This window comes from Thrips palmi, unplaced genomic scaffold (genome assembly GCF_012932325.1).
Source record: "Thrips palmi isolate BJ-2018 unplaced genomic scaffold, TpBJ-2018v1 HiC_scaffold_1, whole genome shotgun sequence".
Taxonomy (NCBI): Eukaryota; Metazoa; Arthropoda; class Insecta; order Thysanoptera; family Thripidae; genus Thrips; species Thrips palmi.
Window position 1 is genome coordinate 4,744,804 of NW_023144620.1, and position 209,740 is coordinate 4,954,543.

The window sequence follows — 209,740 nt, forward strand, 5'->3', positions numbered from 1 at the left end:
GAAAACAAATCGGCCGATTGCGGGATTTGAACCCGGGTCCACAGCTGGCGGGGCGGCGGTGGTGCAGCGCCCGCGCGCGCGGAGGCGGCCCGTCCGTTTTGCAATTTGTTCTCGTTGCATGACTCGGCTGCTCCTCCTCCTCCCCCTTCTTCTCCTTATCCATCGTAGAGCGTAGCCGCGTAGCCGCGTAGCCGCGTAGCCATAGCGTAACAGGGTCGAACCTTGGAGACGCTACGTTCGCTACGCCCCGCCCCGCCACACGCCGGCTAGTCTGGTACTGGTCGAGCTGGCCGGGCGTTAACACTCTGGTCCGCTAATTGACTGCGTATGGAAACGTGTCTGCATTAGCCGTGTGCCAGTCTCCTCGAGGCGATGACTCACCGCGCGGGTAAGGACCACGCCGTCGGGGCCAGAGTTCGATTCCCAGCTCGGATTTTTCTTTTTTAGCAGATGATACCTTCACCACACTTGAAACATACTTAAAAATACTGTACACATGAAGGTGTCAGCGTGCTTTTACTCTCGAGTCCAGAAACCAAGCGCGTATCCTAACAATATAATAGGGGCTGGCCGCCGGGGCGGGCTGGTGTGTCTGGCTGGCTGGCTGGCGGTGAGGCGCAGCCTGCGCGGACAATGGCACCCCCTACCCCCTCCTCGCGCGCGACGGCCCGCGCGCAACATTGACAATCCCTCTCCGCCTGCCACGTCTCAAAGGGTGGGTGACTCGGGCAGACCTCGGCTCTGCTCAGCTCGTGCCGGCTTCGGCGCCAGCTCGGCCTCGTTCGTTGAATGAGATTTTAAGAACTATCTTTGGAATGAGCCCATACTAATGAGCCCAGAAGAAAACCAAACGAGTATCAATCTGCTTTCATTAACGTTCGTTGAATGAGATTTTTTGTTTGCCGTATAGACCTCTTTGCCGTTCCCACGGTCCCCCTCCCTGGACCGCCGTTGCCTAGCAACGCGAGCCAAACAAATCGCAGGTATGCTGCACACCGGACGGCGCGCGGCGGGTGGGTTTTTCGGCTATATTTCCTAAACCGTTCAAGATAGACGTGTACAGTAAGCGAGCCGATTGTAGATCTCTGCTTAAACTACAATCGGCTCGCTTACACTACCCATCTAGCTTTAACGGTTTACGAGATATGACCAAAAAACGCATCCGTCGTGCGTCGCCTAGCAGGCAGCATACCTGAGATTTGTTTGGCTCGCGTTGCTAGGCGACGGTGGTCCAGGGAGGGGGACCGTGGGAACGGCAAAGAGGTCTATACGGCTTTTGGTCTGCCTCATACGGTTTTTGATTTGCCGCATACGGTTTTTTGTTTGCCGTATACGGCTTTTGGTCTGCCTCATACGGTTTTTGATTTGCCGCATACGGTTTTTTGTTTGCCGTATACGGCTTTTGGTCTGCCTCATACGGGTTTTGATTTGCCGCATACGGTTTTTTGTTTGGCGTATGCGGCTTTTGGTCTGCCTCATACGGTTTTTGATTTGCCGCATACGGTTTTTTGTTTGCGTATACGGCTTTTGGTCTGCCTCATACGGGTTTTGATTTGCCGCATACGGTTTTTTGTTTGCCGTATACGGCTTTTGGTCTGCCTCATACGGGTTTTGATTTGCCGCATTCGGTTTTTTGTTTGCCGTATACGGCTTTTGGTCTGCCTCATACGGTTTTTGATTTGCCGCATACGGTTTTTTGTTTGCCGTATACGGCTTTTGGTCTGCCTCATACGGGTTTTGATTTGCCGCATACGGTTTTTTGTTTGCCGTATACGGCTTTTGGTCTGCCTCATACGGGTTTTGATTTGCCGCATTCGGTTTTTTGTTTGCCGTATACGGCTTTTGGTCTGCCTCATACGGTTTTTGATTTGCCGCATACGGTTTTTTGTTTGCCGTGTACGGCTTTTGGTCTGCCTCATACGGGTTTTGATTTGCCGCATACGGTTTTTTGTTTGCCGTATACGGCTTTTGGTCTGCCTCATACGGGTTTTGATTTGCCGCATACGGTTTTTTGTTTGCCGTATACGGCTTTTGGTCTGCCTCATACGGTTTTTGATTTGCTGCATACGGTTTTTTGTTTGCCGTATACGGCTTTTGGTCTGCCTCATAAGGTTTTTGATTTGCCGCATACGGTTTTTTGTTTGCGTATACGGCTTTTGGTCTGCCTCATACGGTTTTTGATTTGCCGCATACGGTTTTTTGTTTGCCGTATACGGCTTTTGGTCTGCCTCATACGGTTTTTGATTTGCCGCATACGGTTTTTTGTTTGCCGTATACGGCTTTTGGTCTGCCTCATACGGTTTTTGATTTGCCGCATACGGTTTTTTGTTTGCGTATACGGCTTTTGGTCTGCCTCATACGGTTTTTGATTTGCCGCATACGGTTTTTTGTTTGCCGTATACGGCTTTTGGTCTGCCTCATACGGGTTTTGATTTGCCGCATTCGGTTTTTTGTTTGCCGTATACGGCTTTTGGTCTGCCTCATACGGTTTTTGATTTGCCGCATACGGTTTTTTGTTTGCCGTATACGGCTTTTGGTCTGCCTCATACGGGTTTTGATTTGCCGCATACGGTTTTTTGTTTGCCGCATACGGCTTTTGGTCTGCCTCATACGGGTTTTGATTTGCCGCATACGGTTTTTTGTTTGCCGTATACGGCTTTTGGTCTGCCTCATACGGTTTTTGATTTGCTGCATACGGTTTTTTGTTTGCCGTATACGGCTTTTGGTCTGCCTCATACGGTTTTTGATTTGCCGCATACGGTTTTTTGTTTGCGTATACGGCTTTTGGTCTGCCTCATACGGTTTTTGATTTGCCGCATACGGTTTTTTGTTTGCCGTATACGGCTTTTGGTCTGCCTCATACGGTTTTTGATTTGCCGCATACGGTTTTTTGTTTGCCGTATACGGCTTTTGGTCTGCCTCATACGGTTTTTGATTTGCCGCATACGGTTTTTTGTTTGCCGTATACGGCTTTTGGTCTGCCTCATACGGGTTTTGATTTGCCGTATACGGTTTTTTGTTTGCCGTATACGGCTTTTGGTCTGCCTCATACGGTTTTTGATTTGCCGCATACGGTTTTTTGTTTGCCGTATACGGCTTTTGGTCTGCCTCATACGGGTTTTGATTTGCCGCATACGGTTTTTTGTTTGCCGTATACGGCTTTTGGTCTGCCTCATACGGGTTTTGATTTGCCGCATACGGTTTTTTGTTTGCCGTATACGGCTTTTGGTCTGCCTCATACGGTTTTTGATTTGCTGCATACGGTTTTTTGTTTGCCGTATACGGCTTTTGGTCTGCCTCATACGGTTTTTGATTTGCCGCATACGGTTTTTTGTTTGCCGTATACGGCTTTTGGTCTGCCTCATACGGGTTTTGATTTGCCGCATACGGTTTTTTGTTTGCCGTATACGGCTTTTGGTCTGCCTCATACGGGTTTTGATTTGCCGCATACGGTTTTTTGTTTGCCGTATACGGCTTTTGGTCTGCCTCATACGGTTTTTGATTTGCTGCATACGGTTTTTTGTTTGCCGTATACGGCTTTTGGTCTGCCTCATACGGTTTTTGATTTGCCGCATACGGTTTTTTGTTTGCGTATATACGGCTTTTGGTCTGCCTCATACGGTTTTTGATTTGCCGCATACGGTTTTTAGCAGATGATACCTTCACCACACTTGAAACATACTTAAAAATACTGTACACATGAAGGTGTCAGCGTGCTTTTACTCTCGAGTCCAGAAACCAAGCGCGTATCCTAACAATATAATAGGGGCTGGCCGCCGGGGCGGGCTGGTGTGTCTGGCTGGCTGGCTGGCTGGCGGTGAGGCGCAGCCTGCGCGGACAATGGCACCCCCTACCCCCTCCTCGCGCGCGACGGCCCGCGCGCAACATTGACAATCCCTCTCCGCCTGCCACGTCTCAAAGGGTGGGTGACTCGGGCAGACCTCGGCTCTGCTCAGCTCGTGCCGGCTTCGGCGCCAGCTCGGCCTCGTTCGTTGAATGAGATTTTAAGAACTATCTTTGGAATGAGCCCATACTAATGAGCCCAGAAGAAAACCAAACGAGTATCATCTGCTTTCATTAACGTTCGCTGAATGAGATTTTTTTATTGTTTATTATTTTTGTAGCCTAAGAACTGTTTCTGATCTAGGCTCGGATCTAGGTTGGCTGCGCGGGTTGTGCGATTTGCGCGGCCCCACCGACTGCCAACCTTCCGAACCGAACCCCAGGGCGCCCCAGGGCACCCCAGGGTCGCCACGGCTTAATGTGCACGCATCCGTGTTGCTGTTATTATTGGTGGCCGCCAACACGGCCAACACCCGCAGCATCGCGGCGCCCAGCACGTACTACTCCGTACGGACGGCCAAGCAGGGACCGATTCCGTTCCGAACAACGCCTCTGTCTCCCTCGCACCCTCACGGAACGCCCCGAGAGTGCGACAGAGACGGCGGCGGTTCGGGAATCAGCCTCGCCGAGTCGGTGAAGGAGATTCAATCGTCCGACACGACGCGCACGAGTCTCGCCTCTGTGTCCGCTGCCTGTCCTGCTGCACTGCTAGGCCGCGCTAGGCCGCGCTTGGCGCTCGCGCGACCCCTGACCCGACCACGGCGTCCTCCAGTGTGGCGGCCGTCTTCTGTCCGGGACGTCCCGCTCACCATCCGGGGCGCAAGGGGACGCGATGGCACTGGAAACTGGAACGAGGCGGCCGGCGCGCGCTTTTGGAACAGATGATAGTCGAATAGTCTGAAATTTATTATAGTTCGCGCTAATGCCTTCCCCTTTCCGACGGGCCAAATCTTCCAGTCAGACGACAGGGGTCGCTTGATGGGGGTCGCGCGGCTGGCCGCGGTCGGACTGCGGTTCTCGCGAACGACCAACCAAGCAGACGATTGCGTGAACGTCGAGGGAAGACCCCTTTATCCTTGAGCGATGGCAATGCGATGGCACCTCGTTGGTCAGAACCGAGGGGTGCTGATTTTAGTCGCGTATTGAACACGTTCAAAATGGTTGTGCAGAGCCGTGCAGAGCCCAGCCAGCGGTGACCGTGGCCGCCAAGCTGGAGGGCCTTCGCGACGGCCTTGACGATGCCCTCCAAGGTTCAAGGTCATTGGCCCTCCTCTCGCAGGTGTAGCGGCCATTCAGTGCCAATCGAACGATGCAGCACTTCAAACGATCGCGTGTTGCGTTACCCAATACACTAACACATTTTTTAAAAAATAATTGTTATTTTTTGCTCCGCCCGTTCGCGCTATATTCGCGCTCCGCGGCCCCGCGGCCCAGCCTTGGTGTCCAGGGGCCGCGATGCCGCGATGCTCTTCTCGCACTGACATGTGAAGCGAAACTAATCAAGAGAAGCCACGCGCGCCGTGTGGTAATCTCAGATTAAGAGCCGAAGAAGGCTCAGGGCAAACCGACGTATTAAACTAAACCAATTGTGCGTCTTTGTGTGTGTGTGTGTTTGCGCGTGCGTGTGAGGCCTGTCTGCAGACCGCTGCGCCGGGCTGCGCCCTTGACCGAAAGACGCCCCATAAAATAATTGTACTTTCACACTCGCACAACAGCTATTACCGGACCGCGTGTCCCTGCCGGCCCCGCCGCGCGCGGCCCCGTGCAGCCCCGCGCAGCCCCGTGCAGCCCCGCGCAGCCCCGCGCGGCCCGAACCTGGAGCCGCTGGAACCTGGTGGCCGCCGCAGCCTCTTCCCCTCCGCCCTGCCGTTCCGGTCGGTCTGCAGGTGCCTAGGCAGGGGCTCCACTGAAGGCGATGGATGGATCATCTCTTGACAATTGCTGGGCATAGCTTCGGTCCGGCCGGCGCCGGGGTAATTTCACCTCGTCAAGGACGGCACTGGCTCCGCTGTGACGCCCATGCGTGTACAACCACACACACACACTCTCACACACAACGTGCACGACTTGGGCTCACAATGGTTCGGAGTGATGGCACCACGACACGGCCCACCTGCAGGCCGAGCCGTCGGCCTGCCTGGTCTGCCTCGCACTCCAACAGCAGGGCCAAGCAGGGCTCGGATCAGAAGGGCCACCTCTCTGGGCCACCTCTCTGGGCCACCACACGCACCGCACGCGCTTCCTGCTAACTTTCCCACCGCGCCGCGCCCCACCCCGCCCCCCGTGCCTACTCCTAATTAAAGAGCTCCGAATCAGCTCCTGATGTGTTTCAAGGCCGCGCCCCGCCGCGCCCCGCCGCCGCGCCCCGCGCCCCGGATCGCGAAAACGCTGAGAGAGAAAGCAGCTCGCCGCTCCCCTCACTGCACCGCGCCGCGTGCGTCTGATTTGTGAGTCGGTAGTGAGGTGCGCGCACTGTATGGTCATTCTCTTGCCTGCAACCTGATTTATTTATATTTTTACGCTTTACTCGAGCGCGGTGGTTGTGTGAGCGCGGCGCGCCAGCCGTGTCGCAAACGATTCTTTCTTTCGCAAAAGGCGGCGGGCAAGAGGCAAACGGCAGAAGGCTGGACCTCCGTGAATGTCCGGCCAGGCCATCCATTTGCCGGCGCACTTAGGACGCCGTGCTGGTCGCGCTGTTGCACGCCTCATGACGACAGACGACAGCGAGCTCGTCGTCGCGGAGTCGCCGGCCAGCCTTCCTGCTCGCGTTTCGGACGCCGCTGCCGTCCTGGCGGGGGCAGGGGCCGCATTCGAACGCGCCAGTGACGGTGGCTTTTTCTTGTTCCTGGTGTCATGTCATACCGTACTTCGAGAGCAGCAGCCACCTAAACGGCAGAACCGCGGTTTCGAAGAGCCGAAAAGCCACCGCCTGCAGCTACTTCGCTACCCACGGCCGCCCACTGTAAGTCCCCGTCCCCCGCGACAGCAACACTCGCGTAACGGGCGCCTCCTCTGGCCGCTGGCCGCGCCACCCACTCCGGCCTTTCTACGAATAAACCTGAATTCATGTCGTGTTTGGACTGCAGCCCGAGATTTATCATCGCGTGGCCTGTCCGCTCCTCTGCCTGTCGCGGCGGGGCGGGGCGGGGCGGGGTGCGGCGGGGAAGCCACTACGTCAACCTCCGCGATGGAGAACTCCTCTCCCTGCCCCGCTACTTTCACCCACAGATCAACCGGTATTACGTGAGCCTGGCCGGCAAAGTATGACAATCAAATCTGGAGCGGTGGCGCGTCGAGCGGCCAGCAGACGACGGCCGGGCCGGGCCGCAGGGTTTCACGAAAGGCAAAACGCCGGGACGACGGCGCGGCCCGAACACTTCTGCGCCGCACCCGAGCCTCGCCCGAGCCTCGCCCGGCCCGTGCCCCGCCCCATGATTTGCGGGAAAACGGACAGTCGGGTCTCCGGGCAGGATTTTCCATTCGACATTGGGGAACACGGTCTGGTGACTCCAACGAGTCCGGCGGTGATGCCCCGTGTCGTCGGCGAGGCCACCGCACTCTTGGGGAGCTCGTCCCTTTCGCCGCGAACGCGAATACGAATATGGATGTGCAGGCTGCAGCCTGCAGCGAGGTGAACGGTCTCCGGCGGGGTGCCGCTCCGGCCCGCGCCCCCCGCGAGCTCACACGCGTAACCCCCGTGTCGGTCTGTCTCCCTCACTCCCTCACGGGGCGCCCCTCCAGTGCGACAGAGAGGGAGAGTGACGGACGTCCCGCTCGGAATGAGTCGGTTGGTCGCGGCCGGTGCATGGCGCTTCGAGGTAGGCGGCGGGTGCTTAGCAATGTTCTGCTCTGCTCCGCCACGGCTCCGCCGCTCCGCCGCTCCGCCGCTCCGTCCGTCGGTCCGCCGCTCCGCCGCTCCGCCGCTCCGTCCGTCGGTCGAGTAACGCCACGGCGCGCTGGACCGACACGCCCCGACTCTCCGGCTTGGCGTGGCGTGGCCGATCGCGCACCGGGCAAACCGGCAAACCGGCGTGGCCAAAACAATTTACGTTACTTCATGCACGAAGACACCGGGACAGTAACCATCCCTACGCGGACGCGCGGACGCCGGTTTCAATTTCGGCCGGAGCTTCCGTTTCCGGACCGAGCCGGGGCCCCTGCCCGTCGGCGTGATGCTGTCCCGCAGCACAGGCCTGAGTGGCGGGACTGCCTACCCACAAGGCGTCTTGGCGCGGCAATTGCTACTGCTGGCCGGACCTCAAATGATCGAATGCCTTTCAGGCCCGATCGGCCACGGTGACTCACCAATCGTTGGCAGATCGTCTCTACTTAGAAGAATGGCTATCTCGGCAGACGCGAGAACATTTGCCCACGGAATCTGATTTGCAGATCCCACCACCATGCAGTGCGCGCACTACCTCCACGAGGCTCCAGAAAGCGTCACGGAGCGAGAAACACACACTGCACTGCGTTCACTGACGTTTACCGAACGCCAGTTTCCGCGGCCCAGCGCGCCGGCGATACTCCACGCGCACAGGGCGCTACTCGGGCAACGGCGATACTCCGCGCCGAGGAACGCGGAGTATACGGGCCGGTGTGTACAGTACCGGCCGACCGCCGCACGGCTCGAGTCGAACACAGCACACAGCATCACAGCATGCGGGCAGCCGTGCCAACAATGAATCCGTGGAGTATCGCTAATCGACAGCTGGACGCGGGGTATCAACGCGAAACAAACCTGTGTGAAACCGAGTGTCGAACTTCCAATCTAAACGCAAGGGGTGAACTCGAGTTGATTTTGATCCCTGAATTTACAACGCGTTTTTGTTGTTGTTGTTGTTGTTGTTGTTGTTGTTGTAATCTTCACAGAGCCGAGAGGACGCAGCCACGCTGGCGGTCGTGGTCACCGCGGAGACACCGAGGTCTGGTACACTGGGAGCAGAATCCCAGTCCTCGTTCCCCATTTCTCCAATAACGCGCAGTCATCGACGTTCTGAACGACTTTGGAACGCGACCAGCAAGAGGACAGCGGCACCAGTGGCACTTGCCTCAATAAGGCTCATTGGCAATCTTGTGAGGCTGCAGTGCGCCAGCCCAGCGGCAGGGGAAGGGGCCAGGCCTTGGGCCAGGCCGGCTGCCCAGTGGAGTGGGGCACTGGGAAAGTCCGGGAGGACCGGGACGGACCGGGACGGACCGGGATAGGGGATAGGTGCTTGTCCTCGCTCCACTGCAGCTGGGACCGGCTGGGGCGCTCCAAGCGGGGGCGGCTGGCGCCATGTGAGGCAACCAAAAGGTCCGCAGGCTCCACGGGCGGGAATAGGGGTGGGGCTGGGTACTGAAGCACGTAAATCCGAACCCATCGGCGGAACCGACGGAGGAGGGGGAGAGTGTGCTTCGGAGCGCGGCAAAATCAATCCCCGGCCGGTGTCAACTGCGGGGTACGGCGAGACACGCGTGGTCCACTCTGTTCATCACGCCGTCTCGCTGATTCCGTTGCTGTGTCTCTCTCCCCAGGGGTGCGAGAGACACTGTGGGACTGCGGGGTGCGCAGACAGGCGCAGGGTCGTTGAAAGCGTGGAAAGTGCCCCGCCAGCCGCCAGGCCACCCCGTCTCGTCTCGCCTCGTCCCCGCCGGGCCGGGCCCGGGCCGGGGATGAAGGCAAGCGTGTTCTACCTGGTTGCGGTGCGGCCTTCTCCTTCACCTTTCGCGCAAAGGGAAGAAGGGGGCGCAGGGCAGCGCAGGGCAGCGCAGGGGGACGCTGTGTAGCGGAGCGGTGCCGTGCCGCCGTGCCGCCGTGCCACGGGTGGGTGCTGGAAGGGGAGGCAGCCCGTCCGCCGCGCCGCCCCCGCGCCACCCCGAAGGCTATCGATCCACACCGCGCCGCGCCAAAGCCAACCAGCACGCTGCCAGGCTGCCAGCCCCAGAGCCAGGCCCAGAGCCAGGCCCAGGCCGCCCGCCACTGCCAGCGCCTCAGTCCGCATTGTGAGCGGGAGGCGTCGCGACGCTCGTCAAGGGAGGCGCCGCGACGCCGCGCGACGCGCCGCCAGAGCCACGAGCAGCGAGCAGCGAACAGCGAGCAAGCGACCAGCCCCAGTAGAGCCTCGCCTGGGCTCGCCGCGCCGCTGCCGCTTGCACCCCGGACCGCGCAGGGCAGCGCAGCGCAGCGTACCCATGTGACTGGACGAGCCCCGCACCCGCACACCGCCGAGGCCAGGCCCAGGGCCATGTTGCCTCCGCCCGCTCCGCCCCACGAGCTGCTTTTCCCGAAGGCCGAGGACGTAGTGGCGGCGGTCGCAGGTGACGCCGGCAGTGGTGGCGGCGCCAGCCTCCGCGCGAGCCTCCGCGGCCTAGGCGGCGAGGGCGAGGGCGAGGGCGAGGGGGTGGGCCCGGTGGGCTGGTCGACGGGCACGTGGGCCGAGGGGGTGCCGCCGTCCTGACGAGGAGTATCGACGACGCCCGTGCGCTGGTGGTGCTGCCTGGACATGTCCATGTCGGCGCAGGGCGTGGTGGAGCGGGCTTCGGCCGAGCTCAGCAAGCGCATCTCCGGCCTGGGGCTCCGGGGCAGCAAGCAGCGCGATGCCTCGCCGCGCTCCCCCAGGGCGTCGCCGAGGGCCTCGCCCCGGGCCAGCGTCATGGAGCGCGTCACCAACGTGCTGTGCGGCAGCCCGCTGCCGGCGCCGCTCGCCCCCAACGCCCCCGAGAAGCCGTCCCGGCTGCTGTGCAAGGCGGGCAGGGTGTCCGTCGAGGTGTCGCCGCGCTCGGGGCCCGTGCCGCCCCCGCGCAGGCTGGCACCGCAGATCAACACGCCGACCACGTGGGAGCAGCTGCTGCTGGACGACCGCTTCGGCAACCGCCTGCTCGAGTACCTGTCGCCGGGGGAGAAGCGCGTGCTGGCGCAAGTGTGCCCGCGGTGGCGGGACCTGCTGTACCGGTCGCCGCGCCACTGGGCCGGCCTGCTGCCCGTGGTCCGCTGCGCCGAGCTCAGGCCCTGCACGCAGCAGGAGCGCGACCGGCTGTACGTGTCGCTGGTGCGCAGGGGCTTCCACGCAGTGTGCCTGCTCGGCGCCACGGACGAGGACGCCCTGGACCTCGTGGCCTCCTTCCCCGCCGCCTCCAAGCACATCCATTCCCTGAGCCTGCGGTGTTCCGCCGTCAGCGACCGCGGCCTCGAAGCGCTGCTTGACCACCTGCAGGTAAGCACCACGCCGGCCGCGCCGCACCGCACCGCGCCGCGCGTGCAGCGGGGAAAGGGAAACCATACAACAAAGAGACTCGCGCACCGTGCACCGTGCACGTGGATGGGGTGCTCGCCCGCCGGGCTTACGGACGGCCTGGCGCGGAACTCGCAGACGGGGATCAGAGCCACCCCACAGGGTGACTGCGGCACTGTCACTCGAGCTGTCCCCGGACTTCTCCATATCTGAGGCGCAGTAATCTCAAAGGTGCGAAGCAGCGGAGCGACACTAGCACAATCCCTCATGGAGTTTGGGGGGGGGGGGGGGCGCTCCATGCTGAAGATTGTATACTCGAGCCTCCAGCGTCGCTCCAAATCATCTCCGGCTTAGGCTGGGTCAGGTGAAAAGGTTACCCCGCTGGGAAAGGGGGAAAAGGGGGGGGGGGCTTTGGCAATAACCTGCGGCGGCAATCAATCCAGGAGCCTCATCTGCAACCCCAAGCCGCTACCCCCCCCCCCCTTCCCCTCTTTCCAAGAGCCTCAAACCACACACCGGGCCCGGAGACTTTCTGCTTACGTCACGGCCCCGATACGCCCTGCTGATACAGAGGGTGTAATGGTATTGGACGGGGCGCGAGGGCCGTTCGACCAATCAGATGCGGGCCGTCGTTGGGACGTTAGGGCGTTGGGGGTGGTGCCGCGCCACTGTGATGAATGGCAGCTTATTTGTCTGGCGAGGCAAATCGATATAATAAGTTGGGCCTAAATAAGGTCCTCTGGGTCCTGGGGACGCGCGACGCACGCCGTGCGACGCGTCCGTTCACCTGACCGGGGTCAGGGACGAGGACAAGGACGTCGGCGAGGGCTCTGTCCCTCTCGCAGCCCTACACTGCCAATCCAAGTGTACGGAACGCCCGATGAGCGTGACTGAGACAGAGCAACGAAACGGCTGTAGGGCATCATGCTGCTTGGTCCAGCATCCAGGCCGCCTCGGTTCAGGTCCCAAACACCAGCGAGTTGTTTGCGTGCCGGGAGAGGCTGGCGGGCGAGCGGCGGAGAGCTGCGGTACGGCGGGAAGCTCGGCGGGCGATCGACAACAGCGAGCCTGAGCCTAGCCCAGCCAGCCAGCCCAGCCCCTGCAGCGTCAGCGCGCCAGCAGCAGGAGTCGCGGCCTGCCGTGGCCTGCCGCCCGATGCCGGAGAACGTTTCGCCGCTCCGTCTCTCTCGCACCTCTACGGGACGCCCTACGAGTGCAAGAGAGACAGCGCGACGAGGCGATCCTTCGGAATGAGGCGGCTGAGCGCGTTGCCTGGCAACCGCGTCCCCTCGCCACGCCGCCCACGCGGGCCGGGCAGGGCCGGGACGGGACGGGGAGGCTCCGCGCCGCGCCACCCCCCGCCACCCCTCGCCGACCCTCCGCGACAACTTGACCCGCTGGCTGCCGCCGTCGGTGCGGTGCGGCCAGGACCGCCAGGGCGGCCAGGGCGATGCATTTATGCCCCGTTAGCCGGAGCACGGCCCCGGCCCCAAGGGGGGCCGGCCTGGCCCTATCCGCAGCCCCAACCCCAGCCGCGCACCGACCTCGAGATTAGCCAATCTCCGGAACTAATCAGCCGAAATTATCCAGGCCCGATTGGCCGATCTGCAATCCAGTTTTCTGGCCCCAGTGGCCAACGCCGCCGGAAACGGGCTTGGCGCGGGGCGTGGCGTGGCGGGGGCGCAGCGTCGCAGTGCGGCGGCTTTGAGAACGAAATCGCGCTTGCCCGTGTGACTGGGCTTAACCGGGGTGCAGTCGTGCAGCACACAGAGGGGATGAGACCCAGAGGCCAGAGCCAAGAGGCCAGAGGGCCCCGAAGGAGACCGTGCATCCTTTCTCTGGCAGCCCCAGCCAGGGCTCCACCCCTGTCGAGAGAGGCTGCCGAGAGGGGCGGCTGCGCTGCTCTCATCCAGAAGAAAAAGAGGGAACAAGTCCCAGGGGAATCTTGTTCCACATTTCAACAACATACTGCTCACTCCCTTCGGTTTCGGTTGCATTGATTTTCCGAGGCCGCGACACGCATGACCGATGCCAGAAGAGCACCTGTCCACACTCACACACTCACACTGTGCTGACGTGCCGCCACCCGTCACTCTCGGCGGCGCGGGGGAGCCACTGTTAAAAGCGGGTTCGATTTTTCGATCCCGAAAAGAAAAAAAAACGATCTGAAACTAGATTGAGCCCGATTTTCGGACACAAGTGGGTTCGGCTTATCAACTCTGCACTCAAAAACCAAACCTTTCGAGGTCGAAAATGGAGCTCAATGTGGATCGATCTAGTTTCGGGCGGTTGTTTCTCTGGTTTGAAAATGGCACCGAACCCTCCCACTGACTTCCGCCGCCGTGCGGTTGGGCTCCCCTGGCAGCGTACCGCCCTGGCAGTCCTAGGACAGTCCTAGTAGCCCCTGGTACTGAAAAAGGAAGTTCCATCACTCGATACCCACCCCGTCCTGCACGTGCCCTGCACGTGGTCAGCACGCCCCGCCCCGCCCCGCCCCGCCCCGCCGCACCCCGCGCCCTCCTTATCCCGACCCATTCACGGCAAACGCGTTGCTGCGACCCAGAATAGAATCGACCCGGCCACCCGGCCGCGCTGTGCCCAGGCTGTGCCGCCGCGCCGCTCGGGAAGGCCCGGAAGGCCCGGAAGGCCCGGAGCGCCCGGAAAGGCCCGGCCCGGCAGCGTAGCAAGCGGAGCTGCGAGAGGGCCTCCACCGCCACCGCCTCGCCACGCAGCCACGCCAGGCCGGGCCCGGAAGGTCCAGCAGGGGACCGATTCGTCGCTGTCTCTTTCGCACCTAAACGGCGCGCCCTGTGAGCACGAGAAAGACACAGCGACGGAAGCGACTCTCGGAATCAGTCTGCAGGCTCCGGGTCCTGCGGCACCGCCGACCGGAAACGGGGGGAAAGGCCGGGAGGGACGCCGTCGAGGTACCGACGTCTCGACGTCCAGGCCAAAGGTCGCCTCGCGGCAGGGGCAGGGGGCGAGGGCGACGCTGTGCGGCGAAGCGCGGCGGCGACCACCCTGCATCCCGCGTGCCCCCAAGGCCCTCAAGATGCCCGACGTGATCCTGATTTGACGTTGCTCTGCTTGCAGGCGCTGTTCGAGCTGGAGCTGGCGGGCTGCAACGAGGTGACGGAGGCGGGGCTGTGGGCGTGCCTGTCGCCGCGCCTCGTCTCGCTCACCCTCACGGACTGCATCAACGTGGCGGACGAGGCGGTGGGCGCCGTGGCGCAGCTGCTGCCCTCGCTGTACGAGTTCTCGCTGCAGGCGTACCACGTCACGGACGCCGCGCTCGGCTTCTTCTCCAACAAGCAGGCCGAGAGCCTCACCGTGCTGCGGCTGCAGTCGTGCTGGGAGCTCACCAACCACGGCGTCATCAACATCGGTACGTCGACACGCTCTGAATGAAGGGCCAGCGGTGCTTAGCAAATGGCCTGTCGCGGCGCCAAGGGACCAGACATGAGAAGTAAAATGATTTAGCCGCGATTACCGGCCGAGGTATGTGGGTGTGTGCGCGTGTTGCCATGCAGTCCGTGCAACGGCGTGAATGCTCTTGGCCTGGGGCGTGCCAAGGCGGGCTGCGGTGGATTGCGGCGGTGGGTCGTGGTGGGTCGCGTTGGTGGGCCGTGGGCCCGGCGCCAGGAGGCGCCAGGAGGCACGCACCCGCGGCCCGCAATCCCCGCCTCGCCCCGCTACGCGCTGTGTTTGTCAACAGGGCGGAAACAGTGAGGCCTGGCCGGCCTGGCACGAAACACAAAACGCCGTGGCGCCGGGAATTCGTCTGGTGGGTGCATCGCATCGCATCGCGCGCATCCCGCTCAAAAATGATCCCCATTTATAAATAATCCCGCGCGGTGAGTCAGCGGCGCGGTGCTCGCGACGCGTCGTCTGCCGATGCCCGCCTCTACGCTAGTGGTCTCTAGGACCGCCCCGCCCCGCCGCGCCCCGCCGCGCCCCGCCGCGACGCTGTGGAATGCCTTGGCACGCCTCGCACCGCGGTGGGCCCGGGGCGCGTGACGTCCGCCGGTAACGCGATGGACGTCCGTCCAATAACGTCAGTGCAAGTCCGCTTTCTTTCTGGCTTTCGTTTAAAATAAGTGCCCGCCATCTATTTTCGATGCAAATGATTGCGAGGCGGGCCGGGCCGCGGCCCCGCCGACGCGGCGCGCTATGCAACATGCAGCATGCATGCCACGCCAGATTCCACGGGCCTGGAAGGACGACTGGCCTCGCCTCGCGCTCCAAGGTGACCGAAACTCCACTATAAATACTCGAGTCGGGTCGAGTCGATTGAGGAGGCTCTCCAAGGGCCCTCCAAGGGGCCCCAAGGGCTTTCCAGCCCCTTTTAGACGCCACTCGGCCCCGCGAGGCCCTGCCGGGTCCGCCGCCACGACGGCCACGACGAGGACTCGGCGGCACACAGTGGGCGGAGGCGGCCAAAACTCTTAACGCGTTTCGAGCTCCAGAATCGCTAAATGGGACTCGAACCGATCGTGTGACCCCGCCAATGGATTGCTCTTTGAACGAGGAATCCATCGGTGGGGTCACACGTTCGGTTCGAGTCCTGTTTAGCGACTCTGGAGCTCAAAACGCGTCTAGAGTATTGGCCACCCCCACAGGTCTTCTGGCCCACTGTGCGGCTTTGGTCCGGCCCGCAGCACGCGGCTGGGTTCCGGTTGCCTACCCTCTTCATCACAGGCGCTAGGCGGACTTGCGGACTGCGCTCCAGCCAAGACTCCAGCGCGCGGCTCGGCCGGCCGGGGCGCCACAACGAAAAAGATAAAAAGAAAAGGGTGGAGTAGCGTCCGTCGCCACTGTCCGCGGGCCGGGCGGGCCGGGCGGGCCGGGCGGGGTGAGGGGTCACGCGGCGGGTTCATTGGCCACTTGTTTCCGCGGCTCGCGTGCTGGCCGCTGGGCTGGCTGCTGGGCCGGCCGGCTGGCCGCGGTGGCAGCCCTTGGGCAGCCCCACGCAGAGAGCGACAGCGCGATAGCCATGCACCGCGAGAAAGGGCGCCGTCAACTGAAACCTTCCAGCCACCCGATTTGCGTACAACATGTTGGAGACATCTTCGCGCCTCTCAACCAATCCAACAAACGCGTAGTGTCACTAAATCACTGAATGCTCACGTTGATTCACTCTTCCCCGCAGTGCACTCGCTGCCCAACCTGACGGTGCTCAGCCTGTCGGGCTGCAGCAAGGTGACGGACGAGGGCGTGGAGGTGATCGCCGAGAACCTGCACCTGCTGCGCTGCCTGGACCTGTCGTGGTGCCCGCGCGTCACGGACGCGGCCCTGGAGTGCATCGCCTGCGACCTCAACCAGCTGGAGGAGCTCACCCTGGACAGGTAGAGTACAAAGCACGCCGCTAAAAATATAGGGGTCCGTGTGCAGCGGCGTGACCAGGGCCAGGGCCCTGCAGGGCTTTGGCCAGGACTCGCTCGGCCTAATGGCTATCAGGGCGTGCTTGGCGTGCTCAGTGGGCAGCGCGGGGAGGGGAGGGAAGGGGGCATGTCCAGCTATTCATACACCGTCGTATCGATCTCGCCTGGTAATTCCGCCTTCCGCCCGCTGGTCCTGGCCGTCCAGGCTCCGCGGCCGAACCGGCCGTGTTTCGCCTTTGCCCCGCGACGGCCATGACACGAGGCGGCCTACTAAACGTCTTTTCGTGTTCGCGTTGCAGGTGTGTTCACATCACGGACATCGGCGTGGGCTACATCTCCACCATGCTGTCGCTGAGCGCGCTGTTCCTGCGCTGGTGCTCGCAGGTGCGGGACTTCGGGCTGCAGCACCTGTGCGGCATGCGGAACCTGCAGGTGTTGTCCCTCGCAGGTGAGTCCAGGCCCTCGGCGTGTTTGCTCGGTCCACCCCGGACGGCAAAGGGGAGGGGAGGGGGAGGGGTGCGAGCACGAAAGCGAGCGCCGCTTGCCGTCACGCGAGGGTGGGTGGCGCCATGGTGGCGGCGTGGCGCCTACCGGTTGCCTACCCTCGCGGGGCCGCAGCGTGCCTTTTCTCTCTGGCTCTCGAGTCGAACGCCGTTTCCCTCTCTGTCTGGCAGGGTGCCCGCAGCTCACGTCCAGCGGGCTGTCCAGCTTGATTCAGCTTCGCCACCTCCAGGAGCTGGAGCTCACCAACTGTCCCGGCGCGTCCCAAGAGCTGTTCGAGTACCTCCGGGAGCATCTGCCCCGCTGCCTGGTCATCGAGTAGACCGCGCCGACGGAGCCCCAGACGCGCGGATCGCGGACGCTGTCCAACCTCACGCCAAACACCGAGACCGAGGGTCCCGAGAGGCCTCCCCGTCGCACGCCGGGCTTTCGCGTCCGGACGGGCCCCTTTTCGTTTCTCTCTTCTCTTATTTTTCTTCTTTACTGACGGAACAAATTGTGTTATAGCTGTGATACATCAGGAGTGGCATGTGCGTGGCGTGCACCGGCTACTTCACCATTAATTGAAAAAAAAAAGTTGAAGAAAAAAAAGACATTCTTCCAAAGAGTAGTAGTGATGATAATGTGCGAGTGTATGTGTGCGTGAGCGTGTGTTGATTGATATAGGCATAACTTTGTACCTGATGGATTGAGATGTGGTCGGGAATTCACCCCGTTCTACAGAATTTTTTTTTTCGCACTGACATCAAAAAGTTGTTTTTTTGTTTCTCTGTTAAAGTTCTTTGTTGATTTTACAACATGCTGACAATATGAAGAACTAAGCCCAGATGCAGTCATCACATTTTTAACTGTTAACTTACCAAATTAACGACAAGCATCAAATACCTGTATGAAATGTGTTGTTAAAAAATTGTAGAAAAAGATATCTACTGTATCTGTAAAATATAGAAACCAGTTGTTGTGTGTTTTTGTGCACAATAAGTCAAATGGAAAACAAACAGCAATGTGAGGAGAAGCAAATGTGTGCTAAGCGATAATTCTTTTATCTTGGGTTTATCAATTTTAGAGCATGACAGCTTATACTCTCTATTCTCCACAAGGAGGAGAATAAGATTAAACAAGAAACAACAACAACATTTGCAACCCCATTCTGTGTTATAGATAGAAAACGGAGGATGGCTGATAAAAAGGGATCATGCAAGGACCCGTACAATTTTGCTGCAAAAATCTCCATTTGAAAACATGTTGCTGTACCTCTAATCATCCTAACCAAGAGAGTGATTTATTCTGACTTCAAATATACGTCCTCCATATGAACTGTAGGTTAACTATATATTGTGTTTGTAGGTATTAGTACACTAGTGTAATAGTGTAAAGATTCTATCAAGTGCAGTGTCCAATAAATAGGGTTGGCAAAAAAATTTAATATCATAACTTGGAGTAACATTATATTAAAGTAAGGGTATGGGGCACCTTCTGTACCTTGTCCTTTTTTGGAATCTTTTATAACATATCGTGTGAGTACCTACAAACAATGATTTTTTGGGAAATTAAATTGGCAGCCGAGGCTTAATTGGAAATGGTCACTCATCCTTATCTCTCTGATGTTGCTCCAAGAAGTTTTCTTATGGGCAATACAAGGAACAAAAAGGTGCAGCAGATTCTGATCACTTTTGTGAGGAACTAGTGACATTTAGACAACAAGAAACACTTTTTGTCAGGACAAACAATACGTATTATTTTCCCTTTAGTCTTCTGCTTAGATCTTCTCTTCATTTAACTGATACTTTCAAGACTGAAAGATAATAATGTTGCAGCCCAAATATTGTTTGGTGAAAAAGTGGGCACCTCTAACTTCTCAAGAACAATTTTTGTCTTCTTGCTTCCAAAGAAATTTGAGGTGAGATATCATTCAAAGTGGGTTTTAGTTTCATATACTTTATTGGGGGGGAAAATTTCATCTTCTTTAATTTCACTGACTTCAGAGGCGTGTGTTACTTTTATTGCCAGTGTGAACGTCATCAGCTAATTTTCAATGCCACTTTATAGGTGTGAAAACATGTTGACTGTTGACATGTTGGAAAGAAAGGCAAAGTCATGCAGAGGGGAGCAGCAAGATTCATGTAAATATAACACCCATCTTATACCAAAAGTATTTACTTCCTTCATTGTAGATGAAAATTTGCAATGCCCCTGTAGACATTGTGATGACTTGATCTTTCCCAACTATATCCCTCTCATTTTACAATTAGTAAGGAGTAAAATAATATTCCCCTCCATGTAGAATTTTAAAAATTGATTGTTTTTTGACTACTTGTAAAAAGGCAAGGCATTTGTGATTTCTTTTAAAGAGGTCTGAAGTAAGTATGAAAGTCTCCAGCAAACATTAATGAAGAAAAATATTAAAAATGTACATATGTACGTGCATTATTTTTTCATGGAGAAAAATAAACTTGTAACATAGAAAGCATATCTGAAATCATGTACTTCAAACGAAGAGTATGATTTGTGGTTTCCAAAGATATTTTCATAGTTGTTCGAAGTCCTAGTAATTAAGAAATGGCTATTGTACTTCACTTCACTTCTCCACATCAAAATATATACTCAAGCAAGTTTTCCAAACCAATTTTATGCAAGACAGTCTCATTTGATATTGTTTCTTTATATCCCTTTTCTCTTCTAAGGCCTTGTAATTGCTCAGTTAAAGTCTACTTATGTTGAGTGCTCTCAATAGAACGACTATTACTCGTTAGTAGAGGGGAAACAGATTGTTATCAATGATAAAGTGAATGAGTGAGTCTAATGCCAGTCTAGAGAGAATGGAGACCACAGTATTCATTGGAAAATGCATTTCTGGAGACTTGATTAAACTCACAAGTAAAAACAGCAGAAATCTTAAGAAGAATTTTGAATTTGAATGGAATGAAAATTATTTTGAAAGATATTGTTTTGATTACAAAAACCCACCCCTCCCACCAACAGGAAAACAAACTTCCCGAACCAGAACACTGAAAAGGTTGTTTCCTGCCAATGCTGTAATAATGTTTATCACTACTTGGTGGGATATATTGCTACTGATTGGTCCCTATGGCTATGGCTTAACAACCCCAAATGCCTAAGTTGTCCTTCAACCTCATAATTGAACAATCAGTGACATCAGACAAATCTATGTGAAGAATAATTGCCATGCAACCAGCAAATTATATTGACGACTGCTTTCCTTTATTGTTACTCTACTTCGTGAAATGTTTCTGTCTCCCTTATCAACGACCATGTAAAAATTTGTACAAAACAAGTACTATAGATACATAGAGAAAAAAAAGAGCTGAGTACCAAATTGTTTTTGGGAAAATAAACCAATAAATACATCCCTTAATGTAAATCTATTATTAATAGAGCTGTACACCTTATTTACAAGACAATTGATTTCACTCACAGGAACACACACATCAGATCATGATCAATAGAAGAAATTATGAGGACCACCATGACAACAGTCCCAGGCCTGGTTCACTTATGCCACCCTATTGACACCACAAAAATGACAGTATATCAGTAAAGAAGAGAGAGTATAGAATTTCATGCAAACATTAAAGAAACTTACCGTTAGTGTGAAAGGTATTTTTTGTTCAGGTTTAGCTGCATCAGCAGGTACACCTACATCTGGAGTTTCTGGGCCAGTAGGGGAAGTTTCTGTGAAATTCTCAGCAGTAACTCGGAATCTAATAGGTTCACCTACAAACAGACAAACAATGAAAGTAAAATTGAACAAAACATAGTAAGATAGAAACAAAATCACTAGCCATATTATTTACCTGCATCCATAAACAGGTCATGTTTCTCTCCATCTGCTCCTGTGTCGTATTCCCACACCCAGACCTGCTCTGTCTCATCAAAGCGGGATGGATGTTGTAACGCAGTTGGAGGAATAATTATATCGTCAAAAAACCCTAGAGTTACTGTAGCGAAGAAATGTCCAAAATTGAAACCACATTTACATGAACTGAACATTAAGGCAAAGCGATGTCATGTAAGAGATGTAAAGGCAGGCAAGGCTCTCTCGCTTACCATGAACACCTTCTGGGCTGCAACTCCGAATTTTGCCAGTAAGGATTTCCTCTGTGAAAGGCCGGAATACAACATATCGGAATCTAACTTTGGTGTGCGCTGCTCCATCTCCAGGAAAAATGAAGGAATCCTCCATGGAAATAATGTCATGTAAAGCTATACAGAGACCAACGTTCAGGACAACCTGTGACAATGAGAGCATGGAAACACACATGGCAATGGAGCAAACAGGCAGGCACACAACATGCACAATCCTCAGAAGAAATTTTGCCCTGAGAGAGGTGCGAGTTCAGGAAAATACAGAAAAGACAAACAGTTTGCGGTTCTATTACCACGGTGCGCTGCAGGTTATGACAGACAGATATACAATGTTACCTTGTTGGCAAGTTTCTTGTTTAACTCCTCTGCAATGGCATCAGTTAATTTGACGTTAAACTTCCATGGTGGTGTCCGAATGACATGTTTCATTTCTGCCAGCACGAACATTATAAATGCCGAAGTATTTGATTATAACCGGCAAAAAATAACAGCATGCAGCAGAAACCATTCTAGACGTCAACATTCAACATTGGGGCGAGAGGGGGAGGGGGGAGGGTGGGGGAGGGCGTGTTCACTTGCCCAAGTGGTCCAGCGGTCAGTCGTCAGTCGTCGCGAGGCCGGCTGAATACACGAACACACCTTACTCACGACCAACTGGATCAGTTATCAGCTGCCTGCCTCTCCTAGCTGTTGAAAACTTTCTTGCCCGTGATTATTTTCTGCTTTTCGTTTGCGTCGTAGTTTGAAAGTGGTCTGCATCTTTGGCAACTAGTTCTAATCAACGTCGCAACCCCCTATCAACAGTTCAACGACGCCCTTTGGCTGCTAAATGGGGGTCTTTGTCGCATCTGAAGCCTAACGATAGGCTGCTGCCGCTGTATTTTGCATCGTTCGGCCTAAAACTTGTTCTGCAATGAGTCTGCCAACGACCCAAGGAGCTTTGAGCAAGCTCAAAAAGAAACATTTTCGAGTTAAACATCAAAAAGTAAAGTTATTCCGAGCCAATGAGCCTCTCCTTTCCGTCTTCATGTGGGGAGTCAACCACACAGTAAGTCATCACGAACCTTCAAAGTATAAGTTGGGGTTATCTGCCTTGTTGTTATTAATCACACAACCAGCAGAAGTTATATATTCTGCAGCTGCGCCAAGTTATTGGAGGCAAATATTCATTGTCACTTGCACGACGTCCCCCTGTCTCTACTTATCTTGCATTTGCTTTTCCTCATTAGTTATGGTTATTCCCATTCCATTCAAATCAATTTGTCATTACCTGTCACACAAAAGACATAGATTTCAACCTCTATTTTGACTCTTTGGCCTTCAATTCAGTCTTTTTTGTCACTTTTCACTCTTGTGCCTCCATCCTGTTAAGACATGGAAGTATGTGACATCTGGCTTTCAGGGCAACTTATCATTGATTGATAGATTGATTGATTCATTCATTTATTCATTCAAATTGAAGTGCTATAAATGTCTGATTTTCTTATCTTATTACTTTACTCCTTGTTTTCTGCAAATGTTGTGTATTTTGTTTATTCTTACTTCACTTCCCAAATTAAATGCCTTTTCTTTCTGTTTCAGATCAATGAATTGAGCCACATGACAATTCCTGTCATGCTTTTGCCAGATGACTTCAAGGCTTATTCTAAGCTCAAAGTTGATAATCATCTTTTCAACAAGTCAGTATTTTTCAAAATATTGTCACCTTAACATCAAAAAGAATTCCATTTGAATTTCATGATGCAATGTCTGATGCATAAATCATTTTTAGGGAAAATATGCCCAGCCACTTCAAAGTCAAAGAATACTGCCCTCTAGTTTTTCGCAACTTGCGTGAGCGCTTTGGTGTTGATGACATTGACTACAAGGAATCAATGACGAGGCAAGTAACAATTTTCTGTCATAAAGTTTATCTATAGCTTGAGGATGTAGATAATTTTCTTATCTTTGTCATTTCCTGTGTTTTACAAGCACCTGTCGAGTAATATTATCTTATTGTAAAGTTGTCTTACTTCGTAGCTGCACAGGCTTCTAAGCATTCTTCTTAAACAAATTATTTATACCATGCATGCAGTGCTTATTATATGTTCACAACAACATTGCTACGAACAGCTACACTTACTTTGAAGAAATAACAGATCTATTATTTCAGAAACAAAAGAATTCAACAAAAACATACTTGTTTCTCATTAGGTGTAACTTCTTTTTCATTTATTATCAAGTTAGATTTTGTGATTTGAGACCAAGGTGTATGTTGCACAGCACAACTCATCCGCATTGTGAATTTTGACTTTCTTAGTTTCCTTTTCTTAATGTTCCTTTCATTTGATAACTAGTTTAAAAAAAAAAAAGATAAAATGATATTGTCTTCCCTCAACTTAGTGAACAAATTCTGGGTTGTGGTTAGGACCCAACGCTATCAAATGTGGCGAAGAGCACAGCCTGACGACAGTTGGCATGAATCGCCTCATGGGTTGCACCGTTCTTTCACTCTTCCTGCTCACCCCACCTACCATGATGATGGTACATCCCCACGTATCTCTGGTTACAGTCAGAAGTTACGACAAAAGCGCATGAGGTCAGTCATTGGGTGCCAGGGTGTGACAAGCGTGGTTTGTTTTGTCATGAGCTGTTATACTGTTCCGTGCTTTGAAGCATTGTGCTTTTGCATCATTCTCTGTATTATATGGTTGTCTTATTTGTGTTGTAGCTGTATTAACGCTCAATGTGTGGGTTGTTTTAAGGTTTACAATATATGTTTCATTCCAGCCCACAGGAAATTGTGGACCATATCTAGGTTTCATTGTGCATTGCATTGCTAATCACATTCTGAGAGGGTTAACTGGTTTTCTGTCATGCAAATGTCCTGGCCTTTTTGTGATCTCAATGGCTTCTTGTTGTGTTCCTAATCTGTCATTTAATGCCACCCCAGAAACTAACAAACTCCCTGTTTGTGTGTTTGAGAGAGTCAATGCTAACTTGAAATGTTAACTAATAGTTACAACCGTGTGCTGTATGTTGATTTCAGGTCTCAACCAGTAACTATGGATAACCCAGGGAAATCGGGTGCTAAGTTTTACCAATCCTATGATCGCTTGTTTATTTTGAAGAGTCTCACCAGTGAAGAAGTTGAGAGAATGCACTCGTTTTTGAAAGACTATCATCCAGTGAGTACATTCATTTAACCCTGTGCATGTAGTTCCAGCTTATTTGAGGGAAGACATTACCTTAACTCGGAGGAACATAAACGTTTCGTTTTCTGTTTCAGTATATTGTTGAAAGACATGGGAAAACACTTTTGCCTCAATATTTAGGCATGTATCGTATTACAGTAGATGGTGTGGAACATTATTTGGTTGCAATGAGAAATGTTTTCAGCAATCATCTTCAAATTCATAGGTAATTTAGGCCTCCATGTTTTAAATATTAATTCTTTTATCTCTCCTTTCTTGTGAATCTTAAAATTAATTTTGTTTGCAGAAAATTTGATTTGAAAGGATCTACAGTTGACCGAGAGGCCTCTGATAAAGAAAAAGAGAAAGATCTTCCTACACTCAAAGACAATGACTTTGTGAAGGAAGGAAAGAAGATTTTTATTGGTGATGAGGCAAAAGATAAATTGATGGATACATTAACTGCAGATGTTGGCGTAAGTATTTTTCTTGTGTGTAGGGGAAAAGTCCCAATAAAGACTTTTGTATTAACCTGTATCTTAATATTTTCAGTTTTTAACTAAGCTTCACTTAATGGATTATTCTCTACTGCTTGGAATCCATGACTGCGCAAGGGCAGAGCAAGAAAACAGAGAAAGACAAGAGCAAGAAAGTGAGGAAAATGATGACAATGATGATGACAGTGATTCTGGTAGTGGACTTGAAAATCGAAATGTTGGAGATGGGTTAGTTGCATTTATTAGTACTAGTGAGGATCTAACCATAGTTGCCCAGGGCTTGTAGTTCACTTATATTTTTTATGTTCTAGTCGATACAGTTACTGGGGCGGCGGTGGCATTTCTACTCCCCCAGATTCTCCACATGCCGCTGCACAGTTTATGAGAGAGTCAAGCCTTCAGTATGATGGTTGCATTGTACCTGAACTTGACATCTATGCCATTCCTAGCTCTGAAGGTATGTCTCATTCTTACCTATAAGAGGGAAAACTTTATCAATAGCTCAATTTCACTAATGTAATTGTTTTTCTTGTCATTTTAGGAGCACTAATCAAAGAAATATACTTCTTGGCTTTAATTGATGTCCTAACACATTATGGTGTAAAGAAACAAGCTGCTAAAGCCGCCAAAAGTGTGAAATATGGTTCAAATGTGGATGGTATATCAACCTGTGATCCTGAGGTTTATGGGAGACGTTTCCTAGAGTTCCTCAGCAAAGCTATCGAGTAAATGCTCTCATGATGTTATGGCCTAAGTTATGACTTATGACTGAGGGGAAAAGAATTGAGCAGATCGAAATTTGTAATAGATACCCAGTGCAGAAGGTGTTGGAAGGCATCATATCATTCTTTGATTTTTTACTTAATTTTCATGAGCAGAACATGGAGGCCTACATGTCATCACACCTAGTAGTTTTCTTTCCTCATTAATTTGTCAAATGGGAACGTGTACAATTCTGTTTGACTGTCGCCTGAGCCTTATGTCTGAAATATTTCAGCTGAGTTCAGGATGATCCTTTCTAATAATTTCATTGTGAAGAATTCCCCCTTTGCTTGGAAAAATTTCTTAAATGTTTCCTAAAGTGGCTTATGTTTTTCCATTTTTTTTTGTACTATTGAGTTGGATTTGACATGCTCCCATTTGACTCCTTTTTCTACTTTGCAATTAATCTATGTGGGAAAGAGAGAAACCACTGGTAAGAAGCTTTCACCAAATATTCCGTTTCTCCACATCACTTCATGGTCGCATTTTCTACAGATCTTTTCTACAAGTGTTCAATTATTATCTTATTCATTAAATATTTCTGTTATTTTTTTCTGACTAAATGAGGTAGAGATTTAAAATTTATGGTGGCCACTTAAAATTAATTTATTCCTTTGGTGAATATATTCTTCCTTGGTGTCACAGTGAAGGGTTAATCCTTCGTTTGTCAAAAGTTGTAAGCCTTTTTTTCGTAAGATTCTGGAAGTGGAATTTGCTCATATGTATGAAGTGTTTGCATTATATCATTTACATCTAAGCATTATGACGCACATTTTACTCTCACTTAGTTTGGGGGTCTTGTACTGTATTTAATAGGTGTGAATCATCACTTTGAAGCAAGTCTGCTTCTTCTCTTGTTCAAATATCCTCTGCTTTATCAATGTTATATTAATAATGTGCAATATCTGTGCGACAGGCGTCTTTTCTTGTTCCTTTTTAGTCTTCTGTTTTTGTTTGTTTGTTATATTTCTCTGCAGTCCTTACATCTCTTTAGTTAAACATTCTTGCCTGTTAGCAGTATATTCATAAATTAAATAGGCAGCAAGAATGCAACTCACTCTTTTACTAGCAGGTATGTCTTTAAAGGAGTGGTAAAAGTATTAATTTTAGCTGTGTGAATATCAGGTAACATGTAAGTGTTTGTCATGTCCAAGCTCAATCAGTTTTATTATTGTTAATATAATTATGTAGTTGAATGTTTTGTTTCTTCATGCCAAATTACTATTAAGTATTTTATTTTGTTAATGGTATGTGTTTTTTCCCCCTTTTTGGCTTTTAAAGGCTTGTATAGATGCCCCTCCTGTATGTATCTCTTATTCTAGTCGTATATTGTTGCTCCGTTGAATTTGTTTGGTTTGGTCAGACACAATATAAGACTTATTTCTGAAGACTGGTTGAAAGTTCTTTTGAGTTTTGTGCATACCATGTATGCACCTGAGTAAACTCTTTCACAGCTAAGAGAATATGTTAAGTGTGTATGAGAGCCATGAAAATATATCATGTAAAACATGATGTTTAAGAAAATAGCCTGACTACTGTAGTCTGCTTTATAATTCTAGTGATTTTGTCATGGTCAAAGGCCAGTGTGCTGCTAATGAAGGTGAGACACATATATACATTAAAGTTTCTACTATTTGTGCATCAAATCAGTCTAAATGTTATTTTGTTAGCATCCACACTATGTTGGAGTTTTTAAAAGAATATCTTATTTGAAAAGCCATTATTTGTTTCACTTTATTCACAAGACTACACAAGATAAAATAATGTATCCCAAGTAAGAAATAAATATGCATTTGTTTTTTGTTTTAGACCAGAATCCATAAATTGGGCTAAGTATACCGCCTCTTTGAAAGATCATTTAATTACTGGTATGTGTATCTTCTGGTGCCAAATTATACCATTGGTGATGGGAACTCGCATTTTAGGGCTTTATGATCTCATAATGGGATAGTAGTGGATTGTGTGTCGCATGTGGATAATTTTGTTCATCTGCATTTCAAGATACATTTTAAGTTTTGAGATGTTGTAAAAGTCTCTTTTTTTTTGGGTATAGTTATGAGATGCTAAATGCATGTAAGCACCAATCACCTCAAATTTGCAGATCATACAAGGTCCTTTTGCTTTTAACATTTGCTCATGATGTGCCCTGTGTAATCTGGAATCATTTTTATAATGGTTTTGTCATAATATGGAGAGAGTGCATGTGTCTGTGTGATGTGCTGTATTGTGATGATTGAGAATCTTATTTGTGTTGGTTTGGTTTAAGTATTGATAAGAAACCTGTGACAGGACAGGCTTTTCGAGCTGGATTCTGAGGTTTTGACTTGGCTCTGTATTACGACTTTTTTTCTTAAGCTTACCTGTCATTGTTTTTCTTGGTGTCGTTTGGCCAGCCATAAAGCTCTCAACAATACTGTTATACTACCTGATTAAAACATTAGAGGTAGAAGAAAATGAAGATGTTAATACGCAGGATGATTTAGAGCCAGTGTTAGGTGCAACATTTTGTCAGTAAGTTGTATGAGATGTATGAATCAATTACATTCAGACGCTTATTTCCCATTGAAGGAAAACCTTCATTGTAACCCAATTCTTTAAAAAAAAATTTGTTCCATAGAAACTTACTTAATTCATTGAATGCGAAACATCCTCATTCATAGGCCCTGATTGTCATGATGTGAGTCAACGTCCTGCCTTTTGTCCGCATGCGCTTTTTAGAGGCGGAATGTAAACAATATTTTTTCCCATTTTTATATCTTTTTAACCTGTAACTCGCGCATTTTGTTGAAATTCAATAAATCAAAAGTTGCCCCGCAATTTGTTTCCTCCTTTCTACTTTACACTTGATCCACCTCCACCATGGCTCTGCCAAGGTGGTGGCCGCAAACAGGACGGGCACGCGTCTGATCTTCGCAGTGTACAGTGTACTGTACTCACGGAGCGCCCAGGCGATAGGAGTGCGCGCAGTCAAGTCGCAGGGGCGCAGTGCGGGGCCGTGCGGTGGAGCGGCGGAGTGGCCAGGTGCAGGACGGGCATGGTCAGCCCCGGCGCCTGATGCCCGCCGGCGTCCTGGAGGTCGCGGCCAAGGCCGTGGTGCTGCTGTTGCTCGCGCTGCTGGGCACTGCCACCAGCGCCGTCACCACCGTCACCACGAGCACGGCCAGCTCCGCTGCGGCCAACGCCAACCTCGGCTCCATCAACCTCCAGGGCGCCAGGAAGCCCGGCGACCAGCTGTTGTTCGAGTACAGGGTGACGAGGCGCGCCAAGCCCTTCAAGGTGCGTACAGTGTGAGCCTGCGCGTTCCGGGGCGAGGGCGCAAAGCGCCAACTTCTGTCTGAACTGCGTCGCGTCCTGAACACAGGTCATCACCGAGGCCGTGGTGTACCCCATGACGACGGGGCAGAAGCCGGGGGTCATCACGCTGATCGAGGTCCGCAGCCCCAAGCGGCGGCACGACGAGGTGCACATCAAGAGCGGCGGCGTGGGCGAGCGCTCCGCCACCATCCTCTTGAAGTCGGCGCGGGGCCGCGGCCTGGACGTCGTCGTCAACATCTTCGGCATCCCGGCCAACGCCAAGCCGACCTCTGCCTCGCCCGAGGCTGGCGATGCCGGGGACGCCACCGCGGACGGAGACGCCGCCGCGAGTGCCAGCCAGACCAGCACCAGCGGCGACGAGGGCGCGACCACGACGGCCGCCGCGGACGCAGAGCGCTGAGACGACCGCGTCAAATCTCTCCAGAAAATCGACTGGAGTCCCACATCCCAGGTGACCCCAACACCCCGAGTGTTATCGAAAGCGCGCCGCTCCTGCAGTCCAGGAGGAGGTGGGGGTGGGGGACAAGAGACGGGACACCGATCTGGTGATGTACAGTGACGTAGGGCTGTAGTGTCTGGTGGTCTCTGACTACTTGATTCAACGCCACGCTGTAGGCTGCGAGTGCTGCACTTGTCGCTGCCACGCCTGGCCACCGCACGTAAACCTTCGACATTTAGTTAGCGTCTTACCCTCTTTATCGACGAAGCTGTTGCTGCGATTGGTGCATGGTGAAACGCGAGTGTCGTCCTGGATGCTAGATAGGGTTAAATTAAACTGAATTATTTGCGCCTCCCTAATGGTTTACAAAAACTTATTTTAATTCTTAAAAACAATTCAAAAAACTTTTTTTTCATTAACACAGTGTTTTTTACACTCTATCGCAAAACAGAAACGTAGAAACATACGAACTAGTTAACAAATTGAGAATTGAGGACAACGAATGACCTACCCCTTTGACACAAACTTTTTTCGAACCCAGGACGAATCGAACCCGTTTTCTATGTATAGCTTAGCTTCTGGCTAGATGGGTGTGCCAAGCGTGGATTGTCGTAACTGGCGCAGCATCGCAAAGCCTGTTGCGGCAAGACACGCTCTGGCGCACACCTGCTTTGTTATTTAGTCTGCAGTCCTGGCAGTGCCTTCAAGGCGGCCGGATTCTCCATCATGTCAGCCGCGCGCCTCTTGCTGCTCTGGTTGCGGTTGGCGACGTACTCCGCGTAGCTGAGGTAGCCGTCGTTGTCCGCGTCGTCTTCGCGCAGCACCTCGTCAATCAGTTCGATGTAGTACTCTATCGGCGTGGGGTGCTTGGCCTGCTCCTGGACCGAATTTTCTTCTTGGTCTTCGTGCTCCCCGTGGTCGTGGTCCTCGGCTGTGTGCATGATGGCTCGCAGTAGTTCCAAGCCGTCCAGTTTCGTGTTCTGGTCCGAATCGTGCGCCCTGCAACACCACAGAGCGTAAGGGCGTCTCCGAACCACCGCCTGCGATCGTGACAGCACCCTGACCGCGCGGAGCTTACTTGAAGTAGTGGAACTGCAGCTCCTCCGGCGACATGCTGTCGAGCGCCTCGTCGGTCACCCAGTCACCCAGGTCTTCCCGGATGTGTCTGAAATTCGATCCAAAAAAAGGCGGTTTTAGTGGACAAACCCCCCGGTGGCGGCAAGTGGGGGCATCGCGACGTACTCCTTGTCCTGCAGCAGCATCTCGTCCTGGGTGATCTTGGTGTGCTGCTCGGGCCGCGGCTGGTAGTGCTGGTGCTTGATGACCTCCCCGCGCGGGTGGTGCGGGCCGCGCATGCCGCACGCCGAGGACGGCCACAACACGAGCACCACGACGGCCGTCACCGCGGCCACGAGCAGCGGCGACGGCAGCGGCCCCGGCAGGTGGCGGTAGCGCTGCAGCACGACAAGACAGTGTGGTCAACAACCGTGCGCTTCCGCTGGAATTTTTATTTTGAATCAATGCAACTTTGAACGCAGAGTTTTTTTTTCCATAGGTCGAGTTCCACTGATTTACTGTACTTTTCCGTTCCACGCTCACCTGCACCTGCTTTGCGTCGGGGCACTGCTCTCGCTCCGTCCGCGGACTCGGCGGCGGGCAGTCGGCGGCATCGTCCGGGCGGAGGCCGTGGAGGCCGTGGAGGCACTCCCAGGACCTCTCCGGCGGGACGACCCGGGCGTACGCGGCGCCCTCCACGCTGCCAACAACAAGTCGAGCAAGAAGTGCACAAAGTGTCCAGTGTGGTTCGGCCAACCTGTCCGCCGCGACAGCGTTCCTTCCTTTCCCTTCGCGCTGCCGAGGCTGCCGAGGGAGAGAGAGGGAGAGGGCCGGTCCATTGTCTCGAGTCACCATATGGCGGCCCGGCCACCCTCTGGAGGGGGAGGGAGGGGGGCACCGCGACACGCCTCCAGCGGACAAAAAGCGCGACAAATAGACTGTAATAACACACCTCGGCCGCGGTCCTCGCGGATTCCGGGCCACTCGATCGACCCCCTGCGGCGAGGCTAGCGAGGCCAGCCCCGCCAGCCCCGCCAGCGCGTGCAGCCAGCCGAGTGCCGCGGGGGAGGCGCGACGCTGCGACGCGCAGATGCGTGCGGCAGGCTGATTGCTGCGTCGACACTCCGTCTCTCTCGCACTCATCGGGTGGTCGCGCGGGTGCGAGAGAGACAAATCGACGAGCCTGCTGCCTGATGCGCGTCTTCGGGGGACACGCAGTGAGTGGCTCTCCGGCCAGAAGGACATGCAGAGCGAGCAGAGCGAGCAGAACTGCGGGCAGTTTGCAGCTGTCGGACTCGACTTCATGCTAATTTGGCAAAAGATTTTGCGAAAAAATTATTGGTTGACTACACTTTTAAACGACGAGCGATGTGTGTTTACGAAGACGGTTCCGCAAAGTCTCCGAAGAAAAACCCGCGAAGAAAGTGAAATTACGATACGCTTGACGATTATTGCACGAATAAGTTAAAAGAAAATTTTAAATTGAAATGTTTGAATTGCAGTTTGCATGTTCGGCGGGCGCTCGGTGGCTGGGGCTAAGGTGGAGCTGGGGCTGAGTTTTAAGGCCGACGGCCGACGCGGTGCTGGTGAGCGGGTTGCCTATGCTCGACTCGGCGGGCGCACAGTGCGGTGGAGTCGGTGGAGCATGGCCCGCTAGGCCAGCGGTTCTCAACCTTTCTCGGCTCGCGACCCCAAATTTGTAGCCAAAAATTTCCGCGACCCCCAGGAAAAGTTTCACGACCCCACGGGACCCCTCCTTTAGCATGCCACTGCGTCTGATCCGAGGCGGGCATTTTGCTCCCTCAACGGGCAATTGGTCTTTGGACTTTCCTTTAGCATGCCTCTGTTACGGAGTGCGATTATCAGTCTTAGTTTGGGGGCAGTATTGTCTCAAAGTTGGCCAAAACGCTCAGAAATGTCTTTGAAAAATCATGTTTTGGGTCGATTTTAAGCAGCCACTGCGTCTGATCCGAGCCGGGCATTTTGCTCCCTCAACGGGCAATTGTTCTTTGGACCTTCCTTTAGCATGCCTCTGTTACGGAATGCGATTATCAGTCTTAGTTTGGGAGCAGTATTGTCTCAAAGTTGACCAAAACAGTCACAACGGTTTTTCAAAGACATTTCTGAGCGTTTCGGCCAACTTTGAGACAATACTGCTCCCAAACTAAGACTGATAATCACACTCCGTAACAAAGGCATGCTAAAGGAAGGTCCAAAGACCAATTGCCCGTTGAAGGAGGACGAAATACCGCCTCGGGTCAGACGCAGTGGCTGCTTAAAATCGGCCCAAAACACGATTTTTCAAAGACATTTCTGACCGTTTTGGTAAACTTTGAGACAATACTGCTCCCAAACTAAGACTGATAATCACACTCCGTAACAAAGGCATGCTAAAGGAAGGTCCAAAGACCAATTGCCCGTTGAAGGAGGACGAAATACCGCCTCGGGTCAGACGCAGTGGCTGCTTAAAATCGGCCCAAAACACGATTTTTCAAAGACATTTCTGACCGTTTTGGTAAACTTTGAGACAATACTGCTCCCAAACTAAGACTGATAATCACACTCCGTAACAAAGGCATGCTAAAGGAAGGTCCAAAGACCAATTGCCCGTTGAGGGAGCAAAATGCCCGCCTCGGATCAGACGCAGTGGCTGCTTAAAATCGGCCCAAAACACGACCCCAGCTACCTCGCCGCGACCCCTTAAAATTTTTTCGCGACCCCACTTGGGGTCGCGACCCTAAGGTTGAGAACCACTGCGCTAGGCTGAGTGCGCTGAAGACCCGTCGCCTCGCCTCCAAATTAGAAAATAGGAAACCATTGACAACTTCCCCACACTGTACGTATGGAAAGAAACTGCGTTGCCCTTGTTCTGCGTGTTGCAGCCAAACTCAGTGTTTGTAATCAATTTTTGAGAGAATTGGCTGCATTTTAAATTTTCTTCTTTCGAACACGAATGAAATCGGATTTAATTAGTTTTCTGTTGTTCCTGAATCAAACTAAACTTATCCTAGGGTTTGTCGCGCTTTCAAAAACCGAAAAAAAAAGAAAGTAATACTAAAAGCGCCACAGGTCAATACATCCCCCACAAAAGAAGAAAGCGGCGAGCAGGCCGTGCTGCTGGCGCTGCTGGCGTCCCGGACGCATGCCGCACCGCACGGCGCCTCGCCGCACAGCGGGCCGACGCACCGCGCCAGCACCGCGCACCGCGCACCGCCACTCAAAGGGAATAATCAGATCAAAATCAAATCACGGCCCGGTGCCCGGCCATGCCCGGCCGGCTGGTTGACTCGAAAAATCCACGCCGGCAGTGAAACGATGATGATGGATTTATTTGGCTTCTCCATTCACTGCTCGTGTGTGTGTGTGTGCGTGTGTGTGACTGTGTGTGTGCGACACGCGTGCGGGGTGACTCTGGTGACCGCAGCGCGTGCCGCCGTGGCGCCGGCACGTGCCCTGGCCTTCCCTCGCATTGTTTGCCTATCACAGCCTACTCGACGGACTCGATGGCGCGCACAGTGCAGCATCACTTGGCGCCCCGAGCCGCACCCTGCCCTCCCACATCCTCACCGTGTCCGTGACGCGCTTCGAGAAGGCGAGCGCCAGGAGGGCAACACGGCAAGACCCCATTTCGCAAATATCCCGCGGCCGCAGTTTTCGGCAGGCCCAGTCTCGTCACTGTCACGATCAACCTGCCTCTTTGCTCCTCCCATCAAATACAAGACGTTCGTCCGGGGAAAAAAAATCATAAAAAAATGGTCTGAGACAAAATAAGAATTTGGCTAAAAGCCTGCGAGGCGGGGCGAAGGTGGCCCGCCGTTGATGGCATCTCATCTCATTCCGGATGTCAGCGCCCGAGGACTCGGCACGCCCCGCCCCGCCCCGCCCTCACCGAGGCCGCGCCTCACATGAGCAGGGCGCGGTGCCGTGGCGGCGCGGCGTCGCACACAACGCTTTACACTTGTCTAAACCGATTTCTCGACGCCGCGACGCCGCGCTGATGGCCCCATCTATTGAAGAAGAAAAGGACCTCCTTCTCCTTCCCGGCAAGGACCAAGGACGAGGAGGGCACGGCGGCGCGGTGAGTCGGCGGCCCAAAAAGCTTTTCGTTCGGGATGCCTCGCCGCCCCGCGCCGCCCCGCACCCTCCGCCCCGCCTTGCACGTTTATTCGTCGGAGAGGCGCCGTGCCGCCATGACGCCGTGCCGCCATCGCCGTGGCCTCGCGGCGCCCTCTGACGCGGCACCGCGGCGCTACATAAATATTTTCTATAAAATAGTGAAACAGCTTTTAGCACTGCGGGCCGGGCGAAAGCGGGCGAGAGCGTAGCCCGGCGTAGCCCGAGGGGGCGGGCGGCGAGAGCACGCCAAGAGCACGGCGACGACGGCGCCAGGCCAGGGCTTTGCTGCCGCGCTGGTGCACCTCACCTCCGCGCCCCGCCGTGCCTCCGCTCTCCGCGCTCCACGCCCGGGGCAGGGCAGACGTCTTAAGAGAAAGAAACTGGAATGCGGGCAAAATGCTTTATGAGTGTGCATGTGGCATAAGGCGAGGGCTCCGTCGGGCTCCGCGGACGATCAAAGGATGCCGTGCGTTCTGACGGCCCGACGGCAGGGACGGCGGTGAAAGCGGCATGACGCAGACGCCGTAGCCGCGCCGCTCCGAGGGGATTTGCATATTTCATTATCCGCCAAAATAAGAGGTAATGTGCGGAGCTGACTGTTTACTTGGGCGAGGCTGTCGTTCCTCCGCTGTCTCTGTCGCACTCATGGGGCGCCCCGTAAGGGTGCGACAGAGACAGAGCGATGGAAGGACGCCTCGGAATCGGCGAGCAGGCCGAGCAAGCGGCGTTCCTCGCGAATGGCGTCGCCGCCCTGCACTGCGAGATTCCGCGAATAGCGGACTGATTCCGAGAGTCGTTTTCGTCGCTCTGGCCCTTCCCGCACTCATGGCGCGTCGCGAACAGGTGCGAGCGAGACAGGGCGACGAAAACGACTCTCGGCATCAGTCCACAACGAGGACACCTCGTCTCGAGCGTGCCTCCAGTTCGGTGGTTGGAAGCACCAGCGGGGCTCGCGGTAGGTAAGACCATTCCACGTGTGGGCCTGGCGGGGGCCTGCACCGCTGTGGCGCTGTGGCTGCGACACGCCGCACGCTCGGTGAGGTGGGCGGGGAGGGGTGGGGGCGGGCGCAATCTGATACCGCGCTGCGGGCTGCGCGACACACTGGCAAGGCCAAGCTGTGCGGCAAGTGCAGTGCAGTCCAGCGAGTCCGCCGCCAGGCCCAGGCCAGGCCGGCCGCAGCGCGCTCGCTACAGCACCATGCAGGCTGGGCAGCACAGGCGGTGCGCCGCGGGGGGCGGGGTGGCGCGGGGAGGCGCCGCGCGGCCCGGGGCGTTCTCGGGGCGTTCTTGGGGCGTGCCCGGGGCGGTGTGCGACGCACGCCGCCTACATCACGGCAAGATATGTCGACAACAAGATGACCGCGGGGCTGGCGTTGAAACGCGTTGGAAACCCGGGCGCGACCTTCGTGTGTGTGAGGATGATGGGCTCGCGGATCTCGATTGATTGTGACCACCGCGTTCTCCCCCAACCACCACCACCACCGCCACGCCCCGCTGCTACAAGTTGAGGGCAAGTGAGTGCAGGCCGCGCGTGGCTGCGTCCTCGCGGTCCTCGCTGCTGGACGCCCTGCCCGGCCGCCTGCCTGCCGCCCCCGCTGGCGGCCTCCCCCATCGCCACCCCCGCGAGGCGCCCTGCCCGCACCGCCCCGCCGCCCCGCCCCCCAACTGCTACCCTCGGAGCAGTCTGTTCATTTGGTTTGACATCAAAGTCGCAGCTCGGGCTGGTGGGGGGGGCGGGGCGGGCGGGGCCGTCCGGCCAGGGCCGCCAGGGCCGCCAGGGCCGGCAGCAGCGAGCGTCCTTCTGTCTCGTCTTTTGGCAAGACGAGTCGGCGACGGAAGACGTCGTGGCCCTCAGCCCGGCGCGGCGTAGCGTAGCGCGCCACTCAAACCAAATGGAGAGCTCATCTCAAATGACAGCGCGGTGCTGCGCCGGGCTGCCGGGCTGGCGGCCCGCGGCCCGCAAAGGGAAGGCACCGCGCTCCGCCCGGCTCCGCGATCGCTCCGGGGCTTTCCCCGGCTTTTCCCGTCTTGCGTCCCGGCCCAGGCGGCTCCCTCCTCGGGAGAAACACCACAGCAAAAAAGGGGTTTTCTTCGGCTGAGTGCCGAGGTGAAATAAGCCGCTTGTTCTGATTACCCTCTACGGAGCCGAGCCGGTCGCATGGGGCGAGCGGGGCGAGCCGGAGTCGAGTGGTGCTCCACGCTCTTATCTATTAGCCTCTGTATTTATTCAGATCACGGACATTATCGGTAATCTCCCCCAACCGCGGACACGGGCCACGGCGCGGGGGGAGGGGGGGAGTGCGTCTCGCAGTGCGGCGGCATCCTAGAATCACTAATCCCCGTACAACATGTGTGATTAATGCAGTGCCGGTGCAGGGCATGCAGGGAGGCGCGGTCCACCCCCGTGCGGCACCATCGGCACCAGGGGTGCAAGGAGACACCGCGCGGCACGGCGCGGCACGGCGAGGCGCCCCGGGGAGGGAGGGGTAGGGGGAGGCGTGATGGGCACTTGTCAACGTTAGTTTCAATCACTAGGCCGGAACGGGGGAGCGAGAGAGACAAGTGCATGAATTGGTGGCTACATGTGCAGCATGGCAAACAGCTGACACTCGAGGGCGCGCGATGACGAAGGGGATGCAAGTGGGCAGGACAGCGGCAGGACAGCGGCAGGACTCGGGGTAGGGGGCGACGACCTTGGCAAGCCTTGGCCGGCTGCGACCGAATCCGAGGCGAATATTCAAATGCGGCTTGTCGTGTCGATGACCGCGCCAAACGCTCAGAGTGACGTCACCTCAAGAGCGACACGTTGAGAGCAGTGAAAGTCACTTCGTTCAAAAAGTAAATGGGTTGCTGCTGCAAAGGCCATTCACTCCACACGTGCAGGTATAAAAGCAGAGACCAGAGCCTCCAAGACTGCTGGCCTCAGGCCGAGCCTCAGGCTGACCCCAGGCGCCAAGCCCACTGCTCTCTGCCCAGCGCGCAGGTCTTCCTCTGTTTGTTTACATTCGGCGACATAACCTCTGCGGCCCACAGCGCGCCCAGCCAAGTCCCGCACCGCTGCGGCCTCGGCTGACGTGCCGACGGGGACGTGCCTCTCCCCGACGAGCCTTCCGCCCAGAAATACCCACAGCGGTGCTCGTCAAATGTGCACCCCAACCTCCACGAGTGTCGTGGCCGTCCCGTCGTCGGCGAGTACCGACGTGTTCGCCGGTGTTCGGGACCGCGGCGCGGCCAGCGGGATGTACGAGGCGGTGCGGGGCCGCGGGCGTGCTTACCTGAAGCCGGTGTGTGCTGCTTGCAAGGAAACCGGGCCGGCCGGACCGCGGAACTTTTAAAAGTGTGGACCAAGAGATGCGTCGTCTGCTAGCGGATGGGTCGCCGAGGGTGCGTTCAGTTGGCAGTGCCGTGGCAGGGACGGTGCGGCGGGGATGCTGCGGGGGGTGGGCCGGTGCGCCGGGACGCCCCGCCACTGAACGCGCCCCGGCCGAACGCCCCACAGTGGATCGATCCGAAGCCGAGCGGCGGCCGAACGCGGCCAGCGGGGACCCGAAGCCACCCGAAGCCGAAGGGGTGGGCGCGGGGCACAACGGCACAGCGGCGCAGCCTACAGGGCCTACAGCATCAACCACCCCCTAGGCCCGGCCCCGGTCCGCGGATGGCAGGCCGGGCTCGAGCTTGCGCCGCTCGCCGCGGGGCGCGTTGGTGGCGCTGGGGTCGCGCGGCGCCCAGAAAGCCTCGCGGCGGCGAGAGAAGCGAGGGTGGCCGCGCCGACAGAGGGCGCTGCGCTCGCCTCGCCTCTCGCCTGCCCGCTGCGAGGGCCGCGAGGCACAGGAGCGTGCGGCTGGGGGCGCCAGCGAGGGGCGCGATGGGCGGCAGCCTCGGAAAATAAATAAAAACAAAAAGGAACGCAAAGACGCGTCGAGAGGGGACGCATTTTAGGCGCATTTCCTGGATGTGCGGCCCGAGAATGGGGACCGGGGACGGATTGAAGGGAGGCCTTTCCGACGACGCCGAGTTTCCTCTTGGCAGTGTAGCGAGCATGGCCGCGCGGCGGTTGTAGGTTGTTATTGACGTGGCATGACGAGGGTGGTTGCTAACGCAGTCGCCAAGGTTGACATGTTTGATTGAGTTCGAAGGCGGGTGGAGTGATTTACCATTCGGCATCGGGTTCGCTGGTCCGCTCGTCGCGTCTGCCAGCCGCGGCCAACAGACTTCGCGCCGGCACCGTGGCTCGCCTGGGCTGGGCCTGGGCCGGGCCTGGGCCGTGGGTCGAGCTCGACCTGCCTCTCCCTCCGCATTAGCATAAGTGAGTTACAAAAACTCGGTGGCCGCGATGATCACAAGCTTCGGCCCGCCGCGGTGCCACGTCCGGCAAGACGAACCGGGTAATTATCGCGACGTGAAAAAATGATAAACAAATAATTGAATGGATTAACCGGGAACGGCGCGGGAAGCGACGCCACACCGCTTCCGCCATTGTGGCGAGCGACGGCCGAGGCGAGGGGCGTGGGCCTTGCGTTTAGTTCACCCTCGGTGGACGCCGACCTGGAGCGCGCGGCCTGCTGGAGCTAGGCCCGAGGCTGGAGCCGGGGCTGGAGCGGCTTGGAGGGGCCGGGAACGCCCCGCGTGGGGCCCTGCTTGGGGCGGCGGGGGTTCCGAGGCGCTGCGGGGCGCTGCTCTGTTTCCTCGCACACTCCGCCCCGCCCCGCTCCACCCCGCCTCGCCCCAACCCTCCTCGCCTCTCCCCGCCTGCCCCGCCCCGCCCCGTTCGTTGTGAATGAATCAATAAAAGCGGGTAGGCCCCACGGCGTGGTGCGGCGCGGAGCGCGAAGGCTGGAGCGAGGCTGGGGAGCAGCGCGCAGGTGGTCTCCATGGCGATGACGACCTCATACTCGCGAAATCGCATCAAAAGCCAAAATGCAGGAACACATCCGCTACGCCGTGCTCGCCGTGCCGCCGCCACTCCGCGCCCCGCAGCCCGGGCCGAACACGAACTGCGCAGTTCGCAACAGGGAGAGGCGCAGAGGCGGCGACAAAGGGAGAGAGAGACCGGAGAGGAGCGCGGCGAGGGGCGGCCAACTGACGCTTTGTGTGCGGCTGCGACTGCCGCCAGCCCGCCAGCCCGCCAGGACACCGCCAGGTCGTTTTCATCGAGGTAATCAGTTTACCAGCGAAATATTAAAGCAATTTGGTCTAACAGCTTTGTTTGAGGGACCACTCCACTCTCCACTCCGCTCCGCAGCGCTGGCCGGGCGGCCGGGCGAACGCCGTACCTGACTGTACTGCCCCACATCCGCGGCCCTGGACCTGTCCGAGGCCAAGCAGCAAGCGGGCACGGCACTGCGAGAGGGGAAAAGGCAAACAACCCGAAACGACGGCCTGCCGAGAGCGTGCCCCGACACAAAGGAAAACCGAAACGAAGCGAACCTGGCTGGCCGTGGCGGCGCCGCGTCGACGAACTAGTCCTCGATGGCCAGCTTCCGCGCGGCGCACCCTCCACCAGGATCAGGGAGATGATCGGCGTGCCGATGTCCCGGTGCTCGGCGTGCTCGGCCTAACCCGATTACCACCTGATGGCGGCAGTGAGATAAGTCATTACCGCGGGCCGGCCGTCGGCCAGGCCGCCGCGTCAACCCGCCGCGTCAACGCTCCGGCCCCGTTTAATATTCCGCGCCTCGCCCCCTCGCCCTCCTTGCAGCGCCACGCCCAGCCACGCCCAGCCCTGCGTCTCGATATCCCCCTTATTTCAGGCGAGTCTAACGAATTTACGGCGTCGTCGCTGCCGAGCTGCCGGAGCGCCACGGCGCGGCGCAACACCCGTTCGGCTCCAACGGGGCCGTGCCGCCGTGCCGCCGTGCCGCCACCATGACTGCTGCCAGCCGGCTGGGCGATCGGGGGCCGGGCCTTCCCGGAAGAGGCGAGCGGCGGCGCAGCGGGCTAACGGAGCGAGGAAGGCCGAGATCCGATTTTAAAGATCCGCACGATCCATGTCATGTGTGAAATTCGTGGGAATCCAGACGGCGCGCGCAGAATCTGCGCCAGTTCGAACGAAGCGCGGGCGGTAACTTGATCTCTGGTCCGGGGATATAAAAAAAACGGGGGAAAGACGTTGCCATAAATCCGATTGGGTTCAACTTTTTCTCTGATTGTTGCAATGAAAAATAACAAAGTTGATTCGGCGCGCCGCGAGTCCGCTGCACCGACGGAAGGGTGCTGGAGAAATGGCGGGGGCGGGGTGCGAAATGGCATTAGCGTTATGCGGTGATGACTTGAACCAGTTAATCTGACCTGAATTAGGGAGTCGAGAGCGGCCGCGCTGCGCTTACGCTGCGCTGTGCAGTCACTTCGAGACATGCTCCAGCCGTCGCAGATTGCATCAGACTCAAAATTAGGCGATAAACAGTACGAGTAACGGATTTGAAAACAAACAAGTCGTCATTTTCGAAATTTAATCGAAACCAGGGGTGTTTAAGTTCAGTTCAATTATTGGCCTTCAATAGAAAACAGCGATACACGAGTTTCGATAATTACAACATTCACGTTACCTTTATGTATAAAAATGCAAAAAGTCGGTTTAGCACCGGTAGAGTTAGAAACATAAAATCCAGCAATTTCAAATACGTAGAGTTTTGAGTGTGAGAAATTGCAACTCATAATAGTAATTTTTGCAGCCTCGCCGTTCTTCCTCCTCTGGCCCAGCTGGACAAGCTGGACCCGGCAAGGTCCGTTGCCATCGTCATTCCGTCGGGCGAATCAAACGTGCACTGCGTCTCCGCGGGTCCGGGGCCACCGTGGTTCAGGGCAGGGCAGGGCAGGGCAGGGCAGGGCAGGGCAGGGCAGGGCAGGGCAGGGCAGGGCAGGGCAGGGCAGGGCAGGGCACGGCAGGGCAGGGCCGAGGCCAGTCGGGGTGGGCAGGCGGGAAGGTCCCTCTCTGTTTCTTATTTTCGCAGCAGAAGCCAGAAGGGACGGGGAGGGGGGAGGCACCCGCCTCATCCGAAGCACCAGCCTCGGCCCTCGGCGGGGCGAGGCCTCGCGGAGGCCGTGGTGGAGGCCGTGGTGGAGGCCGTGGTGGAGGCCCACCCCAGCATCCACCCTTCCCATTTTCTTTTTCTCTGGCGGCGGCCATGGCGGTTGGGGCGTGGCACGGCGTGGCACGGCACGGCGAGCGACTAGTACAGTGGCCAGCCCGGCCAGCCCTGCCAGTCCCTGAAGGCGCCGCAGCAGCCCAGCCCTTTGTTTTGCCCGCGGGATGAGGAGGACGATGAGGATGTGCCAGATGAACCGGCCGGAAACTGGCGAACTTCTACCTCTGGGCCGCGCCGCCGATAGGGCTGCCTTGAGTCGACAACCCCGGCACCGGGTAGCCTCCGGTAACGACTAGAAACACCGGGTGGAAACACCTCCATCCGAGCGCGATCGTATGCGAAAGTAGATTTGAGACGCCTCCTCGCTAAGCCATCACGGCTCATGGAAGAGGAGGGTTAACCAGGGTTAACCCTCGACCCCATTGCGGTTCAATCGATTGAACCGAAATGAGTCAAGAATATCAAGAAGTAAGAGGTATCGGTAACGGGTAGCACCGACCGCCGCCTCTAAAAACCTCGGCCTTTAATTCACACCTGGTATTTTTTAAAAATTAGCGCCTGGTATTTAATTAAAATTAAAATCAAATTTGAAAAACAGAAAGCCGAAAGCTTTGCTGCTCGCTGCGCGCACAAAGCGAGAAAGCGAGAAAGCCCCTTCCCCATTTTGCGACTGCGGCGAGTCAGGCCTTTCCGTTATCGCACTTGAATAATTCCGTTTGAGTGTTGGACCGTCAAGTTTTCATTGAAACTCTCGCTCTCCTCACTAAAACGGCGCGGTGGGCGAGGACGACGAGGACGGCGAGGGTGGCGAGGGCGGCGAGGACGGTGAGGATGGCGAGGACTCTGGCAGCGCGGCGTCGAGCAATAAGCCGGCAACTATTTCCTCACTGCGTCGCCCCCGCCACGCCACGCCCACCCCGCCCCGCCCCACCCCACCCCGCCGCAGTCGATTCTCGCGGCGGTACCACCGCTCTGCTCCGCTCCGCTCTGCTCTCATCCTCTCTTTGCGAAAAGGGAGCGAGCGGGCGGAGTGACTTGGGCGAAACGGGGCGATGAATTACCCTGCGAGGCCCCGCGGCGAGGGGGAGGGGAGGGAGGGGGGAGGGGCTGGAACGGGGTGCGGAGCGGCGCTCGGCTCGACACAGCCCCGGCACAGGCCCCGCACAGCCCTTGTAATGTCAACCAGAAAAGTGACTTCTAATTGCCAAAGAGATGGCGTTTAATGAATTTTTAATAGAGCTGGCTTGCCGGCGGGCCCAGCGCGCTGGGCGGGGGCGGCGGGGGCGGCGGGGGCGTCGCTGGGGCCGCGGGTCGGGGTGGTGCGACGGGTGGGGGTGTGGGGACGGGGGTGGGTGCGGCACTGCACTGTAACCTGGGAGGGGTCATTTTGTGACACCTTCGTGGTGTACCACCGTTTGCCACCCTACCTGAGTTTCACACCCATAATCGAGGGTGTGAAGTCTCATCTGACCTTCAAAAGGTGCAAAAAAAGGTGGCAAAAGAAGCTGTTTGGCATTATGTGGGTGCACACTTATGCACCCATTCAAGGGCGCATACACACCCCATAAGTGAAGAACTCTCCCTCTAGGGGTGTGATTTGTCTACCCAAGAGGGTGTCCTTTCCCACCACGAAGGGTGTAAAAAGAAAGATTTGTTTGCGGTGGAAGGAGGTCTCCGCCCACCGGGACACCGCCTTCTGTCCTCACCTTCCATGCCTCAATGACCGAAAGCGCCGAAGCGCCGGCAGCCATGAGGAATCGAACCACGATCCTGTATACTCGTAGCGCGGACGCTTACCCCGAGACTACAGGACTTCCTGAGGGACCGCCGTGCCGCCACGCACACTTCTGAGCGCGCCCCCGCAGCTCCAGGTGCCCTCTGTGGGGTAAGGGCACACCCTTTAGGGATACATTTTACACCCACCCAGGCAACAACTTACACCTCATGGGGTGCGTATTCACTCCAGAAAGTGGCAATCTCCATTCAGTCCCTTTACAGCCCCTGCACACCTTTCCGCGGATGGATTTTACACCCCATCGCACCTCTGAAAAGTACAGAAACAGCACCCGTAGGAGGGCAAAAATGGGGTGCGTAAGTGCACCAGGAAGGTGAAGTCTTCTCCGGGCAGTGCGAGCTACCCTATTGGGTGTAGAACAGCACCTTTATGGAGGCACTCTGTATTTTGACCCCCCGCTTTTCTAACCCCCAGAAGGTGTACTATGAGGGTGCGATGGGTGGCAAAATGACACTTTACACCTCCACGACTTACAGTGTGCCGGGGAATTGAGAATCTCAGCTGCAGAGGCAGCGATAATAACTAAGGTAAAGCGCCCCGCCCACCACTGTGCGCGCCGTGGCGCCGTGGCCGAGGCCGTGGCGCAGTACGGGAGGCTGACGAGCGGAGCGAGGCGGTGCGACCGAGCCGAGCCGAGCCGAACCAAGCCGAGCAGAGCTGAGCCGAGCCGGAGAGCAAAGAGAGGCTGAAACATTTTCGTTTCTCTCAGCAGACTTTTCCCTGTGGTGGTGCCACCGCGCGCGCCACCCCACCAAAAAAAGCTGGCTTTTATTATTTTTTCCGCTTTAATTTCTTTTTTTACCGCAGCGCGGCTTTCCGGCCTGCCGAATGCACTCTGCTCTGCGGTGTGTCTACTCTGTTTCACTCCCGATGCACTTGTCCGTGGTCCGTGCCACGATGGCACTTCGGCGCCGTCGTTCCCTGTCATTACAGTAGTCCATAGTCCCACACCAGGTTAGGTCTCTCTCTCTCTCTCTCTCTCTCTCTCTCTCTCTCTCTCTCTCTCTCTCTCTCTCTCTCTCTCTCTCTCTCTCTCTCTCTCTCTCCGCCGTGTTTTATATTCCCCGGTTAAATCCGCCCCACCCCCTTCGCACCGCGTCCCTCCACGCCCCCAAGCCGCCCACCCCCTCATTGACTATGCATTTATTCAGATACCCGCGACTGGCTTGTCCACGCCCCGCCGCGGCCCGCAGCCCCAGCCCCGCCACCCGCGGCCCCGCAGCCCCGCCACGCAGTCGGTAGCAGACGGCGTGTCGGTACCGCCATGGCGCCGCCAGCACCACGGCCGCGATGACGACCTGGGTGACGACCTGGGTGACGACCTGGGTGACGACCTGGGTGACGACCTGGGTGACGACCGGTGACGACCTGGGTGACGACCTGGGTGAGGACCTGGGTGACGGCCTGGGTGACGACCTGGGTGACGACCTGGGTGACGGCCTCGAGCAGGACGACCACGTCCCAGGATCGCCATCCCCATCGTTTGCAGGATCCACGAAACTTCGCTGGCCTGCAATTGAAATTTTGTAGGAAAAAATCTTTGATCTAGAAGAAATTTTGTGCGTGTTGGTAGCGGCTCGACCGACAAACAACCCCCCACCCCTTTTCCGACATTGCTTTGGGAGTTGCGTCCTCGCCACACCCCGGACACTCTCGTCAAGAAAGGGGTGGCGCTCATTCCTGGTCAAAGTCGATCATGTTCATATTCTTCCTATCGGAGTAGAAATAACAGGAACAGAAGGGACTCTGCTTTGTCGAATTTAGTTCAATTTGGCTTCCGAGAATTCCTTTGTCATGTAATGAAAACACTGTTGGCTCAAGTCAATGTTAATTCGTTCCAGGATTGGAAAGACACCTCTTTTCGGTGCTTCGTGTATGTGTAAACAAACCCTCGAACAAATCGAGGTGCACTACGAAACTGGTGTAACCGGGTCTGGCAGAGAGCAGCGGGACCCAGTGTAACCCGGCCCCGCTCCAGCCTGCCTCCAGCTTGCCTCCAGCTTGCCTCCAACTTGCCTCCAGCCTGCCTCCAGCTTGCCTCCAGCCTGCCTCCAGCTTGCCTCCAGCCTGCCTCCAACTTGCCTCCAGCCTGCCTCCAGCTTGCCTCCAGCTTGCCTCCAACTTGCCTCCAGCCTGCCTCCAGCTTGCCTCCAGCCTGCCTCCAGCTTGCCTCCAGCCTGCCTCCAACTTGCCTCCAGCTTGCCTCCAACTTGCCTCCAGCTCGATGCCGTTCGCGAGCTCGGCGACGTCGCCCAGGGCCTCCGCCTCCCTCCGCCCCCTCGCCATGCCGCCCCGCACAGGCAGGTCCACGGCGCTACACCATTATTTCGCCTGGCGTGCTTTTTGATTTTCCGCGCGCTGCCTCCGCTGCAGACTGATTCCGAGTCGTCTTCGTCGCTCTGTCTCTCTTGCACTCATGAGAACGTCCCATGAATGAGAGAGACAGAGCGACGAGAGGCCTCTGCGCACCAGCCTCCTCGCCACGCGGCGCGCGGACGCGCGGACCGGAAACGACTCGTGGTCGATGGCGGGCTGGTCACATCCGGTCGCTCTCCGGCCGGGACCAGCCATTGCCAAATGACCGTGGCCCCGGTCGGCCCTGGTCGCCACCAAAAGATTAAGTTTTTTTTGTGGTGGAATCATCCGGAGCGGCCGCGTATGCTGGCCGCTGACCTCACCTGCGCCCGTCCCGGGCACGCTCCAGAGCGCCGCTGTCTAGTCCACCCCTATTGCACTTCACCACGCTGCACCACCACAGGTATAAATCCGTACAAACCCCTGCTGCCTCTCTCCTGCCGCTCTACTTTGCGGAGTGCGCGATCGAGTGCTGGCTTTTAGGGACCCGGACGTACCGTGTGCCGCGCCGTGGCAGCGCGTGGCGCGCACCCGTCCTGGCCGCGCCCACCCTGGACGAGCCCACCCTGGTCGAGCCCATCCTGGCCCATACGGGCAAGGCCCAGCTTCACAGCCACATCAAAGCTGCAAATCGCATTTGTGGCTGAGCTACGCACATCCACCATCCAGCCCAGAGGAGGGGCTTAGCAGTGCTGTTTGCCGTCCGACCGTCGTTCCAGCCCCCCCCCCCCCTTGCCATTGCCGCACGGTATCTGGAACGCCCCTTTAACACGGGGTGCACTATATTCAATTCCCACGCATGCCAGTCTTTTTTTCTTTTAGACCTTTTCGAAGTTCTTTTTTTCTCATCCAGCTCTGCTTTGGGAGGGAAATCAAATTACGCGTGCGCGGGCTGGTGGCCTGCAGGCCGATTCCGAACAGTGGCCTCGTCGTTCCGTCTCTCTCGCACTCCCGGGGCGCTCCGTAAGCGTGCGAGAGAGACGGAGCGACGAGGGCGCCGTGCGGCATCGGGCTGCCGGCGGCCCCGGTCGGAAAACAGGCAACTCCATTACGGAGGGCGGTCTAGTCCTTTCCGAATTTCCAGTTTCCCATTGACGACGGTTGATGGGACTGACCTGACGCCGTGCTCGCGCTCTCTCGCACGCTGCCGCCGTCGTCCTCGTCCTCCTCGGCGTCCTCGGCGTCCTCCTCGTGGACAAGGAGTGCCTGGACGACACAATGCCGTCCGGTTTGAATGCACGCGCTGATTGTCGGCGCACGGCCGTGTCGACATCGCCGTGCCGCCGTGCCCTGCCTGCTGCATTGAAATAATTTTTTAAGTGTGGGGCGGGGCTTGGGGCGTGGCGGACCTTAATTCGCCTGGTAGCCGGGCCCGCCCGCGGAGAGCCTGGCCAGCTTGGCGCGGCCGGGCGCGGCGTGGCGTCGCCCCGTAATTTGCTGTGTAGATACACAGTGTCCCCGCCACGCGCCGCCACGCGCCGCCACGCCCCTGCGCGTGCCGGGGACACTGCGGCTGTCTAAATATTTTGCCTGTTCTCGCGCCGGCCCACACAACGCGGCACGCGTGTCACGAAAAAGGAAGTCAGGTGGGCGGAGTTGAACCCGCGCGCGAATAAAAACCCGAATTAAAACGGAAGTCAGCCGGCGAGGGCGAGGGCGAGGCAGAGCGAGGCGCGGAGGCGAGGGCGAGGCGGTTGAAAATGTGTTGGAATCGTTATAGTCGACGTGCTTCTTTGCTGGTTGACGCCGTCGCAATGCGAGGCACCGCACACCGCGTCAAACCACCCTCCGAGTTTTGCAGTGGACTTTTCATAGAGATAGCGAGGCAGCCCCGGCTACAGCCGACGCGGCCCACGCCGTACTCGCTCGTCGGTTGTTGGGGGTTCGCCCGGCTTCGCCCGGGGCGGGCGGCTCTGTTGGGCTCCGTGCGGCGCCGTGCCCGCCGTGCCCGCCGTGCCCGCCGTGCCGCGCGGCGTCACAGGGCCCCTCGTCCCTCGTCTCTCCTTGTCCCTCCCCCAGAACCACCCCTCGCAGCACAGCGCCCTCCCCGCCTCGCTCCCCGCCTCGCTCCCCGCCGCAGCGCCGCGTCTCCCTCCCTCTCTCGCTCTCACGCACTCGGCACTCGTCACTCACAATGGGATTCAAATTGAATTTAATGTTAGATGCATCAAGAATCCCTCTCAGACGGCCGTATTCTTCTTGTTCTCCTTCTGCTGCCGCCGCCGCCCCGGCGATGCTCCAGCGCTCGGCGTCCTCTCGGGTGTCCTTGGCGGTCCTTGGCTCCGGCACTGGGAAAGCGCGGCGCTGGAGGCGCACTGGGAAAACCGGGAAAGCGCGGCGGAGCGGCAGGCTGGGCAGGCTCTCGGCTCAGGGGCTTTTCTAATTATTCGCTCCGCTCTCGGCGCCGTGCCGCCCTGCCTGGCCCTGCCTGAGCTGGGGACGCCACGCCGCGGTTGGGCATTGGCAAGGCATTGCCGCAGCGCCACCATTCGTCCTCACTGTAACAGCGTTCGAACGCCACCGTCGATTTGATGTGGTTGAGTTTGGATAGTGACGGCGTTTTGATTGCCTCTCTGGTTCAACACCCAAGGGACAAAAATACTTTTTTCGCTCCTTTTTTTATAATTTAAAATAAAAGTAGTTTTGTTGGTTTAACCTATTGTTGGATATCTCCGCTTCATGGCAAACAAATAGTTTCCAAAGCGTAACGCGATTCAGTCCGTTGCCGCGTCGGCGCGTCAGCGCGTAAGCCTCAAAGCCCCCCGATGTCATCACGCGGTATCATAACCATAACCATCGGGGCCGGAAGGCCTGCAGTAACCCAATCTTGGCGCGGCCCGGCCCTGGCCCTGGCGCTATCCACAGGTTTGGGGCTTCCCCACGGCCACTGCACCCGCCCCCTCGCTTCTCCCCCCTCCCCCTCTTGCTCTATCGTATGACTCAACAACGTTGCTTCCTAATTTCCAATCACACTTTCAAATTGGGATGCGGCCTCCTGCAGCCCCCTCCGCTTCCCCTCCCCCTGCCCCTCCCCGAGGTCCCAGCGGTGGTGTGCAGCCCATTTGCTTTTATTGATCGTCCCGCATCACGCGAATGACGCCAATGACACGTATCCGGGCATCCCGCTCGCAAAACAGGAGAGGTCCGCAAAAAGGCGCCAAAAGTTTTCCGCGTATTTGCGCGGGACTCTTCTCATTGTGGTGCCCAAGGCTCTTCCCTCTCTCTCTCCTCCTCTTTTTTCTTTTTTTGTTGTTGTGTCAGGCTGTACATCAGCGTGGATTATCGTTTCATTTCAGTGGCCGTGGCCAATAACGCTCCCCCCGGTGTGTGCCGGGCATACCTACGCCGCACGGCGGCAGTGGGGAGAGGGGGAGGCACTGCCGATAGCGGAGTCCATATCCATGCCATAACCACACCGGCTCTCCCATTCATCGCGATTGGGCGTAATGTCGTTATCGTCTTGTACGTTGCACACGTGTGTGTGTGTGTGTGTGTGTGTGTGTGTGTGTGTTGGCATGTCTGTGTACGTGCGTGTGAGGGTGTGCAAAGGGTGGGGAGGGACACGCGTGCCTATCCACGTACAGACGAATGCGTGACTGTGTGAGTTTCGATGTGGATGCGGTTCCAAATACTGCCCTTTTCTTTTTTTTCGCGAGGTGCGGCGGTGGATTCGGCACTGCTTCCTGGGTTGCGGCTTGCGGCCCCCGTCGTTCGGATCCCGGTTCCAGTAAAGTGCCGTGCCTTTTTCTGCCAGTGCAGTTGACGGTCGTTGAACGACGTGGAGCCACCGAACGAAGCAGGCGGCCGTCCTGGCGCGCCGATCGCGCTCATGCAGATGTGATACCCACTCGGGGAGATTTTTGGAATGTGATCATTGCGGGAAACGCTAGGGGCTGGTCCAGTAGAGCGCCCGACGCCCCCACCGCCCCCACCGCCCCCCACCGCCCCCCACCGCCAGCCGCGCGGAAATCGTGTCCGAGCCTTTCCGCCCTTCCGCGTCCGTCCCGTTCCCCGTTCCGCAGCAATATCGGTTTGCAAATCTTCTATTATTATTTCGATTATTGCGAGCGAGGGCGGTGCTGCCGGGCTGCTGGGCGGATCGCGGGGGAGGGTGGCAGGGTGGGAGGGGAAGGCTGGCAGGGCCGCTTCCCGGGCAGGGCTCTGCGCGCTGGGTGGGTCGGCGAGAGAGCGACCCGCAGGCGGGGCGAGGCGGGGCGAGGCGGGGCGAGGCGGGGCGAGGCGGGGTGGGGGCAGCCGCGCTGCCATTGGCCGCAGCCGGCTGAGCGGTGCCGCGGAGGGCGGGATCCACGCCGTCGGAGGGGTGGGGTGGGGGAGGGTGGCCGCGGGGTGGCAGGGCCAGGCAGGGCGCGCGCCGTGTTCCCGAGGATCTCAAAATGGCGGTTTGTTATGTGGTGTACCAGAGCCGGGCAGAGCCGGGCAGAGCCAGGGAGAGCCGGGCAGAGCGATGTAAGGGATATGTGCTGTCGCCACTGTTGCCGTGCTCGTAGTCCACCCGGGCTGCCCCCCCTTCAAAACAATAATTCGCCTCTAATCGTATTCCGTGCCGATGAGGACCACGGCCACTGCAGCGGTAAAAGCGCGCTCGCGATAAGCGGCGCGGCCACTTCAACTGGGCGGTTGGTCGACCAATCTCCCTCCGCCGCCAGGTCAGCCGGGGCCTTCGTCGCGCTGTCTCCCTCGCATCCGTAGGGGACGCTGCACGGAGAGACAGCGAGAAAACGCTGCCCAGGCTGCTGCTTAAGGACTTAAGGACTCTACTGCTGCCACGAGAGCGGAGCCAAGCGGAGCGCCCTCGAGTCCCGTGACCTCTGGGGCTTCAAGAGCAACGCGGAGGTGCGCGAGGTCACCAAGGTTACGCCGTTTATCAACCACTGGAAGGAGCGGCGCATCCAATACTTCGCGCACGTGTCGCGGGGCTCCGCGCCGGCCCACACCACCGCGGCCATCAACCTCTCGAGGATCGCCCCTGGGACCCGCCCCGCGGGAAGTGGCACCAAGACGGCCTGGCGGTACGTCCAGAGGGTGCGTCAAGACGTTGAGCGCATTCGGCCGCACGACGTGCCGGTGGAGGATTTCCTGCATGACCGCGACGCGGTCGCCGCCGCGAAGAGGAAGTTCCGCGACTTCGCCTGCCCCCATGCGACGAAGCAGGAAGCGAAACGTCGGCGTGACGCAGCGCGGATCGAACGGCGTCTGGAGGAACGGGCGCAGGCGGAACTGGCACTTCGGGAGCTGGAGGAGCTGGAGGACGACCCCGACGTGTAACGGTATGTCCCTATTTTTGCTCGGCAGGCTCTGCAGCTAGGTAGTGGTTTCGTCGGGGCTGGGCATCGTTGTAGGCGCAGGGTGGAAACTTTCTCGGCCGCATGGTGATTGGGCGTGTAGGCGGTCGGGTGTTTGGGCGCAATGGTCCCTTCTGTCGGCACGGTCGTAGTTCACCTTCGTCAGGACAGGAGCACGCGGTCGCATGAAGAAGGGGGCAGGGCGAGGCACGCCTTTCCCAATACATCAAGACTTGGACCAAGAGGACGCCGTTGATCCCCGAGATAAGGGGACGAAGCAGGGGGGCACTGGAACCGGTTGTGCTCGCAGGGGCTGTTACAGGGTGTGGGCCTGCATAACCCCCTCGGGGGGGATGTCGGCCCCCTCCCTGACTGGCCATACTGCGAGTGGGGGCTTGTAGTCGCTTGAGGCTCTTCCCCGCCGGGATAAAGTGTCACCTTAGTAAGGACGGCCATGTCTCGTTTTGCAGTGCAGGCGGGCATGTGTCGGGCCCGAAATGGCATACGATCATGTGTGGTCTAGCCCTTAATGGTAATGGTACCGCCGGCGACGGCCTGCCCGCGGCGCACCGCTGCCCGCGCGTTGCCTACCCGGTGACCGGCAGGCGCGCGGCAGCCGCGGCAAGCAAGGAGATGTGAGGCGACGTGCAAGCAGCGCGGCCCGCGCCACGGCGGGCAGCCCTGGGGACCTTTCCCTTTCCTGACCTTGGCGGCTGTTAATTTACCCCGCCGACAAGGAGCACCAGATATTGGAGCATCGGGCCGAAGGGAAGCAGGGCCCGCCCCGCCCCGCCCCGCGCCGCCCCGCGCCGCCAAGACGGTCGACCGAACCGGGACTCATCCGGCATTGTATGGTAAGCAAGGAATCTTACGTGTTGTGCACCCCTCCCCCCGATAGGCGTGGCCAGAGCGCGTAGAGTAGAGGGGGGCGGTGGCGGTCCTGGCGGGCGAACTGCACCTAACCTTGTTAGTCACTTTTCGTTTGGTGATCCTGGCGGCATCTTGCGCCCGGCACGGCGAGGCGCGGCGCAACCCAGTGCGGCCCGGGACAGCCAGTGCAGCAAGGGGCAGCAAGTGCAGGCTGGAAGGGAAGGCCCAGCCCGCGCAGCCGGAGAAGACGGAGGAGCAGGAGGAGAAGAGGAAGAAGAGGCAGAAGAAGAAAAATAGGAGGGGTGACGTGTGGCGAGGCCGGCGACGGGGTGGGTGGTGGTGGCGGTGCGCACGGTGGCCGCGCGCAGCGCTCTCCCTCGCCAAGGCTCGCCCAGGCTCGCCCAGCGCGCAGTGCTGGCAGTGGCGTGGCGTTCCCCTCCGCAGCCTGCCAGCAGTTCCAAGCGCGGGACCCGCCCGGACCTCCTGTCCTTGCCACTCGTGGAGTTGACTCGGCGCGGCGCGGAGCAAGGCGCGGACAAGGCGCGCAGCACAGCGGTGGACTGGTGGAGCGCGACGTGTAGTGCTAGTGCTAGTGCGGTGCGAGTGGTGTGGTGTGGCCCACACCGTGCGGCCCCCACAGTGTGGGTGCTCATGACGACGTGGTGTCCGTGACGCGGGGACTCCCCCGCGCGGACCCCCCATCCGCACCGCCACGTCGGCGACAACGTCGACCTACTACCCTGCGGACGACTGCTACGGCTTCAAGTTGGATTTCAAGCCTAACCTGGCCGCTTGTCTGGGCGCCGGCGACGGAGGCGGTGGAGGCGGTAGCGGAGGCGGCGGGGGCGGCGACGGCGGGGGTGGCTCCTCGTCGACGGCGGGCTCCACGCCAGGCGGCGGCACCGCGCCCAGTGGCGGCTCCAGCGCCAGCTCGACGCCAAACAACAACAACAACAACAACGCCGACCTGAGCGTGATCGTGAGCCCCGGTCTGTTGCCCGGCGTGCCAGGCGTGCCGGGGACGCTGCCCGGTCAGAACGACGAGCAGCACCACCACCATCACCACCACCAGCAGTTCAACATCTTCCCGGCCTTCTTCTCCAAGCAGCTCAACTTCAACCACCACCAGGGCGGCGCCAACCCGGCCAAGCTCATGGACGACCTCCGGCCGAACCTCAGCCTGCTCGGCGTGGCCGGACTGGTGGACGAGCACCACCTTCACCACCACCATCACCATGGCAACGCCAGCCACCTGTCACCCGGGCAGGTGTCGGACCGCATCGCCTCGGACCGCATCGCCTCGCTGCAGGAGAAGATCCGCAAGTGCGGCGGCGGGGCGGGCGGCGGCGGCGAGGACTTCGCGTCGCTGTACCAGCAGCCCCTGCAGCAGCACATGGACAATACGCCCACGCACACGCCCACGCACACGCCGTCGCCCGTCGTCAACAGGGGCATCCAGGACCACACGGGTGAGTGATCCCATTGCCATTGCCAAGGCCGGAAAAGGCGGACTAGAAATTGATCTGCTCTTCAAACCGGATTCAGAAATCAAGGCCACGGTCTTGTCTAATTCACTTTAATTTATGAAAAATAATTAATTTAATTAGGTTTAACAAGCATAGATGTGATAGCTGCTAGGTAGGTTCAGGTAATTAATTTGATTAGGACTACAAAAACACTTGACTTCATGAGTGGGCCCCTGGAGACCTAAACGCCGCGAAGGGACGACATAGGCCAACTCTCGCTCGAACCGCTTTGATTTTATACCGTTGAAAACCATTGGGAAGTTTATACTTGTTCTTTAAAAATAAAAAACAAACATTTATGTTAAAAATTTGTGTTAGAAATAATTTTTAGAAGTGCAAGAAATTTATTAATCATCCTAGCCGTGCCGAAGGCCATCAGTTCCCGTCCCGGGAATTTATTTACAAATCGCCTTGGAGCGTTTTTGCCACGACGAAAATAATCAGCAGTGGGTGGTGTTGAACCCGGGATCTGTCGCTTGTCGATTGGTGCTCGAGTGCGCGCGGCCGCGAAGGCTGTACTATTAGCGTTACGCTTTATGGCTCCAATGGTGCTAATCGTCGCAAAGAGGCCGGCTTGACAAACCTCAGCATGACTGCGTGCTGGCACGCGGCCAGGCCCAGCGACTATCCGGGCGACCTCCTGAATGATTGAAACACCGCCGGGCCGGCCGGGACGGGCCAACCGGGACCCAGGGGGAAGTCCATCAGAGCGTCATTAGGGTCTTCGGACAAGCCGGCAAGCCGCACATACGGTGCAACACAAGCAGACCGGCGCGGACTCGGCGCGCGCGGTGACAGATGGGGAATTGAAATGCTTGCCGGTTGTCATCGGACACATGCTTTCGGGGGAGGAGGGGAGGGGGAGGGGACGAGGGAGGGGAGGGGAGACACGCCGACCCCTCTATTATCGCTTCTTAATTGCAGAGAGCCCAAGAGATTTGGCGCCTCGCACCGAGGCGAGGGTGGGTGTTGCTGGGGGTGAAGCGGGGACCTGCGCGTCAACCTGCTCTCTCTCTCTTTCTCTCCTCTCCGCTCGCGGTCTCCCCGCCCCGCCCCCTCCATTTGCAGCTTTTGTGTGTAAACGCAAGCGTTTCATTTCGGTGGCCGTATGAAACATTCAGGCTGCCTCGGCCCGGCGCCCCGCCCGGCGCTTGGCTCGGCTTTGGCGCTTGACGCGCTAGGCGCGCTTGGCGTCCCTGCATAATGCAGGCCGGCGCTTTGTCAAAGCTGGAGGCCGGCCGCCGCAGGGCCGCAGGGCCGCAGGGCCGCAGGCCGCCGGACCCAGCCGAAAATCCCGGTTACGGTTCCGGAGAAAATCTCCGCTTACGATCGTAAATCGCCCCAAATTTTCCGGTTGCGATCGGAAACCGGACCTAATTTACGGTTACGGTCGGTCACGTCCCGGTTACGATCGGACTTGTTCCGGTTACGATCGGACTCGTTCCGGTTACGACCGGACCCATTCCGGTTACGATCGGACCAGATCCGGGTCCGAGGCCGGACTCGAAGAAGCATGTCCCATGCGTTTAAGTCTCCAGCGAATTTTCAGAAACACTCCATAACTTGTGAACGGTAACTTATAATAAATTTCTGAAGTCAAAATTGGGCGTAGCTCGCAAAGTTTACCCTGTGGTCATGCATATATAACGCGGATCCCTGCTTGATGGAGCACCACAGAAGACAAACTTGATGTCTTGTGACACTTTGTACTCCGACCGGAATGGTCAGTTACGGTCGTAAACCCTTCCTGGTTACGATCGTAGTCGTAACCGGAAATGTCCGAAATTACGGTCGTAATCGTATTCCGGCCGGAATCGTATCCCGGTCGGAATCCTGTCCCGGTCGTAACCGTACTCGGAACCGTAACCGGGATTTTCGGCTGGGGAGGAGTCGGCGCTCTGTCTCCCTCGCACCCGCGCGGAACGAGTGGAACGCCCCGTGAGTGCGAGGGGGGCAGAGCGACGGCAAGCAGACGACAGCCTCTTTGTTTCGGAATCGTCCTGCCGGCCGGCTGGCATGGCGGGGCGCGGCCGAGGTCATCAATGTTGCAGCGTCGCGGCCGGCCTGGTGCATCAAAGTCCCTCTTGTTGTTGATGTTGTTGTTCTTCTTCTTTCCGAACTAATTTTTCCCTGGCACCAGTTGTTTACTTGATGCAACACAAAAACACGATTAAGCTTTTCTTAATTTTCATGACTCTTTTCTAAATTTAGTCCCGTGAACAAGGGCCGGATTAAATTGTCGTTAACTTGTCGTTGTCAAATAACAAGCCGTACTGTCAAGTATTGACAGACGGTCGTTTATGGTCCAAGAGTGCGGTGTCAGTTTAGGGCTGTATGACGAGTCAAGTGCGGCACACTGTAGCGATAGGTGGGTTTGCAAATTGGAGGGGCCGTAGCGGGTAGTGAATGGGTCGCGGCGGGTAGGGGGGGGGAGGGGTGGCGGCGCGGCAGCGAGTGGCCGGCGTCCCGCTGCGCTTGCCTGCCTGCCTGCCCGACTGCCTTGCCGCCGCCACATGGGACAAGCGTGGCCCAGCTCGCCGAGGGGTGGCTATCCATTATAAAAGCGCCTCTGGGACTGTTCGCCTGCTTCGCCTGCTTCGCCTGGTCGGCCTCGGCGCGCCTCGGCGGGCTGCCTGTTTGCCTGGCGCTGCCGGCCCTGCCGGCTCTGCGCGCGGCGCGGCCTTGAGCCTGCAGCCACTTTGTCCACTTTGTGCAACCCGATCCCCGCCCTGATCACTATCGTCGCGATGCCGAGCAAGCCGTCGCCCCCACGCCCCCACTCGCTGTGCATGTGTTGGTGTGGGCGCATGCATGTGTCTGTGTGTGTGTTTGTGCGCACGCGCGACAAAAAAAGAAGTACAGGTTAGGTTAAGTTTTTCCATAAAATTATTTAGGATGCCGGTTCGAAAAACGATTTTGTTTTACTTTAAACCATTAAAATTCGATTCTCTAGTATGTTTTTGAAGTGAAGTTTTAGGTTAGACGTTTTTATAAAAATAGGATAGGTCACTGGTTGGAGAAGTGATTTTGTATCTTACCCGTAAAAGCTCTTGATTCACCGAATTTCAGGGACGGAAGAGGAAGGGAGTGGATACGATACTTGGACCCGAGGGTACATTTATCCATCCAACACGAGGAAACTTTACCCCTTTCTTACAGTGAAAGTGATAGGAAGAAACCTCGTGAGCCGTGCTGGGGCCATACGGCCTACTGCAAAAATATCTTCATTATGCTAAATTAAAGAGGACGTGTCACCGCTCAAACTGGCCTCGCGCGCGGACGAGGTTCCGCGAGTCGCCGCGAGATGGCGCTGCGCGCGCCGAGCCGCCGTCCGCTCGCGCTGGCGACCTAGGTTAAGCGTTGCAAGTACTTTGTAAGCACGACCATCACCGCAGTGGTGATAAATAGTGGCGCTCAGTTGCGGTCACAGGCTGCGTTGGTGGGACTCTTTTACATGAACTGCGCTTCGACGCCTGCCGGGTGATTCATCAGTGGGTACGAGGGTGCTCACGCTCCAGGACTTCAGGAAGGCGCTGGGCCGCCGGCCGGGAGGCGCCCTGGCGGCGCTGGCGGCCCTGGCGGCGCGAGCCGCTGCCTGACGCCCCGCCTACCCCAACGTGGCCCCCTTCCGCCTTAACCTGTTTAGCATAATCGCGTTGGCAATGGACCCTGATTGGGCTGTGTGGCGAGCAGCCTGCCGCCGCGCTACGCGCTACGCTCACCGCCTGCTCGACACACACCCCGCCTCACGTTCACGGCCTTCACGGCCTTCACGGGCGCGCCGCTCTCTGTTCCAGGCCTGGAGGGCGCCTTCAAGAAGCTGAAGAACGAGCCCCAGACGCTGGTGGGCAGCGGCGGGCCCTCCCCCACCGGCTCGGGGGTCGGCGTCGGAGTGGGGGTCGGCGGCCTGGGCTCCGGCCACACGGGGCACAACCCCACGTCCAACACCTGTCCAACGCCCGCCAGAAGGAGGCATCGGACAACCTTCACGCAGGTGAGTGTCGAGCAGAGAGCCCAAATTTGTAACAATTCGGCGAAGTTTTTAAATTTTTTTCACACTGACCATTTTTTTTTGAAACTCGAGTTACCTAGTCGATACGATGAAAACGCAGCGTCGGCTCATTTCAGCTTCCTCTTTTTAACAAGGCGCCCGTCAAATCTCCTTATTTCTCGCGTGTTTTCCTTCCCTGCTCCTTCTTTCTTATCTTCCGGCGTCTCGCCACCCCGCCTCGCGCAACCCACCCCGCCACACCCCGCCCCACCCCGCCCCGCCGCACGTACGAGTAAGTTTCCGTTGTTGTGTTTCCAGGAGCAGCTCGCCGAACTCGAGGCGGCCTTCGCCAAGTCACACTACCCCGACATCTACTGCAGGGAGGAGTTGGCGAGAACGACCAAGCTCAACGAGGCCCGGATCCAGGTAGGAACTAGGAGCGACTCGGGGCGGTGGAACGACTCGGAACGAGTCGGACGGGAACAGGAAATGGGGCTTGAGGAAGAGGAAGCCCGAAGGATGGTCGTGCTTTCATTTCGTCTCGTTTGGGCCGGCCGGCCAGGGCTGCCCTGGGCCGGGGTGGCGCGCGTCGGTGCGTGCAGCGTCCCCTCCCCTCCCCTCTGGGGCCGCGGGGCCCCCTCTGGGGCTGCCAATAATAACCTCCTCCCCGACCGGACGCCCGGCCGGACCGGATCGGAGCGAGCCGACGGAACCGGGCCACCGAAAATCCGGGGCCCGGCGCGCTGCGGCGGCGGCGGCGGCCCTGTGGCAGAAAATATCGCGGATATTGGACGCAACTGCAGAGGGGCTGCCGCCCGATGGGCGGGGACGTCGAGTCCAGGGACGTCGAGTCCAGGGACGCGCGCCAAGGACTCGTCTGGTCACTCCGCGCGCCGTGTCCTGTGTCCGCCTTGTCCTGCTGCGCGCTGGGCGGCCCGGACGTGATTCAATCAAATATCACGGCGAATGACTCGGACAATGGAATCAGCGCGGACCGCCCGTCCGGCCGCCGCGCTGACGCACCGACGGACAGACGGACAGGCACACGGACAGACACACGGACAGGTTGACAGGAGGAGCAGCGATCCCCACCCGCATCCCCTCAAAGGAGGCCTCGGGGCTGATGACGTCGGCCTGGCTTGTGTGCTTCCTCACCTTCTACGCCACACGGCCTCGTTTCCTGCCACCGCGATGCCTGCACTGCTCGGCACTCGCTGGCAGAGCCGAGCCGTCCCCAAATCCCCAAAACCCGCGACCCTACAATTTTCCTGCCGATCAAAACAAAACTTGTATTTTTTGGAGGCGTTTTTTTTTCAGGATTATCCGCTGCTGCTTTCCTTTGGTGCCCGCTCCCGTTTCGCCTCCACGGCCGTACTCATTTCTCCCTCCTCCCTTTGCCTTTTCCGAGGAGAACTCTTTCGCAATCAGACCCCAAGGGACCCTCATCCCCTATCCCTCCGCGCGCGCCCCGCCCCGCCCCGCCCCGCCGCGCCCTGCCTCGCCCCGGGCGCCACACCCCGCCCACGCCTATTTCGCCGCTCCTCCCCCTCCCCTTCCCCCTCCCCTGTCGCCCGCTTCGCCAGCAGCAGCAGAAAAGTCAACAGACGAGATGGGAGGCACGGAGAAGGACGGCCAAGACAGAGATGGCTGGAATAATGGCGGCCATGCTGGCTGGCATTGTGGCGGAGGAAGAGAGAGACAGAGAGGGGGCTGCAACTAGCGCCGGCTGCTGGCGGCAGCGGGCGGAGGCCGCAGGAAGCACCGACAACGCGCGCCGCGCGCCGCCCGCGGAACGGGCACCAGGCAACCCGGCGGGCACGGCGGGCACGAAGGCAGAGCGTTGCCTACCGGCCGGGCGCTTCGGCCGACGCTGCCAGGCTAGGCTGCGTCCTTCGCTGCGGCCGGAGAGACTGGAGGTGGAGGGCTTGCTGGAGGGCTTGCTGGAGGGGCTTGCTGGAGGGGCTCGGGGCACCAGCAGGCTCTACAGCGGGCCTACCGTCTCGGTGCGGCCCCAGCCAAGGCCCCAGCAGACCGAGCAGCCCGAGCCTAGGCCGGTAATTGCATTAGGGGATGCATTTGATGGGATTCTGAGGGGAGGAGAAAAGTACGCACAACGCCGTGCTAGCGCGGCCGGCGGGGCGCAGAGCGGCGTGGAGCGGCGTGGAGCGGCGCGGAGTGGGGCCGGAGAACTTTGGCGAATGCTGGCGGCGGCGGCTGCGGCAGCCTCGGCTGGGGACTACCATCCCGTCAAATTTCAAACTGTCCCATGCCCCCATCACCCTGTGGTGGAGTTGGTTCCGGGCACCACCTCCCGGGACTCAAATTCTTCCTCGTCGCCCCCACCACGCGATCCACTCCGTACTACGTCAGCGCAGCCGCGTCGGTTTCCCATGGGGTCCGACGTTCAGATCCTCGAACTTTTTTCCTTTTTTTGTTTTTCCTCCGCTTCCCACATGTGCGGCACGAATCTAGTCCACACCTGGGCCGCCACACCGAGACCCGGCTCAGGCCCCGGCTCAGGCCCCGGCTCAGGCGGGCTGCACTCCAGCGCGGCTTAGGCGAGGCACCCCCCCCCCCCTCCCCCGCGTGGCCTGCCATGGATGTGCCTCGGCCACGCCACGGCCACGCCACGGCCACGCCACGGCCACGCCCTCCACCCTCCCATCCGAGGCCGGAGGGTTGGCCGCGCCGCATCCTCGCCGAACCTCGCCCTGGCCAGACCGCCACAAAAAGACACTGCCAGCAAACAAATGTACGGATATGCAACTTCTTCCGCACATTGCAACGCGGTGATGCTCAAGTTTGGCCGCGAAACACCTACACCCCTTCGTTGCCGGTAGCCCCGTACCCCGTGCTCCGTTCTGCGCAGTAGTGCCACACAACTTGGCGGGGCTGCGGCGAGGCGGGGTGAGACGGGGCGAGGCGGGGCGAGGCGGGGCGCCGAGCGCGGCCCGGCGGGGCGTGGCGGGGCGAGGCCGAGAGCTTCTCGGAGGACCCCATCAGAGATGGAAAAGCAATCTAAACTTGGCGGGGATGACTTTTGTAAACTGGGATGAACAGACGTCTCTCCGCCGCCGCGATTATAAGACGGGGAGGGGGCGGGGGAGGGGGCTCTCTGCTCGCTAAAGTCCAGGATGGAGCATGCAGCCTGTCCTGCCGCGCCACTGGCTCCACCCTTTGCTTTCCAACATTTCTACAACGCTTGTTTTCAGTGTAGCCGACTACTGTGCCAGCCTCGGCGCCCTCCTCGACTACCCTCTTGTTCGCCTCCTCGACGTGCGTGCGTGCGTGCGTGCGTGCGTGGTGGTAGCCAATGATAATAGACGTGGCTGCGTGGCGGGCGGGGCGGCCGGGGCGGCCGGGGCGGGTAGGGTGGCCTAAGGATGTCTGGGGGTGGCGGCGGCCGAGGCGGCGGCCGAGGCGGTCCCAAAGCCACGATGCCAGACTGATGCCGAGGTGGGTGGTGCACGAGGCGGGGCTGGCGGGGCGCACACGCTCCCTCGCCCACACTGTAGGCTACCGCGTTTTGCGGTGAAGGCGAAAACAGACGCCGTGCCGACCGCCTTGCTTCGCCTCTCGTCCTCCCTGTTTGTTGTTTTGCTTTGCTCACATTGAGAGAGCGCAGGGTTGTCTTCATCGTCGACCAGTCTGCGAGAACCAGCTCCCCACCAATGGAGCTCCAGTTCACGCAAGCATGCCCAGTTCCCAGTATTTCGACTCCCCGGTGAAGCGCGATAGGCTACGCCGTTCGGGGAAACAGGCTAACCAGGCGAGCAATGGCTTCCTTCCCTCGCGCTCCGCCGGACCCATCAACAGATGGAAAACTCAGTTGAGGGTGGCAAAAGAAAAAAAAGACGTTTTTCCGAGTCATTTTTAACGCGCTGGCTTTATGAGTGATCATTGTTGCACCTGAAACCCCCTCTTTTTAAAAAAATTACAAAAATACGAGGGAAGAAACAGAGAACTCCTCAGTTCAGACGCTTTTAATAACTGACGAATTCCCTCCGCCAAAGATATGACTCCTCGCCGGCCTGATCCAGTTACAAATAAAAATGAACGTCGCCTTTCAATTGAGGCAAGAAGAGAGCCTTTCCCTGCTTGCGTTGCTGTCGTTTGGGAACTGGAGCGCAGATAAACCCGGAAACTTCGGGCAGGCCTCCCACCCGGCCCGACCCGCGCCCCCGCTGCTGTCCCGGCACGGCACGCTACGGCACGGCACGCCACGGCACAGCAGCCCCAACTCGGGCCTCTCGTCGTCCTGGCCTGGCCAGGCCATGCCTGGCCCAGCCTGGCTGCAGGGCGGGCTGCTAGCTGCTGGGTCGCGCCCTTCACAGGCAGTATGAATAATGCAAAAGTTTTAAAAGGGCTCGGCTGGCCCCGCAGCGCCACGCCCGCGGCCTCGCACCGCCTCGCACACGGCCTGGCACCGTCCACTCGGTCGCAGACTCCCGCCGGGCGTACGTGCTCATGTGGGTACGCCCGCCCCGCCCCGCCCCGCCCTCACACACGGATGTGGGGCACTTTGTTGCGATCGATATGATGAACCAACGAATTGCCAAACAAATTGCCAACGCGTTGCGCGCCGACGTGATCTCGTGAAGCGAGTTGTTATTTGATTTTTCCATTCTTTCCGGCTGTTTGCAGGTGTGGTTCCAGAACAGGCGGGCCAAGTACCGGAAGCAGGAGAAGCAGCTTCAGAAGGCGCTGGCCCCGTCCGTGCTGCCGGCCTGCAACGGCATGATGAGGAACCTGTACCAGCCCGCCGGCCGCTCGTACCAGCCCTACCCCCACCACAACTCCATCGCCTCCATGAACTCCATGAACCGGTACCCGCAGGTGAGAGGCAGTCGGAGGCTGCGCCATCCCCCGCCGCCGGCGCTTTGAGCCGCCGTCTTTACTTCAGTTTGTTACTGACAATTTTCGCATCCCGCCTGAGTCAAAAAGAATGATTGGTTGTTGGGACAGATGGGCGCCAGCTCGTACCCCAGCATGGCGCAGCCCTTTGGCATGAGCCACGGCACGGGCAACATGGGCGGCATGCGGCAGGACTCGATGGGGACCTTCAACAGCTTCTCCAAAGCGTCAGGTGAGCGTGAGTATTTTGTTTCGATGGGGAAACTTAAACGCTGGTGCACTTGAAAGAGCTTTTTATTTAATAATGAACATCCGAAAAATCGTTGCCCCAAGATTGTGCGACGCGCGTTAGCCAAATTGAATCTTTCCACTCCACCGCCAACCGGGCGCTCTAGACTGCGAAAACAGAAAAAGACGGCGACTTTTTGGTCAAGCCACTTCACCGAGCAATTCCGAAGTGGAGTCGTTCTGTCCCTCTCGCTCCCTCACCAGTCCGCTGGGGCCGCGGGGCGTTTTGTTTTCCCGGGCGGCAGTCAAGGCCTGGCGGTGCGGCGGCGCATCAACAGAGCAACACTATGGCGGGATGGCGGCGGCGGGCCGGTGGGCCTGGCCGGGTGGGGCGTGGTGAGCTCGCTGTGGCTGTGCCTGCCTGTGCCGGGAAAGTATCGAGCGCTACGCGGCGGTGTGTGGAGGGCGGCACCACGGCACGGCGGCACGGCGGCACGGCGCGGGGGTTGCTCCTCCCCGTCGTCCTCCCCTCCCCTCCGCCTGTTTCTCCTCTGCTCCGCCTTGATGGAAAGGCCCGGCCCGGCACTCTCGCGGGCTGGCTGCCCCCCCCCCCCCCCCCCCGATCCCCGCCCCCGCCACCCCCCCGCCCTGCTGTTTTTTGCCTTTCGACCTCAGCCCGGCTTCCCCCTTCCCCGGCTAATAGTGCCGACAGCGTTCGCTGGTTCCCTCGGGTTCCCTCCGCCGCCTCTACCCATGGCGGCGCCATACTTTAATCGTTTTCAATCCGCGCAATTTATCTGAGCCGGATGCACCTGCAGATTGGGTGCGCCCGTCGCCCCGTCGCTGGGCACGTTTCCGTACCTGGGGTCGGGACGTCGGGACTGAGTCGACCGGTCATGCAGCCTGCAGCACCGGGGCCTCGTGGCCGAGGCGGTGGCCGGCTGCCTCCACTCGCACGCCGCACTGGATGAGCACTGTGGGCGACTTTGCCATTTTTGTTTTGTTTTTGACAAGCTCGATGCAGAAGGGCCCCCGCGTGGGCCCGAGTTGCCCGAGTTGCCATGTCTCCCCGCATGATGCGCCACGGTAGCGCCGCCCTACCTTCCACATGACGAGCCGCCTCTCCCCCTCCCCTTTCTCTCCAAATGCCCGCGCCAGCAAATCAGGACTCCTCGTTAGACGTCTTGGAGCGTCCAAGATGCTGTCACTCGGTTCATTTCCGCCGCGAGATGGGGCTGCTTCCGGCTGCATGTGCCGGGGCATGTGCCGCCCTCGCACGGCCCCTCTGCTTCCTGGACGTCCTCGATGAGGGCGCCGTCTTGGAAGGTGGCGCCCGGCGTGCACCCCCCCCCCTCTTTTTTGCAATTCACAAAATCTCCCACGAAAAGCGCGCTGCGAGGTGCGCGGCTGCGGGCGCCTGGGAGGTAGGCAATGTCGAAGCAGCGCTGCTCGGCGGGACTGCCTCGCCGTGGGTCTTGATCACCGTCTGTGGGACGTCCACGCGGATGGCCTCTGTCCACGACCCCCGTTCCGTTAACACAGCCCTCTTTGTCTGCGCAGGCATGTCGCCGGAGGACGAGTGGTACAAGAACAGCCTGAGCGCGCTGAGGATGAACTCGTCGCACAGCAACCTGGGCGCGCCCGCCATGCTGCAGTACCAGACATAACGCCTGCAGCAGCAGCAGCAGCACTGGCTCGAGCAGCAGGAGGGCTGGCTGCCCCACGCCGGGCACGGCTCCGGGCCGACGGGGCCCTCGGGTCCCTCGGGTCCGAGCCCCGGGCCGATGCCCCACAGCTGGCAGTCTGACCCGGAGCTGGAGCGACTGGAGCGACTGGAGCGCGCCGACCAGGAGTCCGGGCCGCGGAGCCAGGACCAGTCGGACAGCGAGATGTCGTGAGTGCCGTCCTTGGCCCAAGGCCTTGGCCTCGCCCTGCTGCTGCTGCTGCACCAACACCACTGCGACCGTCTTGGCCACCGCGTGGACGCGCAGTGGTGCCGCCGACCGCCGCCGCCGCGGTCCGTCCGTACGCCGTCTCGGCCTCGGACACACGGACAAGAGAAGCGCCGCCGTCTCAAAGACTGCTGTTGGCAAGCTACCCCTCCTCGTTTAGGGTCAACGACCTGTGCAACGACGCCGTCCTGGAGGAGCGGGAGTGACGACCGTTCACAACGGGGAGCCGAGGTGCATTGCGAGGTGTGCTCGCTGGAGCCGAAGAGACGAACCTGCCCTTCCCTCCACCATGCCTCCGCACCCCGCGCGCGGTAAAGCCATGGACTTTCCTACTGCTAGGACGTTGGTCTGGTTCGGTGATATTCAAACTGTAGGACATGCCAGCAGTTTATATTTTGGATCGCGTGCCTCACAGCAATATCAACGTTTATAGGTATTGTCGAGAAGCACAATTTCTTGGGTGATAACTGTTTAGATGTCATATGTCACGTGTATAAAACTTTTTTGAGCGTTTCAAAGACCCGAGCAGTGTTGTTTGTTTGTTAGAGAGATTGTTTCCGTTTCTATTTCATGAGTGACACGAGTGGCTCTACATTATTGTACATATTATTTTGTTCTGTGTGTTTTATACTGCAAAAGGTGCGTAGGCACCATATTTATCATCTATTCTAAGTAACTATTTCACAGCTTGTTTTTTTTTCTTTTGGGGGAGGGAGTTCACGATCAGAGTTTGAAGCTTCGGGGCAGACATAGAAAACTCCAAGAAGAACTTTAATAAATGGATCTAGACACAAAAGTTGTTGTAAAACATGGTGTGGTCAAACAACATGAAGACAACACCAAAGTAGTCAGACTGTGGTTGCAGAAGCACTTCTGCTATGAAGATGTTGTTGACTCATATGGTAAATCATGGAATGCAGAAAGACCGATTTGGCTGAACAGCAACGTTCCCACTAGAACTAGAGCTAAAGTTTTAAAACATACTTATGGCCAAATTTATCTAAGTTTTTAAATCAAAACTTTCTCTTGTTTGACGATCTGAAACTACGTACAGTAAAAAACCTCTGTACAACTGAAAAATTTTATGAGAATGTAACTGGATTCTGATTTGCTCTACATAAGTAGTTCATTTCTTTAGGTCCCTAAGAGAAAAGAGGCATTAAAGAAGAAGAGAGGGAGAGAGAGAGAGAAAGAGAAGAAGTATGTTAATAGAATGAAATTCCAAGCTGATGGTTTATTTATAAATAGTAAGCTTCAAGACATAATGTGATATTTCTTTAAACAACCACTATGTAAGAATATTTGTACATTCGGTTATGTATTTGTTTATTTTTACAAATCTGATGTTTAATACTGAATGACGTTCCCATAAACTGATTTTATTTGCCTGAGGTGCAAATCATCTTGCAAGCTGTGTAAAATAAATTATAGTCTAAAACACATGATACAGAGTCTCCTTTGAACAGTTAATTTTTGCCTTTTATGCTCGTAATTCTTATGCAGTTGCATGTTTTGCAAACCAATTAAAACTTTGTTTAAAAAATTAGTCATTAAGAGTTGACACTTGAATGAATGAAGACACAATTATTACTGGCAACCTTTACATGCCCAACTGCACTATTTACATTATAGTTCTATCAGAAAGTGTTAACACCTTTCAAACACTTTATACAAATCAGGTAATTTTGCTATTTGAAGAACAGTAGCATCTTCTGCAAAAATTTTTGGAGGCAAGAAATTTTTCCTCAGGGCTGCATAAATTGCATGTTCTATTACCCACTTCCAGTCTTGCCCTTCCTGTAAACAAACCAATACCATTCAATTGAATCTGTTCAAAATTAAAACTTAAGTTTGAAGAAAAATAAAGCACATGCTTACTTCAGGCTCTGGATGATCAAGAGAATCAGGAGTGAGGCTAGAACAAGCTACTGCATCTGAAGAAATGCGAGCGTAAAACCGTGCTATTTCTCGGCACACACCGTCCAAGCACTCCTTTTCCGTTTCCCAATCCACTTCTGTGGCCAATCTCAGAACAAACATGGGAAGGCCTTCTGCTGGAGGACTGAAATTATCTGAAATGAATGTTAAGGTAATTATTTCCCTTGGGCAGGTTGGCACAAAATCTTAATTCCCCTCCCCCCTTAGTACCTAGTAAAAGTGGAATGGAAGTAAGGTTTCCATCCGAATCGATTCCCATGGAGAAGTAATCCTCAAGCATTTCAGCTTTGCTTGACAGTAAATCCTTTACTGTTTGTGCAAGCTCATCCTTGGAACCATCAGCTTCTGTCCATCCAGCCTCTTCAGAGTCCAAAGCAATTATAGCCAACTCATAGATAGAAAGAACACTCTGGAAAAATAGGAGAAGAAACAGATTAGTTTTGGTAAAGGTGCAGTCTTTTTACAGCACTTCTGTTTTGTTGGGAACTTACAGTGAAGCGCAACAGACCAACATTTCCAAAATCATACAGCATTAATTGGTAGAAGAGTTCTTCACTGGAACAGAAAACATTAAGCCTAAAATACAGAATCTCATCAGCTTAAGGATACAGAACCATGAATGAATGGGTACCATATAGCTGCTGTATCACACAAATAAAGCACAGTCTCATGCTGAATTAAAGCAAGAGAGGGATTGATGCATCCCACAAAAGTAAATTTGCTGAAAATGTCACACAAGGCTTTGTGACCAGATGACTCAATCTGTTTCCTTAGAAGAAGAACACTGGTAAGCTGAATATCTCGTCTGAAAAAAAGAAAAGAAAATAAGAGACAAGTAAGTACAACCAGACCTTACAATTATGAACTTTTCAAGATACCTTTCGTTTTCAGATGAATTTGACACTGACTCGGCTGAATTCTCTTCTGTGATATTTTGGTCAGTACTTGAGGATCCAGGACATGTTTTTTTTACATCACCAGAGCTGGTTTCAATTTTAAAAAACTTATCTAGCTTTTGAGCAGAACTATCAGTCCGCACCAAGTGTTGAGGAAGAACAGAGGGTGCATTTGATGAGGATTGCTCATTCTGTGATGCAGAGGTAGGATTGGAATCGGGAAGACGGGCCTGAAATTTACATCATTGATTAGAATAATGAACAGTGTCTTTTAATGATGACTTCTGATTGAAATTAAGTTTACCTGAGTATAAAAGACTCTAGATGTGTTGCATCCGAGGAGTTTCTCTTCAAGGGCGGCTTTGATACGATCTACTACTTTGTCTTCATGTAAGAAATGAACTTCATGTTTGGTGGGATGAACATTAACATCAACATTTCGAGGATCTAGCTCCAGGCTGAGATAGACCCAAGGATGGCTGTTTTTGGGTAGGTAAACAGAATAAACTTGCTCCAGGGTTTTCTTAAGTGCTGGTTAACAGAATGAAACATAAACACACTATAGTTGTAAAATCAATTAAAGACAAAATACAGTGTTTTGCTCATTTGTTTGAAACTCATACCAGTTGATTCAACAAGACGATGATTTATAAATAGGAGAAAGACCATTTTTTTAGTTGAGTAGTTAACATTTGTGACATACCCTTGAAGTTTGAATTTTAATACTTCATCTTCTGAAGAAACTTCTAAAAGCTCCCTGGAATATAAATAATTAGAAGTAATTAAATCATTGCTGGAAGCAGGCAGTAATTAAGTATAGCACACACTGGACTTACCTAGCAATAGAATTTCCATAAATGGTCCTTACATTGTCAACAACTGTTGAATTAGGTAGAGTGCGGATATCAGACAGAGTTTCACCCTGCTTTTTCAGAGAAAAGCCAACCTGTAATTACAAAGGTGGGGCATGAGAGAAGAGTGGGGGTAACATTTTCTCCTACTTCAAAAAACACAATTTTAGAAAAGTGAAAATACATACTTTGGAGTTGTGAATTGCATAGCGGCTGACAACATCAGCAATTCGAGAATGCTCCTCTCCTGGGCTTTTCAAAGCTTTTCTTCTGGTTGAAACATTGTAGAACAAATCCTCCACAGCAATTTGTGTGCCTTGAGTACCAGCACAGGGCTTAGGGGGTCCTTTCAATTTTCCATCAATATAACTTGCTCTAAAACCAATAAAAATTCACAATTTTAAAACCTAATATTTTATGAGAAAAGGGAATATTAAAATTAGAGCAGAAGTTAGTAAAATTGAATTAATTTACTTGTAAGCGCATTTTTCATTAGCAGTTTTTGTAGTTATAGTGAGATGGGCAACATGACTTATGCTGGACAACGCTTCTCCTCGAAAACCGTATGTTGATATACTACTCAAATCATCAAATTTAGTAAGCTTGCTTGTTGTGAAACGTTCACACACTATTTCTAGATCGTCGCGCCTGATACCGGTACCATTGTCTTGAATCTGTAAGCAATGATAAGGCACACTGAAGATTAAAAGTTTTGGGGAGGGGGAGAGGGCTACTGGCAAATATAAATGTTCTGTCAATGGATTTAGAGATCATCTCTGTGACTTCGAACCTGCAAAAGTTTCAAGCCTCCGTTTTTCACTGTCACTTGTATATTGGAAGATTTGGCATCCAAGCTGTAAGAAAATAAAATAAGCAAGTAGAAATTGCAATTGTATAAGGCTGTTAACTCAGATTAAAATTAATAACATCTAAACCAACCTGTTTTCTATCATCTCCTTCAAGGCATTGGCTGGTCGCTGAATAACCTCTCCAGCAGCGATTCGATTTATAACAACTTCATCTAATTTCCGAATGACAGGAACAGAGTCCATCACGACTATATGCTTCTGACTTCTAGTTAGCAAATCACTTTTCTGTCAGATACAGAAAAACAAATAACAGACCACACACGGCTTTGTTTATAATCCGAAATCGGGCGGGAGGTTTGACTGAAATAATTCTCATATCTAGTTCTAGTGTAGTATGAGAAATATCCTAATCGGAAACGTTAGTGAAAAAGTGTAAACAAACAGATTTTGATAGGGGAGGAGGAGCGGCAAAGAAATGTTTTGAAGTTGAGTTTTGTTGGTTTGTGACCTACTTTGCTTGTTCAATCAAAGATAAGTACTGGGGCTGCCTCTGCAAATCACTGTCAAAAATGGTTTGTTCAAAACTACATCTGAAATCATGTATGGTAACTTATGTTGAGAGGTTACTCGCTATGATTCTATTTTCCAGCAGGTCGAAAATGATGACATTATGAATGATCCTGAAAAACTTGAGTCTGTCTCAGAAAACATGGTTACTACAGTAGAATCTGACCATAGTACGCCTGAGAATCAAACATTTGAGACTCAATCAAATGTGGAAGTAAATTACATGTTCCATGAAGGGAGTAATCCATGTCTCACTCATTTTGAGACCTCACAATTTAAGACAAGTGATTGTTACACTAAGGGGTGCAAATGGTCTGTTAATCTTCTTAACTACAATTTTGTGCTTTATGTAAATGTATTGCACTCAGTCCTCACCTGCTTGATCACTTATAGGGCGCCAGATGGACTTTGCTTTCTGACGAATAGCAATGACAATATTTTAAGAGTTTGGGATTTACCAGAAAACCTGAATAGTGTTTCTGAGTGGCAGTCGAACAGCAGTGTTTCACCCATAAAACCCTCATTATGTATGAGAGAGGGTGGCCTTATCTATGACTTTTGTTGGTATCCACTAATGAATTCATGGAACCCTGTAACATGTTGGTAAGCTCAAAATCTTAATTTATATTGATTTTTATCATTTTTATATAAGTTGAGGTTTATTAGTTGTTTTAATGGTTCTTTGTCACTTTATAAAAGTCTTGCAAGTGCCAGTAAAGACAGTCCTGTCCACTTGTGGGATGCCTTTACTGGGCAACTGAGAGCTACATACCGAGCCTACAACCAGTGGGTATTCCTTTATCTATGTGAAACAAGTTTACTCTTTTGCTAACTGAATGCACTGCTGTTTTTGTAATGTCTTGTTTTTTTTTTTTTTTTTTTTGCTAAAGGGTTGATGAGGTGGAAGCTGCTCGCAGCATAGCATTTGATCCTTGTGGAGAACGACTATATTGTGGATTCAAAAACTGTGTTCGTGTTTTTGATGTTGGTATACCTGGTAGATCGTACAGTAATCGTAATTTGAAAAGTATGCATCTCTTGTACCTTTTGCTCTTTTGTCTTAAAAAGAAAATATGGCTACTTGCAGTTTATTTTTTTCAGGTGCGTCTGGAGAAACTCAGAATGGTATTGTTTCAAGCATTGCAGTGTGTCCTGCTGTTCCATCCCTTTTTGCTGTGGGGACTTACACTCGATCAGTCGGTTTGTTCCCTCTAGTTTCCTCCTGCCTCTTGTTGCTTTTGGTATTTCACAGTGTTCATTTCCTATTTTTTTCTCACAGGTCTCTATACAGAAAATACAGGCAAAGCTTTATGTATTTTACAAGGTCATGAGGGTGGAATCACCCACATGAAATTCTCTGATGATGGTATGCGCCTTTATAGTGGAGGCAGAAAGGATTCTGAAATTGTGTGCTGGGATCTTAGAGAACCTGGCAAAGTTTTGTTTTCTGTTCCTCGCAAAGTGCCCACTCATCAACGAATATATTTTGATCTCACTCCAAATGGGAAATACCTTTTATCAGGTAGGTTAACTCCATTGTATTTTACACTATTAGTATTATTGTTATTAGTTTAAGAATATTTATTGTGACTAGGGTGCTTCGATGGCAAGGTTTTTATCTGGGATACCTCTGAAGCCATTGATGAGGAAGGAAATTTGAAAAGCACTCTAAAAGTCTTCCAAGCACATAGTGATTGCGCAAATGGTCTAAGGTATGGAATTTCAATATTTTTGATAACAAAATGCAGTCATTTTCTGTATTCTGAATTGCCGCCTTTTTCTAGCATTCATCATCAAAAGCCCTTAATAGTAACGTGCTCAGGGCAACGACATTATCAAAAAAACATTGAAAATGATTCTGAGGATGAGGTAGACAAACAACCTGGGGAAAATGTTGCCTCTGCCCGTTTTATTGAAAACAGTGTAAAATTATGGTGGGTAGGAGGTGAAAGGACTTCAGATGAATCAGAGAAGATTGATGAAGAAACAAATTGTTAAGGTCTGAACATGACAATTTACTCAAGATATGAGCAAGAGACTTGCATAATAATTTACAACCAGTTTTAAGTATCATATAGGCTTTGCTGTGATAATTTATACAATGAACTTTTTAACAACAACAAATCACTACAAGAAACACCTTAAATTCTTATGGCTTTCATCAAAATAAACTAAAAGTGAATTTATTTTCTTTACAATGTCTTTAATACAACAACCCAGAGAACAAACCACGTTGGGAAAAGAAACGTGGCACCAACACTTAACATCCAATTTCCATATACTGCATAGTCAACATAACTAAATGTAAGAGCTTCTTTAAATGCATGCACTGCTTTTGAAAGAATTACATCATCTGGAAAATATATTGATGTATATGTGAAGATCATAATAGCCACCAAAAGCAATGGCTGGAGTAACAACCAACAGACTATTCTTAAAATCCTGAAACAAAGACATAAGTAAATTAGTTACAAGTTAAAGAGAAAAAGTTTTACATCTATGTGATAGAGCGCAAATGATTACCTCAGTCTTCCACCGTTTGCAAAAAGAGCAAAGGGAACGTACACAATAGAACACAATATAGCCAATGGAAAATTATGCAAAGACACTGCCAAAAGGACAGTTGCTAATTCGATGAGGCCTATCACATACAATAATAATAAACTGTCTTGACGCCTGAAAACAATTAACAAGTATATAGCAGTTTTGAGGTAAACACAAAGGTATGGTATATTTTACTGACATGAAGTACTTACATCGACATCAGACTAGGAAGACAAATTGTTACGGCTGTAAATGACAGCAAACCAATGACTACTGCAAAAGAAGAGTCTGCCCCTACATTTAGGTAAAGTGCCGACCATACTGGAACTCTGAGCAACAAAACTCCTAAAGCATGTGCTGCCAGTACTGTAAGCCCAACAGAAGCAAAACTGTTGCTAATTTCTTGAGCCCGCTAGAAGAATAAAAAGGAAAGATATAAATGCACATTCAGCAAAGAGTATACCTATTATTTTCACGTTCTTACCAGTAGCTTGGCTTTGTCCGACTGCAGAGAAGGCAACTGTAGACTTCGCCAAACTGCCAGTGCTCGCAACAGAAGAGTACTCGCCATGAGGCCTACAGCTGGTATGTAGATTCCTTATGGTTGGAAAAAATAGGTGACAGTGTATTACAAATTGAAGATTCTTATATTTTTTTCTTTGGTAATTTCAGGCTTTAATTTACCGATGGAAATATAACGGTCGGTGGCAGAAAGAAGATAAAAGAAGTAGGACTGGTGAAACCGCTCAAGGAGGTTGTTTAAGCTGCGAAGTATTCCCTCTAGTACCCTTTTGAGATCAAGATAAATAAATGTATTTATCACCCCAAAACAAATACATATTTCAAAAATAAGATGATACAAGATATTATTGACTTTGCTTTCATACCTGCCTACTTGATAGAAAGTAGCTGGACTCCCACGGTCAACTTTTCTGTATCCTGTCAGTGTGACAGCCTCAATTCCAAATCTAAGATAACAAAACCACAGTCAAACAGGGCAAATTAATTACTAAACAATCTATTTGAGCCACACAGAGGAAGACAAACGATTAAAATTAGGCAGCGGAAGGAGAAAATGAGATTTACCTGTGAAACAAACCATGGTTACCATTCGGAACACCTGAAGCTTGGGCAAACACCATCTCTAACATAGTTTGGAGGGAATAAGCCCATGATTTGTATGGGTCAACCTTATATTGCCCATCTCCATAATTAGCCTGTAGAAATTTCAAAGGAAATGTAGCAACATTTGTACCTAAGTATGCAACAGTGTCCGTTTTTTTTTTTTTTTTTTTAAAGCCAAACATCATACCCTATTGTGGAATGTATGATGTACGCCTTCTTTGTTGCAGAGCATGTGAACTAAGTTCACTAGATCCAAGTTGGGTAGTTGACCATTCAACCCCTCAATTTTGACATCTATGTGACTAATACGATCAGATAAAAGTTCTAAGTTTACAGCCGCCTGAAATAAAGTCAAACCTGAGTTCAATTGTGAATTATAAAGAGAAATACAAACATTGAGTAAATCCAGAAACAAGTATTTGCACCTGTATTGCACCTCCTCTACTAAGTAAATCCCCTGAGTTTAGTACAGCATGGCTACCAGAGGATGTCTGATGATAAGCTTCAAGCCAGGCCTGAGCTCCAAGCTGTTCATGGTCTGTAATGAGGAAAATAAGATCCTTGGCCCAGTACTTTTGTCCTGTAAAAATTTTATTCATTATTATCTCTGCAAAATGTTGCTCATTTTTTACACAGTAATACTCAGTATGTTAGAAAGAACTTACGACGACAAAATTTGGCAATTGCCAGCATGAGTGCAACACCAGCAGCTGTGGAAGGATGCACACTCTTAGAGCCACGGAAAGGAACTGATAGCACAATTGCTTCAGTGCTAGAGCCACGAGGGGCCCGAAGAATTCCATACACATTTTGACCCTCAAATGCCTTTATAAATTAAAGAATTACAAATTATAAAGCATAAATAAATAATAATAGGGGTTATTAGAAATCAAATGGAGAAGGAAACAGAGATATTACCAAATCACTTGCTAGGGGGTAGTTTAATGTAAAGTTATGAGTATATGTATCAAGGCCTATTTGACGAAACTGTGCCAGTAACCATGGGTAGGGCATTTTCGTTGGATTAGCAGATATTTCATCTTGAAGGGATGCCAATAGTGTCTTCGCAAAGGAATCCTCAACAAACCCGCCCTTCACTAACCCCGGCAAGAGTGAGTTTTCAGAAAAATATGATGCTGCAAAGAAGGAGGACAGATAAGTATTGTGATGGTATTCCAGCAGGTGTTGAGCCTCAACTGCCACCAACAATGAATAAGAGCTGAGATAAGTACCTGAGCTGACGTTATCAGATGGTAATGCAAAGAACCAGACAAGCCCCAAAAGGTACATTAGCATCTCAAGTTTTCTATGATGCTTGACCATAAGATACGTTGGGCGCCTGCATCCCTCCGGAGGATCCAACAAAACCGGCATGGTACCCTAGTGATCAGAAACCTCAGTCAACATAAGACAAGAGTGCCATAACCTAAGAATATCAACAAACTTACTCTCGTAAACACACCAGACAGCATACTCACAGGACTTTACCTTCAATGTTACGACGATATTTTGATTTTCGAAGTCTTGTTGATGGTTGACTAGGTTTTTAATCGTTCTAAATCTATGTAATTTCAATGACAGAAGACGAAAACAAACAAACTAGCAGACGCGGCCCGGCCTCACCGCGCCCCGTAGAACAACGGGAGAGGGGAGGGGTGGGGGTGCAGGGGCGGGGGAATAATATCCAACAAACTAGGTCAAAATTTATAGTGCGGCCGCTCATGAATGGGAGAAAAAAACTTCTCGTGCTGTCGCTTTTGATGAAGCGTGACAGATACGGCATAAAATACCAACAATTGACAAAGTATCAGCGTCAACTTAAAAAAAATAGATAGCCTTCACTCGTCTCTGCTCCTCTCACTAGTTGGTTACAGTCAAGGGAAGGATCTGCCGCGCAATTCAAATGGTCCACAAGGAGAGAAGGGATTCTACTCACAACTAAAAGACGTTTTGAGTGACTGGATGGAACGCATGCCCCCTTATCTCCCCCTCTCTCTCTCTTTTTAAATTCAGTGTGACGAGTGAGAGCTTTGATGTGTAATTGCGAATGCAGTTGAATTATGTCAGGCTCAAATAACCACAACTCGTTTTCATTCCATTCTAAGAAATTTCATAGTTTATTATCTTTTTAATTATTTCATACAATGCAACTATAGACTTATACAATAGCCCGTTTTATACAGTTAATTTGTTCAAATATTTTTACAAAGTGATGACATAGTAAATATTAGATTACATATACACACAGTGTTCCAGATTCAAACACATGAAAATCATAACCAAAGGAGTCCTTCTCACAGTCATTAAAAATTCACAATAGTTTAGGCCATATTGACCAACCAAATAAAAGGAAGGGGAGGGGAATACCCTTCGTAAGAGGAAATGTTGTATAGTACATTTAGTTGACACAAACAGATGGTAGTAAAAAAAGTGCAATGAGGTTCTGCAGGTCTGACTAAAAAGACAAGTTTGTATGCAATAAACAGAATTTACAATGAATCCATAATCATACAGTTGTATGTTATTTAACATGAAAAGTACTAGTGAGATGAATATATTACAATGCCTTTCTTTAACACTAATGGCACATTAATAAATCAAGGAAAATTTGAGTTTTTACATAAAATATTGACACTGTACTCTTCAAGAGCTGTCGTAGAACACCAAATCGTAGCTTAATATCACTTCAAAGAGGTTTTGGCGCCCATCCTTCTCATTCAACATAGGTGATACAGATCTTCTTTTACAGGGTGACACAGCCCACAAGGATTGAAATGTAAGTGTAGTTCTGTGCTATTACCATAGCACAGAAAATATGAGTACTGAGATAATATGTCACAATTCAGAAGGAGGGGATAAAAACATTCCCTGTCCTCAATGCCAATGACAAAAAAAAAACAACCAAATACCATTAGGAACAGAAACGAATAAATAAGAGAGTTAAGGGAAGAGGGTTTCACACACATTGTAACTAAATGCAAAATCCTTATGTTAAAACATGACACAAGAATACACTAACACAATTGGAAAAGTGAATATCAAGTGCATGAAGCTGAAACTACTGAGCTTGTATGAAACAATACCACAGCAGGTCTACAAGTCTAACTTTTTTAAAATTATATTTGTGTTGAACTCTGCCTTGAAGTCACGAAAAAGATTTTAAGTAACTTTCATCCTCCTGCTTTCATAGTAAATGTTATGGATATTCTAGATAGACATAGCAAAAAACTGGGATTGAGCAAATTTTTACATTTTGATAAATTTAAAATGCTCTTTATGGCACTCCATATAATGAGTCCAAATGTGAGAAACTCAAAAGCTTTGTGACCAATACTTCTAAAGTTGTGATTTTATTGGCTGAGTCTTATTTACATTAATGAAGTAAAAATAAATAACAGACCAAGAAATCATACAAAGAGAGAAAATAGACAGGAGAAATACTTTGGCAACAGTGATAATGACTGAGGTTGAATTAATAAGACAAATAGTTATTTTACAGCTTAGACATAAACACGTTCAAATGAAAATAACCCACATACACCTTTTGAGCATTTATGCTCATTATATTAACAATAATGACTTTCACTTCTTTGGTCTGTAAAAATTTACAAACTGCTTCATTGTGTCATAAATTTACAAGAATAGTGAAGCATGGGAAGGGCATTGGCACATTTAACAAAGTTGTTTGGTTCACCCTACTTTTCAAACACCTGATAAGTGACTTCTAAGAGAGAATGTGACCCCTGACCACCAGGCTTCATTAATCCTGCGACCTGACAGTGTAAAGTGAGCTTCCAGTTAAAACAGAGCACAGCTTCATATCATGGAATTGAGACCTTAATAAAATCTATCACAAACCATTCATTGAAAAGAAAAGCTTTGTTTCTCTAACCTGTCATAGCTCAGGCAATGCTTATGGAGGCAGAATGTAGACAATGAAATCACCATTCCACAAAGGACCGTAAACAGAAATGTCGGACTATTGGCATAAATTGCTCAACCTAAAGTTGTCAAAGTATATCAGTTTCATAGATTTTACTAGTTGTGGTTTGAGCGGTGGTGAATGGAGTAGATGCTGCAGCAGATGCTAAATGCGTTAACGAACCAGACATTGGTGCAGCTGCAGAAAGACCTTGCATGCCCATTTTAGCTAGGAGGTTACTCTCACTCCCTGTTTTTTTCAGCAAAAGATCAGGTGTGGGGACAGTGGCTGTTCCACGCTGAAGCTGCTGCAATCGAGCATACTGTTCCTGAAGTGCACGCTGTTTCCGCAGAAGCTCTTGGTGCCTCTGCTCTAATGCTTCCTGCCTTTCTTTTTTTGCCACAGCTCCTTCTTGTGAATTAACACTTTCACAGCTGGAGCTATTAGAGGCCGCTGTGATGGTAGGACTGGCAGTGGATGGCTCTTCAGGAGCAAGGGGATTTCGAAGAGGGTCGGCACCAGGTATACTGCACGACCTTCCACTGGCTCTACCTGCCTGTGCTCTACGAAGAGTGCCCTGTGTGCCCATTTGTGGCTGGCTTGGTGGATTTTGAGTGCGGGGTGGTAAGGATGGGCTGGTTGGTGATGCCAAAGGGGACCTAGAGCTGGTTCTTGGTGGTGGCGGTGGTGGCACTCTCTTTGCAAGAAGATCAGCATTGCGTTCAGGGACAGGTGGTTTAGAATCAGAAACTTGGAGCCGTGCTATGTTTGGTGGTGAGTTGCCTCCCCCATCAGAGCTGCTGGGATACGAATGAAGGCGGCGTAGTGAAGAGGTTGGATTGCTTGCAGGAGGGTTTGTAGCCTCAATGCTACCTTTCCGACGTCCTATTTCAGCCATAGTTGGAGGATGTGTTTGGTTCGAAGCTGGTGGTTTTGCAAAAGTTTGGAGCTCATCTAACAAGGCGTCGAGTGCGTTCTCCGGACGCTTCCCAGAGCTGGACTCTCCGCCCGAGTCGCTGGCCGCGGCGAGATTCCGCGCTGAACCGTAGATGCAGGCCTACACATAGAAAGCAGACTGTTACTTACACTGCAATAAAGATATTAAAATTTATAATTCATCAAAGTTTTCACAAGTTAGTGGATCAGGTACAATTTATTTTAATATTTTTTAACATTCTGTAGGACAAAATTAATTACTCCAAAAATGCCTTGAAGTTTACTACAGTAACAGAGTGGGATAAATAAACGTGTTCGGCAAAATTCTAAATTGTGAAAACTTTATTAAAAAATGAGAATTTAGCTTTATCATTATTGTAGACATCTTATTGGAAAGCCACAAGAATAAGAACTACCAGTCAAACATCTACAGTACTATCGAACTATCATCTTCCATATTTTGATTAAGAAACATCAAACATTAAATAGCAAGTCCCAATCAATGTTGTTGGATGCAGAAGTGAATGAAAGCATGAACACAAAGCTACTTTGAAAATTGTGATAACAAATACAAAAAAAGTTGATGCAAAAGCAAAATTGTTAAAAAAAAGGAGAGGAAAAAACAAAAGCTAGTTCAAACAAAAGGACTGAATCCACCTTGTCTATGTTACCTTTTTGACGGTAAAAGAATTGTCACACTGAGAGATACCCCAGCTTGGTGACTTGTGAAATTCTGGTGCAAATTTGAAGATTAACCGTTGGCTGGACAATATTCAGGAGTTTCTAATCTATGCATGATCATTAATTTAATTTTATTCAGTTTGTATTTGTAGCTATTTCCAAAATGTAAATCTCGATTTGATCATTTATCTCAGTGGTGAGCTAATCAAAGGATGTAAAGGATTGTAAACTATTGCACTACCTTGTCATTTCCCGTTGACAGCCAATTTTAGAAAACCTCTGGCCTCCTTCGCGAGGCCAAACCAAACTACATGGCCATTTCTGGAGGTGATCGGGTGGGAACCTTTGCATTGACACACAGTAAAATCAAGGACATAAGACACCAAGAGAAAAAGTAATAAGTTGGTCCAAGGCCCCATTTCCCCAAATTTCTTTCTGTTAAACAATGTTTTGAAACTTCCAAAGTAAGGAGGAGGATGTGCAACAAACTTGAAGACTGCCAAGAACTGCCAAGATTACTGTTTAAGTTGCACAAATACAGATGACTTTCAATGCTATGTCAAGTCTTCAACCTCCTGTTTGAACCCTCAGCTATCAATCAAGGAAAGAAGGGGTATTGGGGACCCTCCAACCAGCAATAACAACAATAATAATAATAACAACAACAAAAAACATAAAACAGTATTATACAGTGCATCATGCAGGCTATAAGTGTAGGGTGCAGTGAATGGTAACAAAATGACCACAAGGGAGCCATGCTGAAAATCTGAAAAAAAAAAACCTTGTTATTTTTTATTATAGTACTGAAGCAAGCGTATGTAATGCTAAAGTAGAGTAAAGACAAGGCAAGTTCCTGAAATTGACTCAAAGGCCAGCCCAAAAACGAATTGAATTATCAAAAAAGTCTAAGAGGCCAAAAGCTATGTATTATAATTGCCAAAAATTGTTCTGAAATTTGAAAAATTTGAATTAAAGGATAATATTCTCAAACTTTACATGCTGGTCATAGAAGAAACAAAACAAGAAAGTTATAAAAAGGAAAGTTTCAAACATCTGCGGCTACCATAACTCTAACTTATGCCCCTATATTTGAAGCATTTCCTCATGAGGTATTATTAGTTCAAACTATGTATTGTTAGGAGCACTCAACAAGCCGAAGCCTAATGGCTACATATCGCAATTATACTATGTAATGAATGCAATATAGCTAACTGTATGCATTTTGTTGACACATGTTCAGAAGGAATTATCACAAATCGATAGCAATAACTGCCATGCTGTCTCTATTTGAAAGCTAATGGAGTTCACATTCTAGACATGACAAACAGAGATCACTGCAGGCACATATTCAAGATCAAAGTTCATTTTACTCAAACCAACCAGTAACGAATGATTCAAAACAAAGGAAAGAGAATAAAGGCAAATAAAATACTGGAGCTTCCATCCTTAGAGTAAGGTGTTTTCCCAAAGAAAGCCAAACAATTTAGCTGCTATATAAGTAACTACTGTCAAAAGACAATCTACTTTCAACCTTTAAAATTTCCAATACAAATTTATCAAATATTATATATACAACGTAAAAGCAAATTTATTTGAATATAAGACCTCTTGAATGATAATATGTAAACCACACATACCACACACAAAACTGATACCTTTGATTCCCTTTACAAGCAAACCAGAAATATCTATGGATTGTTTCAAGGCAGAAAATTTTGATAAAGTTTCCCTAGCATCCTTTTTACATAACAGTTTGAATGAAGTAGTAGATTTCACCTTTCCACAACCAAAGACAGCCAAAGAACCATCAACGAGTTTTGTACTTGCTGCTTGGGTCGCTTCAATGTCCCTTACGTTTTTAATGTCAGTAACAGAAATATCATGATATGCGAAACCAGACAGTGAGATGAGGAGGGTGGATAGAAAGAGACATAGAGGAAAGGTTGAGATTTGTTTCCAATTTGTTAACAAGTGAGGATACTTGGAATAATACATATCCAAAGATGAATGATGAAAGATTAATTTCCTGAGCCATACCTTACACTAAGGATGAAGATAAGGGACATGAACATGTTATGAAACAAACAAAACAAATCAGAGATTTAGAAGACAAAGCAAGGTGGTAAGCAAAGAAAACATGAAGGCATGCAAGTTCCTCCAAAAACCGCCCAAATGGTACTCAACAATTAAGAAACTATGAATAAAACGACATTTGTCAAGAATCTCTTTCCTAAGATTTTGAAATGACTGAGTGGCTGTGGCATATCAAGCAAATATATAATTAATTAACCTTCTGCACATCAGCACTTGACCCATCAAGTTTATGTTACCAGTCAAATTTAAAACTTGTTGACCTTCACAGGTTATCAGGCGATGGTTGAAAAAACAAGCTTAAAGAAAAGAACAAGAAAGGAAAGAAAGTGTACTGAAGGAGTAGTGGGGCACAAAATTATGCTCATCATTCAAGTAATGAAACCAATCATGAAATTTAGGAAAGAAAAATGAAAGTAATAAAAGCATATTGTCTTAAAGGGGAAAAAGTATCCCAATGAACACATATCTGAATTGAATGGGAAAACTAAAGGCAAGCATCACAAAATTTATGAAAAAGTAAAGTTTTATGAAAGAAGTAACCAAAACAAAAATATAGCTTTTTAGAGATGCAGCAGAACGAACTGTTGTTGGAAGGGTTTACTCGTTTAATGTAATGGCCTCCTTGAAGTGAGAACTCCACTTCCACCCATACTGTTGGTGGAGCAATGGGACACAAAAAGACAGATATGCATCAGTGCAAGATGCGTTACCGGAGCCACCTTTAATCACTTGAGTAGTTAAAGTGTACTTTCTGATATGGAACCAAGAATATCTATGGTTGATTTGAGCAGTGAAAAACAAACAAAAAGAACTCTTCAAGTGATGAAGATGGCCATAAATATCATGCAACATTTTCTAATTTTCACAAATATTGATGTATTAGTATAGTAGACACTTTCAAGTTGTTTGCATCTGGATAGCCAAACACACCTCAAGAGAACTTGTATTTGCCACAATAATAATGCAGTGCATGTCACAAGTGAAAACAAAACTATTTTTTTGACAACAACAATAAAATGGGGCATTGAAACAGAAATAAGAAAATGCCAAATCCTTCGTAGGCAGAGTATACACTTCACTTCAATAATGGTTTTCCTGTTTCAGTAGAAAAACTAACTATACTTGGTACAAGGATTATTTCAGCCACCAATGAAATTCAGCATCATACTACAAAGAGAGGTATCAGACAACGAAAGTGAATAAAGCTTATCACTTGTTCTGTTTCAAATTGTTTTGGATTTAACTTCAGAGTAGCCTCAGTCTCGAGTTTCATAATTAACAGCTGATTTCTGTATGCCCTCTCAAACTGTTGCAGCACAACGATAATAGCCCTTTCTTTCATAAGGCATAACCTTGGTGCTTAATTAGGTGCAGTGAAAACCCCACAATAAAACACACATAACACCATGACGAATAAAAAGAAAATAAAAACTTAAAAATAAATAAATGTTCTTCATTAAAAAAATTTCCCCACCAAAACAATTTTTGTTCTGAATGAAACTTTAAAAAGATCACATCTCAAAATTTCTTAGAATTTCTTCTTCCTAAAATAAGTTCAGCAAAACTGACCTGTTTTTGGATCAAATCTATTGGTGAGAGTATTGTGGTCTACTGCAATACCGGTTACAAATTTAATATTAGCACTAGGTGCAATAGAAGTCTTAATTCATAACACTATTTTGTTTTTGTTTCCTCTTTTTAAATTTCAAAACAGAGAAACAAAAAGGAACTTGCATTAGTCAGTATTTGTGCTAACGTGCCCATTAGTGTAGGGACAATGAGGAGCAGTTTTGTTGTAGCATTCAAGGAAACTAGAGATGTTTAAGTTGCCAATTCTGTATATGATACACAGACTGATATAGAAAGGAAAAGAGTGGGACCATAAAGGCACTAGGTTGAACATAAAATGATGCAGGATAGGTTAACCCATAGATATTTTGTAACAACTTTTGAAGAAAATTCTTGATGTGCAATGTGCAATGTGGGTATGCAAAATCATGATTTTCTTCAAAAATTGTAATACTGTGTGCAGTATGTGAAGCACACATTATAAACAGAGGAGAGGAATGAAAATTAAAAGGCTCAGAGTCAAAACAGAAACATCAAATTTGCTTTCTTTCTGCTGTTGTAAACCAGCTATTATCAGAAAGATTTTAGTATGTAACTCTGTATTTTTCAAACATGGTTACGTATTGATTTCTCCAACATGGAATGATTGTAACCACAGAAAGCAAGGAACCAATATTTCTGATATCAGAACAGATGAGAAGGGCTCAACTTGCATCCTAGATATCCGAAGAATAAGAGTGATCAATGATTCTGTTCTGACTGATAGGAGAAAATCAAACAGCAAATGAATACAGGCAAGCTAACATGAGTGGAGGGAGTTAAATATACTTAGCATATACTTGTACGAATTTTGCGTTAGCAATAAAAATAATGTACAAGCAAATCCCATGAAAGAACAATTGGTACATAACCATTCTCGCATTTTGAATCATTATGTTGCATTAATATTTTTAAAGAGAAGAATTGTGAGTGAGTTGCTGCCCATTTTTATGGAAGATAATTAAAGTGTACCATATTTCGTGACCAATGCATTGAGTTCAACCAGAACAACAAGAAACTAGTCTGGGAATCCATGACTCCACAAGAAACAAGCTTGGATGATTTACTTTCATGGAATGCAAATTAGGAACAGTTCTCAAATGCAACTGTAATAAATTATAGTAACACTGTCAACTTGTAGAAACAGTTAGCAACTTGGGAACACAGACTGAGGAGGCCAATTGTCCTTCCAAACAGGATTCATTCCAAATGGACATTGATTGCAAAAGATTTAATAGGGTAATTATGTTGAGCATCAGAAGCAAAGCTACTACTCTAAGAATGACTACAAGGAAATGTACCATACGAGAAAATTACATCAAATTTGGTATAATTTGACATTTAAAAGAGCAAAACACAGGCATTTGAAGGTTAATCAGGAAGAATTTTGCCTATTAGATATTGAGCACTTTTAAGAGGAGCATCTCAAGAAATAGTTATCATACTTCTTTACATTTAACAATTCTTCCTCTTGTGCTTAAGCACAGTTTAAATAAAATATGCAAAACCTTCTGAATTGATCTGCAATATTTTAGGAATTTTGAATACAACCAGTTCATGTCCAATAGAAAAATTATCAACAAAAAAAAGTATTCAGGCTTCAGGATTATTAGGACATGTGCATCCATACAGAAACAAGAAGAAAAGACAGTTATTCAAGACAACAGCCACATCTTAGTGACCAGGAGAGGAGCAGGAAGAAGATAAGGTCCAATATGTACATGAAACGAAGTACACTATTTCAATTTCACTGTGACTCTACTTGGTGACTCCTTCAGGGCACCAGCCCCTCCGTCTGTTCCTTTCTTTCAGTCTGATGTTGTGATGCAGTAATGCAGCAGAGCTAGTGCTCTCAATGCCACTCACAAGGTCAGTGTACAGAATCAAAAAGAAAAAAAGAACAAAAACTCAAACAAAGCACGATAGAATGTATGGCGTGTAAATAAGTTAGAGACCTGCTCCTCCTCGTTTAAAGGAGAGAAAAGAGTGAGTAAATTTGAGTCTCCTCTTTCAGGTTGAAAGACTAACTTCTCTGTAGACCAGTGCACATTTTCCTACCTGGCATCTAATAAATCTGACAAGTGCTATTAAAAATATGTTTGAGATTTGCAAGCCAAATAAATTAATTAAAAGTGATAAAATTTGCTCCTTTGATGTCATGTGTCTGTCCTTTTTAAAAAAACTGAATGAAAGGGGTTTAAACTACAATATTATTTGAAAATGAAGGTTTGGACAAAGTATTACATTCCCTTTAAACTTTTTGAGCAGTATTGTGAGGATGTTAACACTAGAACCGCTGACTTTTTTGTATACCTAGAACCGCGGAAGGGGTCATTTTGACCCCCCATTTTTTCTGCCCGTATTTTTTTAATTTTGCTCATGTTATGGGCCCTTAACGATGTAAAATGATGTATCTGAGATCAACAATGATATTTTGAGTTATATAGGGCCTTAAAAGGCCAAAGGTAGGCAACCCGCATGGCACGAATAACCTGTTTTGCTCCTTTTCTACCATTTTTGGCCCGTCCCTTGTATTTTTTTTTTGTTAAAAAAATGACGGAGGGACGGAGTATGATCCATGCTGTGCGTCCGTCCGTTCGTTCGTCCGTCTGAGGACTTCCCGTGGTCCGATCTTGACCAAATTTGATATGCAGCCTACTTGGGTGACCCTTCAGAACCGCCCGCTGGCAGCAAATCCGATTCGAGCCCCGGGGGCGCTGCTGCAGGTGCATCATGGTCTACCTTAGGTCGAGGAGGATTTTGGCAACGGATGCAGCTAGAAGAGCATGAAGGGAAATTTTTTGAATCGGGGTGACGAGACAAAACCAACGGTGCCAGTTTCAAGCGGATCGGAGAGGTTTGAACCCGGGTTCAAATCCCAGTGGGGTACATTAAGAACATTCCTTTTATTCTAGTTTTTGCATTGTTGTTGATGTGTATGAGGGTGCTGATCTAATTTATGCTGATCTAAAAACATCTATTTTGACCCCAGACTCAGGTTCAAGTCCCGTCCGGATTAAAAATAGGCGAAATTAGTACATTCCTCAATGTACGGGACGGGCCAAAGTTGCCGATGTATATCGCAACTTTTCCTGTTATTCAGTGTAGGGATGGGTACTAAGTGACGTAGATTTTTTACCAGATGATACCTTTACACTTGAAACGTATCTGAAACTATTGGACACATAAAGGTGACACCGTGCTTTTACTGCTGAGTCCAGAAACCATGCGGTATCCTAACAATAATACAATAATATTAGGGTGGTGGCTGCCGGGCGGGATCGTGAGTGTCGCATGGCAGGCAGTCTGCTCGAAACATCGACAATACCTCGCGGGTACAGCGCGAGCGGCACCCGGGCCCAAAAATCCCCTGCCCCGGGTACAGCGCGCACAGAACAGCAACAATGTCTCACGGCTCGGCCGGTGCAAGCCACAGCTCGGTTCGCACCGACATTGGCCAGCTCGCTTAGGTCCATGTATATTATTGGGCTATCTATTTATTTCATACACAGTTATAAAAAAGCCCGAACGACTACCTCGAAGAAAACCAAACGAGTATCATCTGCTTTCATTAACGTTCGTTGAATGAGATTTTTTTATTCTACAGATACCTTACGCGGAACACACGCATCTTGCATACATTTAGGCGTTTGCTCGGCGGGTCGCCTATGCCGTTGGCCAAGTTAGGTCTCCCAGGGCAGTCCATAGCACTCCCAAATGATTCACCACTAAAATTGACGCTTGTGACGCTTTTTTATTGCCAAAATTCGAACTTCCTGAGTGCAAACAATACAGGGGTCAAAATGACCCCTGCCGCGGTTCTAGGTATATTGTTGTCCTACGCCCACAAAAATGGTCCGACAGAGCCGAAATTTCACTCAAATGTTCTTTTCTGGTATTTATAAAAAGTAAAAAAGCCCCAAATCCGAGAAGAAAAAAATAAGTCAGAAAAATTTATGACGAAAATTAAAAGGGGTCAAATTGACCCCCTCCGCGGTTCTAGTGTTAAGTTGCACCCACTTAGTTGGGCCCTAATCCAATAAATGCACTGACAGAACTGTTTACAACATGGGCCATAACTCAGCACCAATAAGATGTTTACCCTATAATGTGCTGAGCGTGTTACAGTCAGTGTCATTACAAGCAAAAAAAAAAAGAAAAAAAAAGTACTATGAGGAGCACCAAATCAACAGGAAACCACAGCAAACAGGGAACTAAATAGCTAGCATTGGTAATAGCTAAAAACATGTCATACATACCTTGCTAGATGCTGAATTAGGAGTGGGGGGGAGTGGTTCATCATCCAGAGTAGGGGAAAGACGAGCATCTGCACCTACTGCACCTGGAGGTCCTGGCAAACGCTGCTCTTGAACTGAAGCCAAACTGCAGGCGAAATGATGATAACATTTATACTATGTAACAAATTTTACAAGATTCTCTAGTAAAAGAAATTGAAATAGCTGAAAGAAACGCACCGTTTTAAAGTCACCAAAGTTCCTGTAAGTTTTTTACACCGACGCAAGGCGCTTTCGAGTCTTTCAGGTTCTTCTTTTAAGAACCTAACGAGGGGAAAAATTCAGTAGAAAATTAATGGGATATTTAGTTTAAAACAGACCTACATCAATACATTCAAAAATAAAAGTCCTTACTTTTCTTCTCGCATGACTTTATCCATTTCTGAGGACAGGAGGCTCTTCATTTCGTCTTGTAAGCCAGGGAAGCGAACTTTTAAGTCTGCAACTGTTTTACTAAGAGGAAAAAAAAGTGAATTATGAATGAGCTTTTTTTCTTCACTGTATAACTTTTGGAAGATCAATGAGCCTCACCTGGATTTGCTCAGAATCAAAGCCATATTCTCAACATCTGACATGTTAACTCTGGTCTTCCTGTTGATAACATTGCCACGCAATTCCTCAACTGTACTTTCAAGCTCCCTGAAAGAAGATGACATGTTGTCATAGAAACCTTTTACCTTCCAGATTTTGTGTCGTCAAGCTGGTTTATAAGATGCCATAATCAAGGCAAGTACTTACGTGAGATCTTTTTCTAGGCGAATCATTTCTTGTTTGTAGAGTTCTTCTTCCCTACTTAATCGCAATTTTTCAGCATCTCCTATAGCTGCCCAGGATCCTTCCGAACCAGTAATGAGCATGGCCCTGAAATATTTAATAAGATAAAAGAGACGAACTGGCATAAGTTGAGAAACTTAATCGGTCCTCTGCCATCTTAAACAAACCTTATTTTGATGAATGTGTCACGAATAGTTTCTCTTACAGAATGAGCTTGGGCTTGAGACATTCTTCTTAAGTTACGTACTTCTTGTCTCAAATCTTTCGCTTTCTTTTGGAGGCCACGTAGCTGGTTGTACATTTCTGGAGTCAGCTGCAAATCTGAAAATAAATATGCAGGAAAAATAAGTAAATGCAGAAGTAAGCTCATCAAAAAACTCATTATTTTTATCACTTGCCTCTGTATATATTGCGCCCTTCATACTGTCCAGGAGACAAGGACATAGGCTTTGGTGGAGGAGCTGGTTTGTGACGATCACGTTCTATCAAAAACAACAAGAATTGTATCCACTTCATTGACATGAACAGATTACACGCATCGTCCATCCTACTTTTAGATGATCAGAACACAATGCAGCTTTGGAAACATTGCCCCATACTATAAATCTACCTTCCAGAACTTGAATCTCTCAATGGGGTAGTGTGAAAGGTTATTAAAACAAATCTAAATCCAGTTGTTTCTTTTACCTTGTGATGAAGTTCTAGGGAGTGTAGATGACTTAATTGCTGGTTTAGTGGGTTTAGTGTCCGCTAGCATGCAAAGAAACAGAAAGTACAAGTCAGGAAAGTAACAGTTTTACAAGGATAAAACTGTGTGCCACATCCAATAATGTTATAGACAACACTCGACTCATGCTCCATTTGCACAGATCAATCTTTAATACAGTGATAATCAAGGGTTGAAATATCCACCAAATACAATTTGAAAAGGAAATAGATGAAGGGCAGGGCAGACCAGCAAAAAAGAAGTGAATGACTTGATAGTTTCTTTTCATGTTTCTGAGGCAAAATATAAAGGCAGCGGCTTGATTCCTCTGATCTGTATCAAGGAAGTTGAAGTTGCAGCTTGAGACTTAAACTTAGACTCAGACTCAACACATTTCAACATTAATCTTTACATTGCCTATTTGGTTTTACAAAAACAAAAAAAAATAAATTCCTGGGAATATCATAATACAGGTCAGACCCCTGTTTCACACTTGTCTTTGCATGAATGTTCGGGAGGGAAGTTGTTGCTGATTGCTCACATGCTAAACATGCATATGAATAAATTAACATCCTATAAAAGTAATGGGAAAAAGTTTGAAGAAGCAGCTAAAAAATGCAGATCTTTATAAAACAGCACATGCTGCTGAGAGAAAAGTAACATTTTTGTGATGAGGAAGTAGATGGTGAGACAACCATAATTACTTGTAGAAGAGACACCGCCTGCCTTACTTGTTATTCTACACACAATTTTGTGAACATTGAATTGGGCAATCTTTTTTCTGATTCATGAAAGATTAACGGTTGAGAAGAGTTTCCAGAAATAATAAGAAATCTCCAGAGCAAAAATAGTAACAGTGACATCAAGACCAAATACAATTGAATACTTTGAAAGAGGAAACCAACAAAAAATTAATGTCAGGAAAAACATCTAGAAAACAGGGCTGTGATTTTTTAACACCAAAATGGTATGGAAGAACCAAAAAATCACCTTATAAGCCCATCATGTCTCTTTTCTCTAGCTCGAAGGTTTATTGTCTGTGAGTAATCCTTTCTTTTCCTTTATTTGGTTCGAATAAAAAAAAACCCGACAAACAGACAAAATGCATGAACAGGACTTACCTCCATGTTGGGGAGAATGTTGTTTAGGTGAATTCATGTCTGGGGGTTCATCACTGAATGAAACTGACTTCTCGAATGAAACAGATTTATCTGCAATGCAATAGAACGTGTAAAGTACAAAAATATTGTAAAATAAATAAAAACTAGTAAAGGAGATAAAAAAATTAAAACATATAGCAATAGCTGATGAACAACATGCAAGAAGGAATGCTGTTGTAACCAAAGTAAATTGAGATCTGCCACATAAACAGTGACAACAATAAACAAATAATGACCATCTCATAGAAATTAGGAAATAAGAAACAGGTCTTTAAAAGAAATTCAAACACCAATATTTCATAAAAGCAAGAAACCTTCAACGGTCTCCTCTTTTCATAATAAATCAAGTAAATTTTCCAATATAACAAGAACCAGTCATAGATGGTAGTGTAAACAATTCATGCGTAGTAATGTCACCATGCGAAAGAAAAATAAGTACATGTGTTATACGCAATGAAGCAATGAAAGGCAACTTGTCACATAGCTACAGCAATAGTTTCTGCTTATAAGAGAGTTGTGGCGTCTGAACTCATTGAACGAACTGCTTGAAGAAAAAACAGTAATAGTTAATGCTAATGATGAAGCATACAATAATTCTGGAATGTAGATTCAAGCAGCTGAAAGCATGTATACAGTATGTTGTGAAGATATATTGGGTTATATTGAACGAGAGGAATGATAGTGAAATTAGAAGGGCAAGAACATCGGAATAAAATGACAGAATTTGAGTCAGAGCTTTGAGGAAAGCCCATTAGTTCACAATACCTAGTGCTACGAAACTGTCTACTTTAAAGCAATCTACAAGTTGTTAGAATGACGCACTAAAATCCAGTATTTGAAAAAGAAATAAGCCCCCTTAAGAAACAATGCATCAAATGAAGAAGCGCTACCTTTTCCTAATTTGGGGGGTTTCACATCACTCCTCACAAACGTGGGATCGTCTGGAGGAAAAGACATAAAAACAAATAAATATGACCACTGAAAATTATGAGCAACTAAATCTTATGAGATTCTGAACAAATTTGCATTTCCAGTATTGACAAGGTGTTCAAGCCAAAACCTCAGGGAATACATCTGTATATAGGAGAGACACCAATCAAACAGTGTTTTCATGACCAGAGAAATCATGCCGTGGTCAAAAGGAAGACGGAGCCCTCAGAAAAGTTGAGGGTCCATTGAAATGAACAAGGCCTCTTGATCAGTCATAAACATTTTAAGTACCTATCTCTTGAATGGACAGCACTTAATAAATTTTACTAGACTAACCTTGAGAAGCTGAGCTGCATGGGGCATGAGTATCAAACTCTCCTGAGGCTGAGTGACACACCACACAATTACACAAGGTTAAAATCTAAGAATTTACAAGTACCTACAGCTACATATATACCATGATCAAAATATATTTTACAGTCAAAGACTTCAGAATTAATGCATCCTCAGTAATTTAAAATCAATTATGACTATAAATGTAATGAAATAACTTTGAGGAGCTAGTAAAAGCAAGCCTAACTGTCACTAAATATTGAGTGCAAATGCCACCTAAGACCTACAACCACTACTTTCCTGTTTCTTTCGTCATTTTAGCTTGTACACTAGCATTGAAAAAAAATAAACCCACCAGTGCTCAACATGACAGCTCAACAGCTGCATGGTGCCTTACACTTAAGAGAAAACTTTTATCAAAAGATAAGCTTTAATTAGGATGTCCAAAGACATGAGGGGGCATCATGGTTACCCCCAACCTAGTAAATTCTTTGGACATCCTAATTAAAGCTTATCTCACTGTTTAAAGATGCCTTCAATAGCCATCCTAAAGTAAGGAAAACTGAGGCACTGAACATAACTGTAGCAGTGGTAATATGTACATAATCTTTCTCAACGGTGAACCAGTGCACACCATGAGTGCTAATGGGTTAATAAATTAGCATTGCCACATATTTAAAGCCTAATATGACAGCCTTGCTTTAAAATTTAGAAGCAGTAATAGTTTCAACAGCCAACAGTAGAGGTAGTAGTAGACCAGTCACTAGGTCTGCAATAATTAAGGGACACTAGCTGTGGTAAAAAAAGATAGAGAAACATCTGAAAGTTTTTCTCATGCTTATTACAAAAAGAAAGAACTCTAAATCTTGATTTTCTATTATCCCACTCACGGCGTTAATTCATACTAAGTTTTCTTTCCATACACCCACAGTTCTAAATTGATGGTTTTAAGTAGTTTTCTAACTCCAAAAACCAACAAAAAAGCATTTGTCCATTGGTTAAGTCTAATATTAAAACTTACCATTACGGTATCCCTGAGATCCTGGCACAGCAAGGTGAGTAGGCCCATGTGTCAAAGCCTTCTGAACCAAACCAGTCAAGTTGGCAAGTTGGCGTTCCATATTCTCAACTCGTATCCTGAGCAAACAAAGGAAGGGTATTGCACTTTGTTAAAAGACAAGAACTCAGAGGTAGACCTCTAAATCAAATGAAAAGTAGGCGAAAAACCTATGCTAAACAGAATAAAACCAAATCATTACAAACTTGTTCCCTTTGAGGGTTTGTCTCTTGTAAATTATCGTGGCTCATATGCTTGACAATTCCGAGTTCATTGGCTACTATTTCATACATAAATCTCAAAATTAGCATGCTAAGACCAAATAAATGCACAAAAGAGAGTTTGGGAAGTTGAAAAAATTCAGAATCACACAATCATTGAAATAAGCGATACAAGACCTGGTTAAAACCAACAAGTAAAAGCAGAATATACAGATTTGGAAGTGAATGTGGTGGTCGTACCGAGTCACGTCGTAAGGAGGTCCAGCAGGGGTTGGGAAAGGAGCCCTCGCAGCAGCAGGGGGCCCACGCGGGCCAGACCCAGGCCCAGGTAGCTTGACGCCATAAAGGGCATACTGCTCATCCATCAGCTCCGTGTCACTAGGAGTGCGTGTCAGGTGCAAGTCAGTATCAGGATCAGGGTGCAAAACATGTGTTTAGCAAGAAGCATGACAGAACTAGAATCGGAAGGATGAAAACTTTCTGTATTTTTGGGATAGAATTCTCCATTTTTTAAAGGAAAAACAGGGCTGGTTTTCGATGAACTGTTTTTCGAGCAAGAGCTTGGAGTGAGCACAATCCATTCAAAGAAAGGCAAGTTAATTGTGTAAAAGTATTCACAGACTTTGCAGGAGCCAAGCAGCAAACAAGTTGAACAACTCAGATGAATAAAGAAGCCACATTGAAACAAAGACCGTTAGATCATTAAACAAAATCTGTAGTCGCAGTGTAATACAAAATAGACCAAAATGAGGTTGAACAGTCACAATATTTTTGCTCTGCCTTCTTGTCACTCATCATAAATTTAGCATGTACATTGGGTAATGAAATCATTTTTACCATGTAGGGAAAATAAAGGGATCTCATAATTATGCGCACAAATACACACACATGTACACACATGTACACACATATATGGCAGCTAAAGATACACCAATTCTGGCATTATTTACATCAATGATTATGCAAAAGACAAAGAAAAAAGAGGAGAGTGCTTACCTTGCTTCTTCATCAATGACAGGAGTGATGGAACCAGAGCGAGTGCCATACTGCCCATAGTAGCCTTCTTCGTAAGGCACAGCAGCTGAAGATGGGTATGCTGGAGATGGGTAAGCCCGAGGACCTCCTCGTTCAGGTGAGCTCATGTAACCACTTTCTGCATGGATTCGGTCTGTACAGCAACGGATAAAACAAAGTTGTTAGTTTTTGTTCCAGTTTGGTTTTATCAACTCATTCCTACAACCTAACTGAAAATTTTGGCAGTTACATGTAACAGATAAAAACATGCATTATACAGACATGTTAGCTACAGCATTAAAGTCAACATGTAACCACTGAGTATAAATTGCGTTGTGCCTAGTGACTGTGACACCAAAACATTAAGTGCCTGTATTTAGTTTAGTTGCTTGAATGTATGACACAATTTTTAGTAAGTGCAAGTTGTAATGCCGATATTCATCGCGCTGTCGCTCAAGTTATTAAGGTTTAACAAATACTGTCATTAATTAATAAGTGATTAGAGACAGAGGGGGTGGGGGCGTAGCGGGAAGGGTGTGTTGTGTAGTGGGAGTGGGTAGTGGTGAGGTTAAGGGTGTGCCTACGCGCTTACTCAAAACCATCCAAGACGGTAGTATTCTCTGGAAAAACCTCCAACAACAAAAGTAGAGTACAGAGCGCTTTTAAGTACATCGCACCCATCTTGCGACGTAACTTACTTGAATGCCTGATTTTGTATTGAACCCAGGCAGACGCTAGCGACTTAGCGATGGGCATTTCGGATTCTGAGTAGACCTTCTAATCTTTAGTGAGGCCTTAGCCTCAGGTGATTGTTGCCGTTGCCCACGAAACACCCGCAACACGTTTTAGCGCAGGGCGTCGCGGCTGGCCTACAGTGAGGGTGTCGGTATGCAAGTTGCATAGCAACCTTTCCGACACCCCTGTACCGGGTGTTGCCTATTTCTCTGGCCGCGCGGGTGGCACACCCTTTGGAATGAAAAGGCGAAGCAAAAAGGCATCCAACAGTATTCTACCAGCGCTCTGTACCCTTGGTTCTCTCGACACCTTAAAGTCGTACCATACTAACAACAATAACAACAACAACGACATGAACATGAACCAGAGCAAGCAGATGAGAATCACGATGCCAGCATTCCAGGAGCATTCCTTTCCTCTCCGCGCCCTCGGACCACCAACCTTGAGACGGAGTGGGCGAGGGCGAGGCCAGCGAGCCGGAAGCACCCTTGGCCTCGCTGGGCGAGAAGGGCGAGAAATACGGAGGGAAGTACTTCCGGTGGGGCGGTCGCGGTGGCCGGGGCCGGGCCGGGGGGGCGGGGCCGGCGTACGGGGAGACCATGGGGGACACCATGGGGGAGACCATGGGGGACACCATGGGGGAGACGGGGCTGTTGGGGGGGAGGTAGGAGCGGGGCGGGGCGGGGGGAGCGAGAACGCTTTTCATTGGGAGCGCTGAACACGAAACAGGGAAACAACAAGTCTTTAGCTATCAAAAATACCATGTCTAAATGTCACACTGCGTCACAGCTGGGTGGCGTGATGCGTGCACCGACCAGCCGACCACCGAACATTTCATTGCTGGTACCAAGAGTGAAATGATATTCAACATATGAGCTAACTTTACTCACCAGAGGGCGGGATGTTCTTGGGGGCGGGCGAGTAGGCGCGCAGCATGGAGCCGCCGCGGGGCAAGGTGGCGGACGCGCCGGGGCCCGCGCCCGGTGGGCCGCCCGGGGGGAAGGAGTGCGTCATGTAGTAGGGCTGGGGCGGCACGCCACTCGCCTTGCTGGCCTGCAACACGAAAAGCAACAAAAACGAATGAGCAGACTGCGGAGACTGCGGAGACGAGCTTCGCGAGGCGGTTCCGTCGCTCTGTCTCTCTCGCACTGCTCCCACGAGTGCGACAGAGAGCGGCGTAACGACTCTTGGTAATGAGCGTGCGGGTGTCGGTCAAGCGCCACTCCACTGTGCGCTGCGTCCGCGGTGCCGTGGCGGCGCGGCCGAAGCCAGGCCTCGCGGGCCTTGCCCACGGAGGGGCAGGCGGCCGAGCCGGGGCGGCCGGCGTGGCGGCGCGGCGTGGGGTTCCGCGGCCTGGCGCCGGCAGAGGCAGAGCGAGGCAGAGCCTTTGGGCAGAGCCGAGGAACAAGTCGCGTAGCTCGTCGCCGGTGCTGCCCGCCGCGTGCCGCGCGCTCAGGTGCACGTCGTCGCCCTCCTCGCCACGCTCCTCCCCATGCCGGCATGGGTCCGGCCCTGCGCCCCGTCGCGCTGCTCGCCGCCCTCGCCGTCGTCGTCCTGCTGACGGACGGCAGCGACGCCGCCTGGACGCCGTTGGAGGCGCAGCGCCGCAGCGGCAACACGACGGCCACGCGGACGCGGAGGGTGGCCGTCTACGACTCGGTCTACGACACGGTCTACGACGCGCCGTCGCCCCTTCACGACGACAAGGACGACGCGCTGCTGGCCGCGCTGCAGCGCGTGCGCGCCGGCCTCGGCAGCGTGCGCCCGCCCATGCACAAGGTCCTCCTCACGCAGATCGGCTACATCCAGGTGAGCGTTGTTGGAGAACCCCCCGGCACATTAGCCTCAGACCACGTCCTGTCAGGTGCACAGGGCGGCGGTTAGGGGAGCAGAAACAAACCCATAGTTTGAGGACGACCAAACGTGGCCGCAAGGGTGGCAGGGCGGTTGGGGCCGGCGGGAGGGGGTTGGGGGTCGAATGCCCCGGGCCGGGCAGTGGGCGGCCAGTGGGCTTCATTAGAAGTCCGTTAATAAACCAAACTCCGCAGTGCACCAGGGGCAGGAACCGACCAGAAACAAACTTGGCGACTCTAGTCCAGCCGTCCACGACGGGTCCCGGGCACGGGGGGACATCTCCTTTTCAACCCAGTTGGTGGTTCGGAGCCAGCATTGTGCGGGACCGCGGCAGGGCGTAACAGTGGTGTGGCGTGGGTGTCACCCGTGCCATTGTCAGCAAAGCAAATCGAGTCGGCGGCAGGGCAGCGGAGAACGCGCGGGAAACCGATGGCAGTCTCATGTCCGGTAGGAACCGCACCACTTCCCCGTGCGGCGCGCGGCCCGGCCAGGCCCGGCCGCGTTCTTGGCGCGCGCAACACTTGTCGCGGCACCGCGGCACCGGCACGGCGACCCCCCGCCTCCCCTTCCCCTCCCTGGTGGGGTCTGTTGCCGGCCGTTGAGCCCGCCGTGCCCTGCCCAGCCCGCGCGGCACGTGGCGGATCGCGATAAGACGCCGACGCTGGAGGCACGCGGCACGCGCCGAGCAGGCACAATACCGCTCACCGGCTCACCATTACCACCATTACGCAGCGAGGCCTAGCGCTTGACTCGGCCTGCCCGGCTGTCTGGCCTGGACGCCGGGACACACCCACCGGGACGGGCCGCTCCACACTACGCACGCCGCGCCGCGGAGTAGACCGGCAATTCCAGAGTCTAGCCGTCGCTGGAGAAATGATGTCGGTCCCCGTGATATGTGGTCCAGGGCCCCGCGAGCACAGCGAGTCCAGCGGCTCCAGCGGCCAGTTCCAGTGCGGACGGCCAGGGGCCAGGGTCCGGGGGTGTGGCTCATTGGCGTGGCTCATTGGCCCAGCGCCCGGAGCCCCGGAGGCTTGGTGACGGTCCCGGGGGCCTGTCGTGTGACTGACGGGGCTGCGCGCGCGCCCGTGTTTGTGTGTGTGTGACGCCACCAATTCGGCCGGTCGAGCCCCCCACGGAAGTGAGAGGAACCGCAACGCGACACATATTTTTTTACCGCCATCGACGCACGGCGCGGCACGGCGCGGCACGGCGCGGCACGGCGCGGTTGCGCTCCCTAAAGTGAAACCTCGCCGCGGTCCGCGCCGCGGACTGTGGACTTGACTTCCCTCTCGCCCTCATTCGGCATGCGCGAGCCCGCGAGTCCGAAAAAGGGCAGCGCGAAAAAGACTGACTAAATGCCAACGGAACCAGGGCTTGGGCACGTGCCAGAGAGAGAGGGAGGGAGAAAGATTTGGGCCGAGGCGAAGCGCCCAAGCGCCCTGGCATGACCACCCACACCACCCACTCGGCCCCTGTTTGTGGACAAACCAGCAACCCCGTGGTTCAAGCAAGCAGTCAGCCGCAACGCCCCGAGCAGCCCCGCGTGAAGTGTCGCGCCGTCCGGACGCCGTCCGCGTGAAAGGAGGCCTCGTCGCCGCGCGTCGCGCGTCCGCAGTCCGGAGAGCGGGGAAGCTCGGAGCGGCCCTGACTTGGCCTGCTCAAACGCCTCGCGGAATCGAATCGGCGCTACTTTGTACGGCCAGGGACACGCTGCTGCCGCTTTCAGCCTTGCTTTTAGCCGGCGCGACGCGCCACCGCGACCTCCGACCCGGACACCAGCACCTGCACGTCCAGCCGGCCGGCCGAGATAAGGCCGGCGTCAGCGAGTATGCAAATGCTTCCGCCTGCACGGTTAGAAATATGACCGTAGAATTACCAGATTAAAATCCGTAGATTTGAAAAACGGAGCGATCCGTAAACTAGAAAAACGGAACTAAATACTACGGCACGAATCCGTAAAATTGGGTCCAAAGTCAGTCCTTTTGCGTCCACGCGAGTCCAACGTCAGTCTCAGTCCTGTCGCGTCCCCTCAGGTCCAGAAGCGGTCCAGTCCGGTCCGGTCCCGTCCCCTCGGGTCCCAAGGCGGTCCCGTCCGGTCCAGTCCCGTCCCCTCGAGTCCGAAGGCAGTCCCGTCCCGTCCAGTCCCGTCCCCTCAAGTCCGAAGGCAGTCCCGTCCCGTCCAGTCCCGTCCTCTACAGGTCCTCATGGGTCCCGTCCGGTCCCGTTCCGTCCCCTCGAGTCCTCTTCGGTCCTCTTGGGTCCTCTTAAGTCCAGGTCCACTTGGGTCCATTTGGGTCCATTTGGGTCCATTTGGGTCCATATGGGTCCATATGGGTCCATTTGGGTCCATTTGGGTCCGGGTCCTCTTGGGTCCATTTGGGTCCATTCGGGTCCATTCGGGTCCATTCAGGTCCTATCGGGTCCTATCGGCTCCTCTTGCGTCCATTTGGGTCCATTTGGGTCCATTTGGGTCCATTTGGGTCCGGGTCCTCTTAGGTCCATTTGGGTCCATTCGGGTCCATTCGGGTCCATTCAGGTCCTATCGGGTCCTATCGGGTCCTCTTGCGTCCATTTGGGTCCATTTGGGTCCATTTGGGTCCATTTGGGTCCATTTGGGTCTGGGTCTTTTTGGGTCCATTTGGGTCCATTTGGGTCCATTCGGGGCCATTCGGGTCCATTTGGGTCCTATCGGGTCCAATCGGGTCCTCTTGCGTCCATTTGGGTCCATATGGGTCCATTTGCGTCCATTTGGGTCCATTTGGGACCATTTGGGTCCGGGTCCTCTTGGGTCCATTCGGGTCCATTTTGGTCCATTTGGGTCCATTTGGGTCCAATCGGGTCCTATCGGGTCCTCTTGGGTCCATTTGGGTCTATTTAGGTCCATTTGGGTCCATTTGGGTCCTTTTGGGTCCGGGTCCTCTTGGGTCCATTTGGGTCCATTTGGGTCCATTCGGGTCCATTCGGGTCCATTCGGGTCCATTTGGGTCCTATCGGGTCCTATCGGGTCCTCTTGCGTCCATTTGGGTCCATTTAAGTCCATTTGGGTCCATATGGGTCCATTTGCGTCCATTTGGGTCCATTTGGGACCATTTGCGTCCGGGTCCTCTTGGGTCCATTCGGGTCCATTCGGGTCCATTCGGGTCCATTTGGGTCCAATCGGGTCCTATCGGGTCCTCTTGGGTCCATTTGGGTCTATTAACGTCCATTTGGGTCCATTTGGGCCCTCTTGGGGCCATTTGGGTCCTCATCGGTCCCCTAGGGACCCCTTGGGCCACAAAAAGACCAATATGGACCCAAATGGACCCAAATGGACTGAAATGGACCCGAATGGACCCGATAGGACCCGAATGGACCCAAATGGACGCTAGAGGACCCGATAGGACCCGATAGGACCCGATAGGACCCAAATGGACCCGAATGGACCCAAATGGACCCGAATGGACCCAAATGGACCCAAGAGGACCCGGACCCAAATGGACCCAAATGGACTCAAATGGACCCAAATGGACGCACGAGGACCCGATAGGACCCGATAGGACCTGAATGGACCCGAATGGACCCGAATGGACCTGAATGGACCCAAATGGACCCAAATGGGCCCAAGAGGACCGGGACCCAAATGGACTCAAATGGACCCAAATGGACGCCAGAGGACCCGATAGGAGCCGATAGGACCCGATAGGGCCCGAATGGACCTGAATGGACCCGAATGGACCTGAATGGACCCGAATGGACCCAAATGACCCAAATGGACCCAAATGGAACTAAATGGACGCAAGAGGACCTGATAGGACCCGATAGGACCTGATAAGACCCGATAGGACCCGAATGGACCCGAATGGACCCGAATGGACCCGAATGGACCCGAATGGACCCGAATGGACCCGAATGGACCCGAATGGACCCAAGAGGACCCGGACCCAAATGGACTCGAATGGACCCGAATGGACCCGAATGGACCCGCATGGACCCGAATGGACCCAAGAGGACCCATATGGACCCAAATGGACCCATATGGACCCAAATGGACCCAAATGGACGCAAGAGGACCCGATAGGACCCGATAGGACCCGAATGGACCCGAATGGACCCGAATGGACCCGAATGGACCCAAATGGACCCAAATGGACCCAAGAGGACCCGGACCTAAATGGACCCAAATGGACCCAAATGGACCCAAATGGACCCAAGTGGACCTGGACTTAAGTGGACCCAAGAGGACCGGAGAGGACTCGAGGGGACGGAACGGGACCGGACGGGACCGGACGGGACCCATGAGGACCCGAGAGGACGGGACTGGACGGGACGGGACTGCCTTCGGACTCGAGGGGACGGGACTGGACCGGACGGGACCGCCTTGGGACCCGAGGGGACGGGACCGGACCGGACTGGACCGCTTCTGGACCTGAGGGGACGCGACAGGACTGAGACTGACGTTGGACTCGAGTGGACGCAAAAGGACTGACTTTGGACCCAATTTTACGGATTCGTGCCGTAGTATTTAGTTCCGTTTTTCTAGTTTACGGATCGCTCCGTTTTTCAAATCTACGGATTTTAATCTGGTAATTCTACGGTCATATTTCTAACCGTGTGGAGCGACGCGCAGCGCGAGGCACGCGGCACGCAGTGGGCTGCAGGGGTAGCTCTCCGAGGACCGTCCACGCGGGTGTGAAATTCCGAGGACTCTCAAATCGATTCCCGAGTGCTACCCTCGTGGAAGCAGCAGCGAGCTTCACCCCGCGCGGCGACAGAACGCAGCTTGGAAATGGAAACGGCGATCCGACTGGACTGCTGGACGCGGCGCGGCGGCGCGGCGGGGCGTCCGGAGTCCCGGGCGGTCCCCGATCGCGGCCAATCGCGGCGGCTCATGGCGGCATTCCCCTCGGCCAGTTAGCGCGTCGTTCCACGCGACCTGGCCGCCGGCCGCCCGGCTAAAAACAATCTGTGAAATCCATCACGAGCGCCGGAACCAATTACCGGTCGCGAAGCGGCCACCGGCCACCGGCTCGGCGACGTCGTTGTCCACGACGGCGTGGTCGTGGTCGTCCCCTTCCGCCGCCAAATGACCCCGCCGCGGAGGCCGCCACGCACCGGGCGGGGCGCGGGGCACGGCGGCTCCGAAAACTGATCTGGATTCAGAGGGAGCCCGTCGTGTTGTCGGCAAGCCCGCGGCGAAAGTGGGAAGGGCAGGGCAGGGCAGGACGGAGCAGGACGGAGATGGAGACATAAACGGGACAGATAAAAGCAGCCGAACCGAGCGGAGGCACGTCGGGGACCGTCGGCGACCCTACCCGCGGCAGGCCCGGCCGGCCGGGGTACGGTACGCCGCCTTCCATTCCAAACGGAGCGTTGTTCGGTTCGTCCTGAGCAGCGGCAGCGCCAGCAGCACCGCCGTGCCGTCATACCGTTTCCCCGGGGCCTGATGGCATCGCCCGCATCGCCCGCCTGAATCCGCGGAAGGGAATCCATCCGTCCAGCCTGGCGCGTGCCACGCCGACGCAACAAACGCACGCCGTTGTCTGTTTCGCCGCGCTGATGCTGATACGGTCGCAGTCCGCATTGCTATGCCGGGCGGGGCGGGGCGGGGCGGGGCCTGTCAGCAGCGCCGTTGTTTACTACCTCACCTCCTCCGGGTGGCCGCCCTGTCTTACTTCCACGTCCCTGTTTCGTGTCGTTCGCCTCCCGCCCGCCGTGTTTCCAGAGTAGAAGCGCGGGAAAGCCAAACGAAGCTATTCCGACCGAGAGCCTAAGAGCCACCCTGTCTCACGGAATCCGCATAGTTATGTTTTGGCTCAAGCTGCTCAAGCACGCTGCACGTGGGTGGAGTCTCCAGTTTGTTTGCTTATGAATTAATTTTCTATCGAACTGTTTTATTCGGTGATGTCCGACAGAACGGCCACTGCTCAGCGCGTGGACGTTCGAGTGCATCCCGTTGCGTAACGGTAACCGTGTTTGTTTCGTTTTGCCCGCAGTTCCTGCGCTACATCGTGCCCGTGCCCGAGCTGCCGGAGCTGACTACGTGCGTGTGGCTGCGCTCCAGGAACCTGACGCACAACCACCCCATCTTCTCTTACTCCAGTGAGTGCAGCCACCAGGCGAACACCGGCGTCCGTCTTTTTCCGCCCTCAAAATATTTTGTTTTTGGCACGAAAAGTACTTTTGCGTTCCGTGAGCGAGAAAGGATGTTCGTGGCCGCGCCGCGCCAACGCATCAAAACCGACGTTCTGGGGATTGCGAGATGGTTCGAGTCCTCGACGGGGACGTTGTTGCGTCACGGGGATGGGAGGTCGGGGCGCTGCGGCACGCGCCTCCCGCTGGCTTCGTCGCTCGCTGTCTCTCTCGCACCCGCAGGCCCGCGCGGGACGCCCCGTGAGTGCGAGAGAGACAGCCGGCCGGGCCTCCAGCCGCTGGACCGGCGCGTAATAGCACGCCGCACTAATTGCGGTTCGGAGCTCGTCGCCTCGCTGCCAGTGTGCCAGTGGCGGCGTTGTTCTGCGGCGGCCGTTACGGCCATTACGTACTTCTCGGCCTCGGCGGCCCTCGGCGGCGCGCGTGACCGCCGCCGCATCGGCCGCTTCAACGCGCGAGGCTGAGCGCCCGGCGAGGTAGGCCGCCGTGACACACGCCTGTCGCGCGGGAGAGCCTACCCTCGGCGTCGCAGGCGCTAAGACGGCCGGATGAGTCACTGGTTCGGACTGGGTCTTCCTCCTTCGGCGGGTCGCCGTCGGCGTGGTCGCGAGGACCGCGCGGAGAGTGCCGTCGCCGCGTCGCCGCCGCCGCCACTAAAAGCCGGTGTCGCCGCCATCAAACGGCACCCCGGCCCGGCGGCATGCCGACTGGCTGCTTTCCACTCGGCTCCACTCGGCCCACAGCCTGTCCCGAAACGTGTCCCCAGGCTTGTCCCGACACCACAACGAGCAGCAAGGCCGGAAGGCAGCGGATTAAACTTACTCACGCACGCCTGAGTAAATTGAGCAACTGCGGCGGGCCGCCGTCTATGACTATAGAGTGATTGCTGTGCCGCGGAGCTGAAAGGCCTGCCGAAGGATGACCTAAATTAGCGGCCCTACTCGGGGAGCGCTTCTCGGACAATGGGCTGCCCGCTGCTCCGCCGCGCCGTGCCAGTGGAGCGCGGCGACACTAGGAGATGCCTAGGCGGTGCACAGTGCACCTGCACTGCATGCGCCGAGTGCAGCGACAGTGTCGCTGAAGCTAGGCGACCGGAACGAAGCACTTCCGCCGCGTCGCCGAGACGTCACCGAGGCGATGGACCTGCGCCTGCAGAACGGCCACCTTCTCCACTACCGACTCTCCAGTTTCGTTCCTCGCCCGGTTGCGTGCCTTGCTTGCCTGCCTGCGTCCTGAGTCTTGCCCTGCATTGTGTCCGCAGAGAACGAGCGGGAGCGGCTGGCGCGCGCCTGGGTCTCGCCCGCCCTGGAGCCGCACGGCCCCGGCCCCCGGCTGCCGCCGCGCCTGCACCTGGCCGTCAAGGAGAGGCTCGTCTTCGTGGAGCCGCTGCCCGAGGCGGCGCAGCGACGCTGGCTGCACCTGTGCGCGTCCTGGGACGGCCAGACCGGCCAGTACCGCCTCTACGTCGAGGGCAAGCTGCGGCGCTCCGGCGTGCGCCCCGAGGTGAGTGTAGGGCTGCCAACCTCAGCCTGCCTAGTGGGCTGTAGCTGAACTTTGCGCTCGGGTTGTCCCCCAGGCAAGCTGAGGCTGGCAATCCTTTCGTGGGAATTTTCGCCTATATACTTATGCGGCAACACAAGAGTTTAAGGAGGCAGTAGGCTGGCTATTCGCTGGGGAGGCCTGCCTCACCGCGCACGTGCGGTCAGGCAGGTCCACACACTCACACGCTCACTCACACACACAGATGAAAGCGGTCGAAATTCGTGACCAGACTAAGGTCCGTCTCACATCCTGCCGCATGACGTGATGAGAAAAAATATACAAACGGCAAAAACGAGCGCGACACCCTTGAGGCCAGACAGACAGGCACCCCCACGCTGGGAGTTAGACGGAGAGAGAAAAGCACATCCTGCTCTATTAGAGCCATTATCCGCGCCTCATTTGCATGAAATTGGTGCCTCACACCTCGGCGCCAAAACAAGCGCGTGGGGAGTGGGGGAAGGCGGCGGGCAAGGCGCGTGGCGGCTAGGCTGGCTCGCGTCGTCTGCTGCCGGACCGCCGGACCGCCGGGCCTTCACCTTCACTTTCACTGGCCGGCCGGCCGGTCCATTCATTTACAGCCACACGCGGTGGCCCGGCTCGGCCAGCCAGGGCCAGCCCGCTCAAAAAGCGGCGTGGTCAAAGTGCTCCGCTGTTTCTTTCGCCGATGCCCTGCACTGGAATGCGGCGTTGGCGTTGCCATCAGATCGACGGCGTCCTCGGCGGCCTCGGCGCCCACGTGCCGGACTGGGCTGGGCGGCCGGGCCGCGGGGACCGGAGCCATAACGGCGGCCGCGGCCACGGGAACGAGTTCGGCCGCCCCACAATGTCCAGCACTAATCGGTTACGGAGGGCGACTGCAGATCGCGGGGAAAGTCTGGAAGGGCCGCGGGCCACGCAAAATAGCGGAATGACCCCCATCGGCCAGTCCGCGGTCCGCGAAGCAGGGCCTCAGTTTGACTTGTTTTCCTTGTTCCGCGCGCAGGTGGCCGGGCTGACGCTGCCGGCGGGCGGCGACGTGGTGGTGGGCCAGGAGTACACGGACTTCGACAAGGGCCTGGACGACGGCGTCGAGGGCGAGCTCTTCGGCTTCCACCTGTTCCGCACCGCCACGCCGCGCGCCGCGGCGCCCGAGCACCCCGCCGAGCACGCCTTCGACGAGGACCTCAAGCACCAGCTGCTGTGGACGCGGCCCGGCGAGGACGACGCCGACGCCAGCCTGTGGAGGCGCACGCCGAAGTCGCCCCTGCGCCGCCGGTCCGGGGAGGCGTCGCCGACGTCGAGGCCCAAACGCCAGTACAGGCTGCGCCAGGGCTGGCCCGGCCCCGGACGGTACAGCCCGGCCAAGGACTACTCGCGCGTCGCGCCGCCCCGGATACAGCGCCTGTACGCGGCGTGCGGCGAGCGCCTGGCCGCCGACGACCAGGCCGAGGCCGTCATCGCCTGGACCGCCACGCCCGTCAGGGTCTTCGGCGGGGCCATGATCAGCAACGTCCAGGGCGGCTGCGGGGACTTTTGAGATGCCAAAGGAACACACCGGGGAACGGAACGTTCGTGCCAATGCCGTGTCAACTTGACGCCACGCCGAGCCATGCAACTTAGTCATTTTTACCTCGCCTTCTTGTTTCGCTGTCTTTATCTTGCCTTTGTCCCGCTCGCTAACGTGACCTGATGTCGGTTAGTTCTGCCTCGCGCCTCGCGGTGCGTGCAGGCCATAAGTGACGTAACGTAAGTAGCAGGGCCTACCCTGCCAAGGAGGTGTGAAATGGGCGTGTGAAAGCTATTATTAAGGAGACTGAGGCGGGTGCCACTTGCCGCCCCGTCTTCTTGCCCGCGGAACTGTCTGTCGCCCCGATAGGCAAATCGGAAGCCTCGTAGTTATGTTCCACTTATTTTTTTTAACCGGATCGCCGCAAGAAAGCGACGTTCGAACGCAGCGGTAGACTTAGCTTTTAATTTGTTATTTATTTATTGAATGAATGCGTAGCGAATCTGAATTAAAATAATGCACCAAAACTGTACAATTTTGTTGTTGTTATTGTTGTTAATATTATTATTTTGTGTTTGTAAGACATGTTTTAATAAAAAAAATTGATGCCACTACTGTTTTTCGAGTTTGGAGATTTCCTACTGTTATTCCGACGACCGACGACACTTATGATAACGCCGCCAGTGACACTTTAATCGGGGATTTGAGAATCAATTGGGACATGCATTCACATTTCCAGAAAGTTGGTTGGCTCAAAACCAGCCAAAAACGCACGAAAGGGCAGGCACTGCGCCGTGGAGCGAGGCAGCCGGGCAGCGAGGCTGCAGCGACGCACGATGGGCTGCCTACCCACGCGGCGCTGCGGAGCGAGGCTGGGCCTCCGCCAGCCAGCCACGACCACCGTGGGAATCCAGAACGCCTTGCGCACGATGCGTCTGTGTCCGTGTGTCTGAGAGTCTGTTAGCGTTTACCGTCGGGCTCTCTGGGTTCAATGCAAAGGACTCGCAATGCCTGTGGGGGCCAGCCACTGTCAAATCCTAAACCGATAAGTGAACCGAACCATTCCTCTCCGTTTTCCCTGTCTAGCGAACCGACCGCGCAAGTTATCTCCTTGTCAACAGGGCATTTTGGACACGCCATCACAGACACTTTGCTTCTGTTTCTTTCGATTTCTCGGCCTCCACAAACACCGACCACGCCTTCATGCACGATTCATTGCGTAATTAATATTTAGTGTGCTCGCGCTCGGCCTGGCCCGGCCTGGCCCGGCCACTCGAGCGGCCGATTTCATATTTTAGACACCCGATCAGGTGGAACAGCCTGGCCTGGCCCGGTAGGCATATCCGCCATCGGTGACTGGCGACTCGTTTGTGACCTCTGCAAACCCCACTGCAAACTGCCCGGCCCACGGCCCGGCGGTCCCCCGTCCGCCCTCGGTTAGTTTGACTTTCTCCACTCCGGCGGTGAAAAGTGTCCCGCTCCGCCACCAGTTTCGAGTGCTCTATCTAGGTTAGGTTAGGCCGGCCGCCCCCGAGCCATGGGGTTGCCTCCGCGCCAGTTCCGCGCCGGAGAGCCTGCAACACTTGATGGATGCACCCGGAGCCAGGCCGCCAGGACATCACTTTGACGGCAGGACCCGGCCGGGAACATCAGCGACTCTGCTCGCGTTGATCCGAACCACCGAACACGATAGCCACGATAGCAGGCAGCAGGGTGAGCGGCGGAATGTTGCAGCGCCCTGGCTGTGGCCATGCCGTGGCCCAGGATGGACCGACCAGGAAGGTGCGTGGCACGCAGTGGCACGCAGTGCAGTAGGCAGTGTCGAATGCACCGCGGGTCTGGCTGCCTCGCCGCAGCACCACAGCCTGACACTGCCCACCGCCATGGCTTACGCGACGTGACCAAATGACACGGCTGGAGCGGCCACCAGCCCCCATTTCCATTTTTTCCACGCGAATGGCCCCCGCGCGCGCGCGCGTGTGTGTATGTATGTGTGTTAGCGCGTGTGATATAACTAATCTGTCGGCGAGTGGTCATTCCGGAAGTGAAATTTTCTAGTCCGCACAAAGAGAGGGGCCCGAGAGAGGCCCTCTGGACTGGGACGCGGGGACCCCCTACTCGTCAGTCCGTCCTCCGTCGTCGTCGCCGAGGTGGTGGTGGCGGCCGCCTTTCTCCGCGGCGCGCCGCGTGTCGCGCGTCGTCTGCCCGGCGCACACCAAGCAGCGCCCCTGACAGGAGGTCGCCGCCGAGGAGGCGTGTCCAAGGCCGCCGTCCGGGATCGCATCACCGCGATGACGAGGATGTCGGCGTCGGCCAGGCCGCGGCGAGGCACCGCGACGACAAAGCGACCGTTCTCGTTCGCACACTGTAGAGACTCCCCGCAGGCCTCCGAACGGCGCTTTCGTCAGACTGTGTCGCTGTCGCGGGAACGCCCCGTGCGTGCGAGAGAGACACCGCGACGAAGCCCCGTTCGGAATGGGACTACTGGGACGGCGTCCAGGTGTGAGGGGAACACACAGGCGCGCTCGCGCACACGGACACGCGGACACACACGCAGCGTGATCGGAAGCACAGCTCGGCGCATTAGGGGCGTTAGCGCGGCGCGTCGGAGCGAGACGGCGAGACGGCGGGACGTCGCGAGGCTCGCTTGCACGAGACCACCCCGCCGCGCCGGCAGGACTGCCATCGGCTGCCACTGGCTGCCACTCCAGTCCGCACGCCTCGAGAGGCACGCCTGCAGTGTAGACACAGGGCAACCCATTTCCGCGAAAAACACTGCCTGCATACTGGATGTCGTGGCGTGCGGTGCGGTGCGGTGCGGTGCGGTCTGGCGGTGCGTTGCCGCGTTGCGGGGAGTGGCAGCACCGCCGGAGTGGCGCCGCGCTGCGCTCCACCGATCCGATTGCTTTGGCATACATCGCGGAGCGCGGCATCGGCGACGTGCAGGCATCGGCTCGGCAGGCCAGGCCCTCGGCCAGGCCGTCGGCCGGGCCCCGCAAAGTGGCTTCGATTCGTCGCGCCACCTCTTTCTCTCTCTCTCTCGCACTCACGGGGCGTCCCGGTGCCCGCGCGGGTGCGAGAGAGACAGCCTGCAGGCGGGGCGGAAGCGGATCACGCGCCGGGGGGTCGGGGGTCGAGTCTCCGGGGGCGCATCGATAATCCCCTTAAATCAGCCGGGAGGCGAGGGGGCGTCGCTAAACCACCGCGGCGCACCGACTCCCCCGGGGCGCCCCGGCGTTGTTTTACGCATCGTGCGCGCGTTTTCACGCGGGTAGGAAAGCGGCGGGGTCCTTACAGTGGCGCCTGGCCGTGCGGATAGCGACGACGACGTCGCGAACCCCTCTCGGCCCGCTTTACTGCCGGGGATGAAATACGCAAGGAGAAACCGGGACGCCGCGCCAAGCCGCGCCAAGCACCCACCCGATTGGTGGAGGCGGTAATTGGAAGACCAATAACGGCGCATTGCAGCCATTAGCCATCACCCAGCAGTGCCTGGGCGAAGCCGGCGACGTGAAAAAAAATGGTCGAATCCGAAATTGTCAAAGGCCAACTCGTCCAAAAAACAACAACAAACGAAAACCAACAGCAGGACGTTCACCTACAAAGCCGTGGCGGAAGGCCGGTGAGGCTGGCAGCCCCTCCCCCCTCCCCCCTTCCCGCCCCTGGAGATGGAGGGGCGGCCCCACCCACCCCACTGTGTGCGCTGCTGTCCGTCACAGTGCGGTCATGGGAGGGCAGGGCCTGGCAGGGCCTGGCAGGGCAGGGCCCCAAAAGCCGACAACGGAAAGCGTTTCCCCGCCAGCCTCGGGGGCCATCGGGCCGCATTCGCTCCAAAGGGAGAGAGAGAGAGAAAATAAATAAAAAGAGTTGACTTCCGTTTCTACGTCAGCTGCTCCAGCAAGGCAGGCTCCAGCCGCTGGAGGATGGACGGGCCGCGAGGCTACAGATCAATCTGCCTCGCCGCGCCGCCCCGCTCTTCGGTCGCTCCCTTCACACTCACCTGCAACAGAAAAAACACGGAGACGTCAGATAAAACAGTCAAACCGAACCAGCATTGACGTCCATATCGCGCTGACGCATCGGACGGCGCGTCGAGTCCACTCGGCAGCCATTGCCAAAGACCCGAGCAGACTCGATAACAAATATTTTAAAAAATAAATGCAAGGAACGACGACCTTTTTTTGTTAAATACAAAATTATAAAACGGTGGTGAATGGGAGGGGCGCAGAGATAACGATACGAGAAAACAGCGCAGCTCGTCCTTGACAACGAAACAAACTACCAGATCTGCCCGAGAAGCGAGCTCGTTCGTAATAAAGGTTTGCGTGGAGAGAGGAAAGGTTCCGTAACTACGTCCCGTCCTTCAAGGGGACTGGGCGTGCCGGCGTGCCTATGGCGTGCCTTTGGCCGCGTTGCGCTGCAGGACAAGTTACTGGCACTGGGTGCGCTTATCATAGGCAGAGCAACCTCCATGAGCAACTGGGGCTCGCGGCGCTCGCGCAGTGTGGGCGTGGGCGGGGCTGGAGGGGAGCAAGGGCACGGTGGGCTACGGAGCGCACCGCGGCGCGCCGCGGCGCAGCCGAACGGAGGCTCGTTCTGCTATCGGCCTATCTCTCTCGCACCCATAAGGGACGCCCTACGAGTGCGAGAGAGAGAGAGAGATCGCACTCGCCGATCTCGTTAGCGGTGTACACGTCCTGGCGTCTCACGCCGCAGCCTGGCGGTGTGGTGCTGCCGAACATCGCGTTTCTCATTCTGTCTCTCTCGCACATGGGGCGTCGGCGTCCCGCCTGGGTGCGAGAGGGACAGTAAAGTCGACTGTTACTGCCCGGAGGCGTCATTCGCGTTTTGTTCGGCCAGTCTGGGCGCTCGGCCTGGCAGGCCACTAGCTAGCCTCGTCACACAGTGTAGAGCACCACGGTAGTCACAGGCAGGCACAGCATCACCACCAGCCTTGATCGTCGCCAAAGGTATCGGAGTATTGGCTGTGCTGGGCCAGGCTCACGACGTGCCATCATAACCATTACCGGCGAGAGTCGAACTGTCCACGGCGGAGGCGGCCCGGCTCGTCGCTCTGTCTCTGTCGCACTCGCGGGGAGTGCCGTCAGGGTGCGAGAGAGACAGAGCGACGGAATCGGTCGGCGTGTGTGCACTCGTGTCCAGAAAGTTACGCCACGCGCCGCAACCGCGGCGAGGTAGTTTGGCGCGCCTTAAAGGAACCGCCGAATCGGAGGTAATTGAATTTGCGCAAACAAGGATGGGCGCAAGCCACTGTAAGCCGGCGAGGGAGGGAGAGAGACGGAGGCCCCCTCGGTGCAGCCAGCAGCCATGCGAGCCGAAATCCCAGCGCCGAGTCAGTCGGGGTGCGTCCTTAGTCGCTGTCTCACTCGCACAGGGCCGCCCCGTTGGGGTGCGAGAGAGAGAGCGAGCCCTGTTCGGAACGAGACTGGTGGCGAGGCCATCGGCCCGCCTCAGCCCAGTCCCACAAAGCGATCCAGCATTCAATCGACTCGGACAAGGATTGGAGCCGCGGAGCCTAGCCGCTCGCCGCGTGGATGCTCGATCTTGGATACCGTCAGACAGACACCGCGTGCACAGCTCGAGGGGCCCGGCGCCGCCCCTCGGCCACTTCACAGCCAGGCCGCCCGGCCGCCCCAAACAAGACCCGTGACCTTGCATTCAGGTGGCTGAGAAGGGTACCCGTGAACAGGCACACCAACACACGCGAAAAAAAAAACAACCAAAAAAACCTGCATGGTTCATTTGGTTCTACACGCTAAAATAGTCGTTCACTTTGACCATGCATTCAAACAACAATGTCCCCCTCCCCTAAAAAATTAACTCAGTGTTGCAGAGGACTCTTTCTGCATTTACTTAGCACTTGCACATCTAATTTAAAAGCAATTTCCCCCAGCCCAGCCCTGGCTGCCCTGCCTGCCGCGCCGCCCTTGCCAAGGCCTCGGCGCCGCCCCGGTGCGCCTGCCGCCTCTTGCGCCCATGTTTGGAAAGACCGCGCGACACTGCGTGGCCACTTGGGCCACTTGGGCCACTTGGCCGCGCGTGCGCCGAAGGCAGCGCCGCGGCGCCACGGCCAAGGGATGCGGCGCTGTCTCTCTCGCACTCGCGGCGCGTCCCGTGAGGGTGCGAGAGAGACTCTCGGAATCAGAGGACGAGTCCGCCGCTCAAGCCCTGCTGTGCCAACGCCGAGGAGGCGCCCTGCTCGGCCTGCTCGGCGCACCGTGGCGAAGAGGACCGGCAGGGCGCGGCACGGCGCGGCACGCCCGCCTCGCGGTGTCGAATGGCGCAAGGACGTCGGGCGTCCGGTACCTCCTGCCCCCACCCTTCGCCCTGCCTGGCCCAGCCACCCAGCCCGTGCTCTCGGTCCGTCACACTGGAGTGGCACCAGAGTCATTACCAGAAACATCAGAACATCATCATTTCATAAGGGGCCGTCTGCCTGTCCGTCTGTCTGCCTCTCCGTCTGCCTCTCCGTCCGTGCGCTAGGAGTAATCCCTGCGGTGTGGCAGCCTGGCTGGGTAGCCTGGCCCGCCTCGCCTGCCGGTCCTACGGGACTGCCTATCCGCCAGGCTGTTGGCGGGGCTGAACTCGCGGCCAACACGGAGCCTGGCACACGGACCTCGACCCGGACGCAACGGCACGATTAGAAGCAGCAAAACACGTGGCCCGCTGCACGACAGTTAGATGCACTTCGCGCGGACAGCGCCTGCAGAGCCCTTGTTTACGGTCCCGCTCACACACCCGCACTCACTTACACGCGTACTAGACACACACACACGCACAAACTCGCACACTCACCGGCATCCACGCATTAGAGCCGCGTACTTCACTGTGCAGCACACACTCACACTGACACACTCTCTCACACACACAGATGATGCAAGCCGTCCAATAGAGAGCGACCCGTGATGGGTCGGCTGGGCGCTGCAGGGCGCCGCTACACTGCGAGGCACGCAGGGTGCCGGAAGTCGCAGCCACCCTGCCTGACCGCAACACGGCGCTGACCTGCGAGCGACCTGCCGAGCGACCTGCCGAGCGATTCAGAAAGAGCCCGTCTCGGTCGAGCCTCTTCTTTTTGACAGTGTATAACGACCCAAACTGCACTCGGCGTGTCTCTGGCTGCCTCTGGCTGCCTCTGGCTCCAATTAGTCTCCACCGCCACACGACGTGTCGCTGCGGTGCTTCGCGGTGCTTTCTCCAAACTGCATGGGAACACGACACTGCAAGTCCTTGGCCCCGCCGCGACTTCAAACGACTCAATTAGGCCGCCTTCCTTTGGCAAACAAAATTATTTGGAAATCCTTATTTATATTTTTTACAGTGTAACCGGGTTGTGGCGGTGCTGCTGGCTTTGGCTCGGCTCGGCTGCTGCGGTGTCCAGCGGTTGTAGTGTTCGGCTACAACTCGGTTTAATATTATTCGCACCTCCGCCTGCCAATGAAGAGCCCCTTGTGCAAGGCTGCCGATTGCACGCCGCCCCGCCCCGCCCCAGCGACCAGGCTGGTGGTGTGCCTGGTCTGCTTGGCGAGCGCCGCGGTGTTGGCGAAAAAGACCCATTAAAGTGTCCGAGGGTCCGACCCAAAGAGCCGCCCCGCCCCGCCCCACCCCGCCGCGGGTTCTTTAATGCGGCAGGCCCCGTGCCTCCGTTCCCTTCTCCGTTGTAATTGAGTTTCCGAACACCAGGCGCGCGTCGTTCGCGTTTTCGCCGAACAAACTTTCGATTTAGGCGTCGCGCCGTGGCGCCGTGATAGACGAGGCCCGCCCAGGAAGGCGCGCGGCGCGAGCGGCACAACATTCAGATTCAGATCGACAGCGCACTCCGCCGCGTATCGCGCCTTCGTATTCAGATTGGCGCGGCGTAACACTGATTAATATTTACACGCGTTCAATCAGCTCCGCGCGGAGGGCCGCGGGGGGAGGCTGGAACTGCCGCCGGGGCCGCGGAGTGCTTGTCACAAGCAACGCGGCAAATTTGAACACGAATAGTCACTCCGCCAGAAACGTGAAATATTTTTCACCATGCACGAAAACTCAGATTCACATTCGTCTCACGGGCATCAAGGCGAGCCGAGCCGCGGCACGGCCACCCACCGGGAGAAAGACCGAAGAAAGACAACGTCGTCATCACGCTGAGTGATACACCAACGACCACATCACGCTATCTCTGTCTCTTCCCAAAATTAGCTCGCCTCGCTGCACTTTTTCTTTGCGCTCTCTTGTTGTTGTCGTTGTTGTTGTTTGTTAGTCGTACTTTGATGCTCTTGTTGTTCTTCCCTGAGCCCTGCGTCGCTCCAAACGACGCTCTCCTGCTCCTTCAGGGCTCAGGACACGGCGCGTCTCATCAAGACATCAGGGGATTACTACACTGTCGCAAAGAGAGAGAGAGAGAGAGGACAGAGAAGAAGAGATTTGGCAGACAAACAACATGGTAACATCGCGGCGGTACCAAGTTTCTCTCTGTCTTCCAACAGTGTGAGGCAGAAAATGCGGGTGAATGTGAGCGGCCGGCAAAGGGGCCTGCACTGCAAAGCGGGCCGCCGTCATAACCCATCCCGAATGGAGACGGGGATGGCCGCCGCGGCCAGGCCAGCCACTACACCGCCAGCGCCTGCCAGCCACCGCATGCAGGCCGTGCCGTAGACCGAGAGTCGTTTTCGTCGCGCGGTCTCTCTCGCACCCACACGGGGCGCCCCAAGAGTGCGACGGAGACAGCGACGAAAGCGACTCTCGGAATCAGTCTGCAGGAGGCGATCATGGCCATTTAGGAGATAGGCGCCTGATACCGCCGAGCCGCTTCCCACCGAAGGCGGCAGGGGCGGGGCGTGGCGGGGCGGTGACATAAGCACACATCATTGCGGTGAGGTTCCGTTGCCGGCCGGGCACCGCAGTGCATGTCCCCGCGTCCATCCGAGCCACTTTTCGACGAGGCGGTAGAGTACTCAGTGCTCCCCGGCCGCGGCGGCGCGGCAGCGTTCACGCCACCAATGAATTCCTGAATGAATTAAGCGGCTGGTTGCGAGCAAACTGTCCCACGCGTGCAGGGCTTGCCGAGGGAGCCGTGCGGAGCGGGTAATGCACTGCAACTGGAGCGCACTGGAATCCAATTCGAGGAATTTATGGAATCCATGACGCCAATGGCAAGTTTTCACACACACAAAAAAAGAAGAGTGTGGATTTTGGTTTGAGTTTATGTCACCCCGCTGTGCCCGTCGACGCGTGTCGACACTCGTGTTGCAATTCGCGAGGCCTTGACGAATCGCTTCATACATGGGCTTGGGAGGCAACCGCCAGCCCGACGCAGACGTTCTCCTCGTTGGAAATAAAAATGGCCCCCCGACAGGTGCCAAAGCACCTCGCCGCTGCTCGCCCGGCGCAGGCAGGCTCCAGATCTGACGCCTAGGCCCGCCCCGCCCCGCCCCGCCCCGCCCCGCCCGCCCCGCCCCGCCCCGCCACGCTATCCCGGCATCGATTAATCCGGCGAGGAGCCGATCCAGAATCAGAGCGCCGTGCCTTGCCTCGCCGGCTGAAGCACTTTCACTGCCCCTCCCCGTCAGTCTCCGTCACCGCTGCAAAACTTTTACAGCCAAACGGGTGAGGCTGCTCTGCTCAGCTCTGCTGCTGGGCAGCGAGGGGCGCTGCTGCTGCTTGCTCGCGACCAGTGTGGTGGCAGTGGCCGGGGAGACGGAGGTGTGTCCGCGGCTGTGTCCGGCCAGCGCGTCCAACGCGGCGCCCGACAACAACAACAAGGAAAAGAAATTGGCCTTGCGGGTCGTCGACGCCCTATCTATCTCCGCGCCGACAGCCGACGCGTGGCGATGCACCTCGCCAACCGGTCGACGTGCTCGACGTGGGCCGCGCTTGTCAACGCGGTTCGAAAGCCAGGCCGCGCCTCCAGTGGGAGGAATTACAATGGCACATTTTCGCTCCCTTCCCCGCGTCGGCACAGTGCCACCACACTGCCACACGGGGTCCTTCGCGGCGACGCCGACGCCCACGCCGCACTGCATTGACTCCTCGCCGGCGCCAAAGCCTCGTCCCGAGAGGCACGCCGTCCCTCTCGCACCCTCACGGGACGCCCCGCGAGTGCGAGAGAGACAGAGCGAGAAAGCGCCGCACGGAGTCAGCCCGACTGCTCCTCGTAATTGCCGATGACGCCGGCTGCCCTGCCAAACCGAGACGCCGCCCCGCCCCGCCCCGCCCCGCCCCGCCCCGCCCCGCCCCGCCACGTCGGTAATGGGGGACCAATTAGGTTATCGAGTCTGCCGCGAACGCCCAACAAAAACAACAACAAAAACGGCGCTTGACTGGACTGCACTTACTCCCACACTGCTGTTCACCCCTCTGCATTGCCTCTGCACACCTGCCGACCGGAGCAACGCAAAACTAGGCCGAAAAATTGGCAAGCTCAAGGACCGCCGCGTCCTGTTTCGACACCGCGAGACACACACTACGGCGACAGGGTTTTCTCGTGTTATTTATCTTTTTTCCACGGATCAGCACGGGCAGGTACGTCGCGGGCGAAAGTGCGTCCAAATTCGTTCAACATGCACGAGTACAACGAGTGCGGCGGCATTGTCGTCCTCGGCCGCGCGGCCACGTGCTCGACGTCCAACGAGAGCACGCCGCGGAGTGGGGGCAGGCAAGACCACTGTGCCCCGAAACGTGCGGCCGCGGCAGTCCTTTATGCAGCCCAAGCCAGAGGCACGGCCAAAGGCTCGGCCAAAGGCGCACGACTCCGGAATGTGAGCCTCTTTCCGGGTATCCGGCCGGCCAGCCTGGTTCCAGGTTCCGCCGGAAAGCTCCGGTTACACGCGTGACGTAATGGGATGGACGAGTCGCCACGACGGCGTGCTCTACGCGGCGTGCCCCGCGCGGTGGTGGCCTGGCGGCGCGGCGGTCCACGAGAACGACATCATCATCGCGACCAAACAAACGACGCGGGCCCGGCGCCAGGCAGACCCAGCACGTCCCAGGCCCGTCCACTGCTAAACAGATGATACGCACGACGAACAAAAACATGATGCGCGCGCGTCGCCCGCCCTTTCCGTTTTGTCCTCCCGCCATTTTTGAAACACATTTCGCGCGGCAAAGCAACAACAACAACAACGCGCGCGAAAATATTACGAATGTGGACGGACAGGCGTGCGCGTGATGATGCACGACCCGCGGCCGCCAAAGGTGACGCGGGCATAAATAGCACGCGTGTCACGCGCGCACACACAGACACACACACACACACGCACGCACGCACGCACACTGCGACAGCGACATGCATGGCGCGCGGGGCGGGCGTTCATTGTCCCTTTGTCTAGTGAGGCGACTCCCGGAAATGGGATCACGTCGGCGACAAAAGCGGCGCAACGAGTCGTTTCGGCAATAACCACAATTTTTTCTTTTTTGCATTTTTTCTGTCTCTAAATGGATGGTGAGCAGGCGGCGGCGCTGCTGAAAACGGGGCCAATCAAGAGGCATCCGAGGACGGCGTCGTCGGTGATGCGTCGTCGTTAGGAAGGCAGTAAACGGGGATGCACTGGGAAACGACCCACTCATCCCCGAAAGAGGAAAGGGGGACGAGTGGCACGCATTTTCTGCCCTGCCCTGCCCGGCCCTGCCCGGCCCTGCCCGCACACGCGCTTCCGTTGCGTCGTCGCAGCTTCCCGTCTCGTCTCGCCGTGTACAGCAGTGTTGCTCTTTTCAACAAAAGGCAATAATTACCCTACACTGTAGACTCAGCAGGCTGATTCCTCCCGGGCGGCGCTCTGTCCCTCCCGCACGTGACTCGGAAGTCTGAACGCACCGAGAGTGCCGCGCGAGAGAGACAGCGATGTTCGGAATCACTCTGGAGCGCATTCACAAGTGTAGCAAGTGAAAGCTGTCAAGGCGTGCCGCACGAGGCGGCAAGCGCATGGCGGCAAGCGCATGGCGGCAAGCCCACGGCAGCGAGCGAGGTCCCGTCGTCCCGACGAAAGCCCCGAAGGAGCCGGGCCGAGCGCCGTGGAGGTAGGCAGCACGCAGTCACGCCTCCGCGGCGGGCTGCCTACCCCGAGCCACTGCAGGCGCTCGCCCACAGCTTCAACTTGAACTTGAGAGGCCGGACCGCAATCCATCGTCTGCCATGCCGGGCCGGGCAACAGCCGTATCCTCCACTAATCGAGTGAGCGTCACTCACGCGCCGCGTTCGGCGCGGCGCGGGGCTTAACGCGTGGGCGGTCAGCGCGAGTGCATCAGCGCAGCGGGCTGGTCCCGAGGGTCGCTCCGTCTCCCTCGCACCGGCACGGGACGCTGCGCGAGAGCGAGAGAGACAGAGCGGCTCTCGGAATCGGTCGGCGGACACGAAGGGCCGCTAATGTTTTGACGCGACCCTCGCCGAGCGCGGCCAAAGCGCGGCGGAGTGGCCGACGGGGCAGAGTGGCTGACGTGCCGTGTCGGACACGAGCAGACTAATCGGCTTTCCCGCGCGTTGCTGTCGGCCAGGCCCGGCCCGGCCCGCTGCCATGTAGTCGCACAGCCAGTGCACCGGCCGACGCGCACGCCCTCCACGTGGGAGGAGAGGGAGGGAGAGACCGGAAGGCACTCCGGGCATCTGGCACCTCGGCTTGCACCTGTGCAGCCTGTGCAGCCCATCCGGACGGCGCCGCGGCGCCTGCAGAGCGATTCCGAGCACCGCCTTCGTCGCTCCGTCTCCCTCACCCGTTTGCGGTGCGAGAGAGAGAGAGAGACAGACCGACGGAGGCGCCGCTGTTCGGGATGCTGGGCCCGGACGGAGGAGCCCGGAACAAAGGAGCCTTAAACGCTTTGAGGAGCGGCGCCAGGCCTGGCCAAGCCTGGCCGCGCTGTCCGAGCCGCCCTTTGCCCCCCCGCCCCCCCCCCCCTCTCACTCAGGTGTGGCGGCGGCGGCGGTCGCTTTCACTGAGAGAGGGTTTTAAGCGTGGCCATGCAAAGACGCCGCGCCACCCCCGACGGCCTCATACTGCTGCAGCAGCAACGAACTCGGCGTCGTCCGCGTCGACGGGGACCTCGCGCCGCTCCAGGCAACATGACAAGACCCCCAGGACGGCGGCGGATGCTACACTGTCGCTGTCACGGCACTACAATGGCACTGGCGCGCGCTGGCGGCACGTTCAGACGATCGGGTTCTCCGCCGGCCAGACAGACACGGACCAGGCCAGATGGCAGCAGCGAGGCGAGAATTCTCACATCGCGCAGAGGCGCACACATTAAAGGATCGTAAAACGACACGAGAGCATTCAGCGCTCTGGGAGCTGGGAGCCCAACAAGGAAACATTCACACTTTGTTTGTAGTTTTTCATCTTCCGACCGCGGCTCCGCGGCCGCAGTAAGGGACTACCGATCCGATAGGCAAACCCGACAAAGTAAAACCGCGTAGCAGACAACCCAAAAATAAAACCGGAAACAAAATTACACAGAAATGCAGAAAAAATGAAGAAAGAACCTCTGGGTGGCTCGGCTCCTCTCTCCGCTCCAATCGTTCGAGATTCAGTTCGACGCGCGGGCTCGGGACACCTTTCTCTCTCTTGGCGAGAGGGAAAAGAAACGAGAGTGAGAGAGAGGCGACGCGGCCCTTCACTTCCCCGCTAATGAGCGAGCGGAAACACGGCGATGACGTCACGCGGCAGTGTAGGCACTCGGTGGACGCGACGCGGTCACCGCGGACTAACTGGACCAGCAGACGGACTCTCCGTCCTTCTCGCACCGATGGAGGCCACCGCATGAGTGCGAGAGAGACAGAGCGACGAAAACGACTCTCGGAATCAGTCTGCCGGTGCACCGAGTCATCGGACGTCGTCAGAATCCGGGCTGGACCCGGTTGCAGGCGGCGGTGTTCTGTGCCTCAGTGTCGGACACGGCACGGCAATGCCGTCGGCAAGGCGCTCCACTTGCCCCTACAGTGCAGCTGCCGCCTTGCCGCCTCGCCGCCGCGATTGCCAACTTGCTATTTCTTATTTCTTGGCCCTTCTGGTTGCGCGCGGCGCGCGGCGCGCTGCACTCCGCGTTGCACTTCGAACAGAAAAGCGGGCAGGCCCGTTCCCACACGCCACCGCGCTTGTTGTCCACGCGTGGCGAAATAACGCCTTTTTCGTTTTCAAAAGGTGCATTCAAATTAGTCGTGCCGGAGCCGAACAAACCCGACGCGGAAAACTCTCTCTCTCTCTCCAACACACACGCGTGCAGGGGCGTGCGGCTGACAGTCTGACAGGCTCTCGACAGCCCAGCGCAGGCACAGGCAGGCTGGCCGATTGAAAGAGAGCGCGGCAACGAGTAAAACCCAGCTTCCCGAAATAACCACCGGTTGCCGCACTGTGCGCGCTGCGCGGCGCTGCGGCCAGTGTAGGCACGATTAGTCAGGCAGGCGGAAACGCGATGCGGCATGGCCGCTTTGCAGTGCAGCAGACGGCGTGGACCGCGAGGCACACACTCAGCGCCAACACTTGCACTTCTTCCCAAACGATCGAGTCAGTCTTCGCGGCGGCAGCCCTGCCTCTCACGAGGGATTACCCCGCTTCACGTCAGCACCACCGCAGTGCGCGGCCAGCTCATCGCGAACAAAAGCAGACGACGGCGATTCAAAGTTCGCTCCTCGGTCACGGTCGCGCTGGCGCAACCGCCCGCAGCACGTGCTCCAGGAGTTCCAGGAGCGACAATGCAGCAATGCGGCGCGCCGGGTGAAAAATGACCGAGCGATAAACAAGTCCTCCAGAGACGCGTTCGAGCGGTCGATCGCCGAGGTCGCGGCGTTTGCCCAACGGCTGTCTGTGTCCGACGACCATTGTAGTGGCACTCGCGGCCGCGCAGACACACACTCCGACCCGCTGGCCGCTGGGCATGAGGCCCGGGAGCCAAATTGGACACTCCTTTGCAAAAGCAGCGGGTCGGAGGGTCGGAGCCTTGAGGCTGCCCGCTCGGTTCACGTAGCGAGGGGCGGGCACCGCGAGCAGGGCGCGGCGTGGCGAAGCGCCACAAGTCCATCTCCCATCCAGAGCGCCACCCGATTCGGCTCGGCGTTACACACGGCGTCTTGGCTCATCCCCGAGCCGAACCGGGCAATCCCAGGCAAAATTAGAAAGACGAAAGAAGGTTTGTCTGACTAATTATTGTTTAGGCCGCCTGGCGGGTAGGCAGTCCCGTCGAGGTGGAGTGAGCTGCGGACGTGCCTAGCCACAAGGCGCTCCGCGGATCCGCTTGTCAGTGTACTGCGGTGCTCTTCCTCTGCCTCTCGCCTGCAGTGTCGTGGATCCGAAACCGCCGCCGGCGTCGCTGACGTGCCGCCGCTGCCGTGCGAACTGGGCTGATCCCCAAATTCCAGACGCGCGCGCGCTCACGCACTGCGACGCACGCACGCCTGTTGCGTCCTCTAGTGTCACGCCGATGGACCGGTGCGGCTGTTACGCCCGACCACGCCCCGCCGCGCCACGCCGCGCCACCAGCCCCAAACGTTATGCACATCTCCCTCTCTCTTCCAGTGGCGACTGGCCGTTCGGGGCTCCGGGCGCGGCGGGGCGCGGCGGGACGGGGTGGGGCCGCCGCGGGGCGCGGTGGGGGCAGACAGGTAGGCAGGCTGGGCCTTCGTCGGGCCGGGCAGGCGGGCAGGCCGTAGGCAGTCTCCACACAGACGCGCATCAAGCAGCCCGAGCAGCGCGTGCCGCCGGCAGCAGTCTCCGTGTCTCCCCGGCCACGTGGTCGAGTGCGCGCGTGCGGTGTGCGTGCAGCAGTGCGAGCGGCAGTGTGCTATGAGTGGATACCTTCCTCCCGCAACGACTGCAACGACAGCATGAGCCAAGAGCGAGTCGCCCCCGCCAAGACGACGAGGACCACGAGGATGAGGAGAAAAGTGAGTTTGGCGCGCTTTTTTCGCTGTGCGCGGGAGATTCAAACGCAGCGCGGCGAGCCGAAGCCAGTGCCTTCGAACTTGCCGCCAAAATGGTCAGGGTGGAGCAGCCAACGGGAAGACGCCACACCACGCCGTCAGCCCGCCAGAGCCGCCGACCGTGCCGCCGAACGTGCGCAGGGAAGTCCGCCGGCAGCGCGGCGGCGCGGCGGGAAGTATCAACAAAAGGCTAGCAAGGCGATGGCCATCTCGGGGCGACGCAACGCCGGCGGCCAGGACGGCGGCCAGGACGCGGGGCGGGACCAGGGACCGCCCCGCCGGAAATATCGGCAAACACAATCGAAAGAAGAGGGGGAACGAAAACGACCGCGTAAAAAAGGGGAAAAATATGGAGCAATTCGGAAGTGGTTTCGCTGTGGCCACACGCACAGTGTACATGGCGGCGTGTGTGCTGCACCGCTCTGCTCCGCTGCGGACACGCTGCGTTCCGCCTGCCCCTCCCCTGCCGTGCACTTCCTTGCAACAAACAGTAACAACGCCGCGTGCTGCGGGACGTCGAGGAGGACCCATTGGATAATAAGGCACTCCTGCGTCGTCGCGGACGTGCTAATGCCGCCAAACGAGAGGAGACGCCCGGAGTGCGATGCCGGAGTGTGCCGCGCCGTGCCGCCGACTTGGCCCGGCCGGCGAACTTGGCGAACTAACTCCCGAGAGGGGCGCGGCCCGGCGCGGCCCCGCGCGGCGAGTCGGGGAGAGGCACCTGACGAGGCGCACGGTGATAAGGACGCCGACGACGGCGTCGCGGGGGGCGACAGCGTGCGACGGGCGGCGAGAAGACAGGTGTTACCGCCGACGCCCGCCACGCCCCGCCACCGCGTCGCCGTCGTCGGCATCGTCCAGGAGAGGGAACACCCGGCCGGACTTTCACCCGACGCCGCACTGGCGCGGCGCGGCGCGGTCGCGTCACGAGTGATGTGGCGATACGAGGCATGGTCCCGCCTGAAGGCCGCTGCCGGGGACGCCGGGCCGCGCTTCGTTCGGCGGGAAGGGCCGCGGCTTGACGGGGACCTCGACCTCTGGGCGGCGCACTTCGGGGACAGGCTGAACCCCGCGGAGCCGCGGCAACTATCCTGAAACACGGTCTCCACCGCGTCGGATGGCGAATGGCCGCGAACGACCGCGAATGGCGGCAACTCCGAGTCCGCAGCCCGCCTCCGGATGCACCGTGTCCTTCCTTCCGGTCTTCCGGGCCTGCAGGACGCTCTGCAGGACGCTCCGCGCGCTCTGCGGGCTAACTTCGGCTCCACTCGAGAGGAGAGAGGCGCGCGGCGCGGGGAGAGGAGGGAGGGAAGGGGGGCGGGGATGAACGTCGGCGGCTTTGGACTGCAGCCAAATGACATAATCCACTCAACCGGCAGGAGTCCCTCCGGATGCGGCCGGGGACCACCGAGCTACTTGACGTGACCTTCGTTCCGGACTTCGCACCTCTTTTCACTCAAAAAACGGAAACAAAAGTCGACCGATGGCAAAAGTAGTCGAGTCATGATCGCGAGTGTTACCCAACAACGCGACTTGTAGAGTAGGGCACGCGCGGACCGGAGCGGGAAAACGGAATAGAAAACGGACAGGCCTGCTTGACGCGTCGTCGTCGTCGGAAGGAAGGAAGGGAATGTTTTGGAGTGGAAGGGGGCGGGGAGGGGGAGGGGGAGCAGCTTTTCCGGTTCCAGTGCCGGCCACCGCGGTCGAAGCTGTAATGAATCAATCGGCGCGGGAAAAGATGACCAGGTTTCGCGCGGACCTCCGTCCGTAACCCACACTGCGAAAAGCAGCAACAACAAGAAACCCTTACTTTTGCCACGTCTCAGTATCGGCTGCTGGCCCGGCAATCGCTGCTTGTTTGCTCGAGTTCCGTTGCGTTTCCTCCTCCCCGCCGGCTTTGTTTGCGGTCGGGCCCAGTGGGGCCGGCCGCCACTTTGCTGCCGTTATGCCCCTATAATGAGCGTGTAATGGTCGTGCAGGCACTGCACTGGGCCTGCACTGGGCAGCCAGACGCATTGCGCATTGCCAAGCAGTTCCTCACGAGCCAGCCCGCGAGTTGACCGTCCACGCATAACAACTATCGGAGGGGAAGGGGGAGGGAAAAGGAAAGCATCACTCAAACGCAAAAAAAAGAGACAGTCCCGGTGCGTTCGGTACTCGGCTACTTCACGCAGAGCTGCTGGGGCCGAAAGGAAAATGGCATCGCGAGCAGAAGACCAGAAAGTGAAAAGAAATAAAAGTAATAAGGTAAAACGCCTTAAAATAAGCAGGCTCCGCGCCACACATCCGCGCTATTAAAACCACGCCTCCGTGACCACGCCCCGCCGTGGAGCCTGTAGAATGACAGAGGAGTGCGGCGGCGGTGTCGAGGATTGAGAGAGACGGGGGGGGGGTCGTTCCAGCCAGTGCATTCCGCGCGGGAACGGCGGCGACGGCGCCACTGTAGTGCGGCTAGGCGCCACGGCGGCTCACTGACCCAGTCAATGCGGCGGCCCGGCCCACGGTAGCGCCTAGCTCGGCCTAGCCGCGTCTGGCTGCGGTTAGCACGCCTGCCCGCGGCGGTGGGATGAGTCAACGCACGCACACTCACGCAGCCAGCGCACACACACACAGCACGCACGCCACATCGCCATCGGCAATTAAAATATTGGACGCAACGCACGGCGCTACTCCACGCTGACACGAGGAGTACCCGCGGCGACTCCGAGTGCGTTTCCCGGCCGTTCGCGGCGCGGCAGGCGGCAGGGCTCGGGCGTTGCGAGACGCCGTGACGGCCAGCCCCCCTACGTGTAGGAAGAGCGACCGTCGGCCGCCTCGCCGGAGCGCTGGGCAGGCAGGGCAGGCAGGGCAGGCGATCCAGTTCCCCAATTCGGGTGGTTCCTACTCGTGCGTGGCGGGCGATGACGCGAAAAAGGCGGGGAGGGAAGGCGAAAGAGATTAAAATGGCGTGCTTTTCGTCCACCTTTTGCATAACGCGGCTTGTTCCCTCATAGCGCAGTGATTCCCGCGTTGGCAGGGAGCCCGCTCCGAGTCCCGGCCCGGCCCGGCCCGGTCCGCAGCGCATCGCCCAGATCTCGAAAGGAGCCGTTTTCTACTCACGCGCAACCGAGCGCCTCGCCGTGGGAACGCGGGCCGTGAGGCGGCAGCAGGCGGCAGGCTGCGGTGCCGGTGGGCGACGCGGATTATTCGCAGTGGCGGTCCGAAGGGAAAGGAAAAGCCATCGATGACCACCGCCCATTGCCCAACGCGGCCGGGGACCTTTCCAGTGTGCCCGACTTTGCCTGCCTGCGTATGGTCGCCGTCGTGGACGAGTAGCAAAAGAGGCTCGGGCGCGGCTCCGCACTCCTCGTCAGCGACCAGCTGCAGTGCAGTGCAGCGGAAGTCCGTGGAGGAAGTCCGTCCGGACGACGCAGCGCTGCGGTGGCGTGCGTTGCGTCCGGTCCGGGGGCGGGTCGGCCGCCGTCCTCAGGCGGGTTAGGTTAGGCTGGGCTCGGCCGGTGGCGGTTCTCGAAATATTTTTCCATGGCCCCTAAGGTTGGAGAATCACTCAGCTGGGCTCGGCGAGGCGTGGCTGGCCGCACCGCGCACGTGTGCCGGTCCGAAATCACTTTCGCACCGCGACAGGGCTGCCAGGGCCGCTCGCAAATCGGTGCGCGGCGCGTCGTAAATTCAGCCAACAACAACGCCAATGCCGCCACGCCACCGTAATGCAGGCAAGTGGCTGCGGTTTTGAGATGGCGAAAAACGGCAGCGAAATAATGACCGCCAGTTTACGACTTTGGTCGGATCGAGCGCGCCGCGGTCGGCGAACAAGGCGCCAAAGGGCAGCGGTGGCGTGGGCGGGGCGGGCCCTTAGGGGTTTGTGGTGGGCGCACAGCGCGGTCAACAAGGCCGAACAGTTGAAGAAGGCAACGACCACGCCGTCGGCGATGGCAGGGCCACGGCGCCTGGCGCGTAGGCAGTCCCGTCGAGCTGAGGAGACTTGCGGGCCGGCCTACCCGCCATTACCATTACCATTAAGGGCTAGACCACACATGATCGTATGCCATTTCGGGCCCAGGCGCTCCGCCCCTCGTCCCCGCAGTCGCCGCCCCGGCTCCTCCACTGTGAAAGGCCGGGCGGGGTCGCGGGCGTTGATCTATCGAGGTCCCCGGCCTGCGACAAAAGCGGCGCGCTTTGGCCCGGCCTCCGGCCTCCTTCCTCCAGGCCGCCGGGGCGGTCTCCAGTCTCTCCAGTCTCTCCAGTCTCTCCAGTCACCGGGCGCCGCAAAGCCGCGCAAAGTGCCTCCGATCTCCGGTGCCGTGATGGATGGGTATAAAATGAAATTGACGCCGAAAGGGCCGACCGATGAGCGGCCACGCAGATTGCGCGATCCAAACTTGCAGACTCACTCCACTCCACTCCACTGGGCGAGCTCGGCCCAGCGTGGACCAGCAGCGCGAAAGGCCGAAAGGCGGCCACAAAGGGACAGTGGATCCCCGGCCGGCTGCGGCTGTGCGGCCGGCCGGCCAGCCGGGCAGTTATCCCGACAGGATCACCCGCCGGCCGGCCGCACAGCCGGGCTGGACCGCCGCGACCCGTCTGCCCGCCGTTTTGGCGGCGTGTTACGTCACGGCGTTACGTGGTAGTAAAACAAGGGGGTGCGCGGTACTAAAGCAAGGGCGGTGAGGTCGGGCGCGGCCCGGCGAGAGGCTATCCGTCTGGCCCACCGGCAGGCCACCCGACCACGCCCCTCGCTCAAAGGGCCGGCCAACCTGCGACGAGGCTAGCGACGGGGCGCAGAGGACAGGGCCTGGCCGAGCTTTGCCAGGAACAGATGTTCCAGTTAGTTGGCGGCCGGGGCCGTGCTGCAGCACGCTGGGCCTCGGGGAAGAAGAAGGAGAAGAAGAGAGAGGGATCGAGATGACGTACACGCCAGAGCTTACATCACATGCAAATGCGTGACAATAACACCCTGCATAACGACTGCATTACTACACCGTGAGCCCTTCGCACTCGCACGTCGGCCGTCTCATCACACCCCGACCGCCACGGCACGGCACGCCGAGCCCGCGGCACTGGCTGGAACTCGGAACGACGCGCCGGTCGGTTCACAGCGCTGTACCGCGGCTTGCTTCTCAGTGAGTTTGTTTGAACGACGTCCCCTCCCTCCCCCCGCCCCCTGGCCCTGTCCGCCCCAATCTCCGATAGTGTCATATCAAGACGATTGGGGTACGCCGTCGGTAATCTCCAAGCCGAGGGCAGCAACGGCAGCGGGGCGGGGAGGAGCGGCGGGCGGACGTTGTTAAGGGAGCCATTATGTTCCGGGAGCAGGCGATGAGTTTGGGCGAGCAGGTCCCGTGGGGTGAGGCTGCCTGGCTGCCTGGCACGGCGGGTGAGGTGATCCCGGCCGTAGCCAGACGGGCAGTGTCTAGACGCCCGACCCGGACGGAACCCAACGAACCAATCGGCCTGCAGTCTCGAGTCCGCAGTCGGGCTGTGAATCGGACTGGCCAAACAGAGAGTCCGCACACGCGGAGCGGAGGACCGAGCCGGACGAGGGCAGCGACTCCTACACCACCGACCGCGCGGAGCGGGGAGCACGGCGAACAAGGCGAAGTAGCGTGCGGGGCGGGGCGGGGCGGGGTGAGCAAACTGGCGAAAACCTTCCGTCAAAGTAGTGCGCGCTTCGGCACAAAGGACGCCTTGTACCCGCGGCGCTGGCGCTCTGGCCGCGACCACCCACCCTCCGACCTCAGGGCCTCCGGGGCGGGCGGAGCGGCGGGGGGATTCCGGATCCTGGCGCGGCATGAAATATGCAGGAGCCGTTCGCCGCGCGGCCATGCACTGGCATGGCGTGGCCTGGCATGGCGCGGCGGAGCGACGCCGTGCCGCCTCGTACCGCCGCTACCACTGCAACTAGTACGACTACCAGGACCGCCAGCTTTCTGTCCCCCCTTCCAGTGTAGCGCCGCCTGGGGCACAGTCATAACAGCCGCAGCAAATCAGCCATCGGCAAAACATGTCCGCACCGCGTGTGCATTGGCCTGGCCGATCCACCGCTGACGGACTCACAACGTGTTGTGTTCCCGCAGGAGCTCGCCGCGCTGGCGCTGCTGGTGGTGCTGCAGACCGCCAGCGCCGCGTCCGACGGCTGGACCCCCATCATCCCGGAGGGCGTCCCCGGGTCGTCGGGGTCGTCGTCGCATGGCGGCAGGCACGCCCTGGCCGTGGAGCCCGGCCTGCCCGGCTCGCTGGCGGCCAGCTTGTCCAGCCTCAGCTCCAGCCTGGGCGCCAGCAGCTACCACAGCCACGTGGACCACGTGGTGGGCCATAGCCACGTGTTCAGGCCGAGGCCCAGCAAGCACCACGCCGCGCCGTCCCCGCTGCCCTCCATCGGGCCCTCGCCCGACTTCCCCAAGGACTTCCTCGGGACGAGCCTCGGGCCCCAGCACCCCGCCGGCGACCACGGCGACACCTGCTCGCTGTACAAGGCCGCCATGACGCAGGACCTCTACTTCCAGTACATCCAGTACAAGGTGCACATGCCGGACCTCAAGGAGTTCACGCTCTGCATGTGGCACAAGTTCTACAACCACTCCAGTGACCACCCCCTGTTCTCCTACGCCAGTGAGTAGCCCCGTCTGCGGACGTTGAAGCTGTGTGTGGCACGCTTGCTGACGACACGGTGCTTGTTTCCAGTCCACGACACCCCGCGGGCCATCCTCTCCTGGGTGTCGGCCACGGACAGGTCCACGTACTTCTCCATGTCGGTGGACGGCCACACGCTGTTCCGCCTCAACTACCCGCTGCGCCTGAACCGCTGGTACCACTCGTGCCAGTCCTGGAACGGGCGGACGGGCGAGTGGCAGGTGTGGGTCAACGCGGAGCGCGTCGGCAGGGGCTTCCACAACCTGGTGAGTGTCAGCAGCGGGAACAAAAAGATGCGGCGATGGGTTTTCGAACCGCGGTCTGACGCGCGACTCTCTTCCAGCTCGTGAACCACGTCATCAAGGGCGGCGGCGTGGCCATCACGGGCCAGGAGCAGCGGCAGTACGGCGGCGGCTTCCTGGAGGGCGAGGGCGCGCCCAAGGGGGCCGGCGGCATGCTTGGGGAGATCACGCAGCTGCAGATGTACACCGTGGCGCTGACGGCCGGCAAGGCGTACCGCGACCACAAGCACCACCACGGCAACTACGCCGGCGAGCCCGGCCAGGCGCAGAGGACCACCACCACCACGCCCGCGCCCATGCCAGGTGAGTCCGCCACGCAACGCCGTGGCCGCGCACTATCATTCCACCCTTGCGATTGCTGTGACTATTCAGCCTTCGGCCAGACCGTGTAAGTTGCTGGGACGACTCGGGCGGACCCTCGCAGGAAATCAGCTCCACGGCGCCGCAAATTGAGCCATTTTAGAGCCGGCGGGGAACAACCGACCCCGCAACCGGCAGCCGGCGTGACTGCCGTGTGGCATGCTCACAGTCGCCGCAACAGCACCACGCCACAGCGCCCCGGCTTTGACGACCTCCCAACACCAGTCCTTTGGTCCGCCGTTACTCCGCCACACTGCAATGCTGGGCAGCAGGGACGGACACCCATGGCGTTTCCCTGCATTCCTCTCGGAACGCGAACAGACTCCCCGGGCAAGGCCGTCCGTCCGGCAACTTGGACGAGTTGGAGGCCGTTAACGACGCCGTCCTCGCTCCCCTGGGCAACCCCTACCCAATTTTACGCGCCTTCGTTTCGAACGTGCGGCGCCGAGGCGTCGAGGCGCCACCCCCCGGCGATACCCCGCATTACAACGATTGGGTAACGGTATCACGTCACCGCGGCGTCGTCCCGGCGTCCCGGCGTCCCGTCGTTACGGCGAGGACATGGCGCAGCCTCGCTGCCTCGCAGTTCCGGAGCGCTAACAACCCCGCCGGCCCACTCACTGCCTTCCAGAGACACGACGGTCCTCGGCGCGGTGCGGCGCGGCGCTCACCTCCGAGGGGTGGGACGAAGAAGAGAGAGTGCCGGGCCGCGGGCCGGCCGCCGGGCTGGGCCAAGTCGGGCACGGCGCGGCACGGCGCGGCACGGCGCGCGGACGTGAGCGGAATTAATTTGTATTATTCCGCGGACCCGGCCGGCCCCGCTTGATGTAGAGCCTCGCTGTGCTGGTGGCCTCCCCCCGCCCGCCGCCCCGCCACGCCACGGGATGAAAAATTTACGGTTCCGTCTCAATTGGCCTAGGCGACGCGGCGGGGGGAATATCAGTGTCTCGGGCGAGGCCGCCCTTCGCCCTTCGCCTCCCCCTTCCCCACCAGGCCGACGTCTTCCTTTATCTGGGCGGCGATTCGGGCCGCGCGCTGCGCCGGCTGCAGGGTGTTGGCGCCACGGAGCCCCGCCGCCCCCGTGGCCGCCCCCTTGGCCGCCCGGATTGCGGCTTTCGGGCAAACAACTCGATTACGCGGCGATGCGGCGCGCCCTGCCTCGCCCCGCCACGCTGGCGGCGGCCGAAATGAAAATTCCTAATCCGGCGGAATGCGGCGTCAAAACTGCGCCTCGGGGGGCTGCTTCTGCACTGCTTGGCGCCTCGCGCTTCGCACCTGCGGCGCACGCGTGTTTATCGACCTCCGTCGGCAGTCGGCAGCCTCCATGGAATGTTTTTCCCGCGGTCCAGTCCTAACACACTCTCTCTGTCTGTCTGCAGAAACGACGCCCGTCAACCCGTACGCGCCCTTCATCACCAACGGCCAGCTCACGCCGCAGCTGCCCATCTTCGAGCTGTCCGCGTTCCGCAAGAACATCCCCATGCCGCCCGGTATGGAGGACGCGCAGGCCTCCAACGCGCAGGCCTCGCCGTCCGCCGCGCCCACGGCCGGCGCCATGCTGGACCTCAGCCAGCTGCTCGGCGGCGGCCTCGGCGGCGGGCTCAGCAGCCTCGGCGCCATCGGCATGTCCCCCGTGGGCATGTCGCCCTCCGTGGGCCCCGCCGTGTCCTACCTGCACATGTCCCCCACGGCCGGCGGCGCGTCCGTGCGCATCCCCCTGCTCACGCACTCGCGGCCCGCGCTCGACCTGGACCCCCAGCAGCACTACCTGTTCAAGCGCGACGACACCGTCAAGGGCGCGGACCAGCCCGACGACCCCGCCAAGAAGCAGGAGAAGCGCGACACCGCGGCCGCCACCGACGACAAGGACGCCGTCGTGGAGGCTGAGGACAAGAAGCCCGAGCCCACCGTCGCCACCAAGGTGAAGCGCTCCGCTGATCCGGCTGCCCGCGCGGATGACGACGAGGCCAAGCAGGCCGAGGTCCTGGCGGCCGAGGTGGAGCCCCAGCGACTGTCCGGCAAGCACGCCAAGCGCGAGAGCAAGCGCCTGCTCAAGAGCGCCGCCAAGCCGACGTCCGCCACCGCGCCCCAGCCCGCCGACGAGGCCGTCGACATCAAGCCGTCGTCGCAGACCAAGCGCGAGACCGACGACGAGGTGGTGAGCGACACCAAGAAGAAGAGGCAGACCATCTCGCTGCACGGCGGCCCCATCGACCTGGGCGGCGACATCGACACCAGCCTGCTGAGCCAGGGCCTGAGCGGGCTGCTGCCGCACGGCGAGTTCCTGGGCGCGGGCGGCGCCACGCCCGGCCCGCTCGCCTACGTCGAGTTCCACGGCAACAACCACCAGCAGCTGCTGTCGCTGCCGCAGCCCAGCAAGATGCCGCAGGCGGTGGCGCAGGCCGGGCCCCCGGGACCGCCGCCCAAGCCGCTCAAGCGCGAGAACGAACCCGCCGAGGGCGAGGTGATGGCCGTCATGGCCATGTGCTCGGGCTGCGCGCCGGACCCCTTCGCCAAGGTGAACGTCATCTCGTGGCAGGGCACCCCCAAGAAGCTCTACTCCGGCGTGCACTACGTGCCGGCCAAGCCCGTCTGCCGCAAGTTCTGAGGTGCCAGGACGTCCTGGGCGGTCCCGGAGCGCCGTCTTGCCTCCCGGCTAGGATGAGGCCGCCGCCGACAGCCAGGAAGCGCCGCCAAGCACCGCGGAGCTGCGACGCGCACGGACACAATGCGTCGTGAGACCTCCCGGTCGATGCTATCCGTATCGGGGAGCCGTCCCGACGGGGAGGACCAGGGCCGCTCGCGGAAGGGCCGGCGCCGAGATGGCCTCGATGACGGCACGGCCGGGCACGGCGGCCTGCTGCACGCCGGACGCCAAACAGTGGGCCACTCGACCTGGCCGACCTCCTTCCGCCTTTACGGCTGGCTTGCTTGGCTTCGCGGAAGAGCGGGGCGAGCGAGGCGAGAAGCAGCGCCGCCCCCGTCCCGAATTAGCAACACTGTAAACAGGGCCGTCTGGACTGTCGGGCGCATCGCTGGCGCATCGCTGGACTCGGCCCCGCGGCCTACGGGCCGACCAAAGGCCAAACAAACGTGGCGCGCCCATTTCGAGGGAAGGCGAGCCGCGCCGCGAGCCGCGGAAGACGACGACGATCGAAGTTAGCCAAAGAACTAATCTTGTATTGTTACCACCCCAACGACGCCTCGACGCAAACCCCACCCCGCCATCGGCTTGGAGTATCCACCGCGACGACCAGCCCACTAATGTACCAGTGTGTGAACGCGCCATAGGACAGACACGAACCGCGACGACCCCACTTCTGCTCAAAATGTAGTAAACGCGTGTGAATGTGTGTGTATGTGTATGTATGCGCGTGACTGAGTGTGTGTGTGTGCGTGAGGGACACGTTCGATGCAGTGTAGGAACGGGGTGCACGTCGCTGCCGACAGGAAATGTGCCGCCGTCTTGCCGCGAGGAAGACGAATCGCCCGAAATCAGTGGCGGCGGCGACGCGGCGGCGTGGCGTGGGGTGTTTTCCCTTTCCCCACTCTGTATCTGCCGTGCCGTGCCGTGCCGTGCCGTGCCCCTTCACTCCGCCGCGAGGCGCGCGGCACGGCACGCCACGCCACGGACTGCCAACTCAGGAGACAACCAACTCCACTTTGTGATGTAACTTAATTTAAATGCATGTTGTACAGTTTACTGTTTAAATGGCGGCGACGAAACCAGCAGTAGTCGCTGCCAGCCCTTTGATGTTAAAGCGCCTTAAGAGTGTTTTTTATTGTTTTTATTATATTATATATTGAAACGTACCATCGTGTATCCACTTCGTTTAGTAGTATACCGTGTACGATCGAGTGTATGTATGTGTTGAGATTATTTTTTTGTATGTAAAAAGAAAAACATAATAATAATAATAAAAGAGCAGGGGGCGTATTTTTTGTACAAAGGCGTTTTAATTCCCGAATTCTCGGTACCAAAAGGACCTGAGACTGCCAACATGGCAAACAACTTTGCAAGTCGTACAGACAATCTAATCACAGTGCTGCGACCACCCGCCGCATCCAGGAACTGCGAGCAGAGTCCCGAGAAAAGGATAAAGTATGGGCAGCACTACCCAAACAGAAGAGTAAGAGAGAGACAGAGGAGGAGCACTCCCGACACATTAGTCACAATTGGGGGCGGTCGAGGTGGAACGGGTGTCGGAGGCGTCCTCCTAGTGGGCCAGCGGCTGGCTGGCTGCCGTTTGTCCGGGCGGCGGGCGCTGGGTTGCCTGCCTGGCTGCCTGCCTGCCTGGCTGCCCGGCTGCCTGCCTGCCCGGCGTTGGACGTGCCCCGCGCCTCCCAGGCCTCTTCAGGCATTCCGGTCACGACTGCCGTTCGCAAACCTCATCTTCGTGTGTCGGTGCGCCCGTTTCGCCCGCTTCGCGGCCCGCAACACACTAGAAACCCACAAGGCGGCGACGAGGTCGCGAACCTTGCGGCGGCCAATCGCGAGCCCGATCAGAGTTTCCCGCCAAAACGCGGCGCTGCCATTGGCCGGCCGAGGCGCAGTGCGCGGCCATCGGGTCGCAGAGCGCGCGGCAAATGGACCGCGAGGGCAGACAGAGAATCACAAAGCTGGGAAGTTTCCGCGAAAAAGAAAAAGAGCGAGCAGAAGGTAAATCGTATTTCACTCGCGGGCAAAGTAGCAAGAACTGAAACAATTAGACAAAGAGACCTGCCGGTCAAAGGAGCGCGCCACTTCGCTGCTCCATTTCAAAACGTTCACGATGACTCGCGCCGCCGGGTCGACGGGCCCAAAGTTCCAGCATTGACTCCGCCAAAGTATCGAGCTCGGCGGGATTACATCACTCAGCGTCAGAGGGTCAGCGTCCAAACAAAACAAGCCCTCGGCGTGCTGGCGCGAGCTGGCGTCTGGCGGCCGGAAGGAGGGGAGGAAACTTTGCGAATTTAAAGCTAACATCCAGCCGGCGAACGAGGCGGCCGAAAAACACACACAATCCCTTTTCCTGACAGTGACTGCGCCGATACGAACTTGGCGACGGCGTTCTGGTCGTCGCTGACGTGTGCACTGTGCAACGGCCACGAGGCGGGACCGCATGCGAGTCTCTGCAGCAACACGCCCTCCGTGGCGGCGTGGCGGCGCCCAGTATTCGCGCGTTCGTATTCGCGCCCCAGCGCGGCTGGACTGGCCGGGCCGTGTGTTATCTTTGCCAGGCATACCAGCGCCGCCCTAGCCCCTGCAGTGTCGGCGGCCATTGCGATAATAGCAAAAGCAGGCTCGCGACGGGACGTCGAGTTGGACCCGTTCCAGCAGAGTCCCCGTCCTGCGTCCCGCCCCGTCTGGCCAGCCCGCAACCGTACCGAACCCCGCCAAGCCAGGGCTCGAAAAAAATGTGTCAGTTGGGATTCGTACCTTGGACTTGTGATGTGCTGGTGCTGGTACTCGGATCGAACTCGTGCTCGCTGAAGTAGGACTGGTCCGCCTCCCACATGGGGGGCGGCGCCAGCCCCGTGCGCGCCCGGAACCCCCGCTGTGCACGTCGGTCGACTCGAAGAGGCCAGCACGACCGTCGCGGATGTCTGCAGGTGCGATCTGCAACGAGCAAGGCAGCACCGTCACGAACCTGCCACGCTCCCCTTCCAAAGGAGACCTTACGTGTCCAGCTCGTAACATGTCCTTGTTGAAGTACTTGTGTTCTTACGGCCGGCGATCCAGTACCCGGAGTGACTTGGGGCAGGATACGCACACACATGTGCTTCCGTGGCTCAGTGCCTCCGAGCACGGTTCTCAGCCAGTAGTCCCGGGTTCTATTCCCGTCTCAGTATTTTTCGGAGAGTAAAAAGTTTATTAGCGTTTGTAACTGAGGGATTAGCTAGCACAACAAATGTGGTTGGCTGTCGCGACCAGGCATGATTGCTGATGCTGCTAGCAATATTTTTAGTTACCACGACTGCTGATTCTTGGCTGGCCCCATATCAGCCAATGCATTAGCTGTCACAACTAAGGGATTTTTTTCCGTGAGCGCGGCTGGACTGGCCAGGCCGTGTGTTATCTTTGCCAGGCAGACCCAGCGCGCCCCGCCCCGCCCTGCAGTGTCGGCCGGCCATTGCGATAATAGCAAAAGCAGGCTCGCGACGGGACGGTCGAGTTGGACCCGTTCCAGCAGAGTCCCCGTCCTGCGTCCCGCCCCGTTCTGGGCCAGCCCGGCAACCGTACCGAACCCCGCCAAACGCCAGGGCGTCGAAAAAAAAATGTGTCAGTTGGGATTCGTACCTTGGACTTGTGGATGTGCTGGTGCTGGTACTCGGAGTCGAACTCGGGCTCGCTGAAGTAGGACTGGTCCGCCTCCCACATGGGGGGCGGCGCCAGCCCCGTGCCCGCGCCCGGGAACACCCCGCTGTGCACGTCGGTCGACTCGAAGAGGCGCAGCACGGACCGGTCGCGGATGTCTCGCAGGTGCGATCTGCAACGAGCAAGGCAGCACCGTCACGAACCTGCCACGCTCCCCCTTCCAACCCCAGTGAGGGGACGCTTACCGGTGGTCCTCCAGCTCGTAGAACATGTCCTTGTTGGAGTCGTGGATGTAGATCTTGACGAGCGGCGAGTCCAGGTACTCCATGGTGAGCTGCTTGCAGAAGGAGCGCACGAAGAGCGCCTTCACGGTGTCCAGGGAGGTGATCTCGTTGGGGAGCAGCGCGCGCTTCGTCTCACTTCGGTACTGGAGGAACACTAATCCTGGAACGAGGGTTGTTAAAGTCAATTTTTCAAACCGGCATGAGCCGAAGATTAGGCTCTGTTAGGGGCAATCTTTCTCGGGCGGCGTTCCGCCATGGTTCCGCCAACCCTAACCCCAACCTCCCCGCGGCCGACACGCTCGCGGCAGGGCTCCCCGCAGCCTTGGCGTAACAAATGAACGCCCCGCCGCATGTCCTTGTCGAAAGCGGAACTTTGTTTACTCCCCGCGAGATTGACGGACGCGCGGGAAACTACGGGAAACCGCACGCGCCGCGCCCACACTGTCAGCCCCCTCCCACTTCACGGGGGTCGGGGCGGCAAGAGTTTAATCGGCCGCGGTAATAAATCCGGGGCGTGATTCTTTGTCGCGTCGGGTCGCCCTGTCATCAACGAGGGCCGACGGTGTCGTGCCACGGGGAGCGGGGCGCTGCGGTCGTCCGGCGGTGCGACGAGGACACGGCACGCGAGGACACGCCGCGCGGCTGACCGCGGCGCACGCGACGCTGTTAAACTTGCAGCACGGCGCGCGGCTCCTCAATGAATGCCGCCGAACAGGACGCCCGCCGCGCGGTGGCGGCGTCGTCTATTTTTGATTGCGGCGCCGGCCGGCCGGCCCGACGGGGGGACTGCATGGCGTCCACCGTTCACCACGCGCCTCCGGTACACAAATATTTTTGCTTTTCAATTTTCATTCGTATCCATCCATCATCTATCGATTGGGGCGGCGGGGCGGCGGCGCCGACGCGGCAACGCACGTCCAGGCCGGCGGGCCCGGCCCGGCAAGCCGATATCGGCCGCTTGACCGCGCGCAGCGCCGCGGCGAAGCGGCGAGGCCGTAGACACCCAATAACAGGGCGACAGGCCAGGCCGCGACAACAGCAGCGCCCGAGTTCATCGCCAGATACACTGTCTGGGGCAGGGGCTGCTTGCCCTGTGGGAAGGGGTTAAGGCTTCCGCGTGCGGTGGTGCGGTGACGGTGGCAGGGCTGGCTGTGCCCGTTGGGTTGCCGCCCTCCAGGCGCACCCCGCCTCACCGCTCCAGGCCTCCAGGCGCAGGCTGCGCGTTGGGCTGCCCACCTCCCAGGCGCACTCCACTCCACTGCGGCGCCGCGAGACTCACCCAGGGGCCGCTCCAAGGTCTTGCTCGGCGTCCGCACCACTGGCAGCGAGGAGCGCTGCTTGCCGCCGCGGTGGAAGCCGGTGGAGGCGGTCTCCACCTCGGACATGATGCCGGGGTCGTCGTCGAACAGCATGGCGTTGGAGGGCGGCGGGTAGCCGCGGGCCATGGGCGACTGCGGGGCAGAGAGAGACAACAGGCTGCGTTAGCAGGGCGCTGCTCGGGGGGCTCGGGTCGTGCCCCGTGGTTGGCTGGTCGGTCCAACGGCTCGATCATGCTTTTCCAATCGAGAAATCGATTTATCGAACAGGACGAGGCGCAGGCGGAGCGGAGACAGAGGCAGGCCAAGCGGCAGCATTCAACAGGAAGCCCAATTTGGTATGCAAATGCAAGCCGAGGCTGCCGAGGCGCAAGCCCTTCTCATTTCACGCGCCGAATGAAGCGCTTTGCACAGCCGAGCCGCGCCGCGCCGCGCCGACGCCAACCACAACAGCGCAACAATATCATTATGCATTCCGAAAAGCGAAATGGGGCCACTCACCTTTTTCCGCTGCTTGGCACTCATCTGCGGGAAGGCGGACAGAACAGAGAAGAAGGGATTAGTCGAGCAAACGTTAATCACACAAAACACAGCATCGAACAGAACGTTAATGTTGATCAGTTGAAATGAAGCTATGGCAGTTTAGAAGTCCGTGGCCGACCTCGTGTTTGCATCGTCCGAAGGAATCATTGTGAAATGGATCGGGGTCGCATGCCTGCGGTCTGCTGGCGGTCCCCAACTCTTTTTACTTACTCGCCGGACCCTTCGCTGAACTCCCCCCCCCCAACTCGGGGCGGTCTGAGGGTGTAAGCTGAGCTCAGCAGACGCCACACGCCCCGCCCCGCCCCACCGCACCCCGCCACGCTGGGACTAAACTAACCTTACATCCCCTTCCTCGTACAGAACCTTGACGCAAACTGGCCAACAGGATTAGAGAAAAGGCGGCCTGGGAGAGAGGGAAGGAGAGAGAAGGAGAGTGTGAGAGAAAGGAGGAGGGGTGTTCAAAGTTGTGGTAGCAGCGCAGCGGGACACACTGACGCAGCGCAGTGGCACAGACAGGGCGGCATCACACCCGCGGGGCCGCCAGGCAGCCAGGCAGGCAGCCAGCCAGGCAGGCAGGCAACAGCACTCTCAACTTTCCGGCCGCAGAATTTCCCAAATTAATACGCATCATTATGCAAACTAGTTGTCACGGCAGTTGGAGCGGCCGGGACCAAGTCACGAAGCCACTGCATTTTTTTTTGTCCCCTCGGGTTGACACTTTCCAGCACCACCCTCTCCCCTCCGTGCACCATGGCTTTCATCGGCAATTCGCCACTCGCTCTCACTCACACACAGACACACACACACTCACGGTGCGCGACCAATGAAACTCGAGCCCAAAGTGGGCCGCCGCTTTCTCCTGCCTGCGAGTACAGTGGTGTGCCCTCAGGAAGGTCCACCCTGGTCCTGGTCCTCCCCCGCGGCGGAGTAAAGGGATAAAGATGGGAGGGGGAGAGCGCGAGACACACAGAGAGAAAAGGATGCCCGTCCACTGCAAATTGGCTACAATTGTGCTGCGTGCGTCGAGCGGCGGAGCGGCAGAGCGGCCGACTGCTCCGGCCACGCGAAACCATCATCATCCGTCCGCAGTCGTCGACTAGTCCAGAGGAAGCAACAAAACGGGCCCAATTTGGCGGCCCGGCAGGCCCGGCCCGGACCGTGGAGGATGAGAGCCTCTGGTGGTGGATGGGGGAGGGGGGAGGCCCGCGCGCTCCCCGCTCGCCGCTCTCCGAAAGCAGAGAGCACGGCGCCGTGATATGTAGTCCCTGCGTGTTGCGCGCGTTCACCCACTGGCTCACAGAGAACAATAACACGCGCACACACACACGCACACACACACACACACACACACACACACCGAAAAAAAATGGGGGGAGGGAAAAGTGAAATTGTTTGCTTTCGCACTGGCGCTATATCAAACGCGTAGGTCGGAATAAGAGACAGAAACAGCGTGAGCAGAGGGCCGGGGGCGGGGGTGGGGGAGCAGGGGGTGGGGGTGGCACGCACCACGCGGCCCTACGCACTACCGCGGTACACGTCCTTATGCAAAACGCAGTCATAAACCTGGCACACCCCGGCACCAGCACCCCCGTGGCCCGCGCGTGGGGGGCAGGGGGTGTGTGGTTAGCGCGAGGGGGCCTCTGGGAAAGTGCGTCTAGCGACCAAATGCCCAAATGCCATAGCGGGCGCTTCCACTAAAAGCCTCCCCCTCCGCCATGCTACGCCATGCTACGCCGCGCCGCACTGCTCGTCGGTCTGCGCTTCCTTCAGATCCGCGGCGCCCCGACTCGACGCCCCCTCCCCCCAAGGGGCCCCCTTCTTTGCTGTCCCGGGGCGGCGGGGCTGTGGGGCCGCGGGGGCCTCGGCGTTCCGGCGCGTCGCCGTCGTCCGGAGAGTCGCATTGCCGGGGCATTCCGGGAAGTGGATCGCGTCGGGTCGGGTCGGGCCGAAACCAATTTGAGAGAGAAAACAGGCGAATGTATGCGCGACGCGCGGCCGTCGGGAGGAACTAGCAGAGTGGCAACCAGAGTGGCACGCGGAGACTATTCCTCGCGACGCTGCGAGTGTCACAGTGTCACAGTGTGCCGCCTCGCGGAAGGCACAAGGCGGAAGGCACGCTTCCCTCAACACGCCGAACGTCGCAGTGCGGCGCGTCAAACGAAACGAACCGATAGCGTTGCCTCCACCATTCCAGCCTTACGAGCTGTGCTTGTCGCTTTGTCTCTCTCGCACCCCTCGGGGCCGCCAAGGGAGAGTGAGAGAGACAGAGCGACGAGGGCACTGCGCGGAATCGGCCTGCAGGGTCCACCCGCAGCGCGCAGCATCAAAGGAACTCCAAGGCGCGCTAGGAATAGGCCTGCCGGGGGCGCTGCTGGCGCCGCTGGCGCTCTGCAGCGTGCCGCGTGCTGGGGGAGGCGAAGGTCAAGAGTCGTGGCTGCGTGCTGTGCTTGTGCTGCTCCGAGACCGCCACCGCGCGGCTCGAGAGCGGCCAGATAGGTGGCCGACGAGGAACTCTCCGGAGCGGGGCGCCGTGCTTAAGGCAGGCCCGCCGCGCACGGCTGCACCGCGGGCAGGCTACCCCGCCGGGCGCTCCAGGCTCGGAGCGCAGCGCCCGCGCGATAGCAACCGGAAGCAGGGACCCAGAGGACGGGATTTCCGGTTGGGGAGGTTGGCGACCGGCGAAGGGACATTTCGCGCACAATGAAAACGTTTCCGGACACGAGATGCAAACGCGAGGGCCGTCTGGTGTACTCACCTCGAGGTCCATGCTCCTGGACAGCGTGCCGCCCTGCGGGGGGTGGGGGTGCTGGTCGCCGCCCAGCGTGTGCCGCCGGGGGTCGTCCCTGCGGCCGCCCCGCCCCCCGCCCCGCCTCATCTCCTCGTCCCCCCGGACGCTGCCCCCGGGGGGCCCTGCAACAAAGCAACAACAGCATGAGCAAAACAAATACACAATTCGGTGGCGTGACTCGCGCTTCCTGCCTTGCTCCGAAGGACCCCTTCGGCGCTCCGTCCCTCTCGTGACGCACCACAGTGCGAGCGAGACGGAGTGACGACGCCATCCTGCCGAATCGGGGACCGGGGAGGGTAAACACGGCAAGATAGGGTGACCAGAATCACCCCGGACAGCCAGTCCAGAGCGGCTCGCTGTCTCGCCGTGGGACCCTCGGGCTGTACTCCGGCGTCACTGCCCCTCCGCGAACAGGCTGGCGGTACAGAGGTCGACGGGGAGCACGGCAACGAGGCCGCGGACGGCGTCTGCCGTCTACCGGGCGACGGCCTCCCCGACGCCAAGCGCGGAACGCGGAACAGGCCGAGCAAACAAACGTTTACAACAGGGCGTGGCGCGTTTCTTCCCCGAGACACCCAACCCCAGCCACTGGCCTAGTTCCTGGTTAACGGCGACTTTGACGGCGTCGCTGCGACGGCCCGTTTCCGACGGCAGGCCGGGCGTAGGCAGTGTAGGCAACCCTGCGCGGTGCGCTGGCAGACCGTTGGGCAGCCCGCCAGGCTTGGCCGGCTTGGCCAGCTTGGCCACGACAACGACAGCGCGCGGCGCCGCCCCAGCACGGCTTCGCGCTTCGCACTGCTTCGCACTGCTTCGCACTGGGGCGCTTTTGGCACCACTGCTAATTGTTGCAGTGACGTCACGTCCTCTAGCCCGCCGCCCCCAGACGCCGCCTCCAGCACGCCGCCTCCCGCATTCCAGCGACCAAAAGTCCGCAGGCTTTCATGCATTTTTATGAGCATTTTTTCCGCGCCTCTTATATCCTGGGCGAGACCTCTGGCGTCGGCGGCGCCGTGGCGCCTCGCCGGTCGTGGTGGTCTTGTTGGCGGCGGCGAGCAGTTCGACCCGGCGGCCCCGCAGCCATCGCCGCAGGCCTGCACAGCCCGAAATCCCCCGACGAGGGAGGCCAGGCCTCTGAAATGTCAGGCGGCCGCTGTTGGACTCGCGAGTCATCACTCTTTTTGACACACCGTCCAAAAAATTAATGAAAATAGATTTTCTCCCTCATTTAGACGATACTCGATCCGGCCACTCGGACGGCTAAAACACGAACGAAGGCGAACATCTCACAATTGGCCGAAAACCGCGCACCGCACGCCCACTTTGTTGCAGACACCTGCACCGGGTTTTTCATGCGTCCTCAAACGCGCCGCGTAATCCCTCATAAAACATTGGCCGGGCCGCGGCGAGCCGGACGGAACGACGGCCAGCTGGACGGGCTGGACTGACTGGCGGTAAGAGGATTTAAACCTGACCCGAGATTAGGGCTCGCTGCGTGTGTGTGTGTGTGGGTGCCGCGCGTTGCTGGCTGGGGGCTGCTCGCGTCTCTTCACACCCGCGCTTCTTCGGTCTGTCTCCGTCTGGCCTGTCGGCCCATCGCTCCGCACGCAGAAACGAAACGAGCCAGACCTGTGTTTACACTCACGCTTTCGATTTGGCCACGCCCAACCAGCAGGCCAGGCCCCATGTTAACTCGAAAATTACGAGCACAGCGGAACCGCATGACGTCACCGCGCGGCGGACGGACGGCGCGGAGCGTGGCCAAGCACGCGCGGTTGTTTTCCTGCTCGGAAAAACAGCGAGAAATCGACCCTGGCAAGGAAACTCAAGTCAGCGTGGACACGCCCTCCGCCCCGCCCCGCTCCCCGGTGCCCATCAGGGTGCGGCGGCGGGTGGCGGCGCCGAGTGGGGTGTGGGTGGGCCGTGCAGCTCGGCGACGGGCGGCGCCGCGCGGTGCAGGCCGTGGAGGGCGTGGAGCTGGTCGAGCCTGCCGGGGCGCCGCTCAAGACGCCGCCCGGAACGCCGCCCGGAACTGGAGCAGCAAGCCGACCGTCCCCGCGCCCCGCTTCCAGCCAATGAGGCGGCTGCTTTTTGGCGGGAGACTCGAAGGCGAGGCTCTTGATTGGCTACGCCACCGAGCCGCTGTCTTTTCAGAGACCCCTATTTGTCCACTGCACATGCCTTAACCAATCAAAAGATCCAGGGAGGCTGGGGAAGTGGCGTGGTCAAAAATGCATTAAGCCGCGCAGGCGCGCGAGTGTGTGTATCTTTGTGCGTGTGGCTAAGCCTGGCAAAGCCTGGCAAAGCCTGGCAAAGCCTGGCAAAGCCTGGCGGAGTCATTACAGACTTGTTTGCTCGAAAGCCCCAGGTAAGGCAGGCCGCGCAGCCCGAAAACACGGGGCGTGCATAATGCACACGGGTTGCCACAACCAAGTCGAGTGCTGCCTCCATTCAAGAAGCGCCTTGCCACAGGCTGGACACTCTCCAATTCCGTCAGAAAAATGCCTCATTTGAAATTTGAAAGCTGCGATCACGGGTCAATGCGGGGAAACAGGAACACACCCTCGGCGTTAACGTTCACGGAATCCCATGATGAGAAGATGAATTATGGAAGAAGCTGGAGGAGGAAAGGGGGTGTGGGGGGCGGGTATTTGAGGAGGGGTGGGGGGAGGGGCGAGCAGGCAGGCCCCCGTTATCGCAAAAACTTTGAATCCCCTCCGCGCGATGTGGATCCCCGGCTGCCCCGCTGCCTTACTTGGCGCCAAAAAACAGCGGCGACGTTACAAAATTCGATATTTCCTTCTTCCACAGCTACACTGTTCTGTTTTCGGCACCCTTCGGTTTAAGGGCGGCCCTCTGGCATGACATCTTCGGTCGTTATTACTTTTTTTTGTGAACACTGCCGTGCTAGTCACGCGCCCTTCGTCCTTTCCGCTTTCAGGGTGATGAGAGCGTCGAGGACCTCCGAGCGTGGCGGCCGGGCGGCCCGGCTTGAGGGAACGAGAGCAAGCACGCGCGGCGACACCGCAAAAAGAAGGGAGGACGACGCGACGCCCGGCGACGCCTTCACGCAAAGAAATAGCAGACGCCGCGCGCAAAGCAGCCGGCACACGGATTCATATAACGCCATGTCCTTGATTTCCAGGAAGAAAGCGGAGGGGAGGGGGAGCCGATTACAGTGTGCCTCCGAGCCCCCCCTCTCCCCACCTTGAACGTATATAGGAGGCGGCAGATGCAGGCGACTGAGAGTTGTGTGAAGGGAAGGCGGGGGGCGGCAGGCTGTCGGCGTGGCTAGCGGGGCGGGGAAGCCCATCCAGGACGTGGAGTGTGTCGGGTGTCCTTCCCGTGGCCCCGACGCCCCGCCCCGTGAGGCCCTGCCCCGTAAGGCCCTGCCCCGTAAGGCCCTGCCCCGCCTGCCCTCCAAATCCTTGCCGAAGCCGGAGCTAAGCGCTCGGGACACGCGCAGAGCGGCAGAGCGGCGCGGAGTCTTGCAGGCGTACGTCCGCGGGGTGCCCTTAGGGTGCCCCATTGGGGTGCCCCGGCAAGGCGCGCCAAAGCCTCCCCCGGCCCCATTCGCCGGGGGCGATGCGCCCCGCGCTGCGGGTGGGTCGGACAAAAATCGCGACTCCAAATCTGGCGGGGTTTATGCTCGCTAATTTTCCCCGCGCGGAAAAAAAAGGTTTTTTAAAAACGCGGTCGATGCGACCGGGGCTTTCAATTACATTACGGCCCGTTTTACTCGTCTAGTTTTCGTTTTCGGGAGGGAGAGAGAGAGAAAGAGACAGCGCAAACACCACGAGAGAGAAGTGCCGAACGAGGGAGGAGAAAGAAAAAGGAAAGGAGAGGATTCACGCTTCGGCCAGACCGACGCGAAAAAAGCCTTTTGCCGTGCCGGGCCGCACCGTGCATTCCTGCGGCTGGTTTATACGCGTTTTAAATTCGGCGCGCCGGTCCGCGGCCCGGCCATGTGCGAAGCTGTGCGAGCTGTGCGAGGCGGGGCTGAGGTAACCCAGGCGGCACAGTCACTTCCCGCGTATGCCAAGCCCGTCCGTCCGCGAGGGCGTCCACCCATGCAACACGGACGGCGCCGCACAAAACTAGACAACTAGACCAATGACTCGACTCCATCGACTTTCCTCTTTCCTAGCGCTAGCTAATGACTCCGCCCTCCTCTCCCCCTCGTCAGTTGGCCCGCCAGCCTCCATTTCCGCCGAATTCTTCATTTTCGTCTCGCGACCCCCAGTGCTCCCACCCCGCCGCGGCGCCCCGATTCACGAATAACTGAATCCGCGGAGCGTTTGCGCGTCTTCCCTCCGGACCCGGCTTTCCACTTACGTCCGCTTCGTAAATCCCGTCTCCATACTAAAATACCAACTTGGCAGTCCATTAACCTTTACGGCGGCCTTGCCGTGCCGGGCCTCGCATCCCCTTGCTACATTTGGCGGTATGTTGCCAGGCGACCCAGCCTCCTACAGTGTGGGTCCTGGAGGGTCCGGCAGCCACGGCGATGCGAGCGAGCAAGCTTCGCGGCGTGTAAAGGGCAGCCCAGGGCAGCGAGGGTCGCCGCCCGTCCACGTCAATAGAACCGGATAAAGAAGACGGAAGGCTTTTTCTGGTGGAGGTACAAGCTGTTTGCGCACCGGCTGAGCCACTCCACTGCGGAAATATGAAACATCCGAGGACCAATTTTGTCACGCAATATCAGTGTAGGCCGTCCGCCGATTTGGAAGACGCAGTGGGCGGGGCAGGGTGAGGGGGTGGGAGCCCCTTGTTCGGGGCGAGTGTAACGATGGTGTAGCACTCCGTCCTTGTCCCTTGCAGTCCCTTGAAGGGGCTCCCTTGAAGGGGTTCCCGCACGCCACCATGGCCTGCCGCACGCCCTGGGCACGCCACGCCACGCCCCGCCACGCCCCGACCGGGTCACCGCCGTGAACGCGCGTGCCGCGGGGCTCTAAGAGGACGCACACACACACATGCACACGCACTCACGCACACACACACACACACACACACACACACACACACGCATGAGCTGCAAGAAAAGCCGTGCGCATGTGGCTCGTGCTCTTTTAGGCCTCCGGGCGGACGTTGGGGTGGATCCGGGGCGCCGCGCCCTCCGCCCCGCCCCGCCCCGCCCCGCCCCGCCCCGCCCCGCCCCGCCCCGCCCCGTCCACCCTCAGAGCCGCTCCCCCACCCCGCCCCGAGGACCATAACGTGCGCCGCTGTCACGCACGCGACTATCCAGCCACCAGCAGTGAAGGCGGAGACGAAAAAAAAAGCGGGCAAATAAAACAAAAGAAAAGCACTAAAAAATATAGTGCAGCCACACTGGAACGTGATGAAGCACGCGAGCCGCGATAATGCGGAAGGGGCGGCGGGGCGCCGAGTGACGCGGCGGACAAGTGACGTCGATGCGGGGCGCGCGGGGCCCCATCGGCCCGATCGGGGCCGCGAAACACAACGGCGAAGTGGCGGCCTCGACGGCCGGGAGGCACGGACACGACGGCCAGCAAAGCGACACAACGACACACCAACAAAGAGCTGCCCAATGGCCCCGCCGTCCGTGACCCCACTGTCAAGCGAGGGAAGCCCCACCCCGGGCCTCGCAAGGAGAGCCTCGAAGAGAGCGGCCGACGGTCAAGGGTAGAGAGAAGTGCGCGGCGGTCGTCGTCGCCTCAAAGCAGTCCCAGTCCCTCTTCGCGGCGCACACAATGGCGCGCGCTAACACGTCCCACCGGGCGGAGAGACAGAGAAGCAGAGACTGAGGGAGGTAAGGAGCAAAGGGCCTCGGGGCCGCCGGGCCCACGAAGACTCGCTGCTCGTCGCGCGGCACGGCCAGCACGGCCTCATGAGGGGCTTGGACGCACTCCTTTGTCACGGCCGTGAGTGGCTGGAAGGCGATTCCGAACCGTGGGCTGTCGCCGCGTCTCTCTCGCGCCGCTTTAAAAACTCGAGTTATGAGTTCGGGCACCGCGAGATGACCCGCGGCCGGCGGCGCGACGACCCCGACGACCCCGACAGGGCGGCGCGGGGCGGCGAGGCCCACCGGCAGTTCAAACAAGGTTCGGCTCGGACTTTGTCCACCGCGGCCGGAGAAGTTTCCACCCCCAACTCGTTAGGGCCCGGCCGTGAGAACAACGCGAGTCTGCAAGAAAAGGGGGGGGGGAGCGACGACTATGGCCTGGCCGGGGCTCGCGGGGGCTCCGCGCACGGCACACAGTGGCACACAGTGGCACACAGTGGCACACAGCACACACTGGGCCCCGGGGGCGCTGGCCTGGGGCACACGCGGCGCGCACACACACTGGCACACACACACACTCACGATGCACAGCCTTCGGGCCGTCACAGCCCTGACGGCCCGACGGCTTGGCAGTCGCAGACAATCACTGCGGAGATTGTCCAACTGGAACGCGGCATGCCCGCACCTGCTCCACACATCAGCCAGAAATGGAGTCCCTGGCCAGTGGAGCGCGCTTTCGGGATTCCGAACAGCTCTCTCTCTCGCACCGACGCGGGGCGCCCCGTGAGTGCGAGAGAGACTGTTTTGGACCAGCAGGTGCTTCTCGGCGCTAATTGGGCCGCGGCCTCGTTTGAACCGACGCTGGAGACGCGCTGGAGACTCCACCCAGCGACTGGCCATGCTCGCTCCAGGCCGCCGGGGGCGTTGGGCTGCTGGAGGCTGCTGGAGGGTGCCCGTCGGCCCGCCGCGACGACAAACAACTTGGAGTGAGAGCGGTCCGGGGTGCCTCGAGGGTGGCGCTCGGCGGCGCGAACCTCCCCTCTCTCTCCCTCCAGAGGACCAGGCCAGGCCAGAGGGCGGGCGGCACCACATACTCCCCGCTTTGCCACGCGTCGCCACGCCGCCACCCCGGCCCATGTCGGGGGCCCCGTCGGCCCCGTGCCCCGTCGGCCCCGCGCGACACGAAAACTCGATTCCCGGCGAAACGGCCAAATTGGAACTAGATTGGCCGGTAATGAGCGATGAGAGGACGAGGACGACACACGCGCTCGCAGACAGATAGACAGACAAACAGACAGACAGTAAGACAGACAGACAGACAGAGGCCGGGAGCCTCCCCCAAAGGGCTGGCCAGTTCGCTAACTACTGCGGCGGCCGACCGTCCGGCGGAGTGGAGTCGCAGTGGCACGGAGCACGGGGCGCCAAGCCAAATTAGAGATGAGCCTCCCCGTCATCCTCGTCATCCCTCCCCGGCCGGGCCGAGCCGGGCGGCGAGGTCTCGCCTCGGTCTCGCCTCGGTCTGGCCGTGCCGCGCGCCGACAAGCACGCCGCCGTCTGCTTGGAAATCAGACCGGGTCGCGATGCATAATGCAGTGTGGGATAAGCCAAGCCCGGCGGGGCGAGGCGGGCCAGGCGCCTCGAGGAAGGGGCACCGACGCACCGCCCCGGCACGAGTTCGAGTACCACCACCGCGGGTGTCTGTTTTTTCTCGACGCGTTTTGCAGAGCGGAGCCGATGGAAGACGTATCTCCGCGGCAAATGTAATGCAATGCCGGCGGGGCGACGCTCCACTGCAAGGACTTGCATCAGGCCAACGGCAGCCAAAGGCTATTGATTGGCGGCGAGGCCAATACTATCGATCGTCAAGATCGACTGGCAGATGTCCGTCCGCAGCCAGGACGGCCGCGACGACGCCAGGGCGCGCCAGGGGGCGGGGCTGGGCTAGCGTCTCGGAGCAGATAAGGAAATAGACGCGCCGCTGTGACCTCATTCCAACAACAACAACCTTCCTGTCGTTCTGGTCGTATTCCAGAAATTCGCCCGAGGACGCAGCGCGAGTGAGTCACCACTTTCTTTACATGCGACAGGGTCCCCGCTGAGCGAGCTCCACCCTCACTGTGAAGATACGACGGGTCAGGCAGGGCGGGGCTGGGTGGGGCCGGCCGGGGAGGAGCGGCCCGTGGGGAGGGGTTGGGGTTAGGCCAGCTGATTCGGGAAAAGCTCTCAACGCACGACGGACACACACTGGAAAACGCGATCGCGAACACTTCACGGCGAGGCAACACGGTGCTCTTGTAAGAGGAAACGAGCGAGTACATCGAATCTACATGAAAGAAGTGAGAACGAGTGCCGGCCCAGATTGGCACGCACCTAGTTGGTGACGAGTACAAGAAAGATGCGTCGTAAAATTTTATTTCCCGACTTATTTGTTCGTTAGCAAAATGAGCCTTGGTCTCGTAGTGCACGAGATTCCGGCCCTGCAGTGTGTTGGCACCGCACTGCACTCACTCACCATCCAGGGAGGATGTGGCCCAGCCATTGGTTGAGGACGTAATCCTAGCGTCGTTTCAGACTCCGGCGAGCACTCCACATCCACGACGCGCAGGGGCGGGCAGCGCGCGGGCACGCGGCACGCACCGCCACCACCGCGGCGACCGAGGGCGACGAGGGACGACCCGGCAGACGGGAGCGGCGCGGACGGAGCGAGCGAGTCGAGCGAGTCGAGCGAGTCGAGCGAGTCGAGCGAGCGGAGCGGAGCGCAGAGCCGTGGTGCGAACCGGCCTCGCGCTGGGTGCGTACTCCCTACTCCCAAAACAGCGGCACTAGCAGGCACTGCCCTGCCCTTCGCCAGCCACGCGGCCACGCGGCGCCCCGGCAGGCAGCCCGGCAGGCAGGCCTCCCCTTCCCAGCCTTCCCGGCGAGGAAATTAATCAATAGCGACTCGAGTTCGTTGACTCTCCGGCAGAGATCGACACTGCGCGCGCTGCGCCGGCTCTGCGCTGCTCTGCGCTGCTCTGCGGGGCTCTGCGCTGGCTGGCCGAGGAGCGGCGGCACTGAGCACGAGGCAGACACTTTGACGCAGGGCGGCCAACCCCAAGGCACCCCGTGCCACCCCGCGGAGCGTTGGCAGCACTGGCCCCACCTAGCCCCACCCACACATGCACACACCCACCCCTGCGGCCGACCGACCCAACCTCAACGCTGCCGGCCGCTGCGAGGCCAGTCACTTGCTGTTTGTGTTGTTTCGCGACTTTGGCGTGACAGAGCTAGCCCCGGGACGCGCTTTGAAATCCCCTCTCGAAAGTCGGTTTGACAGCGGGCGGCTATTCAAAAGAGGAAATGCTTCTGGTTGCCGCACAGCGCCGCCCTCTCAAAACAGAAATAAACAATTACACTGAGAGTCTCGGGCTGTTGACGGAGCGACCACCGGCCGGGGGCTGCTCCGCTGTTCCGGCCGAGTTCAACCACCTCTTTGCGGATACTCCTTCCCTCGGCGGCGTGCGCGCGGGCACGGCGTCGCTACCCCGCGCCACGGCGGCCCACGGCACGGCGGCCCACCCCTCGCCGGGTGTGCCGCGTGGCGCGCCATCTGCGCGGGCGCCGCGCGAACCAGGGCCGCGTCGCGGCGCCGAGTCGAGACGGGTCGAGGCGTCGCGGCGTCGCATCGCGTTCACGTCGAGAGGTTCAACGGGCTCGACACCCCCGGACACCCCAGGCACGGCGACGGTCAGGGTGTCGAAAGTGGGCCGACGGCTCGATCGCGGAATGCCGCGGGAACGCCGGGGAAGTGGATGGACGGAGGAAGGGGAAGTCTGGGGAAACCGCCAAGGGGCGCTCTAGACAGCAGACTAGGGGTCGAGGAGGGTCAAGCTGTGGTGGCAGAGCACCGCGGTCACGTTGGAAACGTTATCCGACTTTTTGCCAGGGCCCCACCCCACCCCATGCCTTGCTCCGCGAAAGTGGCGCACCCCGCCCGCCCCGCCCCGCCCCGCCCCGCCCCGCCCCGCTGCGCCGCGAGCAACAAGCCAGCAGCCCGGGCGCCGGGCGGGCCCGCCATCTCGATGTCGAAGACAGCTCCACCGTTTTTCCCGCCCAACAAAGTTAATGGGGCGGGTGGTATTCGCTCCTGGCTGCGGGCGAGACGAGCGAGACGGCGAGCAGTGAGCACCGCTCTCGCTCGCACTCGCGGGGCGCCCCGTTCGGGTGCGAGAGAGAGCGACCCGGGATGAGGGCCTTCGGGCCCCTAATTGCACGACTTCTCGGAATCGGGGGAAAGGCGAAAGGCATAGGGGTGGAGTGGAGGACGACGCTCGTTTGTTGAGTTCGGTGTCATTCCGCGGAAGGCGCACCTCGCGCAGACCGAAAGCGCGCTTCGTGTACCTCGCTCTTAAATTTAGTTGCCGTAAGTTTGGGCCGGAACATCGCCTGCTGCTGCGAGAATACTTTGAGCCCACTTTGCGGCGCGGGTCGGCGTTCCGACTCCGACGGGGCTTACAGTGGGCCGGCAAGGAACGCAGCAGGTAAGGAAGATTGGCCGGGAGATGAACGAGCGGCGGCTAATTTCGCATTACAGTGGAGGCAACACGCTGGCCGAACAAGTGGGATGCCTTCTGACGGCTGCTGGCAGTGACACTGTGGGTCAGAAGACCGGTGGCGCCAATCCATTGGTGGGGTCAAACGCTTGGTTCGAGTCCTGCTTAGCGACTCTGCAGCTCAAAACGCGTCTGGATTTTTGGCTGCCGGTCTTCTGGCCCACTGTGCTGGCCACCTGAAGGCGACGTGCTGTACGGCAGCCCCACGATCACAGCCGGCAGCAAGAAGGGGGAGGAGAAAAAGAGGAGACCGGAGGAGACCCAGCCCAGCCAGACGGGGAGCACGGCGTTCGATTTGCCTCTGGAAATGGCAATTCTTCCTCTCGCGGCGATGTTCGCGCAGGACCGGGTATTTTGCGCGGCAGCCTAGGAGTGGGCCCGGCCCGGCCAGGGGTTGCCAGGGCAACCAGGGGCGCGGCGGTACACTGCCGTCATGAAATAGGATCTTCGCGAGTCCGACCCCGCGGCTCCCCAACGGGAAACACGGACGCAGCGCAAGGAGTAAAGTTACAAGCGAGCGTTGGCGCCTAGTGCGAACAAGCAAGTAGAAAACGCGCAGCAGCCACTGCTATATTTCTCTGGCCAGTGCGCGCAGGGCCACCGAGCTGCCGCACAATCGCACAATACGGAAGCGCATGGCGGAGCGGGATAGCACAATGACGCCGCTTTCCGAAAAGATGAAATAATAAAATACAGGGCAGTGCCTCGTTAGCGCTGCACAGCGCAGTCCACTTACCTCCCAGGTCTCCGGGCCCCCGCCCTTTGCCTCCGACGCCCCATTCCTCCTCTGCAACAAAAACACAGAAACGGTTTTAGCAAAGACCCGCTATGTATCCACGGCAGCTTATCTGGTCGTTGTCTCTGCATTCAGCCAGCCTCTGAATATTGCATAGTGCTGGAGACTATTGTGCTGCGCTTATTCGCGTGTTGATTGCCGCTCAAGTCAGCTTAGGGAAACTCGGTTGCAGATTCCCTCCGTCGCTTGGTGCAGGCTTCCCTAGGCCGCCTCTCCAGGCTCCTCTAGACTCCGCAGCCAATTTCCTCATTAACATCCCATCTCCCCGCAGTGCATCAGGGATCCCAGACCCGCGCCGGGCCACCTCGCCGAAATGCAGGCCTCCTCGGCGTCTGCCGTTCGGCCGGCAACGACGCAAATTGGTCGGCAGGACAAAAATGGAAGTTGGAGGGAAGGGACATGACACGGCAAGTTGGATATGCATAAAAGAAGAGCAGGCCTCTGGGCCGCCAGGGTGCAGTCCTGTTCAAACGGAAGGGTGGGGGAAAAGGAGAGGAGAAAGGCGTTGCAGGGCCCACAACGCAGGCCTCGGAAAGGCCGCTCCCTGCAACGTTATGAAGACCAGCCCCCTCCCTCTCCTACCCCTGTAACAACCAGCGGGTAGTGTATAAATTTCCAAGGTGGACGCCACGCATAACTTTGCGGGTGTTTGTCCCGCCCGGGGTGAGAGGGCATTTTCAGTGTTGTTCCTGGATAAAGTTTGGGTGTGCTTCCGGCAGCGAGATTCCCTAAGGGCAGCCAGCCGAAGGCCGAAGCCGCAGTACGCTCGACGCTGCGGCGCACATCGTCGGCACAGTGTGAAGCGCCCGGTGTGAAGCGCCCCTACTAATCAGCCGGCGCGCCAATTCAAAAAGTATTTGTTTTGCCGCTCCGCCTGCGCCGCTGGGGGCACACCACGGCACACACACTGCCCTCGGCGCTGGCGGCCTCCAGCGAGCTGAATGGGGTTGAGCAAACAGAGACTGCACCAGCCGGCCTCATCAGTCAGCGAGGGCGAAGAGAGCCAGCCCTCGCAGACTCCGCTCCGTGCAGGTCGAAGCCGAGGCGACTGATTGGAAAGTCAAGCTGGACGGTCATGGCGTTGCCGTCGGCCTGTCTCTCTCGCCGTGACTTGAAGACCGGCGGCAGGCCTCCCGGACTCATTAGCGACCGGAGCTGGAGACTCCAGCAGTGGAGCGGTTGCCACCCTGACTCGATGCAGTTGGCCAGCCTGTCCGGCACAAGCACGGCCCAACGAGTGCCCCGCTCGTCGTTTTGCCTCGCCCCCGATTAAGTCTGGACGCCGCCAAAACAAGGATTCGGCGAGCCGTTCTCGCCCTGTCTCTCGGCCACGCCAACACGGCGCGCCTGATGAACGCGAGAGAGACGGACTCTGCTGTTTGGCACAACGCGCGCCGATTGGAGCCGGACGCAGCGCGGCGGAAGGCATCGCCAGGCGGGTGAAGCGGCACGGCGGCAGCCTGAGAGTCTGTCTCTCTCGCATTCACTGGGCGTGCCGCTTGGGCGCGAGAGAGACGAACACGAGTCTCGGAGCCGGTCGGCGGCGCGGCCAGCCGGAATTCACGCGAGGCTAGACCGGGTCGCTGTTTTAATGGCGCCGCGTTTTCCTCGTGGGACGAATCGAAAAACGTGACGCCAGGCGAGAAGGGGGCGGAGGCTGCCGAGGCAGCACACTGCTCCTGCCTGTCCTCCGGAGCTACCGATCGTCACTCGGGTTAGCCGAGCGGCGTTCCGCGGGTCTCTTGCCGGCACTTTGGCGAAATGGGAACAAACCGGAGAGTGGGGTAGGAAGCACACAAAGAGCTGGGATGGCAGGAATGAAGTGCAAGACAAGCACTGCAGGTGCATTGCACACAAGCCCCAGGCGGCCTCGGCGACGCGGTCCTGGAGGTCCTGGACGCCTGCAGCCCGGAGGGGTGGCACTCCCGCTAGCAGGGATCCCAGGACTAATCGTCTGCACACAGAGGGGGGTTCGTGGGGCGCGGCAGGCTGGGCCGCGCACGCAGAGACATTAGTTCTTGCCCTCGGCGTTCACAAAAAGAACGACATTTTTGCCGAACGCGATATTGATTCAAGGAATAAAACTGGCAGGGAAGGGAAAACGTCCGCCCCGGTAGAACTAGAATTGGTTTTGTTCGGTCGGAGACCGTCGGGGTGCTGCTGAGTGAGAAAGGGAAGGGAGCGAGCGGAGCGGGGCATTCCGAGAAACAGAGGGAGAGAAAGAGACCACTCATTTTTATTCCCCGAGGCTGTTCATTATGCCGGGGATCAGGGGATCAGCGTGCCTCACCCGAGGCCGCAGACGACGGTTTGCTGTTCTTAGCGCTCGTCTGCGTGCCGCTCCTCTTCTGTTTTTACGTTTTGTGCTGCACTGCCGCCGAGAGGACCGTCGGACGGGGTCTTTAGCAGCGACAACGCCGTCTTGTCGCTCTGTGTTCGCCTGCCGCATTTGCAGCAGTCCCTGCGGCCCAGCGAGACGGCCCCCGGCACAGACCTGCTGCTTCTAGAGCTTCTAGAGCCACTGGCACCGCGGCACCGCGGCCCGCCGAGCCAGTTAGAGTGCTCCAGACGCGGCGTCCCAGGAGAATTTGCATACGATTGGCCGTCTGCCTGAGCCCCATCTTTCTGCGCACCTTGGCAGCCCTCAACTCGAAACCCTCAGTGAAGGCGCAACAACCTTCTGCCCCACATTGCCGCCAGCAACAACACCGTTCAAAGTTGTTTACCCCCTGATTTTTGCTGATGCCGATAGCTGGAGCGGCGGTCGATGGCCCACCCTGTTTGTGCAGGTGGCACCGGCAGATCCGGTCAATATTGTTGAAACAGGCTAAAGAGGGCTGGCCGCAGGCTGCAGGGTCACAAAGACTCCTCGTCGACGGGGTGAGGCAGCCCGCCCGGCCAACTTTGGCTATCGCCATCTCCATCAAATATTCATCCGAACGCAGAGGGGCTCCGGCACCTGTTGGTGACGTGGCTGAGCTGGAACACGTACTCATCTTCTAGCAGGCCGAACGTTATCGGGCCCACCTGGTGCGCAACCGCAACCGGCTCTGCCACGCTCCGGATGCCTTTCGGTGAAAGGCTGCACTAACGCATTATCGTGGACATTTTCTCCACAATACGAAAAAAGATGAAACATCTATAAGGTACAAATTAATTTTCGGATGGAAGTTTTGAGGTCACACAGCAATACGTGTTCACCGAGACGTGCATTATGCCCCAGATCGACCGGGCTTCGAGGAAGCTGTGCTGGCGGCTGGAGTTGCGAAAGGCAGCGTTGGATGACAGGGACGCTAACAGGGGCTGAACCCCACTCTTAACGCCAGACTGGCGTGGCCTGGCCGGACCGGGACCTGCCACTGGGTGGTGCAGTCGGGCTGCAGGCCCGGCCGAGCAGGGCAGAGGGGCGTGCCTAACCAACTAGCCAAAACCAATCGGCGGCTGAGCCGGACGGTTTCCGTCCTCTGTCGAACCGAAAGGCCCCTTCTCCTCGGGACCAGACCCCGGCTTTCCTTCCAACCGCGGAAACTTTGACCAGTGCGAACCGGACCTGGTGAGCCAGACATTTCGCGACCCAGTAGCCTGGCACACTGGCGGGGTAATTGCTTCAGCCGAGTCGCCATGACCGTCACACACAACCCTGGAACACGGCGCGAAGCAAAACAATCATTTGATGGCAAGCTCCGCCTTCTCCGCGTCTTGGAGGCAAGGCCGGGCGCCGCCCAGGTGTGGGTGTGACGCCGAAGAACGACTCACTGCAGGTCAGTCATGAATAACTTGGAGCAGCCGCACCCACACCGACGCACACACGCACCGTCACAGACTGCCGACGCTGGAGGACGCAGGAAGTGGGTGGGGCCAGCACCTGCGGACTGAGGGTCATTTCGGTCGCTGTCTTTTTCCCACTCGTTACGTGGATCCAAATTAGATTATGCGGTTTAATCAACTTGTTCTTCTGCCAGTGAAACGCCGAAGGAACCTCTGCGCCCAATGAACTCTGTCCATAGCTGGTCAAGTGGAGGATATTTGTGTCTTTCAGCTGGCGGTCCTAAGGCCACAGATGGGAGGAGGCACAGGTAACGCCTGGCACTTAGTCCCCGTCTTGTGTTGCTACCGACGTGGACTACACCCTTCCTGGAGGCGAGGGTCCAGAGGGAGAGGGGGAGGGGAATACGTGACCGTCAAGTGCTAAACAATGTATGCCGCTGGGATGCGAGAGGCCTACCTAACAACACCTACAGAGACAAAATGGCCGACTTTCTGTGCTCCACGTGTGTGCGTGTGTGTACATGTAGCCGGTGCAGGGAATGTATTGCAATTGAATACTTCGTGTTTTAAATTAGGAAATTTCATTGATGCTGCATACCTTTATACTTGAAAGGGAAATAAAGTACTTCCTTTTACATGTATGTGAACTTTTCCATTTTCAGATCACCTTTACCTGATCCCCGCTCCATGAGGAGTGAAACGGCGTGCACGCCGAAATATCGATTCCGCTCCGGGGACCCCGCCCATGCATGCACAAACACACGCACACACACGCGCGAGCTTACACTTGGACGACTTCTTTGCGTTATACGACTCAGCTTTGGCGGTGGCCCCGGTGACCCTTTTCGGATCGTTTGTGCTGGATTCTGCTGGGCAGCGCTGTTCCGCGAAACCGTGGGGCTCGCAGCACGTGCGCCGCCACTACGCCCCTTCCACGTGACACGGGGTCAAGGCTCAGCGTCAGCCGCACGCACACACACGCATGCACACACACGGCCGCAGTTTTGATGGGTACACGCGGAAGCGGAGAGGTCCCTGCTACAAACGTCAGGAATACATCACGCATCCCACCGACACAAATTACCATATCGTTTCACCCTTTCATGTTGGTTGGTATGCATTCATCCCGGTGGCGTATTACAAACAAGGCGATGCTGAAGGTCCGTTACAGGTAAACTCCCTGGGACAGTCTGCTTGTCTTCTGAACCGCGCTGCAAGTCTTTGCACTTGACTGACCGGTGTTCCACTGCACTTTTCGGCCCCCAGCCCCTCCCCGTCGTTCAGTGGACGCCTCAGGGGTTTCTTCGGCGCCCCGCGTACGCTCCCAGTGCCACCCCGTGTAGCGCAGAGCGGCAGCGCCGTAGTGCAAGCCAAGCACCGATGCGATTACCACAGTGTGTACGACCGGCCACCCCGAGGGCTACCGGCAGGGCTCCCGCAGGGGTGGGCCCCAAGGGGGACCCGCGGAGGGTCCCGCTGGGGCGAACCCTTTTTATTGATTGTCGTGGGGTGTGCGTTGCGCCGCGTGGCGCGCACCACGGCCAGTAATTGGCTTATTGGGATACTTCCGTCCCGACCGCTGCAGGCTCTGCAGGCCACCGCCACCTGCACGGCCACCCATTACACACACAAACATTATCGGGCACTTTACACACACGCAGCAGATGTGGGTTACAGCCCGGTAAACTAGAGCCTCTTGGGAGGGTGGTTCCACTGCTGCTGTGCTTGGCGAAGTACGTTCCTAAGTGAGTGTGTGTGAGTGGTGAGGGGGTGGGGACGCATCCAGGGGCCTAGGTGGGCTCGCTGTCACTGGGTCAGGGCGTGGCGGCGCGCGGTTGGTAAATGGCTACTGAGGAGATGTGAAAAATTCACAGGCCAGGACAACAAACCCGGCCTACTTCTTTGGAAAAGCGTTCCCCGAGGAGCTTCTCGGACGAGCCCACGCCGTCCTGGCTAGGCGGCCCCTGCAGGCTCGCTGCTGCAAGCAGGGCACCATGTGGAAGCCGGGGCACTGGGCTGTCGAAAACGCGGTCGGGCGGATGCACTGCCGCCCCCTGACACCTGCACACCAGCGAGGTCGCTTGCAGGTCGCTCGCAGGTCACTGCACACGTACTCACCAGAGACGTCCGCCTCGGCCTCGGAGTCGGTGTCGTTGTCCCCCTTGCCGTGCTTGCGTTGGCAGCACTCGCTGCAGTTGGAACACATGCCGTCCTACCGGGAGTCCTACCGGGAGTCCTACCGGGAGTCCTACCGCCACTCTGTCAGCCTGCCGTCAACGTGCAACAACTTTACAGTGACTCGCCCCCGTCGCGATAGCGGGCCTTTGTGGGTTAGTCAGTCCAACGGTGGCACGCCCATCAGAGATAAACAAAAACAAAAGGAAACTTTTGAAGATGGCGCCGGCTTGTATCACTTTCATTATTTCCAGTGTTTTCACTCTTCACTAATCGCGCGGCTCGCGGGGCGGAACCGAAAAAAGCGGCGCCTTCCTTCCTGGCCGTAACGACCTCGGCGTCCAAGTCGTCCAGCCAAAGGGAAGGGTGCGCATTATCTGCGGGCCGATGAGGCGGACTTGCCCCGCCGGCCTGGCTGGCCTGGCCAGCCTCGCCTTCTCGGATTAATAATTAATTTTCGTTTCCATAGACTGGCTGCCTGATAATCCGGTCCGGAGGGCCATCCCCCAGCCGCCCCGCCTTGCAGCCTTCCTGCCGGCGGCCCGCACGGCCCTCACGCCCGCACCAACTTCCACCTTATCCCGCTGCCAGCAGACTGAGAGTCCTTCTCGTCGCCCTGTCCCTCTCGCACTCGTAGAGCGCCCCGTATCGGCGCGAGAGAGACGGAGCGACGAAAACGACTCTCGGAATCAGTCTGCAGTGCCAAGTGCGGCGCCGAGGCGGGGCAGACACTGCCGCCCTCAGGGATTACGGCTGCAAACTTTTCGAAGAGACGCGCGGCCCGGTCCAAAAAGAAAATGAAATAACTCCGTGAACGTATCAGACGACTGTGCGTCCCACTGGCACAGAAATTGAGCGTCCGCGCGAGGAGCTCCACGCAGCTGGCTCGCTGGAGACGGCCTTCGCGAGGCCGCTCGCTCTTTCTGTCTCACTGACGCACTGGAAGACGGAGGGTGTCTGCCGCGGCGTCATCTATATACCCCCCCCCCCCCACACACACACACACTCAGACAAGCCCGTCCAGAGAGGCGCGGGTGGACGACACGCGAAAAGTTTGCGACCTGCATGGAAGTGGGTCAACAGGTGTACATTCACCCCCGCCGTCACGCACACACTCTCGCCCCCGTCACACCCACACGTCACACCTACACACACGCGCGCGCGCTAATGATTCCATTCCGTGGCGTGCGGGCGCGCCCTCCATCAAGAGGCTAGACGGCGGCGTGACACTCGCAACGACTCGGAGGCAATCTCATCAGGAATAATAACTCAACCGCGCGTCATTTTTTAAAAATTTCATAAGCTGCTCCGCTATTTGTTGGAAAGGGCCTCCGTATTTACACAAACAATAAAAAATTTTGATTCATGTAGAAAATGAGCATGTTTTTCTTTTATTGTAACTGAATTTGCAAGAGGAAAAATAAGTGCACGTCGATTTCAGGGCGTTTTAAGCGAATGAGTGCCGAGGTCGGCAAGTCCTGCCAGCACTGACTTCCCTCGCAGGCGAGTGGCGGGGCCTCGAAGAAGGAGGAGAAGGAGGAGAAGGGGGAGGGGCCACGACTCGGCGAGCAGCCCTCGGGGGATGAAACGTTTCGGTGGCTGTTGTTGCCGCGCTGTCTCGCGGAGGGAAGTCGCAGTGTCTCGTCAGCCGCCAACGCAGACAGACAGACAGACAGACAGGCAGACAGACAGACAGACAGACAGACTGGAGGCGTGGCGTGGCGCACCTCGCACTGGATTTCATTTGCCGCGGGCCGCGGACGGCCTGCCGCAGGGGCCTGCCAGGGGCCTGCCAGCACACTGCGCGATAATTATTTCGACTCGCGCGAACACTCACACACACACACGTACGCTCACACACATTAACGTGCGCACCCCACCAACAAAACGTCATACGCGGATGTTTAGAAAGTAGTTTGCAAATGTCAATGTGTGACCACGTGTGTTGATGACGTCGATCCCCTGGTACACAGCCCCACTCACGCAAACGCGACAACAACAACAAAATCACACATACACAAACACACAGACGCATATATGCCCGATATGGGAGATAGCCAAATCCTTTCGGTCCAGTCCCAGCCCTCCAGCCCCAATAACTCGTTACAGTCCAGTTCGCATGGAACCTCCGCGGCCTTGGCTTTCTCACTGACTCGGGGCCGCAGTGTGGTAGGGGTGGGTCGGGGGTCAGGGCAGTGACCTGTCCGTGCAGGTAAGGGTCGGGGTTGGACGGGTAGGCTGGGGTCCGCGATGGGTCGGTCGGCGGGCTGAACCTGCTGCGGGGCCAGCCTCAAAGGCAGGGCGCCGCGCCGTGGCGAGCCGCTCCTCGTCTCGAGGGGGCGGCATTCGATTAAATGCAGGTCCGCGGAACAGGAAATATATAAGGGCGAACGGCGGCGCTTTGAGTTTCAGAGGAGGAGGAAAAACGGAACAAAAAGCAGACGGGTTCAATCCCCGGGCGGGGCGGCGGCGGCGGCATTTGCGGGAATGAGTACCGAGGGGGTGGGGGCTGGCTCGCTGGCTGCGGTGCATCTGAATATTCAGACGGTGGTGTTTGGCCGGCCCGGGCCGCGGATGAAGCCTTTGGCTGGGTCGGCGGCCAGGCTGCCCAGAAATGGGACGCTCCAGGGACGGGGTACCCTAGGGATGGATGCCCCAGGCACTCGGTACTCAAAGGGCTGCGGGGGGCTTGGTGCGTTCACACGCCCTGAACCAATGCCACGCCTCCGAGGGCCACGCGACAGACCACCCTTCACGCGTGGATGACTCTTTCACTTTTTCTCTGCTGTTGTTCGACTGGTTTGGCTGGCACAATACCGACGTGAGGAGAACCAAAGGGGGTTCCCTGCAGCCGGCTCACATCACCGAGCTACGCACCGCTGTGCCCGCCGACTGGAGAGGCGCAAGGGCTGGAAGGGCCTGCAGGGGGGCGTCCGGAAGAAGGCGAAGGGTGTAGGGCGCAAGAAGGGCGCCGTGTTAACATAGGGCCGCCGCCCCGCCGACACGACATTTAGCAGAGTTAGGCCGTCGGCCCGGCGCGCCCCGGCCCGCAGTGTAGGCCCCACGCCCTGCCGCGCCCTGCCACGCCCTGCCTCAAGCCTCGGATGCGTAGCGGCGTGGCCCCGCGGCCCAGCAGAGGGACGGAGAGAGCGTGATTTACGGCGAGTCGGCCGGCTCGGAATTGGGCCTGTATCTCAGCCGGCTGCCAAACGCGGACCGGGCCGGGCCAGGGAAGGACCGGACGCGGCCCCTTGTCATGTCCGCTCGTCCCGCGGGGCTGTTGGCCGCGTTGCCGCGCATGCCGTCGTGCAAAATGGGATAAATTACGGCAACTAGTCCCCAGGATGGTGTCCTCGTGCGGGGTTGGGTTCAACCCCGCCCCCTTCCCCCGCCACTTTTTCCCGCGGACAATCCCGGCCCTAACAACCGGCCGTCCCCGCCGCCCCCGCGGGGCGGGCTGCCCAAACAACCCCCTTCCCGCTACCCAAACAACCCCCCGCCCCCCGGGACCTGCCCCGGCCTGCCCCCGAGTCCCAGCTCCATTTGCACATCCGTGTACAACTTCCAAATTCTTGCCCCGCCGTCCCCGCCACCGCCGCCGCACTCTCACGCCGCTTTCTTCGCCGCAGACGCACCAACGCAACCAGTGGGGGAAAACGAATCTTTTCGTCGTCTTAGTTCTGCAAAAGTCAAGACACAACCCTTTCTTTTTCGCAAGAAGTTTACGCTGGAGGTGGCAGCCCTGTTACATTAAGCAATGCTGCGAAGATAAGTCCCGCAGTGCATCCACCCTAAAAAGGTCCTTTCGGGCGGGCGCTACGGCCCGGGACGACAAAGTAAGCGCGCGTCCTGAAGTTGGTGGCCACCGCGCGGGGAAGTGCCGGATCAGCGCGATGTGGGATGGACGGCCGAGACGACTTCGTGGCCCCACCGAAAAAATAAAGTGGAAATAAAAACGGCGAACTTGGAAAATTAAGCGGCAGGGGTCGCGACTGCCGCTGAGGCATGGACCTGTAGACCCCCATCTTTTGCGAGTTTTGGTGTTAGCATCTGCTAAATGGCTGGGTATGAAAAGTGATACACTCGATCGCAAAACTTCAAAGTTGAATTTTTGAAGTTTAGTTTTCTTTTGCACAAATTTTCCTTCTCTGTCCATATGAAAAATAATAAAAATAGATAGCAAAATTAAATATTTAAGTTTGGTCGCCTTGACAGTGACAGGCTGAGCAGTGTGACAACCACGAGTCTCGCAGCGGAGTGCGCACAAGGTACGACAAGCAGCCCGACGCACCCGACGCGACGAGAACCTCGCGCACTCACACACACACACACACGCACACATACACACACGCGCGCAACACGAGCGACGACGCGCTGCTCGGCTCCACCCGGTGCGGGGCCGCGGGGCTGCGGCTGTGGGGCGGCCAGCCAGGCCAGCCTCGCGACAGGCACGCGGCACGCCGTTGGAACGACTGGCGGCGCAGCGGGGCGCGGCGCGGCCACCGGGCCCAGCACGGCCCGGCCCGGCCCAGTGGGGCGAGGCGGGGCGGGGCGGGGCGGGGCGGGGCGGGGCGGGGCGGGCGGGGCGGGGCGGGGCGGGGCGGGGCTTGCAGGAGCGGCCGCCAGGAGCGCTGCCGGCGCAGCGCCGCCGCCCTGCAGACCGATTCCGAGGGTCACTTCCGTCTCTCTCGCACCTGTCGGGGACGCGCCGTGAGTGCGAGAGAGACAGAGCGAACGACTCTCGGAATCAGTCTTGCTGTACGGTGTGAGGCTTGAGGGCCGTCAAGCACTAGTTTGCTCTTTTGCGGTCGGATGACGTGTGTGTGTGTGTTTTGTGTGTGTTGTGTGAGGGTGTTGTGTGAGTGCGAAGAAGGGGCGTAACTTTAGCCTAGGTGGGGTGCCGCGGTTGTCACGCGGCATTTGCCTGTACACTGTAGAGGCGTGCGTGTAGGAGTTTGCCCAGGTCGACGGCCTGGCTGGTGAGGGCCGCGTCTTGGCCGCCTGATTGTGTGAATGGACAGGACAAGGAGCGAGCCAGCCTGCCATGCGGTGTGGGGGAGGGGTGTTCCCGAAGGCGAAGTAGACCACCGCGCAGCGAGCTAGGCGTGCATGTGTCACCACACTGTCACCGCGCGGCGCCGCGTCGTAGTGACGCCCTGTTACATCTCAGGTGGAATGTTGTGCGCGCGTGCGCGTGTGCAAGCTGATACGGCACACACGCCCCCCTATCCCCGCCCCGCCCGCCTGGAGCGGCCTGGAGGCTCCGGGACACACCCCGGCGCAAACACAACACCTGTCTAAAACACGCGCGCAGCGAAAACAGAAAAAAAGAAAGTGCGAAAGTATGACGCGGGTGCGATACACATCACTGTTATGCCTGTTGCGGCACTGCCAACAGAAAGGAGTTGAACACTGGAAAAGTCTGGTGGGAAGATGTTTTTCTTTCTTTTTTTTTTTTGGGATGTCGTAATTTGTAGCGGGGTCACACAAAAAGAGCGTCGTCGTGGCGGGGCTGGACGTGGAGGCATGCGTGGAGACGGCGAGGACGCGAAGACGGCACGGGTGACGCCAGCAACAATGAAAGCAAACCCTCGGGGTGTGTGTGTGAGTGTACACGTGTGTGTGTGTGTGTGTGTGTGAGTGTGTGTGTGTGTGTTGGTGTGTTTGTCTGCAGTGGACTAGCGACGACCGAGTGCGCGAGACGGTATGAAAAGAATAAATCAATACCCGCTATCGCTGTTATTATCGTCCAGGGTGTTGTTTTTTGTCCTTTCTTTTTCCGTGCCGTGGATCCATCAGCAAGTGGACGAAAAAAAAACGACAACAAAGAAAATAAAAACAGAACAAAGGCGAGTACCGGAACGTTTTAACTTTCAATATCCCGAGCGATTGCATCGCATCGCGGTGGATCGGACGACTGCTGCTTGTTGCTCAGGTGTATGCGGTGATGGGTTCGCACTGTCTCTCTCGCACTCCTCCGGTGGGGCGGGTTCTGGAGTGCGAGAGAGAGAGAGGGATCGGAATCGCTGCGCTGTAGGTAAGCAAACTGGTGCACTGGCGCATGAGAAGACGGGAAAGAAGCGAACCAGTAAGGGCTCCTTGCAACGACGGGACGGGGCATCACTACGGCAGGCCCAGCCTCTTTGAGCGGCACAGTGATGCGGAAGAGGGATGGGCTGCCAGGCAGGCAGGTAGCGTATGCCTCATCCGCTCGGAACAGATTGCCCGCGCACCTCATCAGCCTCACGCCGGATTTGAATAAAGCCCGGTGCGCCGATGGAGCGCAGCGGAAACCACCGCGATTTATCGCCCCGAAGCGCGGCAAATTTCGCAGCAAAGAATGTAGAAAAAGTTCTCAGAACGGGGTCAGAAACGTGTCGATACTTTTGGACCGATGGAAAAATGTCCGTAGGCGCCGTGGAACGATGGCGGCTGCCGCGAGCCGTGACACTGCGAGAGGCGGAGGGATAGGCCGAGCGGCGAGGCGGCGCACTGTCGCGAAAGAGCAATGCTTTCCGACCCGCATTCGCATGGCAGTGCAGGCCCCGGGCCTACACTGGAAGCGGGGCGCCCCACTGGCACGGACCGAGTTTCTCAGCCCAGTGGTGCATGGTGCACTGTCGGAGCGCCGCCCTGGAAGGCCTAAGCCGAGCCCCACTGAAAGGGGTGCGAGAGAGGCGGGGCGCTGCATTCTGCTCGGGAGTCGCTCTCCGTCTCCGCTCGGCAGCTGTTGATTCGCGTGGCGCGAGCTGCTGCTTCGCGAAGGGGTTTGCTCGAGCATGGTTATGTATGAATTTGTTTGAAGAGTGTTATATACGCCCGCTTTGTGCAGACGCACTTAGGCGAGCGCTCTCACACACGCACACACACACACAGAGGCAACGCAACCCCGCCCTAGCCCACACTGTACTGTACACGCGCCGCGCCGCCGTGGTGTGGTATACTGCCGCGCTGATAGGAACGAGGCACTAATTTGAATGATAAGTTGGGGACGTCATGGATGGGGCCATGGGGCCGTGGGGCTCCAGCGAGTCGCCGCCAGGATGCTCCATAAACTACAAGGAGCCCCTCCCCCTCCCCCTCCCCCGGGACAAACGCGCCGCTATAAATCAGACTCGCCGCGTCGTCGTCGTCAAAGTCGCTGACACTGACTCGAGTTTGCGAGCCGCTCTGACCAACCCAAGCCCTGCCTGGGCCACTCCACCTCGCCGTGTTCACTAAAGTACGGTGCGGGGCCGACAAAAGACCGATCGTCGAGGGGGATGCGTTTGCCAGTGTAGCCTCCAGGAACGGGAACACGAACAGGGCCAGGCAGGCCCCGGCAGAGCATGCTTGATGGCGAAGGCGAAACAAGACGGAGCGCCTGCGAGAGGGCGGCCCACGGCCCCGCCGCCCCGCGAGCCTCAATAACCAACTAAATTAGGGAAGGTCCATTAATTACCAGAGGTTAATTTTCGAGATTTTTCACCCCCTCCCCCTCTCTCTGTCTCGCCCCGCCTGCGAGGCAGCCACCCGTTCCTCGAGTTAGTGCGCCCGTCGCCTCAACACGTCGACGACGCATTCCTCTTCGTATCGAACTAACGCGAGACGCAAGCAGAGCCACTGCACTGCAATAACGAACCAGTGAGTGAGTGAGTGAGTGAGTGAGTGAGTGAGTGAGTGAGTGAGTGAGTGAGTGAGTGAGTGAGTGTCCCGTAGGTGAGCGGGGCCGCCTGACGCCCATATCCCTGACAAGCGCCTCGATGCAGCAGCGGATCCACATGAGCCCAGTCGGCGTGACAGCCAGCCACCACACTGTCTGCCTGCCTGTTCGCTAAGGGGTTGTAGGCCCTGCTGGGCCCTGCGCCGCCATCTGGGACCGCGTTTAATTCGTGTGGCTTGCGACCGTGCCGCCAGCTGACGAGCAACATGTCAAACACCGGGGCAGCAGCTGGCCTCGGTGGACGACGCACCGACGCACTCACAGGAAACACTAAACGGCCACGTGCCCACAGTGTGGTGGCCGCTGCCGGACGTCCTGGCGGTGCTGGCGGTGCGAGCGCGGGGCTCACGCAGGTGCCGGAAGCGCCTGCAGCGTAGCGTAGGGCCCGCCGTGGCCATACCCCGCGCGCCAGCGGCCAGGCAGCGCGGCGCTACCCCGTGCGGCGACGCCCCGCCCGGCCCGGACGGCCACCGCGAGTCCGCCTGTCGAGTCCAGGGTAGGCCATCCCGGCGGACACGGCGGCCACGCCGCGGGGACGGCTGCCTACCTGCACGGCTGGCTGCTCCGCGGCCAACACGGCAAGCAACAGCCACGATGGCCCACTAGCGCGGCCGCCGCCCACTGCAGCCCCGCCACCGTAAGCTTTATTTATAGCGACACGTCCGATGACCCGGAGCGGACCGGCGGAGGATTAATGCGATACGCCGCCAATCTTGCAGCGCCACCGCTAAACCCGGTCATGGATGAACACGTCACAAAAGGAGCCCAGCTGGGAGTTGGAAGAAGGGGAAATGGAAAAAAGGCGTGCCGGTGTTTTCGTGTTGTGCTTGGTGTCCCCCGCGAGGCGGCGGCAGCGCGGCAGCTGGCGGCAGCGGCCCGGGAGTCGCATCAAATGAAGTGACAACGGTCCCGCCGAGGGAGTGCTTCCCCCCGGCGCCCGCCTCGGCCTGTCGCCCCGCCGGCCGTAACGTGGCAAAGGTGTCAGTCCCCGAAGGCTTGACCTCGCAGCGCTCCGGAGTGCCGGGCGGCGCGTGCCTCGCCCCGCAGCGCCCCGCAGTGAGCGCGCCTTCCACATTCGCAACTACTCAGTTAACGGCAGTGGGAAAACACCAAACAATCTGATACGCTCGTTTCCGCCAGTTTCGAGTTTACTCAGCGTAACGACGTTTGTTTCGTTTCCGTTCCAAGGCCAAGCCCTTCCGCGGAGCGCCGCGTCCTGTTTATCCCGCAGATGGAAGGCAAACAGGGACGGATGGCACGGTGGATGGCGTCATGCAAAAGTGGCCGCGGCAGATGTGTCGGGACGACCCGCACGTCGGCATCCCCGGGGACCTGGCACGGGCAGGGCCTCCCGCCACCAGACCTGCTACAGGCCCTCCTCCAGGACCTCCTCAGGACCTCCTGCAGGACCTCCTGGCGAAGCGAGGATCCCCGGGAACGCGTCGCAAGAGCGAAAAACAACGAGGAACGGCGACGCGGCGACGGAATGAATGTTTGGCCGGGTCCAATTCCGAAATGGACGCAGCAGAAAGCGCGACACGCGGGGATTTGAACCGTGGAAACGGCTTCCCTCTGTCGCCATGTTTTTTTACTTATTTTTGCCGTCCGTTGTTCTTTTTATTCCCGGTTCCGTTCGCGCCGCTGGAAGCCGGAGGACGGAGCAAAAGGCCCGGGGAAAGCCAATTGCAAGCATTACGGAGAACAGCTGTTAACTGGGGGTGACTGAGAAAAAGAGGTGCCCGTTCACGACGATGCCCACTCAGTCTCGCAATAATTTAACGCCCGATTTCGCTCATTTCGTTAATGTGGTGTAGTTGGAACAGAATCATCACCAATAAAGTCTAAGGGGGGGACTAGGGAAACTGAAAAACTGCACGCTACGCGTCCACCCGCCTGTTCCTCAGAGGGTAATGAAAGCCGTATAAACGGGCGGTCTGGGACGAGGACCTCCGTGCCAGAGAGAACCTGCCGGGAGCTGCTCCTATTGGCCGGCGGCTGGATTATCCCTTTCCTTTTTTTTATCGCTCACTTCCTTTGGCGAGAAGGGGGCCAGACTGTGCAGGCAGCGCTCGAAAATCAGGAGGGGTGCGAACCCAATGAAATGAACGGGAAGGAGGCGGGAGCCCTCACCACGTCGCCCCGCATCACGGCTGAGTTGCACAGACCCCCTCCCCTCCCCCTTTTTGTCCGTGGAAGTGAAAGAGCCGCGGAGACAGTGCAAACAAGCCCCGGGTCAAAGGCGGGGATGAAAACGGGGCCGTTTGGGGGAGGGGGGGGGGCTGCAGGGAAAACACCGAGAAAACAGAAGAAATGCACGGTATTGATGAAGTGAGTTATAGATTCTCCTCCAACAGAATGTCGGATGAGCTGAAAGGTTACAATCACTCATGTGTCGCAATGATATGAAGGCGCCAATTTAAAATAGATTTTACTTTTGTTTTGTGCAGGGGTGGTACGCGAGCGAGCACACATACAGGACACTCACACACCCACTGCACATTTCGAGATAATGGCACATGCCACTCAGCCCCACTCGGCTCCAATTCGATCGTGCCGTCGTCCGACGGCCTGACGAGCCAATTAACCAATTTTAACTCGAGTCTGTGCCCCCGTGACCCAGTTCCGGTGACCGCGGGACCACATCATTACGAGCACAGTGCGCGCTTCGAGTTCGATGGGCCGAAAACAGCGGCCGTCGCATCGCAGGTGAAGCCGCCCTCTGTAACCGCCGTAAAACTCATAGCCCTGCGCGTGCCTGACCGGTGCAGCAGCGAAAAGTCGTTCCGGAAGTCACGTGACCGTAACAGCTGCGGGACAGGGCGGTTTACTACCGAGCCACCAACTCCTCCAAGCGGCCCGCCCCCTCCACTCTGCGACGCACCGCCACGCCAGCCACGCCCCACTTGAGGGAGAGCGAGATGAAGAATTCATTAGACTGGCAAGGATCTCGCTGCATTTGTCTGCAAGGCGGAGCCCCGCGGAGGAACCGGATGGCACGGCCAGAAGGCGAATCCGCCGAGTGGCACCAAAGCACGTTTCTTCCCCGAACGCCGCCAGCCAACGCGGCGCCTCGCAGCGAGCGCAGTTGACCCGATCCTTTTATATCTTTTTCTGCAGGCCTGGACCACCGACTGGCCCAGCTTTGGGAGGCAGCCACTGCATTTGCCTCGTTGACCCGCACACACTCCACCAGCGTCAAAGGGGTGGCCACCACACGCGCAGCTCGATGAGAGGACCGATGGCAGAATCCCGGATCAACTTTTGAAAACTCCCGCAGGGCTGCCCGCTCCCGCTAAGTTTATCTCGGCCGCTCCGCTGCCTTTATCAAAGTGGTGGCTAAACGCGGAGGGACCGAAATAGCGAACCTGACCGAGGACTGAGGTTGACCCCGTTCCCGCATGTAGGCGCGCTGCGGCAGAGCGGCCCTCTTGCCCGAACACGGTCGCGGAAAGCCATATTGGCCGCATCTCGTGAATGGAGCCAGGGGCGCTGCCAGGGGCTCGGGCAGGGGGCGCGGCCATATGAAGATGGCCCTACATCAACATGGCTCTGGTGACGAGGGGTGGCTCCGATGGGGACCCGGGATCTGGTGCTCCCCCCTCACACACACATACACTTTCTCTGTAGCCAGGCGAAGCTGGAGCAGCATCAAAGATACCGACCAAGTTTTAGGCAAAGGGAGAAGGGGAGGAAGTTCCGCAGTGCCCCCCCCCCCCCCACACACACAGGGTGGAAGGTGATCCCGAAGGGCTCCAGCCACGCTCCCTGCGATGCCGAAACAGCCGAGGCAGCCCGGCCCTGGAATGCAGGCAAACGGACCGCTGGCGTCAAATGCCTTCTTGATTGCAACCCCCCAGTGTGGAGCGTTTCGCCGTCACCTCAGAGGCCAGTTGACAGGCCGTCAAAACGGCAAAGGCCGGGAAATAGCGCCACGGGCGAAAAGTGTTGACAGAGACCTGATCGTTTGCTGAAGCGATGACGTCGCTCGTGGGAACCGGAGTCGTGCACCTTGGACCTCTCACCTGTGGGCAGAAGAAAGAAAAGGGCAAATCAATCATCGTGCTTTCCTTCACAAAACGGTGGATTCATTCATCCGGGGCATCGCCCATTCAGGGCGGGCAGGTTATTAGCTGGACCGGGAGGCATTCATCACTCGCCTCGCAAGGCCGGGTTTCACACATTCTTATTTTCGCACTGTTGAGGTTGCTGTTTTTAAACAACAGTGGTCGTCAGCTAATGTGCTTTTTTGGCATAATCCGACATGGAGCCCCAACTGTGACCGCAGACGTCAACTCGTGTCCGCACCGACTGGTTTCGCTAACTTCGGGAACAGCGAACTCGGCGAAGGGCAGGCCGAGAGTCGATCCCCAGAGAACATGGAGAGTCGGACCGCGTCGAGCCCCATCCCCCAGCGCGAGTCCATCTTGCGGCAACAAGGGACGCTTGCGCAATAGCCGCAAGTTACACACACTCAACATCTTATGATCGTTTCTATACGTATTACGATGGTTTTTCATCGTAAGGTACGCATAAATTTGCACATACGTATTATGCTTAATTTTTCATCGTATTACGCATGAATTTCATCGTATTACGCATGAATTTCATTGTATTACGCATGTATATCATCGTATTACGCATGAATTTGATTGTAGTACGTATGTTCTCATTTCAACGTATGTTACGATGGCCCTTTCATCATAAGAATCTGAGGGTGCAGAGTCACATCCAAAACGATGCGCAAAACGACTGCCGGAAATTCACGCAGAACCCTTTATACAGGTCCATTCCAACATGAAGCGCCTTCCCTTTTCGACAACAAACACCCAAGGACCCAGACAAGCGACTTGCCACAACGTTTCCCCTTCCAGGATTCGCTGTTTGCCCCGCCACAGTCAAAACGGGCACGAAAACGTCGGCAGTAATAACACAAACTCGGCGTGCTTTCTAACGGAGCGAAATACGAGCACTCATCTTCCGTCGGAGCATAATTGAGAGGGCCGAGGAAGGGGAGGGAGGGGAAAAGGGAGGGCATCAATTATCCAGAGCGAAAACAATAAGGAAGAGCGGCACGGTGAGGCAAAAAGAGCGCAGGAAGAAGGGCTGGCTGGTCCAGCCCAGAGGCCCTGCGCCCTAGGCCCTCGCACATTCGGCCGGCGCACGCTGCTACACTGCAAAAGGGAAAATGGGTTAACATCGCTCGGTTGTCGCAGCTACATATCCGCAGCAGTTTCACCTCCAACTGGCCATAGTGCAGGAAAATTGTCATTTTCGCCCTAGAGGAAGCATTGGAATATACTTTTTCTTCGGGTTCATTCTATTGCAGGGTGTAACGACTATGCCGTTTCCACCGTCAGTTTCACTCTCTAGGACACTCGAGCAACCACTCGGGAAGAAGTCACGCGAGAGTGTCGCCTGTTCCGGAACCTCGGCCCGGGACCGGCCCGCTGAAGTGCCGCGATGATGATGGAACCAAAGCCGAGGACTGAAGAGGCACTCGAACCGAAGAGGCGGTGGCCCTTGACCGAGTGGCATCCCTTTGTCACTGCCTCGCGCTTCGCACGCCGTCGAGTCAAAACGCCCCGCGCGTGGCTTGCGTATTCGAACGCGGCTCGCGGTTCAAACGGGCCGCGGAGAGGGAATGCCTAATGCGTTGTAGACGCGCAGCCTCCGTCAAGGTTAAGCTGGGTGGATAGGATGCAGATTAGATAGAAGGGAAAGGCTGCAGGGGTCTCGCAGACAGCCGACTCTGCCTCATTTCGGGCACTGATAGGGAAAAGTACAGAAAAGTGCGCAGCATGTCCGCCTAATCAGAATTTAGCGTGGTTCGCCCGTACCTCGCAACAACTACGGGCATTTCGTAGACGTTTTCCGAACCACTTTCACATGAGGCCCTCGGAAAGAGTACGGACAAGCCCCCCCAATCCCATTAAGTTGGCTGGAGCGCCGTGCGTCCACGGCTGGGCCGTGCCGCCACGCCTCGGCGCGTCGCGGGCTGGCCTACCCCGCCAGGCGTTTGAGAGGACGAGAGTCGGAGGCAGCAGAGAGACCGCGCCGCACTTCATTTCGATTCCGGATCAACTTTGCGACTGCGTGTGCCGCTATACCACGCGCAAAGCGAGAAAGGCTCCGAGGGCCGCCACGCTGCAGCGCGTAAAACGCACACAATGTCCGCCAAAGAGTGCGATGGCTGCGCATATCAATACGCCGCGCCGTAAAACGGGGCGGCGAGGGAAGGGCTGATGGAATTGAAAAGCGGGGCGAAACTTTTTGTGTCCTCGGGTGGTTCGCGAGTGAATTTTGCACATGAAGGCAAAGGGACAAAAGTCTACTGAAAGTTGGGTGAGCGAGTGCTGTTGGGAAGGGTTCCGTTCGTGGTGGTCAAGTTGTTGGTGAAAAGAGTATCGGGTCTCCGATTTCAATGCTGAATCGGATATCCCCGTCGACTCTAGGTGGTTTCGAACCCGGGGCTGAGACGCTACCAAGCATCACTCTTTCTCTCGCTGCTCGCTGCTCGCGGGAGGGGACGCCAGCGTCGCCAGCCCGGCTAGCTCTGCGAGCCCTAACAGGGCTTAAGGTGGATGTTTGGTCAGCGCGTCGCGTTGTTTGCGGGTCGGACCGGTCGGACAGGTGAAATAACGACCCACCAGTACACGCCGGGGGCAGGGCGGCACGCGGCGACACAGTACGGCGAAATGAAAAGAGGGGATTTTTCTCAACATTTGTGTCACGCTTCGCCTCGTTGCGCGGCTACAATTAAAGCACAAATTTCAACACATTTTCCGTTTTTATGTGTCACAAAAAAAGGTTTGTTTCTTTTCCTCCGTTCACTGTGCTTACAAGGTATGATTACAAGCCAAACTGTTAAAACAAAGCAGGGAAAAAACAAAACCCGGGCGGCTCTATTAAGCTGTTGGAAAGTTGAACCGCAGGCACGGCAAATTCCTCTGAGGTCGCGACCTGCAGACTTAAGGCGCCAACGTCCTGGCTGAAGAATGTACATCAGAGGCACTAAGTGACGACGCAGGGGTTGGCTTATGGGGGCCCCCCCTGCCTCCCCGGGCAGGTTCACCCGGCCGTGAGAAACGCGGCGTTGGCCGTTCGTTAACAACTTTTGGCGGCAGGAGGGTCGCTGGCTCGCGCCTCGCGGCCCAGCAGGGCCCAGCGCGGCCAACGCCCCGCCGCGCGGGCGGAACGTCCCGGAAACGACGGAAGCGGGCAAAAAAGAATGAAGCGGAATGGGGAGGGAGAGAGAAAAAACGAGCCATGTTCCGGAGGCGGCGTGATATGCCGAGAGTTGGGCGCAATCAAGGTCGAACGCACAGGACTGAATTACGGCGTTTATTCCAGTCAAAAGGCCAGAAACAAGCGGTGATTTTCTGTGAAGCTTGTCCAGTGGAATCCACTTCCTTGATTTGGGAAGTTGTGATGTTGGTCGGAACTGATCAGCAACTCCCGGACGCCGCGTCAACGAACAGGGCTCCGTCGAACAATTGGCTGGCCTCGCGTCCGAGGAAGCCTGTGAGAGGAGCTTTGAGTCCGGGCTGCCGCCGCTGCTGCCGCTGGCGCTGGCGGGCTCGGTGACCAAGAGCCGGCCGAAACTAGACGCTCAGCACTTCTGAGGCAAGTGACGGGATCCGGGACTAGGGATGGATGAAACGGGGTGAGGGGGACGGGGACTGCGCAGCTCTGAAATGGGTCTTCCCGGGGACGCAGTGCTGGCGCGGCCGGCGCTCCAGCCCGCCTCGTCCCTCGAACCGTGCTCGTGTTCTCATCAGGCTTCGCCAGGGCAGCCCGGCCGGGATCGCCCGGAAGAGATAAGGGCAGGACAATTATTTCATCCCAGCGGCCACCAGTATCGGCTGGACGGCTCATTGCCCGGGTTCGATTCCCCCGTCGACAGCCTTCTCCCCACGCCTCAGTGGCCATCCAATCGGGAAGCAAGGGAAACGTTCTTGCAGGAAATCCGTTTCATTATATTTCCCTTTTAAAAATGAAATTGCTTGTTTGTTACTTTGCGCAAGGGTATCCAGATCAGTGAGGACCAAGTGGGGATCTTCCTCTCGAGACAGTTCCCTAGCACAGTCGATCTCCGTCAGCCGACTAACTACCGTGGGCCGCCCAACCAGGGCCTTGCCTTTTGTTTCGCGAGTTAATTGCAAAAGCGGCTGAGAGGCACTGCCAGGCTTCCAGGCCACCGGGCTAGGCGCAGGAAGCGGTGTGTCGGCCTCAGGCAAGGCCTCAGGCAAGGCCTCAGGCAAGGCCCCAGGGCCCCGGGGGTGTTCAGGCATTCAGTGTGCAACTTGCGCCGAGGACGGGGTTTACCCGCGGCGTCCAAACAGAGTCGACAGACATGACGACAAGCCGAAGCGCCGCCGGGCAGACAAGTCAGGCATCGCGTGGCGTCGCCGTGTCTCCCTGGCGTAGCCGTGCCAAAGTGGACGAGAACCTCCCGGCGGCGCTCTGAATCATGCAGATTTTCAATGACGCTGCAGAAACAACGAGCTGTCGCAACAACATCGCGAGACCCACTGCCAAGTAAATCTCAACCCAGTTTCGCCGAAGTGGAGCGGCGGTGCGCGCGAAGGGTCTGGAGCAGTCTTTGAGCCGAACAGAAACAGCCAGACGTGCTTAGGTGCTCGGTGCTGGGTCGATTTCGTTTTCTCGACAGTGTTTCCTTCCTGATGCATGACTCGGCTCTCATTCGGCTTATCGCGAGGGACATTGGCGAGGGATCCCGGGGGACCCGAGGGGCCGGCAAAGAGAGGCGAACGAACGAATCAAGGACAAGCTACCGTCCGCCGCGTCCGCCAAGCCCATTTATTCTCCAACCAACAGCACCAAGTTTCGCGAATTACCGCGTGATTGCGTTTTAATTACTTGGCTGTGGACAGCGGCTGCAATTTTACGTTCTGCAAACCCAACGCGCGGGCGAGGCAGTGCGGGAGCGGAACGCAGCAGAGGCGTGAGCAGGGGTAGTAGTGTTTCTCGCTCGCCCGCTCCACCAAAGGGCAGCAGAGGGCCTGAAAAGGTCCGTAATTCCGCGAAATGATGTTGTATTGAAGCCACGCGGCTCCCTCGTGTGGCTGTGCGTGTTAGCTTTCTTCTGGGTCCGAAATGTTTGTGGGGTCGAGAAAGGTTTTCGAAGTGGGTTAGCCCCGTGGATCGACGGACCATCGAATTCTCCCGCCAAGCGGTTCAGCCAGGCAGACGCCTACAGCTTCACTCGTGCCTGCATACCTTCCAGGGCGGAAGGCGGTACCAGAAGGCACCCTTGGAGAATACGTAGTTTTATTTTCTGAATGAGACAGACAGGTAGGGCACACGTGTGGGCGGGCAAGACCGGGGTCTTGCAGGTCAACCACACCCTCCGGACTACCTCACCAAGCCACGGCAAGCCACGGCAAGCCACGGCAAGCCACGGACTTGGCGGCATTGTTGGGGCATAATAAGGCAGCCTCGCACGGGACAATAGGCGGCCATGTATTAGTAAGCACGGCCGTAGAACTGGTAGGGCTCTCTCCCTCGCCTGGTTCTGTCTCGCTCTCTCGCACACAGGGGCTCAGGGCACACACCTGAAACATTCGAAGGCTCTGGAGTGGTTTCAACGAAAGAGGCCGTATGGTTATCTCGTTCCTTTCATTTATTCATGCACCCGACCTTCCCCAGGGACTGCGCGAGTTGGTCGGCACTCGAAACAATGAGGAAACGTACGGAAATTTTATTGAGTTCAAAGCATTGAACCACCGACCAAGATCGAATTCACAGCGACTGTCCAACTCAAGGCCTTGACGCTCGACTTGAATTGGACAGCAATTAATGAGCACTGTCTCAATTAGCAGACCATCCTCCTGTAACCTTGACCGCGTTGCATACTCACCGTCCAAGGACACACACTGCCGCCACACGAACATGCCCGCGCCGAGACACGGCCCGAGCAGCAGCAGCACCCCTGCGGCGGCCTCCACGGTGCGGCCCGGCGCGCCCTGCCTGGCCCTGCCGCGTCCTGAGGCACACACACGCTCACGCGGACGCACACGCACGGACACGCACACAGAGACAAGAAGTCTGCCACCTTGAAGACCGCAAGCACGCGCGCACCTACGGCCCCGGTACATTTTCGGTACGTCCCGCGACGGTGCAGAGACGGTGCCGAGACGGTGCCCCCGGGGCCGGGAGGGGGAACGGATAGGGCGAGGATAGGGCCGCATATGAAAACAACAAAAAGTACTTCCGCGAATGGCGCCCCGACAGCAGCATTAGGGCCGCAGTACTTACGAAAGAAACTGCATGCATACGGCCTTGTTTCGAGGGCGTCTTGTACACGCCGCAAAAAGGGCTATTCTGGCCCTTGGATTTGGAGGGGAGCCTAGAAAATGCCGCCATGGCAATGCAAATTCTCCCGAGCCATCGGCTAGAGAGTCTCCAAGGACGAGATCACGCTCTTATGGGAGCGTACAGAAGAGCACATTGAAGACACGAGAGAGCGCAGATGAATTTTATATGCGGGCAAAGGTCAGCTTTTGCGTCTCTCTGGTCTCTCTGGCAGTCGGGAGCAGTAGTAAAGCTGGCAGGGCACACGCCAGTGTGTCAAGATGACTCGCTGGAGCACCGAGCTGCATTGTTCGGGGGAACCCTCTGCGGGGCAGGCGATCACGAGAGGGGCGCCATGGACAGCCCGCCGAGAAGGCTGCGAAGCACTGTGTACGCATACACACTGCGATCCATCCCCACACACGGGAACAAACTCACGCACACATTCACACACGACCACACAAACTACAACAACGGCGTCTCGCCCCTCCTCATCTAAGACGAGAAGGTGGGCGTGCGGCGAGTTTGCGTAGGGCGTCGGAGGGGGAGAGGAGACTTTGGCCCCATTTCGCGCTTGGCGTCACCGAAATGGGGACAATTAAGGCAAAATAACCGCCCTCCACCGTTTGTTTCCCCATTCTTTTCGTACTCGCTGGAAGGCTGTGCTTTCGCCTAGGTGTCGGGGCCCGGGCTAAGTGGTTTGTTCAGGCCGCGTCTTGCTGACTGTCAAGTCCGTGCGCGGAGACAGGCCAAGGCCAGCCAAGGCCGCCGTCGACGTGGAGCTCGAAACGTCGCTCGAATAATGTCAAAGTTTGTTTTTCGAGGTTTTGGGTGTGTTTTCTTTCGGTGACCACCTTGACAAGCCGCTCCACCGTGGGTGGAACAGAGTGGCGGGCCTCGGCCTGGTTTGCTGGGCTCCGCCATGGCTCCGCGGCCCCGCCCCGTAGACCCAATTAGCAGCGTGTCCTGTTCGGCCCGGAGCCTCCTGCCCGACAAGCAGGCCGCGCGCGAGGACGCCAGGAGGACGCCGCGTGACCGCAGAGTCCAGGCGGAACTAGTTGCCGGAAAGTGGGCGAGGAGTGTAGAGGAAACGCTGCCAAAAGCAGCAGAAAGTGTCCACCCAAATGAAATCGGGTTCCATCTCTCTTGCTCTGTGGACTCTCAGCACTCCCAGCAGTCCGTCTTCCTCTGGCCGGGGAAACTCGGCGTGTCCGACACCCTGCGGATCTCGGCCAACCACGTGTCCGACCGGACTAAATGGAGCGGTCGGACCTCGGCCCGCCTCGCCCGCCTCGCCCGCCCCGTCGACAGCACAATAAGCCACAGCGCAGCGTCCGTCAATAGTGAACCCTTTTCCGGTCCGACGGTTCGTGGCGGCAGCGGGGCGGCAGCGGGGAGGAGCCTCTGGCGAGCGACCGCCACCGCCTGCCACTGGCTGCCACCACCACGAGGCAGACGCCGGGAGATGCGGTGCAACACCGCACTTGGAAAACCAGCGCAGACTCTCGGCGTCCTCAATTGCGATGAATCCGGGAGGTTCGAGAGAAAAACACCCGCTGTGGCCAGAATCACGGGGGCTTAACCATCCCCGATGATGGCTGTGCTTTTATTTCCCTGCAGCGCCTCCGTAAACTCAATCCCGGCAGGGATGCGCGCTGCAGCGTGACCCCAGCGGTGGAACAGTGGAGCAGTGCTGCCCGTCCGGTCCGATTCGTGCCCCGGAGCGTAAACAGTGGCGGTGGTGGTCCAGCCCGGTGGCCCGGCCTGGTGGACGGCCGCGCGCGCCTCCAGGGACTCCAGGGACTTTGGGGACTCCGGGGAGCGGCGTGACCAGGGCAGAGCGGCAGGGCCCAGGCCCGGGCCCAGGCCCACCAGGCAGGACACGGTGGCGCTGGTTTACACTGTGCCCCGCGCCCGATTGACGTGTCCCTGTAATTGCACTTCCACGTGGGGCGCACGTGGAGCTGTAGGGCACTGGGGCACGCCTTCGGTTCGGCCGGGTGGAAAGCTGTTTCGGCACTGTGATTCGCGCTCGGGTGCTCCCTGCACAGCGTCGTGCCACGGCCAAGCAGCGCGAATAATAACCAGCGCCACGCCACTGCCAAGCCACTCTGCGCGTTAAATTTCAGCGAGGCATAATTATGATCTGTCAGTCGGCACACACCTGGCGGCCGCCTTATTTCCCCAGAGAGGGGCGCCGTGGCGGCCGTGGCTCTGGACAGGCCGCGTGCAATACAAGGAGCAAACACTTTTAATGAGACGCGGTCGCTCAAAATCCGCCAGTCTCCCCGCAGGAGAAATTTTTCAAAATAAAACGAAATGGGTGGAGAAATGTTAAGGCGGCTGGTGGACCGCGAGGGAAACGGGAGATGAACGGCCGGCCTGAGAGACACCGCGCCGCCGGCCACACCCAGGGCACCCCGCCTCCAGGCGGAGACAGTCGGAGACACTGCGTGGCGGCTGCGGCGCTGTCTCGCCGTAACCTTGGCGCAAGTTGCCTGGCTGGGCAGGGCTGGCGGCGCTGGCGGCACTGATGATGACTTAGTTTCATATTTTGCCCGGAATAAAGGAGTCGCGGCGGCGCGGCGTGCGAGAGCGGTCCCGACCACGGCGCAGCCCGTCGTATAAACGGGGCGTACTTTAAGGGAGCAGCCTCCGAAAAGAGCCGAAGGGGAAGCGAAAAAAAGCAAAGTTTTACGCTGGCTTTCTGGGCGGCCGGAAGAGGTGTACGGGAATTTTATGTAAGGCCGCAGGAAATGAAGACGATATTCCCATCCCGAATGCCCTCGTAAGGCGCGGTGCCTGGCAAAGCCCTGGCCTGCAGGCGCCCGAGGCTCGACAAAGCCCTCAAAAACTACCACCGAGTAATATGCGGCCGGGGTGGCAGCCGGGCCAGGTAGGCCTGGCCTAGCCTGGCATGGCCAGGGGTCGGGTCGCGGCGCAAGGTCCAAGGGCAGCCGGCCGAGTCCGCCGAGTCCGAGGCCCGCCGCTGTAAAAGTATACATATCCCAGCACCGCGTCGCGCGCCGCCACACAGAGCTCTGACGGCGGACCGGCCGGCCCGGCCACTTCCCTTTCATATTTGACATGTTTGCCGAAGTTTGGTGAGACGGCATGCCTGATTCAGAGGGCTTCGGGCCCGAACCGGGCCGGGCTGGGGGCGCGCGCGGGACGCGTTCCACCGCGTTCCACCTTCCAGCACTCCATTCAGCGCGGCCGCTTCCACGCATCGATACGTCCGGTCCCGGCGAGGCCGACGGCACAGCATCCCTCCCCGAGTCCCATCTGGCGCCGCCGCGCCGCCAAGCAGCGGCCGCTAAGAGGGTCACGGCGCCCTTCGCTCCCTTCCCCTTCAGGCACAATTTGGCGACACAACAGCGGGGCCGACCTCCAGGACACCTGTAAACCCGACCCGGGGCCGCGGGGCCGGGCAAGGGGCCGGGCATCCACTCTCGCCCCGTCTCGCTCCCCCACACACGCGGAGGCGCCTCCGGGGAGCCAGCAGCCCGCCCAGCAGCCACGCAGCGCGCAGCTGCCACGCCCCGAAGAACAAAGAATGATGGCGCGAGCGAGGCGGAGACAGCGGCGGAATTTTTCATAGTCAGCGTCGCCGCGCGACACGCGTCGCGTCACCTTTGACTTTTCCTGCTGAGCAGCCGCCAGCAGTCCGCTCGACCTGCTCCCGCATTCCATGGAATTCCAGCTCCAGCTTCCAGCCATCGGCCCGACGTCCAACTCACGCGGTATTGCCCTCGCGAAGCACATTCATCACGGTCATGATCCATGACAATGAAGAAAGAACGCACCCGCCTCTTTCTCCTCCTCGCTCTCTGTCTCTCTCACTCTTCCCCCTAAATATATGGCTCGTTTATCGTCGGCAGCACACCTGACGGAGCCGCGGCAAATTAACCGTTTCCCCGCCCTGCCTTTCATACGCGCGCCTTCTTTCTGCACTGCCACTGCCGCCTCGGCTAGTGTGGTAACGAAGGTAACGAACGGAGGGCGACGAGCTCGGCAAGAACAGGGCTGCAGTTCGCACGCAGGGCGGACTGAAACTGGTGCACTGGGAAAAAGGAAGCGGACCGAGTGGTTTCGCGCTGACCACCTGGCAACGAGTGGCCCTGTTCGCAGAACGGTACCCCTACGAACCAACCAAAAAGCCTCTGCACGCGCTCCGCGTTAGCGGGGCGTATTCTAAACGGACTTCCCCCGATGGGGAGCGCTTCGGGACGCCTCTCGCTGTGCCCACTCATTAAGTCGCACTTTGAGCCATTCCCAAACAGTCGCCTGGGAACAGGGCCAAGCAGGCCAAGGCGGGAAAGCAAACGGTTCGCGTTTCACGATTCGCATTTCGCGTCGGCGCGGAGGTTCGACTCGGCGCGGAGCCGCGGCGGCCTTGACGTTCAGGTTCAGCGAGTTTGGAGCTCTCCAACTTGGCCAATGGAAATAGTGCCCCGAAAGCCCCGCGGCCGCCGAACGAAATGCCCGGCGGAGTGGAGGGATTGACAGTCAGGTGGGGAACGTTTCCGAGGCTTTGAATAAAACAGAGCAAAAACGCGCACAAACCGCAGTTGCCAATTAGCTCCCCGCATTCCCTTGCTGACCTTACTCTGCTTCCACCGTCCCCGCCTTTTTTTTCGAGTGCCGTGGCGTGGCCCCTACACGTGTACCGCCACCACAGTGCGAAAAACCGTGCTGTCCGAACCACTCCGGCCGAGCGATTCCGGCGGGACGGGTCGTCGCTCTGTCTCTCTCGCACGCCGAGGGGACGGACCGTGAGTGCGACAGAGACAGAGCAAGGGCTCTTCGGACTAGGCCAGCCCTTGGGCCAGACTAAGTGATGAAAGGGCCAGCTAGCACCTCGTGCAGCCAGGGGCTGAACTCGGCTCTCGGTGATAGTTGGCTCCCCCGGGGACGCCGCGCTCAGTGCTTAGTGGTCGAGCCTGGCCAGTGCAGTGGCACTGCGACTCGGTCCAACTGCCCGCACCGAGCTGACACACTTCAAGCCCGAATTTCATTAGGCTCGCGAGGAATTCGAGAACCTGGTTTTGCGAGAGGCCACACCCATGGCAGAGTAAATCCGAGGGGCGTCAGCAAGATTAAAACGGCCAGGGGCAAACGCACGCACGCAAGCAGAGGGCACCCACTCAGCCTAACGCACGCACACACGCACACACACAGAGGCACGTCACAGTCACACATGCACACACACAGACACAAACACCGGACTCTCTCACACACAAGGACCCAATCCGCGGTGTTCGCACCGGTACTGACACTGACCGACGGTGACCGACCGGGTGCCCGGGTACCTCGGGTACCGCCCCTGCCGCCTGTTGCTCTCGGCGGCCGAGAGCGCGTAGCGGCGTAGCGCGAGGCGGCAGCGCGTCGGCAGGCTCCTGGTGAACTGTGCTGGGGCCTTGCCGCCGCTGCCGACCGCGCCCAGGCCACCCCGACAGCCTCCCCGCCCCCACCGCGGCCCGCCCCCACCCCTGCCGGCCGGGCCTGTGGCAACACGCCGCCTCCGCCGCCTCCGCCGCCTCCGCCGCCTCCGCCGCCTTGGCTGTCCAAGCCATGCAAATCCTCATACAAAAGGCGTGGGCGGCTGCACCTGCACCGTAACGGCGAAAGTTAAAGCCAACTCGCAACTTGCCGTTAGCAGTGCTAGCGGGGCGTGGCGGGGCGTGGCGGGGCGTGGCGGGGCGTGGCGTGGCGGGGCGTGGCGGGGCGTGGCGGGGCGTGGCGGGGCGTGGCGGGGCGTGGCGGGCGGCGCGGCCATGCGGGCGCACCGCTACTCGGCGTGGTCGCGCCACCCGCTCGCCTTAACTAAAAACCCCTTCCCTCGTCCGCTTACATCGGCGAGGGAAGCCCGGCGACTATCGACGCCGTACCTGGGCTGCGCTGCGAGGGGAGGCGGGGGCGGGGATGAAAAATTGCCGCTCCGCGCCTCATCGCGAAATATATCTATGGTAATGCGGGGAAATACAGTTACGCCCTATATAGGGCCTATCTGCGCGAGCATCCCGTGCCGCGCCGCGCGCGCCGACCAAATATCAGAGTCACCAGCAGCGGAACGGCGGAGCGGGGAGGGAAGAAATGGCATTCTCGGCTGCTTCCGAGCAGCGCTTACTTCACCGAGGCGCCGTGGGGGTGCGAGAGAGACACAAAGCACTCTCTTTCGGGAACGAGCAAAAACCCGCGGCCCTGCTTGCTCGGAGCTCCTCTGCCTGGCGGCCTGGCTGCCCGGCTGCCTGGCGCGGCGGTGATTTGATTTAATTTGCAAACTCAAAGCGCAGCGCGGTGCGCGGTGCCGTGTGCTGTGTGTGCCTCGGAAAGCGCAAGTTGCCAAATTTCGTTATTGAAGGTGTAACGCGTGCGGACGCTGCCTCCAGGCTGCCTCTCGTCTCGTCTCCACTCCAGGGCTGCTCCAGGCTCCAGGGCGCTCGGCCCAAGACGTGGCTCGCCTGCCCGCCTCCGGGTATTGGCACACTTCTGACCGCAGCAGGGAAGACGCTGGGGGAGGGGAGGGGGCGGGGTGTGTGTCTAGACATCAGTCTGCTCGGGGCAACGCCAATTCTCTACCGTCCATTTAATAATGACGCAAACACCGGGGGGCGCTAGGCCGACCGGAAGTGACGGCCTTCCAGCGTAGGCGTCCTGGCGTCCAGGAGAGGGGCGGGGCGGAGTGGCGGACCGAAATGTGACGCGGAGTTTTCTTTCGACGCTCGGACTGCCGCGAAAACTAATAAGAAGCGGTGCAGCTTCGCTCCCCGGGACTGATAAAGTTTAATTGGAGTTTGACGGCGAGGGCCTCGGCCTCGGCGCGCCTCGCCCGCCGGAGTAAAGTGTCGCGCGGCGACCGGAAACAGGAGCGGGCGGAGCGGCCGAGCGGCCAGAGCGGCAGAGGCAGAGTTGGCGGCGACGGCCCAGATTGCAGCGAGTCCGGTGTGTTGGTGCAGAATGCCATTATGGTCCGGCGCGTCCTGCCGCTCTGTGTGTGTGTGGGGGGGGGGGGCGTGTATTTGTGTGAGGGAAAAGGCGGCAGAGGGAGGGGAGGGAAAGCAGAATGTCTAAGCAGCGGCGCTGCCCCGCCAGAAGACTCCGAGTTGACAGAAGCTGCGGCGAAGGTGGTCATGGTGTGGTCATGGCGGCGGTGGCGGGGAGGGGCGGACTTAATCCGGGCGGCGACTGCGGCCTCGCTGCGGCACCGCGTTTGTCGTCGTGTCCAGCCCAGCGACGTGCTTCCAGCGCTTCCAGCAGCGACGCCTGGCGCGAGCCGGACGCACCAGAGGTGTACCAGACGCACCAGAAGTGTACCGGAAGGGGTACCGGAAAGGGTACCGGACGCACCAGAGGTGTACCGGAAGGGGTACCGGAAAGGGTACCGGACGCACCAGAGGTGTACCGGAAGGGGTACCGGAAGGGGTACCGGAAGGGGTACTGGACGCACCAGAGGTGCACCGGAAGGGGTATCGGAGGGGGTACCGGACGACGCACCGGCCGAGGTCGGCCCACACGCCGAGACGCAAGACGCAGGGCCGCAGCGCCGAGGGGGATCATCGCTAACCCAGTTTCGGCCGCAAGTTGCCGGTTCGGCCGCGGGGGGCGCCTCGGGCGGGGAATGCAGGGGCACGCGGGGGAATGCGGCCAAAGAAGCGGCAAAGGGTGCGGCGGCAGGAACCGCGGAGCGGAGCGCGGAGCGAGCCGCGGATCTGCAAGGCGGGGCGCGGCGGCGCGGCAAGAAGGGTGCGGTGGCGGCAAGTTCAAACGCTGTACGCCCCGCGGCGCGGCCCCGCCTGCAAGCATGGCCGCGTTCTTTGCCTCACACACACACACACACACGCACATACACACGCACAGCGCCGCCATCGCGGGACCACTAATTATTATCTTACCCCGCGGAGTGCACGGCGGCCTGCCTCCGCCCTGGGCCGCCTTGCCCGCCTTGCGCTGGTCATAAACCCGGCCTCCTTAATCACCCCAGCGCCCTTGTGATCCGGCCGAGCCCGGCCGAGCCTGGCCGAGCTGCTTCTAAGTTTACGCCCCCGGAGACCTGGCTGCCTGCCTGGCTGCCTGGCCACGTGCTGGCCGCCAGCCCTGCCTGGCCGCCGCGCCGGGGAGCATCGCGGACAATGAAAGCTCATTAGTGTGCTGGAATAAAGGCCACCATTAAGGGTGCGCCGGCCGCCGGCCTGCCCCTGGCCGCCACAGCGTCGTCTTGCGGTGCAGGGCCTCACCGGCCGAGACGGTGACGGAGACGAGCCCGGCCGGCAGCGCGCGCGGCAAGCGCCCGACGAGCAGGCCATGCCAGCCCGCAGAGCAGGCGCGGCGGCGGGCCGGCCTACCTCGCAGGCGGCGAGGTCCACCCTAGGGGCTGCGCTGTGTGTGTGTGTGTGTGTGCGCGCCGTGTATTTTTAAACAGCAGGTGTGTGTCGACAGAGGCCCCTGCCCTGCGCCCGCTCCACCGTATCCCCCCGCGAAGACTCCGCGGGGGCCCGCCTGAACGGCGAGGAGGCACTTTAATGCGCCCCTCGTACCGCGCGCAGGGAGATCGCGGGGAGGGGGTGGGGAACCACTCGGGCACTCGCGGCGGCTCGACTCTTCGGAAGGAGAGAGAAAGAGGAAGGGGAATAATGGACGAGGCAAACGGTTTGCAAAGCTGGCCGCAGAGTGACTCGCGTCGCGGCCAACTTCTCGACGAACGCGGTATGGCGAAGCCGCGCCAGAGAAAATGGGGGAAAGCAGTTTAAAAAGTGCGAGTGTGTGCGCCAGGTTGCGCGCGTGGGCGAGCGTGTGTGCGTGCCGGCCCCGGGAGCGTCACTTTAGCGCGGCTTCAGAGGGAAGGGACTTTGGTCGTTTCATTTTCGTTTAACTTTGTCGGCCGCCCCGCAGTTTTGGGCGGCGAGTCCCGGACACGGCAAACACTGGTCACCGGTCGGTCACCGCGAGGCGGCACCGCACAGAAGACACCGCAAACGAACAATTTCGGTGGTGAAAATGGACAAAAGTGGACTAGCCAGCGAAAACAACTTGGAAGGGCACTGACCTGCAATGGGAGATTCCACCGGATTTGAACCCCAAAGCGAGCGTCTAGACTCGTTCTGCCCCTCCCCCTGTGTGCCTCGGTGTGCCTGTGTACGCCTCCGTGCCTCAAACTCTGCCTCAAGCGAGTTCATGTTGCTGGGCCCCCGCCGGCACTACGGCCCCACGGCCCCACGGCCCGCAGTGTCTCAACTCGGGACAAAGATACACAGCGAGACGGAAAGAGACAGAGAGGGCTGGGGCGGACGCGTGACTCTGTTACGAAACGGCTGCTGGGGCGCCGCGGGGGCTGGAGGGTGGGGGCACGGCAGTGTTGATAGCCTTGGCTGTTTCTCCGACACATCGCGTTGTTCCACTCGCCACCCTTTATCTAATTCGTGGGCAAGGCGTCCCAGACAGATGAAGCCTTCAAATTCATAACATCTGTTTTCTACGGAGTGGTTTGGGAGCAGTATCGCCGCAAAGTGGTTCAGCCCCACTCTGGCTCTGACGCATGAAGCGTCGATCGATCCGCGTTAAAATTGTAACGAGCAATGGCAGTCCACCGCCAGCACCACCAGTGCGACGGCGCGGCCCCGCAGCGCAGCCTTCGCTCCTCCACTGCTGTGTTGCCGATGACTGTGGACAGTGTCGGGACAGTGTCCACACAGTGGCGGCGGCAGTCGGCCTCGATGACCGGCGGCCGGTCCACTCACAGACACACGACTGCACCGAGTCCACACAGCGGGCACATCACATGCGCACAGTGGGCCAGAAGACCGCTGGAGCTGGAGGCGACAGACCGACCCGACTACAACGAGTGACTCACCTTCTCTGCCGAACTTGCGCTTCTTCTTGCTGCTGCTGCCGAGGGTGGCGCTCTTCTCCCTGGGCAGCGTCTTGTCCTTCTCCTTGTCCTTGCTCTTCCAGCGCGTCAGCATGGTGGCGGGTCGCGCATGTCCCTCCTACACCCTGCGGACCCTGCGAGAGGCGCACACCGCCAGTTCAACACTCCGAACGCCACTCGGTGGCTTCGGCGCGCGACCTCTGACCCTGGCGGGGCGAGGCGGCGAGGCGGGTTTCAAAGCGAGAAAGTCCCCCCTCCCCTTTCCACAAGTCGCGAAAACACAACAAACGGCCCGCGGCGGGAAAGCCGCGCTCTGCATTATGCATGCAGCCATACAGCGGACTGATTCCGAAGGGCGTCGCCCGCGTCGCCCTGTCTCCGTCGCACTCACGGGACGCCCGCGACGGCGCGAGAGAGACAGAGCGAGTCTTCGGCATCGCTCGGCGGGGCGTGCGTCTGACGCGTCGTCTCGGAGACAAGTCTCTCCTGTCCCTACACTGTTGCGGCGCTAGCGTGCTAGCCAGGCAGGTGGCGGACAGGTCCGCCTTCCCTTCGCAATCTGCAGTTCACCGACCCGGGGACCCGTGGGCGGGGCATTGCACTGCAGTGGCAATGGGCCGAAATGAAGGAACCGGAGGGCCTCGTCCTCCCCCTCCCGGAGTCCCTGGCCGTGCCGGGGCCCCGGTCTCGGGGCGCGAAGCGAACGCGGCCCATCGCACGCCACCCCCCGGCCGCCCCGCCCCGCCCCGCCCCTCCACACGTTTCGAACAACGCACCCCGAAGAGCAAGGCTCGCCTACCTCTACCGTCGGGATGCGTTCCGGCGCGTTCGCTCGATACGGTGCGTCGGAGCCGCCAAAGAGGAAAGGCAGCGAAAAGCGGCTACGGGGAACCGGGTTCCGGGAACCGGGTTCCGGCTCTGGCCAGCGTGCTTTCAGATCGCGCGCACGTTACCGCTACCAGTCAAGTTAAAAATGGAATGAACATTAACCGGACATTAACGCGATGCTGGGAAGGATGCTTACTGAATTCATCGTAAACATTGGCAATAAACGCCGATAACACCCCTTGCAGTTAACTAGATCAAAATAGTAATGCCGACCATTGCTTATACCCATACAGATCTAGACGGGAACCCCATTTGAAAAATCCCTAAACGAAAACAAAGTAAAATAAATTTCGGTTCGGTTTTCGGAAGTGTTCGCGGAAGGCAACAAGGCCTTTGTCGCAGGCCTCTGGCCACCCTTTGACACGCTTCACCACGCCACTGCCGCGCTGGGCTTTGCCGGGCGGGGCGGGGCCAGCACCGGGTCAAAGGACAAAGGGTCCACCGCGGCGCCACCACACAACACAGCGGTACCGACGGGTACCCCGACGGGCGACCCCGCCGGGCCGTGGCGAGCCGAGTGAGGCCGGCCACCCTAACCTCACCGCCTGGCCGCGCGACGCAGGGCAATGCCTGCTGGAGCGGAGCAGGGCGGCCTGGAGGGGCGGGGTTGGCGCGGCCGCGGCGCGGCGGTCGCACTGGCTTCGCCTGCTCCGCCTGCTCCGCCGCGACGCCCTAACCTCACTCTTGGCTCGCTGGCGGCTCGCGCCGTCCCCGGTGTCCAGTAAAAGCGCCTAGACGTCGCCAAAGGGCCGCTGGAGTGCCGCCGGAGGGCCGCCGCAGTCGCGGTGGAGCCCGTACACAGTCACCCTGGAGCGGCCTGGAAGCCGACCGGGGGGCGCAGGGCAGGGCAGTGCCCCGACCGTGTTTGACAGACACCGCCACAAACACCACCGCCGCCTCGCCTCGCCGCCACGTCTCGCACGGTGTGTGCCTCTCACCCTCTCACTCACTCACTCACTCGCGGCGTGGAGCCTCACATCGGGCCAAAGTCCGGGAAATTCCCTCAACGGTTCACGACACTGCGAGCCCTTCGCGTTACAGCTCAAGGTAGCGCTGCTGCAGCTCCAGGGAGCACCAGCCTCCGTGACGTCACGGTTAGGGGGGAGTGGCGCGGGGCGGCGGGGGCCCCACCCTCCCTGCCGTATCCCTGCCGTGCCGCGTCGCGGTGGCGGCGGCAGTGGCGCGTCAGATCGATAACACCGCGCCACGCGCCGCCACGCCGCCCCACATCCAGCTGCCCGCCCCGCCCCGCCCCGCCCCGCCCTGGCCGGCCTGCCCTAATCTCGAAGCCGCACCCATACAGTGGCGGCCTGGACCGCCTGGACCGCCTGCCTGGGCCTTTTCCGCCTACTCAGTCTTCCAAGGAGCAGCCCACCCCTTCGGCCACAGAGAAAACACCCCGGCAGGGCGGGGCGGGGCGGGGCGCGCTCGGCTCGGGTCCAATGCCCTTACGTCCCGCCCCGCCCCGCCCGGCTTCCTCCCCGCCGCGCCCCCGCGTCCAGGACGACACATCCTGCAGACAGCCTGCTTGCCCTGCTTGCACAGACACTGACCTAGCCGATCCCCGACCGCGATAAGGCGCTCATCAGCAGCCTTCGTCCTGCGTCCGTTCCATCAGCACCACGCTGCCATCAAAGCGGCCGAGCTCATACACTGGAACTAGCGAATTTCCGTGACCGGTACAGAACCACTCGTCCTGCCGAAGAGGCGAACTTCCCTCGGGCGGAAGTCGTGGCTCGGCGCGCCTTGGTGGCACCCGGCAGAGTCCTCTCGTCTGCCTCTCTCGCACCGCGACGGGACGCACCGCGAGAGCGACAGGGACAGGACACGTCTCTTCGGAATTGCTCGGCGGTCCGGTGGTGGACGCACCCCAGCTGACGTGACTGGCCGGCCGGGGACGGAGGGGTTGGGTCGAGAGGGGGGGGGGGCTTCGCCGCCGCCCCGCGGGCCACACCCAGTCCGCACCCAGTCCGCACCCAGTCCGCATTGCGTGAGAGTGTGCGCCATTCGAAAACGTTTAGCACAATCGGCGCGGTGATTCCATTCTCCCCGTTTCATGCATTATCGCCGAAGAGAGCATCACCCGACCACGGCCCATGCCAACGCACACAAACGCACACACACGCACGGGGGGCCAATGGGCTCGCCCCAGGGCTCTCCGATTTCCCACAGGGTCCGCGCCTCGCCTCTCCCTTCGAGGTATCGGCTCAGGCACGCCACGCCACGCACGCGCCCCCAAGCAGAGAACATACACGCAGAGCTCGACACACCGGCAGATTCAACAACACGGAGCGAGGGATTCAAGGAACGGGGAGGGGGGCGCTCTGGGGAGCCGTACCGATGCCCGCCCGCCGCGGAGTACTCGGCACTGTTTCAAGCGGTTGTTTGTCCCGACACTCGAGAAGCAAGTCGATCCGCGGGGCGGCAGCGACGCAGTTCCAACTGCTTTCGCCGCTTTCCTCGCAGCCAGTCACTCCTTCCTGCTATTCTTCAATCTGCGCGTCGAATCTCGCCGCCGGAAGCGGAGGGGTAAAGTGGCGGCAAGCGGCGCAGCGATGCGGGAAAACAATATCGGGCGTGAAGGTGCGAAGCGAACGCAGGCACCGCCCCGCCAGGCGGACGGGCTGCCTGCCGGGCTGCCGGCAGGTGGCGCCTCCGTTCAAACGTGACTGCGGATGGCGACGCCGCGCCGCCTTGCGCCGCGGGGACGCTCGTTTGACGTTTGACCCTAATGGAAACGGAATGGGGCCAGTGGGCAGCCGGGGCACGCGGGGCAGACGGGGCAGCCGGGGCAGGCACAGAAGGAAATTAACAATTTGCCAGTGTCGGCTGCTGGCGAGCCCGGCGGGTCGGCCTGCGAGCGTGGTGGACGCGCCTGCCAGCCAGCCGACCAGCCAGCCAGCCAGCCGACCAGCCAGCCAGGCAGCCAGGCAGCCAGCCAGCCAGCCAGCCAGCCAGCCAGCCAGCCAGGCTGCGTGCTCGAAAAGATGAAAATGGGATCAGAGCGGCTAGAGGGCGAGTCTAGGAAGGAAGCCTGTCTCGAGGACCAATCCAGGCCGCCCTGGGCCGAAGGCCGAAGCCTGCCTCTGGCTAGAAGCAGATCAAGGGAATCAAGGGCGAGCCCGAGAGCACTACGCGCCAGGCCGTGGTGCGCGGTGCGCGCCAGCCTGATCTCAAGGAGGCTGAGCCAATGCGGAAAATTGCCCCGGAACGTGGGCTACACTCTCCAACACAAAAGTTGCAATTTCTTTTCTTCTTGAGTGTTCTTGCGCACGAGGATGAATCACTGACAAAAGCAGAATGCTCGTCAAAAATAAACCGGCATGCCAATTTTTTTACACTTTTTCTGGTCTAATTTTTTTTTTAGGGGAGGCGTGAAGGAAGGAAGAAAGGTCCAGCGGAAGGATGCGTCCATAACAGACTGCTGGCCCTATTGTTGCGTCGTTTTCCCGGTCGCCCGGTGAAAGGATAGAACTGCTTCCTGGGGCGGGGCGGGGCGCTCCGGGATGGGGTAGGATCGGGACTGCCCCCGCCTGAGCGGGCACCAATGCCTGGAATGATCGCCCGCTAGATATCACTTACAGCGGGAAAACGGCGGCTACCCGGACATATTGAAGGCCCTTGAATGGTCTCCCCCCTCCCCTCCCCCTCACCGCTACACTCTGCTCCGCACTCCAACTCGATCCGCGATCCCCGTTTTCGAATTATCCCATTCATCGCCCGGCTTTCAGTCTTCGCGCAATATTTACCACAACGCCCAATCAGCGGCAGAGCGATTCAGAAATAAAGTACTGGCCGCGCAAATATTGGCTCAAGAGAGACTGGTTTTGTTTGAGAGAAAGAGAGAGACCAAGAGGCGCGGGAAAGAGAGACGCGCCGCGGCGCCCTGGAACGAGGGAAGGCAGCGCAGTGGATATACCCCACGCGCGGAACGGGCAGAGTCTCTGCGGGCTGGAGTACTCCCGCGGCGACAGACCGGAGTATCGACAGCCTCCGCGCTGGATGAAGCCGCACCTTCACCAGAAATTCTTGAAATAGTCTGTTGTCGCTCACCTGGAAACTTGAAGTAGGAGATCTTCCTCTTGTCGTTGGCCTGCTGCAGGATGCGCTGCACCTCTCCGGCCTCGCTGCCGGACTCGCTCTCGGACAACGTGAGCTGGCTGAGCTTGGCCGCCGTCATGGCCGTCATGGCCGTCATGGCCGTCATGGCCGCGCCCCCGGGGCCCCTGGGGATGGGGGGCAGCGGCCGGTCCGGCGCCGCCGCCATGGCCATCATGGTCGGGGTGGCGCTCTGGGCCCGCGGGGGCAGCCCCGTGCGCCCGTAGATCCGGCCGCCCTGCCGCTGGCCGTAGGGCGACGACGCCGTGCCCAGAGACGTGCTCGCCGGCGACGGCGCCGACCCCGCCGACGTGTTCGGCGAGGACCCAAAGCCTGGTCCCGACGGCGGCTGCGACGGGCTGTACGCTGAGCCGGGGGACGCGCCGTTGGGCGGCCTGGTGGCGTAGGGCGTCGACGGGCTGCTCGCCGAGCCGTACAGCGCGGCGTCCGACGTCGGCGTCCTCTGCTGCGCCGCGAACGGGCTGGGCGAGGCCTGCTGCCTGGTGCCGTACACCCCGTTGCCGAACGCCGTGTTGGCGAACACCGTGGGGCCGTACTCCGAGGCCGGCGACGGCTGCGTGGAGCCGTAAGTACTCGTGGGCGACGGCAGCGCAGGGTTGTACGCCCCGGCCCCGGGCGAGGCCTGATTGCCCTGGCTGCCCTGGTTGGACGGGGAAGGCCCGGGCTGCTGCCGAGTGCCGTACACTACCGTCGGCGACTGCAAGGCCACGCCGTAGACTCCGGAGTTTGGCTGCTGGGTGGACCCGTATACTCCATTCGAAGTCGGCTTGGTGGATCCGTAGACTCCGTTCGATGTCAACTTTGTGGAGCCGTACACTCCATTAGATGTCTGCTTGGTGGATCCGTACACTCCATTTGATGTCTGTTTGGTGGAGCCGTACACTCCAGAGGTGGGCTGTGGCGTGGTGCCGTACACCCCCTGGGACGCAGGCTGCTGCTGCGACAAGCTGGCCGCCCGCGAGATGCCGTTCAGGTCTGGAGGGGTGGGCATGGTGTAGTTGACGTAGGTGCCCTCGCCCGGCGACACAGTGTACTGGTTTGCATAGATCTGCTCCGCATACCCGTTGCCGTGGCCGTTGGCGTAGTACGACGGCGAGTTGGGCAGGAACACCGAGTCACTGCTGTCGAGACGCGAGACCCTGGTCGGGGGCGTGGCGGCGTGCCCGTTGCGGGTCGGCCAGCCGTCCCCGTTGGCCTGCCCGGCCTGCCCGTTCGGCGTGCTGGCGTACATCGGCGAGGTGGCCGACGAGAAGCTCACCCTCTTGGGCAGGGTGGGCGGCGGCGTGCTGGGCGAGGCGGGCTGGCTGGGGTGCAGGCTGCCCTTGCGGAAGATGGGGAACAGCGACTTCTTGCCGCCGTTGGCCTTGGCGCTCTTCTTGGCGTCCTTGGCGTCCTTGGGGCTGACCCACGCGTTGCTGTTCTTGCCAGTCCTGACGGGCACGTCGGCCTCGGCTGCCCCGGACTCGCTGTTGTGGCGCTTCTTGAGGCCGGCCAGGGCCAGCCTCTCCGGGTGGCGCAGCTCGACGTCGCCGAACTCGCGACGCAGGTCCACCTCGTCGCGCGGCGGCGTCTTCCTGGTCGGGTAGGAGCCGATGGTGTTGCGCTGCGGCCCGCCGCGCACGAAGAAGTTCATGTTGCTGCGGGGCCGCGGTCTGTAGTCCTGCGTGGTGCTGTCGCTGTCCTCGCCCGACGCGAGCAGAGGGGACCCCGGCGGCCGGCGCAGGGACTGCAGGTTCTGGTAGGTGGCGTCGCTGTCGCGCACCACGATGAACTCCTGGCGCAGCGTGCGGTCCGGCGTGCGCGTGGCCTGGTCCGTGGGGATGACCACGGGCAGCTGCAGCGGCGGCGCGGACAGGCGTCCGGACCTCCCTGGCGCGGGCGGCCGCCGGGCTTCGCGCTCCAGGCTGCGGTAGTAGAAGCCGAGGAGCTCGTCGCGCAGCCGTTTCTTCTGGGGGGACGTCGCCCGGGACGCGTCGCTGTCGGTGAGGCGGCGTCCACGCGGCGCCCGGGGCTCGGAGGACGCCCAGCCGGGGGACAGCTGCGACGGCGTGGACACGAGCGTGGACGTGGACGAGTGCGTCGAGCTGGACGTGTCGACGTGGAGCTCGCTGAGGCGGGGCGCGGCCGGCACGCCGCCCTGGCCGTCGAGGTGCCTCTGGATGGCGCGCGCGTAGTGCTCTAGCGTGGCCTCCTGCACCGATCGCGGCGGCGGCGAGGTCGGAGTGACGCCGTCATGCCGCAGTCGCCCTGGCGGCGGCGCCGACGCGGCGGGGTCCGGTTCCTCTTCCCAGAGGTCCTTCCGGATCTCGTTGAGCCGCTCCTCCAGCAGCTGGGAGCGCTCCGGCGGCGTCCTCCCCGGCGACGTGGCCGGGGACGGTCTTGTGGGGCTGAGGCTGCTCGGCCGCGGCGACGGGGATGCCGGGGACGCGGCGAGTTCCCGCGACGGCCGTCCGGACGGCGGGGGCGTGTCGGTCGAGGGAGGCAGACTCGTAGTGCGCGGCGCGGGCTGCGGTTTGGGCGGCCGGGGCTTCGACGCCGTGGTGTCGGCTGCTGTCCCCGTGTCGCTGTCGCTGCGCCTCGTCGTGCCCGTCACCAGGTTCTTGAGCAGCTCGGACAGGCCGTCCTGCGGCGCGTCTTTCCTGGGTGACCGGACGGGGGACTTCTTCTTGGCGACGACTTCCTGCTTGACGACGAGCACGTCCTTCTTGGTGGGCACGGGTGGCTTGTTCGACGGCGCTGGCTTGTCCACGACCTTCCGGGCCCAGGGTCCGTGCAGCGGCTTCCTCTCGACGGCCTTCTTGGGCGAGCTGGGGACGGCGCTGGGGACGGCGCGCGGGGCCGCCTTGACGGGGAGGCCGCTCAGGAAGGCGAGCTTGACGCTGCTCTGGCCCTCGACGTTGGACACGTCGAAGACGGCAGCGGGCTTGCCGTTGGGCTGCTTCTTGGCCTGCTGCTTCACCTCGACGCCGCTTTTCGCAGGTAAAAACGGGGAGGGATGATCTGGGCCAAGGTCGAGGTCAAGACCGGGGTCAGGTCGGGCGAGCGGTGCGGGCGTGGCGGCGTACTTGCTCTTGAGCGACTCGATGGTGGTGGGGCTGAGCTTGGTCACCAGGTTGCGCTGCAGGTTCTCGATGACGCTCTGGCTCTTGGCGAGGCGCGAAGACACACTGTCGGCGACGGTCGTGGTCGCAGTGCTTCCGTTGGGTACTCGGTGCGGTGCTGCGTGCGCTGCCTGCGGTGCTGCCGAGACACTCTCAAGACTTTGATCGCGGAACGGGTTTGCCTTATCGCCCGGCCGCGGCCCGTCGTGGAAGGTGGCACTGCTATCTGGCCGCGCCGCACTATCACTGCTGCTGCTGCCACTGCTGCTCGTGGACTCGGGGGGCTCATCGGGCGAGGCTGGCAGGGCGGCCGGCGCGGACGACGCCGCGGGGGGCGAGGGCTGCACCGCGAGCATGGCGGCGGCCCGAGGGGGCCTCGGGGGCCTTGGGGGCCGAGCGGCGCGGCCGGGGCCGCACTACGGCCTGCGCCACCTGCAACACAACAACAGAAACAATTAGAGCCTGGTCGCGGCCACGCGCGGCTGGGGCCTATCTGGGCCACGCCGCGCGCGTGGGTCAAGTCAAACAGTGGCATGGTCTAGGGCAGCCCGGGGTGTGGGAACAAATCGGTGCAGTGTCTCCAGTCGCCTCGAGTTTAAGGGCGGACAGCAGCCCCGCCGCCATGCCAGTTGGGTTGCCTACCCTCTTCACTGCAGGGGCGCGGTGAGCAGGCGGCCAAACTCGCAGCGATCCGAAAATCAACAAGTGCTCGTTCGGGAATAGCCGGCTAAAAAGGGATTAGGGACAGCGCGATAGCGCGCGTCCTCGTTGCCGGCCCGCCCCGCCGCGCCCCGCCAGGTGGGGCCGCCGCTCCCACACCCTTCGCCTTCGGGCCTTCGGGCTTCAATGGGCGGGCAATGCGTCGTTGTCGCCATCCCACAGATAAGCCTTATCTCGGTCAACATTGCGCGCTCGCTTGCGAACCGAACCGACCCACGCGACCGTCCGAGCGATCGGTTCAAAACACGGTCCGAATTTGACGAGCCAGCGGGAACGGACTCGACCGGCAACATGACTCAGAGCGTGGCCATCATGGGGCTGGAGAACGCCTGCAGACGCAGCTCTGCCGACGTGAGTCAGGTCGCTGCGTTGTGAATCCCTTGGCCGGCGGTGCGGTGCGCTGCGCTGCTGCCTGCGCCGTGACTGACTTTACTGCCACGCTTTTCCCAATATTTACGACCGACGAGAACTCGTCCACTCGGCCCCGAGCTCGGCCCTGGGGTCTCGACAGTCCCGGTATTCTGACTCCAAACGGCTTGCAACTTTTTAAAAGCCCCGCTCTGCACTGGCGCTGGAGCGAGCCTGGAGCCTGCTGGGCCGAGTGAGCCGCAGTGAGCCGAGTCTGATGCGAAGGCAGCCCTCCCGAGCAAAGCCGGGCTATACGGCATACGACCTCGGTGCAAGAAGTGTGTCACACATGTCACAATACGGGCGCTGAAAAAACTCGCCCCTACAGTGTATGCGCCGCTAATTTCCCATGTTTCCTCTTTTCCCAGAACGGGGCCGCGCTGTCGCCTCGCTCCATTTTGCTGTTCGTTCGTTCGCGCCCTGCTCTATTGCCACGGCGCCGCCATCGCCGAGGCATCATCATCGCTAGGCCTCTCCGCGGCGCCGGCAAAATAAGAGTTATCAGCGCGGTGACATTCTTGTCTGTTGTTTGTTTGAATGCCTGTCTGTCAGAAACTCTGTCTCGTTCTGTCTGTCTGTCTGTCTGTCTGTCTGTCTGTCTGTCTGTCTGTGTGCGTTCGAAGCAGCAGACAGGTCACAGCGCGGCCCGGCTGGGTGTGAAGCCGGATGCGACAAGGACAGGGAGAGGGTTAAGCCACAGCAGCAGACTCCGACGGGTCGTCTCTAATGCGATATTGGTCCGCACTGAGCCTCGGCTCGGCAGCCTGGGGGACTCCGACTCCGGGACACCCACGTCGAGGAAACCCTCGAGAAGGCGTCGGAGAGGCGCATCTAGTTCCCACGGCGAGGCGGTGATCGCACTGCGGGTCGCATCGCCGGACGAGGGGGCCACCACTCTCATTTCAGTCGTACACAAGATTACGGGATTACGGGATATTTACCAGGGATTACGCGCGAAATTTCGAAATTGGTCAAAACGTTGAAAAATAGCTCGAAAACGTTGGAAAATGACTCAAAACGTTGAAAAATGACAGAATTTTGTCAAGGATTACGTGATTACGCCATGGATTACCAGCAAACTTGTACACAGGATTACGGGGGTGGTGGCCCCCTCGTCGCCGGAGAGACGGAATGAAGCCCTGGAGCCGGCACCGCACTGTTTGTTCCCGTTTCGGCTCCAGCCGCTCCAGCCGCTCCAGCCGGGGCACACTCTGGATCCAGCGATAGCGGACCCGGCCCGGGGAGACCTGACCTATGACACGGCGTGTTGCGTATCGCATCCTCGGCCCAACCGGTTCAGCGTTGCGAAGCCTGGCGAAGCCCAAGCCTCGCGGCACGGCACCTCCACCTCCACACACCGTGGGCCCTCGAAGGGCGAGGCGAGCCGCCGCGTGTGGGAAAAGCATTTCAAAGACAAACACTGCAAGCGCACGTTATTTTTTTTTTCGCGAAATGCGGTGTGGGTTCCACAGCCGCGTAGAAAATAGGAGCCACGCTGCAAAGCTACGGTACTGTGCAGCTGGAAGGGAGCAGCGACCGCGGCTAAGTGTCAGGTGACCTGTCCGGCCCAGGCGCGGCCTGGCCTAGGCCTATAGGGCTCGACTCCGGCCTCCAGCGAGTGGCGCGGCGTCGACGTCGTCGTGCCTGTGCCCTCTCGCATCGCGCCTCCGACGACTCGGTCAACAGCCCCAAACCGGTGCGCTCGCGCCGTGTGTGTGCGTGCGTGTGTGTGTGTGTGTGTGACAGGCCGTCTCACGCAACGCTGGAGCGCACTTCCACGTTGAGCGCGCTGGGCCGTCGGCTGCCGTCGGCCGCCATCCAGGACTCCCAACTCAATTACATGCAGCGAGTCCACCTCATCATCAACTGCAGAAAAAGGGTCGTCGTCGTGAGAAAAATAAATGACCGCCACCGCATTACGCGCGTCTTACACGCGTCTCCGTGGTTTTCGGGCCCATTTGCCATCGCGCGACGTCAAAATAAAGCAACGCGACGCCGCCGCCGGCTGCGGCGGGACTCGAACCCGCGGCCCTCGATTTGAGGCTCGCACCGTAACGCCGGCACGTCGCTGTACAGGGCCGTAAGCCGCGCGCACACAAAGAGACGAGCCGAGCGGCCCCAGCCGAGTCCAGCCGAGGCTGGGCCTCTAGCCGGGCCGAGCCGAGCCCCGATGAGCCTTGAAAGGCCCTGAAGGCCTCCATCCTCGAAGGGCTCCATCCTCTTCCCCTTTCTTCGCGTCGCATGCAGATCGTTTACGAGCCGTCGCGCTGCAGCGCGCTGGGGTACAGCCGCGGGCACGCGTGTACGCACACTGGCAACCGCGCGACACGCGTCCCCGCAGAACAAGAAGAAGAAGAAGCAGAAAGCGAGATGAAGAACAAAAAGAAAAGCCTAATTTCCTGGCGCCGCGCCGCTTGGACGCCCCGATGCATTAAAAGCAGATAATGCCGCCTAGGCTTGGCCAGCCAGCACCAGCCAGGCCGCCTAGCGAATGGCGGCTGGATTCCAGTCGCCTCATCACTCCAGCACGCCACCAGGCTCCATATTCATTCATTCATTTACTTAATTATTTATTTGTTGCGGTGCTTTGCACTCTGCATTACACGTTGCTTATGCATCTCCCCGCAAATTCGATGTCGACGAGGTTCGCTCCGCCTCGCCTACGAACGCCATGGCGGCACGTGCAGAGGTGACGGGCAGGTCACATCGTGCCTGCCTTGCCTCGCACCGCACCACACCGGGGTTCAAATACCCACTTTCAATTTATTTTTTACAATATGTTTTTTGAAAGATTCGTGTTGTTGTTAACAACACAACACAAAACATTTTATTTTAGTTTTTCAGTGCGCACGACGTGCATAATCGGCCGAGGCTGAAGCCACGCCGCGTGCGCGGGGGCGGCGCGCGTGCTAGGCGTGTCACTCGTGCCACTGTGTCACGGACTGACGAGTCACGCCCCGACGAGTCACGGCGCCACGCACTGCAAGGCGGCAAGCCTGGCCGTCGCCGCGCTTCAAAACGTCTTCCTCGGCCGCCTCCGCCGAGTGCAGTGTCTCGGTGTCGTTCCCTCGTCTCCGCGGCCGGCCTGCCTTTTGCGGGGCACTTTCGCGCCGCGTCCACGCAAGGAAGCTGGTCGCGGAGCCGCACCTGCGGGACGTTGACGTGACCGCCATCAGCATACAGTGGCGGAGCGGCGGGGCGGCCAACGGGCGGCCCGGCAGTACGGCACAACCATACGTCTCGGCGTCGCATGCCCGATTTGCAAGTCTAAGGCGGGTGTCGCTGCTGCGCTCTTGGAGGCGTACCGGCGCGGCCGGAGGGCGGAGGGCACGTCGGCGGCGGCCCTTTTGTCCGAAGGGCCGAACCGAAGGGCCGAACGGCCGAAGGCACGCCATCAACACGGAGAAAAACGGCTAGCGTCGTTTTATGCAAAAGACGGCTAACAATTCATCTCAACCGCCGTAGCAAATTTCTTTATCCTCCTCTGCGAACGGAGAAAATTATTCAAAGAACCCGTCCACTTGGTGAAGGGCCAGAGGCGGGGCTACACTATAGATATAGAGTCGCACAGCCACTGTTAGAAAGCACGGCGCAACAGGTCAGTGCAACAGATAAGGCTCTGCACGCAAATGAGGCTAGCCTGTCCACTGCTGCCAAATCAGTCCGGCAGATCCGCTTCAAACCGTTACACATTTCAGGGCTGCCAACCATCATCGGTAATCTAAGGCAACGGGCGGTAAAGATGTCACGGACGAAATCACTGCACAGCCTATCGAATGGCGATCACGTCCCAGCTATGTGTGTGTGCTTGTGTGTGTGTGTGTTCGTTAAGTGCGAAACGTGAAAGAGCGTGTCATTGCCCTTCGCTCCTCTTTCTTGCGCGCGTTCCCCATATCGCCGCCTGGACAGCTCCACGTCGTGAGCGCCAGGCCTCGCGGCAAGCTCGACCAATCCCGAGCCGAGTCCCAGGCACAATGGGGCCCGCTGATTGGACGCAGGGCTGCTCGCGTCCACCGTTAATTTGACGAGCCCCCAATCAAAGCGCGGTGCACGAAAGCTGGGGCAGCTTCGGCGCAGGACTGCGACGGCCGCCAGTCGGCCACTCGGAGACGCTTTGCGTGGAATCTCGAGTTTTTCCTCCCTGAGGCAGGTGACGCGGCGGTGCCGCCTTCCTCGCATGCTGCGCCAGCACCGCCACACTGTTTACACGCGCTGGCCGCGCCGCCGTGGTCGTGGAGTGTGTCCCCGCGGACCGCCGCCAAGTCACGCAAGCCGATCGGTTCGTGGAAGCGCGTTGGAAACGGTCCTCACTTTGCATGCTTTGCATCGGCCAACGCGAAACGTGACGGCTCGTCACCGCCGCCTTGTCACGTTGCCGCCGTTCCGTCCGAGGTCCACGACGATGCGGAGGTGGTGGGCGGCCTCCTTGCACGCCACCCTCCCAGTGCCACCCGCGACAAAACAGGGCGACTCCGCTCCACTCTTCCGCGGTCTGTCCGCGAGCAGCGGGCAAATGATGACGGCCGACATGCAGTAGTGCGCGGTGGTGGCCGGCGGTGCCCAGGTAGTACTCGGTGTACCCGGTACCGGCGCGGGAAGCGCGGCAACGTCGCCGGCGGCAGTCAGAGCAGCAGGGCACGCGGCGGGCCGTCGGCGGGCCGTCGGCGGGCCCGGCAAGTCAAGGCCAGGGCGCACGTCAAGTTGCCCGTATGGCCGTTCGCAAGCCCGGCTAGCCCGGCGGCGGTGGCGGCACACTGTGTGGTACACCAAGTGCAGCAGCACGCCGACGACGAACCGCGGCAGACGTGTCCGCGGCGCCCGGCGGCCGCAGGTCCTTCGCGGAGGACGCCGCGGAGGACACCCGAGGACACCCCACCTGTCGCTTCCTTTACGCCTGCCGACTAATCGGCCGCTCGGCCGGATCGGCCGGGTTATTATCCGGGCGGCGTGATTGGTGTACAGTGTGCCCACGGTGTGCCGCGAGACGAGCTGCCGACGAGGCGAGGCCAGGCGCCGCGGGCTGAAGCACCTGTCGTCGCCTCGGCCACCAAAAACTAGGCGAATAGAAAATTGTGACTTGGACTGACTTTTGGCGGCCACTGCGTCCAATCCAGGCTCGTACTCCCTCAACGGGGCGGTAGTCTTTGACACTTCCTTTAGCACTTCTTTCCTAGGATGCGCGATTTACCAGCTTGATCTGTGATGCCGCAAAGTCGCTTGAAACGGTGACAAACGTCTACAAATGGTGATCTCGAGAAACTCCCATGGTTGTGCTTCTCGCTGCCTCTCTGTCATTAAGGCTTCCGGGATCGCCCGCATCGCGCAGCCTCCTCCCCCGTCCCAGCGCCGTGCCGCCAGCAGCGGGGACACAAGTCCGACCCAATCGGCCGCAGCCCTGATCAATCAATAAAAGGCAAACACGGAAGGATAAGCATCACTTTGGCCGTTCCCAGGCGAGCTACAGCGGGGCGGGGCGTGGGCGGGAGGCTGCGTGGGCGACTAGATACAATCGAGGCACGCATGATTACAGGATTCCCGAATGGCTGAGTGATTACCACTTATTGTCAACGGCATGAGAGAAGATATTTTTTCCGCCGACCACAATTAATTTCTCTGTCTCAGTGGCATAGCGGTTCGGTTTCGTTAGCAGGACCGTCCTTTACACTTACAGTGTAAGGGCGTAGCGAGTCGCAGGAGGTAATGGGTTGCGCCGCTTGCGGTGTGCCAGGCTCGTGTGATGGCCCGGCGCCTGATGACTGGACACGGCCAACCGCCCCACGTGTGTGTGAGAGGGTGTGAGTGTATTGGTTTTCGTAATGAATACCCTTCGACCCGATGGGCGTTGCTCAGCTCAGCCCTGCCCGACCGCAGCCGGCTGCTAACCAGCTCCGAATTCCCGATTCCCTGACAAAGACGTCGCCAGCCCACGCGGCGAGCGAAGGACCTCATTCATCGAGAGGATCGAGACACGCCGATTTTTCGGCTCGACTCCTCGAGCGATCCCTTATCGCAACAGCAGCTTCCCGAGGAAGATACTCCATTCGGATCGCGGGCAAGCCGCCGTACCACCGTCGGCCGCCGCCTGCCGAACCGACCGGAGTGTCTTGGACGACAGCCGCTAAAATCACGCACTCCGCGCCGCCGGCTGCGGCCCCGCGGCGCGGCTGACCGGCGCAGGAAAAATTGTTTGATTTACGAGTTGGTGGGATAATTGCTGCATTGGTGGCGCGAGGGGGGGGGGTGCTCGCATGTGGGCCGGCAGATAATCTGGCTCCGGCGTTTGCCCTCTTTCTCCCGGCCACACCTTTCTTTCTTCACGCGTGTTATTACCGAGGCGCGCCCGGTAGCCTTCACGCAGGCTTCACCGCGCGGCCAGCGGCGGCCGGGCTTCGCGCGGGCAGGCTTCACGCCTACGCGGCGCGTGATCGGAGAGCCAATGACTTAATCCGTTCGGCCGCGTGCGAAGACCTGTCTGCAGCGGCGCCGCACACGGAGACAAACAGTTTTTGGCAGCATCATTCTCCCTCAATGTTTTTCTTGATATTTAGTTACGTCTCCGGCACAACTAGTCCTCCTACTAAAACTTTTTCTAGGGTGGCGGCGCAGGAAGCAATGAAAGTGTGTTTGCATGCTCTGTTTGCGTGCATTTCGGGTCGCTGCACGCAGCGACGACCGAGGCGATGACACTACGCAGGACAGGCCTGGCCGTCTTCGAGTGGCGGCGCGCGCTGCCCCGTTACACACTGCTGCTGCTGCTCGACGCGCGTTTTTACGACTCCATTGCGGAGCACAGAGCACGGAGTGAGCACGGCGCCACAGGGCAGCGCCGCCCTCCAGGATGGGGCACTGCCAAAGGCACAGCCAAAGGCACGGCAGAGAATGCATTGTGCCGCGGATGGATTAGGACGCCGGGCTTCGCGTCGTCCAGGGAATGACCTACGCGCTGCGGACCACGAGCCGCGCAGGCGAAGCGAGCCCCGAGGAAGAACGGCGGGACGACCACGCCACCGCAGGGCAATCACAAAGACGGCGAAAACAATAAGAGTGCGGCACAGGTGGGCCTTACGGTGGGGGCACGCGGGTCACATGGCGAGATCGTGCCGCGCGGGCAAGGCCCCTAGGCGCCGCGGCAGGGCTTAAGGCTCAAGGCCACGCCGCCACGGCCGCGGCACGTCTAGAGCAGTCCGGGGGTCAGGGCCCCTCTAGCAGTGCACTTCCTGCGATAAGCGGGTGCGCCTCACTCTAGACAGCGCAAACCGACAAACCACCCCGACTCCCTGTGGACGCCGATGGCATCGATTCGACGTTGCTAGCATTGACAGTCCCTTCCGGGTCACTATTACAGTGCGCCAACGGCTTCCTGAGGCCCCCTTCAGGGCAGCCCTCGGCCCTTAGGCCCTTCAGGCCCCAACCCAGCCGAGCGCGACGAAGCCAACAGGTGGCTGCTCTCGGCATTCCGCGGGGCGCGGGCCGAGTCTTGACGCACCGACAAGAGGCTCGGGCGACCGCATTTTTGCGCCCCGTTTTACGTCATGATTATGCACCGTCTCGAGCACTGTCGTATTTCTCTTTGATTCCGTCAGCTTTCACGCGTCCGAGGTGCCCGGCGTGTCGCTCTGCGTGTCGCGCTGCGTGTCCGTGAGGAGATCCAGGGCGTCGCGGGACGACACGGCGTCGTCCGCCGAGGCGAGGCGGTTCGGGCGGTCCTATCTGGATGTGTCAGTGATAAGGCCTCGGAGAGGAGACTGTACACTCCGATGGCTCGCGGCCAGCACGCCAATTCAAGCCACTTCGCGGGGCAGTTTGGCGAGAGGTTTGGGTGTAAGAAGAGTACAACCGTTTCTTACAACCGGGACGAGCTCTCTCTCCCTCTCTCTCTCTCTCTCTCTCTCTCTCTCTCTCTCACACACACACACACACACACACACACACACACACAGAGAGGACGGAGTGGCCAGAGCACACTCCACTGCAGGATGCACATAGCGGGCCGCCCAATCGGTCCTTATTACAGCTGATTGCGGCGAGGCGGCCGAGTCCGCCGGCAGGTACTCCTCGGAGTGCACGGCACCGCCGTGTGCACGCCAGGCTCGCCAGGCACGCCGGGCACGCCGGTACGGATGATGGGTGTTCGCGCTCGCGGGAAAGGCGCCCGCAGCACACCGCAAAAACACCACCCACGGCGCGTTTGTATTATTAAAATTATTAAAAGCAAGTGGACAAGTCGGGCAACTTCTCCCCCTCCCCGGTTTCGAGCACACTGTGAGAAAGGGCCGTCAGTGCATCAGTCTCCGCATGCAGTCGGCACACATTACGCCGGCCGTATGGGCGCAGGCGTCTTTCGCGAGAGAGACGGCCGGGATGCTCACGTGCAGCGCATGCGTGCGCCTTGCCCGCGGCCCGGCCTGTCTCTGTCGCACTCACGGGGCGTCCCGCACGTGAGCGAGAGAGACAGGCATGGCGGCATGGGCCCGGCCAGATCGGCCGCTTTATTGTCTTCGTTATGACGGGCTGCCATGGGCTGCCATGGGCTGCCAGGGATCATGCAGGCCGTCGTGGCACACCGTGGGCAGGCCGGGGTCACAGTCACGGCCTCTGTCTTTTTCTCCGTCGAGCACAAAGGGTGTGATTAAAAGGTGTCGCCGTGGCGGGCAGGCGAGCCGAGGCGGACAGGCCGGCCGCTGCAACCGGAATTCGGGGCCGGGCTTCGTTTTCCACAGTGTGTCGCCGATTATTCTGTCGTGCCGGACAGCCAGCCGCCACACCGTACAAAACTTTGAAAAAATGCTCCGATGATTTTGGCATGTTTAATTTGTTGCTGTGTCCAGTGCCTCTTGACGGGCCGGTGTTACTGAACCGGCCGGCAGGCGGGCGGGCACGTGTTTGAACCGCCACACACCGAAACTACCGCTTTGACCCCCTCCACGGAGGCCTCCAGGTCGGACAGGTGCAGGGCGGAAATGCGTTGATGGCGCGCATCCAGCCCCGCCGGCCCAGCCAGTGTGCTGTCAATGTGTGGGGTCCGGACGTGGCGACTTTTTAAAGGGACAGCTAGTGCACAGTTACGCCGCCGGGTCTCTCAGACACCATTGTGTTTTTGCGTGTTGAGGGGCCAACTGCACTTACGCGAAGCGGCCAAGGTCCACACATGCTTTTTAATGCGGATCAGACGCCAGTGTGCTGCCCAACGTGTACACTGCGCGGCATGGGTGCGGTATGGCGCACTCACACACTCCCACACTGACGGACGTGGTCCGCGCTGACAGCCTACTGCTCGCCCCTCAACTTCGGCCCATGGCGGATGCAGACAAGAGCGGTCATTCCAGCCTGTTGCGCCGTCCAGCGTTGTCCAGTGGGCTGGACAGTCGTCGCTCTGCCTCGCTCGCTCTCGCGGGGCGGCCCGCATGCCGTAGAGGTGCGAGGGAGACAGAGAGCTCGGGGGCTGCCGCTAGCCCACGAGTGAAGCAATAAAATCGCCGCTTACCGACGACCCCTCCATGCCCGCCGAAACAAACGCATTAGCAGTGCAGGGCCTCCATCGCCTCACCGCCAGCCACTTCCTCAGCGATTCGCATTCATCCGCGAGATTGCCATGACTGTTTTAAAAACGTTCGTGTCTCTAAACGCACCGTGTTTACTTCCCAGACTGGCTGTCGCGGCCGTGGGATCCCGCAGGCAACTGTCACAGACGCGCCTCCCCCCCCTCTCCGTCCCACCTTTCTTTCTTTTCCAGTCGGAAGCAGAGGAAGGAAGGAACCACTTCACACAGGAAGTCCCTGCCCGACCCAAATGTGTGTGTGTGTGTGTGTGCCGCGGCCACGAGCCGCGCTCTACCTAATAACGCATCCAACTTACATGAAAAAGAGGGGGGATGGGTCGGGAAAAGGGCCGGGGAGTCGAAGGACGGGGGGAGTCGAGTCGAAGGGAGTCGAAGGGAGGCCAGATGACGTCCGCCACCCTCTCGGCCTGCTCGGCCTGCTCGCTGTGGCGCGGTGCGCGGTGGCCGTCGAGCTGAAGATCGACGTCGCGTAATCCAAAATGAAGGCGCACAAACTCACTGGCACTTTGACACTACCGCACACACACACACGGCACTGCACTGTAGGTTTCCACACACACACAGCACTTGGGCTTCCCCGGCGCGTGCCCCGCGAGCGCCACGCCTCGCGCTCGCCGCGGCGCGCTCGGCTCGGTTCGTTCGAATTGGACGGCGGACCCCGCGCGACTGGCTGCTCCGCTCCCGCTCCGCTCCCCGCCGGCTTGCCAGCGTGCCGCCAGCCGGCAAGCCGTTCCCGGTCGCTGACGAGCCGAGCGACGCGGAGCCGCGAGCCAAGCCGAGCCCTGGGCCGCCGGCGCGCCGCGGGCCGCAGGGGCTCTGGAAGGGGCAGCTATTACGCTCAGGGGCACGGTGGCCACGGCAGCCACGGCAGCCACGGCAGCCACGGCAGCCACGGGGACCGGTTAGGTGGCCGCCGAGCGCTCCAAAACGCCACCGGGGAATAGAAAAACGCAAAGCACTGCTGCCACGCCTGGCGGGAGTTGAACCCGCGACCTGTTGCTCGTCGCCCGCCGCCAGCCGGTCGCCGGTTGCGTAGGTCAGGGAGTCAGGGCCGCTGAGGGGATGTGCCGCGTCTCTGGGGAGTCCCTGGGGCGTCCTTGAGGTCCTTGCCGAGTCCTTGGCGTCCGCGACGTGCTGACGTCGAGGCTGACGTGCTCCTGGCGCGTCCACAGCGTCACCACCGTGACGTGCCCGCCCCCCTCTTTTCCCGACGTCACTGACGGCACATCATCGGCACGAAGTAAGTGCCTCCACATAAAACGCGACGAGCTCCGCTGCGGCCTGCTGCGGTCGCCGGTTCGATTCCCGCCGCCGCAGCATCTTTTTATCTCCGCGGTGAGGCAGGTCGACATGAAGCCATTGTGCAGTGTCCATTAAAAGCCGCGGACAAAGGGGACCGAGGGGCCCACTTCGTTAGTGCACTCGTTGACCGTCGCGGCGTCGCTCCTCGATCACATCGCGGCACTGCAAATTCATGCCGGCAATCGCCTGCCCCGATGGGGCTTTCATATGTAAAACTGTGCGATGCGTGACGAGGATAAAGCTGGAGGGAAGGCAAAGCACTCGGCGCCAACGCAGCCAACACACGCCCCAAAAAAGTCGGGCACGTCTTCCAACAAACAGGTTGGACTCGCTGCCTCACAATGACTCCCGATCGGATCCTCCACGCCGCGGGGCACCGCGGGGCGGCGGCAGCATCTTGATGGAGGCGAAGAGGAACAACACGAGGCACAACGACGACGCCCTGGGCCCCTCGGCAGCTCAATTATACGCGGCTGTGTTCCAGTGATGGACAAACACTGTCCTCGACCACCACCTTTCGAGTGGCTGCCCCTTGTCCGATCGCGGGATAACATAACCCTTCGGCCCGGCCCTGCCCCGGACACATCGGACTGGGCCCTGACGTAAGGTCATGACTCCACGGCACTCTAGTCCGACACCAAACGGGTTTGGCCAACAAAGCAACAGGGTGAGTTTTCTCAATGTGTCAATAATTTGTAGGTAGTTTGGGCACCCCAAGGCGATCATTTTCTACCAATGAACTAGTGGGCGCAAACGTCTAGGTACGGAGATAATTGGTGTTTTGTAATTGGCCTTCGCGCCTGCGAGGTAGGCACCCGCAGCCACTGATGGTCGCAGGACCTCGCGTGGGGGTGTCGCGGGTCTAGGAGGGGTGCTTCGAGTCTCGTAGGGGTGCGGCGGACCTTGCAAATGTCTTTTGGGAGGGGTTGCCCCGGGTCTGAAGAGGCTGTCATGGTGGCCCCCGTTACAGTGGATCTCACGGCTGTCTTTGCGAGGGTGGCGGGATTCCTCGGATACTTCCGCGAGGTCAGTGGCACTCTCGCGAGTACTGCTAGTCCCGCGAAACCCCCTCGACAGGTCCTGCCGCCCTCAGTGGCACCGGGTGCCTACCTCGTAGGCGCAAAATCCAATTACAAAACACCAATTATCTCCGTACCTAGACGTTTGCGCCCACTAGTTCATTGGCGAAAAATGGTCCCCTAGGGATGCCCAAACTGCCTGCAAATTATTGACACATTGAGGAAACTCACCCAGAATATCGGAGCGCGCGCGCCTACCTTGCTCTGTTGTTGGCCATCTGCATATGCATTTATGCTTATCTGCACGAGCATGCAGATGCGGTGCGCTATGAACCCGGCGGATATTACAGTGACTGCGACGCACGGCCAGCCATGCGGCCGGCGCGGCGCCCTTTGTTTCTGGGCGCATTTGACTGTCATGGGCGTGGTGGTGGGGGGCGCGGCTAGGCGCAGCGTGACGTGTTCCGGCCCGTCACACGGACACGCCCCGCAGAAGTAATAGTCCAGCGGTAATGACAAGTGCACATCGTGTCCCGGTTATGCCTGCCCACAAGCTGGCTTGTTTTGTAAAAGCAGCCGTTGTCCCCACTAAATCTCTGCGCCAAGCACCGTAACTGTCACAACTTCGCCTCGAGCGCGCGACAAGGGGATCTGCTCCGCAGCGTCGTCGGTCATTGGTACCCTCGCCTTCTAAATCCGTACCGAACTTAGAGCAGAAGGCATTCGCAGGCCTTCATAGCGCTTTTTCTAAACAGAGGCAGAAGGGGTCGAGCATGTGCCCTCGGCCGGATGCGTTACTTTTCCCGACTCCGCCGGGGAAGATTGTTGACTGTCGTTAATTAACAGCCTGTAAAATACCGAAACAGCGTGCACCGAACACGCGCACACAGACAGACGGACGGACAGACAGACATGCTTGCGCACACGCACACACACAGACGCACGTAGGCCCCCTGCGTCTTCCTTTCGTGACCGTGAAGCGACAGGCACTTTAGAGTGCGCCCTCCTGGCCCTGGCCCTGGCAGCGCACAGAGTACCCGCCGAAGTAGCGTGCATGTTTATTTTTCACACGGAACGTGACATTGCGACGCTTTGGGCTCGGTCGGACAGCAGACGACAGACGGACGGACAAGTCATGCAAACGGACACGCGTGCAGTTGCTGCACCTCGAGGGAGCTTGCTCAACCGACACTTTTGAGCCAGTCGATTGCCAAGCACGCCATTGGATTGGAATATTCTGATTGGTCCAGGCAGGTCGTCGAGCTGTTTTACAGTTCCACTCTGTGCTGTAATCCGTGCTCATGTCAGAAGCCTTCGGCCTCTTCGCCGGCAGCCCCTCCCACCTGTTTACATTTCCCCGCGCGGCTCGGCTCGCCACGGCCCGGCTTCACGCTTCACGCCGGCCGGCATAGTGACTCCGACGCGCGGGGTGTCGCCGCGCGGGCCCGGCCTGGAGTCTGCGGCGCGCGGGGTAGTGCCGCAGCCTTCTCCCCCTCGTCTTGGGTGGCGGCTGGCGCTGGCTGGCCGATCCGACACAGACACGCCTTGCCAGGGCGGCCAGGGCCAGACACAGGGGTAATTACGGCAGGACGGCGGGCAGACCCTCCTTCTCCAGACTCGGGGGCGCCGGGCGCCAGCGGCAGAGCCAGCAGCGCCAGCACAAACACATTCCGCCGGCAAAAGCAGGCAAAAGCACGGCCAGCCCCCCGGGCCGGGTTCGAATACCGGCGGCGCCGGCGGAACGGGTTCGTCGTTCGTCCGCAGACAATGCGCGCCCCACATTTCTCATGGCGACAATGTGCCGCTGAATGGCGGCACGGCGGGAAGGGGAGCGGCCAAAAAACAAGACGCTGTCGTTACGCCCCTTTGTGATCGACGAGGGTCCTTGGGCCTCGGAGTGCCGCCAGCGGCCGCCAGCCCCGCCCGTGACGTCATCGTCTGTGACGTCATCGTCTGCCCCGACCGTTAGGCATTGATATCTGATGACCACTCCGACACGGACGAGGGATGGGGTTGAGCAGCGCGAGCAGCCGAGAGGCGGTTGGTGACGTCAGGCGCGGGAAAGGGCTCTGGAGGACTCCCCAAGGGCAAAACGGGGGCGGAGGCCGCAGGATGTGCAGAAGAGGGGTCGGTTCGGCGGGGTGCGGTAGGTCCGTGTGTGTGTGTGTGAAACCGGCCTGCATTTCGTTCTTTGTCGAGGCCGAATAAAGGAGGGGGAGGGGAGTGCGCCTGCTACCTGAGCGCCCTGTGGCAGCCTCCGCCTCCGCGCTGCTGCAGCGATGAGGATGAGAACGGACGAAAAGTAAGAGCGAAGTACAGCCGGCGGACTGACTGGCTGTGGGCCACACGGTCACTGAGACTTGGACTCCGCTGAGGGGGTGGCCTGTTGTAGCGGCAGCCAGAGTGGACTCCTGGGGGCAGCTTGGGCGGCTCGGCAGCTTGACAGGCCCGCTGGACTTCGCAGACACTTCCGATTGGCCAGGCAACTCCCGCCACAGTCTCCACAGTCAGTGAGTGGCCCAGCCAGCCAATGAAGCCGCCGTAAAATTCGTCTCTGCTGGCCACCAGACTGACTCCGAGGCGTTCGCGTCGCTCTGCCGACGAAAACGACTCCCGGAATCAGCCTTCGGAACTGTCAAAGTAAATGCCCCCCCAAATCCTAGAGCAAATCCTTTGCAGTGGGGGATCGTTTCTCAGGGCGGCATTCGCCACGGCCGGCGCTACGACGGCCTGGATGGATCCTGGATGGATCCTGGATGGCCGCCGCCGGAAACGTCGTGAGACGGCTGAGACGGTCAAATGCCCCCGCCGACGCGACCGAGGCGTCCGAGGCGACCGACGCGTGCCGAGCCGAACAGAGCACGAGCCCTCCACCCGGCACGTCCAGCTGCCGCCGCTTCCGAGAAGCACGCACGGACGCCGCTCCGCCGCGCCGTTTGCATCTTCATCAGTCACGCGGGGCGACGGGGCGTCGGGGCGTTCGGACACGTCGCGTGAACCCGTTGGAGCAGTTTGCTGTAACTGGGAGCGCCACCAATTTGCCCCGTGAGCCTCGCCACCGCCTCGGCACTGCCTCACCCGTGTCGGCATTAGCCAGCTCATTAATAATCCGCCCCTGCCCCGTCGGCCCCGCTGGCCCCGCCACCCGTTTTTCATGCCTCGTTTGCTTTCTTTATTTCGTTGCAGACGACGCGACTGACTGCCGGCGACTGCCAGCCACCGCCAGGAGCGGACCGGTGCCTCCCAATGCATGGCTCAGCCCCTGACCGGTTGCATGGCGTGTATCAGCACACGCTGAATGATAAAAGACACACACACACACAACACACACAGATGCTAGCCGTTATTGCTGCAGCTCGTGTGTCGCTTGAGAAATTTCTCATATCCTCCGTGCAGGTTGTCAGAAAAACGCAGTCGCGGCGAGCACCGAAGGTCGAATATGAAAAATGTCTCTGCTGGCCAGTGAAATAGTAGTGTGGGCAGTGCAGTGTATTCCTCGGCAGTGCATTGCAGTGGGGTGGCGAATCAATGGCGCTGCTGCACTCGGCAATTTCTCATCCTTGGCGGGCAGGCCAGGGCAGACCAGGGTGCACGGAACTCATTGTCAGATCGAGCACGGCCCGGTCCGCCTGCACCCTTCTCTCTTCTTTCCTCTCGCGAGCCGCGCAGGCAAGGCAGGCAAGCTCAGCGGACCGCGAGTAATCCCTGGCAAGGTCCGCGGGGCTCGGCGGGGCTTCGTGGGAGAGGGAGTGAGAGGGAAGACGGTCCGTGTCATATCGCACTGTGGCGCGCTGTGGCGGCGTCCGTCTCTCTCATAAAAGTTTCATACAAAACTGTCGCCGCGGTAACGAAAGGCGAGAATCACGACGGATGCGCTGGTACACTGCTGTACACTCACACCCCTACGACACCCTGCCTGTCCCACAGCCACTCTGTCTCTCTCGCACACCGACGGCACGGCCCGCGGGAGCGAGAGAGAGAGGCAGAGCGACGCAGGCCGTATTGTATGCTAATCACGCGCACGGCCGTGTGTCGCGTCGGTTGGCGCTGCGTTCGAAACGAGAAGCCCTTCCTTGGCACGCCGTGGCACGCCTTGGCACGCCTTGGCGGAAGGCACCTCTCAGGACGAACCGCCGAACCGCCCCGCACGCGGCTCTTCTCGGAGAGGCGTGCGCTGCGCGTGTATGCTGATGCGGCACTCTGACACCTCACCAGCCCAATCTGGGCTTGAATTTGTCGCCTTCTCTCCCCCCCCCCTCTCTCCCCCTCTCTTTCCCTGCCTAACGTCCATCGACGGCCGTTTAGCGCCCAAGTGCACAGCCTCGCACCCAAGGACGTGCTTATGGGCAGGCGATAAAAGTAAAATGTGCACTTTGGTTTTTAGTTCGCGCCTCGCGGCCCTCGGCCTGGCCGACCCAGAGACCCCAGCGGCGCGGCGGCGCGGCGCACTTGGACTGGCCGTCAATAAGATCTTTATGTGCCGCACCCCTTCCACGCCCTTCCACCACCTCCAGCTGCGGACGGCCGGTGTCGGCGTGTAAGTGTAACCCCCCGACCCAGAGTACCCCCGGGTACACAACGCCTAGGGCCAAAGTACCCTGGGGTACATGACGACTAGGTTCAATGTACCCAGGGGTACAAAGCGCCTAGGTGCCAGGCGAATTGTACCCCGGGTAC

General features: G+C 57.8%; 12 protein-coding genes across 37 annotated transcripts; 6 read left to right on the forward strand and 6 right to left on the reverse strand.

The window, feature by feature from the left end:
* The first annotated feature begins 10,475 nt into the window (after positions 1–10,475).
* Positions 10,476–20,329, forward strand: LOC117643298 (F-box/LRR-repeat protein 16). The gene is made up of 5 exons (XM_034382113.1): positions 10,476–11,036; positions 14,148–14,439; positions 16,204–16,399; positions 16,735–16,883; positions 17,110–20,329. The coding sequence occupies exons 1-5, from the start codon at positions 10,476–10,478 to the stop codon at positions 17,256–17,258; spliced, it is 1,347 nt and encodes a 448-aa protein (XP_034238004.1). The 3' UTR covers positions 17,259–20,329.
* On the reverse strand, positions 20,301–21,591 carry LOC117642885 (DNA-directed RNA polymerase III subunit RPC8). Its single transcript, XM_034381547.1, has 5 exons — positions 21,380–21,591; positions 21,005–21,188; positions 20,752–20,895; positions 20,541–20,671; positions 20,301–20,460 (listed from the first exon to the last, which is right to left on the reverse strand). The coding sequence occupies exons 1-5, from the start codon at positions 21,488–21,490 to the stop codon at positions 20,410–20,412; spliced, it is 621 nt and encodes a 206-aa protein (XP_034237438.1). The 5' UTR covers positions 21,491–21,591; the 3' UTR covers positions 20,301–20,409.
* A 33-nt stretch (positions 21,592–21,624) lies between these two features.
* Positions 21,625–28,292, forward strand: LOC117642729 (phosphatidylinositol 5-phosphate 4-kinase type-2 alpha). Of its 3 annotated transcripts, XM_034381342.1 has the most exons (11): positions 21,625–21,751; positions 21,848–22,091; positions 22,625–22,722; positions 22,815–22,925; positions 23,451–23,621; positions 24,072–24,210; positions 24,312–24,442; positions 24,524–24,692; positions 24,769–24,941; positions 25,025–25,170; positions 25,255–28,292. In XM_034381342.1, the coding sequence occupies exons 2-11, from the start codon at positions 21,957–21,959 to the stop codon at positions 25,440–25,442; spliced, it is 1,461 nt and encodes a 486-aa protein (XP_034237233.1). In that variant the 5' UTR covers positions 21,625–21,751; positions 21,848–21,956; the 3' UTR covers positions 25,443–28,292. The 3 variants fall into 3 exon arrangements, with proteins under 3 accessions (XP_034237233.1, XP_034237147.1, XP_034237318.1); XM_034381256.1 differs by having other exon boundaries at positions 21,658–22,091; XM_034381427.1 differs by lacking the exon at positions 23,451–23,621 and having other exon boundaries at positions 21,658–22,091.
* Positions 28,293–28,473: 181 nt separating this feature from the next.
* Positions 28,474–31,297, forward strand: LOC117642303. 2 transcript variants are annotated; one of them, XR_004587554.1, is made up of 3 exons: positions 28,474–28,751; positions 28,837–29,241; positions 30,890–31,297. XR_004587554.1 is itself a non-coding variant. In XM_034380375.1 (2 exons), the coding sequence occupies exons 1-2, from the start codon at positions 28,530–28,532 to the stop codon at positions 29,188–29,190; spliced, it is 576 nt and encodes a 191-aa protein (XP_034236266.1). In that variant the 5' UTR covers positions 28,474–28,529; the 3' UTR covers positions 29,191–29,470. The 2 variants fall into 2 exon arrangements, 1 of the variants encoding a protein (XP_034236266.1); XM_034380375.1 differs by lacking the exon at positions 30,890–31,297 and having other exon boundaries at positions 28,837–29,470.
* LOC117643301 lies at positions 29,586–42,930 on the reverse strand. Its single transcript, XM_034382129.1, has 5 exons — positions 42,914–42,930; positions 30,829–30,985; positions 30,472–30,683; positions 30,308–30,394; positions 29,586–30,228 (listed from the first exon to the last, which is right to left on the reverse strand). The coding sequence occupies exons 1-5, from the start codon at positions 42,928–42,930 to the stop codon at positions 29,904–29,906; spliced, it is 798 nt and encodes a 265-aa protein (XP_034238020.1). The 3' UTR covers positions 29,586–29,903.
* A 9,767-nt stretch (positions 42,931–52,697) lies between these two features.
* On the forward strand, positions 52,698–64,118 carry LOC117639754 (homeobox protein orthopedia). Of its 2 annotated transcripts, none has more exons than XM_034375641.1 (6): positions 52,698–53,278; positions 57,133–57,329; positions 57,645–57,752; positions 61,971–62,162; positions 62,292–62,418; positions 63,969–64,118. In XM_034375641.1, the coding sequence occupies exons 1-6, from the start codon at positions 52,963–52,965 to the stop codon at positions 64,073–64,075; spliced, it is 1,047 nt and encodes a 348-aa protein (XP_034231532.1). In that variant the 5' UTR covers positions 52,698–52,962; the 3' UTR covers positions 64,076–64,118. The 2 variants fall into 2 exon arrangements, with proteins under 2 accessions (XP_034231532.1, XP_034231524.1); XM_034375633.1 differs by having other exon boundaries at positions 52,835–53,278; positions 62,292–62,412.
* Positions 64,119–65,718: 1,600 nt separating this feature from the next.
* Positions 65,719–69,230, reverse strand: LOC117642406 (DNA mismatch repair protein Mlh1). Its single transcript, XM_034380591.1, has 13 exons — positions 68,985–69,230; positions 68,836–68,899; positions 68,520–68,719; positions 68,234–68,420; positions 68,031–68,140; positions 67,818–67,951; positions 67,499–67,725; positions 67,177–67,424; positions 66,930–67,103; positions 66,790–66,853; positions 66,509–66,707; positions 66,239–66,432; positions 65,719–66,157 (listed from the first exon to the last, which is right to left on the reverse strand). The coding sequence occupies exons 1-13, from the start codon at positions 69,095–69,097 to the stop codon at positions 66,008–66,010; spliced, it is 2,064 nt and encodes a 687-aa protein (XP_034236482.1). The 5' UTR covers positions 69,098–69,230; the 3' UTR covers positions 65,719–66,007.
* Positions 69,231–69,274: 44 nt separating this feature from the next.
* LOC117642419 (telomerase Cajal body protein 1) lies at positions 69,275–71,607 on the forward strand. 2 transcript variants are annotated; one of them, XM_034380639.1, is made up of 9 exons: positions 69,275–69,426; positions 69,507–69,733; positions 69,815–70,024; positions 70,121–70,207; positions 70,312–70,448; positions 70,523–70,621; positions 70,701–70,943; positions 71,016–71,133; positions 71,206–71,607. In XM_034380639.1, exons 1-9 carry the CDS (start codon positions 69,424–69,426, stop codon positions 71,417–71,419), a joined length of 1,338 nt encoding a protein of 445 aa, XP_034236530.1. In that variant the 5' UTR covers positions 69,275–69,423; the 3' UTR covers positions 71,420–71,607. The 2 variants fall into 2 exon arrangements, with proteins under 2 accessions (XP_034236530.1, XP_034236520.1); XM_034380629.1 differs by having other exon boundaries at positions 69,290–69,426; positions 69,504–69,733.
* On the reverse strand, positions 71,422–74,737 carry LOC117642415 (glycosylphosphatidylinositol anchor attachment 1 protein). 2 transcript variants are annotated; one of them, XM_034380613.1, is made up of 13 exons: positions 74,579–74,737; positions 74,323–74,470; positions 74,009–74,226; positions 73,756–73,915; positions 73,516–73,670; positions 73,278–73,430; positions 73,052–73,182; positions 72,853–72,933; positions 72,650–72,753; positions 72,450–72,562; positions 72,178–72,377; positions 71,945–72,097; positions 71,422–71,863 (listed from the first exon to the last, which is right to left on the reverse strand). In XM_034380613.1, the coding sequence occupies exons 2-13, from the start codon at positions 74,462–74,464 to the stop codon at positions 71,614–71,616; spliced, it is 1,860 nt and encodes a 619-aa protein (XP_034236504.1). In that variant the 5' UTR covers positions 74,465–74,470; positions 74,579–74,737; the 3' UTR covers positions 71,422–71,613. The 2 variants fall into 2 exon arrangements, with proteins under 2 accessions (XP_034236504.1, XP_034236493.1); XM_034380602.1 differs by having other exon boundaries at positions 74,569–74,737.
* Positions 74,738–75,177: 440 nt separating this feature from the next.
* Positions 75,178–189,057, reverse strand: LOC117642323 (coiled-coil domain-containing protein AGAP005037). 20 transcript variants are annotated; one of them, XM_034380424.1, is made up of 25 exons: positions 185,794–185,922; positions 183,930–184,081; positions 167,722–167,787; positions 150,061–150,111; positions 138,960–139,114; positions 136,163–136,186; positions 135,625–135,796; positions 134,307–134,505; positions 134,044–134,233; positions 94,447–94,609; positions 92,804–92,975; positions 92,048–92,185; positions 91,551–91,666; positions 90,533–90,580; positions 90,157–90,207; positions 89,228–89,317; positions 88,088–88,150; positions 87,799–87,882; positions 87,568–87,721; positions 87,365–87,487; positions 87,158–87,265; positions 86,981–87,079; positions 86,807–86,890; positions 86,591–86,714; positions 75,178–78,069 (listed from the first exon to the last, which is right to left on the reverse strand). In XM_034380424.1, the coding sequence occupies exons 2-25, from the start codon at positions 184,039–184,041 to the stop codon at positions 77,101–77,103; spliced, it is 3,555 nt and encodes a 1,184-aa protein (XP_034236315.1). In that variant the 5' UTR covers positions 184,042–184,081; positions 185,794–185,922; the 3' UTR covers positions 75,178–77,100. The 20 variants fall into 20 exon arrangements, with proteins under 20 accessions (XP_034236315.1, XP_034236308.1, XP_034236322.1 ...); XM_034380417.1 differs by having other exon boundaries at positions 185,786–185,922; XM_034380431.1 differs by having other exon boundaries at positions 185,790–185,915.
* Positions 120,233–131,833, forward strand: LOC117642405. Its single transcript, XM_034380576.1, has 6 exons — positions 120,233–120,435; positions 126,546–127,080; positions 127,153–127,367; positions 127,445–127,706; positions 129,143–129,343; positions 129,422–131,833. The coding sequence occupies exons 1-6, from the start codon at positions 120,376–120,378 to the stop codon at positions 130,369–130,371; spliced, it is 2,223 nt and encodes a 740-aa protein (XP_034236467.1). The 5' UTR covers positions 120,233–120,375; the 3' UTR covers positions 130,372–131,833.
* Positions 189,058–189,107: 50 nt separating the features above from the next.
* LOC117643304 (nascent polypeptide-associated complex subunit alpha, muscle-specific form-like) lies at positions 189,108–192,344 on the reverse strand. The gene is made up of 4 exons (XM_034382143.1): positions 192,332–192,344; positions 190,184–192,194; positions 189,245–190,075; positions 189,108–189,126 (listed from the first exon to the last, which is right to left on the reverse strand). The coding sequence occupies exons 1-4, from the start codon at positions 192,342–192,344 to the stop codon at positions 189,108–189,110; spliced, it is 2,874 nt and encodes a 957-aa protein (XP_034238034.1).
* Between the last annotated feature and the right edge of the window lie 17,396 nt (positions 192,345–209,740).

Coding starts and splice junctions, on each gene's coding strand:
- LOC117643301 (XM_034382129.1), bottom strand. Junction 30,395..30,471: donor ATGCTGCTGCAGGACAAGGA/GTACGTCGCGAT, acceptor ATCGAATTTCAG/ACACATCCGGGAAGACCTGG. Junction 30,229..30,307: donor CTGCAGTTCCACTACTTCAA/GTAAGCTCCGCG, acceptor GTGGTGTTGCAG/GGCGCACGATTCGGACCAGA.
- LOC117642419 (XM_034380629.1), top strand. Junction 70,025..70,120: donor TGGAACCCTGTAACATGTTG/GTAAGCTCAAAA, acceptor ACTTTATAAAAG/TCTTGCAAGTGCCAGTAAAG. Junction 70,449..70,522: donor CAGTAATCGTAATTTGAAAA/GTATGCATCTCT, acceptor TATTTTTTTCAG/GTGCGTCTGGAGAAACTCAG.
- LOC117642323 (XM_034380402.1), bottom strand. CDS start 189,042: ATGACGGCCATGACGGCCATGACGGCCATGACGGCGGCCAAGCTCAGC. Junction 87,722..87,798: donor AGGGCGCAATATATACAGAG/GCAAGTGATAAA, acceptor ATTTATTTTCAG/ATTTGCAGCTGACTCCAGAA. Junction 87,080..87,157: donor TTGATTCTGAGCAAATCCAG/GTGAGGCTCATT, acceptor TTTTCCTCTTAG/TAAAACAGTTGCAGACTTAA.
- LOC117642729 (XM_034381342.1), top strand. CDS start 21,957: ATGAGTCTGCCAACGACCCAAGGAGCTTTGAGCAAGCTCAAAAAGAAA. Junction 22,723..22,814: donor GATAATCATCTTTTCAACAA/GTCAGTATTTTT, acceptor AATCATTTTTAG/GGAAAATATGCCCAGCCACT. Junction 22,926..23,450: donor TACAAGGAATCAATGACGAG/GCAAGTAACAAT, acceptor GGTTGTGGTTAG/GACCCAACGCTATCAAATGT.
- LOC117642406 (XM_034380591.1), bottom strand. CDS start 69,097: ATGGACTCTGTTCCTGTCATTCGGAAATTAGATGAAGTTGTTATAAAT. Junction 68,141..68,233: donor ATGCAATTCACAACTCCAAA/GTATGTATTTTC, acceptor TTGTAATTACAG/GTTGGCTTTTCTCTGAAAAA. Junction 66,158..66,238: donor TTGATCATCCAGAGCCTGAA/GTAAGCATGTGC, acceptor GTTTGTTTACAG/GAAGGGCAAGACTGGAAGTG.
- LOC117642405 (XM_034380576.1), top strand. CDS start 120,376: ATGAGCCAAGAGCGAGTCGCCCCCGCCAAGACGACGAGGACCACGAGG. Junction 120,436..126,545: donor CCACGAGGATGAGGAGAAAA/GTGAGTTTGGCG, acceptor GTGTTCCCGCAG/GAGCTCGCCGCGCTGGCGCT. Junction 127,081..127,152: donor CCCCCTGTTCTCCTACGCCA/GTGAGTAGCCCC, acceptor GCTTGTTTCCAG/TCCACGACACCCCGCGGGCC.
- LOC117639754 (XM_034375641.1), top strand. CDS start 52,963: ATGGACGACCTCCGGCCGAACCTCAGCCTGCTCGGCGTGGCCGGACTG. Junction 53,279..57,132: donor GGGCATCCAGGACCACACGG/GTGAGTGATCCC, acceptor TCTCTGTTCCAG/GCCTGGAGGGCGCCTTCAAG. Junction 62,419..63,968: donor CTCCAAAGCGTCAGGTGAGC/GTGAGTATTTTG, acceptor TTGTCTGCGCAG/GCATGTCGCCGGAGGACGAG.
- LOC117642303 (XM_034380375.1), top strand. CDS start 28,530: ATGCCCGCCGGCGTCCTGGAGGTCGCGGCCAAGGCCGTGGTGCTGCTG. Junction 28,752..28,836: donor GGCGCGCCAAGCCCTTCAAG/GTGCGTACAGTG, acceptor TCCTGAACACAG/GTCATCACCGAGGCCGTGGT.
- LOC117643298 (XM_034382113.1), top strand. CDS start 10,476: ATGGAGCGCGTCACCAACGTGCTGTGCGGCAGCCCGCTGCCGGCGCCG. Junction 14,440..16,203: donor CCACGGCGTCATCAACATCG/GTACGTCGACAC, acceptor TCTTCCCCGCAG/TGCACTCGCTGCCCAACCTG. Junction 16,400..16,734: donor GAGGAGCTCACCCTGGACAG/GTAGAGTACAAA, acceptor TTCGCGTTGCAG/GTGTGTTCACATCACGGACA.
- LOC117642885 (XM_034381547.1), bottom strand. CDS start 21,490: ATGTTCGTGCTGGCAGAAATGAAACATGTCATTCGGACACCACCATGG. Junction 20,896..21,004: donor CAGCCCAGAAGGTGTTCATG/GTAAGCGAGAGA, acceptor TCTTCGCTACAG/TAACTCTAGGGTTTTTTGAC. Junction 20,461..20,540: donor AAATACCTTTCACACTAACG/GTAAGTTTCTTT, acceptor TGGTGTCAATAG/GGTGGCATAAGTGAACCAGG.
- LOC117643304 (XM_034382143.1), bottom strand. Junction 190,076..190,183: donor TCGTCGGCCACCTCGCCGAT/GTACGCCAGCAC, acceptor GCGTCTCGACAG/CAGTGACTCGGTGTTCCTGC.
- LOC117642415 (XM_034380613.1), bottom strand. CDS start 74,464: ATGCCGGTTTTGTTGGATCCTCCGGAGGGATGCAGGCGCCCAACGTAT. Junction 72,563..72,649: donor CGACCGTTATATTTCCATCG/GTAAATTAAAGC, acceptor TCCAACCATAAG/GAATCTACATACCAGCTGTA. Junction 72,098..72,177: donor CTTCCTAGTCTGATGTCGAT/GTAAGTACTTCA, acceptor AATTGTTTTCAG/GCGTCAAGACAGTTTATTAT.